The sequence below is a fragment of the Chionomys nivalis genome, chromosome 6 (genome assembly GCF_950005125.1).
Source record: "Chionomys nivalis chromosome 6, mChiNiv1.1, whole genome shotgun sequence".
Classification (NCBI taxonomy): domain Eukaryota; kingdom Metazoa; phylum Chordata; class Mammalia; order Rodentia; family Cricetidae; genus Chionomys; species Chionomys nivalis.
Window position 1 is genome coordinate 11318230 of NC_080091.1, and position 243793 is coordinate 11562022.

At 50.4% G+C, this 243793-nt stretch overlaps 11 protein-coding genes and 1 pseudogene across 17 annotated transcripts; 5 read left to right on the top strand and 7 right to left on the bottom strand.

The window, feature by feature from the left end:
• Positions 1-3266: 3266 nt before the first annotated feature.
• On the bottom strand, positions 3267-5364 carry Tincr (TINCR ubiquitin domain containing). 2 transcript variants are annotated; one of them, XR_009057273.1, is made up of 3 exons: positions 5064-5364; positions 4321-4436; positions 3267-3860 (listed from the first exon to the last, which is right to left on the bottom strand). XR_009057273.1 is itself a non-coding variant. In XM_057772530.1 (1 exon), exon 1 carries the CDS (start codon positions 5321-5323, stop codon positions 5060-5062), a length of 264 nt encoding a protein of 87 aa, XP_057628513.1. In that variant the 5' UTR covers positions 5324-5364. The 2 variants fall into 2 exon arrangements, 1 of the variants encoding a protein (XP_057628513.1); XM_057772530.1 differs by lacking the exons at positions 3267-3860; positions 4321-4436 and having other exon boundaries at positions 5060-5364.
• A 6699-nt stretch (positions 5365-12063) lies between these two features.
• Positions 12064-33751, bottom strand: Safb2 (scaffold attachment factor B2). Of its 3 annotated transcripts, none has more exons than XM_057771798.1 (21): positions 33360-33751; positions 32160-32247; positions 27936-28000; positions 27653-27859; positions 26834-26893; positions 25774-25801; positions 24300-24927; positions 23875-23924; positions 23188-23288; positions 20628-20777; positions 20438-20547; positions 18455-18582; positions 17088-17179; positions 15814-15950; positions 15292-15582; positions 14730-14867; positions 14182-14224; positions 13626-13753; positions 12825-12937; positions 12680-12746; positions 12064-12509 (listed from the first exon to the last, which is right to left on the bottom strand). In XM_057771798.1, exons 1-21 carry the CDS (start codon positions 33528-33530, stop codon positions 12365-12367), a joined length of 2940 nt encoding a protein of 979 aa, XP_057627781.1. In that variant the 5' UTR covers positions 33531-33751; the 3' UTR covers positions 12064-12364. The 3 variants fall into 3 exon arrangements, 2 of the variants coding, with proteins under 2 accessions (XP_057627781.1, XP_057627783.1); XR_009057254.1 differs by having other exon boundaries at positions 12437-12509; positions 13661-13753; XM_057771800.1 differs by lacking the exon at positions 27936-28000 and having other exon boundaries at positions 12065-12509; positions 33360-33412.
• Positions 33752-33974: 223 nt separating this feature from the next.
• On the top strand, positions 33975-61903 carry Safb (scaffold attachment factor B). Of its 2 annotated transcripts, none has more exons than XM_057771801.1 (21): positions 33975-34482; positions 37576-37660; positions 44757-44821; positions 45270-45482; positions 46885-46947; positions 49096-49123; positions 49982-50570; positions 50982-51031; positions 51647-51741; positions 56851-57000; positions 57078-57160; positions 57330-57469; positions 57551-57639; positions 58603-58709; positions 59147-59437; positions 59748-59885; positions 59978-60020; positions 60939-61054; positions 61190-61296; positions 61428-61494; positions 61597-61903. In XM_057771801.1, the coding sequence occupies exons 1-21, from the start codon at positions 34294-34296 to the stop codon at positions 61724-61726; spliced, it is 2838 nt and encodes a 945-aa protein (XP_057627784.1). In that variant the 5' UTR covers positions 33975-34293; the 3' UTR covers positions 61727-61903. The 2 variants fall into 2 exon arrangements, with proteins under 2 accessions (XP_057627784.1, XP_057627785.1); XM_057771802.1 differs by having other exon boundaries at positions 61196-61296.
• Positions 61904-63499: 1596 nt separating this feature from the next.
• Positions 63500-65219, bottom strand: Micos13 (mitochondrial contact site and cristae organizing system subunit 13). The gene is made up of 4 exons (XM_057772504.1): positions 65008-65219; positions 64347-64524; positions 64149-64203; positions 63500-63728 (listed from the first exon to the last, which is right to left on the bottom strand). Exons 1-4 carry the CDS (start codon positions 65034-65036, stop codon positions 63631-63633), a joined length of 360 nt encoding a protein of 119 aa, XP_057628487.1. The 5' UTR covers positions 65037-65219; the 3' UTR covers positions 63500-63630.
• A 4166-nt stretch (positions 65220-69385) lies between these two features.
• Positions 69386-70105, top strand: Rpl36 (ribosomal protein L36). Its single transcript, XM_057772631.1, has 4 exons — positions 69386-69445; positions 69563-69657; positions 69770-69904; positions 69983-70105. Exons 2-4 carry the CDS (start codon positions 69565-69567, stop codon positions 70070-70072), a joined length of 318 nt encoding a protein of 105 aa, XP_057628614.1. The 5' UTR covers positions 69386-69445; positions 69563-69564; the 3' UTR covers positions 70073-70105.
• A 61-nt stretch (positions 70106-70166) lies between these two features.
• On the bottom strand, positions 70167-81790 carry Lonp1 (lon peptidase 1, mitochondrial). Its single transcript, XM_057773007.1, has 18 exons — positions 81372-81790; positions 78370-78458; positions 77810-77929; positions 77226-77463; positions 75990-76051; positions 75711-75840; positions 75516-75599; positions 74370-74590; positions 73688-73826; positions 73165-73343; positions 72096-72183; positions 71874-71996; positions 71673-71789; positions 71302-71442; positions 71066-71231; positions 70742-70959; positions 70503-70667; positions 70167-70422 (listed from the first exon to the last, which is right to left on the bottom strand). Exons 1-18 carry the CDS (start codon positions 81768-81770, stop codon positions 70243-70245), a joined length of 2859 nt encoding a protein of 952 aa, XP_057628990.1. The 5' UTR covers positions 81771-81790; the 3' UTR covers positions 70167-70242.
• Positions 81791-104258: 22468 nt separating this feature from the next.
• On the bottom strand, positions 104259-104696 carry LOC130876484 (40S ribosomal protein S19-like; annotated as a pseudogene).
• A 2666-nt stretch (positions 104697-107362) lies between these two features.
• On the top strand, positions 107363-160587 carry Catsperd (cation channel sperm associated auxiliary subunit delta). The gene is made up of 21 exons (XM_057771696.1): positions 107363-107410; positions 107539-107615; positions 108642-108714; positions 111273-111390; positions 115229-115293; positions 120971-121084; positions 129424-129507; positions 144207-144357; positions 145559-145657; positions 146090-146172; positions 147027-147203; positions 147999-148112; positions 149335-149424; positions 150216-150274; positions 153973-154051; positions 154856-154908; positions 155632-155706; positions 157267-157395; positions 159148-159337; positions 159559-159716; positions 160281-160587. The coding sequence occupies exons 1-21, from the start codon at positions 107363-107365 to the stop codon at positions 160585-160587; spliced, it is 2343 nt and encodes a 780-aa protein (XP_057627679.1).
• Positions 160588-172254: 11667 nt separating this feature from the next.
• Positions 172255-224735, top strand: Ranbp3 (RAN binding protein 3). Of its 3 annotated transcripts, XM_057771424.1 has the most exons (17): positions 172255-172363; positions 184031-184086; positions 196013-196213; positions 200419-200455; positions 200536-200607; positions 213949-214014; positions 214374-214466; positions 215616-215743; positions 218046-218159; positions 219427-219530; positions 219685-219760; positions 220454-220556; positions 220762-220871; positions 221764-221884; positions 223072-223214; positions 223554-223746; positions 223829-224735. In XM_057771424.1, the coding sequence occupies exons 1-17, from the start codon at positions 172342-172344 to the stop codon at positions 223870-223872; spliced, it is 1683 nt and encodes a 560-aa protein (XP_057627407.1). In that variant the 5' UTR covers positions 172255-172341; the 3' UTR covers positions 223873-224735. The 3 variants fall into 3 exon arrangements, with proteins under 3 accessions (XP_057627407.1, XP_057627408.1, XP_057627409.1); XM_057771425.1 differs by lacking the exon at positions 218046-218159; XM_057771426.1 differs by lacking the exon at positions 196013-196213.
• A 137-nt stretch (positions 224736-224872) lies between these two features.
• On the bottom strand, positions 224873-227122 carry Caps (calcyphosine). Its single transcript, XM_057771427.1, has 5 exons — positions 225959-227122; positions 225767-225867; positions 225504-225681; positions 225216-225422; positions 224873-225116 (listed from the first exon to the last, which is right to left on the bottom strand). The coding sequence occupies exons 2-5, from the start codon at positions 225847-225849 to the stop codon at positions 225015-225017; spliced, it is 570 nt and encodes a 189-aa protein (XP_057627410.1). The 5' UTR covers positions 225850-225867; positions 225959-227122; the 3' UTR covers positions 224873-225014.
• Position 227123: 1 nt separating this feature from the next.
• Positions 227124-229910, bottom strand: Vmac (vimentin type intermediate filament associated coiled-coil protein). The gene is made up of 2 exons (XM_057771428.1): positions 229712-229910; positions 227124-228786 (listed from the first exon to the last, which is right to left on the bottom strand). The coding sequence occupies exons 1-2, from the start codon at positions 229900-229902 to the stop codon at positions 228474-228476; spliced, it is 504 nt and encodes a 167-aa protein (XP_057627411.1). The 5' UTR covers positions 229903-229910; the 3' UTR covers positions 227124-228473.
• Positions 229911-230676: 766 nt separating this feature from the next.
• On the top strand, positions 230677-234249 carry Ndufa11 (NADH:ubiquinone oxidoreductase subunit A11). Its single transcript, XM_057772242.1, has 4 exons — positions 230677-230883; positions 233064-233156; positions 233308-233430; positions 234098-234249. The coding sequence occupies exons 1-4, from the start codon at positions 230787-230789 to the stop codon at positions 234208-234210; spliced, it is 426 nt and encodes a 141-aa protein (XP_057628225.1). The 5' UTR covers positions 230677-230786; the 3' UTR covers positions 234211-234249.
• The last annotated feature ends 9544 nt before the right edge of the window (positions 234250-243793 follow it).

Sequence of the window (243793 nt, forward strand, 5' to 3'; positions counted from 1 at the left end):
ACACATGAGACACAACACTAAATTATCCTGCCTGCTTCTGTTGTAAGAGGAGCAGCGGGCTACATCCTGCCGCCCTGGCTAGCTTAACCCCCAAAATAACCACACCAAAATTGTATTAATTAAAACACTGCCTGGCCCATTAGCTCTAACCTCTTACTGACCAACTCTCACAACTTGATCTAACCAATTTCTAATAATCTGTGTAGCACCATGAGGTCATGGCTCACCGGGAAGATTCTAACCTCCGTCTTGGGCCAGAGCTTCATGGCGTCTGCCTGACTCTGCTCTTCTTCCCAGCATCCAGTTCTGTCTTCCCTGTCTTCCTAAGTTTCTGACCTATCAAAAGGCCAAAGCAATCTCTTTATTCAACCAATGAAAGCAACACATCCTACACCATGCTTCTTTTCAATTTTTGGCCTTTTTTTTTTTTAATTTTTACTTACTTACTTACTTATTTATTTATTTCTTATGTATACAATATTCTTTCTGCATGTATGCCTGAAGGCCAGAAGAGGGCACCAGACCTCATTACAGATGGTTGTGAGCCACCATGTGGTTGCTGGGAATTGAACTCAGGACCTTTGGAAGAGCAGGCAATGCTCTTAACCACTGAGCTCCATCTCTCTAGTCCAGCCCCCCCCCCTTTTTTTTTTTTTGGTTTTTCGAGACAGGGTTTCTCTGTGGTTTTGGAGCCTGTCCTGGAACTAGCTCTTGTAGACCAGGCTGGCCTCGAACTCACAGAGATCCGCCTGCCTCTGCCTCCCAAGTGCTGGGATTAAAGGCGTGCACCACCACCGCCCGGCCTAATTTTTGGCCTTTTTTGAAACAGGGCCTCAGTCATCTCTGGCTGACCCTGAACTCATTATGTAGACCAGGCTGACCTCACTCACAGAGATCCTCCTGCCTCTGCCTCCCAAGTGCTGGGATTAAGGCATGAGCCATAATGTCTCTGCGTCTAAATTCTTATAATTCAGACTGATCTTTGACCAGAGCCCCCTTGATGAGGCTACAGAAGTTGAGAGAGGGAAAGTTGACTTCCCAAGGCAGCCCAGCCTCCTCCAGAGCCCTGTGCAGATAGTGGTCTGGGCTGTGTCCAGCCATAATTCTGAGTTCCTCCTATTTATCACAGAGCTGGGAGCCTAGTGCTACGAATTCCAGCCCAGAAGGAATCAGAGCATCTGGGGCCTGCAGTGACCGAAGCGTACCCCATACTCCCACTGCCTGCTTCCTGAATCCCAGTCCAGACTGCAGGGGGAAAACATCCCAGATGAATAACAGTGTAATAAACAGCTAGTTCCAGAACAGCCTGGACTACAGAGTGAGACTTCTCAAAAAAAAAAAAAAAAAAAAAAAAAAAGCCGGGCAGTGGTGGTGCACGCCTTTAATCCCAGCACTTGGGAGGCAGAGGCAGGCGGATCTCTGTGAGTTCGAGACCAGCCTGGTCTACAAGAGCTAGTTCCAGGACAGGCTCCAAAACCACAGAAAAACCCTGTCTCGAAAAACCAAAAAAAAAAAAAAAAAGTTTTAGGGAACATGAATCATTTGAGAACGTCCCCCAAAAGGTGCTTTTGGAGATACAGGATGCAAGCCCAGGCTCTGGATCCCCCGAGTCAGCATCCTGAAGAAGAACTGTTGCCAGTTTGAGGCCAGGCTGGGCTACAGTTACAAACCTGGATCAAAATGAGCAACAAAATTAAAAACTAAACACAAAGGAAAAGAAAAATGTTAAAGGTGGAAGTGGGGTTAAAGGGTAAAGGAAATGGTGCAAAGGTCCTGCACCTCCCCAAAAAGGCTCAGTGGGAGAGTGAGGTTTAGGCTGGGTGTCACTCAAGATTAGGCCATGCCTAGAAACCCCAAAGGAGGGGTGGGGTGACCTCCAAGAAGGGGCTCCACCCTAACTGCACCCCAGCCCCTCACTGGGGATTCTAGGCGGGGCTCCACCCTGAAGGCGCCTCCAGCCTTCAGTAGTTTTTGAAACCTGCACAGATGCGGTCAGACACAGAAACACACAGATGAATGTCCATAGACAGGCTGCTGTCCCTGGTAGCCCCGCTGCGTCTCCAGCCAATGCTCTGACAGCAGAGCGAGCATTGTGGAATCCACCCTCCTCCCACGCTGACTGTTGGCCGGCACCCAGCGTGTGTGCATGGGCCCCATGGCAGCAATCGGCCCCTCCCTGAATGTCACATGCCTCAGTGAGACTAGAGAGGCTGCCAAGTCTCACCGAAACTTCCTACCCCAGCCAGGGCTTGCTGGCTGGGTGGGGTCTGAGGCTCGCCAAGCCCTGGAGGGAGAATGGGCAGCTGCCTAGATCACCAGAAGTAGACATGGTGGTGGGTGGGGGAGACGGACACAGACACACAGCACAAAGACACTGGGAAAGGGTGTGGCACCTGCTTCTTCTTCAATCTTTTTTATTTGAACGCATGGAAAATGCCCCCTGTACCTAGAGCCCAGACTGGATGACCTTGGGGCTCCAGTTCACCAACGAGCCTGACACCAGCTGGTCTCATGACTCAGGTCTATGCCAGCAGCTCAGTGCTGGCATAGCAGGGCCGGGTGGGGGGGGGACGACTGGAGGCTATTATTGGAGTATCAAGAACGGCTGCGTAAAAATGGGACACCGAAAGTAGGCCTTTGTAGGATATATAGGAGTTTGTACATTTAAAAAAAAAAAAAAAAAAAAAAGCAGAGGGACCTATGGGCAGAATTCACGGGGACCTCAGGAGGCAAGGAGCAAGCTGAGCTTGTGGGCCAAGCATGTTTAGCAGCCTAACACCACACCTCTCAGGGCCTGGAGCCTCCTGGGTGGGTCACATGTTCTGTCCATGGTGGCTTCTGATGACTGTTGGAGAAAGGGCACCGGAAGTCAGGAATTCGTGGCTTTGGGGCCTCAGGGCAGACCCAGAGCCTCTGTGGGCCTTGGTTCTACAAAAACAGGATGCAGGGAACCCATCTTGCTGTGTGCATCCTCCTCAGGCTGGGAGGCCTTGGATCAAAGCCAGGAAGGGGAGGAGGGAGGGAGAGAGGGAGGGAGGCTGGAGGGAGGGAAGGCCGCTGGATAGGCACCAGGGGACAGGCCCTACATTATTATTTCTGAACACACCAGGGCTGTAGGGCTTAAGGAATGAGTGGTGATTTGCATGTGATTTGCATTCAATTTACATAGTGTTTGTTAAATGTCAAAATGCTTTCTCTAGCCCCCCCCATGCCAGCCCTTCCCCCCACCAGTTATCCCCCATGGCTGAGGCCATGGAACCCCCACAGCTGAGCAAAGGAGACGGTGGGGGGGCGGAGAGGAAGAGACCCCCGAGGCCTCGGCACACTTGTGCATGCCCAGTAGCCCAGCTCCCCAAGGCTAAGATTCAGCCCCCACCTCCGCACCCTGAGGCCTGTACAACTCTTAATTAGGACGTATTGCCTTCTGGGCCCACCATGTAGTCCACAGCATGGGGGGGCCTCCCGAAGGCTCAGCACAGCACCCCAACACTGGGCTGCAGAGGAGAGCATCCACAGTCCGTGGCAGATCACTATGCAATGCGTAGGCTCATGTCCCCTCAGATCAGAGTCTGCTTGGTCATGGCCCCAGCAGATCCTCCTGTAGCCAGAACCGTTCTCAGCTGGAGCCCTGTGGGTCACCAAAGAAGGAACTGTGCCTGTTGATGGAGGGCTTCTTGGATGAGGGCACAGCCGAAGATTCAGGTGGTGGAGGCTCCCAGGGGAGGGAGTGGTCCCAAGGCCATGGAGAAACCGTAAGACTCCTTGCTGGAGGACTGGACAGCATCTGGGAGGCAGTGGGCATCAGTTGGGTCCAGGTGTGATCCAGGTGTGACATCTACCTGGGAGCCCAGCACCTGGATCTGCAAGGAACATGTGGTCCCAGTGATGTGAACCAGCAACTTTCAGCCAATGACCCTTCTAACCCTTTCCAAATGGCCGGATCTGGGTGTGGATGGGGAGTGCAGTGGTCACCCAGGACCTTTGGAGACCTTCTCCTGTAGACAGCGGTAGTGCTTGAAGCCCCCTGGTGGACGCCACAGGAATTGCAGGCAAAGCTGCCCTAGTGCACCCAGGTGGTTGTTACAGGAATTGCAGACAGAGCACAAGCAAACCTCCTGCCACCCAGTGTGGTCAGTCTGGGCCTGCATCACAGTGAGGCCAGAGGGGAGCAGGGAATTTCGCAACGTCACACAGCAAGTTGGCGGCAATAGTGCCAAGCCAGCATTAGGAGGTGGGAGAGTAAGGTCAGTGTCCCATAGGCCCTCAGTTTTCCCATCTGTGGATTCTACCATGTCTAAGGTGCCCATTTGAATGGTTTACCTGGAATAAGGCTGGGCTCCCAGGAAGAAAGAAGTGTGCCGCCCCCGGCCCAGTTTGCTCCTTCAGCCAGCTTGCGTCCCAAAAATCATGGCTCCAACTCCTCCAGACCCAGTTACCTGAGGGGTCACAAAGAAAGACACAGGTTAAGACAAAAGCAGCCACCACTGGGTTTCCTTTCCAGGTAGCCCGGGGTTCAGCTAAAGTGTTTGTACTCATGAAGACACCCCCTGGTCTCACTAGAGACACTCTGACCACAGTATGTGTGTGTGTGTTGCTTGTGACGGGGTCGGGGCTGGGAGTGTGCAGCAATCCTCAGAGCTTGCTCTGTGCACCTCCAACGGGAATGGACAGACACTGAAGGAGGGATGGAGACTGACAGACAGACAGACAGACAGACAGAGGTCTGAGGAAACGTGGGGAAGGAGGCGCAGAGAGAGACGGGAAGGGAAGGGAGGCGCAGAGAGATCTGCAGAGATAGAGACAAGGACCCAGAGAGGAGGGCAGGAAAGGGAGTACCAAGAGCCGCTGTTGGAGCCAACACCACAGACCGACGGAGCCAATGGGGCAGAGAACAGGACCCAGCACAGCGGTCTCTCTCACCCCATCCCAGAGCCACCACCACCCCACCAGGCCATCCTCCATAAGCCAGAGCCCATGATCCTACCAGGTCCTCGCCCAGGTCCCCAGATCAGACCCCCCAGCCCAGGTCCCCAGCTCAGGTTCACTCCCAGGCCCCTAATCACCTGGGGTCGCTGAGCAGCAGCAGGACCGAGCCGTCCTGTAGGCGCGCCTCGCGCACCGTCTGGTGGTCTGGCAGAGGCCTAGCGTTGTAGTAGAAGGTTCTGCGCCACGAGCTCACGCCCTGGCCCACCAGCTGCGCGCGCAGGTCGCTCAGCGTGTCGCGGGGCCGCACGGTCAGTGGCAGCAGCAACGCCTCGTCGGCCAAGTGCACCTTGATGTGGTAGCGCTTCCAGCGCGACAGCCCGCGACGCAGCCCCTCCATGGCCGCCGACAGCCTGAGACTCCGCAGGCCAGCTCCTGCCAGACCGGCTAGGCCACCCGCCCCCGCCCCTCCACCCCTTCCCAGGCACGCCCTGCTGCAGGATCAGCCCACGGGGGCGGGGGGGGAGGGAGGAGGGCTGGTGACGTTTGTTGGCTCTGCCCCGGCCTCCACTGCAACCTTTCTTGTCTTTGCACAGGTGCTAAGGCCCTGGGGCAGAGACCACAGAGCAGGAGAGACCCTGGTGTGTTGGAGAAGCTGGGAGTTGGCCCTGTTGCTGGAGTGGAGGGAGCGAGGCTAGAGAGAGAAGAGGAACGCAAGGAGCGCAGTGTAACCCGCACACCCATTACCAGAACTTTCTCCCTGATCTACACTGCACTGCCTATGGGTTGGTGGAACCCAGAGAAACTTCAGTCTTGGGCCTTCGCCATCCCTGGTCCTCTAGTTGGGGACAGGGGACAGATTCTCCAGCCTATGTGGTCACGGCCTGAGTAAGGGAGACAGATCCCATCTGGGTTGGGCTGGGAGAATATCATTCATGAGGCCATTGGAGCTAGGGCTTCAGGGGATGACTGCCCACAGTTACCACCTAACACAGTTCAGCAAGGGCCCAGTGGGGAAAGGGGTAGCCCCATCCTCCTGATCCTCGCAGCCCTTTTGGGGGTGCCAGAAGCATCTCATCTCAGGGCGCTTACCCGGCATGCAGCATGCATGCATCTTCCTTGCCTGCTCCACAGGATGGAGCAGTTTTCCCTCTGACACAGACTGGCGTTGTCATGGGCAACCTTGTCTCTCCCTGAGCCTCTCAGTGTCTCTGCCCACTGGCGCCTTGTAAGATGATGTTGTCACAAGCCTCCTGACACACACTCACCCAGGAATGGCTCTGCCGAGAGAACACTCTAGAAGGTGTTAAATTTGATTCCACACAGAAAAACAAATAAAACATTCTAAAAATTCAGCACCAGTGACATTTTTGTGTACTTCAGAGGTAGGGGAGTCCCTGAGAGAACAGGGCTAGCCTGGTCTACAGAGTGGGATCTTGACACCCCTCCCCCCAAGCAAGGAAAATACACAGGAAAATCATACATCTCAGTGTGCTGTGTTGGGTGACATTAAATCCAAGAGGCTCTAATTACGAGATTAATAACTGACAACACCTACACCCAAACACTTCACACAGAGGGCAAAGCTGATGAAAACCCATGACAGTCGACACCTAAAGCCCAACTTCACAGTATATAAAGTTTCTGGAAATCAACAAGAACCAATAGTAGATTAAAGAAATGAACAGAAAGCATAGCATGTTTATGAAAAGGGCACATCTTTGATGTAAAATTTGGAATGGAAGCCGGGCTGTGGTGGCGCATAACTTTAATCCCAGTCCTTGGAGGCAGAGGCAGGCGGATCTCTGTGAGTTCGAGCCTGGTTGACAGAGCGAGTTCCAGGGTAGTGAAGGCTACACGGAAGCACCTGTGAATCAACAAGAGCCAACAACAACTGCACAGTAGCAAAGGGGGAATATTAAAGTGACTTCGTGAAAAGCAAATTCAAATGTCCTCCAAGATGAGAGCTGACTGGTTCAGCGCTGTGGCCTGAGCCTCCAGCTCTTCAGGGATTATCCGAGTTTGCTGCTATCACCTGGCCAGAACACAAAGCCACGATCCCTCCAAAGAGTCAAAGCACAGAGCCCTTGGGCCACAACCACCTGGACCAACCGTCTCAGCTCAGGTGGCCTCCACCCGCTGCAGCCCCCATGACCCTGGCCCTCGCTGTAATCAATGGGTCCCTGTAGGTTTGATGGAGCACAGATGTGATGGAAACAGGGCAAAACCCTGTCTCAAAACCAAACAACGAAAACCCAAACCACAAAAAGCTTGTAATGGGCCTTAAATTCCAACACTGGAGGGCGGGGAGGCGGGGAGCAGAGACAGGCGGATCTCTGTGAGTTCAAGGCCAGCCTGATCTAAGAGAGCTAGTTCCAGGAAAGGCTCCAAAGCTACAGAGAAACCCTGTCTCAAAAAAATCAAAAAACAAGGGCTGGAGAGATGGCTCAGAGGTTAAGAGCACCGGCTGCTCTTCCAGAAGTCCTGAGTTCAATTCCCAGCAACCACATGGTGGCTCACAACCATCTGTACTGAGATCTGGCGCCCTCCTCTGGCGTGTGGGCATACATTGAGGCAGAATGCTGTATACATAATAAATAAATAAATCTAAAAAAAATCAAAAAACAAAAACAACTTGGAATGGAATCCAAGGCTGGGCATACATTAGGGAAATGACAACCTTAACCACTCCTCCAGCCCCTCACTGGGGATTCTAGGCGGGGCTTCACCCTGACCGTGCCCCCAGCCCCCTCACTGGGGATTCTAGGCAGTGGAGGTTGGGGGCTCTTTCAATACAAACCACAGATCCCACCCACATTGGTCTACTTTGCTGTGTGACAGCAGGAAGCAGACTCAGTCACTGGGCTGGGGATCCTGGCTCAGACAGCTGTGTGGTCCCTGTGTGGACAGTCAGACCAGGGCACAGTGCACCTACTGAGTCATTCACATTCAACCTACAGCACACGGGAAAACTGAGCTCTAGCAGGGGCAGTCGGTGAGTGGGTGACCAGGTCCCCACATCCCCACCCATCATCCATATGCCGAGCTCTTGAGTGTCACTCATGGGGACCCACTGATGGGGACCCACTGGTTACAGCGAGGGCCAGGGTCATGGGGAAGGGGGTCTGCAGCTTTTTCTTAAATTAAAAAAATACATTTACGGCCGGGCGGTGGTGGCGCACGCCTTTAATCCCAGCACTTGGGAGGCAGAGGTAGGCGGATCTCTGTGAGTTCGAGACCAGCCTGGTCTACAAGAGCTAGTTCCAGGACAGGCTCCAAGGCCACAGAGAAACCCTGTCTCGAAAAACCAAAAAAAAAAAACCATTTACTTGCGTGTGTGTGTGTCGTGTGCTTGCACACGAAAGGCAGAGGACACCTTGTGGGATGAAATTCCCGTTGTCAGGCTTGGTTGTTAAGCACTTTTCCTCACTGAGCCCGCCCAATGCCTCCCCTCATTTGTTATTATAGTTATTTGGGGGGGCTTCATGTAGCCCAGACTTGTGATGTAGCCAAGGATGGAGAGCAACTCTGGATTCTGAGTCAGGCCAAATCTCGCAGGATCTCGGGGCCTCCAGAGACTTTGGGTACAGGAGAGGATCCACACTAGCCACCACCAAGGTCCCAGAGTCTCAGGCAGTGGGGACTCCTTGGCACAGTGTGGCTCTTGGGCGCCACATTGTGGCAACGCGGGGAAGAAGCGGTAGGTCTGAAAATGAGCCCCGTCCCCTCAACAGGCCTTCTACCTTTTTTGTTTCTTTTCTTTTCTTTTCTTTTTTCTGACCTCGAACTCTCAGAGATCTGCCTGCCTCTACCTCCAGAGCACTGGGATTAAAGGCATGCGCCATGCGTCACCGCCGGCTTTTTAAATTTTATTTTATTATTTTTATTTTTCCGAGACAGGGTTTCTCTTTGGAGCCTGTCCTGGATGGAACTCACTCTGTAGACTAGGCTGGCCTCAAGATCTGCTTGCTTCTGCCTCTGGAGTGCTGGGATTAAATACATGTAAAGTAGCATCACAGAGAAAACATCCTTCAGTCTCTCACGTCCAGGGCTGAAGCCTGCTGTGGGTCCTGCCTAGGGCGCCTGCAAACGCTGTTCCCTCTCTGGGAAGACTGTTTCTGCTGGTCACCTCTGGAAGGCCAAGTGGCAGATGTATCACAAGAAGCATTTGGAAGTGAATGACAGACAGAACAGCGAGGAACATGTGGGAACCCCAGCTCAGGGTCACTCTGGTGACCCCAGGAACAGGAACTGGAGACAGTGAAAGCCACTCTCAAAACTTGGTCACTCCTGCAGAATGACCAGTGCCTCCTGGGAGAGCCATTTCACTGGCTCCTGGTGGCTTCTCAGTCCCCATGGGGAGGGTGGGACGGGTCTAGAAGGCATGAGACACCTTTGATGGCTTTGGCATGGTGGGGGCTGGAGACAAGGGCCTTGCTAACATGACATTATAGATGACAGCTGGAACTCACAGCCCGACAACACCTGCTTGAGCAAGGAGCTAGGAGCCAGTTTGTTGGATAGGGTGTTCTGGAATCCATGAACCTGCCTTTGCTGCATGGATGATGGTGTCACGGACCAGACCACCAGGGAAGCTCCCTCCCACAATGGATAGAAATGTACAGAGACCCACAGCTGGACAAGGTGCAGAAAGTGAGGTCGCAAGTGCAGTCATAAATGGGAGGTCTCCACCACACCTCAGAAAGTCTACCTGAAAACTGTCTTCCAGACACAACAGGACTGACACACAGGGGAAAGACTGGAGCTCCCACCCTATTAAAGAAGCTGTCTCCAACTGATACTGTGGGAGAAGGAAAAGCAGCTTTCTTCAATGAAGTGTGCTGGTTTATTAACCACACACCAGGGCAGGCCCCATGCCCCAGTAGCTGGCCAACATAAAACGAACCCAACAGTCTATTTTGCTTTCCTCGAGAATTGTTTTTTGGCTTATTGGTTGTTTACTTGCATGTTTTATTTTTTGACTTTGTGTTTTTTCTCTGTGCCTGTGTTACTGAAGAACAAAAAAGAACAGAGTTCAACAGGTGGCAGGGAAAGACATGATCAAAATATATTGGATGAAAAACATTTCAGCCAGGCGGTGGTGGCACACACCTTTAATCCCAGCACTCAGGAGGCAGGTGGATCTTTTGAGTTTGAGACCAGCCTAGTCTAGAGTGAGTTCTAGGAGTCAGGACTACACAGAGAAAACCCTGTGTTGAGCCCCCTCCAACTCCCCAAAAATAACCCGAGGCAGGAGCCATGATAAGGTGTGGAGCCCTGCCTAGAATCCCCCAGTGAGGGGCTGGGGGCGTGGTCAGGGGTAGAGTAACAGATGACTGGAAAGGTGTAGGCATGAAGGAGCTGAGACCAGGATCAAGGGACGCAGGTCAATTCCATAAGGAACTGTGGATATTGTGTGCAGCAAGCTCAAGAGGGCAGGTCCCTGAATACTTGTTCCGAACCAGGTGACATTAGTATGTAGCCAGGGGACCCAGCCAGTCTGAAGGGACAGGGACTGTGTCATGTGACTTGCTGCCTGGGGGTAACCAGCCTGAGTGACTTTAGTGTTAACTAATTCTGGTGTCTCCGAGGGCTGCGACACACCTGTCACTAGCCACTGAGGTGTTTCTTTTGTCCTAGAACTCGGTAATGTAATCCAAGCTGGCCTTGAACTCGCATGTATGCCATGACACCCAGTGACCAGATGTCTTAAAAGTAGACTGTACAAGGTACACTGGCAAAATATCCCCTCCGCTTCATGATACCCCACTGTAACCCTGCACCTGAGGGGCAGGCAACAGGGATGGGGCAGGGACAGGTAGGGCTTACAGGAGGCAGGCACAGGTCAGCCCAGCACTTCTGCTTCTCAGCATTTATTAAGCACTTGCTGTATGCGAGGCACCACAGGCCTTTGGGCAGTGTAACAGTCCTCCAGTAGGCAGGATAGCAGCACACTGTAGGAGGGCAGGGTTGCGAGTCTGAGGCCAGCTGGCCTACGTGGAGGGTGGGCTCCTTCAACACTACCCCAAGCATGAAGTTTCTTGGAGGCAGGAAGCTCATTCTCAAGTTTGGGTGGTCATGTCCACCATCCACCTGCTGAAGATCCTCAGTCTCAGCACAACAAAGCTATGTCCACATTCCACACATCCTCTCCCAGCTTCGAGCACCCACAACGCCACTTTCTTTCTGTGCCCGAGGATTGCAAGGATGTCCAGGAGTGGCCCTGCAGTGTGCATCCGATGTCTGGCTTGTCCTGAGTAGTGTCCTTGAGGTCTGGGATGTCCTGACTGGCCTAAACAAGTCTTGACTCAGCCTCAATGCTGGTACTGGGATGCCATGTGGACCGCTAACCCTGCCAACAGAGCTGGAATTGCTGACGTGCTCAGCAGGCCCCAGTGCAACAAGGAGCATGTCCCGCCTGCCTCCTCACTCTTTAATAAAGCCGTGGGAAGGCTGACATCCCAGGGGACCAAATACAGCCTCGGGGACAGACCTTGCTGGCCTGAGGTGTAGCAAGATGCGCTCTGGCAGGCTAAGGAACACAGAGGCAGACTTGGTACCACCCAGCACTGGTGTTGGGTGGGCATAAGGATCCTCAGAGATGGCCCAAGGCAAGCTGGACAACTCACTGTGGCTCAGAGAACCCAGTGAATTCACAGTTTGTGGTGCGGTCAACTGCTCAGGAAAACCCAATCTGACCCTCAGTCACCATGCAGGGACCTCTTACCCTCGTGCCATGGTCACAGGGGTTTGGATGCTCACAGCTGAGCCTGTGATCAGAGGGATGGATGTTGAGGTGGGTTGTTCTACAGCTAAAGCCTGGTTGACACTGCCTGACTGGGTACCATCAGGCTGTGGCTTTTCAAGGCCTTTAGGGAAAGCCATCTCAGGTTTCTGTACCAGGTCTAGATGAGGAAAGGTGGCTGGTGACTCTACAGCTGTCCCTCAACACCACAGCCCTTTCTCACCACACCCCTATCCTTCAAAATATGTTTGTGGCTGCCCTTGGAGCTCTCAGGCCAGCTACTATGGACACTTCTCCAGCAGTTGGTTGACACAGAAAACTCCCAGAAGCCCAGATGTGGCTCTGCCAGGAGAACCTGTCACCCCAACCTCACAGCTAGAGGCAGGTCTGGCTGAGATTCCAATTTCGCCACGCCTGAGGCTAGGCCCTGAGCATGGGCCAAGAGCGGGGACACAGCTGCAGCCACAGGAGCTGGGCGGGATGGAACAGGCCATTCGAGGGGTACGGAATGCCTGACAACAGATCCCTTGTCTTACAAATGGCAGAATAGGACATGTTTATTAAAAACACCAGAAGAGTGAGTTCACACAGACACGTGGCAGAACCTGCGACTGCTGGTGGTGCCATTAAGTGCAAAGTGGCTTGAGCTATACAGCCTCTGCCTCCATGGAGCGGCAGGGTTTGGTCCACAGCAGCTCAGTAGCGGCGGGTGAAGTGCGGGTGAAGGTGGGGGTGGAGGACTCTGCCACCCTGGTCCTGGCTGGTCATGCCACCACCTTCTAGTCCACCAGCAGGTACCACATGGCCCTGGGAATGTCCACCATGTGCAAAGCTGCTTTGCCTAGAACAAAGGTAGATGGTTTGCAATGGTCAAGCCTGGTACTACAAGGTGCCACCTTGCAGAGAACAGGACCCTATACAGTTCCCTCTTAACACCAGACAAGCCAGTGTGTAATCGTGCAGAGGGAGGGAGAAAGGAGAAGACAGTGGCTGGCATTGCAGCCTTCTTACCCAGCCATGCCACCCCGGCCTGCCGCCACATGCGCATGCCCAGGTCCTGCAAGGCCCCGCTCGGCACCTGTAGGACAAATGGCTCTGTAGACTCTGCCTGTACTATGGACCTGGTGCTCATCCACCCCAGCAGCCCCCTTGGTACCTCGCCACCGTATGTGCTCATGGCCTGTTGTGTTTGTGTCCACAGCACTGTGCCAGGCGGGAATCTGCTGCTCCTCCAACCGTGAGTTGTGCTCTGCCCATTCTCTGCCGACTCTGACAAACAGAACATGGCTGTCCCCACTCACTTCCCATCACACTAGAAAGAGCCCAACTCCAGGTCATCTTCAAAGATGGGACTGTGGCCAGAGGTGGGCAATTAAGGTGCCAGGCACCACCAGGGAAAGGCACCAAGGCACCCACACTGTAAGGCCACAAGCAGTCACAGTGGTTCATGCTGAGACAAACACACGGGCAGCAAATGCTGGCAGCATGACCCACAGCTGGCAGAGGGCATGGCACACCTTGCTTTAACAGCCCAATGGGGAGAAAATGGCAGTATCCACAGTATGCTATTTTGTGGTAGACAGGACCACCCCAAACACACCACAGCATAGAGGGGTCTCGAGGACAGTATTCAGTGAGACCCAGACACAAAGGGGCACAAGTGTGTGTCTGTGTGTGTGCGCGTGCGAGCGCGCATGTGTGTGCACTATGTCTGCAGGATGGGAAGCATCTGGGATGGGGAACACAGCCAGAAAGGTGGATTCGTGGTGCACGGTCCGGGTAGGTGACGTGCAGGCTGCTGTGGCAGTTTTTCAGTATGAAAACACTCTACTACAGGCTCCAGTGAGGGACTGTCAGCAGACAGCATGGAAGCCAGCCTGTGCTCCACCTCAAACCACCTGTCCCCTCCGTGAGCACCTAGAAGCCACCCCAGGCTCTTCCTGCAGAGGGCACTTACCTAGGGGTAGGGGGCAGGCCTTGGCCTTCATTCACCTTGTCAGAGCCGTAGCCACGCCAGCTGTCCCGGGAGTCCCAGCCGTGGTGCTCAAGGGTGGCTCCGTGGCTGTGGTGGTCATCTAGGTAGTGCTGCAGGAGGGCACGGGAGAGACGGGGGTGTTTCCTGGGGCCCGTGCACACACAGGGTCCGGCTCTACCAAGCCTCTGTCCCCACTGAGCCCACGTCCCCTAGATGTCCAACAAAGCTGGGTGGCAAAGTACCTATGAGGCAGCTCAGCCTGTGCACACCCCACTGGAGCTCTCTTGTTGACCAAGGAACAAGGGACACCCAGGGGACAAGCTTTTCCAAAGCCCTGTCTTGACCTAAGCCCATCCCACAGGACCCTATCTCCTCTCTGGAGACTCAGGCCACGGTGTATTCTCATGACACCCAGCACACAGCTCAACTGGAGGGGCAATGAAGGTCCCTAGGGCAAAGACACCAAGTTCCCAACTAAGGGGCAATTGAGCTGCTGTTCCTACCCCAGCAGGGGCCACAGGTGACCACTGCCACTCACCTGCCCATCACGTTCCTCCATTCCTGGTCTGGATCCACCTCTCCTGCAAAGGGAACAGGGCAATGATATGGGAGCGCATGGGAGTGGGGTGGAGGCAGAAGTCTCCCTTGGGGACAAGTTCTGTATCCCCCTTCTCCATCAGCATCTCTGTCCTAGGAATACAATGGCAAGGATGGGACTGTTAGACGGAAGGCTCTTCTCTGGAGGTGGGAGACAGGGCAGAACAGGCAGCAACAGTCTCCATAAAGCCCGAGACCCAGGACAGGGGTGAGTTGATCTGGAATACAGACAGCCTGGGGAGCCGGAGTGACAGCCCTGACAAGACCCAGGAAAGGGGAGCGCAGGCCCAGGGTGCACTAGCGCCCTCTGAGAGGCACGAGGGGCCTTGGCAGTCGGAGCCACTATGTGGGTACAGGGTATCTGGTGTTCCCTGGTGATACCTGCAGTTGTCCTGGAGGTCCCAGAAGCAATGAGCTTTTCAGAGAGCACCAGGACCCACCTGCCACACCTGATGACCCTGGGGAGCAGCTGCAGGGGGAGGAGCTGACCTGTCTATGACATGTTCCTGGTAGTGGCCACGCTCCCGGTGGTCAAAGTCGTGGAAGTGGTGATCCGGCCGTGGGAAGTCTCGGTACCTGTCCTCCATGGCTGCACGCTTCCCTTCAGGCCAGTAGCTGTCCTCTCTCCTGGTTTGGGTTTTGCAAAAATACTTCATTCAAGGTGACAGCAGCAGCATCCAGTACTCAATGGTGCTGTCACCTCAGGATCGAAGCAGGCTGCTAGGAGCGGGCTATCACCAGCACTACAGGCATGAGCAGTGCTGGACCACACTGGGTCCCCACGCCTCTTCCCCTGTCAACCTATCCCCCTGGGACTGTATGAAAGCGATGGGAATCACAGGTGCCTGAGCCTCCTCCAGGCTCCCTCAGCATGCCTGCAGTGACTGTCTACTGGCTCAGAGTCGGCAGCATCTTGCTCTCTCCATGGCCTCTCACTGCCCATGAATACAGGATGCAAGCAGGGTGGCCACAGCACAGAGAGCTGGCCAAGGAACAGCACCAAGTGGCTTTCCATAGAGGAGGCGGCACCCGGCCATGGCATGACACTCACCGGGCTTCCAGGTCATAGGGTCTGCGCAGCGCCCGCCGCTCCTGCTCAGCCCGCAGCTGCTCTTGCTGCCGCCGCAGCTCCTCACGCTCACGCATAATGCGCTGCTGCTCCTTGCGCCTTTCACGCTCCACACGCATACGCTCGCGTTCTAGCCGTTCCCGCTCTAGCCGCTCCCGTTCTAGTCGCTGCCGCTGGCACTGGAGCTGCAGCCGTTCCCGCTGTATGCGTGCCTTCTCGCGCCGCTCCTGGAAGGCGTCCAGTCGCTGTTCGCGCTCCCGCTGCTCCCGCTCCCTGCAGGCAGGTGGCCATCAGCCCAGACAGCAGGCTGTGGCCTCAGCCAAGCCCTCCCCATCAGGATTCGGCAGAGGCCAAAGGTCCTCTGTCAGCCAGGCCTTGGTCTGTTTTGCCAGGAACACGCCCTGGCTCTGAGGGACACTACTCCTTACACCCTCTGATGGTGCCAGGAACCATTTCCAACCTTAGACAGGAACTAAGGCAGGCTAAGCCAGTGCCCCCACTCACCGTCGACGCTCCGTCTCCCGGATCTCACGCTCCCGCTGTCTCTGGCGTTCGCGCTCCCTCTGCTCCTTGATTTTGTCAAAAGACAGGATGTCTCTCTTCTCCCGGCCCTCTGACTTGCGGTCCTGACTTTTGGAGCTCTGCTGACCAGAGTGACTTAGTCAGAACTGAGTGGTGTGCAGAGGGTTAAGGTCCTGCCATGAGCTTTGGTGGCTGGCCTGGCACATGCCATCCCGCCTAGCGTCCCTGCACACAGCAGTGACGGGACATCTGAATTCAGCCTGCGCTAAACCGTGGGAGGGCAAGTTCAAGGCCGGCCTAGGAGACAGAAAGCTCATACCGGCTCTTCTGGCCCTGTGATTTTTTTGTTTGCTTTTTTCGAGACAGGGTTTCTTTGTCTAACCTTGACTGTCCTGGAACTCACAAACACTGCCTTGCTTGACTCCTAATTGCTAGGGTCAAAGACCTGCACCACCACTGTCTGGCTCTTATCCTTAGGCTCTGAACTGCAGAGTCTGGCTCTTATGGCCAGGATGTTTGTGGAAGGCAGGGTTGGCCAAAGCCCCACAGACCCTGAGGGCAGCACCAGCATTTCCAATTAGGAACAACCTGAAAGCTCTGAATTTAGAGGACCAGGCCGGCAGCTCACGGGGATCCCTGGGCTGCTCCACATGCATGTAAACAACAAGGAAAATAACAGAAGTGGGGTTTTGGCATAAAGCTAGCTATGAGCTACGAGGGGCTCCTGCCCTCATGCTTCTACAGTGTGAATGCCCTGCAGTTACACTGATTGTCGCCCCACTCCATGGTCTTTGTGGGGACAGTTGCTGGTTTTAGGATTGTACTTGGGGTTCAGAGGGCAGCCCTGAGAGCTATGGGCGCTTCCAGTCAAATGTGCACTTACGCCCCCTGCACGAGTGGAAACAGCAGGTAGGCACTGCCATGTGAGCCTGCACTCATCACTGGATGCACCCCAGCCCTGTGCCTGGTGGACCACAGTGTGCTAGCCTGGCTTTTTTGGATAGATGGTTCCAGAGTGAAGAGTCTCAGGTAGGCCCATACACCTCCCTGGTGCCGCCAAAGACAAGGTCCTACTTTCCTTTGGGTTCACTTGGCACAAGGCCAACAGCAGAAATAAACATGTCATCATTACACTAGACTATGCCGGATGGGTCCATCTCTGCCAAGGCTGCCCATGCCTCAGTTCCTGTTCTGGAGGTGGGTAAAGCTGGACAGAGGATGACAGCCAGGGCCCAGATCTGTCACTCAATGCTTACTCTGTCCTTTGATCTGCTCGTGGCCTTCACGCTGATGACGGGTTCGCCCTTGGACTTGTCCATCACAACTGTACGTTCCGTGCCTCTGCTTCCTGCACGAAAACATAGGCAGCCATGAGCACAGGGACACACTATATCTCAGCCTTGCAGACCCCCACAAGCGTGCAGAGAGTGTGGCCCTCGTGGGAGTGTCACCCAGTAGTGGGCAAGTTTCCTCACTGTGTGGTGAGGCAGACTGGGCACCTCTGTACTGCAGGCTCAAGGTGTAACCATCAGGAAAATGGTGCCTCTGGGGAGGCTGAACACAGAGAAGCTGTAATTTCCTTTCATTTCGTTGTTTTCAAGACAGAATGCTTTCTCTGTGTAGTCCTGGCTATCTTGAAACTCACTATGTAGACCAGGCGGAGCTCAAAATCAGGTATCTGTCTCTGTCTCCCTGTTTCCTAAGTGTTGGGATTAAAGATGACTGGCATTTTTAGTTTTAAAATCTTAGTTTTTGTTGAGAGGAGCATCTCAAGCTGTTTTAAGGGAAGGGAGCCACTGGGCTCAACAGAAGATGAAACAGGATCTCAGACAAACTTGACAGCAGATAGTGCAGTGGACCAGTATCAAACGGGAGGAAACAGCATGGAATATCATGCATGGGGCCAGGGAAACGGCACAGTGCTAGCCTCGAAAGCTGGACCATGCGAATGCCAGCTGCAACAAAGCTCAGCAGCAGTAGAGGGCTCTGTGTTATCACTTGAGCACCACCAGGGGAGCGACCTGCTGAGGTCTCTGTGGACGTGAGTACACACAAGGCACAGGCACATTTATAAAGGGTCCCAGCAGAAGCTGTCAGCTTTGTCCTGAGATGGGTTTATCAAGGTGCCCTCCTGCCTTGGCTCTCCGAGTGCAGTCTGTGCTCTAGGGCATCTACCATGCCCTTGACAGGACAGGGACCTGGAGGAACCGGACTCCACACACAGCCCTAGGCTCAGGCCTGACTAGGCCTACCCTCTACTGTGAAGTAAGCCCCCTTTCTTCCTCTTGTGTGGCAGTGCCTACCTCCAGACTTCACCCACATGGTCTGGTGCACACCTGATGCTGTGATTTTGTGACAGGGGTTTGTTAGGCTGTCATAGCTAGCGCTAGCCTTGATCACAATCTCCCTGCCACAGTTTTGAGGAGGGTGACATAGGTCCATGCCCCTATGCCTGATTTGCAGAATAGAAACTTCTGTTCTATCACATGGTCGGTCTATGATTGTTGCTATATACGACAAAGAAAACCCAGTGAGTGGCAAACCTTGGTTGCCTCCTGCATGGGTCCTCCCCCTCCCCTGCCATGCCTCTACCCCTTCCACCAGTGTCCAAGACACAGCCCACCTGACTTGGCAACTCGAGACCGACTAGCAGCTCCTGGTGTGAGCTCATCTTGATCCTTCTCTTTTTTAATGTCTTCTGGCCTTTTCTCCTCCTTTCTTTCCTGCTTCTCTTCCTTCTTGATCACAGTTCTGTTGAAAACAGAAAGCTGTAGCCTCCAGGTGACCTCCATGGGAATTACCAGCCCCACCCACCAGTGAAGGAGATCTGAGGCCCGCACCACCCCGGCTTCTCTTTGGCGGCCTAAAAGCTGGAAGCCCCTTTTCTTCCGGGCTAGAGAACTCCTGAACCCGGGCACCTCAGCTAACCCACACTGCTAACCTTCCTGTCTCTTGATGCTGGGGTGGCAGGCATGTGCCACCTGGTTCTCCATGGTGCTAGGGATGGAAGTCAGGGCTGGAGCAACATGCCTAGTCTAATTATTCACTGTTTCTGTGTGTGGGTGTACCCATAATGCATGCATTAAGAGGGCAGAGGCCAACTTGTAGGAACCGGCTCTCCTACCAAGTAGACTCTGGAATCAAACCCAGGCCATCAGTCTTGGCGAACACCTTTACCATCTGGGCCACTTTGCCCACCCTAAAAATACTTCCACAGAAGAATATTTGAATCAAGGGTAGTGGGTAAGCCCGTCTCTCCAGCTTTTGGGAGACTACAGCAGATGCAGCTTAGGCCACAAGGTGAGATGCGATCTCTAAATAAATCAACACCAATTAACTGACCCCTATGTTGACAAGCAAGGCAGAGTCCCCATGATATCAGCCCAGTTTCTACACTCTTATATACCAGGCAAACACAGTGTTTACCCAGCCACAGCCCCCTTTCCTTCCCAGAGGCGCAGGAGGGGCTCTGTCCACCTTCTATGGCCTGCTGCAGACGCACACTGCTGCTTCCCACCTGCCTCTCAGGTGCTGGCCAGAGACTTGACTTGCTCTTACACTTTTGCCTGGATTGTCTCTTTAGACTCTCATGAATCAGCCTGCATTTATGTCGTTTTCAAATTCATTTATTAGTGAGACTCAGCGCCCCAAGAGGGGACCCTGATTTCCCAGGCATTATAATGGCTCTGTTCTGCTACCATGCCCCAAGATGGCATTACTAGAATAAGCCCGAGTTTTCTCCCTATTAGCAGGCCATAGGTGTGCCATCTGCCATGTCTAGACACAAAGGCACAGCCAGGAGCCTCCTAGAATGAGTCCTAGCCCCACCTATGCTGCTGGGTGCTTCCCCAGAGCCTGCGCTCTCCAGAGGGCCGGGTGGCAGGGTCTGATGTATGGTCCCAGTAACGCCCCAACGCTCAGCATTCTGGTTCACTGCTGTCGTCCTCACTGTGGGAGATTTGAGGAACAGTGACCACTCTAAGGCCAGCTTGCTCCCCACTAATCTGGGGAGCCTATGTGCAGCTGCGAAGCCCAGTCCCACCTGCATCCTAACAACACTCATGTGGCACTTAACAACTACCTTCCCTACCACGGAGCTCTCCTGCCAAAATTCCCTCAATGCTGGCAAGGACACAAGCTGTCAGGGACTTGCCAGGTTTCCTGTCTATTTCTGCTCAAAACGTAAGTCATGTCCCTTGGCAAGAGCACTCCTGAGACCCTGGCTCCAAGTGCTAAGGATGCCGTGGGGATGTGCGGCATGCCAGGGACATTTTTAATATCCGCGTGAACATGGTGTTGTGTGACATCTGTCAGGGCTGAGCACGTGGCCCGCTCGAGGTCAGCACTGTGGCAGGAGGGCTGTGAGCTGGCAAATCCAGGGCATATCTGGGTGAGTTGGCACAGGAAACCCTTCCAGGTCAAGGCTGGCCAGATGCCACACTAGCCCCCTGCCACGGCTGGTATGGAGCCTGCTGGGAAGCTACTCAGTGACTTGGCTCTGGGCTCTGACTAGGGATTGCATTGCCTGTCCTGTGGCTACCAGCTGGGAAGCGGGGTTTGGAAGGGTACTGGGACCCCACGGGACAGGGCCGCCACGCCACTGTACTTCTCCGTCTTGATCTCCACAGGGTGAGGCCTGTCCGGCCCTGGCACCTTCTCCTTCAGGTCACAAGATCTCCTGTCTGCCGACTTCTTCCCGGAGGGCTCGTTTTTGGCCTAGAATGTAACGGGGTGGTGGTGACTTGGGGGGAGCACAGCCCTGTCACTGTTGTGGGTGGCCACAGCAGGCACCTCACCTTCTCCACAGAGATCATCCTTCCATGCAGTTCAGTTCTGTGCAGGTGGCTGATGCATTTGGTGGCCTCATCTGATGTGGACATGGTTACAAATCCATAGCACCGAGCCCCAGGACTCCGGGCGTTGGTGACCACCTTGGCCCCAACAACCTCCGAGGGAAAGAATACACTAGTGTAAGGACACACGTGGCCCCGTCACAAGACACAGGGCTCAAGAAGGATCAAGCACCAGGTACCCACTGCTGCCATTCTCAGCACTCAGCTCTGCCTAGTCACCTCTGTGAGTCCTAGAGAATCGCCACTGGTCAGAGCACAGTAGCTCTCATGGTGACAAACAGTACATAGAGCCAGTCAAGTGTCACATGAACAGATGTGAAATCTAGTCAGACCTCGCACATCCAAAGGTAACCCCTGCCAGGCCATGGCTTCTGTGCCAGGACCTATGCCTACAGGTGGTAGCCACCACATCAAAGGGAAGGGCTGGTGCTTTGCCAGACACACACAAACCATTCAGACTGCTTGGTTCAAGCGCGGAGTTTCTGGGCCATGGGCAGGGAGGGAAACTGAGGCCGGTTAAAGGTGAGCTGAGGGTTGTAGAGGCTCTGAGCTGGATGGGAGTGGCCTGAGCCATGCATGGGTAGGTATACATTCAGGGCCCCTCTCAGGTAGGGAGAAGGCCCTGTGGAAGGCAGGTCACTCACTGCTCATATAGGACAGCCAGCAGGTGACACAGCAGCTGACAGGGGTGCACTGTGATCAGTCATAGGTGATATGGGACAACTTGCATGCTAGAATCTGCTGAGGCAACAAGTTGCTCAGCATATCAGGAAAGTATAAGAACCCGCAACAAAAAAAAAAACACCCCGCAAATCACCAGAACCCAGTTTCATCATACAGCAGAGGCCATAGAACAAAGTACAAGAAAATCTACTAGAACGCCACAGAAGTAGAGACTCCAACCAGGCTTGGGGAGGTAGGAGAGCTGGGGGCTAAAAAAGCAGAGCCCAGAAAACCCAACATGTTCTTCTGAAAATGCTGGGAGAAAAATGTAGTGGGTAGTTGAACAAAGACAAATAAATCAAGCCCAGTTGGACAGGGTGTCTATTCACAGAAGAGCAAGGCCGCCCTCTTCAGACACTGAGCCCTCAACAGTCACATATGTTGCAGGCCATAGAGGTCTGAAGGCTGCTGAACTCTGCTTTTCATGTCAAACATAACCGGAAACGTGAAAGCAGCAGGAGTCAGCACCATGCTGCACTCCAGCACACAGAACATCACTAGCAACACTTGCAAACAATGCCCCCACCCCCCACAGCATCCAGGGAGTCAAACAGCCAGAGGTACAACTGTACCAAAAGGCTTGGACTTCGGACAGAGAGCCAGGGACTGGGGGCACAGCACCCTTGGACATGTGTCCTCTACATACCTCCCTTCTCATAATGGAGATGCTGCTCATGTCTAGATGTGCACCTGGCCCACCCTTGACCACTGTATTAGGAACCTGACCTTCAGCAGGGTGGGGGTTAAAAGAAATGGGGGAAAAAAAGACACCCCCCCCAACTTTCAGCTGCTGTCCTTGAGACTTATGCAGATAACCAGGCTCACAGGCTCTCAAGGCTCTCCTGTGTATGTAGCTAGGGCACTCTCGGCCTCTGCACCCTGCACTGCATGCAGGAAAGCAGCAGCCGGCAACAAAAAACGGTGGGAGCCTCAGGGCTTGTCTTATGACACCACCTGCAGTGGGCGTGACAACTGTTTGCTCAGAGCAGCTGTGTAGGCCTGCACCAAGGGATAATGAAGACTCCTGCAGGCAGCACACCCCTGTCCAGAGTGCTGTGTGCCCTGCTCAGACTACCCCAAGGCAGGGTAGTCAGTCTCTCCTGTCCCCAAGGGAAGCTCGGAAGCATGTACTGCACTAGTGAGAAGTTGGACCTACTCTCCTGCTCAAGTTTTCAAGATGCTCCAGGCTGAAGAACACAGAGGCCAACAGTTTCCTTATGGGAATACAAGCCTGCTGTGTTGGCCTTAGACTCAGAGGACTCCCTGCAAAGAGCTAAGTTCGCGTGAACTGTCTCCCTGCTGTACTATGGGTACTCTGAGCAGAACCAAGTGGGTGCTCCTTTCCTTCTATGTCCCAGCTGACCTCTAATTCACTGGGATGCCCAGGATGACTTTGAACGACTGTGAAACTGGTCCTCATGCCACCACCTGTAGAGTGCTGAGATCGTGTCTAGTTTATGGAGTGCTGGGTATGGAGCCCAGGGCTCCTGTCAGGCAGGTGAGAGCTTTCCCAGCAGAGGGCTGTCACCACAGCTGCTCCCCATGTGTTAGGAGGGAGACAGTCCGATTCCAGCAACAAGAAACAAGGCAGGGAAGCTGGGTCTGAACTCGGCCTGATTGACAAAGTGAGCTTTAGGTCACCAAGTCCAAATCATGGGGGTGGATCTATAGTGACAGAGCGCCTGCCAAGTGTGGGAACCAGCATCCGAGGAAAAGAGCACTAAGAGCTAGGAGGCCAGCTTCCTCATCCACTCACTGGTGGGCAGGGGTGGGGCCCTACCTTCCCATGCTTGCTGAAGAGGCTCTTGAGGTCAGCAGCGCGTGTGCTGGAGGACAGCCCGCTGACCCACAGGTTCCTTCCCGAGCTACAGCTGGCATGGCCTGGGGAGAGGAGGTCATCAGTGCCGCTAAGGCAGGACCCATCCACCAAGCTCAACATCCACCACACAGGGAAGACGTTACAAGATTCCATCTGCCGTGACTATGCGTGCATGTGGAGGCCAGAGGTCAACACCCAGGATCTTCCTTACTTTCTACCTTATTCTGAGACACAGCCCAATGAGCCTGCAGCTCACAGACTAGGCTGGACAGGTGGGGCAGCAAAGCTCAGAGCTCATGCCTCTGCTTCCCCAGTGCTGGCTGGGGTTCCATGGATGGACAGAACCCTCAGGTTCACAGTGCAGAGACTGTACACAAAGCCACCAGAGTCTTCACCCCAGATAATCAGAGTAATACCCTGTGGCAGAGAGATGGCTTTGCAAGACAGCTCAAGGGGGTCTTACAGGCACCTGTCCCTAACACAGCAGAGGTGTTCCTGTCTGGGTGTGCCACCCTATGATGCAGACACTCAGAACCCTGACAGTGGTTCAGGGAAGGGCCATGTACAGGGCAACAGGTACACGTAGTAGCCTGCAGTCCACCCCTACCCGGATCACCACATGGAAACATAACCAAGGGAAGCACCTACCTCTCTCGTCTTTAATGACTGGCTTTATATCCTGTTCTTCCTTAACAGAGCTAGAGACAAAAACAAATGTTATTGCAACAAGGAAAAGACGAAGTGAACTACTTTCAAAGAATGAATGTGCTAAAACTGCATACCTACCAGGGAATTAGTCTCAAATTAAACTGACCACAAGAATACAGTGTCAGTTCCCTACAGAGCAATTCAGTCTAGCTGGCGATACCAGTCATCAATTTAAGAACTCAACCTTGACAGGCTGAGCAAGGGAAAACCAATCACCCCTTAAATATACGCAGAGACATGGAGCTGCCTGAAGGAGCTAGCGCTGGGCAGCGTGGCTGCCGACTGTAAGCTCTAAACAGCTCACGGGTGTCACTAGTGACAATGAAAGGAGATAGCGTCTGGTCTAGGACTGAGAATCAACAAACCTCATTTTCTGATCAGCGCCCTCACTGGCTGAGGACTCTTTAGGAGCTGCAGGGACGTCATTACAAGCGTCAAAAGCAAACTTCTTCACGTCGTCTTTGCTATCTCGGGGCTCAGGGCTCAAAGCTGCTGTGGGCGCTCTCACCAGCTCCTGGCTGGTGGCATCCGCGAGCAGGGCAGCTGTGCTACTCTGCTCAACTGGCTCCTCTAGCCCTACAGGCTCGTGGTCCATCCCGGGGCCTCCGCCTGACAGCTTTGTCTGCGCCCGGCGCAGTCGAGCCTGCTTGTACTTCCACCTGCGCTTGGCACCTTGGCTCATCACCTTCACCGGCTCCCTTTTCACTACTGCTAACGGGGCGTCTGCCTCGCTCCACTGACACCGAGTACTTGGAGACTCAGACTCGCTGTTGTGGACCAAAGCTAAATCTCCCTTCTCTTCTTGCTCTTCTTCCTGCTCTTCCTCTTCCGGGTGTCCGCAGCTCTCAAATAGGTCCTCTTCCTCCGCCAGCTTCCTGTCTGGCCCCACACTACTCGTGGCCTGGGCAAAGGGCTGCTCCAGCTCCGAACCTTCTTCTTTTACTGGCTCAGATTTACAAGTTTCCCCCAAAATGTCGAGTATTTTCTCATTTTCTACGGATTTAACAGGAATAGAATGGCACAAGGTTTAATCACCAGGGAAATAAAGCAATCACAACTGCGGCTCGGGCGCGGCGGCCCCGCTCACACCGACAGAACTGCTGGCTACACAGAGATTGGAAAACCCGCTACACAGCGCCTGCACCCTACCTGCGCCCTCAGCCATGGCGCCCCCAGCCTGCGCTAAGGGCAGAGGCGCCCTCCCACCCACCCCATAACCACGGCGCAGCTTCCACAGCTTTCTTCATGGTTTCAATCACATTGGTGTCTTCAGACTTCCTTCCAAATGTTCATGGTGTTGAAGCCATCGCAGTCACCGTTTACCGAGGAGCTTGCTGCTCCCAGCTTGAAGGATTGAGTTCAGCACCACAGTCCCAGGTGACTGGAGCTGCTCTTCGCCTGTGAGAACTCGGCAGTCCAGAGGGGCCCAGGATGAACATCTTGGCAGAGACCCACTTGTCTTCTGGCATCAGTGGCTCCAGGATTAAGTGCCCTACCACAGCCTTGGCCTGCCTCAACTGCCTCAAACCCTTGACTGTGACTGGATATGGTATCACAAGATCTGCCTCGTGTGTGGACACACAGCCTCACCCAGGGGCCATTTACAAACACTCTGCACGATCTGATGCAAGTGTCACATCTGCCCCCAAGGCTGCCCTTGGACTGCCACAGCACGCACACAGATCTGGTGATACAGTGGGTTTCCAATCTCTGATCCTGTGTGACTGGGACCGTCCACCACTGGGGTGATTTACGAGACCATAACACAGCTTGAGAACAGACGGACTTAAGCGCAAGCAGCAGGGCGCCAAGCCACAATTTTGCCTGTCTCAGCAGTACCTGGTTCCAAGGGGGCTCCTTCATCAGCCTGTTGGAGAGAGAACAGAAGGGCACATGTCACTCTGAATAGCACAGCTATGGACCCCATGCACAGATCTGTCGCCAAGGCTTCATCCACTGATGCGTCCTTTCAGACAGCTACGCCATGAAGAAGCTCCTGTGTATAGGCTGAGATGCTCCTCTAAGCATAAGACCAAATCCCATTCCGCCCATTTTCCAGGTAGCAAAGACATAGAAGAGCAAGGCAGTGCCTTCCTGACCCTACAGCTTGGGATTTAAGGAAGCCTGCCTACTCATTCAGGAGAGTGGCCACACCCTGCACACCCCTGGGACCCTACAGTTCCCAACACTAGCATCTCTGAACCCCAGGAGCTTCACCCCTTCTTGCCTCAGGGCCACCAGCACACCAAGTTCATCCTTGAACTCAGCCACACTAACTCCAAGCCTGAATTTCCCTGGGAACCTTCCAGGCACTTATAGAGTCCAGTCACCTGGCCCTCTGGTCCCTAAGTCCCACCTTGCAGTATCTCCACAAACCACACTGCAGCCTCCAAATGCAGGTCCGGCTAGCATCTGTACCACACTGTAAGGTTTGGAGGTGACTGAGTCACAGGGCTCTGGCCCATCAATGGCTCCCTCCTTTGGTGGTTGTGAACAGACAAGGGGAAAGTGCTGGTTGGGGAAGAAGCAGTCTGCACTGTCTCTGTTCTCTGGCCACCGAGCAGCCTCCTCTGTGTTCTTCCTCTCAGACATGCAACAATACAGTCACCTGATCTTAGACTAAACCCCTGGAACTGTGACTTAAGGGACATTTGCTGCCCTAACTGTCCCTTCGGCAACTGCCACAGGGTGAACAGCCAGTGTACGTGTGCTCTACACACAGGCACACGCATACACTCAGAAGCCCCCCCACGCACACACATACATACACATATACACACCCATACACTCATGCACAAATACATGTGCATATATACATCCATGCACTCATGCACACAGACTCAGACACACACTCAGTCTGTTCTCCTACACTGCAGAGCCACAGGGAGACGCTACTCACCAGAGTTACTTTGAGGTCTGACGCTGAAGCTTCCGGAGTCTTAAAGACATCCTCATTCACCTGGAAAAACGAATCAAAACATGACTTCGTGGAGGCCAGAGCAATGAACACCTCTGTCCACTCCTCCACAGTACCCATCACTGCTCAGCTGAGACAGCACAGTTGCCCCTGACTCCAGGCTGAGGCGGACAGCGGCTCTCCTCATGCAGCAGGTGCCCCTGTGCTGGCTGAGTGAGGACTGACTTCCCCAGCCATTTCTAAGGGCGAGACTCACATCCCAGGTGGAAACTGGGTGTCTCTTCATTCAGCCTTGCTACCTCAATCTTACTTGCATACAGACTGTGCATAGTGGAGGACCTCCAGTTTATCCATTCCCACTAGGAGGTGTTCATAGATCCCAGCCTCAGTTGAAGCTGAGTCTTAGCAAGTCCCTCAGGAAGGAGACCAGACCACACTGAATCAACTAGCTGCTAGCGCCATGCAAAGTCAGCCTAAAAAGGACAACAGGTGCCCATGGGACAGACACGTGCTGGGCTCAGGTCTTGAGAGCTGACAGCAACACCACCAGGTGACAGAAAACAACCTGCTCTGTGGAGCGTTGTTTCCACAGGACTTAAAACCCTTGTGACCCGAGGAGCCTTCGTGACACCCACACGCCCCTCTCCGTGAGTCCACAGCACTCCCTGCGCTATCCCAGAGCAATGGCCACCGGCACCTGACTGTGGAGGGATTAATCGGGTCTGGTTCTACCAGGACCTGGGTAGCCCTGATGCTGAGCCCCCAGGGCCGCTGGCGCACACGTGGCTGCAAGTTACCTACAGCATGCTCCAGGAGCTGAGCTGGAAGCTGTCCCAGCTGCGCGGCCACGTACTCTTTACTGTCAACGAAGGCAGGGAGAACGCAGTCGTCGGTGTTGCCCTCCCCCAAGCAGGGCTCACTGAGGTCCTCAGCCTCCGTCCCATCTGGCACACCTGTGTCCATGGTGTCCCTGTCCTGTGAGCTCTGCAGAGTCACAACCCCGTCCTCCTGTGAGGGGAGTGAGGATGTCAGTCACCAAGACCATGGGATGTGGGAAGGTGTGCCGCCCCCAGGCCCAACACACCTGCCCATCTCTGGAATCTTCTTCCAGGCCGTTGTCCTCGCCGCCCTCCTCCTCCATCTTGAATCCTAATTATAGAATAGTGTCAGTTGGGTTAGAGTCCAGAGCGAGCCTCAGAATTCCTCCGTATTGCAGAGATCCTGTCTAGGTGGGATGTTTTTCCCAGCCAAGACTTCAATCATCTTAGCAAAGCTCTCAGACTCTGTATAAAAGCCTTAGGAGAAAGCTACAGAGAAACCCTATCTTAAAAAAAAAAAAAAAAAAAAAAAAAAGCCTTAGGAGATCTCAAAACTGCCCCAGACTAAACACCTCAAAAAACAGAGGAAAAGTCTGGAACTCCCTATCTACAGACTCAGAGATGCCTGTCCCTGCCTCCCATCACCCCAGGCAAGGGTATGGGATACCTGCGGTGCTGTCTCTGGACATGCTGGACTGCTGACTAGGTCCACTTATATTCTGCTCCCTAAAAGTGCTTGCCTACAACTTAGGGCTGATTTGCATGGTACATGGACATGCGCACGTTGTGGTCTGAGGTCAACAACGGGTGTCTCCCGCAAACTGTTATCCACATTAATTCCTGGTATACGGTCTTACTGACCTGGAGCCTGCTGACTTGCCTGCCATCAAACCCAAAGGATTCTCCTGTGTCCACCTCCCAGCACTGTAGCTATAAATACGTACCAGACTTGGTTTTCCCCTGGGTGCTGAGGATATGAACTCAGGCCCACCCTTATAATTAATTCTGTGGCAACAAGTCAGGAGATGGAGCCATCTCAGACCCACAACTGTTTTTAAGGTGACACCTGTGGTAAGCTGAGTTCCATCAATGGTTTTGTGAAAGAAGATGAACTCTGTAGGGGTGTTCTAACTGCATCCCAAAGAGGAAAAAGGACTGTTTTTGAGGGTTAATCAAAGTTTGAGACCTGGGAGGAGGGTGTGCTTGTGTGTATATGTGTGCACATACACATGAGACCCAGACATCACCTGACGCCTCTGGCAATAGCATGAAATACTCAGGATGCTTTATAACCCTGCATAATGGAAACACAGTAGGCATTCATGACCTAGGGACCTGTGTCCCTCTGACTTTTGTGTTAGTTGCCAACACACCAGGTAACTTCTAAAAAGATTAAATACTGGGAAAGTCATCAAACCATAAACAAAACTCAAGCATCATCCAATGAAACTGCCTGGGGATACTGCTCAACATTAATAAGGACCCCAAATTCAGCCCCGACACCCCTGTAAATGCTGGATGTGGTGACGTCTGCATTGTCATCCCAAGGCCAGGGTGGTGCAGACAAATAGGTGGGCGCTTTCGGGCCAGACAGTTTAGTTGACTCAGCAGTCCCACGCCAGCAGATAAACACACGTCAAGGAATCAGAACACTTTGTGTCCAGTTCACAGCTGGTTGGGAGATTATGGATGGACCTTTCAGGGCAGTGGTTCTCAAACTTCCTAATGCTGGGACACCTTAATACAACTCTTCATGTTGTGGTGACCCCCCCAACCATAGAATTATTTTTGCTGGGTAGAAAGATGACTCAGGGGTCAAGAGCACTGGCAGCTCTTCCAGAAGTCCTGAGTTCAATTCCCAGCACCCACATTAGTGGCTCACAGCCATCTGTGATGACTCCTATGACAGCTGCTTGACCGCAAAGGGATTGCCACCCAGAGGTTGAGGGTGTTAGGAGGCAGAGCCTTGCTGAAAGAAGTCTGTCCCTGTGAGAAGGCTCTGTCTCACTTCTGTCTCACTCTGCTTCCTGTGTCTGGATCCATTACCAACTCTCCCCTGGAGTCACATGCCCAATTTCCACCCTCAGAATCCACGGACAGCTGTGCTCTCATGCCGGACATGGGCCACCACTCAGAAAAACGTCAAAACAAAAATAAAAGGAGTGAGATGGCTCTGTGAGCGAAGCAGCTGCTGCCAAGCCTAAGAGCCCAAGTTTGATTCCTGGATCACACGAGGGAGAGAAATGGCTCCTAGCAAGTCCCCTCTGATGTCTGTACTTGCACCGTGTCATCTGTGTGCACATACATACACTAACTCAAAACAAATCAAGGTGGACGTTATGTGAAGAATACTGGCATGTGGAGAATGGAGGATCCCTGGGTTGATGGCCAACCAGCCAGGCAGTGAGAACCTGTCCCAGGAAATCACATGGATCACAACTGAGGCCAATCCACTGCTGACCATGTATGTGCAGTCCAATCCACAGACACCAAAAGAGCCCTCTAAGAACTCAAGTTTGGACAATCAAAAACCAGGCCAACTCCACAGTTGGGTGGGCTGGGTTTGCCTGGTGATCCCACTTCAACTCTCAGAACCAAATAACCCCTATGATGCTTACAGCACCTTGTTCAGCTGTAAAGTGGGAGGGTACTCAGAATAGTCATGCCCCTGTGGTGGCACACAGTACCTTCATAGGACATATTAGGAGCTCCATGTCACAACTCAAACACAGGACACATTCATTAATTAGCCCACCCAACATGAATCACAGGGGTCAGAACCATTCAGCGATTTCACTATGTTTGGGGGCTCTGGGACAAATGCTGGGTGGACACTTGCCCAGCCCAATCCCTTTGAGTTACCTCCTACCTCTGAGAGCAATGGCTGTGACTTTCCTGGAACTTCCTCCCACTTTGCCTGGGCCATCACAAAACCTTCGAAGGCCCGGAGGCCAAGGGCCAGCACATCACAGTAAAGACCACTCCCAAGCACCTCCAGAGGAGGCACTCTCCAACCAAGCAGACCACCGCCTCCAGGCTTATCTGATCTGACAATCTGCCCACTGATCTGATACGCTTGAGACTAGTTAGCTAGTGTCTGTGACACAAGCAACCAGGGGGCACACTACGCCTTCAAGGCAAGTGCTTCAAAAACAAGTTACCATATGACACACCGAGGAGCATGGCGGGGATGCGGAAGGCGGAGTTCAACTTCTGGAGCCAGTCATTTCTTTTCATCACATGGGTCTTGAGGACCAAACAGTGCCTCAGGAGTAACAGCAAACACCTTTAGTAGCTGAACTAATTTAGTAGCCCTTGGTTGTTTTTTAAACAAGAACCTCACATAGCCCTGCCTCCCTGGAATTGGCCATCTTCTTGCCTCAGCCTCCTGAGTGTTGAGGAAAAGTTGTCCTTCTAGAAGCTGCTGGTAAAAACTGACTTCAGGAAGATGGGCAAATGGCTCAGCTGGTGAAGCACTGGGTGTGTGAGCTTAAGGGCCTGGGTTCAATCCCCAGCACCACATGAAGAACTGCTGTGTGGGGACAGGAGGATCCCCAGGACTCAGGTCAGCAGCCCAGCCAAATCTCCAAGGTAGTCCAGGTAAACCCAATTTCAAAGCCAAGGAAGATGGACTGGACAGATACTTCCACGGTTGAAAGTATAGGGCAGGCTTCAGCTCCTAGCAACCATACAGACTTACAATCACCTCACTCCAGCTCTAAGGGATCCAAGACCTGCTTCTGATCTGCAGGCACTGCACATGTGGGATACACTCATACCGAGGTAAACAGTCGCATATAAAATACACCTCAACAAAGACAAAAGCCAAGGTGGATAATGTGACACCAAGGGGGCCATAGCCTCCCACACGCATGTGTAAGTATGCACACTGCACACATGCATGCACACACATAGACCACAACCATCAGAAATGCTATGAACTCCTCTGTATTCCCTCAGCAACCATCCTACACAGCCTGAACTCAGTGCGCCTTGGACGAAAAGACCGTGGACGGCTATGAGAACTTCCCCGCGGCATCTTTCAAGAAAACAAGCTAGTGCTGGGACCATGGCTTGGGGTAGAGCCCACACTTGGGAAAGCCAGAGAGTGTACCTCAGCACCATGTCACCCTTTTGAGGTGTCTGTGTCATACAGTTCACTTCTTGGCCCCTGCCCTGGTCCTCCTCCCGTACCTGACACTGGCCACTTGTCAAAAAGGAGTAGTTGGTATGAGTGTGGAGTGTGTATGCGTGTGTATGTGCACGCGTGTGTGAATGAGAGAGGGAGGGGAAGAGAAGTAGAGAGGGGGATGGGGGGAGAGAGGTGGGGGAAGAGAGTGTGTGTGTGAGAACCCTCAAGGCCAGCAGCTCAGTCGGCACTCATTCCCCAGGCCAAGCGGTCAGTCAGTGTGTGTGTGTATGGGGGGGGGGGGGCGCTGAAGGGCAGCAGCCCAGCTTGACACTCTTCCCAGGGTGAGACAGGAAGGTACCTTTGGAGCATCTCTTTCCGGTCCTCTTGCTCGTGGTTCCCCAGTTGATGCCAATTTCCTCAGGCTCTTGTCCTTCTTCCTTAACTGCCTGACAAAGAGAGAGTGGATTTTGAAACAATGTAATTTATCACGAGTGCCTGGCACAAGCTGTTGTTTCAAAGTAGCGATCTCGCAAAACCATCCGCAGAGACAGCGAGTGAGCATTCACGATGTGGGCTTCAGGTCTCACCCAACACAGCTGGCTCCCTTGTCGTGCTAAAACCAAAAATCCAGAGAAAGGAAAGCTGAAAGCCTGGGCCTCTGAATCAGGGTCATCACGCTGTGGTCATACACTCAACTGGTGGCATGTGGCCCTGAATATAATCCCGGCACTGACAAAAAAAGAAAAAAAAAAAAGAAAAAAATTCCAGTATTACCCCCAAATCAGGGATTAGTGGCCATTCACAAAAGGACCACTTATTTCACGTTCCCCTGCCCTTTCATCGCACGCAGGGCCGATGGCAGGACAGATGTCCTCGGTTCAGGGAGGGCAAAGGGTCGAGTGGGGTTCAAGAGCTACCATTAGCCCGCCACGACGGTGCAAATCAGCAATCCCAGCGTTTGGGAGGCGGGGGCAGGAGGACCGGGAGCGCCAGGCTAGTCTGGGCTACACAGCAAGTCTGAAGCCAGCCTGGGCTAGGGGAGGGGCGGGGAGAAAGTCGGTGCCTTCTTCGAGGAAAAACCTAACACGGGCTGGGGACGGAAGCGAGCTTGTCAATTCTCCCTCCAAGTATCCTGACGCCTCCCGCCGACAGCCCTAACCCTAAGGACCCCGCTCCACACAGGCCACTCTGTGTCAAGTGCAGAAGTGCACGGGACAAGACAGGCGGGGAGGTGACATCTTACGTTGGCCCAAGAGGACAAGCAGGCTCGAGGCCAGGGAAGTGCGAGGGGAGCAGAAGTGGGAGTGGGCACGGCCCGGGCAGAGCCCAGCATGAGGCCGGCCGGCTGGCACTCCCCGAGTAAACAGAGGTGGACGCGGGCGCGCGAAGACCTGCCCCGGCACACCGTGCGGACCCTGCGCCAGTGCAAGGCACAGAGAGGGCAGCGGCTGGCCAAGGTCACACAGCCTCGGCTCGCCGGTGCCTCGGGCTGGGGGGCCCCGAGCCCGCGGGAGCAGAGGCGCGCCCGGCTCCCGGCGCCGGCCCGGAGCCCGCTCACCTTCTTCAGCCGCTCCATCAGCACGCTCTTGTTGCCGCCCGTGTCCAGGTTCCGCTTCTTCAGCTCCGCCCTCAGGTCGATCACCCGCAGGTCGCTGAGCCGCCGCGTCCCGGTCTCCGAGGCGACCGGACCGGAGCCGGGGTCGCCCGGCCCGGCCACGGGGTCCGCCATCCTCGCTTCCGCGACTTCCCCACCCGCTCCGCAACCTCACACACAACGCCGCCCGCGACTGCGGCGGCTCGGAACACAAAATGGCGCCGCCTAAGAGGAAAACGCACTCGCTTCCTCCCGCCTTCCTTTGCGGCTGCGCAGGCGCACCGCTCTGACGCACCTCCTCGGTCCCACGTCCCAGCTTCCGCCGGCCTCGCGTCGGTGACGAGCGCGCGCACCTCGCTGTCGTGCCGCTTCCGGCGCACGTCCGAGCTTTCGCGAGCCTCGCTCGTGAGGATGCGCATGCACAGCAGGTCGTAAGCGCCCGGTCCTTTTTTTTTCGCATGCGCATGCGTGCCGCCTCGCCGCGGCGCTGCCGTCCCGAGCCTGGATATCCTCTCGCTTCACTTCACGGCCGCGCACGCGCTCCGACACAGCCGGCCGCCCCGCACCTCAACGCGCAGGCGCAGCAACCGCAAGCGCGCATGCGTCGCGGCCCGCGGCAGAGGGAGACCCGGCGGGACGCGCCTGCGCCTTCTCCGCCGACGCACTCTCGGCACTTGTGCAGAGGCGTCGGAGCGCGTCCTTCTCGCGCCGGGCGCGCCTGCGCAGTGACGCGGTGCGCCTCAGGGGAGGCTGGAGCGGTTCCCTCTCAGGCGGCGCCATTTTGTGGTAAGAGTGCCGAGATTCAAAAACATAATAATAATAATTCCAAAAAGCACACGCACGCAAGCCCACCGACCCGGTTCTGTGTGAAGTGGGCGACGGAACCAGGGTCCCTGGCATGGCGGAGACTCTGTCGGGTTTAGGAGACGCGGGTGCGGCGGGCGCGGCGGCCGCGAGCTCCGCGGCGTCAGAGACCGGGACGCGGCGGCTCAGCGACCTGCGGGTGATCGACCTGCGGGCGGAGCTGAAGAAGCGGAACCTCGACTCGAGCGGCAACAAGAGCGTGCTGATGGAGCGGCTCAAGAAGGTGAGGTTCGCGGAGGACCCCGCGGTCGCCATGGCGACGCCCACCGCCGGGTCCCGGGCGGCTCGCGGCCTCCGCGCCGCGCGCTTCCGCTCGGGCCCCACGGGCTCCGGGCCGGGGATGAGTTCGAGTCCCGACGCCACAGCCGTGCGACCAGAAGGAAATAACGTTCTGCGGCCGGGCCCGGGTTCGGGTGACGTCGCGTTCCCTGCGCTACTTAGCCCCTACCCCAAAGGGAGACGGAGGGGTGCTGCCAAGGTCACTCGGCAGGATTCGAACCCAAGTCCCTATTCGGTCCCCGAGGCCGAACAAGTGTGTGTTTGCTTGTTTTCCGGGAAGACATACAGTGGCCCGTGGAGATACGAACCCTCAGAGACACTCAGAGTTCATATAGACAACCTGAGGCCATAGCCCAGGGGGTGAAAAGAAGAAAAGTTTTTTCAGCATTTTGCCAGGACTAGGTTGGTACGTGCTGGGAGGAAAGAACGTTTTGTCAGTGATAGGCAAGTCATCCTTGCTGCAGAGGGAGTTCAAAACCACCCTGAGTTGCAGAGTTCAGGGCTAGCAGAGGGTGTCCAAGGGCAGCTCGGATTACCAGGCAGGTGGGGGGAGGTGAGGCAAACCTGGGCAATTTAGCAAGCTTGTTTACAAATAGAAAGTAGGGACCAAGAGCTACTCTCGGTTGGTAGAGTGCTTGTTTTGCATAGGCCAAGTTCTGAGTTCTACCCCAAGTGCCATCCAGAGGCGGGGAGTGCACACCTGTCAGGAGTGGAAGGTGAAGTTTGAGGCCCTCTCTCAAAACAGTAGTGTTTTGTTTTGTCTCTAAAAAGAGGGCTGGTTGTGTAACTCAGTGGTACCATGCTTGCCCAAGACTGCCAAGGCCCTCAGAGCCATCTCTGCCTTAGCACACACAGTTGGCTGTGGTTAGGTTGGAGTCACAGAACTCCGGGACTGTGCCCCAGAGGCAGGTGGAGGGGCATCTCTACTGCCCACCTTGGTGGCCTTGTTCAGGAAGACCTTTAGCCCCTCCAAGTCTATCCCTTCAGAATAATGAGTAGCTAGCAGGCCACCTTTTAGAGTAGGGCCGGAGGTCACGTGAGCACCGGCTTAGTGTGCAGGCTGGTGCAGGTAAACAAACTTGCCTCCTTGGGCCACCTTTCGTCAATGTAGATACGGACTCTGAGCCCCACCCTGAGATGCATACTTTGTATGTGTGTCACCTTAGGATGCTGTCCCTCTAGCTTTTGGACAGTGCCTCCTGCCTGTGCACCCCTGCACACAGGAGCAGGAGATTCATTCTGCCTTCCTGGATCCTTGGCTGTTCAGAGCAGATGGCATGGAAGATAGGAGGCAGCGATGTGAGGGCCTGCGTTCTGTCCCCAGCATCCACAGAATAGGCTGGGTCGGTTACAGTCCAGTGCTCAGAGAGACAGGCAGACCTGGTCCTCACTGGCTGATCTAGCCAAGTCCTTCAGGACAGCTGAGGTGATCCCCTGGCCTCTGACTTGCCAACACGCATAGTACACATGTGGGCATGTAACATACACGTGTAGGAGAGGACCAGGATGAACTCACTCACTGAACCCGACCTACTCATTCTTTGTGGACGGACATTGCATCTTTACTGGATAGTCAAGACGTCCTCTCATGGTGTCACAGGACATTCAGGGCGTGGGTAAGGGTGTTTAGGGTGATGCCGGCCTGCCAGGGAGACACATAGCAGCCTTGGCAGCAGCAAGCTGAGGGTGGCTGTCCAGTCACTCTGTTGTGTGTCTGTGGTTCTGTCACTCTGCCTCTGTCATCCAGCTGGTAGCTGTCTCTGTTGTTTTTAATGGGCAGAGGAGCAGCTGGTGGAGGGATTTGCTGAGGTGGCCTGGGAGGGGCGGCCATGTTACATCAACCCAAGGGATGAAATGAGACACCTTCCCGCAGCTTGTCCCTCACCCTGGGGATGTTTGAGAGCGACTGTCCCCAGAGAGAGGGCAGGGGCTGCTGATGGCGCTTCTCTCTTGTCCCAGGGCCTTGCTCCTGCTGCTTACCCCTGTGCCCTTCTGCACCACAGGAGGCTGCCCAGGGTCTGGGAAGAGTTGCCTGAGCTTGAGGCCTAATGAAGATCTGAGGACACTGTTAGTGCTCTCTCTCTCTCTCTAGGGACAGCGGCTTTCAACACCACTAAGATGAGGGGCATGCTTGCAGAAAGGTGTCTAGTTTCATTCCCTGGGGGCAGTGTTGACAGAGCTGTGCGGGGAGAGAGGCCTCGGCCCCAAGTGGTCCTAGTTGGCGCAGTTGTTACTGATATACTGGCATACTTGGTGCCCTGACTGTGCGGGGCCACTGCTGAGCAAATGACATCCTTGGGTGTGAAATGGGACTTCTAGAGGTGTCCACTACAAGTCACAGGAGGGGATAGCAAGGTCTGAGGTCAATGTGCCTTGAGGGTCTGGAAGGAGCAATTAGGCTTAAGCCAAGGAAGTCTGAGTGTTGTTCCTCGGGGATACAGGAAGTGGGGGAGCCTGCAGCTCTGAGCACTTGCCTCCATGCCTCAAGGAGTCCTCAGGACAGCCTGGAAGCAGTACTGGCCGCTGCCATTAGGGGCCATGAGTGCTTGCTGGGAAACAGTACTCAGAGCACAGGAGTTCAAATCTCCAGCCCCCTATTGAAAGCTGGCAGCCACGTGCACCTGTGATGCCTGCCTGGTGCTTCCCGACTGCTGTCCTAGTTCCACATTCGGGGAGAGCCCATGTTGAGGGGCCAAGGCGAAGAGGGCACAAGTACCTACACAGGAGAAAGGAAAATGAGAGAAACAAAACAGAGCTGATTACTTAAGAAAAGCCACCAGATAATGGTGCCAGGGCCCTCGTTCCATGTAGAGCAGTTTGGCTGTCTGTGGGGCAGGATGGCAGATTGCAGCACCTGGGCTTCAAAGCCCTGAGAACCAGCCTGGGCCCAGGGTATCCTTTGTGGATGATATGGAGCTGGGAACCTCCTGTGTTCAAGCTGTGGGCTCAAGCGAGCCTCCTGGCTCCTCCTAGAACTGTGGGGTTGCCTTGCCACCTGCTGTTTTATTGGTTGGCTTTTCTCCTGCTGTCTCTTTAGGCCATTGAAGAAGAAGGTGGGAATCCTGATGACATTGAAGTCACCTCTGAAGGCAACAAGAAGATGCCTAAGAGGCCCAGCAAAGGTATGGACCCTCTGGGCCACTGTCAGTGCTATGGGTGCCCTGTGGGTGCAGAGCCTTCAGGAAGCCCTGCCTGCTTGTCCACAGTCCCCTCTGTCACACAGGACCTGAACGTGTAATGGGAGTGGATTGGGTATGGTCCTTCAGCTTCATGGAGAGAGCCTCTCACTGCCTCATCTGCCAGAAAATAAGGCCCCTGTAATACCAGACCACCACAGACACAGTTTGTTCAGAACCCCCAGAGTGAAAGCTGGAGGTCACTACTCAGCATGCACCCATCCAACAGCCCCCTCTTAGGCCCAGCTCTGCCTCTGCCTCCAGCCTGTGGGCACTGCTCCCAGTCAGTCCTCTGCCTCATTCTGCTGTGTATCATCTTTCTGAAACCCAAGGGACTTGACAGGATTAGATGGGTTGAGGCTGCTGGGGACAATGTCTTGGTCACCGTGAGGTGGGGATCTTAGCTGGTGGGATGGAGTGGCACAGTGGTGATGTGCTGCCCATGTGGGCCTGTGCTGGAGGGAGCTCTGCTGCCCTCTCTAGCCTGAGGCTCTGCGTTGGCCTTCTGTGGGTAATGACTCTTGGGTGCCCTGCTAGGGAGTGCACCCAAGAGTCTCCTATTTTACTTTTTGCGTTTTTAGTAAAAGGAAATGCTTGTTCTGATGTTTTGCCAGATGCGTGAGTTTTAAGTACAAAATTGACGTTCCTTTCCAGTTGGAGCTGGCACAGTAGGGATGTATGCATCTCCTGTGTGTCGGGTCACTTTCATGCATGTGTTTTCCCTGAAACCTGAAAGTGAAAAAGAAATACCAATGTGGTTCAAGGTCAGCTTGGTGTGTTCAGCTGGTTTCAGGGCCAGCTTGTTTGGGTTTTTGTCCCTCCTGGTCCCCTAGCCCTTTAGTCCCAGAGAAAATCACACAGAGGTCTCCATAAGTTATAAACTGATTGGCCCATTAGCTCAGACTGCGTATTAGCTCTTATAACTTAAAACTTATATTAGCCCCTTATTCCAATATATGTTAGCCACATGGCTCGGTACTTTTTTCAGCAGGTCACATCCTGCTTCTTCCATGTCTGGGCAGGACTGCAGAAAGAGCTTCCTTCTTTCCAGAATATTCCTGGTCTCCTTGCCCTGCCTCTACTTCCTGTCTGGTTGTCCTGCCTATACTTCCTGCCTGGCTACTGACCAATCAGTGTTTATTTAAAATATGTGACAGAATACAGAATTGTTTCACACCACAGACCTCCACGATAAGACTTTGTCTCAAACAGAAAAAGCACTGGTCATGGCCTCAGCCTTGGTGCAGTGAGTGAGAGCCCTGCTGTACAAGTGTGAGGGTAAATTAGAAGCCTCAGGGCCCATAGACAAGCCTGCTGTGGCTGCTGCTGCTGTGCCCCAGCCTAGCTTCAGATTATGTGGGAGACACCTGTTGTCCTGCCCACTCAGGCATGTGCATCACATGCACGTCTGTACTGTACACAGATTGGTCTTGTTTTTCAAAATCCTTGGTGTTTGTTTTTTCCCTCAGCATGGCAGGAACATTTCTCCAGCAGCTGGTTCTGTGGCATAGTGGTGGGCACTTGCCTAGCATTTCCAAAGCCTTGAGTCTTGACACCAACACATCACACCAAAACAAAAGGTTCACTGGAGGCAGAGGCAGGTTAATTGCCATAAGTCTGAGGCCACTGTCCCAACACTGTCTCAAAGACAAACAAACAAACATTGGGGCTGGAGAGTACACATACGCTCTTGCAAAGGACCTGAGTTTGGTGCCCAGCACCCACATCAAGTAGCCCACAGTTGCCTGTCAGTCCAGGGGACGCAATGCTTCTTCTGGCTCATTGAACATCGGCACATGTGGCAAACACACATGAGTAAAAATAAAAGTGTAGAAAAAACTTTACTTGATCTTATGGATGAGTTAACTGAACTCTGTTTTGTTTTATTTTTTGAGACAGGGTTTCTCTGTGTTGCTCTGGCTATCCTGGAACTTGTTCTTGTAGACAAGACTGGCCTCTAACTCACAAGAGATTACCTGCTTCTGCCTCTCAAGTGCTGGGATTAAAGGCGTGCACTACCGCTGCCCTGTATGTTTGTTCTTTAATTATGTGTGTATGGGGGATGGGCCATGCGGATGAACTCAGTATTCACAGAGGCCAGAAGATAAGGTCAGGTTCTCTCTGGGTGTGTGAGCCAGGAGCTGTCCCCTCCAGGAGCAATTTACTCCTAACCAGTGAGCCACGTCGCCAGCGTGCCATGTTCTTTTTATATACATGGTTTATGTTCCGTGCTTATACATATGCTGTGGCTTGTATCTAGAGGGTGGAGGGCAGCTTTCAGGAGCCTCTGTCTCCTTCAACCACGTGAGTTGTCAGGGTTGATGGCGGCTGCCTTTGCTCACTGTCTTAGTATTCAATTCTTGAGAGGAGACCCCATGATCAAAGCAACTCTTAAAAGGTAAGCATTTAATTGAGGACTTGTTTACAGTTTCAGAGATTTAGCCCATGATTGTCATGACGGAAAGCAGACAACATGGTGCTAAAGCACCAACAGTTACACCGGGCCTGCTCTAGGCTTTTGAATCCTCAAAGTCTTCCCTCAGTGACACACCTCCACCAACAAGGCCAAATCCTTCCCAGACAGTTCTAGTAACTGGGGACCAAGCTTTAAAAATACATGAGCCTTGGGGCTGTTTTTATTTGAACTACACCTGCTGTCTTTCCAGCCTTTGGCCTCATTCTGTTTGAGCACATCTGTCCTCTGGGTATCAGTGTGCCCAAATGTCACTCCGTTGCCCTCTTGAAAGTTTGCTGTTGTCATTCTTCTGGCTGTGACTCTAGTCTGATCTTGAACCTCTGGGCTCAGGTCCTCTTCCTGCCTCAGCCTCCCAGCTAGCCGGGATGGCAGGTGCTTTCCACCACATCTGGCAAAGGAATATGTATTTTTTGTGAACTCACTAAAGAGAAACTCGGAATCAGGAGAGCTGGCATCCAAAACAGGGGCTGACATAGAATCTGCTGTAGCCCAGGCTGTTCTCCGTTTGGTGTGGTCTGGGGTGATCCTGAAGTCCTAGTGCTCTGATCGCTCCCTTCTTGGCCTGTGAATGACATCTGGTGAAATGCCCTTGCCACCTTGGGTGGTTGTTTGTGGTGATCTCTGAGTGTGCAGGCACTCTGCAGTTTGCCCAGGCTGCTGCAGCTGGGCTTGTGTGCTGTGTTGTATGTGTTGCCTGCCTGTGAGAGGGACTGGCTGTGGTTGACAGGTGCTCTACTCTGAACTAGGAGGGCCCTAGCCCTGTCGCCAGGTGACAGACTCTTTGTGCTCTTGATACTTTAATGTGTGTGCTTTGATTCTGCACATTGTGTGAGGGGGAAAACCAGAGCGTTTTAGAAAGATCGCTCCTCCCTGTCACCCACCAGAATACAAAGTACTGGCCTCCCCAGGAGCTGTTGACTTTGCTCATTCTAGCACTTCACTAATACAGAGTTAGAACCTCAAACTGCTGCAGCCCCTGCTCACCTTGGAGGGCTGGCTTTCTCTGGACCTATGCACTGCTTGACAGGGCTGCTTTGGAGTTTATGTTTTACACATGCATTTGTGACCAGAAGACAGGGGTCTGTTCTCTCCTATCTCCAACTGAGTTCGAGATTTTTGGCTGAGAAGTGTGACTTTGCTTCGCGAATGAGCTCACTGGTTTGAAGTTTAAAAAGGGTCTGTCTCGGGTTATCATGGTGCTCCTCCATGGTAGGTTTTGCAAAATCTTAGAGAGTCAGCGTGAACCCGACTGGAGGTGAGCGCGGTTGTGCTGGCTTTAATCCCAGCACTTAGATTTATAAAGAGCAGTCTGGTCCACATGGCGAGTTCCAGGACTGCCTAGAGAGGCTCTTTCTTTCTGTCTTGGGGAACATGAATGGGGACGACACGAGGCCAATGTGTCCTGAGCATGACCTCACCCTGTGCTCTGCTTTGAGGTTTGTGTTTAGGGTTAGTTTCATGCTTAGGGAAAAATAATCTCAAGAATCATGCTTGAATTCTGTAGTGGATTGAATGAGAATGTCCCCCATGGGCTTGGGCATTTGAGAACTTGGTCCCTAGTTGCTGCTGCTATTTGAAAAGGTTGAGGAGGTATGGCCTTGCTGGAGGTAGTTTGTAACTACAGCAACAGCAGCTTTGAAATTTGAGTCTGTTGATCTGTGGTCATTATCACCCCCTACCTCCCAGCTCAGCTGCCTGTCCTTGCCCCTCCTCTACTATGCCTGCCCTGCTGCCATGCTTTCCTGTTGAGATGGGCACCTCTGCAGCCAAAGTCAACTCTCATTGGGTTACTTTTGGTCACAACAGAAAAGTAGCTGATAAGGATTTTTTTGGTTTGGTTTGGTTTTTGGTTTTTCAAGACAGGGTTTCTCTGTGGTTTTGGAGCCTGTCCTGGAACTAGCTCTTGTAGACCAGGCTGGTCTCGAACTCATAGAGATCCACCTGCCTCTGCCTCCCAAGTGCTGGGATTAAAGGTGGGCGCCACCACCGCCCGGCTGTGATAAGGGTTTTGAGGTAGGGTGTTGTAGTGTTGGCTGGCCTGGAACTTACTGAGTAGTCCAGCTGGGCTCCATATACAGCAGGAGACTCTGCCTTCCACACATATACACATTCAAGCCTGTTCTGGAACTAGCTCTTGTAGACCAGGCTGGTCTCGAACTCACAGAGATCAGCCTGTCTCTGCCTCCCGAGTGCTGGGATTAAAGGCGTGCACCACTACCCCTTGGCTCGTTTCCTTTTTTTTTTTTTTTTAATAAGACGAGGTTTCTCTGTGTAACAGTCCTGGCTGTCCTGGAACTAGCTCTGTAGACCAGGCTGGCCTCAGACTCACAGAGATCCACTGGCTTCTGCCTCCAAAATGCTGGGATTAAAAGTCTGCACCACCACTGGCACAAATTTTGATAAGGAAGTTAAGGAATCCAGCAGCCCCGAAAAGCTTAGTACAGTAGAGATAAGGCCAAGTGCCATAGCTGAGATCATTCCATACTGTTCCAGAGCCGTAAGGAAAAACCCTGAGTGAGACTCAAGGAGTTTGCTGTTGCCCCACTCCTTGGAGGGTAGAGCTACAATAACAATATGCCACTTGCCCAGCCTGTCAGCTGGTGAGTGCATGTGGCTGACTGTCCACAGGATGGAGTGAAAGAAGAGAGGTGCACAAGATGCTAGGGCCTGGTTTCGTGGGCAGAGGTGAGGCTCCAACTGGCTTGTTGGCTGCTATGTTCTTAGAGATCTGTGAGAAGGCTCCGTTGGTAAAGGGGTTTCTGTCAAACCTGGTGGCCTGAGTTCGATTCCTGGGACCCACTTGATGGAGAAAACAAACCCCTACAGATTTCCTAGTACCTCTGCGTGATACATGTGTGGTGTGGTGTTTATCGTGTAAATGTAAACTTGAAAATCAAAACTTTAAAAAGTATTTTCTTCACAATTAAGTGAAATGTAAACCCTGAAAGATCTTGGTGCATGTGAGGTAAGGAGATTGGAGAAAAGCCAGTTCGGGTATTGTCCACTAAAAGCTTCATCAGTCTTTACTGATGGGTAGGGAGAGAACCTTGTAGTGTGAGGTGGGATCTGAATGAGCCACTCTGGAAGCTGTTACTTGCGAGGTGAGAACACTTTGCACAAAACACTGGTCTGTGTAGATTTGAATTTAGCCTGACCAGACAGATTCAGACTGCAGCAGATGCTTTTCAAGCTGGTGGAGAAGGAATGGAGAGATGGCTCAGCGGTTAGAACAGATACCTTTTTTTTTTTTGTTTTTTTTTTGAGATAGGGTTTCTCTGCGTAGCTTTGGAGCCTGTCCTGGCATTCCCTCTGTAGACCAGACTGGCCACGAACTCACAGAGATCTGCCTGTCTCTTCTTCCCTACTGCTGTGATTAAAGGTGTGCTCCACCACCACCTTGCTAGAGTGGATACTTTTTTTTTCTTGGTTTTTTCGAGACAGGGTTTCTCTGTAGCTTTGGTGCCTGTCCCGGAACTAGCTCTTGTAGACCAGGCTGGTCTCGAACTCACAGAGATCCGCCTGCCTCTGCCTCCCTAGTGCTGGGATTAAAGGCGTGCGCCACCACCGCCTGGCTTTTAAAGATGGTGAGGGCTGGAGAGATGGCTCAGCAGTTAGAGCGCTGGCTGCTCTTCCAGAGAAACCAGCTTCCATTCCCAGCACCCAATTGGTAGCTCACACTCATTTCTGATGCCTCCACAGGCACCACATGCAACGTGGTGCACAACAAAATACCCATGCACATGAAAATAAGTGGGTAAGTTTTTTTGCTTTTTAAAGAAGGCCAGGTGGACCAGGGTGGTGGTGCACACCTTTAATTCCAGCACTTGGAAGGCTGAGGCATGGGGATCTCTGTGAGTTCTAGGGCCTGTCCTCAGTGTTCATTTTAGTTCACTGCACCTATGGGTGGCCAATAGCTGGCTGGCGATTGCCCAGGCGGTGCTGTTTTATAGGTTTGGGTTTGAACACAGGCTTAGCATGTAGCCTAGGCAAGCCTCCAACTAACGATCCTTTGCTTCAGCCTGAACATTAGGGTAGTAGAGCTGAGGAGGTAGCCCAGGTCAGGGTGTGAACAGCCAAAGATAGCATCTGCTACCCTGAAACTGGAGTTGCAACTAATGGTTGTGTGTCCTGGGAATCGAACCTGGGTCCTGTGCAAGAGCAGCCAGTGAGTGCTCTTAACCACTGAGCCAGTTTTCCAACCCCTGTTACATTTTGGTTTGTTTGTTTGTTTATGTGTGTGCATATGTGGTCAGAGGTACACTTGCTGAAATCAAGACCCTCCTTCTACCATATGAGTTCCAGGAATTGAACTCGGGTGGTCAGCCTTGGCAACATGTGTGCCTTTTCCCTGCTGAACCCTCTTGCTGGCATCTCTAGGTGATTCTCTATTCTGTCAAGTTGACGGTAAGCATCCCAACCACAGTACACTGAGACGCCAACGAGACCCAGCTAGGATGAGAGGCCAGGCCTGTGCAGTGAGCTGAAGAACTGGGGGCTTGCAGAAGCTCAGGCACCAGCTTTCAGAGCACAGACTATTGGCCTCATTTCCACGTGCTGTCTCTTCAGGGAGGAAACCAGAAGACGAGGGTGTGGAAGACAACGGGCTGGAGGAGAATTCTGGGGATGGACAGGTATGTATCACCTTTTCCATTGATGAGGAGAAGTGTTGACAGATATTTCTATTTCACCCGGTCCTTCAGTCCTTTAGTCCCAAAGAAATACACAGAGGCCTGCATTAATTATAAACTTGATTGACCTATTAGCTCAGGCTTCTTATTAACTCTTATAACTTATATTAGCCCATAATCCTTGTCTGTGTTAGTCACGTGGCTGGTACCTTTTTCAGCAAGGCAGTCACATCTTGTTTGCTATGTGTCTGGCTTTCTCTATCTGGGTGACAAATGCAGACTGACTTCCCTCTTCCCAGAATTCTCATTGCCCCGCCTCTGCTTCCTGCTTGGCTACTGGCCAATCAGCATATATTTAAAATACAAGTGACAGGGTACAGACCATTGTCCCACAGCAAAGAGGGAGAGCCATGGTGGTCGTGTGGCCATGACAATGTTCTCTGTGTTGCAGGAGGACGTGGAGACCAGCCTGGAGAACCTGCAAGACATGGACATGATGGACATCAGTGTGCTGGACGAGGCTGACATTGACAGTGGCAGCGTGGCAGACTGTGTGGAGGAGGAGGAGGAGGAGGAGGCCACCCTCCCCGAGGGCTTGACAGAGAACACCGAGTTGGTGGAAGGCGACTTGAAGGGGCTCCCAGAGCAGCTGCAGGAGCATGCTGTAAGCAGCTGGCACCACGTGGGGCACTGGGTGGCAGAGTAGGCTAACAAGGACAGCTGCTGATCCCTGTCCCTTAGGGGAGCCTGAGCTGTGGTGTGCAAGTACAGCCAGCTGGTGCAGTTACTCGTGGCTCAGAACTGCTTGCCCTCAATCAAGGTGCTCAACCCTGATAATGGCTTCTCCATGTGAAACATATGTCAGACCATAGCAGGGTTGTGATGGCTTAGACCAGCATGCCAGATGCTGGGTGACATGTTGTGTCCTCAGGCACAGACACTGTCATCCTGGTGCTAGAGGCAGGAGTGTTGGTGCAGCTGCTAGGATGTCCCCAGTAAATGATGTGGCTTTGATGAGTATCAGTTCAACAGGCGCAGGGTCCCACCCAGGCCTCTCGGCAGTCTGTGCTGAAGGATTTTATGGGCACATGGTTGATGTCTGTCCGGAGAGAGGACAGTGGGCCTCTGGCCTTCTCAGGACCTTAGATCTCCTGCAGTGAGCATTCTGTCCCCTCCTGTGAGAACCTACTGAGCTTGCCTTTGTAGGCCGCACACTGATCTTGTGCTGTTAGGATACAAACAGGGTCTCAGAATCTGTTCCTAAAAGCCACAGTCCAAATGCGCACTCTGGGGGGGTGGGGCTCCCTGCCACAGAGCAACAGAGGAGGCCAAGACTTGGGAGCACACTGATATACAGTATGAAAGACACAGGGCCACCTGGGAGCATCTGTGAAGTGTGCCAAGTGCCAGTCTCTGTGACCTTACACAGGCTATTAATTCTTTTGGGGCTTTGGTCACCAAAATTTCAGGTTTGATGAGTAAATGTGTCATGGCCCTTGCCACACACCTGCCTCTATGACAGAAGTTTACAAGCAAATTGTACCTGTAGGCCTAGAGTGGTTGCCATGCCTCCACAGCAGGTGCTACTGCTGCCCAGTCAGAACAAACCCAGCATCCAGAGCAGGGACAGGGGCAGGCTGGGTGCATGTGTAGCTGGGGTGCTTTTTGGTATATGTGGCTCTCATGGTGGGAGACACCTGTATCTAGGAAAGAAAGGGGTGAGGCTTGATCTTCAGCTAATGTTCTCTGTGGGTGAAGAGCCTCTTCTTGGTGTGGGTTCCTCGTCTCTGTTGGTGAGCTACCACTTACTCTCCTGCGATGTCAGAGGTGGGTTACCTGCTTCCAAGGGCTTCATAGCCCCTAGACTCAGACAAGAGGGTGGGTGGCAGGCTGTGCTCTGCAGCCCGATTCTAGAGGCACTTTCCAGAAGATTTGCCAGGGGCCTGCTCTTCTGCTCGCCTCTGGAGTCCTGACAAGTGCTGTCTTCCACCTCACCACACTGGGTGGTGCACAGAGATGTATCCTCTCACCTACGCCATTATAAACTTGGCTCTCCCTTTCCACAGGTAGATGACAAGGAAGCTGTTAACAACGTGGATACGTCGTCGTCCGACTTCACCATCCTGCAGGTAAATTGTCGCACGTCTCAATTTTACTCTCAGAACAGCCCCTGTTTCTAGAAGCCACCTCAGACATGCCTCATCGCTTGACAAACCACACCAGCTAGGGTCACCTTCCCAGACAATGAGTGCTGGAGTCCTTGGAGGACATGCCTGCGGCCTCTCAGCAAAGTTGGAAACATGCTACTCTGGTTGCAAGTGGAAAGGGCCTTGCCTGGAAGAGGCTTAAGGCCATTGTTGCTCTGTAGCTGCCGAGTGAAGGTGAAGCCCCTGGCAGGACGAACACCGATGTAGATATAGCCCCTTTTGATTTTCCTCCAGAGTGGGGATTATCGTTGGCACTCTGAGATGAGGATCAAGGGTACCTCATCTAGTGTGAGGGCTTCCTAATAGCCACATGGCAGCCTGAAGGCCTGCTTGGTTTTCAGAAGCTGTGGCTACCACCCAGCACCTCCCTTGACTGGAGATGTATAGTTGTGGGGACAAGCTTTGTGCCTTTAGGTCTGGGGCTACCCGGTCTGTAAGTTCACTATTAGAAGAAGATATTGGGACACAGTCTTCCTTCCGGAAGGGACGGGGATACGAGGGTGAGGGTTGTAACACTCCCCTCTTCTGCTGCTTGTGGGGCAGCTCCTCACAGACACTGCCCAGGTTTCCCAGGTAACTGTGATGGTTGATGTTTGGTGATGTCCATGCAAATACTAAACTTTAGAATCAGCTGGGTGTGGTGGTGCACACCTTTAATCCCAGCACCCAGGAGGCAGAGGCGGCAGATCTCTGTGAGTTCGAGACCAGCCTGGTCTATATAGCGTGTTCCAGGCCAGCCAGGGCTACATAGTGAGACCCTGACTCCAAACAGGAGAAAAAAACGAAGAACAAGGTGAGCGCTAAGGGGTGAAGTGGGTCCTGTGCCTCCTAGGAAATGCTGTAAGAAAGAGGGCATTGGCCTATGGTTCTCCAGCTACCACCTGCACCACTTGAGCAGAGATGACTTCTGGGCAAGTCGTTGCATTTGTTCATAGAGGTCACCACCACTTAGAGCCTGTGCAATGAAAAGGAACACCCATGTCTGTCTGCCTTGGCATCTTATTAACATGAGACACTACAGGACATCCCTTCAGGTGTCGCTCTGCCATACTGCTTCTGTGTCCAATTCTAGAGCTCAGTTTGAAGTGCAGGCTAGTCATGTGAGGGAAACAGCCAAACCCCCAGCCTCCTGAAGTGTTCGGCTTGGACACGCAGTCTCCAGTGAGGGCCGGGACACTGGGGAGCAGAGCTGAAAGAATGACGACTGTCCCCGCCTTCTCAGGAAGCACATAGAGCACCAGCTTGGGGTACAAGCCCACTCACAGTCCTTGCCTCACACAGCAGCCTGTCTCAACCATGCCATTCAAGGCCAAGGTCTACTGGCCTGTCTAAAGGGCACTAGCAGTGACATCTGTGCTCGTGCCTAGAGCCCAGGGGCTCACATCCTTGACTTGTGTTCAGGAGTGTTTCCTTGTCCCGTGGGTGGGCCTTAGAGGGCAGCAGGCAAAGCCTAAGTCAGAGTGATCACCCAGAGAAGCTTTGCTTGCAGGCCTGAGAGCATGGGAAGGTGGCTGTGGAGCCAGGGAACCCATTGTGTGGCCAATACTTGTGAGGACTGTAAAAGTCACCACTGGACAAGGCAGAGCACAGCTGGGAGGATAGGATTCTTTGGACAAGTTGGGTCATCACTGAGGGAGATGGAAGGTGCTGGGGGCGGGGATGGCTGCGTTGTCTGTTTCCCCTTGGCCCTAAATTTTCAGAAAGTCAGCTTGAGGATCCTGCAGATGAAGAGAATGCCCAGAGGCTTGTGCCAGGCAGTTAGACATATATGGAGATGGGTGAGAGCCACGCTCCTGGTCTCAAGTTCAGTTCCAAGAGAGCCGTTCCTGACCATAGTAGGGAGACAGGAGGGCTGCTGGGTGCCCTTCAACAGGATCAGCAGCGTGTCTGGGGCAGCCAGAAGCTGAGGTGACCAGGGCAGAGCTTGTCTTGTGCAAGCAGGACCACTCTGGGTCCATATTGTCCCCTAAAGTCCCAGTTGGTGGTCAGCCTCCCTTAGTCCCCATGAAAGTTGGTGGCAAAGTGGGACTAGGCCTTTAGGCAGCATCTTACTTGTGCTTTCTGTTGCAGGAAATGGAAGAAGCATCCCTGGAGCCAGGTACTGTCCAATGCAGGGCTCAGCAGCGGGTTCTGCCCACAGTGGGGAGGCTCATGCTAACCAGTGCCGCACTCTAATGTGCATTGCTCTAGTGCTTTACAGTCCAGAGCACACCAGGACCATAGAGATTGGAAACCCAGCCGTATCACAAGATCTGTACATGTGGCAGCAACCTTTGTGGCATCCTGTCCACATGGCGAAGGCTTCGGTCCTGCCTTTAAACAGAAGCAGCGGCGTGAAAATGCCCACAGCTCCCGTGATCAGAGCTCTGTGTCTGTCGCCAGCAGATCTTGTGATACCGGCAGCATGTCACCATGTGGTGTTCGTACAGGCAGTGTAGGTAGCATAGGGAATGCCACATAAATAGGACATTACTGGATCCCCCGAAGAGGAGTGCACTTCTGAGAGAGAATCGCAAACAAACGCTGTCCCTCTGGGCTGCCAACCTCCACATGCCAGAAGACCCGGCGCTCCGCACGTTAACTGCTGTAAGCAAGGCAAAGCATCAGGCAATTAGTGATGCATGAAGGCCAGGCGCTCAGTTACGTACTTGGACGCAAGCTGAATTGAGAAGAGTTGGTTCATACATTGTCACAGTGCACAGAACGAAGACTCAAGACTCAGAAGGTTGAGGGGTGAAGTCTCCGGGATGCTTGCCTCTGCCCTTAGCGCAGGCTGGGGGCTCCATGGCTGAGGGCGCAGGTAGGGTGCAGGCGCTGTGTAGCGGGTTTTCCAATCTCTGTGTAGCCAGCAGTTCTGTCGGTGTGAGCGGGGCCGCCGCGCCCGAGCCGCAGTTGTGATTGCTTTATTTCCCTGGTGATTAAACCTTGTGCCATTCTATTCCTGTTAAATCCGTAGAAAATGAGAAAATACTCGACATTTTGGGGGAAACTTGTAAATCTGAGCCAGTAAAAGAAGAAGGTTCGGAGCTGGAGCAGCCCTTTGCCCAGGCCACGAGTAGTGTGGGGCCAGACAGGAAGCTGGCGGAGGAAGAGGACCTATTTGAGAGCTGCGGACACCCGGAAGAGGAAGAGCAGGAAGAAGAGCAGGAAGAAGAACAAGAGGAGGAGGGAGATTTAGCTTTGGTCCGCAACAGCGAGTCTGAGTCTCCAAGTACTCGGTGTCAGTGGAGCGAGGCAGACGCCCCGTTAGCAGTAGTGAAAAGGGAGCCGGCGGAGGCGCCGGGTGAAGTCGCGAGCACAGGCGGAGGCCCCGGAATGGACCGCGAGCCTGTAGGGCTAGAGGAGCCAGTTGAGCAGAGTAGCACAGCTGCCCTGCTCGCGGATGCCACCAGCCAGGAGCTGGTGAGAGCGCCCACAGCAGCTTTGAGCCCTGAGCCCCGAGATAGCAAAGACGACGTGAAGAAGTTTGCTTTTGACGCTTGTAATGACGTCCCTGCAGCTCCTAAAGAGTCCTCAGCCAGTGAGGGCGCTGATCAGAAAATGAGGTTTGTTGATTCTCAGTCCTAGACCAGACGCTATCTCCTTTCATTGTCACTAGTGACACACGTGATCTGTTTAGAGCCTGCAGTCGGCAGCCACGCTGCCCAGCGCTAGCTCCTTCAGGCAGTTTCATTTCTTGTTTATTTTACACTGGTTCTATAATCTTTTTTCCCCCTCAACCTGTCACGGTTGATTGCTTTTAATTCTTCTTAATTATTTTTAGCCTGGCAGAAAATTAATTAACTCCTGTGGGTATGAAATCTTATGTTAGGTCAGATTTCCAAAACATGTTTGTCGGGGTGTCCTTTTTGAGAGCTAAGTGCCGGGTAGGTATGCAGCTTTGGCGGGTTCTTAGGGTTGCGGGTTTGTCTCTTGCTGCTACAGCACCCTTGAATGACACTGTCTCTTGTCTCTAGTTCTGTTGAAGAAGACTCGGACACAAAGAGGCTTTCCCGTGAGGAGAAGGGTAGGTCCTCTAGTACACCAGTCTCCTGGAGTGCAGTAGGCCTCAAATTCACCGCGGCCTGTTTCCCTGTACACACATGCATGCATCCCACTACAGCCGGCAAGTGTTGTGGCTCCTTGTTAAAGTCACTTGCTGAGTGGGCTCAGTGACTCAGGCCCTTTCTCCAACCACTTGGTAGGCAGAAGCACAGGGAGGGGGGCTGACAAGTTTCAGGCCAGCTAAGGTACCTGACTCAAGTAAAAGTTTGCAGGCTGAGAAACGCCATAAACCAGCTTACAGTTCTGACCGTGCAGGGTCTAGCTAGGGAGGGGAGGCGTGACATGGGCTTGGAAAAGGTGGCAAGCAAGGACAGTGCCTGCTGCAGTGGCTGCTCTATGTGCAGAAGCCATCTTGGGCTGAGATCAGTTCAGCTGTTGACAGCTGACTGGTCCTTGATGTCCTGGCACCTTTTTAGTGTCGACACGTAGACGCCACTGCTGTCTGACCAGGCCGACACTGCTTTCCTGGGCCTGGCCATGCCATTGGGCCCTGGGCACATCCCTGAAGTTCTGGGGATGGCCGAGCTCTGGAGTTCTCTGGATGTTGAGGTTCTGACCAGAACTTCCCTTTGCACAGGTCGCAGCAGCTGTGGTAGGAATTTCTGGGTCAGTGGCCTTTCGTCTACAACTAGAGCCACTGATCTGAAGAACCTATTCAGCAGATATGGGAAGGTGAGCCACCGCTGCCCAAGAGCAAGCAGAAAAGACCTTGCTTTTACTAAGTAAATGTCAGTCGTTCTGTTTTACCCACAAAGACTGGGGAGCCAGATGCTGGGGTGAGAGCCTGCCAGCTCAGAGAGGCTGAGAAAGCACCCAGCTGACCTTCCTCTTCTGCCCTTGTCTTTTACCATCTTAATCAGGTCCTCTCTTCATGTCCCTCCCTTCCAGTTGAGTGTGTTTCTCCACCCTCCTGACTCTTTCTTACTTTTTATGTTTTTTTTTTTTAATAATCTTATGTTCTTTTCCTGTTAACTGGTTGCTTACTCTGCCTCTAAACCTGTTGTTGACTTTAATCCTGTTTACAATATTCAGGTAGAAAGCTCTTGCATTAAAGATGTGTGCTAGGACTGAACTGCTCAGCTAGAAACGGGTTTTCCCAGTAAATAACACAATCTCAGGGTTCACAGTGTGATCAAACATCCTACGACATTTCCCCTTCTATCTAAATGAAAAGGAAAGGTTTTAAACTTTAACAGCAAAATTTTACAGTAATGAAGCTACTTCTGCCAAACTTTCCACAGTGTCCAGCTTGGTTGTATTTAGCACTTTTAGAATTAAGTATTTTTGAATTGAAATTTCTGTAAATGTTCGTGTCAGTCTCGTATGAGCTCAGCAATTTGAATGTCCTTAGCAGTTTATAATACGAAGTTGAGTGGTGTTTGTCAGTTTAGCGGCAAACCTAGCTAGAATGCAGCAGTCAGCCCAGAGGTGTCCCGTTTGTTCAGGACCTGGTGGCAGAAGAGGTGTGGGACCGTCTCGTCCAGTGATTTATGTTACCACAATTCAGGTGGATTTGTCATTGCTAGACCCATCATCTTCAAAGGTTACTGTTAGGAATGGTCACGTGTTGGAGAACGAAGTCCTGCTTGTTTGTTCTGGCCGCCTGGCTAGCTTAGCCCCGAAAAAACAACACAGAAATTGTATAACTTAAATCACTGCTTGGCCCATTAGTTGTAGCCTCTTATTGACTAACTCTCACATCTTGATTAACCCATTTCTATTCTGTGTATCACCACGTGACAGTGGCTTACAGGGAAAGATTCAGTATGTCTGTCTCTGGCGGCCCCATGGTGGTGGTCCTCTCTACTCCGCCTTTCTTCCTCCCAGCATTCAGTTCTGTCTTCCACGCCTGCCTAAGTTCTGCCCTATCAGCTAGGTCAAGGCAGTTTCTTTATTCATTAACCAATGAAAGCAACACACAAACAGAAGGAGCTACACCAGTCACAGTTCAAAACTTAAAGCATCTATAGCAGATCTCCGAAAGATTTAAGAAAAGTTTTAGAGAGTCAAAACCAAAAGATTATGAGATTAATGGCAACAGAATCATCCCTTAAGTTTGTTTTTTCTGATAAGAGACAGAGATTTTGGATTTTCATTTAAGAAGAGTGCATGGCTTTACAGGAGAGAGCCACACTCCAGCTCCATCCAAAGCCAGCTTTAATTTTTGATTGATGTGGGCCACTTAAAGACTATTTGCCACTTAGGTCTGTAGAGGGCAGCAGAGACAAGAATTTGGGACTTTACCTTGGTGGGCCAGCCTTATGGCAGAAAGAAAGAAGAGAGTGCCTGGCTGGGAGTCCCACCCCTGGCACAGAGTGGTTGTCAGGCAAGACGGTGGCATGGGTGCTGGTGCTCTGAACTGGGTTTTCAGGCCAGTCATCTGGAGGTGGGTGATAACCACTTGACCAGTGTATTCCTTTTTTGGGGGGTCATTTTCTCATGACGATCCATCCTTTTTCTTCAGATGTTTCACTTGTCCTATGGTCTCCAGGTTGTGTAGTGTGCCTGTAATGTACTTTATGTTGTAATAGGAAAAAAAACTGTTTTACTGGAGACATATTCTGGAATGTGGTCAGTCTTAATTTGTACAGATATCACCATAATAATCATAGTTTCTACTAAATAAATAATCATGGAATCAGCCTTTTCAGTACTTAAAGCAGTTGCCCATTGAAATCCTGAAAATTTATCTGAGCTATGGTGCACATATTTTAATTTCCCAAACTCTGCACAGTGAAACACATCCATGTGTCAAATTTCATTTCTTTGAGTACCCTTTGGGTTACTTCCTACAGGTAATAGAGTTTGGTTACGCAAAGAACAAGTAACACATTTTCTTATAATTTCCTTGGCTTGTTGCCAAGTGATAGAAAAGCAATCTTTCTTCAAGTCTTTGCTGTTAACATGGTGTTTTTAATGAAATTCTTAGACTTCTACCACATTTCCTGTTAACAGCTGATCAGTTTCATCATTACCTTGTGCTAGAGGGCCTGGTGAGCCATAAGGGATCTGATAGGTGTGTTATATATAAAGGATGGCTTCTATTTCTGATTACTTGTTGTAGTTGAATAAATAGTGAAGTTAATTCTGAATTATTTGGAATAAATTCAGCTGTTTCAATATGTGAAACCATTCTTCTGTGTATTGAGAGTCAGTAATATATTAAGAGATTGAGAAAAATCTAATAATACTATAAGAGTGCATACATCTCTAATTTATGAACTAAATCATAAAGACTTTGAGCCACTTATTTCTCCTGACTTGAAACCCACCTTTCCTGGTTTATTTGCATCACTAGGGAAAGTAGGGGCTCCAGAAATTGGTATCCCATTTACTGTATCAGGGAGAATCTAATTGACTCTTTTTACAAACTGAAAACTCTTGGTTTTGGGATATTTCTTGCCAACTCTCTCCCAAAAATTACTGTAAGCTCTTTACCATTGTTCATTTTCTGCCCATAATGAGGCGATTTCAGTTTAGTAAAAGATACCCCAGTTTCCACCATGTCTATTCCTACTAATTGAGAAAAACCTGAGTTTTGCTTTCAGAATCAATTCAACAGGCATTCCATAAGTCTCTCAATTGCTTTGTGGGTGAATTTCTTCAATGCCGACAGGGAATGATTGAATCAAATATGATAGTGGGGCCTGTACTTGTCCCTAGCTGGTCTGCATTCATTAGTTCAGTGCTGGCCTTTGCCAAACCTTCTGCATACTCCAGAAGACTGGTGACTTCTGTCGGGTCTCTAGGAACACCTTGCATACAATCCTTTTCAAAGGACCTTGCTTACCACAATGAAAACATGTCATTTTTATTTTTCTTAAAACTTTTAAGTTACTTCCCCATCAGAGTAGCATCATAAACATCTATTGATGTTGCCTTTGAAAACCTAATCACCTTTTTGTATTTTGAATTAGCCAAAGATTCAATTAGTATTTGTCTGACTTCTGGATCTAATACTGTTCTGTTTACAGCTGAAGTCAGTGTTTGCAAATAACTCAGTGAAGGCTTTTTTTTTTTGGACTTGTATAATTTTAGTAAATGACTTTGATGTCTTTCCTGATTCTCCAACCCTGTTTGAAGCAGTCAGAGCTGCTAAAGCACATAGTACCAGGGTGTGATCATCAAATTCAAGCTGTCTTTGTAAATCAGAATGTTGATCTTCACCTAGCAACTGATCTTGAGAAATATTAATACCACTAACCTTATTTCACTGTTCTATGACCCTATGATCTTCTTTCTACCGTGTTAATCATTGTATCTGAGGACCAGCTTTCTAATATTACTGTTGCCAAATCTTTCCAGTCTTGGTGGATAATTCTATTCTGAGTTGCCCATGAATTTAACACCTGCTTCACATAGGGAGCATGCATACCATATAAAATGACTATTTCCTTAAGTCTCTTGAAATCTAACATTCTACAGGATCCCAAGTCAACTTCTGCATAGCCTTGGCGATCTGTATCATCTGCTGGTAGTGTTTTATAGTGACTGGTTAAACTAAGATTGGGTTTCTGATAACCTTGGGTCTCTCCTCTTCAGTAGCATCATGCAGTGGTATGGTAGATTTTTGTCTAAATCTGAGAATTTTCCTTATTTTCATACGTCTGTGTCTGAGAATTTTCCTTATTTTCATACGTCTTTCTAATGCTTGTATCTTAAATCCATTTTTCATATTTGACACAAAAAACCACTGGCTATTGAGGATAAAATATGAATTACCAGACCGATAGTAATTGTAATTAGTATTATGTCAATCTCAGCTAGGTCATTTATTGTTCTGTTTTCTGCCATTTAGAGTACGCCATAGTTCCCATCCTTAGGAAAGTTTTTTTTTTCTTTTAATATTATTTAACTCTTCCCAGGTGTCTTACCAAACCTGATGACTTCTCATCATTTGTCTACAAATGGCGTGATTTCTCTGTCCGTGTTTGTGCCCCATGTTGGAAGCCAAGTGTTTTTAGTAAAATCTCAGTTGTTCAATTTTACCCACAAAGACTTGGAGTCAGATGCTGAGGTGAAAGCCTGCTAACCCAGAGAGGCAGAGACAGCACTCGGCTGACTTCCTTCTCTGTCCTTGTCCCAGAAGCCTCCTGTCTTCTACCATTTCAATCAGGTCCTCTCTTCATGTCCCTCCCTCCACTTCTTGTGTGTGTCTCTGCCCATCCTCCTTTCTAATCATCGTATATTCACTTCCTGTCAGCTGGTTGTTTACCTCGCCTCTTGACCTATGGTTGACTTTATTTAATTCTGTTTATAATATTCAAGCAGAAAGCTCTTGGATTAAAGGTGTGTGCTGGAGCGGAAACAACCAGAATTAGAAACAGATTTTTCCAGTAAATAATACAAGTTTAAGGTTTACAGTGTTATCACATATCCTGCAACAGGACCTGGCTGCCCAGGTCTGTGTCCTGGCTTAATCGGGGACAGACTGGAGCCCCCTGTTAGGGCTGGGTTCCACATATGCTGTGAGAGTGTGGTGCTGTGACCACCAGGTGGTTTCAGAGGACTCACTTGAGCCACCTCTCAACTCACTGATAAGTGTTGCCATCATCTGTTGGTTACTGTGTGTCTGCGGCTCTGTGACCGCACCAAGACTCAGCCCATGGTATGACTGTCACTCCATGTGCAGTCCCCTTGAGAACCTCTGATGGGTGGCTGCACTGTTTCTCCCCAGTGCTCTAGTAGGGCCTTGGACTGAGGGGAGTCAGAATCCCTTCCTTGCTCTGTGATTGCCAGGTCCATGCCTGCTGTAGTACTGAGGTGGTTTGCTTTCTTCAGGTGGTGGGTGCCAAGGTTGTGACGAATGCCCGCAGTCCTGGAGCTCGTTGTTACGGCTTTGTCACTATGTCCACAGCTGAAGAGGCAACAAAATGCATTAGCCATTTGCATAAGACTGAGCTGCATGGCAAAATGATCTCAGTGGAAAAGGTAACTGGCCATGTGCTACAGTTGGGGCTGGCACTGGTGCCAAGGCATAGGGGCACTAGCATTTGACTCTTCTATAGGCCAAAAGTGAGCCTGCTGGCAAGAGAGTGCCTGACAGGAGAGATGGAGACAGCAAGAAGGAGAAGGCCAGCACCAGTGACAGGTATTCCTGCAGACCACCAGAGCTGTGCTCTCACCCTCCCTGCCCACTAGCATGTGCCAAAGATGGCCTTGAACCTCATGCACTCGTGGGCCTCCTCCTTCACCTATGAACTGGGTAGCCATTGCCTCTTGAATGTTTGCTCTGAGGTTTGTGGGCCACTCACTTCTAGGTCAGCAAACCTGAAGAGGGAGGAGAAAGCCGACAGAAAAGATGATGCCAAAAAGGGGGATGATGGGAGCACAGAGAAGACCAAGGACTCGGACGATCAGAAGCCTGGGCCTTCAGAGCGCTCACGGACCACCAAGTCAGGTAGGCAATGATGCCCGTGTCCCTTCACGCATAGCCTAAAGCCACCATCTGCATTCAGCTCTTCCCTCCCTCTGCTTACAGGAAGCCGTGGTACTGAGCGCACTGTGGTGATGGACAAGTCCAAAGGTGTGCCTGTCATCAGTGTGAAGACATCCGGGTCCAAAGAGAGAGTGAGTGTCAGACCGACAGCAGGCTGGATGCTCCAGTGATTCGAGGGAAGCTTGTCGCCTTTCAGAACATAGAGAGATGCGAGGCATCTAGAGTAGCCTGTCCGCTGCTGCTCTCTCTGATGGCCGCCATGTGCTGCCTCCCGTCCCTGCCTTCTGGAAGCCCACTTTTGGGACAGCTGCAGACCTTGGTGGGTTCTGAAGTCTCAGAGCCTGACCACCTTAGCATGGGTCTGGCATCCCTGAGACCTCCCATCCATGCCAAGCCTCTAGAGGACCACATCATGTGGCACCGGGCCTGGGTCACAGGGGGCTTCTGAAGGCAGGGTCTAGGCTTGGCATGTTTGTATCAACCCGGGATTCTGAGGGTCTCAAAGCCCAGCATGGCTCACTGCTGAGTGAGAGGGCCTGTTGCCTGAGAGTACTGGCCATTCCCACATGCACTGGTGTCTCGAGGTGGCTTTTTACTTCAGTCTTACTTGTAGCAGCTAGAAAGTGGGATAGTGAAGGGTGGGCTCCAGGGGAAAGTGGGTGAGTCTCAATGGGCGCTATCACACCTGAGGAGATGGTACATATGGCCCTGACTGTGAAGGAAAGGGCAGATGGGATTTATTAGGAAGGCTGCCACATGCTGCAGGCCAACCAGGGCTAAACAGTGAGACGCTTGTCTCCAGAAACTTAGAGTTGCATCGTTGTTGAAAAACGTAGAGCAGCAGTTCTGACTTAGCCAGCCTGGAGCTCACAACTCAGCACAGCATGCTGGAGGCTGAGGCAGAAGGACTATGTGGTGGTCCTTCTCGGTGAGACCCGTCTCGGGGTGGGGATGATGGATGGTGACTTTATGCCATTTGGGGACATAGGCAGCTCCATTTGAGCCTCTCCTGTGAGCACCTTCAGTCAGCAATTGTCCCTGTGCCAGGTGCCTCTGTCCCCCCTGCACTAATTCTCTTTCTGTTACTGAACCAGGCCTCCAAAAGCCAGGACCGAAAGTCGGCCAGCCGGGAAAAGCGGTCTGTCGTGTCCTTTGACAGGGTTAAAGAGTCCCGAAAGTCCAGAGACTCCGAGTCACGGAGGTGAGCAGGGCAGGAAGGGACAGTCATGGGTGGGTGTTGAGTGGCTCACTGGCTGGGCACTTTGAGGGCCCTGTACTGAGATGACTGCTGCAGTATTTCACCATCTTCAGAGACCTCAGAAAGTGGCCAGCAGGGCAGGGACAGTGGGAATATTCACTTGCCCAGGAAGGATCGGAAAAGGTATAGCAGGCATTTGACAGCTGATCGCAGCACCTTTGCAGTTTCTAAAGTGGCCCTTGCTTGAGTGTGTGTGTGTGTTTAAAGTGGGCTCCAGGGCAGACCAGCACAATGGGGCAGAGCCTCTGGCTGCTCTGCTGGGCGAAAGGGGAAAGGAGAGGAAGACAGGAGGTGGCAGTGCTGTCTTTGACCTGGCTGTCCTAGCATGCCCCTAGCTTCTCACACTGAGCCCTCTGCCTTGACTTGCCCTCCTCTTACAGGGAGCGGGAGCGCAGCGAGCGGGAGCAGCGGCTGCAGGCACAGTGGGAGCGGGAGGAGCGGGAGAGGCTAGAGATCGCCCGTGAGCGCCTGGCTTTCCACCGCCATCGGCTAGAGCGTGAGCGCATGGAGCGTGAGCGGCTGGAGCGCGAGCGTATGCATGTGGAGCAGGAGCGGAGGCGTGAGCAGGAGCGCATCCACCGCGAGCGAGAGGAGCTGCGACGGCAACAGGAGCTGCGCTATGAGCAGGAGCGCCGGCCAGCCGTGCGCAGGCCCTATGATGTGGATGGCCGGTGAGCAGCCAGAGGTCCAGGTGCGCGGGGCGGGGCAGGGTCTCACTGTCGAACGTAAGGCCGAGCCTGCTGCCTGTTGGTGTGTGAATCTGTGGTAGAAGGCTGGCGGGTGTTCTGTGAAGCTGCCAGTGCTAAGGCCTTCCAAAGGCCAGGACATCCAGCACCCACGGTGGCACTAAGGCAGAGGTGGGGGTGTTTGGTCCAAGGGTTTATTACCGCCTCCACAGAAAGCTCTTGCCAGGGACATGGTTGGGACTTGGAGCTGTGCAGGCTCTAGGTGCCTTATGTCCCCGCCTCATACCCATCGCAGGCGTGATGATGCCTACTGGCCAGAAGCCAAACGGGCCGCACTGGATGACCGCTACCACTCAGATTTTGGACGCCAGGACCGCTTCCATGACTTCGACCACAGAGACCGGGGCCGCTATCCCAACCACTCCGTGGACAGGTGAGCCTCATCGTGGGCCCATGACCATGTTGGGCGGGCTCTATGCACACAGACCCATCCCCATCTGGTCTCATTGAAATCATGTTTTTTAGGAGAGAAGGTTCAAGGTCGATGATGGGAGACCGAGATGGACAGGTGAGTGCGTGGGGCACTGCTCCAGCTGTGAAAGGGCGGTTCCACTCGCTGCTGCTAGTGCTACACACTGCTACTCTGGAGCTGCAGTGCTAGCCACGCCCTTCCCTCCTACACACCTGAGCACTGCTCCCTAGCGGGGCTGACCCAGTGCCCCTTGCATCCTTCTGTTGCCTTTATTGCTCTCCCACTGTGTCAGGCTTCAGCTGCACAGTGCCACCCTCACTACTGTCTTGCTTACCATCCTTGGTTTCCCATCACCAAGTCGGGTTATCTGCGGCCCTAGGATACACTCATTCCTCAGTCCTACGGCTCCATCCTGATGTCGCTATTTCCACATAGCTAGTTGTCTGTGGGAACCCGTGTGAGTGTTCATTTGTACATGCAGTTGTCACTACAAAGAAGGGCAGGTGACAGTGTCTTCTGACTTAGAGATAGGAAGACAGAGCAAAGAGCTGGCCAAGAACGCCAGTGACCAGGACTGTTTGTGCTCAGGCAGGAAACTGGGGGCTTTGGGAGATGCTCACTGTGCTTGGCTTCATTTGGTGTTGTCAGGTCTTTCTGCCTTGGCCCTTAAAACAGTTTTGATAAGTCAGTATTTGAGCTGGGTATACTGGTCACACTCAGAATCCCACCACTCAGGTAGTTAAGATAGGGGTTACTGGCATTGACATACAGTCTCAGCCGCAGAGTGAGGCCTTGCGCAAGGTATGTGGGTATCTGTGTGCGGCCACTCTTCTGTTTGGTGTCTCAACGTTTGTAAAGCAAGGGTGCTATGCATAGGCCGGGCTCTTTGTAAGGAGCCTTGTGAACCTAACCCTTCGTGAAGGAGGACACTGTGATAGTGGCCACACTCTGCTCCCTGAGCTTTGTATCTAGGGATCAGAGACAATGCTGACCTCACCCTTTTCTCTGGCCCAGCATTACCCTGAGCGCCATGGAGGACCTGAACGCCATGGCCGGGACTCTCGAGATGGCTGGGGCTACGGCTCCAACAAGAGAATGAGTGAAGGCCGAGGGCTGCCCCCACCTCCCAGGTTTGTGTCCCACCCTCCCAAGGCCTGGAACGGGGGTGACCAGCCTGACCTGGTGGAGCCTGTACCTCCCAACAACACCATCTGCTGAGGGCCTGGTGTGTGTGGCAGTGCAGGTCAGAGGGGTCTCTTTCCAAGGGGCAGGCGTGACTGGGGGGAGCACAGTCGGAGACTTGAAGATGACCGGGCGTGGCAGGGCGCTGCTGACGGAGGCATGATGGAGCGTGAGCACAAGAGGTGGCAAGGTGAGAACTAGGTGGAAGCCAGGGCCACTGGCTGAGAAGGGACTGGGGTGGGGTAGGGCCAGCTGAGACCAAGCAGCTGTTGGCTCCACACCTGCCAAGCTGCCCTCTTGGACTTGTGCCTCATCCTGCAGGAGGCGAGAGGAGCATGTCAGGCCACTCAGGGCCCGGCCACATGATGAACCGTGGAGGCATGTCAGGGTACGTACTCGACTGCCCGGCGGGGCAGGGCTGCGCTGCAGTGAGCTGGGGACTGCCTGTGGCTCGGGGTAGGCTGTCTAATGGTCTCCGGCCTCTCCTTAGGCGTGGCAGTTTCGCCCCTGGTGGAGCCTCACGTGGCCATGTGATCCCGCGTGGAGGGATGCAGGGAGGCTTTGGAGGACAGAGCCGGGGCAGCAGACCCAGTGATGCCCGCTTCACCCGCCGCTACTGAGCACCTGTGCTGCCCAACTGTGACCTCCGTGTCCTGTCAGGACTTCTCCACCATTGTATAAAGGATTTTTTTTTAATCTGCTGCCATATTGTAGCTTGTTAACAATGTGAATTTGTTTTCATTTGGTTTTTGTTGCTGTTTTTTGTAATAAAGGTGTTTCTGTTCATGTGCCCTTTACTTCAAGCCTGGCCTCTCATTTTCATCAAGAGAGAGAAGTGGTACTATACAAGCTGTGTCCAAGGTGTCTAGTCAATCCCATTCTGTGTGGCACCTGTGCTGTGTGGCCTTGGCTACCTCAGTCCTGCACATGGGAAGACAGCCTATTTGGTCCCATGTTGCGAGCTCAGGCTTGGTGAGCATGAAGGACATGCAGGGCTATCCTTTCTGTGCACAGACCTCTACAAGAACAAAGCTGGCTGCTGGAGATGGGAGGGGCACAGGCCTCACTCTGGAGATCACTGACACCCAGCCCAGGTTACAGACAGGCAGCCCCTGGTTTTAGAGTGTAAGACACATGTCACCAGCTCTGGACTTAAGCAGGGTGACAGCAGTAAGCCTAATGCCAAGTGCTCTCTGCAGCCTAGGAGAACCTAGAAAAGTCGTTATGTTCAGCCAGCCAAAATCCCCTCCATCTGTCCACTAGGTTTCCAGGGTGTTCTGTGAATATACAAATAGCTGGATGTCCTATTGGGCTTGGACACACAAAGAACTCTGTGTGACAAAAGCTGTTCCTGGAGGTGACCCAGAGCCCAATGGTGGCCTAGAGTCTTCCCACCTTAGCCCCACCCATTCTGGGCCTGACTGCCAATCACAGCCTTCTCTGACTAAGGCCTCAGACAGCTGATGCAGCCTGTTACATGGCTCCTGGGAAAAGGGACATACGGGGGACAAGGCTGGGAGGCCTGAGTGGTTATGATCGGTCTGGGCAATAGGAAAGTCAAGAAAAACTGGTCTGTTGTAAATGAAACCCCTGTTGAGGGCCTCCTCATGTCCAGACTCCCCCAACCTTAGTACCTACTTCATCCTCTCTGAGGGCTGGGGGGATGGTTCAGTGGTCCAGTACCCATGACAGGCAACTCAGGACTGCCTGCACACCCAGCTCCAGATAGGACCCTCCTGGGTAGTGTGGGCAGTGCACACACAGGGAAGCACTGCTAGTCAGTACTTTTTGTCAATAGTCACCTGGGAAGAGGGACACTAAGGAAATGCTTCCATCAGATGGGCCTATGAGGCATCTTTGTGAATGATGACTGATGTGTGAGGGGCAGTAAACAGCACCACATGGGGCTGGTGGTCTAACCACGAGGAAGGAGCAACCCCCACCCCCACAGTGAACCTCCATGACCTGCTTCGGTCCTGTCTCCAGGTCTGCCCTGACTTCCCTCAGCAAGGGAGTGAGGCCTGAGGAACCAGCTGCTGGAACAAACCCTGTCCTGCCTGAGCAGCTTTCAAGCATGATGCTCTATCACAGCAATAGACACAGTTTTTGTCTTTTTTTTTTTTTTTTTTTCTGAAGCTGAGGACCGAACCCAGGGCCTTGCGCTTGCTAGGCAAGCGCTCTACCACTGAGCTAAATCCCCAACCCCGTATAGACACAGTTTTTTAAAATTGAAAACAAAAATACCTTTCTGGGCTCCAAGCATTACATCTGGAACACAGGGATCCCCATTGGTCTGGACTCCTCACACAAGCAAAGGCTGTCAGGAGCCAGGACCCCCAAAGGCCCAGGTGATCCAGTTTCCTCCAGTCCACTCCACTCTACCAGAACACAGGTCGGGGACTATTCCAAGTCCTTTATTGGACCAGCAATGCTGGAAGCTGCCCTCAGAGTGGGGTCCCCACTGTGGTTGAGTCTGTGGCATCCGGGTCTTGCCCCCCCATAACGCTGGGACAGGTGGCGTCCGTTACTTGGTGTGCTCTTTCACGTACTCCCAGCCTTCCTTGGAGTATTCTCGGGCCTTGGTGGGGGCCACTGACAAAGCTGCCATGACGGAAATGATGCCTGCAGGGACAGTGCATGGGTGCCAATGAGACCCCGGCTTGCCAGAACCACTTTCACAGCCAACCCCCAAGGAAGTCGAAGAGTGGTAGCTGGAGCAGGAGTGGGGTCAGCCCTTCCCTACACGTTTCTCAGATGGTTTTTAAACAGGAGTTTTCTTTGTGGTCGTGGTTGTCCTAGAATTCACTTGGTAGACCAAGTTAGCCTGGGATTAAAATCTTCTTGCCTCCGCCTCCCAAACAAACGCTAGAGACTCCGGCACGTGCCACCACGCCCAATCATTTCTACTTAGCTCCATAGACGACATACAGGCACACAAACAGATAAACTGGGAGAAATGGAAAGGAACAGCAAGGCAAACAGGGTTGGGAGCAAGGCTGGCATGTCCAGGTATCCCCCAAACAAGGGCACAGGGGGCCTTACCTGAGTTCCAGGAGTCACGGAAGTTCGGAAAGTTAATCTTTGGAGGGGCTGGGAGCTAGGAATAAAGAGGAGCACAGGGCTGGTGCGTGGGGATAGGTCACAGCCTTGTCACCCAAACCCAGCAACATAAACTCAACCAAGTAGGAGCGATGGGGTACCAAGGCCAACCATAACCGGCCTGAGTCCCAGACAGGGTACCTGTGGCATCTCCAGACCCGTCTGCTGGCACACATACTGGCTGAACTGATACATTGCTGGTGGCACCACCTCCTCGGCCTTCCGTAGGGCAGCCTCGCTCTTGTCGCTGGGCCCCAGCAGCTCCTGGTCATAAACAAGGTAGACTGCTCCCCCCGCCACGCTTCCCTTGATGAGGAACCTAGGGGAGAAGGGACAGAAGCTGTGGCGGCAGGGTCGCCATTCGGCGACCTGGGAGGTCACAGAACAAGGATCATTCATATTGCCTTGTGTGACACGAGTTTTAAACCAAGTCTTAAAGTAAGAGACAGTGAATGGTTCGAAATCCTGCCAAGATCAGGAGACACCGGACATAAAACCTTCCAGGGACACCAAAGGAACTTCATGTCACTCATGCTCCGGAGAGGGGGGAAGGGCAAGATTTCCCACGAGTCCCCGTTGTACATAAGAGAAAATTGAAGCTGTAGGTGACAAGGGCTGGCTGGGAGGTAGGAGAGGCGATCCAGTTAGCTTTGCCAGTGAGCCTGTTTCCCTACACGGGCCGTGAGAAAGGGTCCAGATGCAACCGGAAGTGAGCAGTCGCAGGACACCAAGCCGCAAGGTACAGATGCCTGCAGCACGGAACTTTCCCAAAGGCTCAGGACCCACCCGAGTTTCCACGCACCTCATTAGCGACCACACTCGAGCCACCATGGCCTGTTTCTCTTTTCACGCCCCGCGCAAGGGCACGCAATTCACCCGCCGCTTCCGGTAAGCGGCGCTGCTGAGTCTCCTGGGAAATATAGTCCTCGCCGTCAGCTGCAAAGGACTCTGGGAATAGGCAATCGGTTAGTCTCTGGAGGACCGCGGCTGTGGCAATTTCTTCAAGGAAATGTAGTCCGGAGGGAAAAAAAAGAGACGCGCTAGGCCGCGAAGACTCCCGGGAAATGTAGTTTGGAGGGACGATGGACGGAGCCCTCAAAAGACGCTGATGAGATCCCCGCGCCTGCGCGAAGGATTGAGCGTCCTAAGGGGAAGCCAGCGTAGGCGGCGGTTGCCACAGCAACGGGAGGGCGGGATTGCGCCAGAAAAGGGAGTTCCATTCACGTCTCTCGGGGTGTGGCTTTCACCTAGAGGGCGTGGCAGAGACCTCGGCCAGCTGGTAGGACTCGGGTGGGTTGCCAGGGTGTTTTGTACTTGCTACCCCGGAGGTTCGGGGTCACGTGATACGGGGTTGGCGGTGGGTGGTCCGGGGTCAGGTGTGGGGGTGGCAAAGAAGCAGCGGGTAACAAGGGAGATGATCGTGTAGATTCCCGTATGGCTATGAGATGGGGAAACAGGTCTGAGCGGATAAGCGGTTGCTGGAGGGCTGGAGGCCATAGCAGGGGATTCATGCCCCTTTGTCCAGCGTGGAACTTGAGAACCCCGAAATCATGGAGCAGAGAGTTCTTCGGGGGTTTGAATGCTACTGTGCCGCTGCAGGCACAGGCTCATCCACGACCATCTCTCCAGCCATCCGCACAGCCAATCGTCCATTCCCCCTACCTTGTTGGCTTGCTACGGTTCTAGCCTAGAAGTCTCACAGGTTCACACTGAAAGCGGAAAGGTGGGTATATGAGGAAGATGTGTGGACTTTGCAACACAGTACAGATTCTCCTTGTGCAATCTCAGTCTTTTGGATTTGGGAAACTTCTCCTTGTCTTCTGGACTTCGGTAGAAATTCCAAGATAAGAAAGACCTGTGCCGGGCGGTGGTGGCGCACGCCTTTAATCCCAGCACTCGGGAGGCAGAGGCAGGCGGATCTCTGTGAGTTCGAGACCAGCCTGGTCTACAGAGCTAGTTCCAGGACAGGCTCCAAAGCCACAGAGAAACCCTGTCTCGAAAAACCAAAAAAAAAAAAAAAAAAAAAAAGAAAGACCTGTGTTGTGGCTGGAGAGGTGGCTCAGAGGTTAAGAGCATTGACTGCTCTTCAGAGGACCTGGGTTCAATTTCCACCAACCACATGGCAACTCACAATTGTCTGTAACTCCAGTTCTAGGGGATCTGACACCCTCACACAGATATACACAGCCAAAGCACCAGTGTACGTTAAATAAGTAAAATATTTAAAAAAAAAAGAAAAAGAAATAAAGACCTGTGTCATTTTCTGTGGAGATCCATTGTCGTAGTTACTTTTCAGTTGCCATGACAACACACTACGGCCAAGGCACTCCACAGTTTCAGCATGGGAGTCCCTAACCATCATGGCAGGGAGCAGAGCAGCAACAGGCAGACAAGCAGGAGGCAAAGAGAAAGAGAGAATGCTGGGAATGGTGTGGGCTCTTGCAACCTCAAAGCACACCCCAGTGTCACCCCCAATAGAGCTACACCTCCTCACCTTCCTAAACAGTTCTACCAACTGGGGACCAGGTATTCAAACATATGAGACCACGGGGACCATTCTCATTCAAACACACCCATGACCCCCAGATCCTTCATATTTATTTTCATAGGGTTTTTTGTTTTGTTTTGTTTTTTAACACAGGGTCTTTTTTTTTTTTCTTCTGTGTATCTAGCTGTCCTGGAATTCATTAAGTAGAATAGGCTGACCTAGAACTCACAGAGATTCACCTGCCTAGGCTTCCTCAGTGCTGGGATTAAAGCCCAATGTTCCCCCACGACTTGGAGAATCTATCCTGACACTTTCACTCAGAACTAAAGCAAACCAGCTTTTCTGACTAAGAGGTAAAAGGATGTGGGTAGGAAGAGTCTAGAACAACATCTCAAGGTAGCGTGTGTTAGCAGTAGTGCCTAGAAGTTGACCTTTGGACCTGAGGATTGAAAGAAATTATTTTAAGAAAAGCGTTCCAAGCAGAGAAGGGAGTCATGTCAGATTGACCAGGGACTCTCTATCCTAAATGCAGGCAGGAAGGGAAGTGCCTCTCCCAGAGGCCTCCGACGTCCTTGTGATCTTGGGAAGATCTGTTTCTTCCCTGGCAAAGTGACCACAGGAATGTACCTTGCAGTGTGTTATGGTGTAGTGCTTGCTCAGAAACCCACATTAGTCAGAAATAGGAGTGAACCTGCAAATGAAGGCGACACCGGAGCCCTGAGCACCTCGAAGGTCTTCTACAATCTTCTCTGAACGTGAAGCTTGCTCCCATTTTGGACCCTAGGCCCAGCCCCCGCCCACCTTGGGCACGCCCCTGGGCGGCTGCTCTTTTCTCCCCACCCTCCCGCGCCTGTGTTCTAGGCCCCGCCCCTCCCCACGTTGGACCCGCCCCTCCCCACGTTGGACCTGCCTGAGCCGCGATGATGGGTTCAGCCACCCTAGGGTCCGGCCCTCCTGGTACCCAGGCTTCAGCTGACGACCACGCCCTCCCACCTTGGCTCCACCTTGGGGTTGTACTACACTCTGGTCCCGCCCCTCCGTTTCGGCTCCTCCCACTCCGGCCTGAGGTCTGCTCTGCTGAGTAGCTTTGCTCTCTGCACGCTCCAGTGTTAGTGCAGCCGTTTGCACAGCAGGGTTCAGGTGGTGGCGGTTAATTCCTTCAAGTCGTTGTATTCAAGAGTTTGCCCACTATCTCGACTCCCAGTGTGGCCACTGGTACCTATGACACCTGCCAGGAGCCACTCATCCGTCCACTGTGGACCAGCAGGGTTGGTTGGACCCAGCCCGGATTCTGTCGTTCAAATTCCTCAGGCTGGCAGAGCGTGGAGTGTGGGAGGGTGAGCCCAGAGAGGAGGCTGGGGGTACCCTTCAGCTGCCAGAGCACTTGATCCACATAAAATGGGTGCGGTGCATACCTGTCACTAGCAGGGAAGCCAGGTATTTGGGATAGCCCGGGCTCCGCGAGACCCCACACTAAAGTGAAAAGGGAGCGACCTGGGTTCGATTCCGGAGCCCTTGTAGACCAGAGCAAGCAGACCCTCATAAACTGACCTCCGACCTCCGCAAGTGTCCGGTGGATTAGCCTTCTCCAAATCACTAAATAGATGTTTTTTCATAATGACGGCAGCTCTGGGAGCTGGTTCAGCAATGGCTAATGAATGTGCACCACGTGGTTCACAGACACACATGCACGCAAAACACCTATGTATGAAAATCATATATTTTTATTTTTATTTAGTTTGTTTCTTCGAGGTAGGGTTTCTGTGTAGGCCTGGCTGTCCTGGAACTCGCTTTTTAGACTAGATTGGCCTTGAATTTAGAGATCCCCTGTCTTCTGCACCGCCGGATCTTTTTTTTAAAAAATTGTTTTTTGAGACAGGGTTTCTCTGTGAAACAGTCCTGGCTGTCCTGGAACTCACTCTGTAAGCCAGGTTGACCTCAAACCCAGGGATCCAATTATCTCTGCCTCCCAAGTGTCTCCCAACACTGCCCAGTTTTTGTTTTTGTTTTTTTTTTGGTTTTTTGAGACAGGGTTTCTCTGTGGTTTTGGAGCCTGTCCTGGAACTAGCTCTTGTAGACCAGGCTGGTCTCGAACTCACAGAGATCCGCCTGCCTCTGCCTCCCGAGTGCTGGGATTAAAGGCGTGCGCCACCACCGCCCGGCTGTTTGTTTGTTTTTGCCATTGTGGATACTTAGAATTGGTCCCAGGCCGGGCGGTGGTGGCGCATGCCTTTAATCCCAGCAGGTGGATCTCTGTGAGTTCGACGTCAGCCTGGTCTACCAGAGCTAGTTCTAGGACAGGATCCAAAGCTACAGAGAAACCCAGTTTCGAAAAACAAAACAAAAACAAAAACAAACAAACAAAAAAGGAATTGGACCCATGTCCTTTGGAAGAATATCAAGTACTCTTAAACCTCTGCGCCAGGTCTCTAGCCAACAACAAAAACTTTAAACTGTTTTTTTGTTTGTTTGTTTGTTGTTTGTTTTTTACTGTCAGAGAGTAACTCGCTTCATCAGCTAGCAATAGGCGAGTTTCCAGTTCGAACTCCCAGCCTAAAGGAATACCGAAGGCAGCAGGCACAGCCGCCCTCTTCGGGCTGCACATGCTCACAGTGGCCGCGGAGCCTCCGGCCACCAGAGGGCGCCCGCGGCGCGTCCGCCTCTCTGGCCGCAGCGGCGATCGAGGAGCAGATATCCCAGGGTTCCGCGCGGCGCCGGCCTTCCTGTCGCGGCCGCCATCGGAGAGGAGCAGGTACGTGGAGCTCGTCAGGGGGCATCCGCCGCCATCGGGGCTCCCGGGCCGCGGGGCGCGTCGGGGGGCGGGCGGGCGGGCCGAGGGGCCGGTCTCAGCCGCCGTGTCGTCCCGCAGCCATGGCCCTGCGCTACCCCATGGCCGTGGGCCTCAACAAGGGCCACAAGGTGACGAAGAACGTAAGCCAGCCGAGGCACAGCCGGCGGCGCGGGGTGAGTGCGGGCTCCGGGGCCGCGGCGGGGAGGAGAGGCCGGGGCGCGGGGTAGTGCGGGGGGCGGGCGGGGCGGCTGCCGCGTCGCTGAGCTCGTCCCGGGGTCCCCGCAGCGCCTCACAAAGCACACCAAGTTCGTGCGGGACATGATCCGGGAGGTGTGCGGCTTCGCGCCCTACGAGCGGCGCGCCATGGAGCTGCTCAAGGTGTCCAAGGACAAGCGCGCGCTCAAGTTCATCAAGAAGCGGGTAGGCGGCGCGGGCCGGCCGGCGGGCGGGGGCGGACCTGGCTGCGGGTGCCCCAGGGTGACGCGACTCCCCCCACAGGTGGGCACGCACATACGCGCCAAGAGGAAGCGGGAGGAGCTGAGCAACGTGCTGGCCGCCATGAGGAAGGCGGCGGCCAAGAAGGACTGATCCCCTCCCCGTTCTCAATAAACATTGCTGTGGCGCAGATCGTGTGTGCGCGTGCGTGTGTTCGCGGCTGCGCGGTGACTCGGCTCGGCTCTGGAAATAGGCTTTTATTCATGATTCTACAGCTCTGCTCGTGGCTCCGCCACCCCATGATTACAAAGTCAGTCCCCGGGTCACCGCTCCACGGCCCGCGCCTGGCGCTGCTCGCGCAGCGGGAAGGCGATGCGGAAGATGTCGCGGTAGTGCTCCACGAAGTGCACCTCCAGGCCCTCCGTGATGAACGGGGCCAAGTCCGAAAAGTCCTTCCTGTTCTCGGCCGGCAGGACGATGCAGGTCACACCTGCGCGCTTGGCCTGTGGGGACAGTCAGTCAGCAGGGTCCTGACTCAGCCCCCCGCGGTGACTGAGGGCTCGGGTGCGGCACGGGCACTCACAGCGATTGTTTTCTCCTTGATGCCGCCCACAGGCAGCACTTTGCCGGTGAGGGAGACCTCCCCCGTCATGGCCAGGTTCTGCAGCACAGGCTGACCCAGGGCTAGGGACAGGAGCGCTGTCACGATGGTGCAGCCCGCGCTGGGGCCATCCTTAGGGGTAGCACCCTGCAGAGAAGCAGGCAGTGAGAGGAGCTGGTGGGTTTGGGGGTAAGGTGCCAACCAGACAGGGTCCTTCCTACCTCAGGCACATGCAGGTGGATGTGAGAGGTGACCAGGAAGTCATTGTCCGGGTCCTGCTCCATCAGGAAGGCACGGGCAAACGTGTAGGCGATGCGGGCACTCTCCTTCATCACATCCCCCAGCTGGCCTGTCACCTCTAGGCTGCCATCCTTGTCCTCCCTGCTGTCCCTGAGCAGGGGCCTCCTCAAAGACGTCTCCACGAACAGAGTGGAGCCTCCTAGGAGACGGAGAGGACGATGTGCTAACACCTGCTTCCCTGCACTGGCAGCACACACTGTGCGGTCAGTCCGAGCAGCAGCAATGGTGCGGCGTGGGGTGCTCACCCATGGCAGTCCAGGCTAAGCCCATGACCACACCAGCAGGTGTGATGTCGTACATGCGCTCCACGGTGAACACGGGTTTCCCCACGAAGTCCTGCAGGTTCTCTGGCGTCACTTGCACCGTCTCCGCCTCCCCACTGACTATCTTGTAGGCTGCTTTGCGCAGCACCTGCAGAGTGGAGGTGTGGTGAGGCTTGTGCTGAGGGACCTGTGGCAGACATGTGGCTGGAGGGACTCACCTTCTCCACCTGCTTCTGCAGATTGCGAACACCACTCTCCCTGCAGTACTGCTTGATGAGCAGGGTGAGCACCGCAGCAGACAGCTGGGCCTTGTTCTCATCCAGGCCGCACAAGGCGCGGGCCTGTGGCACCAGGTACCGCTGTGGGGAGCAGCTGTCAGCAATGCCTACTGCCCCCATTCACTATATGGGTGAGGCACCCCGGGGTCCCATGCTCCCACACACCCAAGGCTGAACAGCTCCATAGTGGGGGTCCCAGCCCTGCCTGGAGGGGAAGTGTGGCCCAAGACCTCTGCCTAGCACCTGACAAGCACTGGGAACGGAGAACCTGATCTGATCTTGTGCCCCTCCAGCCCTCGGGCTCCACCTGCCTCGGCGATGGCCAGCTTCTCCTGTGCTACATAGCCTGACACATTGATCATCTCCATGCGGTCCCTCAGTGGCTCTGGGATGGTGTCAGTGACATTGGCCGTGCAGATGAACAGCACCTAGTGACAAGGGGCACGGAGTGCTGGAAACTGGTGCACCCAGCTCCCACAGCCCCTACACAAGGCACATTAGCAAGCACTCACCTTGGACAGGTCCACGGGCACATCCAGGTAGTGGTCCAGGAAGTTGGCGTTCTGCTCAGGGTCCAGCAACTCCAGCAGTGCTGACGATGGGTCCCCTTGGTAGCCTCGGCCAATCTTGTCCACCTGTGTGAGGAAGGCAGGACCATGGGACCATGCCCAGCTCCCCCATCACATGCTGGGCTTAGCATGGCCTGATCCTTCTGTCCCCAGAGCCTACCCCACCTCATCAATCAGCACCAGCGGGTTCTCTGTCTTGGTCTTCTTCAAACACTGGATGATTTTCCCAGGCATGGCCCCAACGTAGGTGCGCCTGTGGGGGGGCCACACTCGGTGTGAGTCAGCAAGCCGAGCAGAGGCCCACTTGGAGGCAGCTCTTGGTCTCACACAGTTCACCCCAATGCTCTCCCTCCAGCCAGTATCTGACAATATGCCCAGCCTGCAGTCATGCTCAGCCCACTTCCTTAGTAGTTGAATTAGGTGGGGGCTGGCCGTCCAGGCTGAATCTTGCCGGGGACAGCTGGTGCAGCGTGAAAGCCACACTCGGGCCCAAGGCTCAGCAAGGCAGGCAGGACAGGATAAACAAGGGCCTGAGCGAGCACGGGAGCAGGGGTGGCAGAGTGCCACTGGAGGGCATGAAAGATGACGGTGGCACTGAGCAAACAAGCTAGAGCAGGCTGTGAGGGACGGAGCCTGGTAAGTTGGAGAAGCAAGGGGGTCCCTGTGGCTGGAACTGCGCAGGACCTGAAGGGCCGGGAGTTGGGCAGAAAGGGGTGCTTTACTATTGTGACAAGATACTTTTGTTTCCCAAGGAAGGGCTTCACATATCCAGGTTGGCAAAGGGGGCATGTGCCATGTTCTACCCAAGCTAGCTCCTGACTGTTCATTGGCGGGCATCAGCACAGCCTGCCTGCCTCTGCCTGCCAAGCCTGCTTCCTCTCGGCTTCTTCCAACCACACTGGCTCTGCCACCAGTCACTCGTGGCAGAATCATTTGGTCTCAGCGCTTAACTCAAAGGCTGCCAGGCTCCTGTGCCGCCTGTGCCCCTGCAGCTGACTGCCCCCCACCTCGGGGCTTCCACACTGAATGCATATTTAGGTGCCCTTTAAAGGCGACCTGGTCTACACAGGGAGTTCCAACTCGCAACAGCAAAGGCTACATAATAAGGCCACCCCAAAAAACAAAGTTGAGACCGGCCAACAACTAGCTACCTCCTGCCTCTGTTCCTCTGTTCACCCTAGCCTGGGTCACACAGCTTGTCCAGTCAGGTAGGTGCCAGGCCTGGCCGACCTACCTGTGCCCCTTGATTTCAGCCACATCTGTCATACCACCAACACTGAAACGGAAGTATTCACGGCCGAGGGCACGGGCGATGGAACGTGCAATGCTGGTCTTGCCCACACCCGGTGGCCCGTGGAAGCATAGGATCTTGCCCTGGGTGGAGCCTCGGAGCTGGCTCACAGCGATGAACTCCTGTGGAGGCCAAGGAGACTCAGTGCACAGGGTGCAGGCCTCCAGAGCCAGGGCCCAGTGCCTCCCAATGCCTATGAGGTGTCAGGCTGGGCTAATGGGAGCTGTGGCCGCAGTGCGCCGGGGCTGCTCAGGTGTCACACACATTAGGGTCCCTTCTCCACAGCCTGGCCACATCACACCTTGTCACAGAGCCCCCTAGGTACTGCACACCTAGACACCAGGCTTCTGCCACCCATCCACTAGGGACATCCTGAGCCCCAGTGGGTAGCTGGTTGGTTTCCAATGGAAGACAAAAGGAGGCAGCCTGCCCTCAGCAGTGGTGGTGCACATGCTGTGGGACTTACCAGGACGCGCTTCTTCACATCCTCCATGCCGTAGTGGTCCTCCTCCAGCACAGCCTGGGCCCGACCCAGGTCAAGGTTCTCATCACTCTGCCGGCCCCAGGGGATGGATGTCAGCCAGTCCAGGTAGTTGCGGGTGACACTGCAGGGACAAAGCACTGTGAGCAGATGCCCCAGGGACCACAGGAAGGCTGCTCACCACCCATGAGGGACACGACAACTGAGGGGCAGCAGGGATGAGTATGGCTCAGAGGAGAAGCTGAGGGCAGGCCCGCTCAGTGATCCAGAGGGAGGGCTGTACTTCAGGGGTATGGCATCCTCACACCAAGATTTCAGCTCAGACTGACACGAGTCAATGTGGAGTTGCCTGACCCACTAGGGACCAGTGCCACCCACTGAGCCCGGCGGAAGAGAGTCTAGACATGGACCCGCATCAGCAGGCAGAAGAAAAAGTGTTGGGCTGCGCTCAGACTGTGCTGGTCCACCACATGCTTGCTTCCTGGGCCACTGCAGGCAGAGCCAGAGGCAGGGACAAGGCAGCCAGCATCGCCACAGGCACGTACAGCTCAGGCCTGGGTCCAGAGGCCTTTTAGATTCCCAGCAGCCTGCACAGCAACATGCCCACCCCAGGATCTCGCGGCACAGCTTGCAGGGGTGGCCTGGGGCCATGGCAGTGGGGACTCACTTGAACTCAGAGGAGTGGTTGTCCAGCAGGGCTAGCTTGCTCAGCTCCTCATCCACCACGTCCATTACATGCTTGGGGACCATGAGCTCCTTGAGGCGCTCCCGGAACTTCTCCTCGATAGCGTCTTTGTCATCCTTCTCAAGCCCCAGTTCCTTCTTGATGATCTTCAGCTGCTCCTGCAGCAGGTACTTCCTGTGCGTCTGCTTGATCTTCTCCTCCACCTGTGGCAGGCAGAGCTGGAGCAAGGCAGGGCAGGACCCCTCCACAGAATCCCCTGGGCTGGGTGTTCAGCATGCTTCCCTTACAGTCTTCCACAGAGTGTCACAGGGCACCCAGACGTGGACTTGCTTTCTGTGTGGATCTGCTGTAATGGCCAAACAGACACAGCCAACCACACACACCAAACTACCCATGAGTTAAACCTGCATTCTCTTAGTTTTTGATTTTGAAGGAGGTCATGTAGCCCAGACTGGCCTCAAAACTCCCTATATAGCTAAGGATGGCTCTGAACTCCTGACCATCCTGCCGTCATCTTACCTGGCTTATGGTGTGAGAAGTCCTTATGTATATGTGTTGCTTTGGTTGTTAATATGTGTTTGCTTTGTTGGTTAATGAATAAAGAAGCTGGCTTGGCCTGAGATAGGGTAGAGTAGAGCTAGGTGGGGAAAACTAAACTGAATGCTGGAAGAAAGAAGGCAGAGTCGTGAGATGCAATGTAGCCGCCAGAGGGGAAAGATGCGAGCTGCTAGCTGGAACCTTGCAGGGAGGCCACAAGTTTCATGGTAAAATATAAAATAATAGGAATGGGTTAATTCTAGATATAAGAGCTAGCTAGCAATATGTTTATGTTTATGGCCAAGCAGTGACTTAAATAATATAGTTTCTGTGTGGTTATTTCGGGAGTCTGGGTAGCTGGGAGATGAACGAGCAGCCTCCTACAGCAGGCTTATGCTATGTTCACTGAGCTACAGCCCACCCCAGGAGGGAGCCTTTGCTACAGCAAATGAAGACGAGCACATGCCTAATGTCCCAGCACACTGGGGCTGAGACAAGGGGACTGTGTAAGTTCTGGGTCAGCCTGTTTACAGAGAACCCTAAATCAGAGTTAGAGACAGGACACATCCCTTCACCTCCCCTTCCTGTCACCTCTCGGCCCAGGCGTTGCTGAAGCTTGCTCAACTCAAACTCCTTCTTCAAGAGTGACAGGGCTTTGTAGAGCCGCTTAAGGATCTGAAACAACAGGGGACAAAGGGGTTGTCTGGGAGCAGTAGCGCTGGTGGTACGGGACAAGCACCCACGTGAGCCCCAGCTGGGGACTCTGTCTTGACATGGCACACTCACATTGGTCTCCTCCAGAACATCCTGCAGCTCATGCGACTCTGCCCCTGTAAGCGCAGCACCCATGTCGCTTAGGTAGATGGGGTTGTCCACCACACGCTGACCTGCCTGCATCATCTGCAACACTGACTCCCTGTAGGGACAGAGAAGCCGTGCCTTAGACACCTCCCCACCACACACAGCCAGGCTTCAGTGACAGCTAGCTTTGCCAGTGTGCTGCAGTGGGGGAGAGAGCGGGCACCATGTGGTAGTCCCCGCCCACCCCGGCCCTCAAACACTGACCTGTACAGAGGGTTCAGGGCGATGATATCCCGAATGGTCTTCACAATCTCCGCAGTCAGGGCCTGCCAAGCAGGGACCATGGCAGTCACAAGACGGCCGAAGGGGAGCCCCCAGGACCACCCCAGGACAACAGAGTAGAAACCAGGTCATCAGCAACAACAGGAGTACACCCAGGGCCAGTGAGATGGCTCAGAGCATAAAGGCTCTGGCCACCAAGCATGATGGCCCAAGTGCCACCCATGGGTTCCATATGGTACAAAACCAACTCCTAGACTCCCAAGCCTTTCTGACCTCCATATGCACTCTACCCTCATAAGGGTAGACATAAAAACAAAACAAAGAACTATAGAAAATAAATCCAAGGGCCCACCCATGGAGACCGGGACTCGAGCAAGCACTGCTCCAGATGATCAGGGCTGCTGCCCCCACTCCACATGTTTTCTAGGGCTTTTGCTTTCTGTTGTTGAGGCAGGGTCTTACTCTATGACCTAGGCTGGCCTCCAATACCAGTCATCCTCCTGCCTCAGCCTCATAGTACTGAGATCACAGCCAGGCAGGACAACACCCCCAGATGAATTCCCCTTTGTAGAGGAGACCAACACAAGGGGGCACCTTCCCACACAGCTGTGTCTGAGGCCCACGGCACCGCACATCTCAACAGGAAGGCTGGCATAGTGCCACCAGCATGGAGACATTGCTTTAAGTTGAAACATGTTCCATTAAACAGAATGATTCTCCCAGGCCGCTGACAATCCCATGAAGTCCATGATCCAGCATCAGCCCAGAGGCCTCCTCTCTCCACACAGCCCCAGCCCACAGCAGACATCACAATTCCAGCATCCACCCACAGAGCTCAGCCCAGAGCATCTTGCCCATAGCTCTGATCAACCACAACCAATAGAGTCACAGTCCCTAGAAGAGGCCGCAGAAGTCCCATCTACCAGCAGTGACAGCTGCGCAGACTTCAGAACACACTACAGGCTTTGGGTCATCTAACTGTCCTACCCATGGGGACCTTGAGGAAGGCAGGAAAGCTTCAGTTTGGGGGTCAGAATGGCCGTAGCTCATTTATTCCCTGCTTCATGAACCAGCTCCTGAGCTGGGGTGGCATGGGTTCAAATCCTGCCTTCTCTACGAACAACAAAGGGCCAGTGCAGGCCTGCACCCACCCCACTGTCTGTGCAGGTCATTTCAGGTGACTGCTGCTCAAGGCCCACAGCATGGCAAATGGCTTACCTTCACCTCCTCTGTGACCTGGAAGTCTTCATGGGCCACGTTCTCAACCTCCACCATGAGCACCTCTTTGGGGGTGTCGATAGAGGCCTCAGGCAGCAGCTCCAGCTGGGGCTTGGCTGCCGACTCATCCTCGGCCTCCTTCTTGCCTCGCTTCAGCTTCCTCCGGGACTTCTGCTTGTTCTCGGACTCTGGCTCTGGCCCCTCGGGCTCCACCTCCAGCTGCCGGCTGATGTGAATCCTGCGAGCAGGCAGACTGATGAGCCCAGGTGGAGCGAGGACAGAGCTGTGTGTTCAAAGGCCCTGTGGCCCTAGGGTTTTCAAAAAATGGGGGGAAAATCCAACAAAACAAGGCAAACTGAAAAGCATCACGAATACTGGGGCTCATTAACAAAACCACGGCACTCGAGACCTCTGGGCTTCTTGGAGCTGCGCCAAGGGACAGAATGCTATGGCCTTGGGCATTTTCTCTTGACCAGTGGTGGTAAATGCTTGCAACAGCCTGAGTCAGGGAGAGCTGTTGGCCACAATCACTTCTGTGCACCCTGAAGGGCACATCTTATCTCACCCTGACTGTGACCCCGTACCTTCTGTGGCCTGTGACGATCATGCGTAGCTTGTCTCCAAGGTCCTGCATCTCATGGATCTGAGCGAACGTTCCCGTGTGGTAGATTTCATCCAGGCTCTCTACCACATCCGACTCATTGCTGAGGGAGACAACACAAAGACACACTGGCGGGGCCACAGCTCCGTGTGCGGTGGGGCAACTCGAGTAGGAGTTACGAGAGAGAAGCGCCTGCCTGCTCTTCAAGGGCGATGGACAGCTCAGCAATAGTCCTTCCTGGGTGGAGCACTCACTAACTCCGTCTCCCGTTACAGTTCCCACTCTTGAGGCTGGGTGGGGGTCCTGAGATCCCGACCTTCACTGGGGCTAAGAGTTCACGTCTACAGCGTTGGGAAAGGGTCTTTCACGTGCTAGGTAAATGCTCCTGACTAAGCCATGGCCCAGCCCCTCCCTGGGGGACTCTAAAGCCAAGCCTTTGGCTTAGACTAAAATGGCAGTGTTTTTGGCTCTTGGTCTTGTCCTTGGATCCGTTTAGCTCAATTTGAAAAGTTCAAACAACAGTCTCATGCAGGAAAAACTTACTTGTCATCTCTCTTCAGGAAGACACCAACATAGGGCTGTGCCAGGCGGACTTTCCTCCTCAGGAGCTCAACCAGCTTCTTATTTTTAACCTGCAGGAGAATGAGTGAGGCACCAGTCATGGCCACTGGTAAAAATGCTGACTGCAAAGCCACAGCTCCACTGTCACACATGGAGTGAGCTGAGGCAGGAGGCCCTGGAGTCTGAGGTGGCTTCCTTCCAGCCTTGAGCACCACTTCCTAGTTACTCTGATCTCAGTGACTGACTCCTCCTACCCCTTATCAGCTGGCCTCTCTGAGTTCGAGGCCAGCCTGGTCTACAGCACGAGGTCCAGCACAGCCAGGGCTGCAGAGAGACCATTCCAACAAAAAACAGATGCAGTGGGGCTGGACGGGTGGCTTGGCCGTTAGGAGCACTTGTTCTTGTGGATGGCTTGAGCTCAACTCTCAGAACCACACAGAGGTTCCCAATCATCCCTGACTCAAGTTTCAAGGAACCAGACACTCTTTTGAATCTTTTGAACTCCACAGGCACTAAGCACACACATGCCTGTATATGCAAATACTCATACACATAAACTCAATGTAAACACACACACCTCTCTGTCACTTGAGCCGTTGCCCCACCGGCACTCCGTAGTTTAGTGTGCACCACAGAGCTGACACTAATTTGGAACTCAAGGTGATCCTCTTGCTTTAGTTCAGGATTTACAGGGACAAGTTTCTGATATAGCAAGGCTGGGGAGGGAGGTCCCAACACCCTTGATCTGTGTGGGGCTCTTGCTTGTCTGAGACAGGGTCTCCCAATGGAGCACAGGTTGGCTTGAACTCATGCCAACCCTAATCCACCCTCCACTGTAAGGATTAGACAGTCAGCACCACCCACTTCCAGTTTAGGTGGGTGTTGTTGTTTGAGATAGGGTCTGTGGTATTTGAATGAGAATGGCCCCACAGGCTCATATATTTGAATGTTTGGTCTCAGTCATAGGAACTGTTTAGGAAGGCTTGGGAGGTGTGGCCTTTGTTGGATATCTGCCCCTGGGGGTAGGCTTTGAGGTTTCAAAAGCCCATGCCAGGCTCTCTCTGCCTGCAACTTGTGGATCAGAAGCAAGTTCTCGGTCAACACCATGCCTGCCTGCCAATACCTTCGCCACCGTGATGCTCACAAACTACCGCATTAAACTGCAAGCAAGCCTTGGTCACAGTGTCTCCTCACAGCAATAGATGGTAACTAAAACAGTGGCTCGTGTAGCCAAGAGTAACTCTGAGCCACCGATGCTCCTCCTTTCACTTGAGCACTGGGGTAACACGTTGTTTGTGTGACGCTGGGGCCATCACCTCATGCACGCTAAGTGAGCATTGCACCCAGAACCCTGGCAGCCTGAGCCACCCCTGTACAATCCCTATCTGAGGAGAGCCCTTAAGCCTGGCAGATGCAGACGTGAAAGCAGAGTCTTGCTAACAGATCCATTCACTGCTCCCAGGAGCCTGCTGTAGTTCTCTGATGGAAGCTGCTGGCTGGTCATCTATGAGGTGATGACATCAGAAAGCCACGTGCCAGGGTCTCAAGGCCACGCCCTTGATGGCTAGCTGTGTGTGGCGGGCAGCGGAAGAAATGTCTCTTTGCTCTGCTCCCGGAAGCCAAGGAGTAAAGAGAATTCAGAAGGGGCCTCCAGGGCAGTCCTGCAGGATCAGAACCTACCAGGAATGGCTAGTCCTACAAGGGTCACAGGAACTGTGTCTGGGACTGCCTCCAAGCGGCAAACCGCAGAGGCTCATTACTCAGTCACTCAGGGGACTATGAGGACACCTGTGACCCCAGACCTGGGGTGGTGGAGAGGCCGGAGGACCAGGGGCTCAAAGCCAACTTCAACTATATAGCAAGTTTGAGGTTAGCCTAGGACACATGAGATCCTGCCTCAACCAAAACAAAAAAGCTGGCACACACAGGCCTATGTGTGTCTTCCACCACAGCTCCCCGACTTGGAGAGAGGAGCGTCTATTATGTTCACTTTCCAGATGAGGGGAAAAAAGGCCATTGGGAGCAATCTGCAGATAGGTAACGGTGCCATGTCACCTTACAGGGTTGGCTGGAAAGTGTGTGTGTCCTTCTACCAAACAGGCAACATAAATGATGGGCCTTGGAAACATGGGAGAGGAGGTGGACGGGGGGAGCGGCCTCCCCACATCTACGCTGCTGAGGGGAGTTTGTGGGGTGGATATGGCAATGACTCATTGTATGACCTTGGTACTAGGTTAACTGATAACCACTGGCCTCACTGGACTCTGATTTCCAAGTTTAAAAGGAGAAAAATAAAACATAAAGGCAGTGGGATAGACAGCTGATTCGGAAATTCCCTACTTTTAAATCTCTGCTTTCGGGTGATTTCATCATCCTGTTCTCTCTCCCTGCCTCAAGGCTCAGCTAGGATCAGCTTCCTGCACTGGAATTTTCCTCCCTTAGGTAAAGGCTGTTCTTACTTTCTTCTTCAGTGTGGATATGAGGTGGATGTCAGGGACACTGCTGAAATGCTGTCCTTTTCTTCTTCCTTTGATATGCCTCTCAAACGTCAGTCATTCCCGCTTTCTCCTACTCCTAGAAAAAAGGCCCCAAGGCCTGAAACTTTGTATCTCATAACTGTGCGTGATACAAAGTAACTAAGGGAGTAAAAACTTAAGACACTTGCTGACTTGGGCTACACAAGACCCTGTCTCAAGACAGAAGATATATAGACTCTCTCAATAAACAACAGACGATTGCACAAGGGAGGCTCAGAAGGTGGTACAAAATGTTCGCCAAGATGGAAGGAAAAGAACTGTAGTCTGCTGCTAGTCGGCCTGGGATTTCTATCACCGGGGGTCCTAGATTCACGGACCCAAGCCCACTGTCTCAGGTACTGAAGGAACCGAATAGGGGGAGAATGTCCAAAAGAGCCACCAAGGACTCTAGCATCCTCCTGCCTCAGACTCCCGAGTGATGAGGACCGGGCGCGGCGCTCTCTTTACCTCCACGATCTTGATAAAGCGCGGGAATACCGGGTTGCGGGTGATAGCGATGAGCGGCAGGTGGGGAAACACATCCGGGACGGTCATGGGAGCGAGGGCCGTGACGACCGGGCCATCCCCGCCGCCCGCCGCGGCCCCGTCCTCCGCGCCGCCCTCGGAGGTCTCGTCGCCGCCGCCGCGGCCGCCCGCGTCCCACAAACCCCGCCACTGACCCGCGCCCGCGGGGACGCGGTCGCCGAGCGCCCAGGGAGCCGATGTGTCGCAGACCCGCCGGCCTCGGCGCAACCACGACCCGGACGAACTCGGGACGCGGCCTCCAATGACGGCCAGCAGCGGCCGCCGCAGAGCCCAGCACCGCGCAGCGGCCCACAGCCGCACGTAGCCTGTGCTCGCCGCCATGGAACGGCCATACTGAAGGCGCAGCGCGCCCACGTCATCTCTGTGCGTCCTCTGGCTGCGCACGTGACGACGCGCGCGTGCTTCAGGCCGGGAGCCGGGCTTGGGGAAGGTGGGCGTGGTCCACGGCGGGGGCGGGCGTGGCCAGGGGGGCCGACCGGAGGCTGGGAAGGGAAGACGTAGGGGTGGGGGCGTGGTCCGCGGAGGGGGCGGGGCCTGCAGTTGGCCGAGCTGGGGGCGGGGCTCGACGGAGGCCGTTCTAGAGAGCTGTTTTGGAGGTGGACAAAAAGGCAAATGCATCTTAGAACCCCGGAGGAAGAATGACTAGGAGAAGGCGGAAGTGGTGTGTGGTCCCGATGACGAACGCCCTAGGGGCCGGGATTGGAGGAACTGGAAGCAGGGACGGGATCGAAGGACGACTCAAAGGGCGGGGCTTTGAAAGGTGGGGACCAGAGCCATGGGTCTTGAAGGGGTAGGGTGGGATGAGGCCGGTACAGAGCACCCCTGCTTTAAAACTTCTTATTCTTGTGCACTGGTGATACACAACAATGGGTTCCACCATCTTCACCTGTGGAGATATTTGGCCTCTCTTTCTAGTTGGCACATGGCAGGCCTTGCGCACGCATGCATGCTTGCCGACGCCTGTGTGGACAGACATCCACAGGGCACTTACGAAAACACTGAAGCTTCTAGGGAGCATCCCAAGCGACCCCGTGCGCATACTCAAGCTCTGTAAACAGCTGGTAGAATTTATGCATGCCCAAAGCCCTAGTTGCACCACTACCTGTCGGAATGCACATTCTACGCAGGCTTCCTCAAATTCATTCGTGCATGCTCACGAATCTGACTTAAGGAACTGGTAGCCTGGGTGTTCAAAATGTGCACGCTCTTCATTATTGCTCATGCTCTCTCCTTCCACTTGTCTCTGCGTAGACCCATTGGGCCTTTTTCGGGGATTTTGTTGCGCAGGTTCAAAAGATCCTGATGGGGCCTTCACACCAGGTGCGCATGCACAGACTGGGGGTGGGGCGCGAAATGGCCTACCCTTAAGTTCAGTGCGCATGTTCAGACTCTTCCTCGAGCTCCTTGGCAGTTGGAAAACCGGTGTTAGCTGCGGACGAGCAGGCAAGATGCTGTTGTTGATGCTGGCGGCGGTGGCCACTGTGAGCAGAGCTCAGCAACTGTGCCAGTGAGACTGCCTAACCAGGATGAGATGCAGCTGGGGCTGGGGCGGGGCTGGTGAATGCTGGAGCCGAGGGGTGCTCTCCAGCCTCGTGGTAGAAATCAAACTTGACACATCTTTTCCAAGCACGTCACTAAAACCGAGTGCTGGGTGTGGAACCAGGGTCTTGGGCATGTATAAAACCCAAGTTCCTCGTGCAGTCTGAAACCAGTTCCACAATCCATCCAAAAGCTGCTGGCAGCTGAGCTTAGTTAAATGCGTGCTGGGAGGTGTGCTGTGCATGGTGCCATGGCTAGTGGCGTCTCTGATCACTACCATGCAATGACTTTCCTGTGTGTTGCTGAGTGTGCCCTAGGGACCTCGGTTCTCTGACCCTGAGCCCTGACTCATCACTGGAGTCCAGCAAGGAACTTGTTTGATGTAAAAAAAAAAAAAAAAAAAAAAAAAAAAAAAACAAAGGGGAAATTTAAGAAATACTTGCAAAAAAGCAACTGCTGAACTTTGACTAGAGGTCAGCGTGCAGAGACCTGGCCCAGCATCTTAGAACCTGGGTGAAGCCTGGGTCACCTCCAGCACCACAGACACTTGACATCCTGTGGGAAGATTGGACGATTTAGGCTAGCCTGTCTCTGAATAACCAGTGAAAGGAACCTGGGGGGTGTGTCCTCAAGGAAGACCACCCAGTAGCACCAAGGCCCTGGGTTCCATCCCTAGAACTGTGTGCATGCGATGGGATGGGAATGGGTAAAAGTCAGGGAGCCCAAAGGGCTTCAGGTTCCCTGGGACTGGAGATACAGACAGGTGTGAGCTGCCAGGTGGGTACTGGGAATTGAACCTCGGTCTTCTGGGAGAACAGCCAGTGTTCTTAACTGCTGAGCCATCTCTCCAGTTCTTGAATTTTTGTTGTTACTTATTGATTTTTGAGACAGGAATTCATCTTGTTGACCAGGCTGGCCTCAAACTCACAGAGAAGCACCTGCCTCTGCCCCCTGAATGCTGGGATTAAAGATGTGCTCCTTACATGGGTAATCATTTAAACTATTTGTGGATATTGGTGTCTGTGTGTGTGTGTATGTATATGTCTGTGTGTCTCTGTGTGTACGTCTATGTGTGTATGTGTGTCTTTGTCTATCTGTGTCTATGTGTATGTCTGTGTGTATGTGTGTTGTGTGTGATACTTTCATTGTGTTCTGACAAATAAAACTTGCTTGGAGTCAGAGGGCAGAGCTAGCCACTAGTTAGCCATAGAGGGCTGGAGGTCTGTACAGAGAGGAGACAGAAGTGATAAGGTGGGGTGGAGACAGGATCTTGGTCCGTTGGGATGGAGGAATGGAAGAGGTAGGAAGCCACCGGTGGCTTCTCTACAGCTTCTCTGATCCCTCAGGCTTTTAGTGATAAGATTAATTAGATTTACTCTTCGTTTGGCATTCGGCTTCTGGGGCACAGATTCATAAAATAGCCGCTTACTAGTGGCTTTGCAGCCACCGGCACAGGCAAGCCAAAGCTGCACACAGGAGCAGCACCCCAGAGTCACTGCACCGCTGGCTGGGTTTTCCTTTTCTTCCCCAAGCCCTCTGGGATTTTTCTCTACAGCAATCTTCACAGGCGCTTGGACTCCAAACACTGCCAGAGTCAGCCCTTCCCCACTGGGTTCGCTCCCTCCGTGGGTTTCAGGCCTCCCCTGGACCCCCTCTTTAGGTTTTTGCCGTACTAGGTATCTGCCTTGACACCTACTCAGGCTTCCACAGTGGGGGAAACCGCACACATCGGCTCACAGTACACGCTAGCAGCTGCACCATCTGTGTTCCCTGTCAGACCGCAGTCAGCCTCACTCAGCGCCATCATGGTCAGCAGATTTGGTAAGACAACGGGGAATTTTTTTTTTAATTTATTTAACTTTATTTTATGTACATTGGTGTGAAGGTGTCAGATCCCCCAGAACCTATAGTTGCAGACAGCCGTAAGCTCCCATGTGGGTGCTGGAATTTAACCCAGGTCCTCTGGAGTAAGAGGCAGTGCTCTACCTGCTGAACCATCTCTCCAGCCCCCTGGCAATTGGGAATTTTTAAAGGGGGGATTAGTTTTTTGAAAAGAAGAGAGTTTTCCCCCACATTAAAAAATGGAAAACACTATAACGATGGAGGGAGTTAGGTCTCTGTATGATTCCACGATAGATGAGGGGAAATTAACTTAAATAGGATTCACAAAAGGTCAGTTTAAATATTAATTGGTTTTGTAATTCTTATTTTATCCCTAAAAAAGTTGGTGGATATGAGCGACGTTGGAGCCTGCCCCAACAAAGTCATCCAGGGTTCCTGAAAGGGGGTGCTGAGGCTAAAGAAATGTTAGATCAAGAGAAATTGAGGCAGAAAACACAGGTCAGATAGATTCAGACTGCCAGCTTGCTCTGGATGGCCCCAAGTTTATTTCACAGCCTGCTTATACACAAAAGCAGAACACAGCACAGCACAGTAAGTCAGTATCTGACCACAAGACCATTCCTGTCCTTGCTCAAGCAGTTTCTTCTATTTGGATGTATTCTAAGGTTTGGCATCAGCAGTATTCTTTCCCATGGGCTTATTGAGAACTTTGTCACCGCCCTCAAGGATACTGGAGAGATACAAGGATACAAGCAGAACAGGCAAGCTTGAACTCAAATGGCTTTAGAACCAGAGTGGACTCCAGATGGAAACTGAGTCACTTGTGAGTTACCACAGAGTGCCAAGATACAGGCCTTAGAAAAAGTTACTAAAACAGATAATAGAGATATTCAGACAAAGACAGAGAACCAACCTCACCACTACATTATAAAATTAGAGAGGAACAGCCCAAGGTTTTCAAACAAGCAACCTTTATTTACCCAGTTGCCTTATAGGAACAACTGCAAGATGACAAGAATCCCCAAGGCTGTGCAAAAGCTGAGTGGGAAAGTTAGTTTTGAGGAGATTTAAAGACGTGAGAGTCTCATATAGCATGCATTCACGTTTTGTGCAGCAGATGTCAAATTCATGACCAACTAGTAACAGAATTGTCCACAGACTGGAGAGACTTGGGTACGGCAGTGTTGGAGCCTAGTCGTCAATTTTAGTGGAGGACCGGGTGGAAAGATAAGGCTAGGACCATTGAACACCAAAGTAGGGAGAGAGGTATTGAAATCTCCCAAGACCCAACTTCTTGGAGAGGCAAATGATGCTGATGTACAAAGACAGTCTCTATATGATGACCACACCTTGCCTTTATGCCATGAAGCAGCTTTGAATGCTTGGGACAGAACTGAAGAAGACAGAAAGAGATGAGCTATTTACCAAGGTTATACAAGCTGAAAGGAAACCATCACTGTTTTGTTTTTTACAAAGATTGACTTCTGTTGTAAATAGAATGATACAAAATTCAGAAACGAGATGGATAGTAATTGAATCTCTGGATTTTTAAAATTCTAATTCACAATACAAGAGGATAATTAGGCCTTTAAAGGCAAGATCAGCACCCAAAGGGAATGGATCCAATTTACAGTCAATATTGAATGTCATAACCATGATGATAATTGGATAGGACAGGTGATTTCCAGAGGCTTGAAGAAAAAATGTCATGTGTTTTCATTGTGGCATACAAGGTCACCTAAAAAGGGATTGTAGACAGGGCCTTCCTAGAAACAATGTTTCTTCTAATCCTAACAGAAGGCCCTTGCCTTCTGGAGTATGCAGAAGGTGCAGCAAAGACCGACATTGGACCAATGAATGCAGATCAACAAGGGACAGACAAAGTAACCCTTTGCCATCAGGAAATGCCTTGGGGACCTCTCACAGGCCCCAAGTCATTCCCTGTCTCCGTGGGGGCAACTTCTCCCCAGAGCAATTAGAGGACCCAATGCCTGTTGTAAAAAACAAAAACAAAAAACAAAAACAATACACATACTGCTCTGGATGATAGAACATAAATTTCAGGAGAAATCATAAAGCAAATATTTTGGCAAATGCCTATAAATAATCAGAGATAAACGTTAAAAATATGTATAAAGGACATTGTAATGGAAGGTCTTGTAGACACAGGGGCAGATGTAACAATATTTGCAGAGTCTTGGCATTCAAATTGGCCTCTTCAGTACATAAATGTTGAGCTTTTAGAGGTTGGAACTTTATCTCAGGTAAAAACAAAACACAAGATGGGTCAAATGTATAGGGCAAGAAGGGCAGAGAGGAAATTAAAGCTGCATGTGGTTAATATAGCAGTGAATTTATGGGGATATGATTTGATATATTCCTCCAATGTCAGAAACCATAAACTAATGCATCTTTCTGAAAAAATATTAAAAGGCATTGTAAATAGCAGGCACCAACCATTCGGGCTGCACAAGAACAGGGCACAACAGCTGCTGGGCTTTCAAAGGGACTAACAGCCCTACCTTTAAAATGGCTAACTGGGTGGAAAATGGCCTTTGACATCAGAAAAATTACAGGCCTTAGTACAGCTGGTACAGAAGCAACTAAATACTCAACATAAATGAAGAATTGACCAGTCCTTGGAATTTTCCTTTATTTGTTATTAAAAAGAAGTCTGGAAAATGGAGAATATTAACAGGTTTGAGAGCCATAAATAAAGTAATTCAGCCAATGTGCCCTCAACAGCCCAGAAAGACTTCTCTATTGCCTAAAGGATGATCTGTTATAGTTACTGATTTAAAAGACAGGATTCCAGCATTATTGTGATCCTGTCTCCTGGCAGCCTACTGGCATTCAGGCCAACACCTATCCGGGTGGACCACCCTTCCCATTACCCCTGGCCTTTCCTAATGAATCCCATGTGGGTTTGTTAAGCTCCGGGGTTCGTCCTGCCACAGCTCCAGCCCCACTATACCATTACAAGAAAAGGATACAGTGCCTACTTAAAGTAATTCTCAGTCTGTTAAGAGATACCAGTGGAGGATTCTCCCAAAGGGGATGTTAAACAGCCATACCCTGTGCCAATATTTTGTACAACAGCCACTGATTCATGTGCAGTTTTCTCATTCTATAATTTACCATTGTATGGATGATATCTTACTAGCTGATTCAAATGTAGATAGTTTAGAGAAAGTGTTTGAGGAAGTAAAAAAAAAAATTGCCTTGTTGGGGATTACAAATTGCTCCTGAAAAATATAAGGAGGAGATTCTATTAATTACCTAGGATATAAGATGGGCTTACAAAAAAATTCAACCCCAAAGGTACAAATCAGAAGAGATTAATTGGTGGCTCTTAATGACTTTCAAAAAATTGCTGGGAGACGTTAACTAGCCCACAGTTAAACTGACAACTCAAGAACCGAGTGATCCATTTCAAACCTCACAAGGTGCCAAGGGCTCAACTTGTCGAAGAACATCACCAGCTAAGGTCGAGAGAACTGGCGTTGGTAGAAAGGGAATTAGAGATGCATGTGTGGATTGTTATCCTGGTCATTCTATCTTCTCTGTGTTTCCCTACAGGAACTTTAATGCAGAGAGAAGAGAATGTCTTAGAGCGGGTTTTTGTTGTTGTTGTTGTTGTTGTTTTTGTTGTTGTTGTTGTTTTCCCCCACAGAAACAGGGTTAAAAAAAAAACAAAGACCTATGTGGAAAAGTTTTCTGTGGTGATTCTAGAAGGAAAATTGAGACTTTATCAATTAGCAGGAATAGACCCGAAATTATATAGGAATTTCCTCTTTATGGGCAGAAAATGAACATTAGCAAAGAGCTTGCAGTAACTTTTTGGTAGAGATTAACAACAAATATCCCAAAAGCAAGAGACTTCCGCTTTATAAAGAGAAGTAACTGTATCCTTCCTCACATTGTACAGGACACACCAGTAACTGGAGCCCCACGTTCTGTACTGGTGTAGGAGGTCCTTCTGCATTTGTGTTGCTTTCCTTGGTCATTAAAGAAGCCTTGGCCTAGTTGATAGGGCGGAACTCAGGTAGGCAGGAAAGACAGAACAGAATTCTGGGAAGGACAGTGTGGCAGACGCCATGAATCTCCTGCCTGAGAGACGCTGGTTAGACTCATACCGGTAAGCCACAGTTAAGTGGTGATACACATTAATGAGATGGGTTAAACTAATATGTGAGAGTTAGCCAATAAGAGGCTGGAGATAATGGGCCAGGCAGTGATTTAATAAATACAATTTCTGTGTGATTATTTTGGGTATAAGCTAGTCAGGCAGCTGGAACAAGGGGCCCTGCTCCTTACTACACTATACTGATGCAAATAAATCAGGAAAAACAGGTTACAAATCAGGAAATTTGGGTAAAGTGGCTCAAAGCCCTTGTGATTCTGTATAAAAGTCAGAATTACATGCTATTCTCATGGTATTATTAGATTTTTCAAACCTCTTGATATACTTACTGATTCTCAATATGCAGAAAGAGTAGTTTTACATATTGAAATTGCTGAACTTATTCTAGACGATACAGAATTTCTTATCCAGTTACAAGAAATAATCAGAAGTAGAAACCATCCTTTATATATAACACAGTGTAGACTCCACCCGGGTCTACCCAGCCCTCTAGCACAAGGTAATGATGAAATTGACCAACTATTGGTAGGAACTGTGCTAGGAACTTCAGAATTCACAAGAAACAAGGCAATTGCAAGTGTTTGAAAAATAGATTTTTTTCATCACATGGCAACAAGTTAAGGAAATTATAAGGCAATGTCCTACTTGTTCTTTGTACAACTAAACTACACTAACTGCAGAAAGTAACCCAAAGGGTACTCAAAGAAATTAAATTTGGGGAAGTAGATAAAGGTCAAGATTTCCTGAGTAAATTGGGAGCATGGGGACCATGGGAGAGGTTGAAGGGGAGGGGAAAAGAAGGGAGGGGAGCTGAGAAAAATGTATAGCTCAATAAAATCAATAAAAAGGAAATTAAATTTGACAAAGAGTGTGTGAAGATGAACACAAAAAAGAAATCCCACACTAGCTCAAAATTGAGTATAATAAAGGGTTATTTGGCTTCTTCTGGAAAACACCAAATGGCGGATGGCGCCGGTGCAGCAGAGGGCCCAGAGGACCCGGGGGCCCAGGATTAGGAGGCTGTGGCGGCTTCCACGGAGGATTCGGCAACAGTCTTAGGGGCCATGTTCGTGGGGAGCTTGCAGAGGTAAAGCTGATGACAAGGAGTCGATTCCCATCACCAAGCTGGGCCTCCTGGTTAAGGACATGAAAACCAAGTCCCTAGAGGAGATCTCCCTGACCATTAAGGAGTCTGAGATTATTGATTTTTTTCCTGGGAGCTTCCCTAAAGGATGAGGTTCTGAAGATCATGCCCGTGCAGAAGCAGACTAGGGCAGGCCAGTGGATCAGGTTCAAGGCTTTTGTTGCTATTGGGGACTATAATGGTCTTGGTGTTAAGTGCTCCAAGGAGGTAGCCACTGCCATCCGAGGGGCCATCATCTTGGCCAAGCTTTCCATTGTCCCTGTGTGGAGAGGCTACTGGGAGAACAAGATTGGCAAGCCCCACACTGTCCCGTGCAAAGTGACAGGCCGCTGTGGTTCTGTGCTGGTGCGTCTCATCCCTGCCCCCAGAGGCACTGGCATAGTCTCCGCTCCTGTGCCCAAGAAGCTACTGATGATGGCTGGTATTGATGACTGCTGCACATTAGCCAGGGGCTGCACTGTCACCCTGGGCAACTTTACCAAGGCCACCTTTGATGCCATCTCTAAGACTTACAACTACCTGACCCCTGACCCCTGGAAAGAGACTGTGTTCACCAAGTCTCCTTATCAGGAATTCACTGACCATCTTGTGAAAACCCATACCAGAGTCTCTGTTCAGAGGACCCAGGCTCCAGCTGTGGCCACCACATAAGGGTTTTTATTCAAGAAATGAGTAGACTCACAGATTGCCATCCTCTGCACAAATGGGAACAGCAACCAAATCCAGCAGCCAGAAGAGAGAGCGTGCACAAGTTTTACAGCTGCATTTATAGTATATGAGACCACACTCATGTGATCTGGTATCTTAAAGGCTATTGGCTGAAGGAGTTTCCACAACACCTCACCTTTTGTCTAAATAAGAGAATTCTAAGCCTAATACAAAACTATATACAATAAGAACAAATATCAAGTATAAAAATTAGAATTACAACCAACATAAACAATATTAAGCAAGAAACATATGCTAAATGTTTCAATAGTTATCCAATCCTAAGGAGTCTAAGTCTTGTGTTAGAAATAGCTTGGCTGAGTCATGAGAGGAAAGTAACTACAACTATCTAGTCTTCAACCCCATCAAAGACCTGAGAAGGGAAATAATATTACCTGAGTAAATAGGAAGTGCAATCAAGCAACGTCCAAAATGTGCAATAAATGACAGAGACAACTGCCTACCTGGGTCACCCAAAGTCTCAATTGCAACACTGGAGCAACCAACTTCAGCTAAGGCCTAGAGTAACTGACAGACCATTTTCAGAGAATGGAAAATTTTCAAAACGGTCTTACCCTGTCTTGAAAGACAAGATTTGACAGTCTTTTTTCTTGTATCCTGCTTGGCACTGCGAATTTTGGAACAGGCATGAACAGTTCCTTGCCCAAAGGCCAGTTTTGCCAAGAAGAAAACAAGCTCCAAGTGGAGTGTCTTTGGTGTTCAACATTCTCTCGGGAATAGATTGGTGCTGCCAGGAGCAATCATGTCTCACTTCAACAGAACCCTAAGTTATTTAAATGCCATATCCTACAGCTCTTTGAAGTGGTTGAAGATTACCTATCTATGCAGAATACAATCTCTATGTATCTAAAGAACCTGATTAGATTAGTCTAGCTATAGGTGTGAGAAACATGGATGATATTGACCTATAATTCTTAATACCTAGATAGCTTAAAGACTAAGATTTCATATTAGAATATTAAACAATCTTTAAACAATCTTGCAACAAATGAGGACAATGACCTCAAAATGTAAACAATGTATAAATATCTTGACCAGAAGTACAAATGTATAGTGCAATATGATAAATATATCCAGAATTGTATCAATATACAAAATGTCTTAAGCAGAGGTAGAAGCATGCATGCATACAATATGACAAAGTAACTTTGTTTAGGTGTACAAATATTGTAAACAGAAATAGGTACATATTCAATATTACAAATATTATTTGTTATAATTACTATTATTAGTGTGAGTAAGCTCATACTAATATACCTATTATCCCATCCAAATTTCCTTTTTTCTTATTTTTTTTTCCAAAGAGATCCCCGAACTTACATAAATTCTACCCAGCCCTCAACCCTATACCAGTTATAATCAATCCCTAATTGATGTCCCTAACCCTGAGGACAAACTGTTGGGACATGGGACTTCGTCTTCTAGAATTACTTCCAGTTGTCATGGGGACAGTGTTTTTTTCTATGGGATCCTGTGAAAGTAAAATGATGGTTAAGTTCCAAGGTTACTGTCTGGTATAATTGCAATAGTCTCTGAGTATTTGGTAGGGATTTTCTGAGGTTCCTATTTGAAGTTCTGGCCAGAACATTAGAAGAAAGTGCGCCATTTCAGCTAACCAAGTTGGAACCATCTTGAGCAGCTGGTACCCAAAGTAGGTCTTAAAGTATTGCTATCAGCATCATGACATCATATCAACCAGGTGGAGTCATTGTCATGGGGCTCATCTTCTTCCTGGAAATTTTAAAAATTACTACAGGAAAATTTATTGTTCATTGTAGAAACATAAATATTATTTATATAGACATATTCAATGGAAGGTACGATGGAGACAAAAATAGATATAGAGAGAAGTAAAATATTTCCTAAATTCTTCTTTCTGTCTCATACCAGATGGATCCTGACATGAGACAGAAATTTTCTTTTAACAACATGCTTGGATTTAGAGAAGGATAGCCACTGTCCAATTCCAAAGCCAGCTTTGGTTTTTAAATGAGTTGTGATTATTATTCTACTGGGCAGCAGGTATATATTCAGAGATCTTCCTCCCTGCAGATGACCTGTCCTCATGAGTCATAATCATAATCTCTTTGGTGACCCTCTCTGGATAGTTATCATATTCTCTTTAGGCATCGAAGCATCCAGTGTCTATTGATTTTTTGAAGATGAGTGTTTTCCTGCAAAGACGAAAACAGAACCCTGCCCCAACCCTTACGAGGTTTTCTTTCCACCTGTATAATTGTCACCATTGTGGATGAGCTGTCATTTCTCTTTCTCAAGAGATTTCTCTCTTTCAAACTGAATCTTTATTAATTTTGTTGGTATCCATAGCTTTTCTTTTCCTATGTAAATAAGAGCAAAACCCCTTCCCCAACCCAGCACATCTTCTGGCTTCCATTGTGAGGTCAGCACATCCTTGAAACACACTGGCTGATTTAATTCATTCATAAGTTTTTTTTTTTAATTATCCAATGTCTCTCTGCTGCCATCGTTCCTTTCTCATTAAGGTTAAGAAAATTCAAGGTTAATAAAACATTATGTAATCTATTTCTGGGGGTATTCTCCATCCTTTCTGTTTGTTTATTATATCTTTTATACTTCAATTTGATCTTTCTACAACTGCCTGACTTGTAACATGCCTTATATTATAACAAGCAAAAACCTGTTTCATTTTCTTAGATGCATATGCTGGGCTATTGTGTGTGTCTTTATTTGTGCAGGTATCCCCACGATGGCCTTAACTTTTAATAAATATGTGATTTCTGAACCACTCTTTTCTGAGCTCAGGGCAGTTTCCCTGCAAAAATGAAGAAGTGTCAGTGGTGTAGTGCACATATTTTAATTTTCCAAATATTATAAGTGGAACACATCAGCTGCCAGTTTTCATTCCTTTGAGTGCCTTTTGGATTTCTCCTTGAAGGTAACAGTGTTTGGTTATAGAAAGAGCAAGTGGAACATCTTTTATGATCTCTATAGCTTGTTGCCAAGTGATAGAAAACTCTTTCTTTAAACCTTTGCTATTAACATGATGTTTCTTATGAAATCCTGAGGTCTTCAGCACACTTCCAATCTATTTCTGTATCACCTTGAGTTAGAGGTGGTAGACACGTATGAGATCAGAAGTGTGTGATGTATATGAGACAAAGCCTATTCCTGATTATGTCTTGAACCTGAATGAATAATTAAGTCAATTCTGCATAATCTTGTATAAATTCAGCGGTTTCAATATGCAAGATAACTCTTTCTGCATATTGTGAATCAGTAACTATATTAAGAGGTTCTTTAAAATCCCTTAGTACCATGAGAAAAGCATTTAGCTCTACCTTTTGGACAGAATTATAAGGGCTTTGTTCCACCTTACTTAATTCTTATAATCTGTAATCTGCCTTTTCTGATTTATTTGCATCAGTATAAAATTTATGAGCTCCAGTTATTGGTACATCACATACAATTCAAGGAAGAATCCAAGTAGTTCTCTTTATAAAGTGAATTCTACCTCTTTTGGGATAATTGCTATTAATTTCCCCCCCCAAAATTAGCACAAGCTCTTTGTCATGGTTCATCATCTTCCCATAATTTTTTAATTTCATCAGTAATAAAAGGCACTATAATCTCTGCTGGATCTATACCTGCTAGTTGATGAAGTCTCAATTTTACTTTTCAGAGACATTTTCCACATAGGTTTTTAATTTTCTACTTGGTTTTTGTGGTAAGAGGATCCAATTTTAAGACAATATCTTCCCTCTACATTAAAATTCCTCTAGGTAAAATTCTGAAAGGCAATATGACTAGAACACAAGTAAGGTTTGGGTTCACCCTATGTGCCTCCTGTAAGTTCTCATCAATAACAATCAATTCTTTTTCCACTTCAGGTATTAATTTTCTGGGACTATTTAAGTCTTTGTCACCATCTCAGGTTTTGTTTAAATGAACTATTAGATCAAATGTTATCCCAACAGCCAGCTATAGACTGGAAATGTCTCTTCACAATCTTTCAATGTCATTAAGAGTCCACAATCAGTCTCTCCTAATTTGTGTCTTTTGTGTTCTAATTTTCTGTAAACCTATTTTGTAACCTAGGTAATTGACAGAGTCACCTCATTGTAATTATTCAGGAGCAATTTGTATTCTCCATTTAGGTGAAACTTTCTTTAGTTCTTCAAACATTCTTTCTAGAGTATCTACATTTGAGTCAGATAGCAAAATGTCATCTATGTAATGGTAAATTATAGACTTAGGAAATTGTTTATGTATTATTTCCAATGGCTGACTTACAAAGGATTGGCACAGGGTGGGGATATTGAGCATTCTCTGTGGGAGGACGGTCCATTGATAACTCCTATTGGCTGAGAATTATAAGTAGGCACTGTGAAGGCAAATTTTTCTGTCTTTTTCTTGAAAAGGTATAGTGAAGAAACAATATACCTTTTAAATCAATAACTGTAGGAGGCCATCCTTTTGGTAACAGAGAAGGTAAAGGAATTCCAGACTGTAGAGGGCCCAAAGGTTGAATTACCTTATTGACAGCTCTTAGATCTGTCACCATTTTCCATTTTCCAGATTTCTTTTAAACAACAAATACAGGAGAATTCCAAAGGCTGGTTGATTCTTCAATACAGCTAGCATCTATTCTTGTACCAGCTGTTCTAAAGCCTGCAGTTTGTCTTCTGTTAAAGGTCATAGTTTAACCCATATTGGTTTTTTCAATTAACCACTTTAAAAGTAGGGCCATTAGTACCTCCAAATGTTTGCTAGTTGCTTTGTGTTCTTGTATAGCTTGAATGGCTGGTGACCTTTGTTTATAATATCTTATAAAATCCTTCCCAGAAACATGAGTTTTGGGGGCTGCAGAAATGTTTTCTGGGTATTCTGCCGCGGACTGACTCTCTTGGAGATCGAAGACCGAGGGAGAACAGGAGTGAAGGCTTAGGAGAACCCAGGATTCGGCGAATGACAGACAGACACAACTCTAATGAGATTTGAATCTGCTGCAACTTTACTAAAATTCAAGCATCACTTTTAAGAGATTACAGAAGGAAGTTGGCAGACATAAAAGTTTCCATAGAAAATGATTACAGACAATTGGTTATTCTCAGCAAGTCTTGTGGTCAGGGCCAGGTGGGCAGAGCTTTTCTTTGAAATTCGTCTCACACCACTAACTACCTGTGCTTTTTCATGGCCCTAAATCATATCTGCCCTCAAGGTAACCAAGGTGACCCAAATACCATTCTTCAACTGTGCTTCCTCATGGCCCTAAATCATATCTGTCCTCAAGGTAGCTGAGGTAACCCAAACATCATTCTTTAGGATTCCACCCCCAGGGTTTGTTCCAATATTGAATGGCTGGCTTCATGTTTATCAAAAGTAGTCTGCCTTTCTTTCCTATCTAAAATGCACCAGGGGTTTCTCATTCTGGCTAGCCTCTCCATAAATGGTAACTCATGCCATTCCATACATTTTCCTTCATAATTTGCCCATCTTCTACCAAATCTCCTATCATGGGCTCTTTCTGTTCTAGGGTATCTGTAAATTCCCCCAGAGAGCAAACCAGAGTCTTAATCATAACATTAATGGCCTGAATCAAGGGAGGGAACTGACGCATCAGTTCCTCCGTATTCAAGGAGCCGATGGAAATGTTTCCTGGTTCCTTGAACAGATTAAGTTTTTGTCAAGAGAAAAATAGAACAGAAGCAGAGTCAATGCAAGAAACCATCGCCAGGAACAAAGTGAACGAGACTGTTGAGGCTAATCAGGCACCTCAACTCAAGCAGACTGCCAGGGAACCGCCAGGGGCCAAGCTCCGGGAAGCACGAGCCCCTTATTTTGAGATGGCCACCACCTGAGAGGCATTTTGTCACACAGGCGAGCCAGCCGTGGATGTGGCAGTATTCCATTGCCCATAAATTCACTGTGAGATTAGCAACATATGGCCTTAGCCTCCCTCTCTGTCCTTTTGGCCCTAGGCACTCAACCCATCTTGTGCTTTGTTTTACTTGAAATAGGGTCCCAGTTACTATGTATTGAACATCTGCCTCTTGAAGAGGCCAATTCAGATACCAAGATTCTGGAGTAATGATAGTCACATCTGCAACCGTGTCCAGTAATCCCTCAATTACAATGTTATTTCCTATTGAAATTTGATTTATCCTCCATGTTTATTCCATCGTCCAGAACAGTAGGTTTTTTTTTTTTTTTTCAGCAGGCAGGCAATGGATTTTTTAAATTTTACTGGTCAGATATGTCCTCTACAGTGACTGGGAATGGCTAGACTACATTTAACTTGGGGACTTGTGAGAGGACCCCCAAGGAGTTTCCCAATGGTATTGGGTTGTCTTGTCTGTTTGTTGATCTACATTCATTGGTCCAAGGTCAGCCTTTGCCACATCTTCTACATAAATCAGAAGGCTGGACCTTCTATTTTTGCCATTCCCAGAGGAGATATTATTTCTAGGAATTCCTAGTCTACAATCCCTTCTCAGATGTTCTATTCTACCACAATTTAAACATTTGGTATTTTGATGTCTCCTCACACCTTTGGAAATTACTTCTCCCAACCAAGCCTCAGTATTATAGTCAAATGTCTCAATGTTCACTGTATGCAGGATTCATTCATCCACTTGTGCTTATCTAACCTTTAAAGACCCAAATATCAAAAAAAAAAAAGACCCAAGTATCTTTTTGCATTCTAAGATGGCATTTTTAAAAGTCAGAGATTAAGAGTACTCGTATAGCTTTTGGGCCTGTTACTCCTATTTGTATAGCATTAGTTAATCTTTGTAAAAAGTCACTAAAGGGCTCACTAATTGCCCCTGTTTAACCCTAATATATGATCCAACTCATTTTCCTAGTTCTTGAATCCTGTCTCAAGCATTTAAGGCTGCTGGGTGGCATAGGGACAAGATGTGTTCATCGTAAATGCCCTCGCCAAGAACTTGATCTTGGGAAGTCTCAAATCCTTTTGCTTTTCCCTGTTGTTCTAAACTTTTTGCTTCTTCTTGCCAATAGTATTTCCACCGTAGTTTGCAGCCCATCTTCTAGGACTGCTAAAACTAATTGAAGCCAAGCATGTGGGGTAGCCTTATTGCTGGAAACTCATTTCTTTACCATCTCCTTAACAAATGCTGAGTGAAAGCCATAAGATACTGATACTTGCCTAATTTCTTTTAGATCGCTCATACCTATATGTACCCATCTACCTTCTTTGGTTCCTTTTGGGCATTTAGAACTTGATGCTTTTTCAGAGGTGATTACAGGGTAGGAAGCTAAAACCATCTCTGACTCTGACATGTACTGGTGATGTTAAACATTTTACCTTCTCTCCCTGCCCATCAGCTCCAATAATTTCCTCAATCATTTCAAATCTTTTTACTACTGTCTGAATCTCTTGGCCTGTATATATTTCTAGCCTCTGGTCCTCATTCTTTGTTTTTTTTAAAGATTTATTTATTTATTATGTATACAACATTCTGCCTTGATGTATGCCCACACGCCAGAGGAGGGCGCCAGATCTCAGTACAGATGGTTGTGAGCCACCATGTGATTGCTGGGAATTGAACTCAGGAGCTTTGGAAGAGCAGCCAGTGCTGCGCCATCTCTCCAGCCCTCAAGTTTTCCTTTAAAGATAACATCTCATCCTTGGACATTATTTGAATAGCATGCAGATTGCCTTCCTGGAGAGATATTCTATCTGCTAACTTATCATAACTTTTAAACAGATTTTGATTGTCAAATCAACAGTATGAATTCTTTCAGATAATTTCTCAGTACAGTTTGATATGGATTAAATTTTGTCTGTCAAATTAATGTCATCCTTTTTTAATAGTAATAAGTTTTTCAGCTAACTTTTGATTTTCAATGGTATTAATCCTGTCACCTAGCTATTCATTATTAGTCTGTAAAGACTGTATCATTTCTGAAAGTGCCTGATTCTTGGCTCTATTATCAAACCATTTTCTTAAGGATATAATATAAAAACTAAAACTAAGTCCCAATATCCAATAAATGGATGTATTAGAAAACCATATAAGCCTTGTAGAATACCATCCATAGTATAAGCAAAATGTTATCAAATTCCTGGATGGTAATGTATAACTTTCAAATTCCTTTTTTAAAAAACATTTTTAAAAATTTATTTAACAGATTCAACACAATACCCATCAAAATCCCAGCAAAATTCTTCAAAGACCTCGAAAGAATGGTACTCAAATTCATATGGAAAAGCAAAAAACCCAGGATAGCCAAAACAATCCTGTACAATAAAAGTACTTCTGGAGGAATCACATTACCTGACTTCAAACTCTACTACAGAGCTACAGTACTGAAAACAGCCTGGTACTGGCATAAGAATAGACAGGAGGACCAATGGAACCAAACAGAAGACCCGGATATCAATCCACACATCTTTGAACACCTGATTTTTGACAAAGAACCAAAAAATATCAAATGAAAAAAAGAAAACATATTTAACAAGTGGTGCTGGCATAACTGGATATCAGCATGTAGATGAATGAAAATAGATCCATATCTATCACCATGCACAAAACTCAAGTCCAAATGGATCAAAGACCTCAACATAAGGCCAGCCACACTGAACCTTATAGAAGAGAAAGTGGGAAGTACACTTGAATGCATTGGCACAGGGAACCACTTCCTAAATATAACCCCAGCAGCACAGACACTGAGAGAAACAATTAATAAATGGGACCTCCTGAAACTGTAAAGCTTCTGTAAAGCAAAGGACACGGTCAACAAGACAAAATGACAACCTACAGAATGGGAAAAGATCTTGACTAACCCCACATCAGACGGAGGTCTGATCTCCAAAATATACTAAAGAAATTGGACACCAAAAGATCACATAATCCAATAATAAAGAAAAATGGAGTACAGACCTAAACAGAGAACTCTTCAACAGAGGAATCTAAAATGGCTGAAAGACACTTAAGGAAATGTTCAATATCCTTAGTCATCAGAGAAATGCAAATCAAAACAACTCTGAGATTCTATCTTACACCTATAAGAATGGCCAAGATAGGGCTGGAGGGATGGCTCAGTGGTTAAGAGCATTGCCTGTTCTTCCAAAGGTCCTGAGTTCAATTCCCAGCAACCACATGGTGGCTCACAGCCATCTGTAATGGGTCTGGTGCCCTCTTCTGGCCAGCTGGCATAAACACACACAGAATATTGTATACATAATAAATAAATATTTTTTTAAAAAAAAAAAAAAGAATGGCCAAGATAAAAAACACTGATGACAACTTATGCTGGAGAGGTTGTGGGGAAAAGGGAACACTTCTGCATTGCTGGTGGGAATGCAAGCTGGTACAGCCCCTTTGGATGTCAGTGTGGCGATTTCTCAGAAAATTTGAAAACAACCTTTCTCAAGACCCAGTAATACCACTTTTGGGTGTATATCCAAAGGATGCTCAATCGTGCCACAAGGACATGTGCTCAACTATGTTCATAGCAGCTTTATTTGTCATAGCCAGAACCTCAAAAAAGCCTAAATGCCCCTTGATCAAAGAATGGATAAAAAAATGTGGTACATTTACACAATGGAGTACCACACATCACAAAAAAATAATGACAGCTTGAACTTTTCAGGAAACTGGATGGAGCTAGAAAACATTATTTTGAGTGAGGTAACCCAGACACAGAAAGACAATTATCACATGTACTAACTCATAGGTGGTTTTTAAACATAAAGCAAAGAAAGTCAGCCTACAAACCACAATCCCAGAGAACCTAGATAACAAAGAGGACCCTAAGAGAGACATACATAGATATAATCTACATGGGAAGTAGATTCTGAGTAAATTTGGAGCATGGGGACCTTGGGAGAGGGCTGAAGGGGAGGGGAAAGGCAGAGGGGAGCAGAAAAAAATGTAGAGCTCAATAAATATCAATAAAAATGTATAAAAAAGATTTATTTATTATGTATACAGTGTTCTGTCTGTATGTTTGCAGGCCCAAAGAGGGCACTAGATCTCATTATAGATGGTTGTGAGCCACCATGTGGTTGCTGGAAACTTTAACTCAGGACCTCAGGAAAAGCAGTCAGTGCTCTTAACCTCTGAGCCATTTTTCCAGCCCCTCAAATTTCTTTCTTTCTTTCTTTTTTTCTTTCTTTTTTTCTTTCTTTTTTTCTTTCTTTTTTTCTTTCTTTTTTTCTTTCTTTTTTTCTTTCTTTCTTTCATTCTTTCTTTCGTTCTTCCTTCCTTCCTTTTTTCCTTCCTTCCTTTCTTTCTTTCTCATATTAACTTACCTCTGTTATCAGTTTTTGGTAAATTGTTGTAGGTGTAATAATTTTTATTGGTCTGCGGGTGTCACAGCTGCTGCCACAGTGCAGTGAGATGCGGTCTGCTGAAGAACAGTCCTGTGCCACTTTGGTTCTGCATTTTGGTGCCTGGTTAAATACTGAAAAATATGCTTTGCTTTTTGCTTAAGAGCAATTAAATCAATTTCATGCACAGAGAGAGTTTTAGATCACAGAGCCCAGAACTCAAGATCAGGGAAAACAAACCAGGAGCTGCGCATGCACTGCACAAGTTGCTATCTGTCAGGGAAGGGGGGCATCAGGGGTTATGTATTTAGAGATGACTCACAAATCACAGTCTTCTACAGGAACAGGGAGCAGGAACTGAATCCAGCATCCGGAAGAGAGACCATGCTCAAACTTTATGTCTACATTTATAGTATAAGAGGCCATTCCCAAGAGGGCTGGTATCTTAAATGCTATTCACTGAAGACTTTCCCACAGGAGTGTGTTTCATTTTGCAGAATTTGGGAAATTAAAATATGTACAACATAACATAGATACATATTCAGGGTTTCAATGGATACCTGCTTTGAGTTCTGAAAAGATTTTGTAGTCTCAGTTTGTTAGAAGTTATGGCCATTTTGAACAATACTCAAGCATATTTCTCTAGTAAAATGAAACATTTTTGAATTTCACAACATAAAGCATATTGCAGGTATATCACACAATCCTACAGGGCAAGCACTTATAGGAAGATCAAATCGAGTTCTTAAAGATATGATTAATAAACAGAAAGGGCAGGCGGTGGTGGCTCACGCCTTTAATCCCAGCACTCGGGAGGCAAAGGCCAATGGATCTCTGTGAGTTCGAGGCCAGCCTGGTCTACAAGAGCTAGTTCCAGGACAGGAACCAAAATCTACGGAGAAACCCTGTCTCAAAAATCCAAAAAAAAAAAAAAAAAAAAAAAAGGGAGGAGGCGGCGCTGGTGTACACCTTTAATCCCAGCACTTGGGAGGCAGAGGCAGGTGGATCTCAGTGAGTTTGAGGCCAACCTGGTCTACAAAGCAATTTCCAGGACATCCAGGACTGTATGCAGAGAAGCCCTGTCTTGAAAGACCAAAAGAGAAAAATAAATAAATAAACAGGAGGGGTAATAAAGATACACGAAAAATAGAATGTACAATGCTTTATTAAGTTTAAATTTTCTAAATGCTAATGAGAGAAAATGACAGCTGTGGAGAGACATTGAATAATAGAAAAAAGAGCTGAATTAAACCAGCCTGTATGCCTTCAGAATGGAAATCAGGGTACGTGTCATTTTGAGGAAGAGGTTTTGCTTTTGTTTCCACAGGAAAAGAAAAGCTATGAATACCATCAAAATTGATGAAGATTAGATTCAAACAGGAGAAACTTCATGATTAGAAGAGGTGATAGTTCATCGAGCAATGTGACCATTCAGTTTAAACCAACTTAAAAAGCTAACAAATACTTTTCATTTGATCAGCTATAACCTGCCAAAAAAGACTCTCCAAAGTTAGGGTTGGAGCAGGGTTTTATTTTTGTCTTCTCAGGAGAATGAAGGCACACAACTAAGGAATCTGAAGATCACTGGACAAATGAGACACCTGAATAAAAAGAACAAATCATCCTGAGAAAATATCCCAAGACAAGGCATAAATTGGTTTTTTGGTATATCACATTTCCAACAGGATAAAATTTTATAAATCCTCCCACATGTTTGTTTCTGCTGTTTCCTACAGACATATAATACAAATGGTCTTTTTGTAGTCCCAGTTCAATTAAAAATTAATGCTGCCTTTGGAGTTGGAGAATGACTCTTGCCTTATCTAAGCCCAAGCATACTTGTTAAAGGAAAATCCAAAATCTCTGTCTCATGTCAGAAGGACCACCTGATATGGGACAGAAGAAAACCCAAAATTAAGGGACTATTCTATTGCCACTAATCTCATAATTCTTTGATTTTGACTCTTTAAAACATTTTTAAAGATTCATTTATTTATTTATTTGCTTGTGTTTGTATACAGTGTTCTGCCTGACTGCCGAAAGAGGGCACGAGATCAAATTATAAATTGTTGTCACTATGTGGTTGTTTTAAATTGAACTCAGGACCTTTGGAAGATCAGTCAGTGCTCTTAACCTCTGAGCTATCTCTTCAACCGAAAACATTTTTTAAGATATAAATATTATATTTATACCTTTATACTATATAATATTATATTTATACCTTTACATATATAAGTATTATATATATAAAACTTTTGGCATGATATTAATGGTCAATAGAAGACTAACTAATTCTAGAAGGTGGCTCCATCTAGCTTCTTGTACATGATTTTGGGTGTCTCTATCAGGTAACTAAGAATTAAGTTTTGTACTCTGGATTATATAACGAATTATGGTCCTTTAACCTCTTCAAGATCTGCTGCATATACATTTAAAATGTTTTAAGTTTTCTGCAGTGCACCATGGTCATGCCTATCGGTGACCTTGGAAGTCTCCAGAAGGAGGACGGGGCCCTGTGATGCCGAATCCCGTGGACCATGGTAAAGTCAGTTTGCTGACAACAGAACCCAAAGTTGGGCTGTGGGCTACAAACTGCTTGGGGGAATCAACCCCACACAACAGGAAGTAATTTTAAGAACACAATGCCCACATTCCCAAGAGGTGGGGTGAGGTTTTGGTAGTTCGGTGGGTTATAAATATTTGTCATCATTTAGGGAGGTTGGTTATAAGTTGTTATTGGTAATGATCAGGAAAAATGTAGAAATAATGAGATTACATTCAGGAATCTTGTTCTGAAATAAAAAAAAAGAGATATAGAAATAATAGGATAAAAGGGTATATTATTGAATATACTTTTAAACTAAAAAAACAACTACTAACCTTAAATATTTAACATTGGTAATGATTTTTATATATATTGATGCAAATTTGAGATTTTTTATACTAGATACATGTTTTGCTCTTAAGAATTTTGTATATTGATATAAATTTAAGGTTATTTTTGTTAAAACATACTGTACATTCTGTATATACTTAAATGAGTTTCTATTCATTTAAGGTATTGTACCTAGACAGCTCATTTTTTCCCCAGGATTATGAGTGAGGCAATTTATTAACCCAGCATCCTTTGTTCTAATGCTTCTTGTTGGCAGCCGCCACCTGTCCGGCAGTCCTGTCCAGATCTCTCTGTCCCTGAGGTATTAGCTTGCGGCCCCCATCTTGGTCCTTTTCCACCATTTTCAGTCCCTCCAGGGCTTGGAGAACGCGGCGGGCCACACTCTTGGAGCCTCTGCTGAAGTGGCTGGGCCTGACACCGTTTCTCTGCCGTCCTCCACAGATCTTGGTCATGGAGCCAACCCCGGCACCACCACGCAGGTACAGGTGCCGTGCTGTAGAGGCAGCTCGTGTGTAGAACCAGTTCTCATCATAGGGGGCAAGCTCTTTGTGTTTGGCCAGCTTGACTGTGTCCACCCATTCGGGGACTTTCAGCTTCCCGGACTTTTTGAGGAAGGCTGCCAGAGGTCTGACGAGCTCCTACTGGTTAACGTCTTTTACAGTAACTCCAGGCATCGTGCGGCCTCCGCGCTGCTAGGCAGGGGAAAGGGCTAGACAGCTCATTTTATAATGTAATGTAAATTTCTAGTCATTGAAATTTATTATACAAACTTTTAAGATAATAAGAAATGCATGTTAGCAGTTAGTTTCCTATTACAATAAACTTGTCATGTGAGATATGTTTTCAAGGTCAGACAGACATGTATTTTAGATAGACAGGTAATCTTCAAGCACTTCAGATATCTGCAGGATATGGCATTTAAGATGTTTTGATAATATAAGTGTTTTCTTTTATGACAATGAGACATGTCTGCTCCTAGTAATACCAATGAATCTACCTCAGTGAAGGTGATGGGCGGGCGTCAAAGAAACTCCATATGGAGTTTACTTCCTTTGTGGCAAAAGTTAGCCACTGGGCAAGAAACTGCCCCTGCCTCGACTGCTGACAGTGTGCTGTCCTAATTGGACGAGCAGGACACAAAAGAATGTTACTGCTGAACTTTGCCAAGACAAAGCAGGACAGTACTTCAAAAATTCTATTTCACAGAAAATTCTGTCAAATATTCTAGGCTTGTAAGCCAAAGTTGGATACCTCAATGTCACAGAGAAACCTTGGGTGACTGTCCAGGCAGTCAGCTCTGTCGGTCATTTCTTAGTTTTGGAAATTGTTTGCTCTGCACTTCCTGTTTACTCATTATTTCCTTCTCAGGTCTATGATGCTGTTGAAGACTAGATAACTATAATTTTCCTTGTTAAAAAAAGTCAGAAAAGAAACTCACAAAAGAGGTGTAAATTGTATAAAGTCGAGAGACATAAAATGATAGTTCTGGATTGGTAATCCAAGTTAGGATAGAAAGTGAATTAATAATTACACTTTGGACTCACCAAGATAGGATAAAAATGGAGTATTTTCTCTGTATTTGTCAAATGCAAAGTACTGAACATTGTTAATGTAGTTCTTGCCTGTATGTATCTATATATAATTATTGTACTTATTGAATATAGTTTTTCTATGTTAGTTAAAGCCTTCACTTTTTATTTAGACATAAAGGGGAAAATGTTATGTGATATTTTCATTGTGTTCTGACAAATAAAGCTTGCTTGGAGGCAGAGAATGGAGCTAGCCACTAGCTGACCATAGAGGTCTCTGGGTTCATATAGAGAGGACACAGGAAGTGATAAGGTGGGGCTGAGACAGGATCTTGGTCCTTTTGGTCTCAGACCTTTTGGATGGAGTAAGAGAAGACATAGGAAGTCACTGGTGGCCACTCTAATGCTCTCTGATCCTTCAGGGTTTTATATCTGACTCCTGGTTTTTATTAATGAGATTAATTAGATTTACTCTTTATATGTGTGTCTCTTTGTGTGTCTGTGTATGTATGTGTCTATGTGTGTTTCTCTATGTGTCAGTGTGTATGTGTGTGTCTCTGTGTATGTATGTTCTGTGGAGGTGGGGGTGTCTATGTGTCTGTGTATGTGGGAGTGTCTGTTATGTGTCTCTGTATGTGGGTGTGTCTCTGTGTATGTGTTTGTCTCTGTGTGTGTCTGTGTATGTGTCTGTGGGTGTGTCTCTGTGTGTGCATGTGTATGTGTCTGTGGGTGTTAGTGTGTCTATGTGTCTGTGTATGTCTGTGTATGGGTATCTGTGTATGTCTGTGTGTGGATGTCTGTGTGTCTATGTGTCTGTGTATGTCTGTGTGTGGATGTCTGTATATGTCTGTGTGTCTATGTGTCTGTGTATGTCTGTGTGTGGGTGTCTGTGTGTGGGTGTCTGTGTATGTCTGTGTGTCTATGTGTCTGTGTATGTCTGTGTGTCTATGTGTCTGTGTATGTCTGTGTGTGGGTGTCTGTGTGTCTATGTGTCTGTGTATGTCTGTGTGTGTATGTCTGTGTGTCTATGTGTCTATGTGTCTGTGTATGTCTGTGTGTGGGTGTCTGTGTGTCTATGTGTCTGTGTATGTCTGTGTGTGGGTGTCTGTATATGTCTGTGTGTCTATGTGTCTGTGTATGTCTGTGTGTGGGTGTCTGTGTATGTCTGTGTGTGGGTGTCTGTGTGTCTATGTGTCTGTGTATGTCTGTGTGTGGGTGTCTGTGTATGTCTGTGTGTGTTTCTCTGTGTGTCTGTGTTTGTGTATGTGCATGTATGTGAAGTCAGAAGAAAACTTGCAGGTGTCATTCTCTTCACCCGGACCAAACTCAGATTGCCTCCTTCGCAGCAAGCTCCTTCATGTAGTGTGCCATCTCACTGACCCACTCTTTTGTGTGAGCCCTGGAGTCTCTGGATTCTCCTGTCTCTGCCTCCCACTTGTGTGGTAGGCATCGGCTGACTGAGCCACGGCACCCTGGCAGCTGCCACACTGCTCAGGGGACTGTGCAGGAGTTGGCTGAAGCACTCCCAGAACTCTCGAAGATTACATACCGTGCAGTATGTCCAGGGACGGCATGGTGGGAGAGGCCATGATGGCTGAGCAGTTAGCGCTCTTACAGAGGACCCAGGTTTAGTTCCCAGCACCCACACAGCTGGGGACCTGACACTCCCTGTTGGCCACTTTGGGCACTGCATACACGCGGAGCTCAGTGATATACAGCCAAAACACCCACACAAGAAAAATATTTAAAAATAGAATAAATGAGATGTCAGAGCATGATGGTTTCTATGTCTCAATCCCTCTAGGCAGCGCATGGTGAGGACCAGAAAGATGTTCGGTTCCAGTCCACCACCTGATGGGGTAGGTGGTTCCTCGCATATCACTGTTCCCTGTGGCTGTGTAACAGGTGTTCCTGGTGTTATCTTTTCCTTCTCTTGACCTCGGTGGCCCAGGCTGAGGTCCTGACTGACAGGTCTGTGTGTCTGCAGGTCATACTATCCTACGACTTTCTCAACACAAACGTGCTCAGGAACTTCTGCAATAGTAACATTGCCCTGTACCTCGGGTGAGTTGCTTCCCTGCCTACTTTCCCCTTCTCTGCCCTCTCCCTCTCCCTTCCCTTCCCCTGTCTCTCATTTTTCAAAACCCAACCAACTCTGGCCCAAATTGTTAGTCTGTGGCCCACAGAGAACCCTAGCTGGGCTGGGTATGGACATAGAAAGACCCGAGCACAGACAAAATCTTGCCACTCAGGGGACGATATGCCAAGCCCGTGGCTTCCACCAGTCACGCTTAAACATTTTTAAATTACATTGATTTGTTTGTGTACTTATTGTGCATTTATTGAGTGTACATACCTCCTATGTAAAGGTCAGAGGCCAATTTGTGGGAGTCGTTTCTCTCTTTCCATACTGTTAGTTCTGGGAATAAAACTTGGGTGGTCAGGCTTGGTGGCAAGCATGTTAACCACCCTGCCCCATCTTAATACTCTGGGCTTTGTTTTGTTTCTTCAAGACAGAGTTTCTCTGTGTAGCCCTGGCTGTCCTACAACTCACTCTGCAGACTAGTCTGGCCTTGAATTCACAGAGATCTGCCTGCCCCTGTCTCCCGAATTCTGGGACTAAACGCGTGCGGCACCTCACCCAGCACCATGTTCTTTTTTTATAGACAGACTCTGATTCGGTTTCCCAGGAACCCCTCAAGCCTGCAGCACCCACGGGCCTCAGCCTCCAGAGTGCCAGAGTGGATTGCAGGGTGCACCACCACTGCTGGTCACTGGTTGTTAACATGTTTATTTCTTTGTTTATCTGTTTGCTAGTTTTTCGGGACTGGGTCTCATGTGGCCCAGGCTAGCCTGAAACTCTTGATCCTCAGGCCTAGTCTCCAAAGACCTAAGACAGCAGGCAGTGCAATGCCACACCTGCCTTATTTCATTGGTGGCTATTGTGTCTCTATGCAATTGGAAAAAAAAATCAGGCAGACACAGTAAAACATTATTCTGGGAGACCCTGGGGTGGCAGGGAACGTGGAAGGAGATGGTTTTAGGCTTGTCCAACCTGAGAAGCTGACTCTACCTTTTTGTTGGTCACAGGAGGCTAATTTTCCTAACGATGGACAACTTTGAGAGCAGCCTCCCGCCACTTGCCATTCCAAAGCATTTAACGGTAAACACTTCCCCAGCTGTGACGGTGATGTTAGAACCTTCCCCAGCTGTGACAATGACCGTAGACCCTTCCCCAGCTGTGACAATGACCGTAGACACTTCCCCAGCTGTGACAATGACCATAGACACTTCCTGAGCTGTGACAATGACCGTAGACCCTTCCCCAGCTGTGACAATGACCATAGACACTTCCCCAGCTGTGACGGTGATGTTAGACTCTTCTCCAGCTGTGACAATGACTGTAGACCCTTCCCCAGCTGTGACAATGACCATAGACACTTCCCCAGCTGTGACAATGACCATAGACTCTTCCCCAGCTGTGACAATGACCGTAGACCCTTCCCCAGCTGTGACAATGACCATAGACTCTTCCCCAGCTGTGACAATGATGTTAGACCCTTCCCCAGCTGTGACAATGACCGTAGACACTTCCTGAGCTGTGACAATGACCGTAGACTCTTCCCCAGCTGTGACAATGACCGTAGACTCTTCCCCAGCTGTGACAATGATGGTAGACTCTTCCCCAGCTGTGACAATGACCGTAGACTCTTCCCCAGCTGTGACAATGACCGTAGACTCTTCCCCAGCTGTGACAGTGATGTTAGACCCTTCCCCAGCTGTGACAATGATGGTAGACACTTCCCCAGCTGTGACAATGATGGTAGACTCTTCCCCAGCTGTGACAATGACGGTAGACTCTTCCCCAGCTGTGACAATGACGGTAGACTCTTCCCCAGCTGTGACAATGACGGTAGACTCTTCCCCAGCTGTGACAATGTTGGTAGACTCTTCCCCAGCTGTGACAATGACGGTAGACTCTTCCCCAGCTGTGACAATGTTGGTAGACTCTTCCCCAGCTGTGACAATGACGGTAGACTCTTCCCCAGCTGTGACAATGACCGTAGACTCTTCCCCAGCTGTGACAATGACCATAGACTCTTCCCCAGCTGTGACAATGATGGTAGACTCTTCCCCAGCTGTGACAATGACCATAGACTCTTCCCCAGCTGTGACAATGACCATAGACTCTTCCCCAGCTGTGACAATGACCGTAGACTCTTCCCCAGCTATGACGATGATGGCAGACTCTTATCCAGTTGTGACTGCAAAGGAATTGGACTCAGAGGTAACTGTGGGTTTTAGGTCTGTCAGCCGCTAGGCCTTTACAGGATACCCTCCAAGATGTTGAGTCACAGGAAGCCAGAAGAGGGGGCTTTCATTCCATCATTTCATTCTACCCTTCCCTCCTCTCCCCTCTCCTTCCCTACCCTCCTCTTCCCCCTCCTCTCCCTCACCTCCTCTCCACTCCCTTCCCTTTCCCTTCCCTTCTCTTTCCCCTCCTCTTTCCCCACCTGCTCTCCTCTCCCCTCTCCTTCTCTTCCCCCTTGTTTCCTTTTCTTTCCCTTGTTTTTCTCTCATCCTCGTAGTTTTCAACCTTCCTCCTTTTTTGTTCCCCTTCCCTTAAAAATGTTTATTTGAGATTTTGTTTATTTTTCTTTTATGCATATGGTGTTTTGTCTGCATGTCTGTCTGTACACTACATGCAAGTCTTGTCTTCAAGGAGACCCGGGGTGTGCACTGCATCCCCTGGAACTGGAGTAAAAGGTGGTTGTGTGCCTCTGTGGGTGCTCGGAACCCAATCTCTGCCACCTGCAGGAGTGACTTGTGCTCATGACCACTGAGCCTCTCTGCAGTCTCCCAGGGGAGTTCCTGCTGAGAGAGAGAAAAGGAGGCACACAGGTTGGCAGAGCCCAGCTTTGCCTTCCTAACTCAGCATCTGGCCAGTTGTAGATCCAGTTCCCAATGAGGAAGAAACAAGTGAGTTACTGACTGAGGAGATGGCTCTGTGAGTAAGTGAGGCCATGTCTGCAAACCACCAGAGTCCATGCAGAAGTGTGGTCTGCAAACCACCAGAGTCCACGGAGAAGCGTAGTGTGCAAAGGACATGGAGAAGTGTGGTGTGCAGAGTCCACGGAGAAGCGTGGTCTGCAAACCACGAGAGTCCACAGAGAAGCGTAGTTTGCAGAGGACATGGAGAAGTGTGGCGTGCAAAGGTACACCAGAGTATGCAGAGGCAGAGAGAGGATGGGACGTGGAGCTCTGAGCACCAGCCAAACAGAGAACTCCAGGTTCTGTGAGACCTGACCTCGGAATAGGAGATCAGAGGAAGCTTGGTGGTTAGAGCATTGGGCTCAATCCTCAGCACCCACATGTGGCTCACAACCACCGCTACTCCAGCTCCAGGGGTCTGACACCCTCTTCTGGCCTCTGATATGCCCAAAGGCATGTGCCAGATACACATAAATACAAATAGTGAACCTTTTTAAAAGTTGAATTTGTACCAGGCAGTGGTGGTGCACACTTTTAATCCTAGCACTTGGGAGGCAGAGGCAGGTGGATCTCTAAGATCAAGACCAACCTGGTCTACAGAGCGAGTTCCAGGATAGCCTGGGCTACACAGAGAAACCCTGTCTCGCAAAACCAAAACAAAACAAAAAAATGTTGAATTTGCTTTGTGTGTGAGTAACTCCATGTCACAGTGTCTGTCTTTATTCTTAGACAGGATTGCCATCGGTTACAAGCGCATTCTTTGCTCCTGGTTCAATCCTACTGTTTGTGGTGAATAGGAAAGTCTGCATTTACAATTACCGCACGGACAGCTGGAGTGAAACTCACGGTTAGTGGTCCCCCATGCCTGAAGCATGTCCCCCGCCCCCTACAGCCCCGTGACCTCTGTGATGTCCCTGTTCCTTTGCTGAACTTGGTCTGGTTTTGTTTTGTTACCGAGTATGTGGTCAATTTTTGAGAAAGTTCTATGAGGTGCTGAGAAGAAGGTATATTCTTTTCTGTTTGGATGGAATATTTTATAGATGTCTGTTAAGTCCATTTGAGTCAAAACATCTGTTAGTTCTCTTATTTCTCTGTTCATTTTTTGTCTGATTGACCTGTCCAGTGGTGAGAGGGGAGTGTTGACGTCTCCCCCTATTAGTGTGTGGGGTTTAATTATGATTTAAGCTTTAGAAGTGTTTCTTTGACATATGAGGGTGCCCTTGTATTTGGGGCATAGATGTTCAGTATTGAAATTTCCTCTTGATGGATTTTTCCTGTGACTAATATGAAGTGTCCTTCTTTGTCTCTTTTGACTGATTTTAGCTTGAAGTCTATTTTGTTAGATATTAGGATAGCTACACCAGCTTGTTTCTTAGGTCCATTTGATTGGTATTTTTTCCCAACCTTTTACTCTGAGACGATGTCTGTCTTTGAGGCTGAGATGCATTTCTTGTATGCAGAAGAGGGATGGATTCTGTTTTCGTATCCAATCTTTTAGCCTGTGCCTTTTTATGGGTGAGTTGAGTCCATTTACATTAAGGGATATTAATGACCAGTGGTTGCTATCTCTTGTTAATTTAGTTTTCATTGTTGGTGATGTTAATTTGTGCATTTTTCTCTTTTGGGATTTGCTGTCATGAGATCATAAATTGTCTGTATTTTTGTTGGGGTAGGCATCTTTCTTGGGTTGGCGTTTTCCTTCTAGTATTTTGTGTAGGGCTGGGTTTGTGGCTAGGTAGTGGTGAAATCTAGATTTGTCGTGGAATATCTTGTTTTGTCCTTCTATGGTGATCGACAGTTTTGCTTGGTATCATAGTCTAGGCTGGCATCCATGGTCTCTTAATGTCTGCATAATGCTTGACCATAACCTTCTGAATGTTTAGTGTTTTGATTATTATGTGGTGAGAGGACTTTTTTTTTTTTTGATTCAGTCTATTTGGTGTTCTGTAAGCTTCTTGTATCTTCATAGGCATATCTTTCTTTAGGTAGGGAAAGTTTTCTTCTATGATTTTGTTAAATAAATTTTCTGTGCCTTTGAGTTGAACTTCTTTCTTCTCCTCTTCTATACCTATTGTTTAAGATTTGTCCTTTTTATGGAGTCTCATATTTCATGGATATTTTGGGTTAAGCTTTTGTTAGATTTAATGTTTTCTTTAACTGATGAGTCTATTTCCTCTATTTTATCTTCAACGCTTGAGATTCTCTCTTCCATCTCTTGTATTCTGTTGTTCATGCTTGCATTTGTGGTTCCTGATCTTTTTCTCATGATTTTTGTTTCTATAATTCCTTCAGCTTGTGTTTTCTTTATGTTTTTCTATCTCAGTTTTCAAGTCCTGAATAGTTTATTTTATATGTTTGAGTTCTTTTTCTTGGTTTTCCTTTAGTGATTTGCTGAAATCTTTCAATTTTTGTTTGTTTTTTCCTCCATTTCTTTAAGGTAATTTCTCACTTTATCTTTAAGAATTTCAAACATTCCCTTAAGGTTATTTTTTAGATCATTTTCTTCTGGTTCATCCATATTTGGTTGTTCAGGTCTTGCTGTTATAGGGTCTTTAGGTTTTACTGGTATTATGTTACTCTTTGTGGTGTAGCGTGTGATCTTACCTTTTCTACTCATCTTTTCCTCTAATAGGTGTGGTTGGGGCTGTCTGAGATTCTGTTGAATAATCTTCTAGGTGCCAGTGAATCCAAAGCTCAGATGGTCGTTCCTCATGGTACAGTCAGTGCCACAGTTGTAGTTACCCCATTGGTTATTCCTGTTCCTGCAGATAGCTCAGTGCTCCTGTGCTTGGCTCTGCTCCCTTGGAGTTTGCTGTCTCAGGCCTACTTTGGCTTAGGCTGCTGGCTTTGATCTGTTTCTATAAATCTTGGTCTGGATCCCCCCTGCAGAAGTCCCAGGCTTGGAGTTGGACCTGTTGTGATGGCGATCGCTGAGTCTAGATCTGGTCGCTGGCTCAGTCCTGTTCCACCCTTGTCCCAGGACTGGGTTTGCTCCTGGCTTCTGCTCCTCATGGAGCTTGTTCTCTCTGTGTCCTAGGTAGCTGGTTCAGTCCCACTCCGGTTCCGGTGGAGATTGCAGGCTCTCAGTCAGGTCGTTGGCTTACTCCTGGTCTGCCAGTGTCCCAGGACTGGGTTGTCTCCCAGGACTGGGTTTGCTCCTGGTTTCTGCCCCTGGTGGAGCTTGTTTGCTCAGGTTCTCTCTGTCCTAGCGGTCTGGTTTTGTTTTGGAGACAGGGACTCGTGTAGCACAGACAGGCCTCACCCCAGTTAAATAGCCAGAATGACCTTGAGTTGATGGTCCCCTCCCCCTTCTCTGCAGTGCTGGGGCGGCAGGAATGGTGCCACCATGTATGGTTTATGTTGTGCCGAGGTGGAACCTGTGGCCTGTGCATGCTCTGTAGGACCTCTGCCCTGAGCCGCAGCCCCATTCCAAAGTTTGGTGGGTTTTTTCCTTTTTATTGTATTGTATTAGTGTTTGCCTGTCTGTCTGTGCACAGTGCCCATACAGGCCAGGAGGGGGCGCCAGGTCCTGCTTTGGAATATTTGTTGAGCTTTGGAAAGATGTGCCGCATTTATTTAAATTTTTTTATATTTATTTATTTATTATGTATACAGTATTCTGTCTGTGTGTCTGCCTGCAGGCCAGAAGAGGGCATCAGATCTCATTTCAGATGGTTGTGAGCCACCATGTGGTTGCTGGGAATTGAATTTAGGACTTTTGGAAGAACAGGCAATGCTCTTAACCGCTGAGCCATCTCTCCAGCCCCCATTTGTTTAATTTTTAAAGATGTGCTCACTGTCTTACCTTGCCTACCTAAGGCACCTGACTGGTCTAATAAAAAGCCAAATGGCCAACAGCAAGGGAGGTATAAGTGAGACTTCCAGGCAGGGAGAGTAAGGACGAAGAGGAAGAATTTAGGCTGAAGATAAAAGAGAGACATTAGGGAGATGCTAGGGGCAAGCCAGTCAGACATGGAAGAAGCAGGGAAGCAGGACACCCAGAATGAAGGAAAGGTAAAAAGTCCTGAGGCAAAGCAGGTTAAATTAAGTTATAAGAGCTAGTGGACAAACCTAAGCTAAGGCTGAGCATTCATAATTAATAATAAGTCTCCATGTCTTTTTGGGGGGCTGGTTGGTAGCCAAAGGAAAACTCCAACTTCAGGGTCCCCTGGAACTGGAGTCACAGAAATCTGTGAGCTTCCGTAAGGGTCTCTTCTGTGAGAGCTGTGGTTTTCTAACCACTGAGTCATCTTTCCAGCCCCTGTGTTGTTCTGAGAAGGACATAACTCCATAGGGCAGGCAGGCCTCAGATTCACAATCCTTCTGCCTCAGCCTTAAGTCATAAACTACCCAGCAGGTGCTACCATGCCTGGCCTAACACTTAACTTTGGAGAATTCAAAATATACAGCCAGGTGTGTTGGCGCAGGACTCTCAGCCCAGCATTTGGGATGTGAAAGCAGAAAGTTTCAGAATTTGCATGTCAACCAGGGATGGCTAGTCAGTTGTAGGTCGCTGAGATCCTGTCTCAAAAACAGAAAGAAAAGTCACAGCTGCCTATGGCTCCACCTCCAGGGAACAATGTCCTCTCCTGGCCACTTCAGGCACCTACACCGTGCACACACGCATGCACACACGCACGCACACATATTTACAATGTAACTCTTTTAACTTATCTTCCTTCCAGGTGTAAAAACTCCTGTCTCACATATTAGTGGCGACAGTTGTTGTTACAATAACAGATTTTGCCTGGTAAGTTGGAATCTTTCATTTAAATAGAACATTCGATTCTAAGTGCAAATACTTAGAAATGACCTAGGAACCCAGAGTAGAGGTAGCCATAGGTGGTGTCCCTTACCCATACTCAGAGGAAGGCTGGGATTGACCAGCCAACCAGGCTGAAAGTGCATCTTCCTTTATTGTTGTGTGTGCGGATGCTTTCTTGGTTTTTGAGGAAGGGTCTCGTATAACCCAGGCCAAATATGACTTTCAACTCCTGATCCTCCTGTCTCCACCTCTAAGAAGCTAGGAGCACAGGCGTGACCTGAGCACTCCCTTACACTGCCCGACACAGTTGTTTGTGTAATAGACAGGTAAGTCTGGGGCTGGAGGCAGGCAGATGTGAGCTGTGAGGTCCAGGCTGGTCTGGTGTTCATACTAAGGCCTAGACTAGCCAGGGTTACCTAGAACTATCAAGGGCTGGGAGAGACAGGCAGAGAGAGAGAGACAGGCAGAGAGAGAGAGAGAGAGAGAGAGAGAGAGAGAGAGAGAGAGAGAGAGAGAGAGAGAGAGAGATTGTCCCTTAGCACCCAGCTGGTGGTCAACACTAGGCAGGATGGCTCAAGCCCCATCTCAGGTCCACACTGCAGTGGCTGTCATCCTGGAAGGTGGTCAGCCGATCTTTCAGCTTTCCCATGCCTGCTGCCCTGCTGTGCCCGGAGGGGGTGTGAGCGTCCTGCCCCTTGTTCTCAGCACCTGGTGCCCTCTGTAAATGGCTGCCTGCGAACAGTGTTTATTTGGCTTTGATAGAAACATATGTTTGGATGTTGTCAGTGGAGCTAAAGGATAGTATTGGGGTCCCACAGGCTTGTGACCCAGAGTTTCCTGTAGGATTTAGAAGTTCAGGCTTGGAGTCCCTCCTCCTGCCCTGAGGGTCTCTCACGGGTGGGGGTGGCATGGCATACCTGGGCAAGCCCTCTGATGTTTATTCTCCCACCGCACCTGCCTAGCGCTTCCTGGCAGTGAAAGCCGCCAGCAGGAAGGAAGCTTCCCGTTAATTTGTTCTCAATCTGTGACCAAGGTGTGTGGAATCTTCTGCAACAGGATCACGTCAGCTAGGTCTAGTAGATGACCAAGAAGCCAGTATTGTTTGGGGCCTCAGGGCTTCCCTGAGCAATGGCTCATGTGGAAGCCCCTCACATCTGGCATGAGGCTTTTATGCAACACCCAACAGCTTCAAGGGGTGGCAGTGTGCACGCCTGTAGGCTCTCTTCCCCAATAACTTTTAAAAAGTCATACACACACTTATTTATTTATTTATTTATTTATTTGAGACAAGGTTTCTCTGTATGCCCCTAGTTGTTCTGGAACTCTCGCTTAGACCAGGCTAGCCTGAACTCACAGAGATCTGCCTGCCTCTGCCTCCTGAGTGCTGGGACTAAAGGCTTGTGCCATCACTGCCTGACTCAAAAAAATTTTTTTAAAGTTAATTGAAACTAGGGTTGGTGCCCCACTCCTGCAATCTCAGTACTCAGAAAGCTGAGGCAGGAGGATAGCCATGACTTTGAGACTGACTAATCTTGGCAAACAGTGAGAACCTCAAAAAAAAAAATTAAACAGATAAAAGAAAAAACAAACCAACAAAACAAAAACCAAGAGCAAAGACCAGCCAAGTGTTTCAGTGCGTAAGGTGCTACCCAAGACTGACACCTGAGCTGGGTTCCAGAAAACCACATCAAGGTGGGGAAGAGAATCACCTCCACAGAGTTGTCTTCAACCTCCACAACGTATGCACGAGAGGGAGGGAGGGAGAGAGGGAGAGAGGGAGAGAGGGAGGAGGGAGGAGGGAGGGAGGGGGAGGGAGGGGGAGGGAGGGAGCGAGAGAGAGAGAGAGAGAGAGAGAGAGAGAAAGAGGGAGGGAGGGAGGGGGAGGGAGGGGGGAGGGAGCAAGAGAGGGAGGGAGGGAGGGAGGGAGGGAGGGAGGGAGGGATGGAGAAAGAGAGAGAGTGGGAGGGAGGGAAGGGGGAGGGAGCAAGAGAGAGAGGGAGGGAGGGGGAGGGAGGGAGGGGGAGGGAGGGAACAAGAGAGAGAGGGAGGGAACAAGAGAGAGAGCGCATGCAAACAGGTTTGATCACAGCCTGTGGTCAGGAACCATACCAGTGAAGCTGGCATTAGAGACTCCTGAGGGCAGGTTCATACCGGGTGGAAACGGTGGGAAGGAGTGCAGTCAGGTGCATGGGGCAGCTCAGCACAGGATGTAGTGGGAAGCCGAAACCTCGTTTACATCGGAAATGATGATCCCAAGGTCGTGTTGAGAGCACTGGGCAGGCGAAGCAATTGATTTTATTTGAACCTTGCAAAGTCTGGCATCAGCCTAGAGAAGAGGCAAACGGAGCTGCCAACGTGGTGTCCCATACTGTGGGACAGCCCTTCAGAACCCTGTGAATATGTATACCTCTCATTGGTTAGTAAAGAACCAACTGGCTTAGCGAGACAGCCAAACCAAGGATTCTGGGAAGAAGAAGGGTGGAGTCAGAGAAGTCTTCAGAAGACAGGGATCAAGACAGGACGAGCCATGTGGCAATACATAGATCAATAGAAACGGGTTAATTTAAGTTGTAAGAGCTAGTTAGCAATGAGCCTCCAAGCTTTTATATTTAATAAGCCTCAGTGTGGTTATTTGGGAACTAGCAGGCAGGACAGAAACTTCTGCCGACAGTAAGACAAGGGCTTTGATGTCCTGACACCCTTTCCTTGCCAGTGAGTTTCTCACAAGGTGGGTTTTCAGGGAGGGCCCTTCCTGAGTACCCATCCCACTGTATCAGGACACAAACCCTTGTGTCCCGTGGCTCAAAATTTCTCCCTTTCTGAGGAGTGGCACAGTCCCGTGACAACTGCCTATGGTGATTCAGCCCAGGGGCAAGCTGAGAGGTCCAGACCTTACTACAGCTGCAGAGGCCGGAACTCTGTGGGGAGCTCACAACACACCTAATGCTATTTCTTATAACTCACTGCTGGATTTTACTTTCAATATTTTTACTTGGGAGGAGAGGTCACTGAATCCCCCGAAAGTAAATCATGGAGAAAGCATGTAAGTAAGGGAGGCGCAGTGAAGCCCCTGAACCAGAGCATGGCCCCAGGAAAGTAAACAGCAGGACTGGACGGGGATTCGTGTGGGGATTGTGTGAAAGCCCACTGCTTGGGGGTCTCTGAGCTGACGCGGGTGGTTTGGGTTAGCCAGGACCCAGATACAGTCTGTCAGTGGACAGTGGACAGTGACGGGAAAGGGATGCTTAGGTCATCCTGGGGACAGCATCGGGGAGCATAGCAATCGGACAGTTTTGATAAGGTACCCTAGAGGGCTAAATGTTTTCTCATGACCAGATGCAACCCACAGATATCCTGTTCCGGCGCCAGTTGTCCATAACGGAGACAGTGTCTGACCCAAAGGTCACATATCTCTGTCTCCTAAAGGTTAACTCAGTTCACATCTGTCATTTATCAAGGATGACCAGGACACCACTCTCAATTTGTAGGGAGAAGCTCTGGCCTTGTAAATAAAACAGCCAGTTGTAAAATGACCTAAGCTTCCCAAACATCTGAGAAAACAGCTTACTGTGAACGAATGATCCTTGATCTGCTGAGAGAGCTGCTGAGAGTCTGTTCTCGTTCTCCTCTACATTCTTATTTGTGGAATCTATATTTTTATTTTCTTATTCTTGGACTCTTCAGTGACCTATGCAGAGGGAGCTATTGTCCAGAAATGTCCATCTCCACAGAATTGTCCTTCATTCAGCCCGCTGATAGGCACACTCGGCCTCCTAGAGATCACCCGTCCTAGAGATCACCCGTCCTAGAGATCACCCGTCTTAGAGATCACCCGTCTTAGAGATCACCCGTCTTAGAGATCACCCGTCTTAGAGATCACCAGTCTTAGAGATCACCAGTCTTAGAGATCACCTGTCACTGTAACAATTGTTTTAACAATTTGTCATAGTTTGTAGGCGGACTTTTCTTTCTCGCCGCCAGTTCCAAATAACCGACCCAGAGACTTCATATTAATTCTATAAATGCTCGGCAATGGCTCAAGCTTGGGACTGTTGGGTCTGTGAGCGTTCCCATACGAGGCCACCATTCACACGTGAGATCAGCAAGTTGCATGTATTTAGTGCGCCTGCGTGTGCGAGGTCATTCACCTGCAGGGAGTGGCACCGACCCTGGGGCAGTTCCTGGGACGGTGAGGTCTCCTGAAACGCACGGCTGGTTAAGCATCAGCTGTACCAGTGCGCTCCTCAGAGGCTGAGGTTTTATCTTTGGGCACAAGCGTGAGCAAGTCCGGACATGACTCAGAAGAGGGGGCCTAGGGCTTGTTCTTGGGACACTGTGGCGCCCCCTTGACCCTGAATGTAATCTGTTGATAAATGGCGCTTTGTTGGAAGAGATGCCTGTTTGTCCCTCTCAGAGAACTGAACCCTAAATTCAGGTGTAAAAGCGGGAGAGTTTAACCCCTTCAGTTACTAGCTACCTCTTACAACTTAAATTAACCCATTTATATCCAGCTACACCGCCACGTGGCAGCACAGCTTCGCATCCTGCACCTCCTGTTTCCTCTCTGTGGCTGGTGACTCCAGACTCCGCCCCTCTTCCCGGAGCCCTTAGTCTGGTTCCCCCTCCTAACCTTATCCTGTTCAGCTTTGGGCCAGTCGGCTTCTTTATTTAACCAATCATAGTGACATATATTCACAGAGTGTAGAGGAATATGCCGCAGCAGTTACTGTCCTATTGCTGGCATGAGATACCACGGCCAAGGCATTTACAGAAAAGTTTGTTGGGGTTCACACGTTCAGAGGGTGAGTCCAAGACCGTCAGGGTGGGAGCATGGCGGTGGGCAGGCACGGTGCTGGAGCGGCAGGTGAGAGCTCCTTATCAACAGGCAGGAGAGGGAGAAGGAGGGAGAGGGAGTGAGGAAGAGAAAGAGAGAGAGAGAGAGACAGAGACAGAGACAGAGAGAAAGCTAACCGTGCCTGCTCTGGCCTCAAAGCCCACCCCATGCCTTCCCAAGCAGGTCTGACACCTGGGGACGAAGTGTTGAGACAGATGAACCTGGGGGGCATTGAATGTGAGCATGGCAGAACAGCCTTGCAGCTCTCGTCTGCATCAGAGACCCGCTCAGTTCTGGGTGGGCATCGGTCCCACACCCCTCTAAGTGCTGAGTAATTTGGTTGTTTCCCCTTTCGACTGTTAAAAGCAACATTGTGCCCAGCACTCTGCCTCAGTCAGGTGACCCCACTAGCTAAATGGGGTGCGGAGGGTAACCCAAGTGGTGAGACCGTAGCTCTGCCTCAGTCACGTGACCGCACTAGCTATGGGGCGCATACGGTAACCCAAGTGGTGAGCCCGCGTCTCTGTGGGGGTGGGAGCAGAAGGCCCCTGTGGGTCCTTGTATATAGGTACCCATGTAAGCTCAAAGTCGTCCCGTTTTCGGATTGGATGCCTGAGGATAGGTCACTGGAAGTCATCCTCAGGTATGGCCAAGGAGGACCTAGAATTCCTGGCCTCCTTCCCAAGCTTCAAGATGTGGGCATACGCCAGCAACTGGGTTTCTGTGGTGCTAGCGGTAACAGCCAGGGCCTCCTGCACTCTTGGCAGGCTCTCCACCCAATGAGCATTGAACATTCTTGTTACGTCTTCCGTGTGTTCCTTCCCCCAGGAATTAGCAAATAGGATTTTTGTGTATTTTCGTGGCGGCTCGCTGCCTGAGACCAAAATATACTTCTCTGACAACGGAGGATTCTCGTTCCAGGACATGAACAGTGACATTCTGGTAAGTGGCTGGGGAAAGGGAGTCAGAAGCCTGAAGTGTAGGTGGCTCTGGGGAGGCCCCACCCTCCTGGCTCAGTGGGTGATTAATGCTGAGGACAAGGAGGGTCACCTGCTTCGGTACTGTGGCCATAGTCAGTGGCTCCTGTAAGTCACACTCCTGCAGGCCGGCCCGATGGAACTCATCGGATCACCTGGCACAGCCTAGAGTCATTGAGAAAACCCTCTGCCAGATGAGCCTGTGAGGCGTTTTCTTGCATGACGGTTGATGCCATAGATGTAGAAGGTCTCTGCGCTCTGGCAGCTGCGTGAGCTGTGAGGAGCAGCCACTATCCAGTGAGATAAGCCCTCTCCTCTCCTGGGCTGCTTTTGGTCATCCTGTTCACCAGAGCAGCGGAGACCCGGACTGAGGGAGTCACCTAAACCAGAAGTGTGAAGTTAGAAAGAGGATGGTGATCACTGGGATGGGCCAAGAGAGGGTGATGGGGACGTAAAGAGTAGCGTGGACATGGAGGAAAGGGCTGCGTGCAATTGATACATGCTGACTGAAAACTGACAGGCTTCCCAGTGGACAGTGGCGCACCCCTTTCATCCCGGCACTCGGGAGGCAGAGGCAGGGAGATGAATCTCTGTGAGTTGGAGGCCAGCCTGGTCTACAGAACGAGTTCCAGGACAGCTAGAGCTGCACAGAGAAACCCTGTCTCAAAAAACAAAACAAACAAACAAAAACAAACAAACAAAAAAAAAACCAGAAACAAAAATGAACAGGCTTGGGCATGAAGCACCTGTAGTCATAGCCACTGCAGCATGCGCGGCAGGAGGATTACCTGACTGCGTGAGCCTGGGACCAGGCAAGAAATATAGGACTTCAAGTCAGGGTTTAAAGACAGACAGACAGACACACACACACACACACACACACACACACACACAGGTACACTGGCTGTTCTTCCAGAGAACAGGTTCAATTTCCAGCACCCACGGAGGGCTCATATCCATCAATCCTCTAGTCCCAGGAGATCCGCCACCCTCTTCTGACCTCAGGCATTTGGTGTGCTGTGGTGATTTTTTTATTTATGCTCTAACAAATAAAGTTTGCCTGAAGATCAGAGGGCAGAGCTAGTCACTAGTTAAACATGGAGGCCAGGCAGTGGTGGCACACACTCTTGATCCCGGCACAGGAGGAAGAAACAGGAAGAGATATGGCTGGGCAGAGAGGAAGTGGGAAGGCAGGGTGGAGACAGGAGCTTGGCCCCTTTTGGGTGAGCAGTTGGCAAGGTAAGGTCTGTCTGCAGCTTGTTTGTCTCTCTGATCTTCAGCATTTACCCTGATATCTGACTCTAGGTTTTTATTAAGGCCAATAGAATCCGTGCTGCAGACACGCATGCAGCTAAAACACCTATACATTAGGAAAAAGATAGAAACAAAAGCTGTGTCCATCAGGACCCCAAGATGTACCTGTCTTAGAGTCTATGGTTGCTATAACAACACACCTGGGAGTGGACGATAGATGAGAAACAGAGCCCACAAAAGGCTGAGAAGCACAGAACAGAAACTCATTTCTCATGATTCTGGAGGCTGGAAAGTCTCAGTTCAAGGTACCTGCTGGCTCTACTGCCAAGATGGCTGTCCTCTGATGCCTGGTAATGCCAGGACGGCTGCTCTCCACGGCTGCCCTCTGCCCTCTGACGCCGGCCGGCTGCCCTCTGACGAGAAGTGAGTGAGGTACAGGACAGGAGAGCGGAAGCATGTGAAGGCCTCGAACCTTTCTGTGAGAGGTTGCTGTGATTTAAGTTGTGACGTGTTCCCCAAGGTCTTGTTTGTTTGTTTTTACTCTTTGGGTATCTGCCACCAAGCTCTCAAATAAATACAAAGAGACATAGTCTTACTTATGAATGCCCAATCTTAGCTTGGTTGTTTCTAGCCGGCTTTTCTAACTCAACCTGTACCCTTTCTCTTTAACTCCATTTTGCCTCTGGGCTTTTACCTTTCATTATTTTTTGTTTGTTTGTTTGTTTTTTTCTTTTTTTTTTTTTTGCTTTTTCGAGACAGGGTTTCTCTGTGGCTTTGGAGCCTGTCCTGGAACTAGCTCTTGTAGACCAGGCTGGTCTCGAACTCCCAGAGATCCGCCTGCCTCTGCCTCCCGAGTGCTGGGATTAAAGGCGTGCGCCACCACCGCCCGGCTACCTTTCATTATTTTAAGTGTCTTTCTTTTTTACTTACTCTGTGTCTGTGTGTGTCTGTGTCTGTGTGGCTATGTGTGGTTGTGTGTGACTGTGTGTGGCTGTGTGTGGTTGTGTGTGGCTGTGTGTGGTTGTGTGTGTCTGTGTGGTTGTGTGTGTCTGTGTGGTTGTGTGTCTGTGTGTGTGGTTGTGTGTGTCTGTGTGTGTCTGTGTGGCTATATGTGGCTGTGTGGCTATGTGTGTCTGTGTGGCTGTGTGTAACTGTGTGGCTGTGTGGCTTTGTGGCTGTGTGTGGCTGTGTGGCTGTGTGTGGTTGTGTGTGTCTGTGTGGTTGTGTGTCTGTGTGTGTGGTTGTGTGTGTCTGTGTGTGTCTGTGTGGCTATATGTGGCTGTGTGGCTATGTGTGTCTGTGTGGCTGTGTGTAACTGTGTGGCTGTGTGGCTTTGTGGCTGTGTGTGGCTGTGTGGCTGTGTGTGGTTGTGTGTGGCTGTGTGTAACTGTGTAGCTGTATGGTTGTGTGTGGCTGTGTGTGGCTGTGTGTGGCTGTGTGGTTGTGTGTGGCTGTGTGTGGTTGTGTGTTGCTGTGTGTAACTGTGGCTTTGTGGTTGTGTGTGGCTGTGTGTAACTGTGTGTGGCTGTGTGTGGCTGTGTGTAACTGTGTGTGGCTGTAACTGTGTGTGGCTGTGTGTGGCTGTGTGGTTGTGTGTGGCTGTGTGGTTGTGTGTTGCTGTGTGTAACTGTGGCTTTGTGGTTGTGTGTGGCTGTGTGTAACTGTGTGTGGCTGTGTGTGGCTGTGTGTAACTGTGTGTGGCTGTGTGTAACTGTGTGTGGCTGTGTGTGGCTGTGTGTAACTGTGTGTGGCTGTGTGTGGCTGTGTGTAACTGTGTGTGGCTGTGTGTGGCTGTGTGTAACTGTGTGGCTGTGTGTGGCTGTGTGTAACTGCGTGGCTGTGAAGCTTTCCCCTGGTGTTTTCCTCCCAGATGCTGATTGGAGATGGGCAGGGGTTGGCACATGGTCGGGATAGGGAGTGGTCAGTAAAGACCCATAGGAGGGAATGGAGGTGATAGAGTAAGGGGCCGAGCAGGTTATCAGGGAGGAATGAGGGTTTAAGTGAGAGACGGAGTTTAGAACCGGCTGCCCGTACATGAGTCCTGTAATTGAACGACAGCAGAGGAATGGTGTCTAGCAACAGAGAGGTTTGGGGTGTTCCAGACTTGGGGGTCTACCTGGTAGGTTGAAAGAGGAACCAGTAGGGTCGGTGTCTAGGAGGAGGAGAGGAGCCGCTGGCAAGTCTGGGGTCGGGCAAATGAGGGGAGCAAAAAAGAGAAGCTTCTACTTTGCCTAAAAGATCCCTTCCCAGTGAGGGCACAGGACAGGTTGGCACCACGGAAAAGGAGCGAGCGAGAGGAAACACCCCTGAAAATGCAATTGAGAGGTGGGTAAGGCAGGGAGACGAGAAGGGGAGATGGGTCCCCAAAATACCAGTGTCCAAGAGGAAGGAGATAGATCGCCCTGATACCGTGATTTCTACCTGGGGCTCCCTGTCAGAGCTGACAGTGGTCTGGTCAAGAGAGCCAGGTCTGTCCAGTCGTCCACGGCTAGGCCCAGAAGGCCGGCTAGCAGGTGGTCTATGTCTGATGTCCCCGTGCCATGAGGTACATGGGTGCAATCAGCTGACTAGTGTTCCTGAGGGGCCCCATGGGGATTAGGGCAAGCCCAGGCCCACTGACCTTCCTGACCACATTTGAAGCAGGGGCCCAGTGGTCCTTGAGCCCCAGAGGCTGTTGCTGAGTCCGGTTGGATAGCCTTGACCAGCATTTGATATTTTTGCTTAGACTTTCTCATTTCTTCCAAGGTACACACCTTAAAGGCCAGCGCTAGGACTTCTGCCTGGAGGGTTAGGAGCCCTCTCTGCAAACGCTCTGGGGAAAACTGAGAAAAGGGAAAGCTCACAAGGAGCTGCCCTCCGGGTTTCAGGGCCCCTGTGGGGCATCCTAGGAACTGAGCCGATTTTCCTGTCAATCCTCAACTATTTCCTGAAGTTTTTCAGTTCACTGACTTAAAGGCAGCCTTACAGAGACCCGCCAAGAGACAGGCTGTAACCTGATCTCTAGCCAGAGTGCCCCTAGGGTATTATTATCCCCTTGGGGGTCGCAGTTGGGGACCGCCTCTGCCCCACCTGGATGGGGGTCGCAGTTGGGGACCGCCTCTGCCCCACCTGTGTTGAATTCATTTGATGGACCTCATCTGCCTGCCCCCATACTCCCTGCATTACACTAGATTGTTAGCTAAAATCAGGTCCTTCGTCAAAGAGACAGGGATGTAACCGATGTATTTGGGAATCCTGACACAAGGGTGGCACTCTACTAGGTTAATCAAACAGAGACCCTACTTTTTGTTGGGTGTTTGTTTGTTTGTTTGAGATAGGGCTTCTCTGTGTAACAGTCCTAACTGAACAGGAAACCACGCTGCAAACCAAGTTGGTGTCGAACTCACAGAGATCCGCCTGCTTCTGCCTCCTGAGTTGCTGGGACTAAAGGTGCATGCCACCTACTGCCCAGCTTTAATTGTTTTTTAACATAGGGTCTCGTGTAGCCTAAAATGGCCTCAGAGGCACCGAAACGCCTGGCGTCCACCAAGGAAGGAAAACACAGCAGTCCTCTGGGGTTTGTTTGTCCATCAGTGAGCCCAAATTGGAACACTCCCCTTCTCTCCCTGTGTATCTGTTGGTCTAGCCTGTGGTTACTTACTAGTCTATCTGTAGTCTGCCTGTTGTGTCTATGCCTGCTTGAATGACTGTCCCCACATCATTCAAAATCTTAAATCCTTAAAAAGGATTTTGCTTGGTATTTATTGAACAATACAGAAAGCAACCTGGGGAAGGGGAGAGGTTTGCTCAGGTTCTGGGCTTGTTTTAAAGACAGGCTCTCATTGTGTAGCCCAGACTAGCCTCAAACTCACAGAGTTCTGCCTGATTTTATCTCTTAAATGCTGGGACTGAAGGTGATCAGCAGACGCTGACAATATTGCATCACCTCAGACGAAGATGCTTGCCAGTGGGCAAAGGATTCTTTACAGAAATCTCTGAGAGGGTTCACCAGCAAGCAGGCGTTTCCTGACCCCAGTGGCTCTTCCACACGTGAGCATTCCCAAGCACTATGCAAAGGCCACTCTGACTTCTGTGGCTATCTGTTGTCAAGGTTGCTTCTGACCTGATGACATTACCCTAGGTCAGAGGCATGGGAGAGTACACGATTTAAGATTGTAGCTATGGCTGGGCATGGTGGAGCATGCTTTTAGTGCGGACATGCCACAAAAAAAAAAAAGAAAGAAAGAAAGAAAGAAAAAAGAAAAGAAAAGAAAAAAGAATGCAGCTACCCAGCTACCACACATGGGAACGCTGAGCACAGCAAGGCTGGCTTTACGTGGTTCTCTTAAAGGCAGGTTGAACAGACAGGCCAAGCACATGGGAGGACAGCAGTCTTAATTGTTCTCGTTGTTCTTGAATTCTTGAGATAAGTTTACTCCATGTAACCCTGGCTGTCCTAGAGCTCCCTCTGTAGCCCAGTTTGGCCTCAAACTCAAAAATGCGCCTGCCTCTGCCTCCTGAGTGCTGAGATTAAAGGGGTGTGCCACTAAGCACCCTTAAGTTTTAAGGAACTTCAATGTGTGTTATGAGCTTAGCTGTGAGGTCCAGCAAAAGTTCAGTTTTGGGGAGGGGGTCCAGAGATAATTTCATAATATTGTGTCACCTCAGACTACGAAGTCTTGATCCTCCACTTCCTAAGTGTTGAACTTGGTTTATGGGATGCTGGGCATGGAGCCCATGGTTTTGAGCTTGTAAGGCTCCTGAGCCTGAGCTTCAAGCATTGGGTACTTCCTGTCCAGTCAAAACCCGTGCCTGGAAAGATGGCTCCCTGGCTCAGCACTCTGGCTGTGGCTGCAGAGAACCTGAGTTTAGTTCCTGCTGCCTTTATCAGGCAGCTTCCAAACAGGCACAACTCCAGCCCCGAAGGACCCAAACCCCTATTCTGGTCTCCAGTGGCATCTGCACCTACTCACACATAGATACACACACATAATTAAAAATGAAAAAGTAAATCTTTTAAAAATATCAGCATCAGGCTGGAGAGATGTCTCAGAGGTTAAGAGCACTGGTTGTTCTTCCAGAGAACCTGAGTTCAATTCTCAGCACACACATGGTGGCTCACAACTGTCTGTTAGGAGATCCGGTGCCCTCTTCTGGCCTGCAGAGAAGCACTCATACACATAAAACATAGAAGTAAATCTAAAACATTTATCTTAGAAAATGTGGGGCTGACAGATTCAACACAATGCCCATCATAATCCCAGCAAAATTCTTTAAAGACCTCGAAAGAACGGTACTCAACTTCATTTGAAAAAGCAAAACACCGAGGATAGCCAAAACAATCCTGTACAATAAAAGAACTTCTAGAGGCATCACAATCCCTGACTTCAAACTCTACTACAGAGCTCCAGTACTGAAAACAGCCTGGTATTGGCATAAGAACAGACAGGAGGACCAATGAAAATGACTAGAAGACCCGGATATCAATCCATACATCTTTGAACACCTGATCTTTGATAAAGAAGCAAAAAATAAAAAATGGAAAAAAGCATATTTAACAAGTGTTGCTGGCATAACTGGATACCAACAAGTAGAAGAGTGAAAATAGACCCATATCTATCACTATGCACAAAACTCAAGTCCAAATAGATCAAAGACCTCAACATAAGGCCAGCCACACTGAACCTTATAGAAGAGAAAGTGGGAAGTACACTTGAAAGCATTGGCACAGGGAACCACTTCCTAAATAGAACCCCAGCAGCACAGACACTGAGAGAAACAATTAATAAATGGGACCTCCTGAAACTGAAAAGCTTCTGTAAAGCAAAGGACACCATCAACAAGACAAAATGACAACCTACAGAATGGGAAAAGATCTTCACTAACCCCACATCAGACGGAGGTCTAATCTCCAAAATATACTAAAGAAATTGGACACCAATAGATCACATAATCCAATAAAAAAGAAAAATGGAGTACAGACCTAAACAGAGAACTCTCAACAGAAGAATCTAAAATGGCTGAAAGACACTTAAGGAAATGTTCAACATCCTTAGTCATCAGAGAAATGCAAATCAAAACAACTCTGAGATTCTATGTTACACCTGTAAAAATGGCCAAGATCAAAAACACTGATGACAACTTATGCTGGAGAGGTTGTAGGGAAAAGGGAACACTCCTGCATTGCTGGTGGGAATGCAAGCTGGTACAACCCCTTTGGATGTCAGTGTGGCGATTTCTCAGAAAATTAGGAAACAAGCTTCCTCAAGACCTAATAATACCACTTCTGGGTATATATCCAAAGGATGCTCAATCGTGCCACAAGGGCATGTTCTCAACTATGTTCATAGCAGCTTTGTTTGTCATAGCCAGAACCTGGAAACAACCTATATGTCCCTTGACTGAAGAATGGATAAGAAAAATGTGGTACACAATGGAGTACCACACAGCAGAAAAAAAAAATAACAACACCTTGAATTTGCAGGAAAATGAATGGAACTAGAAAACATTATTTTGAGTGAGGTAACCCAGACACAGAAAGACAATTATCACATGTACTCACTCATAGGTGGTTTTTAAACATAAAGCAAAGAAAGCCAGCCTACAAACCACATTTCCAGAGAACTTAGACAACAATACGAACAGTAAGAGAGACTTACATAGATCTAATCTACATGGGAAGTAGAAAGTAGAAAAAGACAAGATCTCCTGAGTAAATTGGAAGCATGGGGACCTTGGGGGAGGATTGAAGGCAGGGAGGGGAGAGACAGGGAGGGGAGCAGAGAAAAATGTAGAGCTCAATAAATATCAATTTAAAAAAAAATGTGGGGCTGAAAAAGCAGGGAGATATGGACCACAGAACTGGGCTTGTCGGGTGACTGGTGTCACCCCTGCCCCCACAGAAGACAGGTGTTGTCCTTGACCCTCGCTGTGGCTGCTCTGTCCTAGAGGCAGATTTGCCGTCCTGAGCTAGGCAAATGATGTAGATTCTATCAGGGCTAAATGTCTCAAACGATAAATGTGTTACTATCACCAAATCTCATTCACACACACCGTTTGTTTGTTCCACAGAAAAAGTTTACGGGAACGTTAGGAGGCATATTCTACCTCAATTCCGTGTCTCAGGTGGGGATACTCGTGGTTAAAGACAAAAAGGTGAGTACATCTTAGTGTGTGGATGGAGCTCTCAGAGACTTGGGAGCAGAGCTGGGGGTGGGGGGATATGGCGGTCACAGCTCTTTGGGATTTTTAAGTTTGTTTATTACTTTCTTAGTTTGAGATAGGACCTCACATAGCCAAGATTGTCTTGAATTTCTCACCCTCCTGTGTCTGTCCCAAACGTTTGGAGGACGTGGCCTGCTAGGCAGGTAGTCTGAGGTACACTGATCTTTCCATTCGTCTGCCCATTCGGGAACCGCTTATGCGTCTCGTCATCTGTCAGCTAACCACCCACCCACCTACCCGCCAGTTCATCCGTCAGCCAGCCCTCTACCCACCCACCCATCCATCTACCCACCTATCATAGTTAGGGTTTCTATTGCCATGATCATGGCAACTTTTATAAAGGGAAACATTTAATTAGGGATGGTTCACAATTTCAGAGGTTTACTCCATTATGGTCATGGTGGGAGGCATGGAAGGATGCAGACAGACATGGTGCTGGAGAAGGAGCTGAGGGTTCTACAACTTAATGCGCAGTCAGCTGAAGTTAATTGTGAACAACCAGCCAGGCCTGAGCTTCTGAGACCTCAAAGCCCACCCCCTAGTGACATAGTTCCTTCAACAAAGCCACGCCCACTCCAACAAGGCCACACCTTCAAACAGTGCCACTCCCTATGGACCTATGTGGAACATTTTTTCAAAAAATGATTTATTTTTACTTTATTTCATGTGCATTGGTGTTTTGCCTGCATGTTATGTCTGTGTGGGAGTCAGATTCCCCTGGAGGTGGAGCTGTGAGCTACCGTGTGGGTGCTGGGAATTGAATACAGGACTTCTGAAAGAATAGCCAGAACTCTTAGCCACTAAGCCAACTCTCCAGCCCCTATATAGGGGACATTTTTATTGAAACCACCACACCACCCACCTGTACACTCATGTACGGATCCATTTATCCATCCACACAAACACTCATCCACCCTCATTGGGGGTCCTAAGCAGGTCTTCATTGCTAATCCATACTGTGACCAAAGCAGAATATATTAAAGGTGATTTTCTGCCCCCTAACTCTCTACCTAGTACTTTTTTTAAATTGATCTTCATTGAGCTCTACATTTTTCTCTGATCCCCTCCCTGCCCCACCTCTCCATTCTTCAACCCTTCCCCAAGATCCCCATGCACCCAATTTACTCAGGAGATCTTGTCTTTTTATACTTTCTACTTTCCAAGTAGATTAGATCTATGTGAGTCTCTCTTAGTGTCCTCATTATTGTCTAAGTTCTCTGGAAATGTGGTTTGTAGGCTGGCTTTCTTTGCTTTATGTTTATGTATACAATATTCTGTCTGTGTGTATGCCTGCAGGCCAGAAGAGGGCACCAGACGTCATTACAGATGGTTGTGAGCCACCATGTGGTTGCTGGGAATTGAACTCAGGACCTTTGGAAGAGCAGGTGATGCTCTTAACCTCTGAGCCATCTCTCCAGCTCTTGCTTTATGTTTAAAAACCACCTATGAGTGAGTACATGTGATAATTGGCTTTCTGTGTCTGGGTTATCTCACTCAAAATAATGTTTTATAATTCCATCCATTTTCCCGCCAAATTCAAACTGTTGTTATTTTTTTCTGCTGTGTAGTACTCCATTGTGTAAATGTACCACATTTTTCTTATCCATTCTTCAGTTGAGGGGCATTTAGGTTATTTCCAGGTTCTGGCTGTGACAAACAAAGCTGCTATGAACATAGTTGAACACATGTCCTTGTGGCACGATTGAGCATCCTTTGGATATAAACCCAAAAGTGGTATAATTGGGTCTTGAGGTCTTGAGGAAGGTTGTAGGTTGTTTACTATTTTTTTTTTTTTTTTTTGGTTTTTCGAGACACGGTTTCTCTGTGGCTTTGGAGCCTGTCCTGGAACTAGCTCTTGTAGACCAGGCTGGTCTCGAACTCACAGAGATTCACCTGCCTCTGCCTCCCAAGTGCTGGAATTAAAGGTATGCGCCACCACTGCCCGGCTTGTTTCCTAATTTTCTGAGAAATCGCCACACTGACATCCAAAGGGGTTGTACTAGCTTGAATTCCCACCAGCAATGCAGAAGTGTTCCCTTTACCCCACAACCTCTCCAGCATAAGTTGTCATCAGTGTTTTTTATCTTGGCCATTTTTACAGGTGTAGGATGGAATCTCAGAGTTGTTTTGATTTGCATTTCTCTGATGACTAAAGATGTTGAACATTTTCTTAAGTGTCTTTCAGCCATTTTAGATTCCTCTGTTGAGAGTTCTCTGTTTAGGTCTGTACTCCATTTTTCTTTTTTATTGGATTATGTGATCTATTGGTGTCCAATTTCTTGAGTTCTTTGTATATTTTGGAGATGAAACCTCTGTCTGATGTGGGGTCAGTGAAGATCTTTTCCCATTCTGTACGTTGTCATTTTGTCTTGTCGACCATATGCTTTGCTTTACAGAAGTTTTTCAGTTTCAGGAGGTCCCATTTATTAATTGCTTCTCTCAGTGTCTGTGCTGCTGGGGTTCTATTTAGGAAGTGGTTCCCTGTGCCAATGTGTTCAAGTTTACTTCCCACTTTCTCTTTTATAAGGTTCTGTGTGGCTGGCTTTATGTTGAGGTCTTTGATCTATTTGGACTTGAGTTTTGTGCATGGTGATAGATATGGGTCTATTTTCATTCTTCTACATGTTGATATTCAGTTATGCTAGCATCACTTGTTAAATATGTTTTCTTTTTTTCATTTGATATTTTTTGCTGCTTTGTCAAAAATCAGGTGTTCAAAGATGTGCGGATTGATATCTGGGTCTTCTATTTGGTTCCATTAATCCTCCTGTCTGTTCTTATGCCAATACCAGGCTGTTTTCTGTACTGGAGCTCTGTAGTAGAGTTTGAAGTCAGGGATTGTGATGCCTCCAGAAGTTCTTTTATTGTACAGTATTGTTTTGGCTATCCTCGGTGTTTTGCTTTTCCAAAGGAAGTTGAGTACCATTCTTTGGAGGTCTTTGAAGAATTTTTCTGGGATTTTGATAGGCATTGCATTGAATCTGTAGATTGCTTTTGGTAAGATTGCCATTTTTACTATGTTAATTCTGCCTACCCAAGAGCATGGGAGGTCTTTCCACTTTCTTGTGTCTTCTTCAATTTCTTTCTTAAAGATTTAAAGTTCTTGTCATAGAAGTCTTCCACTTGTTTGGTTAGAGTTACTCTGATATTTTATGCTGTTTGTGGCTATTGTGAAGGGTGTTTATTCTCTGATTTTTTCCCCCAGTCATTTATCATCTGTGTACAGGAGGGCTACTGATTTTTGGGGGGTTAATCTTGTATCCTGCTACATTGCTGAAAGTGTTTATGAGTTGTAGAAGTTCCTTGGTAGAATTTTTGGGATCACTTATGTAAACTATCATATCACAGTGAGAGTTTGACTTCTTCTTTTCCAATTTGTATCCCCTTGATCTCCCTTTGGTGTCTTTTTTTTTTTTTTTTTTTGGTTTTTCGAGACAGGGTTTCTCTGCAGCTTTGGAGCCTGTCCTGGAACTAGCTCTTGTAGACCAGGCTGGTCTCGAACTCACAGAGATTCACCTGCCTCTGCCTCCCAAGTGCTGGGATTAAAGGCGTGCGCCACCACCGCCCGGCTTCCCTTTGGTGTCTTATTGCTCTAGCTAGGACCTCAAGAACTATATTGAATAGAAATAAAGAGAGTGGACAACCTTGTCTGATGTGGGAAGGTCATTTGTCAATCTGTTGTTTCATTGGTTAATCAATAAAGGAAACTGCTTGGTCTGATTGGTCAGAAAATTAGGTCGGTGTAGTAGACAGAACAGAATGCTGGGAAGAAGGTAAGCAAGGTAATCGCCATGCCTCTCCTCTCTGGGTCAGACGCGATGAAGCTCCTGCCCAAGATGGACACAGGTCAGACATGCTGAATCTTTCCCCGTAAGCCATCACTTTGTGGTGCTACACAGATTATTAGAAATGGGTTAAGCAAGATGTGAGAATTAGCCAATAAGAGGCTGAAACTAATGGGCCAGACAGTGTTTAAATAAATACAGTTTGTGTGTTGTTATTTTAGGGCATAAACTAGCCAGGCAGCCAGGAGCCAGGCAGCAGGAACGCAGCCCTCAGCTCCTTCACTGCACTTGTCTTGTTTCTGATTTCAGTGGAATTGCTGGGAGTTTCTCTCTATTTAGTTTGATGTTGGCTGTTGGCTTGCTGTAGATTGCCTTTATCATATTTAGGTATGTTCCTTTATCCCTGCTCTCTCCAAGACCTTTATCGTGAAGGGATGTTGTACTTTGTCAAATGCTTTTTCGTCATCTAATGAGATGATCATGTGGTTTTTATTTTTCAGTTTGTTTATATGGTGGATTATGTTGACAGATTTTCATATGTTGAACCATTCCTGCATCTATGGGATGAAGCCGACTTGGTCATGGCAGATGATGTTTCTGATGTATTCTTGGATTTGATTTGCCAGTATTTTATTTAGAATTTTTGCATCAATGTTCATGAGTGAGATTGGTCTGTAATTCTCTTTCTTAGTAATGTCTTTTCTGTGGTTTGGGTATTGGGTAATTGTAGCCTCATAAAAAGAGTTTGGCAATGTTCCTTCTGTTTCTATTGTGTGGAACAATTTGAGGAGTATTGGTATTAGTTCTCTTTGAAAGTCCTGAAGAATTCTGAGCTGAAACCATCTGGTCCTGGGCTTTTTTTGATTGGGAGACTTTTGATGACTGTTTCTATTTCTTCAGCACTTATAGTTCTGTTTAATTTGCTTATATGGTCTTGATTTAATTTTGGTAAGTGATATTTATCCAGAAAGTTTTCAAATTTTGTGGAGTACAGGTTCTCAAAATATCACCTGATGATCCTCTGTATTTCTTCCATGTCTGTTGTTATGTCCCCCTTTTCATTTCTGATATTGTTAATATGGGTATTTTCTCTTCTGCCTAATGTTTAGTTTGGATAAAGGTTTGTCTATTTTGTTGATTTTCTCAAAGGACCAACCCTTTGTCTCATAGATTCTTTGTATTGTTTTCTTTGTTTCTATTTTGTTGATTTCAGCACTCGATTTGATTATTTACTGCCATCTAGTTCTCTTAGGTAAGTTTGCTTCTTTTTGTTCTAAAGTTTTCAAATGTTCTGTTAATTCACTAGTGTGGGATTTTTCCAGTTTCTTTATGTAGGCATTTAGTGCTAGGAACTTGCCTTTTAGCACTGCTTTCATTGTGTCCCATATATTTGGATATGTTGTGTGGTCATTTTCATTGAATTTTAGGAAGTCTTTAATTTCCCCCTTTATTTTTTTCTTGACTCATTGATGATTCAGGTGAGCATTGTTTAATTTCCATGTGTTTGTGGGTTTTCTGCAATTAGCATTGTTGTTGACTTCTAGTTTTAAACCATGGTGATCTGATAAGGTACATTGGGTCATTCCAATTTTTTTGTATTTGTTGAGGTTTGTTTTGTTACTGAGTATGTGGTCAATTTTTGTGAAGGTTCTATGAGGTGCTGAGAAGAAGGTATATTCTTTTCTGTTTGGATGGAATATTCTATAGATGTCTATTAAGTCCATTTGAGTCATAACATCTGTTAGTTCTCTTATTTCTCTGTTCATTTTTCGTCTGCTTGACGTGTCCAGTGGTGAGAGGGGAGTGTTGAATTCTCCCACTATTAGTGTGCGGGGTTTAATGTATGATTTAAGCTTTAGAAGTGTTTCTTTGACATATGACGGTGCTCTTGTATTTGGGGCATAGATGTTCAGTATTGAAATTTCCTCCTGATGGATTTTTCCTGTGACTAATATGAAATGTCCTTCTTTGTCTCTATTGACTGATTTTAGCTTGAAGTCTATTTTGTTAGATATTAAGATAGCTACACCCGCTTGTTTCTTAAGTCCATTTGACTGGTCCAATTTTTCCCAACCTTTTTCTCTGAGACGATGTCTGTCTTTGAGGTAGATATGTTTCTTGTATGCAGAAGAGGGATGGATTCTGTTTTCGTATCCAATCTTTTAGCCTGTGCCTTTTTATGGGTGAGTTGAGTCCATTTACATTAAGGGATATTAATGACCAGTGGTTGCTATCTCCTGTTAATTTAGTTTTCATAGTTGGTGATGTTAATTTGTGCATTTTATTTCTTCTTTGGGATTTTCTCTAATGAGATCATCAATTGTGTGTATTTTGTTGGTGTAGCCATCTTTCTTGGGTTGGCGTTTTCCTTCTAATATTTTGTGTAGGGCTGGGTTTGTGGCTAGGTATTGGTGAAATCTAGATATGTCATAGAATATCTTGTTTTGTCCTTCTATGGTGATCAATAGTTTTGCTTGGTATTGTAGGCTGGGCTGGCATCCATGGTCTCTTAATGTCTGCATAATGCTTGACCATGACCTTCTGTGTAGATGGAGCTGCAGGCTGCGTTCCTGCTGCCCGGCTCCTGGCTGCCTGGCTAGCTTATGCCCTGAAATAACAACACACAAACTGTATTCTTTTAATCACTGCTTGGCCCACTAGCTCTAGCCTCTAACTGGCTAATTCTCATATTTTGATTAACCCATTTCTAATAATCTGTGTGGCTTATACTAGGAAAGATTCAGCATGTCTGACCTGGCAACTGGCTGCATCACGTCTGCCCTGGAGAGGCGTGGCATGGCGTCTCTCTCACTTCCTCTTCCTCCCAGCATTCTGTTCTGTTTACTCTACCCACCTATGTTCTAACCTATTAGGCCAAGCAGTTTCTTCATTAATTAACCAATGACCTTCCTCCATCATTTCCCCTTTTTCTGTTAAACAACAAAAAAGGAAGGCTTTAACGTTAACATAGTAAAATTACATATAACAAAACAGTTATCAAGCAAGAATTACAGTTACAATATTTACATCTATTTTATCTTTATCATAACTAAGGAAAACTATATCTATTCTTGAACTCCATCAAAGACTCGAGAAGGATACAATATTACCCAAGCAAACAAGAAATAAGTAACTTCCAAACTCTAGAAATAACAGAGACATCTCGCTGCCTAGATAGTCACCCAAAGTTCCTCTGTACCGTTGGGGCATCCATCTTCGACCTATAGGCCCATAGTATCCAGAGATATTTCCATGAAGCAGGAAATTTCAAAGACAGTTCAGTCACTATCTGCTGTGTCCTGCAGAATGTCTCGCAGACTCTTTCATGAATTAGGAACCCCGAAAGATCATCTCACCTTTAGGCAAGTTCAGCAGTCCTCTCTCTGTGGGTTCTCTGTGTCCAGTTTATGCAACAGTCCAGGCAAGAGCAGTTTCTTGCCCAAATGGCTAACCAACTCCCTAAGGAGCCTCTTCGATGCCCATCTTCTTCTTGAAGTAGATTGGTGCTGTCAGGAGCAGACATGTCTCAATGTCATGAAAAACCCTAAGTTATTAAAACATTAATGTCATATTCTGTAGTCTTTGAAAGATATGAGGAATGCCTATCTGAAATATATCTATGCACATCTAGAAAATCTAATTAACATGACTACAAACTTGACTATTATAGATGATTATCTATTAACAACCTATTTATATTACATTTTTACATGAACTACACAATCACAATACCTTAGTCAAGGTCAGAAATACATATACATATAATAAAATTGACCTTAAATTAATATCAGTAAACCAAGATTCATATCAATGCAAATTATTAACATCTATATCATCTCCTCCTTAAATGTAAAAAAACATTTATAAACAATATATGGGAACATGGGTGCAGTTATTTCTCTCCAAACTGCTTCCTGCTGAATGGGGGCGCTGCTATTCAGGTCTTTCATTGTATAACCTGTGTGCTAGATTCATCTTATTCAGCAGTCGAGTGAAGTAATTTTTTGAAGGTGTTCACAGCAACCTTTCAGGAGGGCGTGGTCTATCATACCATATTGGGATAAAACCAATCCGTAGGGTCTCATCTCTGTGAAAACAAAAGAAGAAACTCCTTTCCAAAGCATCATGTCCTTAAATCCAAATTTTAAAGTCAAGGTATTTTCAAAATATCTATCTTGGATTAGTTCAGCAGCATTTATAAACAAATAACTTTTAGCAGCTGTTGCTCCTTCCTCAGCATTAAAACAATTCAAAGAAAGCATAATAGCATACAGTATCAAAATTCTCTGTGTATTTTCCATCTTTGTGAGGCTTTATTTTAACTCTATTTTGTTTATTTTTACTTTCAACTTTTTGCTTTTTGAGACAGGTTCTCTGTATATCTTTGACCTGGAATAACTCTGTAGACCAGGCTGTCCTTGAACTCCCAGAGATCCATCAGTCTCTGCCTCCCAGGCATTGGGATTAAAGGTGTGTGCTACCACACCCAACTACTCTCTTTCTTTACTTTAAAAACTTTAACTTTTTTCTTTTTCAAGCCGATATATATTTTTAACATACTGTAAATCATTTAAAGTTTTTTTAATCTCTCTTTACTGTATCTCTCTTCTGACCACATGAGCCTTTATTTTATTTATTTATTTTTTTTTTGGTTTTTCGAGACAGGGTTTCTCTGTGGCTTTGGAGCCTGTCCTGGAACTAGCTCTTGTAGACCAGGCTGGTCTCGAACTCACAGAGATTCACCTGCCTCTGCCTCCCAAGTGCTGGGATTAAAGGCGTGTGCCACCACCGCCCGGCCCACATGAGCCTTTAAATTACTGAGCAATATGGGTAGGATTAAAGCCATGGCTTTGTCGGCTAGATCCAGCCCATTCCTTAGCTTTCCAGGCTCATGGCTGAGGTACCCACTGTAGCCATTTTTATTGCCACAACTCTGTGGCGTTTCAAGGTCCTTGCCAGCAAACAAGCTACAACACTCAAACGCTCTCTCTGTAGCTGACCTCCTGTCTCAAAGAGTCAGAGTTTGCCCTGGCAGGACGGCCCAGAAAGCCGGCATTTTAAAACAACTCAGCTTTTTTCCTGCTATTGCTGAAAACTGAAAAGCATGTATTCAGCTTGTCATCAACACCGTTTAAGTGGGACCTCTTAATGAGCTGCAGGGTTTTTCAGCTAAAGCTGAGTCAGGAAGCCTCTCTTAGATGAGAGCGCTTGCTTGCCTCTAGCAAACAGAGCAGACCCGAGAAATTGCTGCTACCAAGAAAACATGCTTTACTCTATTCTTTCCCAAGCTTTCTCAGGCTTTCTGTGGATGTAGTTATCCATGTCTGGGCGCCATTCTGTTGATGGAGCTGCGGGCTGCGTTCCTGCCGCACAGTTTCTGGCTGCCTGGCTAGCTTATGCTCCGAAATAACAACACACAAACTGTATTCTTTTAATCACTGCTTGGCCCACTAGCTCTAGCCTCTAACTGGCTAATTCTCATATTTTGATTAACCCATTTCTAATAATCTGTGTGGCTTATACTAGGAAAGATTCAGCATGTCTGACCTGGCGGCTGGCTGCATCGCGTCTGCCCCGGAGAGGAGCAGCATGGCGTCTCTCTCACTTCCTCTTCCTCCCAGCATTCTGTTCTGTTTACTCCACCCACCTATGTTCTAACTTATCAGGCAAGCAGTTTCCTTATTAATTAACCAATGACCTTCCTCCATCACTTCTGTGTTTCATTGCCTCCACTGAGAAGTCAGGTGTAATTCTGATAGGTCTATCTTTATTTGTTACTTGGTCTTCTTCCTTTGCAGCTCTTATTATTCTTTCCTTACTCTGTATGTTTAGTGTTTTGATTATTATGTGGTGAGAGGACTTTTTTGGATCTAGTCTGTTTGGTGTTCTGTAAGCTTCTTGTATCTTCATAGGCATATCTTTCTTTAGGTAGGGAAGGTTTTCTTCTATGATTTTGTTAAATAAATTTTCTGTGCCTTTGAGTTGAACTTCTTTCTTCTCTTCTATACCTATTATTCTAAGATTTGGCCTTTTCATGGAGTCTCATATTTCATGGATATTTTGGGTTAAGCTGTTGTTAGATTTAATGTTTTCTTTAACTGATGAGTCTGTTTCCTCTATGTTCTCTTCAGCCCTTGAGATTCTCTCTTCCATTTCTTGTATTCTGCTGTTCATGTTGCATTTGTGGTTCCTGATCTTTTTCTCATTATTTCTATTTCTATAATTCCTTCGGCTTGTTTTCTTTATTTTTTTCCTTTTTTAATATTTTTTAAAGATTTATTTATTTATCATGTATTCAGTATTCTGTCTGTCTTCTTGCTGGCCAGAAGAGGGCACCAGATCTCATTACAGATGGCTGTGAGTCACCATATGGTTGCTGGGAATTGAACTCAGGACCTCTGAAAGAGCAGTCAGTGCTCTTAACACCTGAGCCATCTCTCCAGCCGTCTTTATATTTTTCTGTCTCAGTTTTCAATTCCTGAATAGTTTCTTTTATATGTTTAAGTTTCTTTTTCTTGGTTTTCTTTAAGTGATTTGCTGATATCTTTCAGTTTTTTGTTTGTCTCTGCCTCAATTTCTATAAGGGACTTTCTCGTTTCATCTTTAAGAATTTAAACCTTCTCTTGAAGTTATATTTCAGGTCATTGTTTCTGGTTCATCCATATTTGGTTGTTCAGGTCTTATTTTTGTAGTGTCTTTAGGTTTTACTGGTATTATGTTACTCTTTGTGGTGTAGCGTGTGATCTTACCTTTTCTACTCATCTTTTCCTCTAATAGGTGTGGTTGGGGCTGTCTGAGATTCTGTTCAATAGTCTTCTAGGTGCCAGTGAATCCAAAGCTCAGATGGTTGTTCCTCGTGGTACAGTCAGTGCCGCAGTTCTAGTTACCCCATTGGTTATTCCTGTTCCTGGAGGTAGCTCAGTGCTCCTGTGCTTGGCTCTGCTCCTTTGGAGTTTGCTGTCTCAGGCCTCTTTTGACCTATGTTGCTGGCTTTGATATGTTTCTGTAAATCCTGGTCTGGATCCCCTCCTGCAGAAGTCCCTGGCTTGGAGTTGGACCTGTTGTGGTAGAGATGGCTGACTGCTGGGTCAGTCCTGGTCCTCCAGTGTCCCAGGACTGTGCTTGCTGCTGGCTCTGCTCCTGGTGGAGCTTGTTTCCTCCGGCTTTCTCTGTCCAAGGAGTCTCCACTCTGTTCCACTCTGGAATTTGTTGCCCAAGGTAGAGTTCCTTGCCTCAGGGCAACTTTGGCCTAGGTTACTGGCTTTGACCTGTAAATCCTGGTCTGGATTCCCTCCTGCAGAAGTCCACTGGTTGTAGCTTGACCTGGAAAAGTTTCTGGTTCTGGTCTACTGCCTGGGAGGTTCCAGGCTCGGGTGCTCTAGAACCCGCAGAGGACCTGCTTACTTCCTCAGAGGTCCCAGACTCAGGCTCCGACCCGCAGGGGTTCCATGTTCCTGCCTATTCCCTTTGATGTCCCAGACCAGTGCCCGAACTCACAGACGTCCTGGCTCAGGCCTACTCTCCCTGAGGTCCCAGACTCTCGCCTGGCCCCTGCCAAGATCTCTGGTTCCTGCCTATTCCCTGGGAGGACCCAGGTTCACTCATGCCCAGGCTGACAGAGGTCCTGTCTCTGGCCTAGTTCCTAGGAAATCCTAGACTCTTACCCAGACACGCTCCCCCCACCCCCTTTTAGTTTGGCTCTACAGGTCTACTCCCTTGAAGGTCCCGGATTCACATCCGGACCCTCAGCAGTCTCTGGTTCTGGCTCACTCGCTCAGCGATTACTCCCTTGTACCTGTTCTGGTGGAGATGGTTGGCTCTGGATTAGGTCGCTGGGTCAGTCCTGATCTGCCCGTGTTCCGACTGCGTTTGCTCCTGGCTTCTGCTCCTGGAACTTCTTGTCCTTTTCTTTTCCTCACCCCATGATCAGCCCTTGGCCTGTGGACTGGGAAAACTGCAGGTAGTCTTTGTTTAGGACCCCTCCCCTCGGGTGCTCACGGCGGTCGGCACCCTTAGGACTCCCTCCCCTCGGGTGCTCACGGCGGTCGGCACCCTTAGGACTCCCTCCCCTCGGGTGCTCACGGCGGTCGGCACCCTTAGGACTCCCTCCCCTCGGGTGCTCACGGTGGTCGGCACCCTTAGGACTCCCTCCCCTCGGGTGCTCACGGCGGTCGGCACCCTTAGGACTCCCTCCCCTCGGGTGCTCACGGCGGTCGGCACCCTTAGGACTCCCTCCACACAGATGCTCACGGCGGTCGGCACCCTTGACCCATTACTGGGGCAGCTCCATGAGAAAAGCTGAATTGGGGCAGGAGGGATTTGGACTTGCAGGTCAGCTCTCTGTGGTCAGCTCAGCATGGTGCTGCATGTCTGCAGGCCTTGAAGAGGTAGTCGGCTCCTGCATTCAAGGCCTGGAGCAGCAGGCTGCCCATACCAGAACCAGAACAGGGATGCTCTGTCAGTCTTCTCATGCTTTGTGATTTCCAACATCCTGAGCCCCAGGCTTCTGCATCCCAGATACAGGGCACAGTCAGCCAAGTGCTCAGCGCATAAGCGTGAGGACAGAGTTCTTCTGTCAGAACCCACATACAGTCCCAATCAGGATGGCTTGCGCTGGAATGCCAGAACTTGGGATGTGGAGGCAGGAGGATCCCCAGGGCCTGTGGGCATCAGCCTGGTCCATGCCAGTGAGAGACTCTGCCTCAGAAAAGAACAAGGCAGGGAACAAGACATGATGGCTCACACATCTGTGAGCGCAAGGCCAGCCTGATCTGTGTGGTAAGAGTCTGTTCCTGGCACCCACATCCCGCTTGCAGCCCATGGGATCTGTCTTCTGTCTAGTCTGCACATGTGACAGACACTCACATAGAAGTTTACAGGTGAATTAAAATAGTTCATGCCTGTGATGTGACTTCAGCAGGCCCACCTCCTCTACACCCCAGTGGGGAGCCGTGGGGAGCCCCTGGAAGGCTTTGATCCTACTCCCAAACTTCTGCTTCCCAGTCAAGTGTGGAGTGAACATTCTTACTAATGCTTTTCTTTTTTATTGTTTGTTGTTGTTTTACCATCACACTCAGCCTTAGCCTTTTCCCCACCACCACCACCACCCCGTGCCCCACAAGACAGGGTTTCTCTGTGTAGCCCTGGCTGTCCTAGAACTCACTCTGTAGACCAGGCTGTCCTCGAACTCACAGAGATCCGCCTGCCTCTGCCTCCCAAGTGCTGGAATTAAAGGCGTGCACCACCACCACCCGGTGATTTTTGCTAGTTTTTAGAAAATGTTTACTGGTGTATTTTATATATATGAGTATTTGCTGGCGTGTTTATCTACAGCACATGTCAGCAGTGCCCGGTGCCCAGAGCAACAGTGCTCTCTAGATTCCCTTTCCTGGGACACCATACACAAATCACAGCGAACCAATGTCCTCCTTGTCAAAATTGTCAGTCTCCCACTCCAGAAGGGGAACCTGTGCAGAGAGAATAGCATCCAGACTGCCCTGGAAGGGAGCAGGGTATTCCCAGGGCAGGCCTACTTCCAGCTTTCTCAGCCTCAGGGTTGTGGGTGTACTTCAGGTGCTTGGAGCATCCTCACTGCCCTCCATGCCAGTTAACCCCAAATGCCATCTCACAGAGCCATCACGAACACCCTCCCCAGTGTCCTGCCCTATTGCTCCCCTAGGGCACAGACTATGCAGGGGAGGAGCTTGCTTCCTTTCCAGTTTCCTTCTATAGCTGTGGCAAACACTTTGACCAAAAGCCATTTTGGGGGTGTGATGGTTTGCCCCTCCCAAAGGGAGTGACACTTTTAGGAGGTGTGGCCTTGTTGGAGGAAGTGTGTCACCGTGTAGGCGGGTCTTTGAGGTCTCATATATGCTCTAGTCATGCCCAGTGAGTCAGGTGACTTCCTGTTGCCCACGGGTCAAGATGTAAGACCAGCACCACGTCTGCCTACATGCCACCATGCTTCCTGCTATAACAATGGACTAAACCTCTGAACCGTAAGCAAGCAATTAAATGTTTTCCTTTAGAAGAGTTTCTGTGGTCATGGTGTCTCTTCACAGCAATAGAAACCCTAACTGAGACAGAGAGGAAAAGGGTTTATCTGGCTACACTCCCGGGTCACAGTTCGTCACCAAGGAAAGTCATGTTTGGAACTCAGGGAAAAAGTGTATTTCAATGAGCTGCCGGCTCGTTCTTGCTCAGCTTTCTTAGATGCCTAGAACCACCTACCTAGGGAATGACACCGCCCATGGTGGCTGGATCTCCCTGCCTCCATTACCCTAATCGGCACACTTCCGCACATTCAAACCAGAGGCCAAATACTCCCTCCCCAGGGTGCGTGGAGGCTGATCTCCTCAGTGACATTCACTGACTCTCAGGGCCAGAGAGGTGGCTCAGCTGACAGTTAGTGTGGATTCCCAGCCTTGAAGAGGACCTGAATTCAGTTCTCAGTATCCATACTGGGTGATTCACATGCACCCATAACTCCAGTTTCAGAGGTTCCGGATCCTCTGGCCTCTGTGGGTACCTGCACTTATATGCACATACCCCATACACATACACACACACACACGCACATATATACATGCATACATATATGTATTTAATTCTTAATAATTTTAATCATTAATTTTTTAAAATCTTAATAAGAACTACTCTCCATTACTTCCCCCTTAGTCAGACACTGGGGAAGTTCTTTGAGGATCATGGGAGGGCTGAGGCTGGGCAATGTCCTTGACCTCTCAAAGACCCTGCCTTAATACCACTTGAGGGTGCTAGTTGAACTGAGCAGGACCGTCCCAGTGGATTTGGGCCACAGTGACTTGGTTGCGTCTCTTATCTCAGGGTACATTTCACTACCTGGAGCACCCCCTGAACAACAGTGAAGGGATACCTTTTAAGTACAATGAATATCTTGACGTCATCATCAAGCCAGGCCAGACGGGTTTTCTGATCCTCTATGGTCAGTTAAGTCTGATGGTGTCCCCCAGTGCAGGTGAGCCACACCCCACCTAGACCTCCACCAGCGGGGATGGATTTAGACTGGAGACCCCAGATGTTTGTATGTGCACACGGAGGCCAGAGGTGCTCATCAAGTGCTCAATTATTTCCTTCATTTTCAAAGAATATAATTTCACCCAACCTGGGAATGGTCAGCAAGTCCCAAGGATCCCCCTGTTTCTGCCTCCTAGCTGCTAGGAATTACAAGCTGGGCTAGAATTTTAGAGAGCTGCTGTGAAGGTCTGAAGGCAGGTGGGGCTCCACCCTGACCACGCCCCCAGCCCCTCACTGGGGGATTCTAGGCGGGGCTCCACCCTGACCATGTCCCCCAGCCCCTTCACTGAGGATTCTAGGCGGGGCTACACCCTGACCACGCCCCCAACCCCTCAGGGGGTAAGGGGGAGGGAGGGGATTCTAGGTGGGACTCCACCCCTCACTATGCCCCCAGCCTCTTAAATTAATTTGGTATAGAATCTCACTAAGTTGACTAGGTTAGCCTTGAGGTCATTCTGTAACCCAGGCAGGCCTAGAAGTCTGGAACCTCCTGGGTGCTCCTCCACTCCTAGGTTTTAGTTTCCTTGACATCAGGGATCCATATGCATACACACACACACAAACACACACACGCACATATACACACATACACGCACGCACATGCACCTATACACGCGCGCACACACACACGCACTCACATACACATACATACACGCACACACACATACATGCACGCACGCACATACAAACACACACACATATACACACATACACGCACGCACATGCACCTATACACATGCACGCATACAAATACACGCATGCGCGCGTGCACATACACCACACCTTGCTGATTGGTCATCAGACTTGAGGCAGTTTTATTCTTGGTAGATTTGCCCAGTGGCGTCCCCTTCATGAACACAGAGCATTTGCTCTCTGTTGGGTCCAGTTGTCACTTTTCAGAGCTCCATTACCAAAGAGACAGATGGGTCGCCTTTCCCAGAGCCCACATGTTCCCTGGGGTTTGAAAAATCAGGTGTCTACTGAGTTTCTCTCCTTGGGTTTTTGAATAGCAAACCAAAGGCAAATCATAAAAACTCAGTGAAGGCAAAGGAGACACGGTGTGGGGGCCATGCAGGGAGGCACAGAGGCATGGTGCGTTTGCACGGGACACATGTCATAATTGTCTACCTGTCCCCTCCTAGGTCAGATCATGCAGGCTGTAGAGCTGTGGAAAGGGAAGAGACTTCTCCTCTCCGATATCTCCTCCTCCGGGGGCTTCACCGTCCACAGCGTTGCCTCGAGTATGTGGCCAAATTGTTGCTGGCAGTTTGCTTTCATCAAGCCTCTTGCCTCACTTCAGCCCCCACCCCCCACCCAGGATCCCACTCCTCAGCTTGGCTGTGATTGGCCTGCGACCCCCTGACGCTGGGTGGGGTTGCAGTGAGGGATAACTGATCTTTGATTTTTGCTGTTTGTTGCTTGTTTCTTCCGTCTGCTTACTTCTTGCAGCTGTGAGTGTGAAGATGTTTGCATGCGCACCCGGGTGAGTGTGTGGAGGTCAGAAGACCTATGCAAGTTGAGTCTAGCCTTCCGTTATGTGGGTCCCGGGAATTGAACTTAGGTCTTCAGTCTTGGGAGCGAGTATCTGTACCTGCTGACCCCTTGCTGGCCCCTTTGCTTTGCTCCTTTCCCAGAACCCGACCTCATCTTTGCTTCTGCTTTCTCTTTCCCAGATATTTTTGAGTTGGCTGTGTTCACACACAGCAGTCATCTGTACTATGGAAGTCAGAGTTACCTGCAAACCTCCGTAATCCAAGTATGTCTGGGTCCTCAGCCACAGCTGTGATGTGAGCCTTCCTTCTTAGGCCCCAGTCCCTCGTCGAAGCCTGAGCATCCCACTAGGGAATTGTTTTGTTTTGAGACCAGGCCTTGTGGAGCTAAGGCTGGACAGGAACTCCATTTATAGCCGAGGATAACAGTGTAGTTCCGATCCCCAAGAGTGCTCCAGTGGTAGGCAGGCACCACCATGCCCAGTTTTGGGGAATTCTGCACATGGAATCCAGGGATGTATGCATGCTAGGTGAACACTTCTACCCACTGTGACCTACCCTACACAGTTACAAACAAATTATTCAGCACCAGGTCTCAGGTTCAAACCCCCAGAGCCACAAAACAGAACAAAGAAAAGCAGTGAAAATATACATATGAAGCCACTGGCTTGTTGCTCCTGAGAAAGAGGATACTCGCTATGGCTGAGGTTCCATCCCAAGCAGCATTATATTCGCACACAAGCAGCAACCAGAGCCTGGGCGGGGGCGGGGGGCTGGGAGATCACAATGGCCCCCACCACCAAGCCTGATGACCTAAGTGTGAAGCCTGGGACCCACGTGGTGGATGGAGAGAGCTGCCTCCTGACCAGTTGTCCTCTGCCCTGCACCATGTGAGCTTGCATACAATAAGTAAATAGAGTAACATTTTGTTTTTTAAAGTAGTAGGCTGGGCATGTTATGCTGAGTCTACTCTTCATCCCCAGTTCTCGGGAAGGTTGAGACAGGAGGATTGCTGTGTTTGTGAGGCCTTCTGGGGCTACTAAGACCCCGTGGAAAGAAACAAAACAAAAAGAAAAGCAGTAAGACGAGGGTTGGGTCTCAGACCTGGCTTTGCCCACAGCTGCCGAATCCGCCTTCCTGGGATTCACTAATGGGCATCTCCTTCACGGACACTGGCATGCTGGAGTTCCTCACGCCAGTGCAGGACCCAAAGGGCCCAGCCTTTGACTTCAAGAAGTGCACCGTGAACGTGCAGGCCGTTCTCATGAACCCCAAGTTGGATATTGAGCCGTGTAATGTAGGTGACTCCGTGATCTAAGTCAATTCCCAGTGACTTTTGTGGTTATTTATTTCCGGGGTGGGTAGCTGGTGGCACTGTGGATGCCACCTAGAACCTCATACAATGGAGGAGAGTCATGGTCCAGTAAGCCACTCCCTGAGCCCATCTCTGTCTTTAGAGTAGGGGAAATGGAGAGAGAAAACTTGAGCGAGGGGTGGTGGTAGAGCTTCGTCATTCTAGTTCCTTGGGAGGTTGCAGTAAAAGGATTTCAAGTTCCACTCAGCCTGTGCAACTCAGCAAGACCTTGTGTTAAAAGAAAAAGTGAATATGAGGCTGGGGCGTGGTCAGGGTGGCACCCAGCCTAGAATTCCCCAGGTGGGCTGAGGGTGTGGTCAGGGTGGAGCCCCGCCTAGAATACCCAGTGAGGGGCTGGGGGGCGTGGTCAGAGTGGAGCCCCGCCCAGAATCCCCCAGTTAGGGGCTGGGGGCCTGGTCAGTTTGGAGCAGCTGCTTAGCAAATATCAGAGTACAGGTTTAGTTCTCCCATATTGCAAGATACATGGAAAAGAAAAAGAGGAGGAGGAAGAAGAGGAAGAAGAGATGAAGACGACAACATTCCGGAAGGACTTGGTTCCTGTAAAAGTGTGGTGGAGATGCTTGTCTACATCAGGTTCTCTGGGGACACAGGGTCCAGCCATGGCTCTCAGCATGAGGATAAGATTCTGTGCCTAATATGCCACATAGCCCACTTGTCCTTTGCTTCTGGAGACGGGTCTGGGAACAGTATTTCCTTATGTCCCATCCTCTTCTCCAGGTGGAGGTTCTGGAAAGCACCATGGTAAAAAAAATGTTCACGATAGACATGAACACCAAGCTGGATCTGTCCGCCCTCATGATACCCCGGCGGGGAAAGACCCCCATACCACTGGTGAGTATAGGCCAGCCTGCACACTCCAGCCTGGACCACAGGCTCCATCCTCCACAATGCTGCCAGGCCACAACCCCAGAAGTCCTTGTTTGTTGAAACTTCCTCTCTTCTCTCTTTGCCCCCTCCACATTCCTATTTCTCTTACTTCTTTTCTCCATCTTCCTTCCTTACCTCCTGATGGAGGTGGGTCTTGTATTAATCTGTTGCTTTCACTGGTTAATAAAGAAACTGCCTAGGCCTATTTGATAGGCCAACCCTTAGGTGGGTGGAGTAAACAGAACAGAATGCTGGGAGAAAGAAGCCGAGTCAGTGAGTCACCATGATTCTCCCACTCCAGACAGACGCAGGTTAAGATCTTTCCTGGTAAGCCAGCTCGTGGTGCTACACAGAATATTAAAAATGAGTTAGATCAATATGTAAGAGCTAGCCAATAAGAGGCTGGAGCTAATGGGCTAGGCAGGGTTCAAAAGAATACAGTTTCCGTGTAATTATTTTGGGGCATAAGCTAGCCATGCGGGCGGCTGGGTGCCGAGGACGCAGCCCCGCCACTCCTCCTATTACAACAACCTCCCTTATCCATCTCATCCCCCATCTCCACCTTCTCCTCCACTTCCTCCATCCCCTCCTCCATCTCCTCCACTTCCTCCATCCCCTCCTCCATCTCCTCCTCCATCTCCTCCTCCATCTCCTCCACTTCCTCCATCCCCTCCTCCATCTCCTCCATCTCCTCCTCCATCCCCTCCTCCATCTCCTCCTCCATCCCCTCCTCCATCTCCTCCACTTCCTCCATCCCCTCCTCCATCTCCTACTCCATCTCCTCCATCCCCTCCTCCGTCTCCTCCTCCGTCTTCTCCTCCATCTCCTCCTCCATCTCCTCCTCCATCTCCTCCATCCCCTCCTCCATCTCCTCCTCCGTCTTCTCCTCCATCCCCTCCTCCATCTCCTCCTCCGTCTTCTCCTCCATCTCTCTCTTTGTTTCTTCCTTCTGCCACTCCGGGTTCTTCCAACAGCCCCCACTCTCCCTGTTGTTCGTGACATCCTGCTATGTCTTGCAGCTCAGTGGTCTCAGTCTCTGAGGCCGCAGCTGATAGGCAGATATTCCTGGTGAGTGTGCTACAACCCAGGAGCTTGTGTGCATACGCAGCTTGTCTGGTCTGAGGGTGGATAGGGTTCCCCTGGGTATCTGTCACAAAGGGACAGCTGTCTGTGTGTTATGTCTTAGGTGATGGTCAGCAACCCTCACTCCCTGGGCTTCGAGGCACAAACCAGCGAATTTGGCAACACGCTCGACGGCAACATTAAATACAAATTGGTGTGTGTCTGTGGCCATGGCGGGGGGGGGCCTTGACCAAATCCCAATAACACCCCGGGCACTGCTCTTTTGTTTGTTTGTTTGTTTTGTTTAGTGTTAGCGAGACACGGTGTCCCTCTGTAGGCCAGGGAAGCCATAGAATATGTTAATATGTTATCCCGCGATGGCTTCCTAAGGGCTGGATGCGGGGGGGGGGGGGGGCGGGGGGGGAGTACCACTAACACCTGACCCTCCATGCCAGCATTTCCTTTGTGCCCTGACTCCTCTGCCCTGACAGACAGCCACCACACACATACACACAACACACACACACACACCCTGTCACACAGGAGAGGCTGGGGTGCACCAGGTACAGGGAGGGTGAGAGCTGAGTTATCTGGGTTCCGGTCAGGACCAGGTAGGGGGCCAGTTGTCCCCCCTGCACCTGTCTGCCTCAGAGTCATGGCAGGACTTGCCTGTGGTCCCTAGGATCAGTCTACACAATGTCACCTGAGCAGGCAGGACTCAGCCAAACCCACACTTCAGGCAATCCTTGTGACGTGAGATGTCAGTGAGGGGGCGGACAAAGTCGCAACTCATAGGGGAGACCAAGGATTGGGCCTTGAGCGTGTGGAGAAGGTTTCCCTATGACACAGAAATAAGACATAGCGGGGCTGGTCAGCTGATGGGCCCACCAGTCACCCTTCTCTTACTAGCCCCATCCCATTTGGGGGTGACATCTGTGCAGACCCCTGCTGCAAATGGCTGTCTCTCTGTGTGTCTGTCTGTTGCTGTCTCTGCCGCTGCTGCAGGAAATTGAACTCCGACAGCAGCACCACTGGGAAAACGCGGACCCTAACTTCACCTCCAGGTACTGACGTCTCAGGGCTTGAGGGTCGGCCCTGCTCCTACCAACAGGGTTTTCCGGAGCCACAGTGGGAGAAGTAGGGCTGAGTTCCAGCACTACCTCTGGAACACTGTGGTCACATTAGTCTAAGTTCTCCATGGGCACAGGGCCTAGAGCTGGTGGAGCAGTCACCCAGGAAGCCTGCAACTCTGGGTCCCAGGCCCAGCACCTCAGGTCCTATGTGCCACGGCATGTGGCCGTGGTCTCAGCCCTGGAGAAGCGGGAGCAGGAAGGTCAAGAGTTTGAGGTTAGCCTGCGCAGATGAGTATGTGTGTGTCTGTGTGTGTCTGCATGGTATCATAGTCTGCTCTCGGATACTGTGGGAGACACCATGACCAAAAGGAACTTGGAGAGGAAAGGGTTTATTTGGCTTACGCGGGCTGACCACAGTTGTCCTCGAGGGAAGCCAAGGAAGAATCTGAAGACGGATTGACGCAGAAGCCGTAGAGGAGTGTAGCTTCCGGGCTGCTCCTGGGGACTCAGCCTGCTTTTGGTTTTGTTTGTTTGTTTGGGTTTTTGTTTTTCTGAGATGGTTTTCTGGCTACCGTGGAACTCATGCTGTAGACCAGGATGGCTTCGAACTCAACAGAGATCCCCCTGCCTCTGCCATCAGAGTGCCGGGATTAAAGGTGCCCACCACAGTCCAACACTCAGCCTGCTTTTTTTTTTTTTCACGTTACCATAGCATTTAATTTGGAGTGGGCCTGTAAGTACAATTGTGGGGTTTTTTTTTTTTTTAGTGCAGTTACTTATAATATTTATTTTTATTTTATTTTATTTTATTGATAGTTATTGAGCTCTACATTTTTCTCTACTCCCCTCCCTGTCTCTCCCCTACCCCTTTCAATCCTCCCTCAAAGTCCCCATGCTCCTAATTTACTCAGGAGATCTTGTCTTTTCCTACTTTCTACTTCCCATGTAGATTAGATCTATGTAAGTCTCTCTTAGTGTACTCATTTTTGTCTAGGTTCTCTGGGATTGTGGTTTGTAGGCTGGCTTTCTTTGCTTTATGTTTAAAAACCACCTATGAGTGAGTACATGTGATAATTGTCTTTCTGTGTCTGGGTTACCTCACTCAAAATAATGTTTTCTAATTCCTTCCATTTTCCTGCAAAATTCAAGCTGTCATTATTTTTTCCTGCTGTGTAGTACTCCATTGTGTAAATGTACCACATTGTTCTTATCTATTCTTTTATTGAGGGGCATTTAGGTTGTTTCCAGGTTCTGGCTATGACAGACTAAGCTGCTATGAACATAGTTGAGAACATGTCCTTGTGGCATGATTGAGCATCCTTTGGATATATACCCAAAAGTGGTATTACTGGGTCTTGAGGAAGGTTGTTTCCTAATTTTCTGAGAAATCGCCACACTGACATCCAAAGGGGCTGTACCAGCTTGCATTCCCACCAGCAATGCAGAAGTGTTCCCTTTTCCCCACAACCTCTCCAGCATTGGTTGTCATCAGTGTTTTTGATCTTGGCCATTCTTACAGGTGTAAGATGGAATCTCAGAGTTGTTTTGATTTGCATTTCTCTGATGACTAAGGATGTTGAACATTTCCTTAAGTGTCTTTCAGACATTTTAGATTCCTCTGTTGAGAGTTCTCTGTTTAGGTCTGTACTCCATTTTTCTTTTTTATTGGGTTATGTGATCTTTTGGTGTCCAATTTCTTGAGTTCTTTGTATATTATGGAGATTACACCTCTGTCTGTTGTGGGGTCAGTGAAGATCTTTTCCCATCCTGTAAGCTGTCGTTTTGTCTTGTTGACCGTATGCTTTGCTTTACAGTTTCAGGAGGTCCCATTTATTAATTGTTTCTCTCAGTGTCTGTGCTGCTGGGGTTCTATTTAGGAAGTGGTTCCCTGTGCCAATGCATTCAAGTGTACTTCCCACTTTCTCTTCTATAAGGCTCAGTGTGATCCATTTGGACTTGAGTTTTGTGCATGGTGATAGATATGGGTCTATTTTCATTCTTCTACATGTTGATATCCAGTTATGCCAGCACCACATGTTAAATGTGCTTTCTTTTTTCCATTTGATGTTTTTTGATTCTTTATCAAAGATCAGGTGTTTGAAGATGTATGGATTGATATCCGGGTCTTCTATTTGGTTCCATTGGTCCTCCTGTCTGTTCTTATACCAATACCAGGCTGTATTCAGTACTGTAGCTCTGTAGTAGAGTTTGAAATCAGGGATTGTGATGTCTCCAATAAAAATAAAGTTCTTTTATTGCCCAGGATTGTTTTGGCTATCCTGGGTTTTTTGCTTTTCCAAAGGAAGTTGAGTACCATTCTTTGGAGGTCTTTGAAGAATTTTTCTGGGATTTTGATGGGCATTGCATTGAATCTGTAGATTGCTTTTGGTAAGATTGCCATTTTTACTATGTTAATTCTGCCTACCCAAGAGCATGGGAGGTCTTTCCACTTTCTGGCGCCTTCTTCAATTACTTTCTTCAAAGATTTAAAGTTCTTGTCATAGAAGTCTTCCACTTGTTTGGTTAGAGTTACTCTGAGATATTTTATGCTATTTGTGGCTATTGTGAAGGGTGTTGATTCTCTGATTTCTTTCCCAGCCCTTTTATCATCTGTGTACAGAAGGGCTACTGATTTGGGGGGGGGGGTTAATCTTGTATCCTGCTGCATTGCTGAAAGTGTTTATGAGTTGTAGAAGTTCCTTGGTAGAATTTTGGGATCACTTATGTAAACAATCATATCATATCACAGTGAGAGTTTGACTTCTTTTTTGATTTGTATCATCTTGATCTCCCTTTGGTGTCTTATTGCTCTAGCTAGGACCTCAAGAACTATATTGAATAGATATGGAGAGAGTGGACAACCTTGTCTTGTTCCTGATTTCAGTGGGATCGCTGTGAGTTTCTCTCCATTTAGCTTGATGTTGGCTGTTGGCTTGCTGTATATTGCCTTAATTATGTTTAGGTATGTTCCTTGTATCCCTGCACTCTCCAAGACCTTCATCATGAAGGAATGTTGTATTTTGTCAAATGCTTTTTTCAGCATCTAATGAGATGATCATGTGGTTTTTATTTTTTAGGTCATTTCTATGGTGGATTACGTTGACAGATTTTCGTATGTTGAACCATCCCTGCATCTGTGGGATGAAGCCGACTTGGTCATGGTGGATGATGGTTTTGATGTTTTCTTGGATTCGATTTGCTAGTATTTTATTTAGTACTTTTGCATCAATGTTCATGAGTGAGATTGGTCTGTAATTCTCTTTCTTAGTATTGTCTTTCTGTGGTTTGGGTATCACGGTAATTGTAGCCTCATAAAAAGAGTTTGTCAGCCTGATTTCTTATATAGTTGGTTGGGAGCCCAGCCTATGAGCTGTATCTCCAGCCCAGGCTGCTTTCTCATACAACCAGGACCACCAACTCAGGGTGGCACCACTATCTGCTGAAGCTTCCCACATCAGTCACTAATCAAGTAAATGCCACACTGGCCAATCTGATGTGGCAAAATCTCAGCTGAAGTTCCCTCTTCCTGTGTCAAGTTAACAGCCAAAAGTATTCACGGCAGATACCGGCAGGTGGACGGCAGAGGATGGCGAAGGACCCGGGTGTGCGAATGGATGGTCAGCAGGGTGAGTGCGCCAGCATCACCATAATGCAGACCTTCCATCCCTAGTGTCCCTATTGCTTTGCAGCATCAAGCATCACAGCTTCTCCTCCCTGACCGTGGACATAGCTGACAAGACACTGGCGTGTGTGGACCTGAAGCCCCTGGTATGTGCCGAGTCTCAGAGCTGGTTCCACCACCCTGGATGGACTCTGGTTCAGAAATGACACTGATGTCCTGATTGCTGGGGTCACTGTTGCCATCTCGGGGAATCCCTCACAACCCTCTGGGGGAAGTGCTGTTTCTCACTGGGCATCTCTAGAATTTTCTCTGGCCAATTTGAGGAACTAGAGCTTCTAGATCAGTGGTTTTCATTCTCCCAGACGCTGAGACCCTTTAACACAGCTCCTCATGTTGTGGTGACTCAACCATACAATTATTTTCATTTCTATTTCATAACAGTAATTTTGCTACTGTTATGAATCATAATATAAATACCTGTGTTTTTTCCAGTGGTCTCAGGTGACCCTGTGAAAGAATTGTTTTACCCCATGGGGTTGCGACCCACAGATTAAGACCCACTGTTCTAGGTGCTTCCAGAGACTTGAAAATGAAATGCCTGCATGCTAGAACTTATGCATCCTTCATCCACAGCTGCGTCATTCGCAGTGGGCGACCGTGGGAACCGACAGACGGATGGGGAGAGCGTGACCCATTCATTCGGTTGATATTATTCAGCCAGGAAAAGGAACACAGTTCTTACCATAATCCCAGTGTGGGGCACTGTGTGCTTTTGAGGGCGGGGATGAAGAGCTTGGTGTTTGCTGTGGGTGGAGCCTCGACTTGACACCGAGAGCCACTGTGTGGGAATCAGGCTTGGGAGTGTGTCCCAGACAGTGTTCCTGGGCAGCAGTGCTGACGGTGGCTCTTCGCGGCTTGTTTGACCACCTCTCTGCCTCTGTCCCTTGCAGACCACACTCATTTCAATTGGCTGTGACCAGACCAAGAGGATTATTGTGCAGAAGTGAGTGTCACAGCCCCGGGGACAGGGTAGGCAGGCAGGGCCGGCAGCGTCGCTATAGTGAGGCGACATTATTCTATGTACTTTTGTATGTCTTTAGTAGTTCCATAATAGGGGACTCGGGGCCTGGAGAAAGCCATTAGAACAACAGCTGCTCTTGCAGAGGACCGGGCTTTGGTTCCCGGCAACCACGTGGTGGCTCACAACAGGTCCAGGGGACCTGACACACTCATATGATTTATGTGGGCTCTGCACACACATGGTGCACAGACAGACATGCAGGCAAAATACTCGCACACACAAATAAGCAGACATTTAAACACTGAAATATTGACTGTTTTTACTCTGTGTGTCTGAGAGTGAGTGGGTGTGTAAGCAGGCGTGAGTGTGTGTGTGAGGAGAGTTGGTGTGGGTGTGAATGGGAGGTGAGTATCGGTGTGTGTGAGTGAGTGTGAGGGTGCAAGTTCTCTCAGAGTCCAGAAGCCTCAGATCCCCTGGGGCTGGCAGTAGACACAGCTGGGAGCCCCTCCCCCACGCGAGCCATCTCTGCAGCCACAGGTTTTAATTTCTAAGGAAGGATTTGGAACCCTCCTTAAGGTGACTGCAGGCCCCCACCCTCCACCTCCACAGCTGGGGCCAGTGCCCCACTGTCCCCCTCCAGTTCTTGTGTCGGTTCCCCCCCCCCCGTGCCCGCCCCTCCCCTTCACCCACTTCTCTCCATTACAGCAAAATCTCCGCTTGCTCCATGGGAATCCTCGACCCGGTGGAGCTGCAGAACAACTACACTTACATCATTGAGAAGTAAGTGGGGTGTTGCCCACCTCTCGTTCCTCCACACCCTGGAGACAGAGACCCCCAGGAATGAGGAAGAGTGATTTAAAACTGGTGTCTAGCCCACGGCAACCGCGTGGTCGCAGGAGCTAGCGGGATGCAGCCGTCTGTAGGGAGCCGGCACATTGTGCCAGGCACTGAAACCCATCAGGAAGCCTCTCCTCTGTTTAATGTGATACTTTGAGTCAGAGCCAGGCCTTAGCACTGATGGTACGTTGTCTCACTAGCTATGTGTTGCTATGATAAGACATTGTGACCAAAAGCAACCCAAGGAGGAGAAGATGCAGAGGCCATGGAGGAACGCTGTTTACTGGCTTGCTCCCCATAGCTTGCTTGGTTTATTTCCATTTATCTATGTATTTATTTTTGGTTTTTCGAAACAGGGTTTCTCTGCATTGCTTTGGAGCCTGTCCTGGAACTCACTTTGTAGACCAGGCTGGCCTTGAACTCAGAGATCCGCCTACCTCTGCCTCTCAAGTGCTGGGAGTCGGTGGGTGTGCACCACCACCACCCAGCTCCTGCTTTATTTTCTTAAGCCCAGCTGCCCAGGAGCGGCGCGTGCCTGGGGTGGGCTGTCACTCGGGAGTGTTTCTCTGATGCAGTCCCATACAGACAGCGGAGGTTTGTGACTGAGGCTCTAGAGGACATAGTCTAGGTACTAACCTGAGCCCCACCCCCGTCTCTCACTGGGATTCCAGGTGGGACTTCTCCTGACCCACCAGAAGGGCAGATATAGACCAGTAGTCCCCACACACCATTGCTGACATGGGGCTTACACGTCTGTGGATTTTAGTAACCACTGGTCATCCAGAGCCAACTGAGGCTGAGGGAGGTGGAGGCAGAAGGGACTTGGGAGAGAGAAACACTGTCCAGATGATGCTTCTTTCATTCAGTGTGGCATGTGACAGGAAGAGGACAATTTGTGGGTGTTACTCTCTTCCTTTCAGCGTGTAGGTCCCATGAGCTAGGTGGCCCCACTCTGTCCCCTCACCGCTTCAGTCTGGGCCTCTGTGTAGCTGTCGGCTATTGGCTGGGGCCCCTCTCAGGAGACTCTTGAGCTTGGCTTAAAATGCAACACACGGGCACACACATGGGCACACACACAGGCACACACACACACACAGGCACACACACGGGCACACACATGGGCACACAGAGACAGATACACACAGATAGACACATTCTCACACATACACCGTGTATGGAAACACATAAATGTAAACCTGAGGAAAAGACCTTTGTATGTCAGCCCTGGCATGGGAGGACCCAGCAAAGACTGCAGCTGCTAGGACCTGAGTTCAGATCCGGGACCTGTGATGTAAAAACAAAAGGCGGGGCGGTGGCACTAGGCAGGCAGAGGCAGGCGGATCTCTGTGAGTTCGAGGCCAGCCTGGTCTACAGAGTGAGTTCCAGGACAGGCTCCAAAGCTACAGAGAAACCCTGGTTTAAAACAAACAAACAAGCAAAGAACAAAACAGTGGTGGGGCAGCGGTGTGGGCTTCAGTCACCTCGATCCTTGTTTCTCCAAAGGGAAGCGTACAAACCAGTGAGCCATGAGGCAGAGGCCCAGGCTGACCTGCTCGTGTACTACCAGTACAAGGAGCTGGGCTGCCCTCGCCTGGTCTACTATGACAAGCCGTGGAAGCCCGTGGTGGAACTGTAAGGCCCCAGGCTGAGCCAGCACGTCCCCCCCCCCCCGCCTCCGCCCCCTCCCCCCCCACCCCCGCCCGCCCCACTCAACCCCAGCCTACTGAGCCCAAAGCTAAGGAAGCTTGGCCCAGGTCTCAGTGTGAGAAAGGCCTCTATTGCCACAGCTTTGGCTTGACTTGGCAGGTGTACACAGCAGGCCTTCTGACTCCTCCTTTTATGGCTCATATCATGCCAGCCTCTAACCCACGATGTAGCTGAGGCTGGCTTTGGGCTCTGTGTATTCCTCCTGCAACCCTCCAAGTGCTGGCATCTCTTGTGCCATCACACCCGATTACATCATCTCCTGACCCCATCTGTGCGGTCTATGTTCTCCCAACTCTGTCCTTGCCCAGAGCAAGGTCTGTGTTTCTATGAGTGGTTGTGGGGTTTTGAAGGATGAGCAGGAGTTTGTCAGCATATATGATAACAGAGGCACAGCTAGATAGAAACTAGCAACACTCAGAGACATGTGCAGCCACGCACACCTATGATCCTCACATTCAGGAAGCTGAGGCAGAAGGATTGTGAGTTTAAGGCTAGTCTGGGCTACACAGCAAGACTGTCTTAAAGAGATTATCTTGAGTTGGGTGGTGACGGCACATCTTTAATCCCAGCACTCAGAAGATTGTACGTGGGCGGACTTTTGAGCAGTGTGTGACTGACTGCTCAAGCTTCTTTGTGGAACGGGAGCTTCTGCAGTCCCTGGAAGCAGTCACCCCCGAAATCTCTGGAGGCTCTGAGGACCAATGTCACCACAGGCTCTTTTTGGAAAATGACTGTGCTTGTGCCGCTTAGATGGCTTCCAGACAATGTCCCCTGTAGCACAGGCTGGCCACAAACGTCCCCCCATGCTTCACCTCCCCAAGTGTGGTGACCTCAGGTGTGGATGTCCAGGCTTCTCCACAGCAACCGCGATGCTATGCACCTGCTCCTACACTGGGCCGCTCAGGGAGCAGTGTCGTTCCTGAGGCCCGGGCTCTCCTTCCCCTCAGAGTCTAGCCCTGCCTGTCAAGGTTGGTTCCATGTCTGTGTGTCCAGATGGTTTTGATCCTCAACTACCAAGGCAAAGTCAAGCCTAAAAAGAGAAGCTTGGCTCAATATTCAGATGACACAGCCCTTGGATGTCAGGGTGCTTCCGACCTTAGGTGCAGACCTAAGATTTGGGGAGGTATCCACAGACAACATCCAAAACCTCTCAGGGATGGATAGGGTGCAAGAGTTCTGTTTGCTGGGGCCAAGTAGTAGAGTGCTCGCTTGGCTTCACGAAGCCCCAGATCCCGTTCCCAGCACCCCATGAACCTGTCACCCCAGCAGTGCAGAGGTGGAGACAGGGATCAGGAGTTCAAGGCCAGCCTGGGCTACAGAAACAATAAACAAAACCCAAACACACAACATCACAAGCTTATCCCTTTTTAGGAAGGACCCTCATTTCTAGTGGCTGGACCCCCTCCCTCTACTTCTCCCCCATTCTTTTCCCATACCTTCACCCCATGAACCTGTCACCCCAGCAGTGCAGAGGTGGAGACAGGGATCAGGAGTCAAGGCCAGCCTGGGCTACAGAAACAATAAACTAAACCCAAACACACAACATCACAAGCTTATCCCTTTTTAGGAAGGACCCTCATTCCTAGTGGCTGGATCCCCTCCCTCTACTTCTCCCCCATTCTTTTCCCACACCTTCCGTCGGGGCGTGGAACCCCGCTGCCTCACCTTGTGTCTCAGGTGGAAGGACGAGGATCTAGAAGAAATCATGAACGCTGAGTACGTGATCAGTGAGGTCAACGGGATAATGACCTATTCCTACTCCCTGACGGCCGCCACTGCCAACTGCCGGTCACAGCCTCAGAACTGGAGCGCCATTCGGGCACAGTCAGACAAGCACACAGATCATCCATCCCTCTGGAACAGAGAGGTAGGCAGGATCCCGCCCACGCTGTGTTGGTGTCTGCTGGCCATCCCATCACTGCAGAACTGGAGGCTGACGAACCCACTACAAAGCAAGTTGGAGGGCAGTCTAGGCAGTATCTTGCCAGGAGTCCCAGGAAGGGTGAAGTAGGAGGTTGGGAGGGTTAGGAGGACCGAGGGCCAGCGTCATCTGGAATGGCATCCTCCATCCTTCTCTCCTTGCCCCAGAACTATGTCAGCTGTCACGACGACAAGGGTGACAAGCCCCTGCTGTGGCCAGAGGTCGAGTATCAGATCTTAGGTGGCCGGACAGACAATAAGGTTATTTTTGGTCAAAGAAATGGAATCTACATCTTTCTTCTCACTGTGGTGGATCCATACTACAGGTGAGCGGAGGGGACAGTGTGGCTGGAGGGGGTGTCAAGGAGAGGTGACACACAGGTTTGGCGTCAGAGCGATCTGGCAGATTCTGGGGATGGTAGTGTGTGCCTGTCACCCCAGCAATGGGGAGATGGACAGACACAGGAGGATCAAGAGTTCAAGGCCATCTTTGGCTACAGAACTAGTTTGAGGCCAGCCTGGGCTACAGGAGATCAGGGTCAAACTCAGGCAGCAGCAACTGTGGGCTGTGGCCGCATAAGGGGGGCGGTTCATCAGCCTGGCTTCCTGGACACTTGCCGGGCTGCGGCCTTTCACTCCAGACTCCTCCCTCACCTTGCTGAGGCTGTTGGTCCTCCACGCCCCTGACCTCACCGCTCTCTCACATCTGGCAGCAGCCGAAGTTCAGCTGGCCTGTCATCATGTTTTTTCTTTCAAATGGTGATGTAATTGTCCTTAGTCCCCTTTCCTCCAAACAGAAAAACATATCTTAGTACCCATGCACAAGAGAAAGCTGGCCTTGTGAACAGGAGTGGGGACCCAGGACAGTCTATGCCCACTGTTCCCTGCAGCTACTGCAGCCTAAACACCATATTCAGCGTGTACGTGTACGGGGCCTTACCCATGGCGATGTTCCCGCCGGTGCTCAGCATCATGCTGCTGGTGGTTACAACGCTACTGAGCATATGGCTAGCCTACGCCATCCCCAAGGAGCTGAGCACTGACAGGGGCCAGCGCTTCAAGAACTTCTGGTCCTGGCTGTTCCATGGCTGCTTTAAGATCTGCAACTGTTTCTGGCTGTGGGACAGACTGAGGCAGTGCCTGCGCTCCAGGAAGGTGAAGGACCAGCCAGGGGGACTCCCAAACCAGGCAAGATAGACAGACGTTGAGAGACAGCCAAACACACAGGGGCTGCAGGGAGAGACCTCTGATCTCCACGTATGTACGTATTGTCTCCTGTCCCAATAAACTGTTAACAATAGTGACAAGACAGTATCCCTGGCAACCCGGTGCTCCACCACACCCCCAGCCGTCTTTATATATCAAAAACAAACATGTTTGTTCCCACACTAGCAAGTTTTTCCCATCCTCCAATGTTAACCTCCAGCACAAATATGTCAAATATGGTTTTTCCCCAATTTTTACGTCAAAACTTTTTTTTTTTTTTTTTGGAATTTTTCGAGACAGGGTTTCTCCGTAGCTTTTTGGTTCCTGTTCTGGAACTAGCTCTTGTAGACCAGGCTGGCCTCGAACTCACAGAGATCCACCTGCCTCTGCCTCCCGAGTGCTTGGGATTAAAGGCGTGTGCCACCACTGTCCGGCCTCGTCAAAACATCTTTAAACGAAAGACAACACTTAGCATTTTTTTTCTACCTTGGCCAAATTGGGCCAGGTACATTCTGTCTTTACAAAACTAAAAGGTGATTGACATAAGCACACCTTTTCAAGAACAACCATCTCGGGCTGGAGAGATGGCTCAGAGGTTAAGAGCACTGACTGCTCTTCCAGAGGACCTGAGTTCAATTCCCCGCAACCACAGGGTGGCTCACAGCCATCTGTAATGAGATCTGCAGGCATACATGCAGATAGAACACTGTGTACAAAATAAAATCGTGAGATTACAGAGTGTCTCTGCAGGTGCCTGGGATGGGATCAGGTAAGAAATAAATCAGGGTGGGGCGGTGGTGGCGCATGCCTTTAATCCCAGCACTCGGGAGGGAGAGGTAGGCGGATCTCTGTGAGTTCGAGGCCAGAACTAGTTCCAGGACAGGCTCCAAAGCTAAAGAGAAACTCTGTCTCAAAAAAAAAAAAAAAAAAAGAAAGACAGGGATCCTCCTACCTCTGCCTTCAGAGTGCTGGGATTAAAGGTGTGTGCCACCACAACCTGGCTGAGAAACCCTGTCTTGAAAAAAAGAGAAGAAGTCAGGAGTCACCAGGCTTGTCCATGGGACTTCGGAGATGTCTCTGTCACTGTCCTATTGTTATGAAGAGACACCATGACCAAGGCAATTCATTTCTTTCTTTTTTTTTTGGTTTTCTTTTTTTTTTTTTAAATGTGTAGCCCAGGCTGGCCTTGAACTCGTGACCCTCCTGCCTCTGCCTCCTTCAGCAAATCCTACTGGCGTGCGCCACCACAACCGGCTTGGTTTTTTTGTTTTTGTGATAGGGTTTCTCTGTGTAACCCAAGCTGTTCTGGAACTTGCTATGCAGACCAGTCTGGCTTTGAACTCAGAGATCTGCCTGCCCCTGCCTCCTGAGTGCCAGGGTTAAAGGCGTGCACCGCCACCACCACCTGGCTCCAAGGCAACTCTTAGAAAGGAAAGCAGCTGAGGGTTTGCTTACAGTGTCACGGCGCTGGTGAGCAGCCAAGAGCTACATCCTGACCTTCCAGCAGCAAGTAGAGAGACCCTTTGAAATCTCAAAGATATACCCTCCAACAAGGCCACACCTAATCCTTCCCAAACAGCTCACCAGCTGGGACCCGATCACTCAGACGTGGGTCTCCAGCTGTTGCCGCGCACGCGCAGTAGACGTCTTTCTGGTGGGAAGCTGAGAAACTGCAGGTGTCTTGAGGGGGTGGAGGGAGGGGAAAGGCCACGTGGACTTAGGCTCTCTCAGTTCTCGATGGCTCTGTAAACCCACAGCTGTCTGTGAGCTGAGGCTGGACCCCGTGAGTGGTGTCTAGCATGCACCAAGCCCCGGTGGATACCCCAAGCACCTGAGCTGAGTGTGCTAACACATGCCTGTCATCCTGGCAGAAGGCAGAGGATGGGCCTCAGGTACATACTGAGTTTGAGGCCATTCTGGGCCACATGAACCCCTATCTCAATAATTACTATTCTGTCCGTGCAACCGTCAATCGTGTTGAAGTTCTGGAGGCTGTAGCCAGATTCTGGGCATTTGGGATTGGACAATGTGAAGAAACTTGGCTCTCGCCTCACAGGGCAGAAGAAGAGTTTTTCTGGAGTCGCATGTGACCGTGACTCAGGGACACAGGTTTCCACAGGTGAGCTGTTTCAGGAAGTGTCAATAGTAACAGGGTAGGGTTGTCACAGTCAAGCGCTTCTCGGGGACATTGCTGTGAACCTGCGATGACATCATTCTTTGCATTGGGACTGGCAGAAGCCAGGGCCTGCTTCTGCATCTCCAAAAGCTCGCCTAATCAACACAAGGCTGTCAGTGACAAGGGCGAGGAATGAATTTCCGCGAAGGGATAATTTGACTGTGAACCTGCACCATTCCAGCCCTCCACTCTCAGGTCCCGGGCTAGGTTTCCTTACCAAGCCCTCACTAAGATCCCGGCGGGCCTAGTTCAGTGAACACAGTGAGGGAGAAGCAGGATTGCCTGGAGGGTGTGTGCATCTTGCTGCAGCAGCCCAACTCACCATTCATTCCTCCTCAGATTCCAAACCCCAATATTCCAAACTGACCCGAGGCTCCCTTATCTCCCTTGAACAGTACACCCTCGTCCTGGGGGATTTTTGGGTCCAGGAAGCTCTCCACGGAATTAGGGAGTCCAGTTAGACACGGAGCAATCCTGGTGCGGGCAACTACAGCGCCTAGAGATGTCGCCCAGAGACTTGCGCGAGGCCTCTGCGTGCAAGCGCAGGTCGTTGGGTTCGGATCCCCAGAACCCACACGGAAGCAGCACTGGGGAGTCAGTGCGGGATGGGAGCGCACGGGGGATCCGGGGTCTGCCGGACCGGGTGCAAGTCTGCACGGCGTGGGAAAGCGAGAAAGACACCTGCGTTGACGGATACAAACACGCACGCACACATTTATGCGCGTGCACGCGCAAGCGCTAAAATCATCGCAGTTCTCTGCTGCCCCCCAGTGGTCATGTGTGCAACCCTCTTCCCGGAATTTGTGCAGGCTTGGAACTGGACCCACCGATTCCGTCCAGTACAGGAGGCTGTGAGGCAGGAGGATCACCCACAAATTTGTGTCAGTCTGGGCTAAAGAATGAACCCTGAGCCAGGTGGTGGTGGCGCACGCCTTTAATCCCAGCATTTGGGAGGCAGAGGCAGGTGGATCTCTGTGAGTTCCAGGACAGCCAGGACTGTAACAGAGTGAAACCCTGTCTCAAAACACACACAAGGAAGGAAGGAAGGAAGGAAGGAAGGAAGGAGGGAGGGAGGGAGGGAACTTTGTGTCAGAAACATAACCGAGGGGGCTGGAGAGATGGCTCAGCGGTGCCTTCTCTTCCAAAGGTCCTGAGTTCAATTCCCAGCTGTTATTCTTTCTAAAAAATGTGGGGGAGTCCCCCGGGGCTCACGGAGCAGCAGCGAGCTCTGGCGGGTGCCAGCGGGGCGGGCGGGTGCCGGGCACCGGCTCCGGAGTCCGGCACCCGAGCGGCGGCAGAGTTCCCATCAGCGGGGAGCCATGCGGCGGAATTCCCAACGCAGCGGGCGCATGTGAGCAGACCCATAGACACAGAAGGTAGAGAGAGGGAGAGAGACGGAGAGCGACAGAGAGAGAGAAGGAGGAGAGAGGCAAAGTCCCTTGTGTACACCGGGAGAGAACAGAAGGCGAGGGGGGGGGGGAGAGAGACAGAGAGAGAGACAGACAGAGACAGAGCGCGTGCGGCGGAGGTCAGAGGTAAAAATTGAGTGGGCGTGGCTAGGGCGGAGACCGAAAGAATAACACCAGCAACCACATGGTGACTCCTAGGTCTGTTGCCCTCTTCTGACCTGCAGGCATACATATAGACAGACTATTGTATACATAATAAATAAATAAATAAATAAATAAATAAATAAATAAATAAATAGAAAGAAAGAAAGAAAGAAAGAAAGAAAGAAAGAAAGAAAGAAAGAAAGACAATCAAGAATGAGGATAAAGATCACTATGCAGGCATGCACCTGGCACCCTGGGCACGGGCCCTGGGAGAGCAGGATCATCTCCGGCAACATAGGGAGTAGAAGACCAGCCTGGGCTACACGAATCTCTGACTAATAATAGTTAATAATGGGACAAATTTTCCCACAAAAGGAAGCCGTGTCTCTCCAGTAGGAGCTATCCTCACACGCTACACACCGAAGATGAGCTGTATTGATCTTACTCAAGATACATGGATCCCCATTTCTGGATGAGAAGAGGGTGAAAGAATTCCCCCCCCCCCAAAAAAAAGTAGCCTGCCTTTAATCCCAGCACTTGGGAGGCAGAGGCAGGCGGATCTCTGTTAGTTCGAGGCCAGCCTGGTCTACACAGTGAGTTCCAGGACAGGCTCCAAAGCTAGAGAAACCCTGTCTCAAAAAACAAACGAACAAACAAAAAAAGGGGGCCATCTTTCCCATTTCTTTTTTTTGTCGTTTTTCGAGATAGGATTTTTCTGTAGCTTTAGAGCCTGTCCTGGAACTTGCTCATGTAGCCCAGGCTGGCCTTGAACTCACAGAGATCTGCCTGCCTCTGCCTCCCAAGTGCTGGGATTGAAGTGTGCATCCCCACCGCCCGGCCTTTTTTTTTTTTTTTTTTTTTTTTTTTTGGTTTTTCGAGACAGGGTTTCTCTGTGGTTTTGGAGCCTGTCCTGGAACTAGCTCTTGTAGACCAGGCTGGTCTCGAACTCACAGAGATCCGCCTGCCTCTGCCTCCCAAGTGCTGGGATTAAAGGCGTGCGCCACCACCGCCCGGCCCGGCCTTTTTTTATGACCTCATGTAGCTCAGGTTGGCCTCAGGTGACATTGAACTCCTGATTTCCCACCTCCACTCCCACCCCTCAGTGCTTGCGTGACAGGCGTGCACCACCAGGCCTGGTTTACATGATGCCGTGTGCGTGCTCTGCTCACTCAGCGACGACCCTCACAGTTGTCGGTCCCCAAGCCTTTTTTCCTGCAATGGTGGAGATGAACGGAGACCCCGCCAGGGAAGAGAGCGGGCCTGAGGGCCAGCAGACCACCGGCTTCCCACTGCAGAATCAGCCCCAGTGTGTGGTGGCTTGGGAAAAAAATGGCTCCCCGAGGAAGTGGTACTAGTGGGAGGTGTTGTTGGGGTACGCGGATCACTGAGAAGTGAGCTCTGAGGTCTCATGCTCGATTCGTGCCCAGTGTTTCAGACCGCTTCCGTTGCCTGCAAGTCAAGATGTAGGATGCTTGGCTACTTCTCCAGCACCACGTCTGCCTGCACGCTACCATGTCCCGCCGTGATGCTGAACTGCGCCTCTGAACCGGAAGCAGCCACTCCAGAGAAATGTGGTCATGGTGTCTCTTCACAGCAATGGAGCCCTACCCAAGACACAGGGTCACCTTTGCTTTCTGGACCTGTCGCTCCCGAGTCTCTCAGTGTCCTCAATAGCCACTACTAGGTTCTTCTACCCAGTGGGTAACAAGGAGTCACTAAACGTGGTGTAACGGACCCAGCTGCACAGAGAACCACAGGGACAGCAGGACTGTTGTCTGTCTTGGTTTTGTGGGCTGGAGGGAGAAAGTGTCCTCCATACACTGGCCATGCCTGGCCACTCGCACTCCCTGTGGAGGAGGCAGCGGCCAGGCTTTCGCCTCTGTAGACTAGCTAGTATTTAAAGAGCTATCTTTATAATTTTTATTCCATTTGGATGTGTGTGTGTGTGTGTGTGTGTGCGCATGGTTCCTGTGGAGGCCACAAGAGGGCGTCGCATCTCCAGGACTGGGAATTACAGGCGCCTGTGGGTGCTGGAAACCAAGGTAGGTCCTTGGCAAGAGCAGCCAGTGCTCTTAATCCTTGACCTGGCTTCCAGCCCCTTTATCTAGAATTTAATAGCCTGTTAGCTTGTTTAGCTTCACTAAGGTCTATTTGTTATGCCTTAGGACCCGACTGGACTCAAACTCAGAGATCCACCTGCCTCCATCTCCTGAGCGCTGGGATAAAGTCCTGTGCGCACTGCCTATTTTAAACGACCACACAAAGACTCTAAGTCACGCTGCAAGGCTCACACAACAGCCAAGAAAGCATCATATGGGTGAAGGTTCACAGGGCAGAAGGTGGGAAAATCCACTCAGGGCTGCTTGAACAGGTCAGACGTGAGAGGCCTGGCCCTTTTGTGGTCTTGGGTTCAAGACCCAGGAGTACCACAAAGGAAAAGAGGAGAGGTGGGAGCTGGAGACATGGCTTGTCTGGTAAAGCATCCGCACCTGCTCGAATCTCCAGCAACCGCGTGAAAGTCAGGCGCAGCCATGAGTGCCTGTGACCCTGGCACGGTCAGGGACTATCTGGAGTGAGCAGGACTCCAACACCACCTGGTTCGCACGCACACTCGCCACGCACACACTGTCAGGGACTATCTGGAGTGAGCAGGACTCCAACACCACCTGGTTCGCACGCACACTTGCCACGCACACACTGTCAGGGACTATCTGGAGTGAGCAGGACTCCAACACCACCTGGTTCGCACGCACACTCGCCACGCACACACATCCACACTCACATGTGTGCATACACCACTCATACACAGAGAGACAGACGGCTGTGTTGTATGCATACATCCATGTCCCAGGAGTTCGGAGCTGAGGCAGGAGGATTGCTGAAAACTCCAGGCCAGCCGGAGCTATGTCAATATAGTGACACTGCCTTTGAAAAAGACAAAAAACAAAAAATAAAAACAAACAACAAAATCAAAGCTGAGCACTTGGGAGGCAGAGGCAGGCGGATCTCTGTGAGTTCGAGACCAGCCTGGTCTACAAGAGCTAGTTCCAGGACAGGCTCCAAAACCACAGAGAAACCCTGTCTCGAAAAACCAAAAAAAAAAAAAAAAAAAAAAAAATCAAAGCTGAGCATGGTGGTGACATCATGCTAGCTCTCTCGAGGTGGAGGCAGGAGGATCGGAAGTCCGTGGGCATCCTCAGGTCAAAGCCAGTGCAAGGCCAACCTGGGCAATATGAGACCCTATCTCAAAAATTTAAAGGGGGGGGGAGGGAAGAGGGAGAGATATCAAGGCTTTCTATAGCAGCAGTTCTGGAAGCCAGAATAGTCTGTGTATACCGGTGACCCCAGCACTTGGGAAGACAAGACAGAAGAATTTTGAGTTCATGACCAGACTAGACTCCACTGTGAGAGTTTCTCCCTGCCCCCCATGTCTGTAGAAGTGTCCCTGAAGATCCAAAATACTCAATAAGCTGCTTTTAGGTGTCTAGTTAAAATATGTGAGGGTAAATTTAGGCCTGACTTGCCACCCCTTCCTCCTTCCTTTCAGGAATGTTTACATTTGTTTATGTGCACACACACACACACACACGTGTCTGTGGAAGTCAGAATACAGTGTGCGGGAGTCAGTTCTCTCCCTGCACTGTCTGGATCCCAGGGGTCTGTCGCGGGCCCCCCTCGTCCAGCAAGGATGACGCGACCACCGGAGCTCTTCTCACTGCAGTTTTATTTCAAGACCTTTTGACAATTGTAAAATTTCTCTCTCTCTCTCCTTTTTCCTCTCTCTCCCCGGTCAAACCTCTCCCAGCCCTTAAGTAGGCATGGGCTACCAATCCTGGATTGCCAGGTGGGCACTGCTCATAGGTCCACGCATATGCAAGCAGCTGACAATCATTGCGTGATAATAGCATAAGTCAGGCCTAGTTGATATTAGGAGTTGATTATCACAGAGAGCACTCGCTTTTGGGATCGCGGAGGGCGGGAGCCAGCACCATCAGGTGCGACTCCACGCAGCTCTCTACATTGCCATCAGGTGTGGCTTCACGCAGCTCGCTACAGGGGTCAAACTCAGGTCCTCAGCCTGCGGCCTTGACCTGTGGAGCCCCTCACCAGCCCCTTTCTTACCTTGCTATGGTTTTGCAGTGCAGGGCACTCAGTCCAGCCTTGCGAGCCATGTTGGCTCTTGCGGTTTCTTGCTTTGGTGCAGACTCTCTCTATGCCTTGAAGCTGTCCTGCACTGGTATGATAGGCGTGGCCTGGGATCCACACCCTCTTCTGGGTGATGCTGACACAGTGGTGTGAGGACCACACCCAGGAAGGGGCAGGTGCATGGAGAAGACAGTGCCCTCTGCCACTGTGGGTACACAACAAGCAAACTCAGAAGAGGCTGCAGACCCGCATTGTGTGTGTATGTGTGTGCACATGCTTGCAGAGACCAGATGACACCATTGGTGTTGTTCTGCAAGTACCATCCATCCCATGTTTGTTTGTTTTTGTTTTGTTTTTTAGGGCAGTTGGTTTTTTCTTTTTCTTTTTTTCTTTTTTTGGTTTTTCGAGACAGGGTTTCTCTGCAGCTCTGGAGCCTGTCCTGGAACTAGCTCTTATAGACCAGGCTGGCCTGGAACTCACAGAGATCTGCCTGCCTCTGCCTCCTGAGTGCTGGGATTAAAGGCGTGCAAGGCGTTTATGTTTCATGTTCTTGTCGGGAGCATAGCACGAAGGTCCTTGTGCCCACAGATCTCCTGAGAGACCAGGAATGTTAAACAGGCAGGACTCATTGAAAGATGAAAACCTGCTTTCTTCCAGAAAGCTGGGAATCGGAGTAATCAACAGCCTGATCTGTATCATCTGTTGGTCCACATCAAGCTCCTACAATCAAGGCTGGAAGTGCTAATAGCCCAGAAGACCTCCATGTTATCTGTACGACCCAAACTAGGCCAGACCCTGGGTCCTTAAGCTAGTACGGGTACCCTGTCTCTAGAACCCATCTTCTTAGAAGAAATGATGCGTATTCTGAGTTGAGTTCAATGTAATTACACTTCCTTGTACAAAGGGGATTGGATTACCCCAGTAAACTTTTTCCCAAATTATACCAGGTTTAAATACGCTGGGAGTAAACCACCTGTTATCAGCTCCCGGAAGTCCGATCCAGGTTGACAGAGTCAGTCTGCACCTGTTTTCATTCTCTCCAGGCAGTTCATTTCCCCGTATGACACCTGGAGGCAATCCCCTCGTGTTCTTCATGCAGATTTCCACGATTCCTGAGCCTGCTACTGTGTGCGGGACAGAGCCCGGAAAGCAAATGCCTAGGGAGGGCAAAGAAATGGGGGCAGTTTGGGAACAGGCAGCGCGAAGGGTCTGGATCTCAACTGTGTTTGGAGATGAAGGGCTCAGGCATAAAGATGGTGAGAGATGAGTAGTAGTGATTCTAGAACCAACCCTATTCAACGTGATCATGAGCTCAAGGCGCCGTTTACAGAGCTGGGAGAGTAACAGAGCCGAGCCTAGAAGCCCCCAGAGAGGGACTGGGGGCGTGGTCAGGGTGGAGGCCTGTAGTGGTAGCTGCAGGCTGTGTTCCCACAGCCCGGCTCCCTGCCGCCCAGCTAGCTTTACCCGAAATAACAACACACAAACTGTATTCTTTTAAACACTGCTTGGCCCACTAGCTCTAGCCCTTACTGGCTAATTCTTATATCCCGATCAACCCATCTCTAATAGTCTGTGTAGCACCAGTCTTACCGGGAAAGATTCAGCATGTCTGACCTGGCGGCTTGCTTCATCGTGTCTGCCTCTGAGAGGAGCTGCCCTGCATCTGCCCGGGAGAGGGGAGCATGGTGTCTGAGCTCACTTCCCCTTCCTCCCAGCATTCTGTTCTGTTTACTCCACCCACCTATGTTCTAACCTATGAGGACCAAGCAGTTTCTTTATTATTTAACCAATGACCTTCCTCCATCAGGAGCCCCCACTCTTAGACTCTCCCAGTGATGGGCTGGGGGCGTGGTCAGAGTGGAACCCCTGCCTACACTCTCTCAGGGAAGGGGTCCGGGGGCGTGATCAGTGTGTGTTTGGGGGGGGTCTTCTAGAATACCCCACTATAGGGCTGGGGCACCTTATGGAAAAACTGGGTTCTTGGAAAACAATCTTAGCACTGTGAAAGCAAAACACAAAACCAGGGCTCAGTAGTAAGAGCAGTGCTACTTTTTCAGATGGCTGAACTTGGTTCTCAGCACCGACACAGTTCCAGGGCAGCCAGCACCCTTTCTTAGCTTCTGTAGTCACTGCACATACAGAGTGCACATACGTACTTTCAAGCATTAATGCTCATACACATAGAAATAAATCTTTTTCAAAAAACCTACAAAAAGGGCTGGAGAGATGGCTCAGTGGTTAAGAGGGCCTGAGTTCAATTCCAGCAACCACATGGTGGCTCACAGTCATCTGTGGTGAGGTCTGGTGCCCTTTTCTGGCCTGCAGACATGCACACGGACAGAATATTGTATGCATAATAAATAAATATTTTTTTTTAATATTTATTTATTTATTATGTATACAATATTCTTTCCGTGTGTATGCCTGCAGGCCAGAAGAGGGCACCAGACCCCATTACAGATGGTTGTGAGCCACCATGTGGTTGCTGGGAATTGAACTCAGGACCTTTGGAAGAGCAGGCAATGCTCTTAACCACTGAGCCATTTCTCCAGCCCTAAATAAATATTTTTTAAAAAATAAAACCTACAAAAAATTACCTGGTGATGGTGGCACACGCCTTTAACCAAGCACTTAAGAGGCAGAGGCAGGACAATTCTGAGTGTACGCCATCCTGGTCTACAGAATGAGTTCCAGGTCAGCCAGGGCTACACAGAGAAACTCGGCCTCGAAAACCCAAAATAAATTGGAAACAAAAATGATAAATTTGTAGTGTTGATATATTGCAGTTTCGAGACATCCAAACAGATTAACTAACAAACCCACATTGCCCAAGGGCTTTGAGTGTATTTTATTTATTTTTATTTTTTTGGATTTTCGAGACAGGGTTTCTCTGTAGCTTTTGGTTCCTGTCCTGGAACTAGCTCTTGTAGACCAGGCTGGCCTGGAACTCACAGAGATCCGCCTGCCTCTGCCTCCCGAGTGCTGGGATTAAAGGCGTGCGCCACCACCGCCCGGCCTTTGAGTGTATTTTAAAGATGGTGGACGGGCGGCCAGCCTCCCGTCACTCTCACAGACATCCATTTACTGATGAAACTTCGATGCCCGGCTCTTTTGTTCTCTTTCTGTCTCTGTCTCTCTCTCTCTTTCGTTTTTCGAGACAGGGTTTCTCTGGCTGTCCTGGAACTCGCCCTGTAGACCAGGCTCCCAGGCTGGCCTGGAACTCACCTGAGTGCTGGGTTAAATGTGTGCGCCACGGCGCTCAGCCAGATGCCCAGGCAGGTTGAGTAGACTTCCTTCGTGCAGTCTGTGTCTGAAGCCCGGGGGTCAATCCTCCCACATAGCTTTGGCAAAGTCGTGTGAATGGGATTGGCTCCTGACTCGGGGAAACTGAGGCCTGAGATACCGGTCAACCCTGCGTGCATGTGAAAAGCGCCTCGCGGCCATAAGTAAGGAGTCACTTAGAAGTCAGCCTCGGCTGACACCAGAGAAACAAACAGGCAAAGTAGCGGAATCGAAGTCAGCACCTCAAGCAGCGGCGCCGCACCCGTGCGCATGCGCGAAGTCCGGACTCGCCCCCCCCCCCCCTTAGCATCCTGCCAACGCCAGAACCTGAGAACCGCGAGCAGGCTCGCTCTGGCTGCGCGCATGCGTGACGCGCTAGCCCCGCCCCCTTCTGCGGGCGGGAAGAGGCGGCGGGCGGAGAACCGTTAGTGCGCAGGCGCGCGACCGGAGCGCGAGCCGGTGTGAGCTGCCCTCCTCTTCGCCCCGGCGTCGGCTGGTGGAATGCGCAGGCGCAGGAAGTCTTCGCAGAAAGCAGGCCGAACCCGGGGGCCGGGCGCGGGGCCTTGTGGGAGGGCTTAAGGAAGTAAAATGGCGGACCTGGCGAACGAAGGTAGGGGAGGCGCCGTCGGAGGCCTGTTGGCGGCGGGCGGCCGGGGGGCGGGAGGTCGAGGGAGCCCTAGAGCCAAAGGGTGAGCACCTCAGGCTGCGCGAGTCCGGCCTCGTCCGGCCTGGGGACCCAGCGGGCCCCCCTCCATGGCGTCCGGTTTTCGGTCCGGTGCCTCGCGGTAGCGCCGGCTTCTGCCTCCGCCCGGCCTCGAGGCTCCTGAACCCCTCCGCTACCGCCACCTGAGGCCTTACCGCCTCGTAGGCCTTCCCGGGAGCCCAACGGGCAGGAGAGGCGGCCCCGCGGCCTCGGGTGGGGCGAGACCTCGGGGCCTGCTCGCCAACCCAGCGCGCCACGCTCCCTTCCCCGCCCCCCTCGCCTGGGGCCCGGGCCTCCGTCCCCGGCCTGGCCTCAGGCCCGGCTCCCAGTCATCCCACTACGTCCTCGGCCACCCCGACCTGTGACCTGCATTTCGAGCTCTGCTCAGACCCGAACCCGGTCCTCCTATTCCTGCCATTGGCTTCCATGCCCTTTGGGGTGCAGCTCATGTCCCCTAGTTTAGGCTTGGCTACCTGATCTGCGGGTCCTCATTGCTTCTGTACATCCCTTTTCTTTTGCCCTGTGAACCCTCCCCGGTGGGGCTCTGACTCCCCATCTGAGCACTTGGGGCCATGTCATACTTCCCCAGTCTCACAGTCGGTCGCTCTGCAGCCTGATGCTCTCTGATGTTCTCCCTTGGGTGCTGCTCCTGGCTTGTAGTTTGGGGACTTCAGAGGTCTATTTTTAGCCCTGTCCGTTCTCGCTGCACAACTACCGGCAGGCTAATCGCAACAGGGACCTGGTTCTTCACCGTGCAATATTCCTTCCTGCTGGTGGTATGTGGCCTGGGGCTTCTATAGAAAATCCAGGAATTTGGGGTTTCAGAGAGCACACTTGAGCCTGGTGGGGTAAAGCGATGGGATGGTGTCCAGACTATGGAGGTCGTGTTTACACCTGCAATACTGTCTATCCAAGCCTTGAAAGGTGGGTGTATGTAAGTCGCTTGAGGCAGGTCAGAAAGCAGTGCTGTGTGAACCAGGGCAGCCTGGACTGAGGCCCCACTCGGGTCTATTTTACCTTTGTCTCATTTATAAGGAGCCTTTGTGGGCATAGGGAGACCAGAGAACTAGAGGTTGAAGCGACATACTCCGGATGTGTTTTAAAGCCATACTTCTTTCAAAAATGGTTAGGGTTTTATGTCTGGTGTTTTTTGTTTGTTTTTGAGACAGAGCCTCACAGAACCCATGCTGCCCTCGAACTCACCTTATAGCTGAAGCTAGCCTTGAAGTCCTGGTCCTCCTGCCTCCACCTCCCAGGTGTGCAGTACTGCATGGGGGTGGTGTCACGGAGATCCCCTTTAGGATTGGTCGTGTCCTGCCTGGAACAGAGTTCCCTCCCAGAAAACAGGTGGTCTCTCAATGGGACCTTCCCTCTTAGCCCAGAACCACCACCACTGTTTCCATGGGGTGTCTCCCGCTGTGCCTTACCCAGAAGCTAGAGTGACTCTCCTGCACATGCCTCCCTCCCTGCCTGGAGTGAAGTTCCTGCTGGAGCAACCCCTCCCCCCAGCCCACCTTGGTGGTCTGTCTGTCTTCACGCTCCTTTACTTTTGAGGAATTTCTTGGCTACCTGTTTTCCTTGGTGGCCACCTTTGCTGTTCCTCTGTCCTGCTTTATTGTCCCATTGGACTGTCAGTCAGCAGGCTAGGTCATGCTCCAGTGGAGCTGAAGCACTGCCAGGGCAGGAGTTCTTCCTTCCCCATCACTCGCAGTTCTAGAGCAGTGCTTGGTACAGAAGCCATCCGAGAGCTAACTTCTGTGAGCAAGGACCAGGGAAGAAGCTTGTTGTTGAGGGTTCTCATTGAGAGGGGCGTTGGAGCAATTTAGGTTTGCTGTCCCTGGGGGCTGTGTTTTCTTGTGGCTTCCACACAGTAAATTGCCTACTTGGTTGTAAAATTGAAATGGGGAATGTTTGGCACTGAAGTTTGTGCCTAGGAGGGGCTGTACCCACCTGCTGTTTTGTCCAGACAAGAGTCCTGTCAAAGCCAGATCCAGGAGGTGCATTTTTGTGCCTCAGATCTATTGTTTCCGAATCAGTCACTGTGTTTCCAGAACACTCTGTCTCTTGGGCATGTTCCCAGCATGGTGTGTGATGTCTTGTCACCTTTGTAAAGTAAGTGTGTGGTGTTGGTTTTGTTTTGAGACAGTGTCGTGTAGTCCAAGCTGGCCTTGAACTTGTTGTGTAGCTAAGGATAACCTTGAACAATTGATGATTCTGCCTCCATTTTCCTAATGCTGGGAAGACAAGATGTGGCTGGCATGATGTTTGTTGGGGATGGAGCCCGGGACTGTGCATACTGGGCTAGCGCTCATTCCCTTAGCATTGGCTCTGTTGCCTGTGTGTTTTGAAGCTATGGAGTACTTACCCCATAGTCATGAGTGCCCTAGATTCTTAGTGTCCCCCCGATTCCACACCCCCCCCCCGGCTCCCCTCCATCCATTACATTTCTCTGCCGTGGGCCATCCCATTGCAGGCATTCTGTCTTTTTTTTTTTTTTTTTTTGGTTTTTCGAGACAGGGTTTGTCTGTGGTTTTGGAGCCTGTCCTGGAACTAGCTCTGTAGACCAGGCTGGTCTCGAACTCACAGAGATCCGCCTGCCTCTGCCTCCCAAGTGCTGGGATTAAAGGCATGCGCCACCACCGCCTGGCCCAGGCATTCTGTCTTAACATGACTGGACGGACAGAGTCATCTCACCTGCCCTCTCCATCCCTCTTCGGTTCGTAGATGCTTGATTTCCATCCAGTATGGCGCTTGGGTCGCCCCATGCCCCCAGATCTCTGGACCTCTGGATCCCTGCACTGTCAAGGGGAGGCCAGGATGCTCTGTGCAGCTCGGGTGAGGTGCACCATGCTCGCATGTAAGGAAGCAAGCATCCTTAGTTGTAGTCCAGTGCTGCATCCTGCAGGCTCTTGTTGCCATGGTGATCTCATAGAAGGACCGGCAGCACTCACAGCCCTTCTGTGGAACTTCTGTAGTTCGTGGCTTTGAGAAGTTCCTTTGCACTGCTTCTCTCCTGGGAGAGAGACAGAGACTGGAGCAGGGCTTTCCCTCTATGTTCTGTTTTGGGAGTCCCTCAACGCTGGACAGGAGGGTGGAAAAGACAGTTTGATTGTGGTGCAGGAAGGGAGATAAGAGATGACACAGAAGATTGGTACCCAGCAGGACCAACAGTGGCCTCCAGCTATTCAATGGCCAGCTGTGTGTGTGCGTGGTGGGAACAAGGAGCCATCTTGGGCTAGATAGGGCTGTCCTGTGCACTTGAGGTTTAGCAGCACAATAGTGTGACCAAATGCACTTACTGGATACTAGTAGCACACCCCATCTTCAGTCTCCTGCCCCGGGGTCCTGACTTTCTAAAATACTTCCATACAAAGCCCCACCCTCTGAGTTGGGGTAGCTGCAGAGTCATCCCCCAGGGGATGGTGGGCACAGTCTCTAGAGCAAACCAGGCTAGTGCTCTTACTTTGCTCTGAACTGAGGCCTCAATTTCCCCACTAGCAAAATGGGAGTGCAGGTCACAGCCCCCATCTCATGGCATTGCGAGCATTGATGAGGCTCTGCCTGTGACAGTAAGTGCTCACTGTCAGCTGGTGTTCCCACCCTGAACCCCCATTTCAGACATGGGCAGGTCAAAGGCTCAGAGGAGAAAGGGACAGAGGAAAGGAAGAAAAGCACTGGGTGTGACTTGGTGGGACTAGGGTCTGTCCGTAATATCTGTCACTTGGGTGGGTGGAAGAGAGGAAGTAGTGAGTCTACGTTGTGGGGGTTCTACTCCACTGAGATGACCCTGGCTAAGTGGTTCATGGGAGCCCAGAAAGTACACCTCTGTCCCCTGAATCCTGTCTGCATGACCCTGTAGCCCAGGGCTTCTCAACCCAGGCACTGTGAACACCTGGGCTAGACTCCTTGGTTATGGAGGGTGCTGCCCCAGGCATTGCAGGTGTCCAGTCCTTAGTCGTGACAGCTGTGTGGCCTCAGATGTCACCTGTGACCCTCAGAGTTGGGCTTGGTGCCTAGCCTCTCTTTACCTTCTTTCATGGCCTACACTTAGCCTTTCGGTCAAAGGAGAGCACAGGACTGTGCTGGCGTTGGTGGATGTGTGTCCTGGGACTGTGTGCCTGGCTTTGACTCTGCCTCTCCGGCAGAGGTGGAGTGGTGGTAGAGGGGCTGAGACAGTGTCAGTGTGTCAGGAGCCAGTCGAACTGCCTGTGTTCAGTGGGGCTGAGTTGGAGTGAGTGAAGGCAGCTAAGCTTGGAGAAGCTGGGCCCAGTGGCCGAGGCCTGTTATCCCAGAACTTGGGAGGCTGAGGCAAGAACATCACAATTTCATACCAGCCTGGGCTGCATGCTTAGTCATTTCATGGCTAGCCTGGGCAACTTAGCAAGATCCTGTCTCAAATTTTAAAAAGGAACAAAAGACTGATGTTCAGAGCGGGGACAGGAAGGGAAGGTGCAGGCTTGGCGGGTAGCTCTCCAAGGCACTTCCCAGCTGCTGGCTGTCACTGCAGGTTGGTGGCAGTGGCTCAGGCCCCTCCATCTGTTCTAAGGGCATTGGTTTTCTGCTTCCTCTGCTCAGGCTTCTACTTGGGCTGCCCTCAGTGAGGTGGGGAGAAGTATCACCCACATTTCTCCTCTGTACCCAGGCACCCAGAAAGTTGAAAAATCTCCAGAAATCCACTCAGGCAGAAATTGTCACCTTACCTGGGCCCATGGAGGGACCACTCACTCCCACTGGGGCTTCTGCACGTGTTTTTAATTAGGAAGTGGCCAGAGATTCTGTAATTTCAGGGAAAGCTTCAGGTTTCTGACTTGTTTTGAAAATGAGGAACCAGTCTTGGCCAGCTTGCACATTTGAGGTTTGCTGGGGCTGGGAGACAGATGCCACCTCTTCCCTAGAGAGACTGAGGACTTGTGGATATCTCAGTCCCTACCATGCTACTCCCTCCTTTCACCCAGCCCAGCCTGCATGCCCTGGTTAAGTGTTCTTTAACTTCCCAAGGGTCTGTGGTGACTGCAGGGTACCATCTGTCCTTGTTTTGCCACTGCTCAGAAGGCGGCAGCCAACAGGTCTTACTGTGTCCAGGGGCGCAGGACCACTGCAGGGCTGCAGTCTCAATGACCTCACCCAGCTCCTGGTAGCTGGGACGACGGGCTTGTGCCAGCGGCCTCAAATACTTCCTTTTTTTAAAAAAAATATTTTTTTATTATGTATACAATAATCTGTCTGTGTGTATGTCTGCAAGCCAGAAGATGGCACCAGACCTCATTACAGATGGTTGTGAGCCACCATGTGATTGCCAGGAATTGAACTCAGGACCTTTGGAAGAGCAGGCAATGCTCTTAACCACTGAGCCATCTCTCCAGCCCCTCAAATACTTCCTTTTTGTTTTTCGAGACAGGGTTTCTCTATGGCTTTGGAACCTGTCGCCTGTCCTGGAACTAGCTCTGTAGACCAGGCTGGTCTCGAACTCACAGAGATCCGCCTGTCTCTGCCTCCCGAGTGCTGGGATTAAAGGCGTGCGCCACCATCGCCCGGCTTCAAATCCTTCTTAAAGAGTTTAAAGAGTGTATACAAGTGTGTGTGCGTGCACACACACACTGATGGGGTGTGACTCTGAGCACTTGGTTGGCAAGTACAAAGGCCCTGGGTTCACTGCCAGCACTAGAAAACTTGGTCACCTCATAGCCTTACCGTAGGTGAATTTTAGTCCTTCCTCATGGGGCGAGGGCCTCAGTAACCAACACCCCTTCTGTGCAGGTAATTACAGCCTCGGGTCCTCCATAGCGTGGCACTGGGACCTGCTGCTGGAAAGCTTGAGAGCCTGGGTATCTGGAGCCGGAGCTTGTGTCCTGGCGGCACCCCCAGGGTGTTTTGCCTGGCCTAGCCAGCAGACTCCCATCTCTTCTCATTTCCTGCATCTGGATGCTAGGCAAGAAGAGGAGCTGGTGGTAGGGTTGTGGGACAGCCATTCTGAGTGACTGGCCCCTGGGATTGCGGGACTACATTTGGGTCCTGCTGGCAGCAAATCGAGATGCCCGTGTTCCCTGTTATACTAGGGGAAAGATGGGGCTGTTGCTGGGGCTAAGTGTAGGATGATTGGCGACTTCTGTGGCCTCTCCTCCCAGTACATCAGTCATGCCCACTCACTCTGTCATCAGAACTAATTCCTTAAGGTCTGGGATCACTTCTGATAGAGAGCCAGCAGGTTAGGGGAGATCTGGTCACCCCAGAGATCTGCCCTGCAGAGGCTATAGCAGAAAAGGAGAAAGGTGTTCGTACGCCAGGCTCTGCTGGGTGATGCCATCTGCCCTAGTCAGGTCTGATTAGGACAGGAACCTGACCTGCTTTCTTCCCATGATGTTGACTGCATGTGGTGGAGCTGGGGGTCGGTAGCTCCCTGGGCCTGGACTTTGGGTTGTGATCCGCCCCATCTCCACCAGCCACTCTCTAAGTGTCATGAGCAGCTCTGTGTGGCAGTGAGTTGGAGTCATACCATGGGGGCAGCTCCCTTGTCATCCAGGTGTGAGGTTTCCTGCCCTTCTTTTCAGTGCCGTGGCTGTTGGCAGCTCTGTCAGTGTTGGGTGCCTCCCGTGTCAGAAGTGCAGCCCTCTCGCCTCCTGGCAGTGCTCAGCCAGTGCCTCCTTCTGTGTTCCAGGGTGACCAGCTCTACCTAGTCGTCCTTCCGTGGCCTAAGACTCAAGTGACTTCCACGAGAACATGCCCCTCTTTGCATATAGCTACTCTGTAGTTGCTCGGTTCTGGCACCTACAGGCTCTCAGTACATCTCACGGCCCCTCAGAGTCTGCCACAGGCCTCTGGGATTTCCAGCCAGTAAGCATTGCTTCAAGCGTATCATTGTAGGATACCGAAGGCTAGCAAGTGCCTTTCCATACATGATCCATGTTTCTAGATGGCCTCAGTGTTTCGTCATGTGGTCTTGAGTGTGATTGCAGTGACAGGAATCAAGTGACATTGCCTTGGAGCTTGGAGTGGGTCCCTGTGTTCTCAAGCACTGAACAAAGCTCTCAGTTACCCTTCCCTGTTTCAGGTCTCAGACTCACCCAGGATCCAGGTGGTTGAGGTGGCCTTGGACATACCCATACCCCCACCACCAGCCTCAGACAGCTGCCCCAGCGCCGCATATTCCAGAGAACTTGCCTTCCAGCTGGGTTACAGGGGCTTTCCCCACCAGCCTTCCCTCACTTCACTTCACCATGTCTGTGATAGGCCACGCAGGCCACGTTCCTGAGTTTGTTAGACTGGGGGACTCCATGTCACTTCCCTTTCTTTCCTTTTGTGACCTCTCTGGGGTTTGGCCAGACTCGGTGTGAGCAGGTTCCTCCCTAGCTGTAGGGACAGTAGGATGGAGGTGGTGACATACGTGGGGCACCCTTCTCAGGGTCTCCTGACCAGGGGCTGAGCCACTGGGCACAGGGTTCACTCACCCCAGAGGCCAGTCCTCTGTTGCTGTTGGTACTCCAGTGGCCAAGGCCTCCTAGACTCTCAGGAGTTGGCCACACCAGTGCAGTGAATTAGCCACGAGTAGGAGTGACAGGTGCTCCTGTGTCGGCCACGGGTCTTGTGCTGCTTCCACTGTGCTGGGGACTGGGTTCTTATGGACGGTGTTCACATAGAGCACAAAGCGAAAATCATTCTAGGAAAGCAGGTGGCATGAGAGTGCATGACCCAAGGAGTGCCCCGCCAATACCTCAGTGGGGCCCGCTGGGAACTTTCAGAGAAGTCACAGGAAGATGTTTCCAGGAGCCACCCTCTTGGTGCAGGGCTAGGAAACCTGAGACACACAGGCCAGAGGCCTCATTCCCCACCACGGAGCTCAGAGAGGACCAGCACCGACAAGTGAAGACTTGTACTGCAGGGTTTGCCTCTGCTCAGTGCAGAGTTGTTCACGTGACAGCTGCCTGCTGGCAGTTGTCACCATCCTCACTGGATTAAAGCAGCTGGCACAGGGCCCAGGGTGCTGAAGGGATATTTGCCGATGGTGTTTGAGGATAAGAAGGTGGAGACACGTGGTGTTGGCTTGTTGGCAAGGTGCTGAGCCCTTCAGTGGCTGTCCAGCTCCCGTGGCTGCCTGGCAAATGAGGTGCCGTCAGGAGGCAGAAAGGAAGTATGGGCTCCTTCCTCCTCCCTTCTGCCTGTCTTTGCTGTGCTGTGGTAACCCCGGCCCAAAGCTCCTCCCAGGTGTCTGTCCTCTAGGGTGTTAGGTGATAGATGCTTTGTTCTGGATGCCACAACTCTAGAGGAGGATGGAGGGGTGACCCACCTCGAGAGGCCTTGGGGTCATAGCTAACACATTGAGGCTGGCTGCACAGAGCCACTAGCAGTTTGGATGAAGCGCTGGAGGTTTGGGGGATTCCAGAGAGGATATATCTGCTGTGGATGAACAACAGAGGCCACAAGAAGACTCAAGACAGCACCATGCAGCCAGTTACCTGTACCAGGCTGCCCTCTCACTCCCTTTTGAAAATGTAACAATGGGTTCCAGCAAGCCAGGCCTTGAGGCCATGTGGCATGGATAGGATGACTTCCCGTCACCACTCCCAGATGCAGAATTCACTGGCCAAGCTTCTTGCTAGGGTGACTTGGAACCTTGAAGCCCACCACACTGGGCACAGGTTTGTGTTTGATACTGGGCACAGGTTTGTGTTTGATATATAGCAGATGTGAGTGCTGTGCCCATCAGCTCCTGTAGCTGCCTGCCAAGACCTGTCCTGCGTGCTGAGACAACTCCTGTTCTGGGGACGTGGGGACAGCATCTACCCCTTCCTCATAACAAACCAGAGCAGCTCCCCCAGCCTGTGGACTCCATCCCTCTGGAGACCCAAGCACTCAGTCATTTAGGGCAAAATTGCATAAAAAGCTGAGAGGAGGGGCTGGTGTCCTTCCTGTAGCCTCCTGGGCTGTGTGTCAACTCATGGTGACTAAGATGCCCATGAAGCCAGCAGCTGTTTTGCTGGGAGTCTATAACACCTGTGAAGCTCTGTGGTGTAGAGGATTCTAGGCACACTCCTGTCCCCCAACCTTGGGGTTCCTGGTGTGCCTGCAGCCTGTCTTCCTGCCTTAGCCTCTGTCCCTGCTGTACTGCCCTGTGGAGGAAAGCCATGGTGTCTTTCAGTGCTCTGTCTGCATGTGCGCCTACAGGCCAGAAGAGGACATCAGATCCTGTGGTTGTGGACCATAATGTGGGTGCTGGGAATCGAACTCAGGACTTCTAGAAGAGCAGTCAGTGCTCTTAACTGCTGAGCCATCTCTCCAGCACTTTTTATTTTTTTAAGAGATGTTTTAATTATGTGTGTGGGTTTATACACATGACAGCAGTGTTGGTAGAGGCCAAAAGAGGATGGTGGGTCCTCTGGAGGAGCAGGAGTTGTACCCATCTGCTGAGCAGTTCTCCAGTACTCAGGACAGCTCTTCCAGTGTGTGGATCCCATCATGCCAGCAAGCTTCTTACCCCACTGAGCCATTTCGACAGCCAGCCTTATTTGTTTTTGAGGTGGTCTCATGTATCACGTATTAGCCCAGGCTGGTCTTGAACTCCTGATCCTCCTGCCTCTACCTCCCAAGTGCTAGTTAGAGTGCAGGTGTGTGGTTTCTGCATCTTTGTGCATGCTAGGTGTATGTTATACTCATGGAGCCACGTGCCCTGCCTAGAGAGTGGGTGGATTGTAGGTGTCATACATTGATTGACGTGCTGACCACAGACCTATTGGGAGCTTGGAAGGCTGGCTTGGTGTCCCTGGGCTAATATAAGCCAGACTCTGAGGGAGCTCCTGTCTCTATGGGAGGCAGTGTGGAGCAAGGCAGCCAGCAGGGGCCTGTCTATCTGGTGGAGCTCACACCCTGGTTGCTTGGAGGCATGGGGCTTTGGCTATCTGTCACACCTGGGACCTTGGGAAGGAAGGTCTGGGTGGTTTCAAGTCAGAACCAGGCCAGAGTGGATCTGGTGTGCTCTTAGCTGAGCACGCCTTAGATCCTTGCAGTTGTTCTTAGGGCTCTCCGTGCCTCGCCCCAGGGGCCTGACACACGCCTTTACCTAGGGCACACATTGCTCCTCAGTACTGAGGGACTGTGCTGGGGCTGCAGTCCTAGGAGTAGGTAGCAGGTGCACCTGCCTGTCAGCCTCACACGGGGTCTACGGACTGGAGTGCCAGTACTCCATGTTGTAGGTGCCCTACTTCAAGGTACCAGGTAGTGACAGGTGGCCAGGCAACCCTAATAGACTGTCTCTTCTCATAGCTCCAGCCATGTCTTCGTGAACCAGTCTCTGGGGCCGAGGTGCTGTTCTCAGCAAGTGTGGAGAGAGGGTGGCTTGAAAGGGACCAAGGTGGCCAGTGTGTTGGCTCCTTACACATCTCACTGGAGCGTGTGTGGAGGTGGAGCTGGAGCTGGGCATTGGCCCAGCTGCTCAGCTGGGCACAGAGATGCTGACAGGGCTCCAGGAACCTGGCACAGACTCTGGTGAGCTACTCCTCTGCCCAGCCTCCTCGTAACTCACCACACCTCCCCCTGCCGTCATTTGTGTTGGCTATGGTGGAGGAAGTGTGAGCCTGGCTGGAAAGTATGCCATTTTCTGGTGTCACTTGGGCTTCATCTTGGGCTGTAAGGCAGATAGACCAACACAGATGGTCATGGGAGCACTGGGCAGTGGGGACCGAGGTAGTGAAAATGTCATCCCTTAGGCTACCTGCTTAGAATCTATGGTCCCGGTGTTCTTTTCTCTAGGACTGGGTGTGGGTATGGGTCTTGCTGTGTGTCGCTCCTTAAGCTTGCTCCCTGATGGTTGCCTTGTGCTCCTTTTCTCTCCATGTCTTCTCCATGTGCGCCAAGCATGGACACATACATATCTGCCACCCCAAGGACTGTGACTTTCTCTGGCACTGTGCCCATATAGTGCCCAGGCCTACTTCTACACAACCTCGGGGCTTGTGCTCATGAGAGTTAGCCTAGCCACAAGGACATCACCAGGTGCAGACCCTGCCGCTGTCTGCCTCTGGGTAGCATGTATGCACTGCTGCAGGAGTCCTTTTTAATTAGCACCTCTGGGCACAGGTTGGTTGGGTTTCTAGGGTTGCTGTCAAAAGAGCAGGAGCCTAATGGCCAGCTGCTTGCCAGTCGAGCAGTGGTGCGTACCTTTAATCCCAGAACTTGGTGGGCAGAGGCAGGAGCATCTCTGTGACTTTGAGACCATCTTGGTCTACATAGCAAGGCTCTGTCTCAAAAATAAAAACAAACAAAACCCAAGTTGGTGCCCGGTTCTTAGGCAGGAGTCATATGATGCCCTGTCCTGCGTTCTTGTCCCAGTAATCTGCATGCAGAAAGGGACAGGACCATGTATGTCACTGAGGGGTTCCGCATGCAGGTGCCCCTGACAGCCTCTGAGCAGGTGTTCTGTGAACTGCTTTTAAATGTATTTTTGTGCATGTCGCATGTGTGCGTGTTGTTGGGTACCTGCGCATGCACTGGCATATTTAAATGTGTGTTTAGCTGACTAGAACTAAGAGCCGTGTTGACCGTTCAGATCTAGCATTGGGAAAACACTGATGTTTCTCTTTGCAGAAAAGCCTGCCGTCGCGCCGTCCGTCTTTGTGTTTCAGAAGGACAAAGGACAGAAGGTAAGGGACCACTGTGCTCTCTATACACCTTCCTCAGACTTGCTTTGCTCCCTGAGAAGCCAGAGAAGGCTCGGCTGACAACCAGAGCATGGGCTTGTGACAGGTCTCCAGTTTCTCTCTCCTTCCCCATCCCATCCCATCCCATCCCATCCCCCGGTCCCAATACTGTGTTCTAGAATTGTCTCCCTGTCCTGGGAAAACCAGAGCAGAGGGACTGTTAGAAGGACAGAGCTTGGTGAGTTGAGGAGTAGCAAGTACTGTGCACATTTTGGGGTACATGTGGCATACATTTAACCTACAGTCCCCGTTCTACCCCCAGTACCTCAAGAAAGTGTCCAAGTTGACTGTCCCAGCCCGGGCATGTCACTACATCTTACTGTCCCTGCCTCTTCTCCCTGTCTATGGGGCTGGCTTCTCCTTCTCTGAGGGCATATCACCCCAGAGGCCATGTGCCGCATGTCTAGTGGGCACCGTGTGTGGGCCTTGCCTACTATGGAGAGGCAACAGCCAAGGATACCTCTGTCCACCTGACTGTCCTTCTCAAGGCCATCCATTTGTAGTCACCTGGATGCGGCTGTGTTCGGGGTCAGAGGCAGTCAGAAGACAGAGGCTGCTGGTGGCTCCCAGCCTGTGTGACTCCTGTGCATTTGCATCCTGTTGGGAGACTGGGTAACCGCTGGGGGCTGCTGCTGGCCAGATAATGATGCTTTTGTTGCCACCACTACTCTGGGTCTGTGCTCGGGAGGGCAGCCGCTGCCTGCCCCACCTCCATGCCTGCCAGGGAGACAGTAGTGGTGTTTAACCGCTCGGCTGTCTGTTCTGTCTTTTGCTGAAGCTTCTAGAGACCCCAGGAAACTGCTGGTTTGTTTTGGTGACAGTGCTTTTCAAAATGCCATGCTTCCTTCTATCCCCAGCCTGGTGACAGCTGTGCCCTGGGGTCAGAGTGGCGTGAGGTCCATTTGGGTTGTTTTCTGTCCAGTGTTGGTAGTATCTGGACTTTTTGAGACCCTCCTGCAATTATGTGCCAGTTGGCTGTGTTGGAATCCCCCCGTCTCCCAGTTTCCAGCTGCTCCTCTGCTGCTGTGTGCACAGACCCACAGTGAGTGTGGGTGCCACTAGGGCAGCTTGGTGACTGCAGTTTGTGTGCCTTTGCCCAGTGTTCCATATGCAGAAGGTCCTTGCTGTCTTTCTGCGGAGGAGGAGGCCCCCAGTAGGAACTGCTACAAGCCTGGAGCCAGCGGAATTCAACTCTAAAAAGGATGCTAGGGGTCTGGCAACTAATTGTGAGCACATCCATCCCGTAATGTCATTGTCCCTGGGAGTCCCATAAGATTACTGATTTGGGGGCTGGAGAGATGGCTCAGAGGTTAAGAGCACTGACTATTCTTCCAGAGGTCCTGAGTTCAATTCCCAGCAACCACATGGTGGCTCACAGCCATCTACAATGAGATCTGGCGCCCTCTTCTGGCATGCAAGCATACATGGAAGGAATGTTGTATACATAATAAATAAATCTTAAAAAAAAAAAAAAGATTACTGATTTGGGCTCAGTTTCTCCAAGAGGTCCACATGACTGGCCTTAGGCTCTGGCTTTGGTACCTCTGAATGTGCCGTGTGCTCTTTCCAAAGCCATGGGCTTCTCAGTGCTGCTTCTGCAGTGTGACCACCAGGCAGAAGTGATGGCTAGAGCCAGCCTGAGCTACACTTTGAAGGCGTGTCCTTATTTTGTATGCAAGTACTTCTGTGCACCACAGTGTGTTTTGTGGAGGCCAGAGGAGGGTGTTGGGTCCCCAGAACTGGAGTTGGAGGTGGTTGTGAACTGCCTGATGTGGCTGCTGTTACCGATTACATGCCTTCCCCGTGAGAAGTCCCTCCACACACTTAAGAGTTAGTGGAGGGACTGGCTCTTTACCAGAGCTTCTCCAGCTCTGGCTACTGCTCGAGGAGCCGCCTACTAACCTACACCTCAGACTCATGCATTCCACTTACATCCATCATCCTTAGTCTCCCTCAGGGCCTGGCCCAGGTCAGAGTTTGAACATTTAAACAGGAGACGCAAGTCTGAGCATTTGGGTAGATGGGGGATTCTCACAGCAAAGATAGTGCCAGAAGTATTTCTTGAGTACACCATGTTACTTGGGTCATCCGGCCTACCTGTGGAATTAGGCTTTTCTTCAGAAGAGAGAACCAGGGGCTTTGGGGAGGCCAGGACATGGCATTGGCTGTGGCTGTGTTGCCCCTTGAGCTGTCTGTAGAGCTGTGTTCCTGTTCAGTCCTTGCAGCCTGGCACAGGGTCTGCTTTACCTAACAGGCCTGGCTGCTACTCCTCATTTCTGCCTGCCAGGAGCGTCCACCTCCCATTACCTGTGCATCAGTGGCACTGGTGTATTGGCTATGTTACCCAGGGCAACAGGTAGTAGCCTTCTGCTGTTGACTGGATCGGCAGTCAGCGCACTCCTGTTTGTTTTATGGGTGTTGTTTGTTGCTGTCACTTGGTTTTAGAATGAGGAGCTTCTTTCTCTGCCAGCTGAGCATCCTAGTACCAAAGCACACCCCTAATCCAAGCTTTTAGTAACTTGCTTGTTTATTTATTTTTATTTTATTTTTTTACTCTGTGTAGCTTCCTTTATTTTCTAAGAACAGTGAATATTTCGGGTGGTTTTGTTTGTTTGCTTACTTGTTTTGTCTTTTTTTGATATTTATTGAGCTCTACATTTTTCTCTGCTCCGTTCCCTGCCTCTCCCCCACACCGCTTCAATCATCCCCCAAGGTCCACATGCTACCAATTTACTCAGGAGATCTTGTCTTTTTCTACTTTCTACTTCCCATGTAGATTAGATCTATGTAAATCTTTCTTAGTGTTCTCATTGTTATCTAAGTTCTCTGGCATTGTGGTTTGTAGGCTGGCTTTCTAAAACCACCTATGAGTGAGTACATGTGATTATTGTCTTTCTGTGTCTGGGTTACCTCACTCAAAATAATGTTTTTTAGCTTGATACATTTTCCTGCAAAATTCAAACTGTTGTTATTTTTTTTTCTGCTGTGTAAATGTACCACATTTTCCTTATTCATTCTTCAGTCGAGGGGCATTTAGGTTGTTTCCAGGTTCTGGCTATGACAAACTAAGCTGCTTTGAACGTAGGTGAACACATGTCCTTGTGGCACGATTGAGCATCATTTGGATATATACCCAGAAGTGGTATTACTGGGTCTTGAGGAAGGTTGTTTCCTAATTTTCTGAGAAATCGCCACACTGACATCCAAAGGGGTTATACCAGCTTGCATTCCCACCAACAATGCAGGACTGTTTCCTTTTCCCCACAACCTCTCCAGCATTGGTTGTTTTTGATCTTGGCCATTCTTACAGGTGTAAGATGGAATCTCAGAGTTGTTTTGATTTGCATTTCTCTGATGACTAAGGATGTTGACCATTTCCTTAAGTGTCTTTCAGCCATTTTAGATTCCTCTGTTGAGAGTTCTCTGTTTAGGTCTGTACTCCGTTTTTTTTATTGGGTTATATGATCTTTTGGTGTCCACTTTCTTGAGTTCTTTGTATATTATGGAGATGAGATCTCTCTCTGATGTGGGGTTAGTGAAGATCTTTTCCCATTCTGTAGGCTGTTGTTCTGTCTTGTTGACTGTGTCCTTTGCTTTACAGAAGCTTTTCAGTTTCAGGAGGTCCCATTTATTAATTGTTTCTCTCAGTGTTCGTGCAGCTGGGGTTATGTTTAGGAAGTGGTTCCCTATGCCTATGTGTTCAAGTGTACTTCCCACTTTCTCTTCTATAAGGTTCAGTGTGGCTGGCTTTATGTAGAAGTCTTTGGTCCATTTGGACTTGAGTTTTGTGCATGGTGTTAGATATGGGTCTATTTTCATTCATCTACATGTTGGTATCCATGTAGATGAATACACTTGTTAAATATGCTTTCTTTTCTTGATATTTTTTGCTTCTTTATAAAATATCAGGTGTTCAAAGATGTGTGTATTGATATCCGGGTCTTCTATTTGGTTCCATTGGTCCCCCTGTCTGTTCTTATACCAATACCAGGCTGTTTTCAGTACTGGAGCTCTGTAGTAGAGTTTGAAGTCAGGGATTGTGATGTCTCCAATAAAAATAAAGTTCTTTTATTGCCCAGGATTGTTTTGGCTATCCTGGGTTTTTTGCTTTTCCAAAGGAAGTTGAGTACCGTTCTTTTGAGATCTTTGAAGAATTTTCCTGGGATTTTGATGGGCATTGCATTGAATCTGTAGATTGCTTTTGGTAAGATTGCCATTTTTACTATGTTAATTCTGCCTACCCAAGAGCATGGGAGGTCTTTCCACTTTCTTGTGTCTTCTTCAATTTCTTTCTTAAAGATTTAAAGTTCTTGTCATAGAAGTCTTCCACTTGTTTGGTTAGAGTTACTCTGAGATATTTTATGCTATTTGTAGATATTCATCTGTATACAGAAGGGCTACTGATTTTTTTTGGGGGGGTTAATCTTATATCCTGCTACATTGCTGAAAGTGTTTATGAGTTGTAGAAGTTCCTTGGTAGAATTTTTGGGATCACTTACGTAAACTATCATGTCATCAGCAAACAGTGAGAGTTTGACTTCTTTTCCAATTTGTATCCCCTTGGTCTCCCTTTGGTGTCTTATTGCTCTAGCTAGGACCTTAAGAACTATATTGAATAGATATGGAGAGAGTGGACAACTTTGTCTTGTTCCTGACTATAGTGGAATCGCTGGGAGTTTCTCTCCATTTAGTTTGATGTTGGCTGTTGGCTTGCTGTATATTGCCTTAATTATGTTTAGGTATGTTCCTTTATCCCTGCTCTTTCCAAGACCTTTATCATGAAGGGATGCTGTATTTTGTCAAATGCTTTTTCGTCATCTAATGAAATGATCATGTGGTTTTTATTTTTCAGTTTGTTTATATGGTGGATTACGTTGACAGATTTTCGTATGTTGAACCATCCCTGCATCTGTGGGATGAAGCCGACTTGGTCATGGTGGATGATGGTTCTGATGTTTTCTTGGATTCCATTTGCCAGTATTTTATTTAGTATTTTTGCATCAATGTTCATGGGTGAGATTGATCTCTTTCTTAGTATTGTCTTTCTGTGGTTTGGCAATGTTCCCGCTGTTTCTGTTATGTGGAACAATTTGAGGAGTATTAGTATTAGTTCTTCTTTTAAAGTCCTGTAGGATTCTGAGCTGAAACCATCTGGTCCTGTTTTGTTTGTTTGTTTGTTTGTTTCTTGTTGTTGGGAGACTTTTGATGACTATTTCTATTTCTTTGGCACTTACAGGTCTGTTTAATTTGCTTATGTGGTCTTGATTTAATATTGGTAAGTGATATTTATCCAGAAAGTTGTCCATTTCCTTTAAGTTTTCCAATTTTGTGGAGTACAGGTTTTCAAAATATCACCTGATGATCCTCTGTATTTCTCCGTGTCTGTTGTTGTGTCCCTCTTTTCATTCCTGATTTTGTTAATTTGGATATTCCCTCTCTGCCTTTTGGTTAGTTTGGATAAAGGTTTGTCTATTTTGTTGATTTTTCTCAAAGAACCAACTCTTTGTCTCATTGATTCTTTGTATTGTTTTCTTTCTATTTTGATTTCAGCTCTCAATTTGATTATTTACTGCTGTCTAGTTTTCTTAGGTGAGTTTGCTTCTTTTTGTTCTAAAGTTTTCAAATGTTCTGTTAATTCACTAGTGTGGGATTTTTCCAGCTTCTTTATGTAGGCATTTAGTGCTATGAACTTGCCTCTTAGCACTGCTTTCATTGTGTCCCATAAATTTGGGTATGTTTGTGTGGTCATTTTCATTGAATTTTAGGAAGTCTTTAATTTCCCCCTTTATTTCTTCCTTGACCCATTTCTGATTCAGGTGAGCATTGTTTAATTTCCACGTGTTTGTGGGTTTTCTGGAATTAGTATTGCTGTTGACTTCTAGTTTTAAACCATGGTGATCAGATAAGGTACATTGGGTTATTACAATTTTTTTTTTGTATTTGTTGAGGTTTGTTTTGTTACTGAGTATGTGGTCAATTTTTGTGAAGGTTCTATGAGGTGCTGAGAAGAAGGTATATTCTTTTCTGTTTGGATGGAATATTCTATAGATGTCTATTAAGTCTATTTGAATCAAAACATCTGTTAGTTCTCTTATTTCTCTGTTCATTTATTGTCTGACTGACCTGTCCAGTGGTGAGAGGGGAGTGTTGAAGTCTCCCACTGTTAGTGTGCGGGGTTTAATGTATGATTTAAGCTTTAGAAGTGTTTCTTTGACATATGACGGTGTCCTTGTATTTGGGGCATAGATGTTCAGTATTGAAATCTTCTCTTGATGGATTTTTCCTGTGACTAATATGAAATGACCTTCTTTGTCTCTTTTGACAGATTTTAGCTTGAAGTCTATTTTGTTGGATATTAGGATAGCTAAACCTGCTTGTTTCTTAGGTCCATTTGATTGGTATATTTTTTCCCAACCCTTTACTTTGAAACGATGTCTGTCTTTGAGGTTGAGATGCGTTTCTTGTATGCAGAAGAGGGATGATGGATTCTGTTTTTGTATCCAGTCTGTTAGCCTGTGCCTTTTTATAGGTGAGTTGAGTCCATTTACATTAAGGGATATTAATGACCAGTGGTTGCTATCTCCTGTTAATTTAGTTTTCATGGTTGGTGATGTTAATTTGTGCATTTTTTTTTCTTCTTTGGGATTTTCTGTACTGAGATCATCAATTGTGTGTATTTTTGTTGGTGTAGCCATCTTCCTTGGGTTGGACTTTTTGTTCTAGTATTTTGTGTAGGGCTGGGTTTGTGGTTAGGTATTGGTGATATCTAGATTTGTCATGGAATATCTTGTTTTGTCCTTCTATGGTCATCAACAGTTTTACTGGGTATAGTAGTCTGGGCTGGCATCCGTGGTCTCTCTCTCTCTCTCTCTTTTTTTTATTTATTTATTACGTATACAGTATTCTCAGTACTCTGCCTGCAGGCCAGAAGAGGGCACCAGATCTCATTACAGATGGTTGTGAGCCACTATGTGGTTGCTGGGAATTGAACTCAGGACCTTTGGAAGAGCAGGTGGTGCTCTTAACCACTGAGCCATCTCTCCAGCCTCCGTGGTCTCTCTTAATGTATGCCTAATGCTTGACCTTCTGGCTTTCATTGTCTCCACTGAGAAGTCAGGTGTAATTCTGATAGGTCTATCTTTATTTGTTACTTGGTCTTCTTCCTTTGCAGCTCTTAATATTCTTTCTTTACTCTGTATGTTTAGTGTTTTGATTATTATGTGGTGAGAGGACTTTTTTTGGATCTAGTCTGTTTGGTGTTCTGTAAGCTTCTTGTATCTTCATAGGCATATCTTTCTTTAGGTAGGGAAAGTTTTCTTCTATGATTTTGTTAAATAAATTCTCTGTGCCTTTGAGTTGAACTTCTTTCTTCTCTTCTATACCTATTATTCTAAGATTTGGCCTTTTCATGGAGTCTCATATTTCATGGATATTTTGGGTTAAGCTGTTGTTAGATTTAATGTTTTCTTTAACTGATGAGTCTATTTCCTCTATGTTTTCTTCAGCCCTTGAGATTCTCTCTTCCATTTCTTGTATTCTGCTGTTCATGTTGCATTTGTGGTTCCTGATCTTTTTCTCATGGTTTCTTTTTCTATAATTCTTGCGGCTTGTGTTTATTGTTTCTATCTCAGTTTTCAAGTCCTGAATAGTTTCTTTTATATGTTTGAGTTCTTTTTCTTGGTTTTCTTTAAGTGATTTGCTGATATCTTTCAGTTTTTTGTTTGTCTCTGCCTCAATTTCTTTCTTTCTTTTTTTTTTTTTTTTTTTTTTTTTGGTTTTTCGAGACAGGGTTTCTCTGTGGTTTTGGAGCCTGTCCTGGAACTAGCTCTTGTAGACCAGGCTGGTCTCGAACTCACAGAGATCCGCCTGCCTCTGCCTCCCGAGTGCTGGGATTAAAGGCGTGCGCCACCACCGCCCGGCCTCTGCCTCAATTTCTATAAGGGACTTTCTCATTTCATCTTTAAGAATTTAAACCTTCTCTTGAAGTTATATTTCAGGTCATTGTTTCTGGTTCATCCATATTTGGTTGTTCAGGTCTTATTTTTGTAGTGTCTTTAGGTTTTACTGGTATTATGTTACTCTTTGTGGTGTAGCGTGTGATCTTACCTTTTCTACTCATCTTTTCCTCTAATAGGTGTGGTTGGGGCTGTCTGAGATTCTGTTCAATAGTCTTCTAGGTGTCAGTGAATCCCAAGCTCAGATGGTCGTTCCTCGCGGTACAGTCAGTGCCACAGTTCTAGTTACCCCATTGGTTATTCCTGTTCCTGCAGATAGCTCAGTGCTCCTGTGCTTGGCTCTGCTCCCTTGGAGTTTGCTGTCTCAGGCCTCTTTTGACCTATGTTGCTGGCTTTGATATGTTTCTGTAAATCCTGGTCTGGATCCCCTCCTGCAGAAGTCCCTGGCTTGGAGTTGGACCTGTTGTGGTAGAGATCGCTGACTGCTGGGTCAGTCCTGGTCCTCCGGTGTCCCAGGACTGTGCTTGCTGCTGGCTCTGCTCCTGGTGGAGCTTGTTTCCTCCGGCTTTCTCTGTCCAAGGAGTCTCCACTCTGTTCCACTCTGGAATTTGTTGCCCAAGGTGGAGTTCCTTGCCTCAGGGCAACTTTGTGACTGGCTTTGACCTGTAAATCCTGGTCTGGATTCCCTCCTTCAGAAATCCCTGGGTTGGAGTTGGACCTGAAAAGGTTTCTTGTTCCAGTCTACTGCCTGGAAGTCCCAGGCTCGGGTGCTCTAGAACCCGCAGAGGACCTGCTTACTTCCTCAGAGGTCCCAGACTCAGGCTCGGACCCGCAGGGGTTCCATGTTCCTGCCTATTCCCTTTGATGTCCCAGACCAGTGCCCGAACCTACAGAGGACCTGACTCAGGCCTACTCTCTCTGAGGTCCCAGACTCACGGCTGACCTCTCCCAGATCTCTGGTTCCTGCCTATTCCCTCAGAGGACCCAGGTTCACTCATGCCCGGGCTGACAGCGGTCCTGACTCAGGCCTGATTCCTGGGTCGAGGCTCACACCTAGACCCCCCTGGGGTGTTGGTTTAGGTCTTCTTCCTTCAAGGTCCCAGATTCATGTCCAGACCCTCAGACACTCTGGCTCACTTGCTTAGCGGTCACTCCCCTGTACCTGTTCCAGTGGAGATTGCTTACTCTGGATCTGGTCGCTGACTAAATCCTGTTCTGCCCGTGTCCTAGGACCAAACTCGCTCCTGGCCTCTGCTCCTGGTGCTCCCTCTGTCCCAGGCAGCCCGGCAGAGATCGCAGACTCTGAGTCCAACCTGTTTATTTAGTAATTAATAATTACTACTTTTGTTTAGAGACAGGGCCTTCCTTCACTTTATAGTCTTGGCTGGCCTAGAACTTGATATTTTGAGCAGGCTGTTCTGAGCTCACAGAGATCTGCTTGCTTCTGCCTCCTCCCCAGGTGCTGGGATAAAGGTGTGCACCACACACCTGGCTTATTATACTTGAGATTAGAAATCTCATGCTCGGGGGCAACGATGGCCCAGCAGTTAAGAACATTGGCCACTCTTGCGGAGGACATGGATTTAGTTCTCTGATCACATGGAGGTTCACAATCATCTGTTAACTACGTTCTTCTCTAGCCTCTGGGTTCATGGTACACATATTATATGCAAGTCGACACTCACACATGAAAAATAAAAATGAAACCTTTAAAGAAAGAATCTCATTGCCAGGCAGTGTGGGACACACCTTTAATTCCAGGACTCAGGAGGCAGAGACAGGATCTCTTTGAGTTTGAGACCAGCCTGGTCTATAGAGTGAGTTCCAGGACAGCCAGAGCTATACAGGAAGACCCTGTCTCGAAAAAACAAAACAGCAAAAGTCTCATGGTCTGCTGACTGAGCTGAGTGGTCTGTCTTTCTTTTTCTTTTTCTTTTTTTTTTTTTTCATTTATTTTGTAGTTTAAGTTTGTGTTTTGCCTACTTGCATCCAAGGAGGTCAGAAAAGGTGTCAGGTCCCCTGGAACTGGAAGTTTATATAGTTGTGAGTTGCCGTGTGGGTGCTGAGAGTTGAACCTACTAGGACTTCTGGAAAAGCAGGCTGAGTCGTCTCTCCAGCCCTGTGGTCATTACTTTTAATACAGAATCTCTTGTAGCCCAAGGTGTCTTTGAACTCACTGTGTAACCTGGGCTAACCCTGAACTCTTGAACTGATCTTCCTGAGTGGGAGGGTGTTGTGGGAGCTGGGAGTGGAACCCAGGGCCTTCCACGTGTGAGGCCAATGCTCTGTGATGAGCCACAGCCCGGTTTTTTATGTTATTTTGAGACAGTCTTGTGCTGTAACCTAGGCTGGAGTTCAAGCTCTAAGTGCTGGGGTAACAGTTGTGCACTCCCACAGACTCCAGACCTTTGACACCTGAAGACTCATGGCCAGACTGGCACCACATGATTCTCTTGCTCTCCTCTGTCCCATGCCTTGGGGATGCCGTCTGTAGGGCTTTGTGTGTATGTCAGGGGTCTGCTTCTCTTTGTCTGTGCTTGCTGTGTAGCGGGTGATAGGCTGCCGCTCTCAGTGGTGAACGCTCTCGGAAGTCAGTGCCACTCAGCCCCATCACTGGCTTTGGACAAGCTGTCCCCTGCAGTTGTGCCTACTGTTCGCATAGAACCTGGACCATATGGTACTTTACTGTGGCTGTCCCTGAGGAATACAGGGGCCAGAAGACGGTGGCAGGCTGGTGTGATAGGGCTCAGTACTGGAAACAGGTGGAACCTTCCTTGTCTTTGCCCTGGCCCCCAAGAGCCCACTGTGCGCCTTCCATGTGACCCCAGTAGTAGCTGGCTCCCACTTTCCCAGAGTAGCAGTAGGTGCTGGCAGTGGCCATTATGCTTCTGGGAAGACCTTGCCCAGGAACTTGTTGTCGTCCCTTGATGATGCTCAGATGTGAGCATGAAGTGACCTTGTGTAGAGAAGTTTTGTAAACTCTTCCCGCCCCTCTGGGCCAGGGTCTCTTTATATAGCCGAGGATGGCCCAGATCTCCTGGTCCTCCTGCCTCTGCCTGCGAGTGCTGAGATTACAGGCTTGTGCCACCACACCTGGCCTTAGGGAGTGTGATAGAGCTGTTTCCTTCCACTGAGTTCTGTGTTTGTTGTATTTTCTTTTGATGGGGGTCATGTTTCAAAGTAGCACCCATGCCACATTTAATGATACAGTCCTACGTCCCAGCCACCCGGGAGGTTGAAACAAGAGGCCTCTGGAGCATAGGATTCAAGGTGACTGGGCATCACAGCAGGACCTTGACTCAAGTCCCAGCACAGCTCTGTGGGCAGGTCACACCCTCGACATTGCCTTTGTTTCTGCAGTCAGCCACAGGCATTTCAGTTACAGCTGAGAACCAGCTGGTGGGCAGTGCCATGTGGGGCTTGGGGCCCTGGGCCACTGTGGCAGGGCATCTCCTGTGATTAAGAGTTGGCCACAGATGCTTGGCCTAGATGCCCGCAGAGTCCCCAGATCTACCTCCAAGGCTGCCAGGCATTAGCTTTTGCATTCCTTGGCCCTTTCCAAATAAGCCCACACCCAGGATGTATGGGATGAGCTTGGGAAAACCAGAGGCCAAAGAATCTGTGGATGTCCTGGCCCCTCTCCCCTGTCCTGTCCTGTCCATTGACAGCATTTTAATGTTTAGCTGGAGTGGCAGGATCCTCGGGATTTAATCTCTAATAGCATGTCTCCTTCCATGTTCCAAGAGAGGGGTCTCCTCGTGCTGGGCCCACCATTGTTCTGAAAAGGAGGCTCAGACCCTACCTACCCAAGAGCCCTATTCATGGGAAGGCCGAGGTAGGGGCAGGGACCCTCCCCTTCCCTACAGTGTGGCCTTTGTGTACATTGAAGGAAAATTGTCTTTTTTGCCCCCCAGTCCTCCACAGAGCTCAAAGACTTGCCGGAGTCGGGAGAGGAGCCTCGGGGGGAGGCGGAGGCGCCCCGCCCTGATGCGGGGCACCCCGAATCTGCTGGGGAGTATGCCTTAGACCCTCCTGCCCCTGCTAGCGCTTCCACCAGCTCTCCTCCGCCCCCTACTCCTGCAGCCCAGCCTCCTTGTGTGCGAGAACTGGCAGGGGTAAGTGTCCACAGCCCAACCAGGTCCCAAGACCCTGTTCCGTTAGCCCCCAAGCCACCCGAAGCAGCTGGGACTTATTTGGCCCATTTTAGTTATGCCACTGACCAGACAGAGGGACTGAGCCCACTCTTGACAATAGCACAGTGAGAAATGGGAGATCGGAGGAGCCCTGAGAGGAGCTGGACAGCACTATTACCTTTCCAGTACTCCTTGTCCCTTTGGCCACCCCCCACTTCTCGTGAATCTGAGTGTTCAGGTTCAAGGTCTTAGGAGCCTAGAGGCTCTGGAAACTCTGAGCTTGGGCTGCAGTGAAGCAGGAGGAGAGAAGCCCCATCGATCCTTCGAGCACACGTGCAAGGCGTGGGTAGATGGGTAGTTTACACCTTAGTGGCTGAAGTGACTGCTTTGAAAGATAGTGAGAGCTGGGGAGGTGACTCAGTAGATAGGAGCATTTACTGTCAAACCAGGATGACCTGAGTTCACATCGCAGCACCCATATCAATAGCCAGACATGACTGCCTGTGCTTTAAAACCCCCAGCATTGTGGGAGAAAGGGTGAGACCGAGGATCTTGGAACTCAGTGACTGGCCAGCCTAGCCCAAAACGGTGAACTTCAGGTTCAGCGAGAGATCGTTTTAAAAATAAGTTGGAGAGGGCTGGAGAGATGGCTCAGCTGTTAAGAGCATTGCCTGCTCTTTCAAAGGTCCTGAGTTCAATTCCCAGCAACCACATGGTGGCTCACAACCATCTGTAATGAGGTCTTGTGCATACACACAGAATATTGCATACATAATAAATAAATAAATAAATAAATAAATAAATAAATAAATAAATATTTTAAAAAATAAGTTGGAGAGCGCACACCAACTGTCCTGAACTGGTCTCCACATGCAGACACTCTCCAAGTTAGATAAGAAGAGGCTAAGTCACCAGGTGTGCGATAACAGCAGGCCCGGGCTCTGTCTGCATCCTCTGCAGGCCTGAGTGGTCCCCATCTTCATGCCAGCTGCGACCCCCCAGGCCCAGGTCATGCTGGGAGAAGGTTTGACCAGGGTGAAACTGTGGTCATGCCCTGTCATTTGAGGAGTCAGGGTGTGAGGGGAAAGGAGCGAGATTCACAGTGTGCATGGATGAGGAGGGAAGAGTCCTCTGTGATGCAGAAGAGGGGTGACAACAGAAGCCACATGGATTGGGGTGCTCCACTTTTTCTCTGGACAGAACCCCCTTGGGAACTGTCCAGAAGCCTCTGCTCTGTGCAGTCTCTGGCTGAGGAGAGCAGCCTGGCTTTGCAGCCACCCCAGAACCCTGCAGAGAGGCGCCTTGTATGGCGACCTGGATACACAGAGCCTGGCTTCTTGATTCTCACAGGCTGCAAACTTGAGCAACATAGCCCCCAAATGATCCAGGGAAAGGGGCCTCCAGATAAGGGGAGCAGGAGGTACCTCCTTCCCCAAGTGCTCACAACTTCACAGTGCCTGGTGCAGCACTGTCATACCACTTGGTGACAGCGCTGAGCCACCAGGCCAGTGTAGAGCTCAGTGGGGAAGCTGGGCTGGCTGCCAAGAGTGTCTCGTGGCTGGCGCATTGCACAGACATACTGTAATTTGGGTCAGTTGGGCTGTAAATCCAATTGGGTGGAACCTGAACCTGGGGATACCAGGCTGAGCTCACCAGCCTCTGTACAGAGCCGGCTTTCATCTTGCTGTGCTCTAAGTCTCAGATGAGAGAGCCACTTGGTTACCCAGAGGGCTCCTCTACTTCTCTAGTCTGTCTGCAGTCCATGCCATGCTTCCTGGATGTGTAGGGCGAGGGTGAGCCTATGGGATGAGCCGTTGTCTGCCAACGGCTGTGAGCAGCACCCACGTGCACCTAACTCTTTAGAACACCAGCCTTGGGGACAGCTTTTTGTGGTCTTGAGGGTGACCTCGTGTGTGTCTATGTGTGTATGTTTAAGTTATATATAATTATACACAAATCCGTGCACACGCTTTTAAAATGCTGTATACATGTGTGGGCCAGAGGTACATGTGAGTTCTGTGCTCAGATGGCAGAGGCTGGGTGTCCTGGAACTGGGGCATGTGGGTGCTGGGAACTGGACCCCATCCTGTAGAACACCAGTGAGTGCTCTTGACCACTGAACCATCTCTCCAACACTGAGAGTGGCCTCTCTAATGTGTCGGGTCAGCTGGCCACCTCCACAGCAGCCAGAGTGGCTTGTGTGTGCTGCTCATCTGTGCCTGTTTGCCAGCACCAGCTAGGTTCATGCTCTTTCTCAGCAGGGTCTCAGGCAGCTCAGGCTGGCTGTGGACTCCTGTTTTCCCTGCCGCTGCCTTCCACCTCCTGCTTCTGTGGCTCCTGAGTCCCTGCTAGCAGAACTGAACAGGTCCACAGATGCAGCGAGCATTACTTTGCGCCTCTTTGCCCATGTGAGGTGGTACAGGAATCAGTTGGATGCTTGCCTGGCTTTCCTCCTTGGCTCCCTGGTTAGTGAGGCAGATGCCTCGTCCAACCTATGTCATCCTGGAGCCCTTGTCCTGGGCTGTTTCCTCCCCTCCGGGAACTCCCGTCCCCACATGCACCCTCGGTGATGTCTCAGATGGATCCCTTGATGGACTGAGCAGCCGCAAAGTGGCCATGACATGTGAGGATGTTAAAGGCTGTGTCCTCGACTGTCCGCAGCTGTCCCAGGTGTGTGTCTGTGATGCAAGGCCTTCACCACTCACCAGTGCCCACAGAGTCCCCAGGGTGACTCACCCTTGCAGTTTGAGCATGGATCCAGCAAGGTAGCAAAGAGCGTTCTCAAGGTGTCCCAGAGAGCAAGAGTAGGCTTTAGGGCTCACATACAGTATGGGTCCCATTATGTTCTAGGTTGTAGGCCCTTGCTGGTTCTCTGAGGTACGGAGTTCACTGGGCAGGTTCCCAGCAAATGTCTGTTGTGTGGCCAGGTACCAATCTGGGCTGCACTTGGGGTCCAGTGGCCAGGTCCGGGTCTGTGTCCTACAGGGGTAGTGTGAGCAGGTTGGTGCCCTCCTGGGGGCAGGTGGTGGACTCACATGATCAGGCCCCGAGCTACTCCTTTTCTCATACCTTATCACGTGACCCCAAGTTCTGCAGAGCCACTGAGCCCTCAGCTCAGCATGCTTTTCCTGATATCCTCTGCAGCCCCCAAAGATCTGACATCATATGGAAGGTAAAGCCTGGGTTAGTTCTGGTGATGGACTCTTAGGGTAGGGTAGAGAGCCAGTACTTCCTGGGGATCATTGTCCCTGTCCTATGAGTGAGAACTGGGAAGGAGAGGTGGTCTTGCTTCTCTGACACAGACCCGAGCTATCAGCTCATGCTGAGGAAAGCTCCCAGGTCTGTTAGAGATTTTGCTGTGTGGCACTGAGTAAGTGTTCACCCTCTCTGGGCTTGCTGCTCCAGACTCTAACACCCTGCCTGTTTGCGCAGTTCCTGGACTGAGCCAGTGTTTACATTGTTACAGGATTATAAGCAAAAGGGAGCAGATGCAGCCTGTGAGCCAAAAGCGCTGGCTTTCTGGCCCTTTATGGGAAAAAACGGGCCAGGGCTCGCTCTGCGGGAGGGTCTCTGCTGGCGCTCACCGTCTTTGGGTTTATTGATTGCTTCGGTCGTTGGAGCATTCTCTTGTGTCGTCTCGTTTAACCCTTGGAAACTTCTTGGAGCCAGCACCCCCCATTTGACTCAGTTTGGGCCCGGGGTATTTGGGGACCATAGGGAAATGGAACTTGTGCCTTCCTAAATGGCCAGGATCTGCCAAGGGTGCATGTCCACCACTGGCCTTTGCTTCTGTCTGCAGGGTCTGAAGGGTGATGTGGTGGACCCAAGAGAGAACTGTGTTGGGCAGGAGCTGGGGAAGGCCCCTGGCAGCCTGGCACAGCCTTGAAGCACTTTGGCCCAGACATCAGAGTTTGCTTGTACTGGAACCGACAACCCCCGAAGCAAGCATGCACATGTGCTGTAGAATGTTCCAGGGCAAGGGTGGGAGCCAGTATGCCTTTGTGCCTAGGCGTTCACATGAAACTTGTGTGGGATGTGCCAAGGGCCATGCTAATGCTCATGGTGGGCCAGGGTGGGTTGTACTGGAGGGGACCATGTGTGGAGCGTCCTTAGGGCAGGCCTCGGGGAGTTGCAGGCACAGTCTGGGACACAAGGGGCCTCTCACCACTTCTGTGCTCTCTTTGCAGAGGTCTGCTGGCAGCTCTAGCCCAGAAGCCGGAGAAGGTAAGGTAAACTCTCTAGAACATTGGACCGCCCTGGAGCCAAACCAGAATGCTCCCTGACCCTGCCCACTCTGTGTCTAGATTCTGACCGTGAGGATGGAAACTACTGCCCTCCTGTCAAGCGTGAGCGGACATCCTCTCTAACTCACTCAGGTGAGTGACCCCCTTGTGGGCCAGGGAGGGCTTGCTGCTGGGGCCCATCTGGGCTGAAGGAAGCTGACACAGTTGCCCTAAAGTGGAGTTGGGAGGTTCCTTGTCAAACCTTGTGGGGACACCAACCATGAATGTCACTGCCTCTGCAAGGACATGGTCGTTGATGTGGACTGGAGGGGACGGTATCCCCACCCATCAGGTATCATGTGTGCACTCAGGCGGAGCCAGGGGCTGTCACTTGCGCTCTCAGCTGCGGCACATGGTGAGGCCAAGGGGGCAGCATCCACATGAATGCCAGCCTCTGGCTCCCAACCAGTGCGGGAAAGAGGCTGATCTAGGCACAGAGACTCTGGAAATGCTCTGTTGGAGGCTGGCAAAGCCCAGCAGCCCGTTTACCCATAGGCACTCTTGGATCCGATGACTGCTGCCCTCCAGGGTGTGGTCTGGTGGCAGGGCCTGAGTCTCCATCTGTGCTGTGAGGGGTGTCACCTGGACCACACATGTATACAGAGGTCCATCTCCTGTGCAAACACAGCTGGAAGACGTGGTCTGTGAACACTGCTTTCCCCTTCAGCTGACAGACCTGGGTCCTCTAAAACAACACAGCTCTTTGCTAGAACTTAACCCAATCAGAGAGTCTTTTTTTTTCTTTTTTTTTTATTATTTTTTTTTCATTTATTTTACATACCAACCAGTGTCTCCTCCGTCCTCTCTTCCTGTTCCCTCCTTCTACCTCCCATCAATCCCTCCTATCTACTACTCCTCTGATCAGAAAGGGGCAGTCCTCCCATTAACAAAGCCTGTCATATCTTGTTGAGGCAGGACCAAGCTCTTTCCCATGCATCAAGGCAGGGTGAAGCATCCCTGCATGAGGGATAGGTTCCAAGAAGCCAGCTCATGTGACAGGTCCTGATCCCACTGCTAGGAGCCCCATTAACAGACCAAGCTACACACCTGTCATCTCCATGCAGAGGGCCTAGGTTGGTCCCTGCACAGGCTCCTTAACGTCGCTCCCACGAGCTCAGGTCAGCCGCCTCTCTGTGAGTTCAAGGCCAGCCTGGTCTACAAGAGCTAGTTCTGGGGCAGGCACAAAGCTACAGAGAAACCTTGTCTCAAAACAAACAAACAAACAAACAAAAAAAAAACCCTCCTCCTTCCTTTCTTCAGCTGAGCTCCCGGAGCTTGACTCAGTGCTTGGCTGTGGATCTCTGCATCTGCTTCCATCAGTTAGTGGATGAAGGCTCTCCCTTGACAGGGCGGTCGCTGGTATGACTAAGGAGAAGGCCAGTTCAAGCACCCTCTCCGCTATTGCTAGGAGTCTTAGCTGGGGTCATCCTTGTGGATTCCTGGGAGTTTCCCTGGCACCAGGTTTCTCTCTAATCCCAAAATGGCCCCCTCTGTCAAGACATTTCTTTCATTACTCTTCCCCCATCCCAACCCCAACTCCACCAACCTAATCCTTCCCCCTCCCATTCTCTTCCCTCCCCTTCCCCACTACCAGTTTACCCAGGAGATCTTTTTTATTTCTTCTTCCCAGGGAAATCCATGTGTCTCTCTTAGGGTCCTCTTTGTTACCTAGCTTCTCTGGAGCTGTGGATTGTAGCCTGGTTATCTTTTGCTTTACAGCTAATATCCACTTATGAGTACATACCATGTTTGTCTTTCTGGGGCTGGTTTACCTCACTCAGGATTTTTTTTTTCTAGATCCATCCATTTGCCTGAAAATTCATGATGTCATTGTTTTTTACCGCTGAGTAGTACTCCATTGTGTAATTGTACTATATTTTCTTTATCTATTCTTTGGTTGAGGGACATCTAGGTTATTTTCAGGGTCGGGTTATTACGAATAATGCTGCTATGAACATAGTTGAGCACATGTTCTTGTGGTATGATTGAGCATCCTTTGGGGGTGTATACACACACATACACACACACACATACGATTGCTATAGCTGGGTCTTGAGGTACATTGATTGCCAGTTTTCTGAGAAACCACCATACTGATTTCCAAAGAGGCTGTAAAAGTTTGCACACACACCCCCCAGCAGTGGAGGAGTGTTCCCTTTACTCCGCATCCTCACCAACATAGGCTGTCGTTAGCATTTTTGATCTTATCCATTCTACAGATGTAAGATGGAATCTCAGAGTCATTTTGATTTGCAGTTCCCTGATGGCTAAGGATGTTGAACAATTCCTTAAGTGTATCTAGGCCATTTAAGATTCTTCTGTTGAAGGACCTTGGTCTTCCCGCAGGGCAGGGAATTTGGACTGCTCTTCAGTATCGAGAGGGAGGGGGAATGGAGTGGGGGGAGGAGAAGAGGAGTGGGGATAGGGGGAGGGAAGTGGGGGGAGGGGCAATATTTGGGAGGAGGGGAGGGAAATGGGAAACGGGGAGCAGGTGGAAATTTTAATTAAAAAAGAATAAAAAAAAAAAAAAGATAGTTAAAAATCCACCCACCAGAGCTTGAAAAGGCAGGCTGGCAAGTGGAGAGAGCCTGTGTCCTACCCCCTCCAGTGAGGAGGAGCTTCAAATGGAAACTGAAAGACAGGTTTGAAATAAGGTAGCCTCTGAGAATTGCAGCTTCAGGTCAATTAGATATAAATAAAAAGGTTAAACATGTATGTTTTCCATTTCACAATTTTGCTTCTTTGTCAAAAGTCTACTATTTATAGGCATGTGAACTCGTATTCAAGGCGGATTGATTTCAGTACTGTGGATCTGTAGTAAAGTTTTAAAGGCAAAAAAAAAAAAACAAAAAACAAAAAACAAAAAAAAAAACAAAAAAAAGAATCTGGCGAATGCCTGGTGCTGTGGAAGAACTGACTCTTTTTATCTTCCAATGTATTAAATGCAAATTCAAACTGTAAAAAAAAAAATTCTTCTGTTGAGAGTCTCTGTTCAGATTTGTACCCCATTTTTTAATTGGAGTATTTGGCATTTTGATGTCTAGTTTCTTAAGTTCTTCATATATCTTGGAGATCAGCCTTCTGTCAGATGTGGAGTTATTGAAGATCTTTTCCCATTCTCTGGTCTGCCATTTTGTCTTGTTGACAGTGTCCTTCTCAGTTTCAGGAGGTTCCATTTATTAGTTGTTGATCTCAGGGTCTGCTACTGGTGTTATAGTCAGGAAGTCGTCTCCTGTGCCAATGTGTTCAAGTGTACTTCCCACTTTCCTTTCTATCAGGTTCAGTGTGGCTGGCTTTATGTTGAGGTCTTCGATCCACTTGGACTGGAATTTTGTGCATGGTGATAGATATGAATCTATTTGCATTCATTTACATATTGACATCTAGTTATGCCAGTACCATTTGTTGAAGATGCTTTCTTTTTTTCCATTGTATAATTTTGGCTTCTTTATCAAAAATCAGGAATTCGTAAATTTATGGATTTATGTCAGGGTCTTGTATTTGATACTATTGATCCATCTGTCTGTTTTTATGCCAGTACAATACTGTTTTTATTACTGTAGCTCTATAGTAGATCTTGAAGTCGGGGTGGTGATGCCCCCAGAACTTCTATATTATACAGGATTGTTTTAGTTGCCCTGGGTTTTTGTTTTTGCATATGAAGTTGATTATTGTTCTTTTTTTATAGATATTTATTGAGCTCTACATTTTTCTCTGCTCCCCTCCCTGCCTATCCCCTCCCCCAAGGTCCCAATGCTCCCAATTTACTCAGGAGATCTTGTCTTTTTATACTTTTTTTTTTTGATATTTATTTACTTATTATGTATACAACATTCTGCCTCCGTGTATGCCCGCACGCCAGAGGAGGGCGCCTGATCTCATTACAGATGGTTGTGAGCCACCATGTGGTTGCTGGGAATTGAACTCAGGACCTCTGGAAGCGCAGTCAGTGCTCTTGACCACTGAGCCATCTCTCCAGCCCCCTTTTTATACTTTCTACTTCCCATGTAGATTAGATCTATGTAAGTCTTTCTTAGTGTTCTAATTGTTGTCTAAGTTCTCTGGGATTGTGGTTTGTAGGCCTGCTTTCTTTGCTTTATTTTTAAAAACCACCTATGAGTGAGTACATGTGATAACTGTCTTTCTGTGTCTGGGTTACTTCACTCAAAATAATGTTTTCTAGCTCCTTCCATTTTCCTGCCAAATTCAAGCTGTCGTTCTTTTTTTCTGCTGTGTAGTACTCCATCATGTAAATGTACCACATTGTTCTTATCCATTCTTTGGTCAAGGGGCATTTAGGTTGTTTCCAGGTTCTGGCTATGACAAACAAAGCTGCTGTGAACATAGGTGAACACATGTCCTTGTGGCATGATTGAGCATCCTTTGGATATATACCCAAAAGTGGTATTACTGGGTCTTAAGGAAGGTTGTTTCCTAATTTTCTGAGAAATCGCCACACTGACATCCAAAGGGGTTGTACCAGCTTGCATTCCCACCAGCAATGCAGAAGTGTTCCCTTTTCCCCACAACCTCTCCAGCATTGGTTGTCATCAGTGTTTTTGATCTTAGCCATTTTTACAGATGTAAGATAGAATCTCAGAGTTGTTTTGATTTGCATTTCTCTGATGACTAAGGATGTTGAACATTTCCTTAAGTGTCTTTCAGCCATTTTAGATTCCTCTGTTGCGAGTTCTCTGTTTAGGTCTGTACTCCATTTTTCTTTTTTATTGGAGTATGTGATCTTTTGGTGTCCACTTTCTTGAGTTCTTTGTATATTTTGGAGATCACACCTCCGTCTGATGTGGGGTTAGTGAAGGTCTTTTCCCATTCTGTAGCTGTTGTTTGTCTTGTTGACCATGTCCTTTGCTTTACAGAAGCTTTTCAGTTTCAGGAGGTCCCATTATTAATTGTTTCTCTCAGTGTCTGTGCTGCTGGGGTTCTATTTAGGAAGTGGTTCCCTGTGCCAGTGCATTCAAGTGTACTTCCCACTTTCTCTTCTATAAGGTTCAGTGTGGCTGGCTTTATGTTGAGGTCTTTGATCCATTTGGACTTGAGTTTCATGCATGGTGATAGATATGGGTCTATTTTCATGATTATTGTTCTTTCAGTGTCTGAATAATTGTTTTTGGAATTTTGATGGGGATTGCACTGAATCTGTAGATTGCTTTTGGTAAGATGGCCATTTTTACTATGTTAATCATACCTATCCAAGAGCATGGGAGATTCTTTTCATTTTCTGATGTCTTTTTCAGTTACTTTCTTCAAAGACTTAAAGTTCTTGTCAAACAGGCCTTTCACTTCTTTGGCTAGTGTTACCCCAGGGTATTTTATGTTATCTGTATCTGTTATGTAATTGTTGTGGGTAGCTGCGGGGCTGTGTCCCGCCACCCGGCTAGCTTTATCTGAAATAATTACACGGAAACTATATTCTTTTTTTTTTTTTTTTTTTTTTTGGTTTTTTAAGACAGGGAAACTGTATTCTTTTAAACACTGCCTGGCCCATTAGTTCCAGCCTCTTATTGGCTAGCTCTTACATATTGATCTAACCCATTTCTAATATTCTATGTAGCACCACGAGCTGGCTTACCAGGAAAGATCTTAACCTGCATCTGTCTGGAGTGGGAGAATCATAGCGACTGCCTGACTCAGCTTTCTTTCTCCCAGCATTCTGTCTGTTTACTCCGCCTACCTAATTTTCTGTCCTATCAAAGGCCAAGCAGTTTATTAATTAACCAATGAAAACAACAGATTAGAAAGAAATCACTCCCACATCATTTCCCTTTTTCTGTTTAAACTTAAAGAAGGCTTTCATTTTAACATAGTAAAATTACATATAGCAAAACAGTTATCAAGCAAGAATTACAGTTACAATATTTATATCTATTTTATCTTTTATCATAACTAAGGAAAACTACAACTATGTATCCATTCTTCAACTCCATCAAAGACTCCAGAAGGATATAATATTACCTAAGCAAACAAGAAATCCAAAACTCTAGAAATGACAGAGACATCTCGCTGCCTGTACAGTCACCCAAAGTTCTTTTATACCGTTGGGGCATCCGTCTTCGGCCTTCAGGCCCATAGTGTTCAGCAGACATTTCCATGAAGCAGGAAATTTCAAAAGACAGTTCAGTCACTATCTGCTGTGTCCTGCAGAATGTCTCGCAGACTCTTTCATAAATCAGGAATCCCGAAAGATCATCTCACCTTTAGGCAAGTTCAGCAGTCCTCTCTCTGCGGGTTTTCTGTGTCCAGTTTATGCAATAGTCCAGGCTTCCTTGCCGCCCCAGCTCCCGGCCACCCGGCTAACTTTACACCCGAAATAATTACACGGAAACTGTATTCTTTTAAACACTGCTTCGCCCATTAGTTCCAGCCTCTTATTGGCTAGCTCTTACATATTGATCTAACCATTTCTAATAATCTGTGTAACACCACAAGGTGGCTTACCAGGAAAGATCTTAACCTGCATCTGTCTGGAGTGGGAGAATCATGGTGACCGCCTGACTCGGCTTCTTTCTCCCAGCATCTTTGTTCTGTTTACTCCACCCAACTAAGGGTTGGCCTATCAAATGGGCCTAGGCAGTTTCTTTATTAATTAACCAATGAAAGCAACAGATTAGAAAGAAATCACTCCCACATCATGTAATCTGTTATGTAGGGTGATGTTTCTCTGACTTCTTTCTTAGCTTCTTTATCATTTGTATATAGGAGGGCTACCATTTTTGTTTTTGTTTTGAGTTGATCTTGTATCCTGCCACATTACTGAAGGTGTTTATCAGCTGTAGGAGTTCCCTGTTACAATTTTTCAGGTCACTTAATTTGTACTATCATATCATCTGCAAATAGCGAAAATTTGACTTCTTCCTTTCCAATTTGTATCCCCTTAATTTCATTTTGTTGCCTTATTGCTCTGGCTAGAACTTTGAGTACTATATTGGATAGATCTCTAGAGAGTGGACAACCTTGTCTTGTTCCTGATTTTAGTGGAACTGCTTTGAGTTTCTCTTATTTGATGTTAGCTGTCAGCTTGCTGTATATTGACTTTATTATGTTCCTTGTATCCCTGACCTCTCCAAGACCTTTATCGTGAAGGGATATTAGATTTTGTCAAAGGCTTTTTCAGTATTTAATGAGATGATCGTGTGGTTTTTATTTTTTCAATTTGTTTATATGGTAGATTTCATTGACAGATTTTCATATGTTGAACTATCCCTGCATCTCTGGGATGAAGCTGGCTTGATCATGGTGGGTGATGGTTCTGATGTGTTCTTGAATTTGATTTGTCAGTATTTTATTGAGTATTTTTACATCAATGTTCATGAGTGAGATTGGTCTGTAATTCTCTTTCTTAGTAATGCCTTTGTGTGGTTTGGGTATCAGGTAACTCGTACAAAGAATTTGGCAATGTCCTTTCTATTGTGTGAAAAAAATTTGAAGAGTATTGGTGTTAGCTCTTTGAAATTCTGATAGAATTCTGTGATGAAACCATCTGGCCCTGAATGACTGTTTCTATTTCCTTAGGGGTTATGTTTCTGTTTCCTTAGGGGTTATAGGTCTGTTTAAATTGTTTATCTGGTCTTGATTTTATTTTGGCATGTCGTGTATCTATCCAGAAAATTGTCCATTTCTTTCAGATTTTCTAATTTTGTGGAGTAAGGTTTTTGGAGTATGACCTAGTGATCCTCTGGATTTCCTCCTTGTCTGTTGTTATGTCCCCCTTTCTATTTCAGATTTTGTTAATGTGTATGTTCTTTCTCTGCCTTTTGGTTAGTTTGAATAAGGGTTTGTCTATCTTGTTGATTTTTCACGAAGAACTAAGTCTTTGTTTCATTGATTCTTTGTATTCTCTTTGTTTCTGATTTATGTATTTCAGCCCTCAATTTGATTATTTCCTGTCATCTACTTTTCCTGGGTGAATTTGCTTCTTTTTGTTCTAGGACTTTGAGGTTTACTGTTCAGTTGCTAGTGTGAACTTCTCCACATTCTTAATGTAGGCACTTAGTGCTATGAATTTTCCTCTTAGCACTGATATTTTGGGTATCTTGTGCATCCATTTTCATCGACTTATAGGAATGTTTAATTTCTTTATTTCTTCCTTGACCCAGTGGTAACTCAGTTTTCATGAGTTTGAAGGTTTTTGTGGTTTGTGTTGTTATTGAACTCTAACTTTAAGCCATGGCAGTCAGATACAGGGGGTTATTACAGTGTGTGTGTGTGTGTGTGTGTGTGTGTGTGTGTGTGTGTGTGTGTGTGTGTGTGTTGAGGTTTTCTTTGTGACCAAATATGTAGTCAGTTTTAGAGAAGGTTCCATGAGGTTCTGAGATGAAGGTATCTTCTTTTGTATTTGGGTGAAATGTTCTGTAGATGTCTGTTAAGTCCATTTGAGTCATAGCATCTGTTAGTTCCCTTATTTCTCTGTTAAGTTTCTGTCTGGCAGACTTGTGCGTTGGTGAGAGTGTGGTGTTGACGTCTCCCACTGTTAATGTGTGGGGTTTGGTGTGTGGATTAAGCTTTAGTACTGTTTTTTTATTAATGTGGCTGTCCTTGTATTTAGGCCATAGGTGTTGAGAATTGAGACTTCATCTTGATGGTTATATGAAATGTCCTCCATTTCTTTTGATTAATTTTAGTTTGAAATCTATTTTGTTATATTAAGGTAGCTACACCAGCTTACTTCTTAGGTTCATTAGATTGGAAAAATCTTTTTCCAATCCTTTACTTTGAGGTAATGTCTGTCTTTGAAGTTGGAGATGGATCCTGTTTTTGTATCCATTGTGCTAGCCTGAATCTTATTGGCGAATTGAATCCATTGATGTTAAGAGATGTTAATGACCAATGATTGTTAATTCTTGTTATTTTTTGGTTTTGTTGTTGTTGGTAGTGTGTGTTTCCTTTCTTTGGGTTTTTCTGGTATGAGATTATCTATTGGATGTAGCTAGCTTCCTTGGATTGAAATTTTTCTCCTAGTTCTTTCTGTAGAGCTTGATTTATGGGTAGGTATTATTTAAATCTGGTTTTGTCATGGAATATCTTGTTTTCTCTTTGGTGATTGAAAGTTTTGCTGGGTATAATAGTCTGGGCTGGCACCTGTGGTCCTTTAGTGTCTGTAAAACGTCTGTCTAGGACCTTCTGGCTTTCAGAGTCTCCATTGAGAATTTGGGTATAATTCTGTTAGGTCTGCCTTTATGTTACTTGATTTTTTTTCCTTTGCAGCTCTTAATACTCTTTCTTTAATCTTTATGTTTAGTATTTTGATTAGTCTGTGCCGAGGGGACTTTTTTTGGTCTAGCTTATTTGGTGTTCTGTAAGCTTCTTGTACCTTCATAGGCATTTCCTTCTTTAGGTTGAAAAAGTTTTCTTCTGTGATTTTGTTGAATATGTTTTCTATGCCTTTGAGTTGGAATTATTCTCCTTCTTCTATCCCTATTATTCTTAGGTTTTGGTTTTTTCATGGTGTCCCAGATTTCCTAGATGTTTTATTTTAGGAGTTTACTGGATTTAACATTTTCTTTGACTGATGAATCTGTTTCCTCTATCGTATCTTCAACAACTGAGATCCTCTCTTCCATCTCTTGTATTCGGTTGGTGATGCTAGAATCTGTAGTTCCTGTTCACTTCCCCAGATTTTCCATTTCTAGAATTTTCTCCATTTGTGTTTTCTTTATTGTTTCTATTTCAGTTTTCAAGTCTTGAACTGTTTGCTTCACCTGTTTGACTATTTTGGCTTTCTTTAAGGGATTTATTGATTTTTTTTTCCTATTTTTTTTTTGTTTGTTTGTTTGTCTTTTCCTTGATTTCTTTAAGGTTGTTTTCCTGTGTTTGAGCTGCATTGGAATGTTCAGGTCTTCTGCTGTGGGATCTCTGGGTTCTGGGTGCCATATTGCTCTTCTGGCTGTTGAATGAATGTATTGTTACACTGGTGTTTGCTCATCTGTTCTTCAACTGGTGTGGTTTGCACCTTGCCTGTGTAGTCTGCTGGAGTCGTGGGAGAGGGCTGGCTGTGGGGAGCTTGTTGAGCTCCATGGGTTGGGTTGCAGACTGGGTCTGGGTGGGTCGCAGGGGTGCTGGTGCAGCCTGGAGGCTTACAGGCTGCTAGGGACTGCCTTGTATTTTTAAAAAACAACAGAAAACCAAGCTGAGGCTCAGTGAGTAGTACAGTTGTCTAGTGTGCAGGAGACCCTGGGTTTGGATCCCAGGAGCATATAAACCAGGCATAGCGGTGAGCACCAGTCAGCAGAGCACTCGGGACCAGGCGGCTGTGCTCTTTGTGTCCCCAGGTGTCTCTGCACCCGGCTTGAGTCCAAGCACTGCCTTTAGCCACAGCTGAGGGGCACACAGGGCAGCCTTTTTTGGTCTTTTCTCTGTAACACCAGCCCTGAGATGTCCTCGGCTATAAATGATCTCCCTAGTCAGGCTGACAGAGGCGGTATAAACACTGAAGCTCCACAGGCATTCTGATGCTTTGTGTGGTGTCAATGGCCGCCGAAGGCCAGGCAGCTGTTATAAGAACATTGGCCCCACTTCCATTTGTGACCTCCCTTTCTGGTGTAGAAGCCAGATTCTCTAATCATCCTTGGCTTTGCCCTGAAGAGCAAGAACATTCAGGGCCCTGACCTCTGCTGCCTCTGGTCCTCGTCCTGGTGGTCCATCCCAGAGTGGCAGGTGTTGCTTCTACTCTGTGAGGAGGTGCGGTCCAATTCCTGATAGCCAGGCCCCTCCTTGCCTTCACTCTACATCTGGAGCATGGTTGCCCTGCAGAACAGGCGTCCCAGGCCCTTCCAGCTGCACACACCTTTGGTTTGAAGGCCCCGTGCCAGTTTGTGGGTATGTAGAGGTAGCACAAAGGGGATTTGTAACTTTGTCGGCTGGCCTGCCTTGATTCTGTGTGTGTCTGTCTTTGTATGTGAATGTTGAAAATGCAAACTCAGGGCCTTAGACTTGCAGAACAGGCCTTCCGAATCTTCAGGCCCAGGGCTGACTTTCGGGGATCCACAAGAGTGACTTAGTATCTTGGGCACAACAGTTTCCATACTCTCTCTGGTGTTACTACTGTCCATCTTTCAGTCAGGGCCCTGTGCTTCCCCAGCGTGGTCATGCTCTGCCCTGTGTAGGAAGCTCTCGTTCACCCCATTCTTCTGTCCCACCTATAGCCCCAGAGCCTTCCCTCCCTGCCCTGTTCTTGGGTCTTGGAGCAGGGCAGATAAAAATCTGGATCATCTGCTTGAGCTGGTGGCTTCTGGGCTGTCACGAATCTGATGCATGGGTGTCGGCAGTCTGAACACTCCTAGTCCCTTTACTTTTGGTCCTCCCGGGGACTTTGCTCACCACTCCATCTCAGCCCTGGAATCTGCCTTGCTTCTCTGTTTGGGATGTGGCCTCTAGAACCAGAATCTTGGTGTTCAGGGTACCCTGCTTGGCCCTGTTCCTGGGCACATGGAGCCCGCACTGATAGGGTTCTAACGCCCTAACCCTTTTTCCTGACATGAAGAAGCCTGGTTTCAGCCAGACATGGAGACGTACATTTGCCATCCATTCTTTTTTGCTTGTTTGTTTTTGTTTTGTTTTTCGAGACAGGGTTTCTCTGTAGCTTTGGAGCCTGTCCTGGAACTAGCTCTTGTAGACCAGGATGGTTTCAAATTCACAGAGATCACCCGCCTCTGCCTCCCTAGTGCTGGGATTAAAGGTGTGTGCCACCACTGCCCGGCCTGTCATCCTCCGCTCTTAGGAGGTGAGGCAGGAAGATTAGAAGTTCAAGGCCATCCTCAGCTACACAGTGAGTCTGAGGAAGAAACCCGGCTCTGCCCTTCATCCTCACATCATGCCATCCCAGGCCCTAGCCATGTCAGCAGCTGCTCTGGGAGCTTTGCCAGTCTCTGGCCAGCCTGGCTCAGTCCCCAGTGTATTCCCAATTAAGCAGGGATCTCCCTTGGGTGAGCAGTTTCCCCCATCAGCCAGCACCCCTGCCTCTCAGGTAGCATATATCCGATAGCCAGTTGTGTGGGAGGGGGTGAAGCTGGGTTTTCCAGGTCCTGGGTGAGTCACACACAGCAACACTGTTAGCAAAATGAGTCTCCAGAGGACCTGAGAAGAGCCCTGGGTGTCCCTGTGGATGGGGCTGGGGATAGAACTCTGAGCCCCTGCTCACTGAGTGTTGACAAGCGTCTGTCCATCTGGTCATAGTGGTGCCCTGCATGAATCCCTGTATCGTAGCACGGTGGCCACACTGGTGCACCAAGCTGGTGCAGGTGAGTGGCTGCAGTCCCTATGGCCAGCTGTTGAGATTACTTCTGTAGGGAACAGGACCCTGAGAGACCTATGGCCAGGACACAGCTGCCCAAAGCTAGCCTTTGGGTTTCAGTTACACCATTTATGAATTTGGTCTCTGGTTTGAAAAGTGTGGTCCAGCACTAATCCCCTGGAAGCATCCCTGCCCAGCTCCATGGCTGGCTCTAGTAGCCCCTTTGTCACACATGCAGGTCATGTTTGGCTTGAGTGCTGCTCTGACTGGGTGGTCCCCAAGGCAGCCTCTGAGCTTTTCTGTGTGGCCAGTTTCCTGTCAGTGTTCCCAGTCAACCCCAAATAAACTCCATCCTCATGAGCCCTGGCTCCAGTCCCCCTCAGTGTCCTCCCTCCTCAGCTGCAGGCATCACGAGTCCCCTTCATATTTTTGAGTTCACCACTTCTGAATATTCCCCATCCGCATTTCCAGCACTGTGGGACCTTCTGTTCACCTAAGACCTAGACAGTTTCTTTGTCTGTGTGTGTGGTGCACCATGTTTCAGGGGTGCTGGTGTTCTCACCTGTGCCTGTCAACACCACTGTCATCGTTCATTGCCCTACATCTCACCGATTGGGCTGGCCCCGCTGGCCAGAGATCTCTGCCTGCACTGTGTGTGCTTTTGCTGGTGCGTGGGGATCTGAACTCAGGTCCTTGTGCTTGCACAGCAGGCACTCTACCCACTGAGCCAGCTCCCCAGCCCAACGTTTTAGGGTTATCTTCTGCTGACCTTTTCCCAAGGATTTTATTGTTTGATTCCATCAGGAGGGTCATGGGTATGGGAGGAGAGGGTGGAGTCTGCATTCCCCATGCCTGATGATTGAGCCTCCAAGACTGCCTGTGACCTGTGCATATTCCCACACCTTTCTGTCCTGGGTCAGGTTAGACCAGCTGGCACTGAACTCCAGGCATGTCCTGAGGGCCTGCCCAACAGTACCATCACTCCCTCTCCTGGGAGGAAGGACCAGGCCACGTGAATATGTTACCCTGCCTCAGCATCTTCAGCCTCCAGGTCTCCTGGGCTGGTCTTGCTGCAGTCACTCCTCTGACCCGGGGCCTCCTACTTTCGCGATGCAGCCTGACCATGCTCAGGGTCTCAGACCCACTGTGCTCCCTGTTTGGCTGAGCTCAGCTGTGTCTTGTGCTTGCAGAGGAGAAAAGCAGCAGCTTCCGGCTGAAGCCCCCAACGCTCATCCATGGCCAGGCGCCCAGTGCAGGTAGGTGACGTTGCTAGGCCTTTACCTAGCCCCAGGATCCTTGCTGCAGGCCCCAGTCTGTCTACAGGGACGTAACTGACATAGACGCAGCCCTGAAAAGCTGCTCAGACCTGCGGGAACAGGGTGTCTCCTACCTGGGAACTCACTGTGACCCTGCACCAGCTATGGCCATCTCCCCTTGCACTGGGTCAGCTCTCAGAGTGTAGCAGTGACCTGGACCTCATCACAGATCCCAGTGACAGGTGACTGTCACTATAGAGAAAGGGCTGGTTTTGAGTGTGGCCTCCCTTGCACGACCATTGGAGTTGATGTGCCCTGGAGCAGCAGGGACAGGGTTCCTAGAATCCACTGTGTTCCAGGTCTGCCCAGCCAGAAGCCCAGGGAACAGCAGCGTGGTGTCCTCCGCCCAGCTGTGCTGCAAGCCCCACAGCCCAAGGTGCTGTCACAGACGGGTAAGGGACCAAGTCACAGTCTGAAGTACAGAGGCGAGCGGTTCCTTTGGGCTGGCTCCATTCTGGGGAGCCAAAGTAGAGGAATGGAATGCTGCCCACCTCTCTTGTCAGCCTCCCAAGCCGTGCTCTGTCATCCTTGCAGAGCAGTTTCCAAGCCACCTGGGGCTCTCTGGGTTCTGGTCTTGTCATTCAGAGCTCATCAGTGAGCTAGGACCTGACTCATGCTGACTCCAGTGCTCAGAGTCAGCCAGATCGACAACGCCATAGCACCCTCGAAAATTCTTGTCTTGTTTTGTTCCGATTTGGGGGCCAGCAGGATGGCCCAGCATGTCAGGGTGATTGCCGTTTTGTCTTGGTTTAGTTGGACTTTTGTGACTCGGCATCTCAGTGTGCAGCCCGTCTGCTTCTGCACTCACTCTGTAGCCCGGAATTCTCAAGCATGGGGTAGTAGGCATGCGCCACTGTGCCAGCTCCCTTCTGGCTTTGTGAGTGTGCGCATGCACAGACGGGCTTTCTCCAATTACAAAAGACCTGTCTTTGCTAGGTTTTCTTTTGCTCATCATTTTCTGGAAACCAGTTCTTGTTTGTGTCTTGTTTGGGGAAGGGAGTAGTGCTGAGGATGAAACCCAGCTCCGTGCGTGCCGCCTGCCGGTGTAGTGTATCGAGAATAAAGACAGCAGCCCCCCATGTGGGAGCTTTGAGCATGTTTTGTTTTTAATCTAAGAATACATGGGTTTTTGTTGTTGTTGTTGTTGTTGTTGTTGTTGTTTTATTTTTTTGGATTTTCGAGACAGGGTTTCTCTGTAGCTTTTGGTTCCTGTCCTGGAACTAGCTCTTGTAGACCAGGCTGGCCTCAAACTCACAGAGATCCGCCTGCCTCTGCTGGGATTAAAGGCGTGCGCCACCACCGCCCGGCTTTACATGTTTTTTTTTTTTAATTTTCCATGTTGCTCTGTCCTTGAACTCATAGCTCTGCTTCCCAAGTGGTGGGATTAAAAGCACTTACCACCATGCCCTGCCTAAGATGAATGGACTTTAGAAGCCTCTTTCCAAAGGAGCCTAGACAGAGCCCAGCAGCTCGGGCAGCTGCCAGAGGGCTGAGGAGGGGATGCATACATGTGCCACTTGCCAACTCTCTCCCTTTTGCAGTCCCCAGTAGTGGCACCAATGGGGTCAGCATGCCAACAGACTGCACAGGACCAGCCACGTCTGCATCACCAGAAAACCTCACACAGAGGAGCCCCTCCGAGTCTGCCGAGGGGACAAACACACTTGAGGTTGGTGGGTCATGGGATGGCTGGAGTGGGCTCCAGGCCTGGTGTGATTTCTGCTCAGGTTCTCCAAGCCTAGACGCCTTCAGTGGTTCCTAGCACTTGGCCTGCCTGGGCTTGCTCAGTGTCCTCTGTGCACAGTGGAACACAACACCCAGGAGGGGCCTGCAGAGGCTCCCAGCATGGGGCTAGACAATAATGGAGAGGACAGCAGAGAGCCAAGGGGGCTCAGTCCTTTGCGGGGATGGTGCTCCTGTGACCTACCCACTTCCACAGGGCCCCTGCTAAGGGTCCTCTCACACCACACCAGGGACTGAGACCTTAGCCACTGGACATCCGGCATTGGTTGATGGCTCTCAGTCAGTGAGGATGGGCTCCACTACCCAAGAGCCCAGGAGCAACTTTTGTGGCTGTGTCCTCACCACAGTGTATCTCCAACACAAGGTCCTACGTGTGTCATTTCCCCCTTACCCCACTCCTAGTCACAGGTGGGCCCTCAGGTGCACGTACAGTGGCGCTGGGGTGTCAGCCCTGGAAACGTGAGAGAGGAGAGGGCCCTGCAGCCCAGGGTTTCAAGGCCACCACCCTGCCCCACCTGCTTCTCAGGCTGCCTGCTCTGCCCTTGAGTTCATCCATGTGGAGTCACAGTCAAAGCTACTGTCTGCTCTCACCAGGAAAATGCTCAGGGAAGGGGAGTCTAGGGCCACATGGGGACATACTCATCCCATTCCTACCCCCTGAATGGGGGCAATGGCTCCTAGCCTGCTCCTTGTGAGTGTAACTGAGACACAGGAGGGAAATCAGGTGCACTGTTCCAGTCAGGCTGTGCCAGCATCCAGCTCCACCAACACAGGGATCCACTTGAGTCACTCTCTGCAGTGCCCAGCCCCTCCCATCCCTTAGCAGAGGACATGCTGGACCAGATCTCACCCCAAGGCTCCACATTTTCGATGTCCTGGGATGGGCAGGATCACCATGCTTGTCTCTGGTGTGACGAGAGCAGGCAGGACACTTACCTTCACAGCATTCCTGGCCTGTGACACGGTCACTAGCTGCTGATCAGGGATGTTGAGCCCGGTGGCTAGGGAGTGGAATTCAGCCTCTGATGAAGCACTGACCAGGATTCACAGCCACGTGATGACACACATGTCAGACAGGAGGGCTTCTTGACTGTGAACCCTGAGACTGGGACTCCTCGATGCGGGTAGAAACCCTGAGGCGTAGGACCTGTGGCAGAGCGAGAAAGGAACCAGATGTGTGGGGGGGGCTGTTGTTCTCGTGACAGTCTCGCAGAGTGCAGTTAGCGCTGTGCCACCCTTCCCACCACTGAGGGCTGCTGCCACAGGGATGGTGGGGCTCCAGGAACTGAAAGCACCCACACACACACCTTCCATGTGCAGCCAGGGTGTCAGCCCAGAGGTCTCCTGGCAACACTCCAGAGTCCCCTCATGTGAGCTACATGGGTGAGCAAGTCCCTGAACTCAAGGAGTCACACTTGCAAGACAGTATTTAGAGGGACCAGTGACAGGTCTTGATGGACTAAAACTGCTTGTTACAAGCCTGATGACCTGAGTTGAAGCCCAGTGGAGAAAGAGACCAACCAGTCCAGGGAGTTACCCTCTGGTGATCATGCGCATGCACGCACACACACGCGCGCGCGCGCACACACACACACACAGTCAAAGAAATGTAATTTGGAAAAAACAAAAACATAAGTTGGTGTAAAACAGTCCAGGAAGCTGTGTTGGAAGTGTGGGAGTGGCCTGCCATATGAGATCCCCAGCCACTGGCTCTATGCACCGTGGAATCTCACATCTGTGTCCCACATCACACCATTTCCTCTCACGACTGATGGGGCTCATTTGGTCTGTCTCTTGGTAGCTGATGTCCCATTTCTAGTGTACATCAGGACCCTTGGTTCTGACTCTGGCTCTGCTGGCACCAGGGTATGGTGACGTGTTTGGCCTCGCTGACAGCCAGTGTCCTTATTCCTGAGCAGAGTCCCCGGGAACAGGTTCTTAGAAGTGCCTTCTGAGCCCCGGGCAGACTGCCTAGAACCAGAAGCCAGTCTGCTGCTCAGAGGGTGCCCTTGGGTCTTGAGCTCCCCATATCTACCCTCTGTCAGCTCCACTGAGGCAGGGAACTGCTGGTATTGGACAGCTGCCAGGCTTCAGGGCTTTCTCTAACGCTCATCACCCCAGGAGAATCTATCATAGCTGCCAGCCATGTGCACGCCTGGCTGACTTCAGGCTCCTGGACGTCCTCTTGCCATCGCTTCTAAGTATGATTGGGTTCTTATTTCCTGTAGGAGAAAGTGTTTCAGAAAACCCCACGTGGCACCTCAGAGGAGGGGCACTGTGAAGAGGAGCAGGCGGCCCCACAGGCCTTTGTGTTTGGACAGAACTTGAGAGACAGAGTGAAGGTATTCGCTGGGTGGATGTGGGGCAGTGGAACTGCAGCAACCAGTCCTTAAGGAGAGTGGCCTGGGGTACCCGTGACAGCCACACATCTACCCAGACATCCATTGCCCAGGGCACCGTTCCACTGAGAATCCCTCCCGACTCTGAGGTAGTGTTTCATGTGGCCCGGGCTAACCTCAAGTCCTGGGATTTCGGGCTACCTCAGGTCATCTTTCCAAGAACAACACTAAAATGCTGGTTGTGTGATTGATTTGCATGGGTTTGATTTGAGATAAGGTCTCATGTAGCCCAGGCTAGTCTTGAACTCACTGTGTGGCTATGGATGACCCTGGACCGATCCTCCAGTCTCAGCCTCCTTATTGCTGGGATGGCAGTTGTACACTAGCCAGCCTGGCTTTGTGATCTGGGCCCTGGGCTCAAGCAGCCCCCACTGGAGCGACCACAGAATCCTCAGCAGAGCGGTCAGACTGCTCCTGGAAACCAAGTCTGATGCCTGCAGTGCCGGAGCATGGGGTCTGGGGCAGTTCTCAGTACCCACAGAACCCAGGATGCCCCTCAGAGAGTGATTTGGCCTGGGCTGCACAGCAAGACCTTGTCACCACATTGAAATGCTCCCCCATGCAAAAGACTCCAGCGCGCCTTCTGTCCCCTGCCATCTGGTGGGCACCTCCTTCTCGGGGCTGGGCACCCACCATGCTCAGCCACAGGACCTCAGGCTTCTATGGGCTCTGCACTCACCCTCCAGTGCCATCAGGCACAGCCATGAGCCAGGGTCGCGGGATCTTCTAATGTCAGGAGTGACACCTACATCATGGCTTTTAAAAGAACCACGGAGAAACTGGTTTTCATGGTACCATACCCCCATTATATGACTGGCTGTGCCGTGTGCCAGTTTTCTAACAAGGTAGAAAAGCTCTTAAAGCTTTGTGATCCTCTCTGCAGGTTTCTCTTCCCCACTTATTTTGAGTGCAGCCCAGACCAGCCTTGAGCCTCAGCCTTCTGCAATGTTGAAATGACAAGTGTGCGGGTCCACACCAGACAAGATCTCACAGTGTAGCCCAGGCTGGCCTAAACTCTTAGGATTCTCCTGCCTCTCCCACCCAGTACTGAGATTAAAGGCATGCACCACCACACCCATCTTGTCTTTGTGTCTTCACCACTGTGTCAGGTGTGGCCATGTTGGTGGCAGATGTACCTTGTGCTCAGTGCATCCTCACGGCAGGACTTGTCAGACAGGGCCACGTGAGCAGCCCTTCCCTCTCTCTGCAGTTAATGAATGAGAACGCCGCTGTGGCAGATGCAGACAGCACTGCGCACCCCAGCTCAGAAACACCTACTGCAACCAACTACTTTCTGCAATACATCAGCTCCAGGTGAGTGCGTTGTTGTGCACACCAGGACTCTCCACTTGAGAAGAGAGGTCCAGCTGGCCTGTGCGGCAGGCTGTGGGCCTGGGGAGGGGGGCGGGGGGAGATAGGCGTTTGTGTGTGCCTGTGGTGCCACACTGACGGTGCCACTCCTCTCCAGTGCAGACAGCTCAGCCCACAGTACTGACACCTCCAACAAGTTTGTGTTTGGCCAGAACATGAGCGAGCGCGTCTTGGTGAGTGGCCCTGGCTGGCACTGTTATCTACTTGGGGGCTCACAGCATGTGGCTGTCATGCTGTCTCCTGTACAGTCAGGACAGGATTCTCAGGTACAGGAATGAGAAAGACCAGCTCCAGCTCACATTCGCTACAGGCTTCTGTTGCCCCCCAGAGGCTACTAGGGGGCCGGCTTCACCCTGTCTTTACTCTTGACTGACACAGGCATCCCTGTGGCCAGCGCCACAGCTGGCCCCAAAGCTACACCACTGAGATAGGTGGCCTGTGTCCCTGTTCACAGAATCAGCCATGCCTGCCACTTTTGCAGGACAGGGGCAGCCAGGATAGCAGGCGCGTGCATATCCCCTGCTTCTGAACACTTGTAGCCCAGGACGCAGAGTCTAGCCATCACCCACTCCTCTCGGACATTTTCTCCCTCTGGGTGTGCGTCCAGCCCTACCATGGTGTCCACAGACTCTGGTCATGCCCCTGGCACCTGGTACGGTCACCATGCTGCAGCTTATTCCTGTTGGTCTGCCACAGCGTGTGGTCCTGAAAGGAGGACCTGACTAGGAATGGCTGTTGAGGACAGGCCCCTGCAGGGTGCTCAGGTGTCAGGCCTCTGGGAAGTGCTGAGCAGCCGTCCCTGCTGGGCCTCTCACTCTGTCCTCAGCACCCACAGCAGCTCCGCCCTGGCACGCTTGTTTCCTCAGAGCCCCCCCAAGCTGAATGAAGCCAACTCAGATGCCAGCAGGGAGACTACGCATGTCCAGTCAGGGTCTGAGCCATCGTCCCAGGAGGCTGCCCCCAAGAAAGGTAGGGCACAGCTCTGCACACACCTCAGGACACTCCCGACCACTAGGCAGGGACAGCTGTGGCCCCAGTAGATGTGAGAGGTCGACTTGAAGTGCCCGGGATGGATGGCGGGTGGCCATGCTCTGCTGACCAAGACAGGGCTCCTCGGGTCCCCAGGAGCCCCAGGCCTGCTAACTCGGTTGTGGTTTTGGGTCCTCTCATGCAGAATCACTGGCCGAGTCAGCCGCTGCCTACACTAAGGCCACAGCGTGGACATGTTTGCTGGAGAAAGTGGAGGTCATCACGGGGGAGGAGGCCGAAAGTAATGTGCTGCAGGTGAGAGCAAGCGTGCTGAGCAGGGCAGCCAGGAGTGGACTGCGTAGCGAGACCTGACTTCCAGAACAGCGAGTGAAGGCAGGGAGATGTCTGAGTTCAAGGCTAGCTTGGGCTACTGAGAGAGTCCCAGGACAGTCAGGAACATTTCTGCCTAAGCCAGTTGCACAGCCATTGTCACAGTTGGAGCCCCGTCCAGTGAGCCAGCACCCGCAAGTCTTCCCCTTGCCTCTGGGTTTCCCAGTTCTGAACACTTCTGGGATTCTCTGATGTGTGGAATTTTGCCCTGGTTTTGTCACTGAGTTTGGCATCCTTAGGTTGGTTGTTTCTGTCCCTGACTGGGTAACACCCCAAGGGACTGCATGGTGCCAGTGCACTAGTGCTCGGCCCTTTCTGCTTTGGACCCCTCATAGGCAGGATGACACACGCATGTTTGTAAGGACATTCACTTGCTTTCTGGGTCGGCAGTGGAAGGGACTGCCATGCTGTTGTCTTCCCAAGCACTGTAGGATGTCCCTGCAGCCAGGCAACTCATAGCAACACCCAGCACTCCTTCCCGTGGGAGCGAGGTGGCATCTCTGTGTGTTTAGGTTGCCAGAGTTCTTGCTTACGCATTTGGGCAGGGTACATGGCTCCGTAGTAGAACATAGCTTGCCAGAGCTTGGCTTCCATTCCCAGCACCACAGAAACTGAAACACATAAAGAGACGACTGTGCATAAAGAACAAAGCTGGGTGCTGGCTGGCAGCGTCCTGACCATAGCTGTGGACTGGTAGGCAGGTGGGGTAATGAGATACCCAGCATCATTGGTAGCTTTGATTTGAAGTGGAGCTTGAGTTTGGTGGGGTACAGAGGGTGGGTACCCATACCCTGCTCACTGACCCCATGTGTTACAGATCCAGTGTAAGCTGTTTGTGTTTGACAAGACCTCACAGTCATGGGTGGAGCGTGGCCGGGGACTTCTGAGGCTCAATGACATGGCATCAACTGACGACGGCACGTTACAGTCCCGGCTGGGTGAGCACTGGATAAGGGTAGACCCTTCTAGAGGTGGCCCCGGGGTCACACCAGACCAGAAGTGTGGGGGCCACAGCTGGGGCAGGGCATGGCTGTGAGTAGGGCTACGCGTCCAGGCCCTCTGTCCGGGGCCTACTGCTCCTGCACACTCACTCTCTGCTCAAGCATCCTTCATGGAAACAGTACAGCTCGGAAGCAAGGTGGTGGCAGGAGCATGTCAGCCTGGGCTGTGAGTCCTCAGAGCAGCAGGCACTGCTCCAGTGTCGGTCTGTTGGGGCCTTGTGAACATGATCTCTCTGTAGCCCAGTCTGACCTGGGATCCATTGTGAGCTCTTCCAAAGAAATGGGGAGCTCCTGTCCCATTTGGTTACGTTCCCTTGAAAAGTCAACTTAAGCCCATAATTGGGAGGTGAGGCAGGAGGACTGCTGTGAGTACAAGGCCAAGCACAAAACAAAAGCACAAAAGTTGGTGGAAGCATTTATAGTACTGTGCAGGCAGTGACCTGGGACCTGTGCATATGGGGTAGTGGTAGCTTCTTGTTGTTGTTCTTTTTGTGTTTTTTTGTTTTTAAAATTTATTTATTTTATGTGCATTGGTGTTTTGCCATGGGTGTTGGGTCCCCCTGGAACTGGAACTACAGACAGTTGTGAGCTGCCATGTGGGTGCTGGGAATTGAACCCTGTTTCTTTGGGAGAGCACTTGGTGCTCGGTGCTTTTTTTTTTGAGCCTTTCCTGGAACTTGTAGACCAGGCTGGAACTCACAGAGATCCACCTGCCTCTGCCTCCTGAGTGCTGGAATTAAAGGCTTGGCCCACTACTGCCTAACACAGTTAGTACTCTTAACTACTGAGCCATCTCCAGCCCTAGTTTTTTTTTCCCCCATAACAGGTAGCAAGCCAGGAACTACCTGTATGGTGCTTATTCCTGGAGCCTCAGATGAGCTCCTGGCCTTGGGTGAAAGGGAGGATGGAACTCATGGGCCTGACAGGGTGGGGAGAGTTGGGATCTGCCTCACACACGTGGTGGGCTTGGGCTTGAGGTGGGAGCGGGTAGTCTCCATCTCAGAAGGGCTCTGTGAGAGCATGCCTGCCCTGTTCCAGACCTGCAAGGGCATGGCTCCCCTGGTCTTCTGGAGGTGGGCTGCAGGTTGGGGCATGCGTGAAGCTAAGTGGCCTCCTTGCTGCAGTGATGCGAACCCAGGGCAGCCTGCGGCTCATCCTGAACACGAAGCTGTGGGCACAGATGCAGATGGACAAGGCCAGCGAAAAGAGCATCCGCATCACAGCCACGGACGCCGAGGACCAGGGCGTCAAGGTCTTTCTGATCTCGGTAAGCTCAGGGGAAGGCTGGCGTGGAACACTGGCTCAGTGCTGGTCACTGTCCTAATGTCACAAAGCAAGGACACAAACCTCCTCCCTGGGCAGTTCCCAATAGCTGTGTGCACACCATGCTGTCCCCTCTACTACACATGTGCAGGGATGACAGACCCCACTCTGACCTCATTGTCCAGCCTGACTCTCCAGGGCCTTCCAGCACTTGTAGTCCTTTGTCAGAGAAGTCAGCTGATCAGGCCAGTGTGGCCCAGCGGCAAGCCAGGGTCTACATGTGTGGATGCTGCCCAGCCTGGCTGCCAGCTACACACTGCCACCTCACACATTGTCTCCCCAGGCCAGCTCCAAGGACACTGGCCAGCTGTATGCAGCCCTGCACCACCGCATCCTGGCACTGCGTAGCCGGGCTGAGCAGGAACAGGAGGCCAAGGCTCCCGCACCTGAGCCAGGGGCCACCCGGGCCACCGAGGAGGAAGACAGTGATGAGGATGCGGTGCTAACTCCCTCAGGGGTCACTCCCTCAGGAGCCGGTGAGCAACACGGGGCCTGGGGGAGGGACTCCAGCTGGCCACAGTGTCTGTGCTGGGGCTGAGGGACCCACTCTTCCCACAGGCACAGGTGATGAAGGAGATGGCCAGACTCCTGGGAGCACATAGCAGCGGAGCCACTGTGCCAGGCTGCTGCTTTGTCGTCTGTCCGCTGCCCGTCCCTCCCTGCAGGCCGCGTCATGGTGGTGTCTATTGCTGGGGTGGCCGCAGGCTGGATCCGCGTGTCCCCTCTGCAGCAGACGGGGATGCCAGGATGCGGCTTGGGACTCAAACCTCATCATATTGATGAGCAGAAAGAACGTTCCCTGCCCTCCTCCGATCGAAAAGGCACATTGACACTTGTCACAGCTTCCGCTGGCTCTCAGACCTGGCCTGGTCACCCAGCCTCGTGGTGACCAGCTCTCCCTCCCTGGGCAGCAACAGTTCAAACTCTGAGCTCAGCGTTCTGTTGAGAGCAACCTGCTGTCTGCTCAGCTTCCCACTCTGCCAGGTTCACGTGGCTGATGCCTCTTTCATTTCTGATGGCCTGGCTTTCGAGGACCTGGGTGAAGCTGCTCTTTGGCTGAGCTGATTTGATGTCCCTGTGGGAAGCGTCCGGCCCCCACAGCGACTCCCTAGGTCTGGGCCTGAGAACGCCTGTCTGGACAACGCTGGCCCAGGAGGGTTCCTGTGCTCTTGTTCACCTGCTCCACCTGGGCCTCCCTAAGCAGCACGGCCCTGAGGGATTGACCAACTAGGGCCCCTGAAAGGCAAAGGGCCTGTCCTCGGGCAGAAGGTGACACCCCCACCATAGACTGTGTGGTTCCATCTCTGCCCGGGCCACACCCGGGGAGCCAGCAAGGATACCAGAGGCTGCCTGGCAGATGGGTCACACTGCTTCCAGCCTTAGCCAGTCAGTGACAAGTGACTCCAGACGTCGCCCATGTGTTTTGGAACATTTATGTAAGATTGTCATATGAAATGTATTTGAGAACTGCATTAAAACTTTTAACTAAAACCCCGACCTCCCATGCACCTGGCAGCCAGACAAGCTGGGTGTGGCCAAGGGGGCCCCTGATGGGGTCTGTGCTCAATCCAGCCAGGCCTGCGGGTGGCCCTGCCAAAGACCTGGTCCAGCCGGTTCTTCAGCCTCCCATTCTCACATATTCCCCTCCCTGTGTCTAGTTGGGGCCCCAGGACAGTGATAACAATAGCAGATGGGTCAGGGGACTAGGCTAAGGGCAGTTGTCAGGCAGCTGAGGGCTACAACATCAGAGGCGCCAGGCATTGCTCACCATGGCCACGAACTCTGAATCAGTGTCCACTGAAGCGCTGAGTCCCCTGTAGTAGTCTTGGAACTCGGCCAGTGTGACCTGGGGGGGGGGGAGAGACGATATGCTCTGAGGGGGGAGGGCTATGAGTGGGACCCAGGCCAGGGAAGCTGTCCTGTGGAAAGTACCAGGTGAACACACCTGCCCATCCTTCTCAAATGTGTCAAAATTGTCGAGGAACTGATGGAGGGCCTCATCCTCCGTCCACTCTCCACTGCACACCTTGGGGTGAGCACGGCCAGAGTACACCCCTCGCAGGTCATCCACGGTCACCACACCATCCCCTGTCTGGTCCAGCTTGGCAAAGGCAGCTGAAATCACAGCTTCTCGGGCCTGGGACATAGGGGGCTGTAGAAGGGGACAGTGACTGAGGGGTTCTGGGGCTGGCTACTCACTGGCACCCCTCGCAGTGTCTGAGGCTAGCCTCACCTGTAATGCCCGCAGGAACTCCTCCAGGTCCAGCGTCCCACTGCCATCACGGTCCCAGCGCTTGCACAGTGCCTCTGCCTCTGCCTCCCCCACATCCAACCCCTGCTGTCCCAGGCCCTGCCTCAGCTCCTCTGCATCCAGGGACCGGCTGCCATCCTTGTCCAGGCGGCGGAAAAACCTGGGAAGCAAGATATCAAGTTGGATTCCATTCATGGGAACTGCCGGGCCAGAAGGTGCCGAGAATACCGGGCATGAGGGCTCACCTGGCCAAGCCCTGGATGCCTGAGGCCCCTCGGGATAGACACTGGGCTCTCAGCCTTTCTATGGTGGCATTCACGGTGTCCATTATGAGCGCAAATGAACACTGCAGAGACAGAACTTGCAATGGGTTTCTGTACTCGGCTGGCCTGACAGCTGCTAATACCACACGGCCCAAGAACACCCCAACCACTCACCTGGCTTGCCTATGTCAGGGTCTGACCGGTGGAGCTCCAGGGAGGTCTGTGTGTCCTGCCTGGCACAGCTGTTGCTAGGCAATACAGATGGCTCTGGGGACAGGGAGGGGCCCGACTGTAACTCTTTCTGCGCCAGATACATTAGCTTGCCAAGAAGGACAGGCACTGTGACTCCCAAACCCCTGTCCACCCCTGGGGCCACAGTAGCTTCAAGCCTGGCTGGAGACTTGGGACACACAAGCTGTCTCACTCTGGACTTCAGGGGTACCCCAGCTATTTGGGAGACTTGAGGTGGGGACATAGCTGAAAGTCTGAAGCCAGGTTGGGCTACAGACTGAAACCTTTGTCTTAAAAAAAAAAAAAACACTGGGGCCTGGTGGTACACAAGTATAATCTCAGTGTGCAGGAGATGGAGGGACGGGAGTTCCAGGCTATGTGAGGCTGCCTCTAAATCAAAAGAAACATTGTCCATGAGTTTGCAAGCCAACCAGTGTCGTGATTGAGTTAATGAGAAACTGAAGTGACATTTTGCTGCCCAAACGGATGGCCTGTTGTACTCCAAACATTGGCGAGTATCAGAAAACTAGCTCATTGTTTTCAGTTTTGGTGCTGGGGATGGAACCCAGAGCCTTGGCATGCCAAGCAAATGTTGCTAAGTCACCCCTCAGGCACCATTGCTTTTCTATAGAGAAATGTAAAATATAATCAAGAATTGCTGGGAGCGTTCCTTTTCACAGTGCTGGGATAGAAGCCGGGGTCCCAACCCATGGCAAGTAAGCCCTGTCACTGAGCTACAGCCCAGCAATTCTGAGTCTTAAGATTCAAGGCTGGCCACAAATCATAATCCCAGAGAACCCAGACAACAATGGGGACCCTAAGACAGACACACATAGATCTAATCTACATGGGAAGTAGAAAAAGACAAGCTCTCCTGAGTAAATTGGGAGCGTGGTCACGGGCTGGGGAGTGGAAGGTGGGGCTTGGGTAATAAAACCAATAAATACTTGTCCCCTAAATTCAAAGTTGCTTTGGTACACAGAGCAGTTTCCCTTCCCTTTGGTCTGACTTTCCTCAGCTGTCACAGCCTGGGCAGAGTTGCAGGGCTCCCGACTCCAACCCCAGTCCCCACAACAGGAAGGACAGCCCAGGCTTAGAAATAACTGGTTTATTCTGGTGCATCTCCCCTGTACAAACAACTCCCTTCTCTCTGTTTCCTCTACTGAGGGTCAGCACCATGCAGGATTCAGAGACCAGCTAGATGGAGCAGCCCCTATCTCCCCCCCAACCCCCCTCCACACACACACTTGGTGGCTGCTCCAGGACAATTCCCTGAGCACGGGGGCCATGAAACTCAACAGACCAAGCGCTGGTTGCACGCTGGCTGCAGGGGCGTGTGAGGACTCTTCTGCTGCTCTGACGAAGACAATACACCCTCACCATCGCAGGCCCGGGACAGCACCAAAACCAGAGTTACAAAATAGATCCTCTCAGGGTATCAAAAGACTTGCTACAAAAACACCATTGTCCCTGGGAACAGGGCAAGGGCTCATCAGATGTCCCGGAGGCTCCTGGCTGTTGGGGGGCCTCATCAGCTGTGGCAGGCACTGATGAAGACAAGTTCAAAGGCAGCCCCGACTACATAAAAGGGCAGAGGCCAGCCTGGGCTACACAAAACTGCCTTAAAAAAACAAAAGAAGCAATCACAGTGGAGGGCAGCAACCAGGCTGTAGTAATTACAGGGACGCTGATCAGAAGGCCCCTCTGAAAGGGGACATTGGAGAGGAACCTGAGTGTCATGGGGAAAGGCTGAGGCTTGAACTGTGGTGTGAGAGGGAATGGATCCTGGATTCATGATTTGTCTTCCTCCACAGAAGCAACAGAGCACGAAATAAAGAGGAGATTCTGCCTCAGGATGAGTGGTGATGGGTCAGGACTCATGTCACCTGGGCATGTGACTTACACTTGTATTCAAAGCACTTGGGAGGACTCTGGATTCCAGAGAAGTCTGGGCTGTGGAGGGAGACCCCATCTCACAGCAAAAAAAACAAGATAGGTCCTGGCGTTGGGTGCCCGGTTGGGTGCCTGTCATCCCAGCAGGGTTCAAGGTCACCCTCAGCAAGTTAGAGGCCAGCCTGGGCTATGTGGAACCCTGTCTCCAACAGGAAGCAGCGCAGCTTCGGAGTCAAGCTGCTGTTATTTCACTGGTGCTGGGATGGCGGGTGTCCTATCCCTCTGTCAGTTTGCCAGCATGTCTGCATGCTGGGCGGGCCTCCACCACTGAGCCACTGCCTCAGCCTTTGTTTACTTTTGAAATTATTTAAAATCAACTGAATGTAGCAGATGCCCCAAGCGCTGGGGGAGGGAGGTGGAACTGTTTTAAATGGGATCTTGGCTTTTCACTTGTTCTGATGTTTATGAGATCCCAATAATATCCCAGGACCCTTCAGGGACACTGGTGACATTTGGGGCTCTGGGCCTTGGCCACACATTCTGAGATCTGATCCGCTAGGGCAGCTCACACTGTGGTCCCAAACACGGCAGGCTGCAGGTCATCCTGGCCCTCCCCAGTGCTGTTGCCCAGGGGTGGGCCGGGCCCATCGGGAAGCAGCTGGCCCTGGCTGCTGGCTGGCGAGGGGACCAGTCGCTCAGCCTCCTCCAGGGCGGCCAGCAGCGCAGACAGGGGCGGTCGACGGCGAGCGATGTCCTGCAGCAGGTCAGCCTGGGGCTGCAGCTGCTGGATCAACTGGTCCCTCTGCTCCACTGCAGCCTGCAGACTGCGGACAGTGGCCTCCGAGCTCAGCAGCTGCTCCTGGAGGGCGGAAATCTCCCTGGTGAGGGGGCCAAAGGAGGTAGTTACTACTGGGGTACAGAGGCTCTGCGTACCTCCACTGCCTCTTTATTTGCATGCTTGTATGTGTGCTCAAATGCCCACCTGTAAGTTGGAGTACAGCTTGTAAGAGTTGGTTCACTTCTTCTACCCCATAGGATAAAATTCTTTTTCTTTTTGTCTTGCTTTGTTTATCGAGAAGACAGGGTTTTTCTGTGTAGTCCTGGCTGTCCTGGAACTCGCACTGTAGACCAGGCTGGCCTGGAACTCACAGAGATCCTCCTGCCTCTGCCTCCCATTCTTCATGGCAAGTGAGTGCCCTTACCCACAAAGCCATCTCCACAGCATTGGTAAAGTACCCCAACCCCACAGCATGCCTGGAGCCAGGGTTCTATCCCTAGCACACCATCATCCCAGCACTCCAGGGGATCAGGAGTTGAAGGGTATCCTGGCTACACAGTGCCTTCCAGGCCAAAAACAAAACAATGCCAGTTTTGTGGCTCCTTCAGTAGAACTTCCTTGTGGCCCAAAATGGTTGCCACAGCTCTGACTACTGTATATGGGTCCTGACATCGCGGTCCTCGGGTGCGTTGTGCACCTACCGATAGGCTCCTACCCAGCAGCCCCTGGGACATGCTCTTCTCTTTATACCTCCTCCGATCCTCAGTCAGGCACAAAACTCTAGGGCCCTCGGGGCGGGCAGTACCAGGGGACCAGGCCTTGCGGGACAGCTGGCCCCGTTTGAGCAGTCTGAGACACTCATACAGCCCAGGCGGTACTCCTAACTCCTGATCCGCCGGCCTCAGCCTCCTCAGTGCCGCGATGCCAGACACGTAGAGCTCTGGAGATTTTGGCTCCTGGTTCCCAACCCTTGCCGCCCGCCTCCTCCGGGAAGTCCGCCGGCCGGGCCTCCCCCGGGGCCTCACCGGTCCTTGACGCGGCCCAGCTCGTCCAGGGCGGCGCGCAGCTGCTGGTCGTGGCGAGCCAGGCGCTCGGCCTGCGCGCGGAGCGTGCGCTCCGCCGCCAGCAGCCGTGTCTCCAGCTCCGCCGCGCGCCGGTGCACGGCCGCCAGGTGCGCGTTCGCCTCCCGGATCTGCAGCGCGGGCGGCGCAGACATGGTCCCGAGGCCGCCCGGCAGGCCCCGCCCCGCCCCGCGAGGCTCCGCCCAGCGCGCAGGGAAGGCCCCGCCCCCTCGGAAAGGCGGTGCGACTTCCTCTTGGACTCTCGCTAATTGGCCACGGTCCTGAGGGGGCAGGACTAAGGCAGGCCACGCCCTTTAGGTGCCACTCTAGTATCTTTCGGAGTCCGCTTCCGTTTGACTTCGCCTCCGAGCTCAGCGCGCTCTTGAACCAGCGCAGACGAGGCCTTGAGATCCGTCAATTATATCCTCCTCGACTTACGATTGGTCCCTATGCCGATAGTCCCCGCCCAAATAGGCCACGCCCCCAAATAGTCGCACGCGGTTCTGATTGAGAATGCGAATAGCCACACCCTACACACATCCTGGGTCCCTGATTGGCCGAAGCGCTGCGCTCTGTAAAACCTGCATTACGATTGGTATATCCGCTGTCAATCTCACCTATTGACCCGCCTTACGCCGCAATCGCTGTACTACAATTGATCTGGCAACCTGTCAATCTCTTGGATGGCGGGTTGTCAATGCCATCGACATTCTCTCCGCTAGGAACGCCGTCTTTCTAGGACAGGCTGCATTTTCCTTGGTTGACAGCGGTGCTCCTCAGTTTACCTTTCCAAGAATGAAGTCACGGGTGTCCCTACCCAGATTCGCTCGTGGGGACGCGCACGACACCGTTCCTACTGCGTGAAACGGAGCCGTCCACGCCCAGCCCGCTCCGCGCGCATGCGAACATGCAGTGTCCACGTCTGGGACGCTCAATAAAGTTGCACGCTGGAAGCCTCGCGAGAGTTGGCCCGGCCGGCTGCCCTTGAGCTCGCCGCGGCGCGGAAGGGTCTACGGAGTGTGCACGGCCGGGCGCAGCCATGGCCCAGCGGCTCCTCCGGGCCTACGATGAGATCCCCGACGGCACCCAGTGTCACCGCAAGACCTACATCACCACTGCGTTCGGCGGCCTCATCGGTGAGCGCGGGCCCCTAGAGCGGAGGGCACTCGGAGGTCGCGGTGCGGGGCCGGAAGGTGCAGGAGCTTGAGGATTCTGAGGGGTGTAGACCTGTTTGCGCGCTGCCCCTAGGATTTCTAGGGGCCATAAGCCATTATCGCGGAGCCCGGAGAAGATGTGAAGATCTTTTTAGGGTCATGGAGTGATCAGACCATTCGAGGTTTTGAAGATACTAGACCGCAGACTTGCTGTGTAGCCGAGGGTGGCCCTGAGCCCATGATCCTCCGGCCTCAGCCTCCGAAGTGCCGGGATGACAGGACTACACCCCGGCTTAATCTCTGGGAAATACCTTGTTGTTATTATTATTTGTGTCTGTTTGGAGGTTTTTCAGGCAGGGTCCCACCGTCTATCCCAGGCTGACCTCGGACTCGGAGAACTGTCTGTCCCTGCCCCTCGAGCTCTGGGATCCAAGGCGTGCGCCACCACGAGGGTATTTATTTGTTTACTATTATTTTGAGACAAGATCTTCCTACGTAGCACTGACTGTCTTGGAACTCAAAAAAATCCTCCTGCCTCTGCCTCCTGAGTTCTGAGATTAAAACTGTGCGCCACCATGAGGACCTAATACTGTAAGATTCCTGATAGGGCACTCTTGTTAGGAATGTCAGACATCTTTTTGGGGTGACTCTTACTGCACCCACAAGGCCTTGGTCACTCATGCTTTTACAGTGTGTATATAGGCCTCATTCATGAGGCCGCCCCAAGGCTTTACTCCCTCCAGGCAAGTGCTGTGGGGTCAAATGTTTGGGAGAATTTTTTGTTTTAATTTTGTTTTGTTTGATACGGGTACTCTGTGCGTTGTCCAGGCTGGCCTTGAACTCATAGACATCTGCCTGCCTCTGCTGGGATTAAAGGGGTGTGCCACCGCTACACGGCCATGGATTTCGGGGCTTTTAAAACTGACGGAACATTGGCCAGAGGATGAGCGCGTGCAGCGTGGGGTAGGGCTGGAGTGTCTCAGGTGGATGCTGAGCTAAGCCGGCCCTTGCCAGAAGCATTGCTGGGGAGCCAGTGCGGGAGGAGGTGGGACGTTGTGGCTGCTTGAGCAATCTTCCCTGTACGCCTTCTTTGTCCCCAGGCTTCTCATTTCCCTGGTGGGGGGACTGGTTTCCTGTCTGGCTCCCCTCAAGGTTCATTGCAGGAGGGCAGTGAGCCTACCTTCCCAATGGGGTCTCACAACTTGGGGGAACTCATGAGGCCCCATAGGGATGGTGGCTGGTGGGCACAGCTGCTCCTGGAGGCTCCCATGCTGCCGGTGGCGCTGAGGCTGTACCTGTTCTGGGCCGTGGGACAGTCACCGCAGTGGCAGCAGCTAGAGAAGGTGGGAGGCGGTCAGTCTGGGAAGGGGTCTTAGGACCCCTGGCTCATAAGGCATGGTCAGTGAAGTCACTCAGGGTCCCTGTGACCAGACCCATCCTTCAGCCCAGCGCCAGCTCATCATCTCTGAGGCCCAGCTGGAGGCCTCAGTCTGTCAGCTCGGAACTCCCAGAGCTCACCAGGAAAGGCACGAGTGTAACACCCCCTGGGGCTGGAGGATGGCTGAGAGGCAACACCCACTGTCCCGTGGCCAGCTGTGCCAGACTGGTGGCTTTGCTTCTCTGGGGCCGCTTCGCCGTCTATGAAAGGGAGTAAATGGCAGAATCCAGCCAGCCAGCCAGGAGCGGCGATAGCCCTTGTCATCAGTTTCCGTGTAGTAGGAAACCCGTAGCAGTTGCTCCAGGGAGACGTGGATAGTGACTGGGGCTACCCTGCCGTCCACACAGACCTGGGCTCCCGGCTCAGCATCCACCCTGGCCTCAGCTCTTACATAAGCCGTGGTGTGAAGTACGGGGCAGTAGGGAATGGAAAAGCTGACCAGCGTGGGGGCAGGGTGGGCGTGGAAGGCACAGAACCAGTCAGGTGTGGAGACGCGTCTTGGCGGAGCCACCGGCACATGAAAGGTCTAGCCTCTCTTGAGCCTGGTTGCTGCCAAGCCGGATTGGAAAATCTGGCCTTTGATGGGAGTGGGGGAGGCACTGTGACAGCTGTGCCGTTGATGGCACGGGGCCCTGGGTCGGGGAACAGCAAGAGGTGGGCCTGGGTTTGAGTCCTGCTGTATCCCGGCAGAGCTTCCCAGACCTCCACCCTTTCTCCTCCACAGGCGCCATAGGCTCAGCCTACAGCGTTGTACTCAACCCTGCAGACACCCACCTGGAAGCAGTGGCCAGGGCTGGCCGGTACACGTTCACTGCAGGTGAGCTGGCAACGGGTCCCTGAACACTGACACTGGCCTGGCTTAGAAGGCAGAGAGTGGTGGCACCCAGCTTTGTCTGCACAGGGACAGCCAGGTGCTGGCTCAACACCAGCTCCGTTTCCCCACCTCCAACCCCCACCGCCCCTTACAGCTGCTGTCGGAGCTATGTTTGGCCTCGCCACCTGTGTCAGTGCCCAGGTCCGTGAGAAGCCAGATGACCCCCTGAACTACTTCATTGGAGGCTGCGCTGCAGGCCTGACCCTGGGAGCGCGCAGTGAGTATCATCGTGTCCCACACACACACACACACACACAGTGCGTGACCCCTGATGACTTCGGCCTCCTCCCTCTGTTCCACGCCAGACAGGCAGTTGCTGCCATTTCAGCACCGGCAGTCCTTCTACCTAAATGCCCTCCTGGATGGCTGTCCTGCCCGTGCCACCCTGTGTCACAGACACTCAGTAGCCATCTCCAGGGTGGGACGAGGCCTGCCTCCCCCGCCTCCGTTCTTCTACCATTCTCATGTGCACACTGGGAACCGGCGGCCGTCTCTTCCCAGCTGGCCAGCTGGGGCCCTGTGAGGTCTGGGTTTGCCCACAACCCAACTTTGACTTCAACCCCAGGCCTCCTCATACTCTGTGTGGTCCTGGGCATCTGGCCAGGGGAGCCGTGCTGGCCCTCAGTTCAGCCGTGGGGAAAGGCTGTAGCGGGGAGGTGTCTTAACTGCCAGGAGCCGGTGCCGACCACATCCCCTCCCGACATGACCTGGAGTAGGGGGAATAGTTGATACAGGGTAGCCGTGCCTTGGTATCCCCATTTCCACAACTCACTGCTGGGCTCTATAGGTCTCTGAGGAACCCTAGTTCCGTCAGCCCTATTGCCATGGGGGGCTCCAGGGTTGCACCTAGAACACCCTGTGCCTGATGCCGTCTTTCCCCACAGCTCACAACTACGGGACTGCAGCTGCAGGCTGCGTATACATGGGCACCGCAGCTGCCCTGTTCAAGATGGGAAAGCTGGAAGGCTGGGAGCTCTTCGCCAGCCCCAAGGTGTGAGCGGAACCCTGCAGCAAATAAACACCGTGTGTCCCTGTGCACAGGTGTCCTGGAGACTTCCTTGCAGCCATGCACCAACCATAGGGGAGGTGTGTGTATGTGTGTGTGCGTGCGTATGTGCAGAAGCAGATGAGATGACACAGGTCCAGACTTGATCTGGACACATGGAACTCAGGCAACCAGGGAGAAGACCAGAAGACCACACGTGCCCAGTGTGGGTGTGCCGAGGCTGCTGACCTGGCCCTGCGGTGGGGGAGCTGCCCACTGGGGCCAGAGGGAGCTAGGGTTGAGAGCTGCGTTGACACAATCCACATTCCCGTGGTCAGCCACCAGCGAGTGGAAACCTGGCCACCTCCACGCTCAGGTTGCCGCCATCGCCTCCCGGGCCTGCCCCCAAAGCCAACAGCTTCTGGTAAACACTGGGCCCACACACCCGTTACTCCAAGTTCCTGGGCAATGGAGCAGAGAGTCCTGGATGGGCTGTCCTGTGCTGCAGGCCACCGCAAGCCTCAAGCCCATCAGCCTGGCCAGGTGACATGGGGCTCAATCCCTGCCTAGCAGAATCCTTGCCCAGTGCCTGACAGCCCCATGATTTAGGTGGCCCCGGAATGCTGGCGACGCCCGGCCCAGCACTGGCTGAGCTTCCTGGCAATTGTGGAGGAAGCAGCGGGCTCCAGCAGGCCGCAGCGGCAGTAAATCAAGCACTATGTCCTGCCTGAGGAGCTGCTGGGCCCAGGCACTCACTGCTGGGGGCCCAAACTGGCATGCGTCCCCTGCAGCTCCAGGTGCCATCGCAGGGTCATCCCCAAGGCTGTTTGAGCTGGGCTTGGGGCTCCCTGAGAAAGAACGGGGATACCCCAAGATATGCAAAGGACACAGCTCAGGCCCCACGATGCTGGAATTCATTTGCTCTCTGGCTTTGAATCCTGGATTCCTGGCTGTATCTCTCAAAACATGCATGGAGTCTCAGCTCTGCCCTAGCAAACGGGAAGGATGACTTTCCTCCGCCATAGCAGGTTCCTCCCAGCTTCCTGGTTCTGGATGTGTCCCCACAGAGGTCTGAATGGACCTGGGTGGTCACCATCTCCCTTTCCTTCACTCTGCCTGAGCTTCAGGGACAGGAGGGCCTCTGCCGTGGTGCTGCCCTGCCCACTGGTCACTACTGCGTCTTCCGTAGGTCTGGGGGGAGGTGGTGTTCAAAGCCAGTGCCTGTTCCCCCTCTTGGCTTCCAGGGTGCTGCTGACTCTGCTTACAGCCCACCCAGCCCTTTCTGGGCTAGCTGCCAGGGCTAGAGTGGCCTGCCAGGCTCCCCGCCTGCAGTTCAGACCCCCAGAAAGGGGCAGGATGGGGTGGCTGCTCACCGGGCTCCAGGGAACCCCAAATCCAGGCCCCATTGGCAATAAACATTTACTAGCCAGCGAGGGTTGACGTCACCCCCACACAGAGGCCCTCATCCAGAATGCCCTGCAGCCTCCCGTATGGAGCAATGGGGACCATCAAGACAGGCTCCCCGGAGGCCTGGAAGAGAAGGTCATCCTCGGGTCAGAGCAGGTGCTGGGGATGCTGGGACATACCTTTTCCTAGAATACATCCTACACATGTGGGCACAGGAACAAGAAGTGTGGCCCAGTGGAGTCTGCCGGCAAACCACAGAAGTGTCAGCAGAACACAGGGTTGAAGTGTGGCTGCGAACTCCCAGCCCTGCCCCACAGCCCTCTTCCTCCTCTTCCTCAGGACCAAGGCCCAAGTCCTCCCTGCAGCCCACAGTGCCTGCTCTGCTCCCCCCCCCGCCCTGCTCCAGCCACACAGGCCTCCCCCGTGCTCCAGCATGCGGGCTCCATCCTGCCCCAGTCCCTTTGCCCACCATGAGCCCTATGCCCAGTGGTTCTTCCCTAGCTGGCACATACAGCTTCTCGTGTCTCCTCTGGGGGACCCCTCGTCCCCCTCCCTCTGCTGCTCTCATGGGCTCCGTCCTGGCTGCTACACCCCCTGGTTCTGACCCAACAAGGCTCAAATAATTCCACATGGAATGACTGAGTGAGTGAAAGGTCAGGTTAGCTGGTGGCTATGGTGTAGCCGGCCAGGAGAGCACCCAGGCCTGAGATGCTTACCTCTGGTGTGGGTCTGGCACAGGGTCCTGCCTTCTCCAGCAGGTGAGACACACAGGGTAAGAACAATACACGGGGCATGGCGGACAGCACCCGCAACAGGCCGTTCACAGTCTCGCCCCAGCCGCAGGGAACCTGGGGGCAGCTGCATCCACACCACACGTGCAATTGAAGATAATAAAGATGGATCTTTAAAAAGCAAGGGGAAAGGTGCCTGCTGCCAAGCCTGGTGCCCCGGGTGCCATCTCTGAAGCCCACACAGCTGGGAGCAGAGAACGGACTCCTGTGGGTTGCCCCTGACCTTGGCACCAGCACACTGGATGAATATGTGGGCTTTAAAGGACCAGGACATGTAGGAGTCTGGGTCCTACGGAACCCAGGGCGGTGGCCAGCGCCTGAGTCCACAAGACGGGAGTGGGTCTGTGAGGTGAGCTTAGGCAACTGTGAACATGGTACAGGCCAGGGTGTGTTCCCCACAGAGCACGGCTTTCTGGGAGGGAGCCACTCAGGCCAAGGGCACAGCACGCCAGGGCCGTGGGTCCCTCAGTGAGGAGCCTGCCTGCCATTCCAGCAGCGGAGATGGAGTCAGGAAGATCCCCTGCTACACAATGATTTTAAGGCTAGCCTGGGCTACAGGAAACCCTGTTCTGAAAAGGGAACGGTCAAAGAAAAAACAAACATTTCATCTTAGTAAAGCCCCCTCGCGGGGGGGGGGGGGAGGCAGCACCCGCCCATTAACCGGAGGGAGTCATCGTCTACTGGGAAACTGAGGCACAGAACATCCCCCTCCCCTTCCAGTTTCTCTCTGAAGCAACCCCCCCCATCCGCCCACACAGACCCAAGCTTTCCAGGAAGAGCTGGGTGGTCGGTTGTCTGGAGCCTGGGGGCTGTGGGCTCTGACCCTGAACCTCAGCAGGGAAGGTGTGAGGCGGGTAGTGGGTGTGGAGGGGGGGCATTCCGCCCACATGGAGGGGCCCAGTCGCTCTGGGGCCTGCCTGGCTGGCTGGAAATCCACAGACCCCACTCATTAAAGAAACAAAAAGCTGAACCTGCTTGTCTTTTTATATGTCTAAAATGTACTTTACGGTTTTTCTTTCTTTCTTCTTTTTTTTCAATAGGTAAAACAGACTTGAGTTACCCAAAGCTTCCTAAGCTGCCGAGAACGGACCTCAGCATCCCCTATACACACCCACCACCAGTCCGGTGTCTTTGTGTTTTCTTCCCTCTGGCCTCATCCCCATCCTTTCCTGCCTGGCACACAGAGACCCACCTGCCCTTTTTAATGGCAGCATACTATTCTAGCGCTCTCTCCCATGCCTCTCCCCCACCCTCACTAAAGCCACATCCTGGGAGCTGCCCTGTGCCCACAACCTCTAAAGTGCTAATTAGCAAGGCAGTTTTCAGTTTACAGAGAAACTGAGCCACAAAGATAAAGCTCCCGTAAGTCACCGTCCTTGTTCCTTAGTCCACGCAGGTCCCCAGCTTGCACGAGCGGCAATGTTTATTGCCACCAATGGCTAGTGTCTATAGCTGTCAGAAACCAAGGCCTGGCAGAACCCTAGAGTTCTCTGTACCTGCCCGACCGCTGCGACCCAACATCCACCCAGGCTTTCTCTCCGCCATGTGCATTTTAAGGGCTCCTCTAGTCTTTTATGCCCACTGGCTCCTGCTTAGACATGTTTAGTATCCCACTTTCTGGGTAGACCACAGGCTGTCCCATTTGGTCTGGAAAGGACATGACGGTATTGCTACCGTTGTTCTTGCCTTTGTGCTCTGAGATCCGGCCTTACTGTGTGGCCTAAAACTCATCCTCCTGCCTCCAGGGTGCTGAGACGCCGGGTGTGTGCCACCACTGCCCATCTGAAGGACATCCTTCTTGCTTGCAAATCCTAGGGATTATAGAAATGGTTCCACAAACATCCCTGCACATGGGTTTGGTGTAGGCGCACAGCCTTTACCTCCTTTGGGTAAACACCAAGGATGTGACTGTGGACCCTGTGGGGAGTCATCGTTGCTCTCACCCCAGCAGCGTGGCAGGGTGTCCGTGGCCCCAGGTCCTCCATGGTATTTGGCTGTTGGCAGCACCTGCCCTTCCCGCCCTCTTGAGCTTTGCTTAACTGTCACCTTGGCTGGCTAGAAGCACAGGCGTTATTTATGTCACCAAGGACAGTCACATCCCTAAGGTTGCATGGCAGATGGACAGAAAGCCGGGATGTCCAGGTGGCACTACGGTACTTCTGCCCACTGAGTGCCCTCATATGCAGATGCCCATGGGTAACGGGTGTTGACGCATGTGTCGGACTCACAGAAGAGGAGAACGTTAGAGATAGCATGGGAGAGGAGATGGATTTGAGGACAGAAAGGGGCAGGGGCAGCTGCTCCGGAGAGCCCTGGGTGCTGGTGCTCAGGTCCTTCTCTGGGCTGAGTCTCTTTCAAGTCCCCTGAATAGCTGTGAAGACCCAAATGCCGCATCTGGCACCTGTGCAGCCTCACTCAGGGCCACAGCAATCCCTTTGGCAACTACAGGTCCAGGATCTGGTCCCCATTGGGGTAGTCTGGGGACAGCTGACGGCCATCTCTGGTCTCTTCCCTCTTAAAGAAAACTGGATGTGAAGAGGGGGAGGGGGCATGGACACTTCCTGCCCCAGACTGGTCCTCTGATGGCAGCTGGGGACTCCCTTTCTTCCTAGACTGTGCTATTCCCTTCTGACCCTCATTATCCAGCCACCAGCTACAGAAGTAAGTCTTCCCCATCCTGTCCCCGCCATCCTGTCCCCACCATCCTGTTCCCACCATCCTGTCCCCACCATCCTGTCCCCACCATCCTGTCCCCCGCCATCCTGTCCCCGCCATCCTGTCCCCGCCATCCTGTCCCCACCATCCTGACCCTCACCATCCTGTCCCCCGCCATCCTGCCCCCACCATCCTGTACCCCGCCATCCTGTTCCCACCATCCTGTCCCCACCATCCTGTCCCCACAATCCTGACCCTCACCATCCTGCCCCCACCATCCTGTCCCCCGCCATCCTGTCCCCGCCATCCTGTCCCCACCATCCTGTCCCCACCATCCTGTCCCCCGCCATCCTGTCCCCGCCATCCTGCCCCCGCCATCCTGTCCCCCGCCATCCTGTCCCCACCATCCTGTTCCCACCATCCTGACCCTCACCATCCTGTCCCCCGCCATCCTGCCCCCACCATCCTGTCCCCCGCCATCCTGTTCCCACCATCCTGTCCCCACCATCCTGTCCCCACAATCCTGACCCTCACCATCCTGCCCCCACCATCCTGTCCCCCGCCATCCTGTCCCCACCATCCTGCCCCCGCCATCCTGTCCCCCGCCATCCTGTCCCCCGCCATCCTGTCCCCGCCATCCTGTCCCCCGCCATCCTGACCCTCACCATCCTGACCCTCACCATCCTGCCCCCACCATCCTGACCCTCACCATCCTGTCCCCCGCCATCCTGACCCTCACCATCCTGACCCTCACCATCCTGCCCCCGCCATCCTGTCCCCCGCCATCCTGCCCCCACCATCCTGGGCCACCCACCCTGCCACCCCACTAAGAATGTGGAGAGGCTGTGAGTGACAGGCTGTGGAGTCGGGTGGCCTGCTCTCCCCTCCTACGCAGCTGGCCTCCGCGGCACATGGAAAGCCCATCAGCAGTCACCTGACTGACACCTAGGAGGCCCCTCTGAGCCTCTCACTAAACACCACAAGGCCTGCTTTTCTGCATTGAGACAGGCTCTTGCCACAACCACCCAGGCCAGCTTGGAACTTGCAATTCTCCTGCTTCAGTCTCCTGTCTGGATGGCAAGTACTTGCCACTGCGCCGGGCTGGGGCCTTGCATAAGCATGGATGACTGTGGGCGCTGCAGCTGCCTGACTTGGGGTGCAGGAGTCAGAGGTTGAGGAACGAGAGAGGGACCTGAGCCTTGCTCCCTCCGTCTGCTGGAGACTGAGAGGGAACGAAAGGATGCAAATGTGTGCACACTGGGGCACACTCGGTGACTGACAGCCTGTTACAAATGCAGGGTCACCTCTACATCCTTCTCCAGGAAACCTGGATCTGAGCCACAGGGAGGAAACTTAGAGACCCTGGCAGAGCAGAGGCTCCATCACACCTCCGGGAATTTGCCCAGAAAAACCCAAAGCTACTGAGTTTAAAGTTCAGAGGTGGAGCTCCTACCTAGAATCCCTCAATGAGGGGCTGGGGGCGTGGTCAAGGGTGGAGCCCCTCCTAGAATCCCCAGTGAGGGGCTGGGGGCGTGGTCAGGATGGAGCCCCGCCTAGAATCCCCAGTGAGGGGCTGGGGGCGTGGCCAGGGTGGAGCCCCTCCTAGAATCCCCAGTGAGGGGCTGGGGGCGTGGTCAGGATGGAGCCCCTCCTAGAATCCCCAGTGAGGGGCTGGGGGCGTGGTCATGGTGAAGCCCTGCCTAGAATCCCTAGTGAGGATTTGGGCGTAATCAGGGGCAGATCCCTCAAGGCCCGGGGTTCCTCAGCCAGCATATCACCAGAGAGAAGGGACCCTATCATCCTCCTCTTCTGAAGAGTAGCCGCAGCAGGATTGAGGGCCCTCTGCCTCCCCAGGTCATTTTACTGTGGTTCTCCAGCCTTCAGAGAGCTGTCAAAGGCAAGGCTGCAGCCTCTGGACTCTGGATCGAATTCGGGCTCTGCCGCTTTGTGCACGCGTGTGACTCTGAGACCATCACTGTCTCTGTGCCTCAGTTTCCCTGTCTGTCAAATGGAAATAACAGGCCAGCAATAGCAGTGCCGACACCGGGTGGCTTGGTGGCTGACACTGATTTATGCTGGTGTCTGCCCGCCATGCCATACAGTGTGCTGCTTAGGGGCCCCGCCAGGCCCCGGTCTCCCTCCTGGCCGGCGGGGAGGGGCTGAGCGGGAAACAGGCTAATTTTAGTTCTGATGACACCCCCCTGGCTGCCAGCCTTGTGCAAACATCCCCAGCCAAGCGTCCCCCACCCCCAGCCCGCCGCCGAAGAGCTGTTTATTCATTCTTGTTGGCCCAGCTTGCCTGTGCCTGCCACCCAGGACTCTGTCCAGAGCCCGGGTCCCACCGTGTCACCCCGGGGGGGCCCGCTCACCTGAGGCCTCTGCAAGGCCTGGAGACTGTCCCAGCCCACTCAGACATTGTCCCTTCAGGGTCCTGCAGGTCCAGGTCGTGCCCCACGGGTCTGGGGGAAGAGTCTGTCGAGGCGAGGAAGATTTGGACTGGAGCTTCGGCTGCCTAGCCATTCATCCATTCGTTCATTCGTGCAGTATATTTCCAACTCTGTCAGGGGACACTCCAGTTGTCAACGACAGAGACAAAGTAGCTGAGGAGAAGGGCAAGACTAGAACGCAGCCCCGAGGAGAGGCGGACACACCGGGGAGTGCGAGAGGCTAATTTCCCCGTGTAAATCCGGTCTCAAGTAGCCCAGGCTGGCCTCCAGCTTGCTCTGCGGCTGGGGAGGAGCCCTGGGGCCCCATGCATGCTGGGTAAGCGCGGTATCCACGGAGCCTCAAAGCCCTGCAGAAATGCGAGGCACTGGTGCGTGTCGGGGCACGTGCAAATATCCTGGGGTCAGAACGCTGAAGAAGCAAAGCAAAGGGTCCTGGGATGGTCGGGAACGGAGGCTGGCCTCATACCCAGCTACCCTGTTACCATGTCGACTTGGGAGGTGACGGGACTGAGGACCGCAGCTGGGCTAGCAAAGTCTCAGTAGCTGGCAGGTGGATTCCAGCTGTAAATGAGGGCTTCCGGAACATTCTGAGAGTCCAGGGAGGGGAAATTATGGCTCTCAAGAGAATGCTAATGGGGCGGCAGGGCGGATAGGGACAAATGCCAGAGTGTCTTCAGCACGTGGCATCTCCATACGTTCCCCGCGGTGCTGGGCCTGTTGCCCAGGTTGTTGACATGACATTCTAGATTTTTTTTCTTTTACCCGAGTGTGGGACAGGTGTCCTAGAAAAAACAAGTCCCCCAAATAAAAGCCCTGAAAAAACCCCGTGCTTTTAACCTCTTCCTCACAGCCTAGCTCTTCTCCTTCTGGCAAAATTCTTGACTCTTTTTTTTAACTTTTCAAACCACCATACCTCAACTCCCCAAAACCTGCCAGAGAGAAAGGCCCCTTTGTTCTGGCCCTGCACGGTCTCTGGAATTTTTTCTGCTAGGTACCTACAAGGTCTTGTTTCTTCTCACACTCCTTGGCAAGGGGCTTTTTCTTTCTTTTTTCTTTCCCTCTACTTGACAAAAGATGTCCTGGTGACATTTATTTTCAGAAACTGGAAATCAAGCGTGCCTGGCCCGCCTCTTCACCCACTATGAGCTGAAACTTAAGCTTCGTGAACCCAGCGGGTTTGGGGTGTCAGGGCAGGCAGACCCCGACGTGCCAGGGGCCCCAGGGTGAGGACAGGATGGGGGCGGGTGGCAAGGCCATGCCAGGTTTCTGTCACCTGGATTTTCCCGGGCTCCGGGTGCATTCCACCGCCCCCAGCCTGGAGAGAGTCAAGGAGAGGTTGAGCTCTTATGTGTGTATATATATTTAGACAGGGTCTTTATTTTTTTTTTGTTTTGTTTTGTTTTTTTTTTGTTTTTTGTTTTTCGAGACAGGGTTTCTCTGTGGTTTTGGAGCCTGTCCTGGAACTAGCTCTTGTAGACCAGGCTGGTCTCGAACTCACAGAAATCCGCCTGCCTCTGCCTCCCAAGTGCTGGGATTAAAGGCGTGCGCCACCACCGCCCGGCTAGACAGGGTCTTTACATTGCCCTGACTGCCCTGGAACTCAGTCTGTAGTCCAGGCTGGCCTCGAACTCACAGAGATCCTCCTGCCTCTGCCTCCTGAGCGCTGGGATTAAAGGCGTGTGCCACTACTACTGTCCAGCCAGGTCAGTTCTTAACAGTAATGCGGGAGGGGACATCGAGGCCATGTTTCCTGGCTCATGCTCACAGTGGTGTAGGAAGACATGTGAAGGCCTTTCAGGTTCTGGGATGGATAATTACTAAACCCCCCACCCCACAGATCACGCTGGCACAGACTAGGCAGGGTATGTTCTGAGAAGTTCTGGGATGACCCCCAAAGTCACATAGCTTCCAGAGACAGGTCTGTACCCCAAAGTCAAGAGACCTGAGGGCAAATGGATCCAGATTTCAGACAGATTCCCCTGTTAGGTACTGCAGGGCTAGGAGTGTAAATGAGAATTTCTGGAATGTTCTAGAACACTCTGTGTCTGGGAGGATTGCTACTCTCAAAAATGAAGAATGCCAGGTGATGGTGGCGCACGCCTGCGATCCCAGCACTCTGGAGGCAGAGGCAGGTGGCTCTCTGGGAGTTAAAGCCAACCTGGTCTACAGAGTGAATTCCAGGACAGCCAGAGCTGCTACACGCCGAGGGACAGTGGGTTTGGGTGAGCCTGTTTCCCCACCTTCACAGTGAACGCACAGGGAAGCCAGAGGCACGTATCCATCTGGCCCAGGTGG

Coding starts and splice junctions, on each gene's coding strand:
- Tincr (XM_057772530.1), bottom strand. CDS start 5,323: ATGGAGGGGCTGCGTCGCGGGCTGTCGCGCTGGAAGCGCTACCACATC.
- Safb2 (XM_057771798.1), bottom strand. CDS start 33,530: ATGGCGGACCCCGTGGCCGGGCCGGGCGACCCCGGCTCCGGTCCGGTC. Junction 15,583..15,813: donor CGGGAGACGGAGCGTCGACG/GTGAGTGGGGGC, acceptor ACCTGCCTGCAG/GGAGCGGGAGCAGCGGGAGC. Junction 12,938..13,625: donor GGCCTGCCCCCTACCCCTAG/GTAAGTGCCCTC, acceptor TCTGTTTGTCAG/AGTCGGCAGAGAATGGGCAG.
- Safb (XM_057771801.1), top strand. CDS start 34,294: ATGGCGGAGACTCTGTCGGGTTTAGGAGACGCGGGTGCGGCGGGCGCG. Junction 51,742..56,850: donor TATTCAGCAGATATGGGAAG/GTGAGCCACCGC, acceptor TGCTTTCTTCAG/GTGGTGGGTGCCAAGGTTGT. Junction 57,470..57,550: donor CTCACGGACCACCAAGTCAG/GTAGGCAATGAT, acceptor CTCTGCTTACAG/GAAGCCGTGGTACTGAGCGC.
- Micos13 (XM_057772504.1), bottom strand. CDS start 65,036: ATGGTGGCTCGAGTGTGGTCGCTAATGAG. Junction 64,525..65,007: donor CGAGTGTGGTCGCTAATGAG/GTGCGTGGAAAC, acceptor CTTCTCCCCTAG/GTTCCTCATCAAGGGAAGCG. Junction 63,729..64,148: donor CCGTGACTCCTGGAACTCAG/GTAAGGCCCCCT, acceptor CTGTCCCTGCAG/GCATCATTTCCGTCATGGCA.
- Rpl36 (XM_057772631.1), top strand. CDS start 69,565: ATGGCCCTGCGCTACCCCATGGCCGTGGGCCTCAACAAGGGCCACAAG. Junction 69,658..69,769: donor GGCACAGCCGGCGGCGCGGG/GTGAGTGCGGGC, acceptor GGGTCCCCGCAG/CGCCTCACAAAGCACACCAA. Junction 69,905..69,982: donor TCAAGTTCATCAAGAAGCGG/GTAGGCGGCGCG, acceptor CTCCCCCCACAG/GTGGGCACGCACATACGCGC.
- Lonp1 (XM_057773007.1), bottom strand. CDS start 81,770: ATGGCGGCGAGCACAGGCTACGTGCGGCTGTGGGCCGCTGCGCGGTGC. Junction 71,997..72,095: donor CGCTGGTGCTGATTGATGAG/GTGGGGTAGGCT, acceptor TTCCTCACACAG/GTGGACAAGATTGGCCGAGG. Junction 71,443..71,672: donor AGAAGCTGGCCATCGCCGAG/GCAGGTGGAGCC, acceptor TGCTCCCCACAG/CGGTACCTGGTGCCACAGGC.
- Catsperd (XM_057771696.1), top strand. CDS start 107,363: ATGGTGAGGACCAGAAAGATGTTCGGTTCCAGTCCACCACCTGATGGG. Junction 144,358..145,558: donor GATGGTGTCCCCCAGTGCAG/GTGAGCCACACC, acceptor GTCCCCTCCTAG/GTCAGATCATGCAGGCTGTA. Junction 148,113..149,334: donor GAAAGACCCCCATACCACTG/GTGAGTATAGGC, acceptor GTTATGTCTTAG/GTGATGGTCAGCAACCCTCA.
- Ranbp3 (XM_057771424.1), top strand. CDS start 172,342: ATGGCGGACCTGGCGAACGAAG. Junction 219,531..219,684: donor CTGCAATACATCAGCTCCAG/GTGAGTGCGTTG, acceptor ACTCCTCTCCAG/TGCAGACAGCTCAGCCCACA. Junction 223,215..223,553: donor TCAAGGTCTTTCTGATCTCG/GTAAGCTCAGGG, acceptor TTGTCTCCCCAG/GCCAGCTCCAAGGACACTGG.
- Caps (XM_057771427.1), bottom strand. CDS start 225,849: ATGGACACCGTGAATGCCACCATAGAAAGGCTGAGAGCCCAGTGTCTA. Junction 225,423..225,503: donor AGTTCCTGCGGGCATTACAG/GTGAGGCTAGCC, acceptor CCCCTTCTACAG/CCCCCTATGTCCCAGGCCCG. Junction 225,117..225,215: donor CATTTGAGAAGGATGGGCAG/GTGTGTTCACCT, acceptor CCCCCCCCCCAG/GTCACACTGGCCGAGTTCCA.
- Vmac (XM_057771428.1), bottom strand. CDS start 229,902: ATGTCTGCGCCGCCCGCGCTGCAGATCCGGGAGGCGAACGCGCACCTG. Junction 228,787..229,711: donor CTGGGCCGCGTCAAGGACCG/GTGAGGCCCCGG, acceptor CCCCCTCACCAG/GGAGATTTCCGCCCTCCAGG.
- Ndufa11 (XM_057772242.1), top strand. CDS start 230,787: ATGGCCCAGCGGCTCCTCCGGGCCTACGATGAGATCCCCGACGGCACC. Junction 230,884..233,063: donor TGCGTTCGGCGGCCTCATCG/GTGAGCGCGGGC, acceptor TCTCCTCCACAG/GCGCCATAGGCTCAGCCTAC. Junction 233,157..233,307: donor CCGGTACACGTTCACTGCAG/GTGAGCTGGCAA, acceptor CGCCCCTTACAG/CTGCTGTCGGAGCTATGTTT.